The sequence below is a fragment of the Salmo salar genome, chromosome 01 (assembly GCF_965601325.2).
Source record: "Salmo salar chromosome 01, fSalSal1, whole genome shotgun sequence".
NCBI classification, from domain to species: Eukaryota; Metazoa; Chordata; class Actinopteri; order Salmoniformes; family Salmonidae; genus Salmo; species Salmo salar.
In genome coordinates this window covers 77,233,517-77,521,874 of record NC_138291.1, presented here as the reverse complement: position 1 = coordinate 77,521,874, position 288,358 = coordinate 77,233,517, and the positions used below count along the sequence as shown (strand labels likewise).

At 42.9% G+C, this 288,358-nt stretch overlaps 7 protein-coding genes across 8 annotated transcripts in view; 2 read left to right on the top strand and 5 right to left on the bottom strand.

Moving 5' to 3' along the window:
• Positions 1 to 25,916, bottom strand: part of pdzd7a (PDZ domain containing 7a) — a 46,728-nt gene extending 20,812 nt beyond the window's left edge. Inside the window, exons 1-7 of the mRNA XM_082967622.1 lie at positions 25,622 to 25,916; positions 25,262 to 25,399; positions 22,636 to 22,810; positions 19,621 to 19,797; positions 19,142 to 19,289; positions 17,423 to 17,483; positions 11,646 to 12,161 (exon numbers count right to left, since the gene is read on the bottom strand). Of these exons, the coding sequence (XP_082823748.1) occupies positions 11,646 to 12,161; positions 17,423 to 17,483; positions 19,142 to 19,289; positions 19,621 to 19,797; positions 22,636 to 22,810; positions 25,262 to 25,399; positions 25,622 to 25,916 (1,510 nt within the window). The remainder of the gene's footprint in view (positions 1 to 11,645; positions 12,162 to 17,422; positions 17,484 to 19,141; positions 19,290 to 19,620; positions 19,798 to 22,635; positions 22,811 to 25,261; positions 25,400 to 25,621) is intronic.
• Positions 25,917 to 37,702: 11,786 nt separating this feature from the next.
• LOC106611551 (sideroflexin-1) lies at positions 37,703 to 54,801 on the top strand. Of its 2 annotated transcripts, XM_082976851.1 has the most exons (11): positions 37,703 to 37,850; positions 40,892 to 41,062; positions 41,718 to 41,888; positions 44,836 to 44,934; positions 46,143 to 46,218; positions 46,325 to 46,410; positions 47,594 to 47,721; positions 49,385 to 49,434; positions 49,918 to 49,967; positions 50,145 to 50,192; positions 50,342 to 54,801. In XM_082976851.1, exons 2-11 carry the CDS (start codon positions 40,902 to 40,904, stop codon positions 50,436 to 50,438), a joined length of 966 nt encoding a protein of 321 aa, XP_082832977.1. In that variant the 5' UTR covers positions 37,703 to 37,850; positions 40,892 to 40,901; the 3' UTR covers positions 50,439 to 54,801. The 2 variants fall into 2 exon arrangements, with proteins under 2 accessions (XP_082832977.1, XP_082832978.1); XM_082976852.1 differs by lacking the exon at positions 49,918 to 49,967.
• A 1,510-nt stretch (positions 54,802 to 56,311) lies between these two features.
• Positions 56,312 to 69,741, bottom strand: selu (selenoprotein U). The gene is given in 6 exon segments (NM_001193547.1): positions 56,312 to 56,468; positions 56,722 to 56,886; positions 58,388 to 58,528; positions 58,729 to 58,820; positions 62,194 to 62,373; positions 69,665 to 69,741. Coding segments are annotated over 5 exon segments (639 nt in total). The 5' UTR covers positions 62,339 to 62,373; positions 69,665 to 69,741; the 3' UTR covers positions 56,312 to 56,372.
• Positions 69,742 to 70,052: 311 nt separating this feature from the next.
• Positions 70,053 to 76,546, bottom strand: LOC106613558 (peroxiredoxin-like 2A). Its single transcript, XM_014215953.3, has 5 exons — positions 76,381 to 76,546; positions 76,111 to 76,202; positions 75,794 to 75,934; positions 75,367 to 75,534; positions 70,053 to 71,063 (listed from the first exon to the last, which is right to left on the bottom strand). Exons 1-5 carry the CDS (start codon positions 76,523 to 76,525, stop codon positions 70,956 to 70,958), a joined length of 654 nt encoding a protein of 217 aa, XP_014071428.1. The 5' UTR covers positions 76,526 to 76,546; the 3' UTR covers positions 70,053 to 70,955.
• Positions 76,547 to 115,001: 38,455 nt separating this feature from the next.
• On the top strand, positions 115,002 to 141,309 carry LOC106613069 (S-adenosylmethionine synthase). Its single transcript, XM_014214961.3, has 9 exons — positions 115,002 to 115,247; positions 121,309 to 121,386; positions 121,849 to 121,971; positions 124,279 to 124,535; positions 133,044 to 133,169; positions 136,417 to 136,509; positions 136,686 to 136,868; positions 137,080 to 137,213; positions 137,545 to 141,309. The coding sequence occupies exons 1-9, from the start codon at positions 115,178 to 115,180 to the stop codon at positions 137,645 to 137,647; spliced, it is 1,167 nt and encodes a 388-aa protein (XP_014070436.1). The 5' UTR covers positions 115,002 to 115,177; the 3' UTR covers positions 137,648 to 141,309.
• A 159-nt stretch (positions 141,310 to 141,468) lies between these two features.
• Positions 141,469 to 236,783, bottom strand: LOC106613076 (transmembrane protein 150A). Its single transcript, XM_014214973.3, has 8 exons — positions 236,494 to 236,783; positions 235,916 to 236,181; positions 208,920 to 208,967; positions 206,587 to 206,673; positions 194,206 to 194,273; positions 166,558 to 166,685; positions 145,575 to 145,752; positions 141,469 to 144,874 (listed from the first exon to the last, which is right to left on the bottom strand). The coding sequence occupies exons 2-8, from the start codon at positions 236,074 to 236,076 to the stop codon at positions 144,630 to 144,632; spliced, it is 915 nt and encodes a 304-aa protein (XP_014070448.1). The 5' UTR covers positions 236,077 to 236,181; positions 236,494 to 236,783; the 3' UTR covers positions 141,469 to 144,629.
• A 17,044-nt stretch (positions 236,784 to 253,827) lies between these two features.
• Positions 253,828 to 258,984, bottom strand: ftr14l (finTRIM family, member 14-like). The gene is made up of 8 exons (XM_014215000.3): positions 258,451 to 258,984; positions 257,883 to 258,140; positions 257,595 to 257,690; positions 257,134 to 257,367; positions 256,690 to 256,849; positions 256,385 to 256,492; positions 255,618 to 255,754; positions 253,828 to 255,408 (listed from the first exon to the last, which is right to left on the bottom strand). Exons 1-8 carry the CDS (start codon positions 258,613 to 258,615, stop codon positions 255,022 to 255,024), a joined length of 1,545 nt encoding a protein of 514 aa, XP_014070475.1. The 5' UTR covers positions 258,616 to 258,984; the 3' UTR covers positions 253,828 to 255,021.
• Positions 258,985 to 288,358: the final 29,374 nt, after the last annotated feature.

Genomic DNA, 288,358 nt, shown 5'->3' with positions numbered 1-288,358 from the left:
GAAGTTTCTAAAACTGTTTGAATGGTGTCTGTGAGTATAACAGAACTCATATGGCAGGCAAAAACCTGAGAAAAATTCAAGCAGGAAGTGGAAAGTCTGAGAATTGTAGTTCTTCTTTTCATTCTCTATCGAAGCTACAGTGTCTGTGGAGTGGCGTTGCACTTCCTAAGGCTTCCATTGGCTGTCTAAAGCCTTCAGAAAGTGGTTTGAGCATTTTCCTGTCATTGGGCAGAGTATAGGAGATCAGTTACTGAGTGGTCTGCCTGGCAACAAAGGGATTGGATATGCGCAGTCACGCGAGCACGCCGTTCCTTCTTTTTCTTCTTGAATGAATATGCTATTGTCTGGTTGGAATATTATCGCAATTCTACGTAAAAAATACCATAAAGATTGATTTTAAAGAGCGTTTGACATACTTCTAAGTACGTTAATGGAACATTTTGACTTTTCGTCTCTCGTTCCGCGCTCGCGCGTTATGCCTTTGGATAAGTGATCTGTACGCACGAACAAAACGGAGGTATTTGTACATAAATATGGATTATTTCGAAGAAAAACAACATTTCTTGTGGAAGTAGCAGTCCTAGGAGTGCATTCTGACGAAGATCAGCAAAGGTAAGAGAATATTTCTAATACTAATTCTGAGTTTAGGTTGCCCCGAACTTGGCGGGTGTCTGAATAGCTCACCGTGATGGCTGAGCTATGTACTCAGAATATTGAAAAATGTGCTTTCTCCGTAAAGCTATTTTAAAATCTGACACAGCGGTTGCATCCAGGGGTAGTCTATCTATAATTCTTCAAATAATTGTTATATATTTTGTCAACGTTTATGATGAGTATTTTTGTAAATTGATGTGCACATTAGTTTTGGTGGGAATACATTTTCTGAATATCACGTGCCAATGTAAAATGCTGTTTTTGTATATAAATATGAACTTTATCGAACAAAACATGCATGCATTGTGTAACATAATGTCCTAGGAGTGTCGTCTGATGAAGATCGTCAAAGGTTAGTGCTTCATTTAGCTGTGTTTTGGGTTTTATTGACACATGTCCTTGCTTGGAAAATGGCTGTGTGATTATTTTTGTCTATGTACTCTCCTAACATAATCTAATGTTTTGCTTTCGCTGTAAAGGCTTTTTGAAATCGGACAATGTGGTTAGATTAACGAGAAGTTTATCTTTAAAATGGTGTAAAATAGTTGCATGTTTGAGAAAGTTGAATTATGACATTTTGTTGTTTTTGAATTTTCCGCCCTGATATTTCACTGGCTGTATAGCGGCGTTTTGTTGTGCGTTCAAGACACTATCCGAAGGGTAATGAAGGGTGACGTGCCCGGCGCGTTTTGTGACAAAAAAATTCAAAATATTCCATTACCGTACTTCGAAGCATGTCAAACGCTGTTTAAAATCAATTTTTATGCAATTTTTCTCGTAAAAAAACGATAATATTCCGACCGGGAGTCGTTGTTTTCGTTCAAAGACTGAAAATGAAAACATGGAGTCGTCTCGTGCACGTGTGCGCCAGTCTCATTGTTCTCAGATCGACCACTTACCAAATGCGCTACTGTTTTTCAGCCATGGCCTGCAAAGTCATCATTCAACGTTCTGGCGCCTTCTGAGAGCCTATGGGAGCGTTAGAAAATGTCACGTTACAGCAGAGATCCCCTGTTTTGGATAGAGATGATCAAGAAGGCCAAGAAATGGTCAGAGAGGGCGCTTCCTGTTTGGAATCTTCTCAGGTTTTGGCCTGCCAAATGAGTTCTGTTATACTCACAGACACCATTCAAACAGTTTTAGAAACTTTGGAGTGTTTTCTATCCAAAGCTAATAATTATATGCATATTCTAGTTTCTGGGCAGGAGTAATAATCAGATTAAATCGGGTACGTTTTTTATCCGGCCGTGAAAATACTGCCCCCTATCCATAACAAGTTAAGAATATTGGTAGTAGTAATAATTTGTCATACAGTGAAAAATGTGTCATAAAGTAAATCATTTCTCTGGATTTCCTGAATCAGAAATGCCCTAAACTAAACTGTTGTTCTGGTCTGTCCTCTCTCGAGGTTATGGAGAAGGTGACCACAGATGGTATTTAGATGCATGGAAGGGATAAATCGTCCGAGAACAGTGTGAACCTCACCCCCTCTAACCGGCTGAAGTAATGGCGACAATGGCGCTCACTATAGTCCTTCACCACTTCTACCGTGAGACCTGAGTCCGTGCCAGCAGCCAGTACACTGCATCCACTCAAAGCTATCAACTGCCTTTTCTCTCATGCCACATGAGTCCACGTGGAGTGAGCATAGAGAGAGATCCCATCCAAACATCTCTCATGCTACTGGTGTACAAGTAGGAAAATGAACAAGACATAATGGACTGTAAAGGACAGTGGCAGCTCAGGTGAGAAAAAAATCGGGACATTATCAGGGGCCATCCACTTTTAACATGTGCCATTGGGACGAACTGAAACGGCAGAAGAATGAGTGCCGGGAGGGAGGGGGGTGGACAACTGTGCCCTTAATTGATTTTGAGGTATCGGGATGATTGTGGAGGTCTGTACACTGCGAAATCTATAGTACTTTAGACTAGAAATGCATTGAGATACCGATCTGTCATTAACATGACACTCGCGACAAAAGCTCCAGCGGAAATGTCATTGCCAGAATCCATCAATGAAATTGTGTAATGAAGCATATGTGTAACTTTATGAAGCGAATGTCTTAAGCCATGGTTTAACAAGAAGAATTGTGCAACCCAGAATGAAGGGTTTGAAATTATGAAGTGTCTGGTTTTATGTGTTGATTTCCCTTACTTCAATAAAAGTATAGAACCTTATGATAGAAGCTATATCCTAAGGTTTACCTATAAATTGTAATGATAATTATCACAGATTGAGTGATAAGAGGAGGGAAATATGATGGAAAATGTTTTGTTTGTGCTTTTCTAATAACTAATTTCTGTGTTCATGCAAGTGACAAATCCTCACTATCAGTATCTGGAATTTGGCAGTATGCCCAGACCCTTGTTTTGAGAACGAAGCAGTTTCAAGGTCTCAGTTTAAAGAGAAGAATGACCCAGTATTGGTCAGTCACATGAATGAAGCAAATATTGATGAATAGGGCTGTTGCAGTAACCGTACTACCGCCACACTGGTGGTCACGAGTCATGAAGGCAGTCAAATTCCATGTGACCATTTAGTCAAGGTAATTAGGCTTCTCCAAGCTCTGATGCTGCTGCTGGTCACTTCTTAGAGCTAGGGGGCAGTATCCTGAATTTCCGCCTGACTGATGTGCCCAAAGTAAACTGCCTGTTACTCAGGCCCAGAGGCCAGGATATGCATATAATTGGTCCATTGGATAGAAAACACTCTGACTTTTCTAAAACTGTTAAAATAATGTCTGAGACTATAACAGAATTGATAGGCCAGGCAAAAATCAGACTAGAATTATTTTGTTCAGCTCCCAGGCTCTTATTATGGAAACCTATTGGAAACCCTTATGTCCGTCACCCATATTGCAATTCCTATGGCTTCCACTAGATGTAAACAGTAATTATTCAAGGTTACAGGCTTCTTTTTTGAAAAACGAACAAGTATTTGGAGATTATGTTGGGAGAGCACCTGGACCAAATCAGTCTTTCGGTGTGTGAGGGAGAAGGTGCGCGCTTGCGAATTTTCCTTTCCTATTGAACATAGTACTTTCTGTGATAAATATTACATTTTTTACATTTTATACTACCTGGGGATTAAATAGAAACGTTTGACTTGTTTGGACGAAGTTTACCTGTAGCTTTTTGGACTCCTTTGTCTGCATGTTGAACGAGTGGATTATTGAAATCAATGGCGCCAACTAAACTGACTTTCTGGGATATAAAGAAGGATTTTATTGAACAAAACGACCATTCATGTTTTAGCCGGGACCCTTGGGATTGCAAACAGAGGAAGATCTTCAAAGGTAAGTGATTTATTTAATCGCTAATTGTGATTTTGTGAAGCCTGTGCTGGTTGAAAAATATGTTGATGTGGGGCGCTGTCCTCAGATAATCGCATGGTATTCTTTCGCCGTGAAGCCTTTTTGAAATCTGACAATGCAGTTAGATTAACAAGAAGATAATCTTTGAAATGATATAAGACACTTGTATGTTCATTAATGTTTAATATTACAAATATTTATTTGAATTGCACCCTCCAATTTCACCGGACGTTGTCGGCTTCAATCCCGCTAGCGGGACACCTAGCCCCAAGATTAATAGCCTACTAAACTTGCTAACTGCCTGGTCCTCAGCACTCTATTGTCCCTCTAATCACTCTGACGTCAATGCAAATGTAATCGAAAATCGAATCAAACACTTCATGAGAGCCCAAGAGCTCATGTTGCACAACATTGCTATAGGCTATGCATTTGCGCGAGAAAACAGAGTGACGGAATCTACTAAAAAGAGGAGGATCCCATCAGTTTTCTATCGGCTAGGTCTACTATATTTATTTCTCACCTTTCCTAATATTAAGCACATTGCTTATATTTACAACAGGAGTATAGCCTACCGTCCTCCATTCGATATATTCAAGTGCATAGATGACATGTATTTTTTCCCGCTGCCCGTTTCGATGCATGTGCATGATAATGGTCCATTCTGAATCAAAACAAATTTCACACATATTATTTAGTATATGTAAAGACAAGATTAAATCAGGAATAGTCTGATGGGTGACAATATTAGCCTATCACTTGTGAATGATGCCAAACATAAGAAACCATGCTTTTTTAGCGGCTTTTTCAAATCATAGTTGCACACCTCATGTAGCCTAGCTGATGGGCCTATATGGTTTTGACAAGGTTTGTATCACAACTGAAGTGGCTAAATAACTTCTTAAAATAAAGCTCATTAATCCGCTTTAAAAGTGGTGTAGAGCAAACTGGCATACATAAGCAGAGCGTGAGTAAACTTTCCTATACACTTTACACTTTATAATAAAAGCATTACATGCATAATTGCTTTTGTGGTCACTTTTGATAATGGTGTTTTCAACTAATGGAACATTCCACTTATAGCCTACTACCATGTGCGCATTGCTGTGCTTATAATGTGAAGTATTAGCCTAATAGTTTGGAAACATTTCAAGCTAAATGTTCTGATCTGTTATGTCAGCCACATTGCATAAAGTGTTTTTTATGCTAGTGGTTGTATTAATTTGGGATCTATTGCATCCCACAACTGTCCCAGACTATGTTTGAAGACTATGTTAGCCTTCATTCCTCAGAATAGACTGATGAGTTTCAGAAGAAAGGTGTATGTTTCTGGCCATTTTGAGCCTGTAATCGAACCCACAAATGCTGATGCTCCAGATACTCAACTAGTCTAAAGAAGGCCAGTTTTATTGCTTCTTTAATCAGAACAACACGTTTCAGCTGTGTTAACATAATTACAAAATGGTTTTCTAATGGTCAATTAGCCTTTTAAATGATAAACTTGGAGAAGCTAACACAATGTGCCATTGGAACACAGGAGTGATGGTTGCTGATAATGTGCCTCTGTAGCCATTTCCAGCTACAATAGTCATTTACAACATTAACAATGTCTACACTGACTTTCTGATCAATTTGATGTTATTTTAAATGGACAATTTTTTGCTTTTGTTTCAAAAACAAGGACATTTCTAAGTGACCCTAAACTTTGAACGGTAGCATAAGTATATGGACGAGCAATGTCAGATCGGCACAGACTAAGATACAGTAGAACAGAAAACAGTATATACAAGTGAGATGAGTAATGCAAAATATGTAAACATTATTAAAGTAACTAGTGTTCCATTTATTAAAGTGGCCAGTGATTTCAAGTCTATGTATATAGGCAGCAGCCTCTAATGTTTTATTAATGGCTATTTAACAGTCTGATGGCCTTGAGATATAAGCTGTTTTTCAGTCTTTTGGTCCCAGCTTTGATGCACCTGTACTGACCTCGCCTTCTGGATAATAGCGGGGCGAACATGCAGTGGCTTGGGTGGTTGTTGTCCTTGATGATCTTTTGGGCCTTCCTGTGACATTGGGTGCTGTAGGTGTCCTGTAGTGCAGGTAGTTTGCCCCCGGTGATGTGTTGGACAGACCCCACCACCCACTGGAGAGCCCTGCAGTAGTGGGCGGTGCAGTTGTCGTACCAGGTGGTGATACAGCCCAACAGGATGCCCTCAACTGTGCCTCTGTAAACGTTTGTGAGGGTTTTAGGTGACAAGCCTAATTTCGTAAGCCTCCTGAGGTTGAAGAGGCGCTGTTGCGCCTTCTTCACCACACTGTTTGTGTGGGTGGACCATTTCAGTTTGTCAGTGATGTGTATGCCAAGGAACTTGAAGCTTTCTACCTTCTCCACTGCAGTCCCGTCGATGTGGATGGGGGGGGGGGGGTTAAAATGGAGCAAAATGGAGTCGTGACCATATTTGACGAAAGGAGGGCGGGGGAGGGCCTTGTAGGCATCCCGGAAGTTGGAGTAGCAATGGTTGAGTGTTTCCAGTACACTTTTCATAAAGAATAATTCCTTAGACCCTAATCTATGGATTTCACATGACTGGGCAGGGGCGCAGCCATGGGTGGGCGCATAGACCCACCTTCTTTGGTCCCAGGTCCACCCACTGGGGAGCCAGGCCCAGCCAATCAGAGTTCGGTTTTCCCCACAAAATTGATTTTTTACAGACAAAAATACTCCTCCATTTCCGGGTGGTTGGTCTCTAATGATCCCACAGGTAAAGAAGCCGGATGTGGAGGTCCTGGGCTGGAGTAGTTACACTAGTCTGTGGTTCTGAGGCCGGTTGGAAGTACTGCCAAATTCTCTAAAATGACATTGGAGGTGTCTTATGGTAGAGAAATGAACATTCAATTCCCTGGCAACAGTTCTGGTGGACATTCCTGCAGTCAGCATTCAAAATGCACACTCCCTGAAAACCTGAGACATCTGTGGCATTGTGTTGTGTGACAAAACTGCACATTTTAGAGTGGCCTCCTATTGTCCCCAGCACAAGGTGCACCTGTGTAATGATCATGCTATTTAATCAGCTTCTTGATATGCCACACCTGTCAGGTGGATGGATTATCTTGGCAAAGGAGAAATACTCACTAACATGGATGTAAACAAATGTGTGCACAAACTTTGAGAGACATTTTTGTGCGTTTGGAATTTTTGTGCGTTTTTGTGCATTTGGAACATTTCTGGGATCTTTCATTTCAGCTAATGAAACATGGGACAAACACTTTACATGTTGTGTTTATATTTTTGTTCAGTATACTGTAGGATAGATGGGAGTTATCAGGTGACTCCTAACAGTTAGGAAGAGTTATGACATGAAGGCTCTGGTATCAAATGAGTGGTTAAGGAGCAGAACAATTTCACTGTACATTTTTGGGAAACCCAACCAAATTGACATAGAAATGTGAGTTATATCTCTGTCATTCTCGTTGAAAGCCAGTCTAAGAAGAAGTACAGTGCATTCGGAAAGTTAGTCTTACCCTAAAATTGATTTTTTTTTTTTTATCTTCAATCTACACACAATACCCCATAATGACATAGTGAAAACAGGTATTTCTGCTAATTTATTTTAAAAAATGACACAAGTATTCAGACCCTTTGCTATGAGCCTCGAAATTGAACTCAGGTGAATCCTGTTTCCATTGATCATCCTTGAGATGTTTGTACAACTTGATTGAAGTCCACCTGTAGTACATTAAATTGATTGGACATGATTTGGAAAGGCACACACCTGTCTATATAAGGTCCCACATTTTACAGTGCATGTCAGAGAAAAAACCAAGCCATGAGGTCGAAGAGCACCGAGCCAGGATTGTTTCGAGGCACAGATCTGGGGAAGGTTACCAACACATTTCTGCAGCATTGAAGGTCCCCAGGAAAACAATGGACTCCATCATTCTTAAATGAAAGAAGTTTGGAACCACCAAGACTCTTCCTAGAGCTAGCCGACCAGCCAAACTGAGCAATCGGGGGAGAAGGGCCTTGGTCAGGGAAGTGACCAAGAACCCACCCGATGGTCACTCTGACAGAGATCCAGAGTTCCTCTGTGGAGATGGGAGAACCTTCCAGAAGGACAAACATCTCTTCAGGACTCCACCAATCACGCCTTTATGGTAGAGTGGCCAGATGGAAGCCATTCCTCAATAAAAGGCACATGACAGTCCACTTGGAGTTTGCCGGCACCAGCCCCGGCACCATCCCTACAGTGAAGCATGATGGTGGCAGCATCATGCTGTGGGGATATTTTTCAGTGGCAGGGACTGGGAGACTAGTCAGGATCGAGGGAAAGTTGAACGGAGCAAAGTACAGAGAGGTCCTTGATGGAAACCTGCTTCAGAGCGCTCAGGACCTCAGACTGGGGCGAAGGTTCACCTTCCAACAGGACAACGACCCTAAGCACACTGCCAAGACAACGCAGGAGTGGCTTTGGAACAAGTCTCTGAATGTCCTTGAGTGGCCCAGCCAGAGCCCAGAACCCGATCGAACATCTCTGGAGTGACCTGAAAATAGCTGTGCAGCAATGCTCCCCATCCAACCTGACAGAGCTTGAGAGGATCTGCAGAGAAGAATGGGAGAAACTCCCCAAATATAGGTGTGCCAAGCTTGTAGAGTCATACCCAAGAAGACTCTAGGCTGTAATCGCTGCCAAAGGTGCTTCAACAAAGTACTGAGTAAAGGGTCTGAATACTTATGTAAATGTGAAGAAAAAAAACATTTTAATACATTTGCAAAAAATTCTACAAACCTGTTTTTGCTTTGTCACTATGGTTTATTGTGTGTAGATTGATGAGAAAAAAAATACTTTTTATCCATTTTAGAATAAGGCTGTAACGTAACAAAATGTGGATAAAGTCAAGGGGTCTGAATACTTTACGAATGCACTGTAGATCAGTTATATGTGTGCTATTTCTATGCTTCCCGTTCTTAAGTTTAGTTTTTGCATCTTTCAAAATGCTGAAAATACAATATTTTTGGTTATTGACAATATACTTCACAGCGGTTTAGAATGTACATTGATTCTCTACACTATACATTGCTTGTTTAGTCACATAACCTAATTTAAGTTTAACTTTTAGAATTTTAGCAACCCTCCCTTAAAATCTGGTCCCAAGTCACTTTATTGTTAAACAAGCAAGCGGCTGCTCTCCATTAACATTTAATCATCTCTTCCCAACGTCACAGATTGACACAGCATTCCAGTTCTGGCACAGGAGCGGTCTGGTGTTATTTTTGTGACCTATTTGTTGATAACACATTCATCTCATTCGATACTCTGAGGGTTGACCATAATATTCCCAATACCCAACACTTTTTTAGATACCTGCAAACTCACAGCTTTGCCAAAAAACATTTAGATTCATTTCCACTCGAGCCTACTAAGTGTCCAGTCGAGAGGTGCTTAGATCTTAACCCTTATCTGAAGGGCACAATCTAGAGATTATACAACATAATACAGCATTAATCTGCCTTTCTTTGCAAATACAAAATCTGCATGGGAGCAAGACATAGGAGGCGAGCTACCCGATGATATATGGCAACAAAGTATTGAGTGTATCCACAGATCATCATTTTGAATAAGGCATGGGCTTATTCAGTTTAAGGTTTTACACTGTCTCCATTCGTCAAATGACAGATTGGAAAAATATACCCAAATGTTGACCCCAAGTGTTTGAGATGCCACTAGAGTCCAGCGACTGTGGGACACATGTTTTGGTCATGCCAATCTTTGAGTGGCCTCTGGTACCCCATTTTTGAGACATTCTCACATATGTCTAATACAACTGTTAGCTCCAACCCGGTCACTGACATTTTTGGGGAATGCTACCACGCATTAGGCAAATGCGATAGCATTGGCCACTCTGCTAGCTCGCCGCCTTGTCCTCTTTCACTGGAAGTCTGCAAAGCCGCCCTCCTTTATGCAGTGGGTTAAGGAGGTGATGTCATCGCTGCCTCTGGAGAGGTTAGGTACACTGTGCATGGGTCCCGACAAAAGTTAGACTTAATCTGGTCCCCATTAATACATTACATGGAGAGCCTGTCTTTTACTTAGTGTAACTTGCATAGTTTGGTAAGCAGTCTTGTCTGTTCTAGTGGCCATTTGTGCTGATCATTTTTATTAAACTTTTTTTCCCCATTATTTTTGTTTCTATTACTGTTTCTATTACTGTTTTTCTGTTTTTATTTCCTATTTAACTTACTTTTATAGATGCCTTGATGGGTTGGGAGGGAGGGAGGGAGGGAGGGAGGGAGGGAGGGAGGGAGGGAGGGAGGGAGGGAGGGAGGGAGGGAGGGAGGGAGGGAGGGAGGGAGGGAGGGAGGGAGGGAGGGAGGGAGGGAGGGTTGCGGTTGTACTGTTTTTGTTGTTATATCTGAAAATCGATAAATAAAGTAAAACATTTAAAAATATACATTTTAGCAAGCAGGAAGTGGCGGCACGATTTTTGCATATTCACCTTTAAAGTAAATTGACTAAATTAAATCAAATACTACCACGTGAAAAGCCCATTTGTTACAAGTAATCTCTTTGTTACGGGTATTTGTTAAATGCTTTGCTTGTGGATGTACCTTTGCCAGATTGAGGTTCACAGAGAAAAATTACAAAAATAATTGTATGTGTGTGTTATTTCAAAGTATAATTCATTACACTTTGCATGGTTCTATGCTCACACTGGCCAATAAAAGTGGATGATACACTCTTCAGTAAGAGGTTAAAGACTGTTCATCTCTCATCCAGTCACATTCTCTGCCCTCTCCAGTAAATCATTCCTAGTAGACAACAACCCGGTAATATTGATGTATTGTACACAGATGGTTACATTCACTGTTATTTTGAAACCTCTGCCGCAGTCATCTGGATAACATTAACAAAAGTATGACTCAGGGTGCATCTGAATAGTCTGAAGTGACTTTCTTTGTGTCCTTTCCCTCATCTGCATAAAGTAGCCATCGGGTGAAATCAAATACCTGTTACTGTAGGTATCATCACCATTTTGCTTTGACCTTTTCTTTGTTTTCAGATCAGTGCAGTTGAAGGAGAGGAGAGCATTGACTATTGAGATGCACCCTCAGACAGTAACGCCTGATTCACACTATCGAGCCAAGTCGAGCTGTACAATGCTGGCCTGGTTAAGCATACACCATAGTTCTGAAACCATGCTGGAAAGGACAATGTGAAATTAAAATATCCTGGCCAGCACAGTTTGGTTCGGGTTGGCCCTATAGTGTGAAAAAGGCTTCAGTGTTGTTTTCGTTGACTTCCTGGTGAGAGGGAGGAACAGTGGGGTCGTGTGCAGGTCATCAGACTCCAGCTCAGAGGGGATCTCCCTAAAGCTCAGAGGGCGTATCTCGTTACCCAGAGGCACCCACAGCCACAGGCACTGAACTGAACTCTGGATAACTCTAGTGTGGCGAAGGAGATAGTTGCTCTGGGTTAGGATTAGATATACAGGTATGCCTATTCATGTATCAAAAACAGGAGGGAGGGATACACTCCAAAAACTGTTCTTTGAAAACAGTGTATTTCCCATTTCTGATTCTTTGGCCTCTGTTTTCTTAGGCCTTTGGATTTCTTGCGGACCATACGCTGTGGACTGGAAACTATTTACATAAACTGATCATAGTTTTGCTCCTCACCTGTAACTGTGATATGGCTCTGGGATCGTCTGATCGGCTTTCTCGGTCTGCTCAGGGCCATAAGCACCGCCGTTTTCGGGGAGTCCTGCGCCACATCCTGTTCCCCTGGTGACAACATCCCCCCTTTGCCCCTTACCCCATCTCCAGCCCCTCCCCTTTCCACAGGACCTTCTCCTTTCCCACGAATCGGTGTGTCTTTCAAAAACACAGTGGCGCCTAGCGTCCGACTTGTTTCCATGGCAACCAGCCTTCCATGAGGCGAGGGGGGTGCGTTAGAGTCCAAGGGGGGGTGTAGGTCAGTCTGCATGGCAGTCTCTGCGGTGCGTTCGGAGCTGCTGGTGCGGCGAGAGCGGTCCTCAGTGGAGATGCAGACGTCCACCATGTCGGAGCCAAAGGCGGGGGGGAAGAGGACCTGGGAGAGACCACTAAGGGAGCTGAGGGGGGTGGAAGACAGGGAGGAGGCCGAGGAGTAAGAGTCAGAGCCCTGGGAGGAGGACGGAGGCCCTCCATTGGCCACTGCATGGGGAAGAAGAGGAAGTCATTTAGAAACAGTAGCTGGAGATTTGAAAAGTAAATGTATAGTGTTTCAATACCAAAGGACGCAATATAATATTCTCTAATGATGCAAAATGTATGTTAAAGACACCTATTGGTAGTTTGATGAAAGTGACCACCAGCGAACCTCATAAGTGGAGTTGAAATCAGGGTTTATTGTGTAATCAGAATGAAGTCATATTTTCCTCAGTTTTATATTGTGTCCTCAAATCATCCAACTCTAGTTCCCATCCCACAGTACACAAGCTGTATACATAACACACATTTTAACAAGATCATAAAGTCTTTGTAGTTGGTACAGACTGACATCTGGCTGAGCTCACTGTTTGTTTATTTGTTTATTTGGATCCCCATAAGCTTTTGCAGAAGCTACTCTTCCTGGGGTCCACAAAAACACAAAACATGACAAGTAACAAAACACTGATAGACAAGGACAGTAACACACATTTTAGATACAACAAAATACAAACAAAGCAACTAAAAAATAATACAAACAATACAACAAAAAATGTGTGTGTTAGTGTGTTTTTAATCTGTTTTTTTAAAGGTACATTTGCTGTTTGGAATCATGGCTCTGTATAAAACTGTGCATTGCCGGGAATTTGTTTTGGACTTGGGGACTGAGAAGAGACCCCTGGTGGTATGTATTGTGAGGTATGTATGGGTGTCTGAGCTGAATGTTATTTGATAATGCAGACAATCTGGAATGTTCGTCACAGTAATATTTCTCATAAAACTAGAAGAGAAGCAGTTAATCTCTCATCAACCCTCAACCAGAAAAGACTGGCAAGCATGTCATTGATGTTTGTTCTGTATGTGCAGTTAAGGGCTCTGTTTTAAGCAAGCTGCAGCATGGCTAAGTCTTTCTTCGCTGCACTTGACCATATTACTGGACAGTAATCAAGATGGGACAAGACCAGAGCCTAAACAACTAGTACAGTTGATTGTTGTGTCAAAAAGCAGAACATCTTTTTATACCAGACATACCTCTCCCCATCTTCACAAGAAATGTGTCAATATGGCATGATAATTGACCATCCAATATCATACACCAGGAGTTTAGCTTCCTCACCTTGCTCAATGGTCATACCAGTCTTAAATACCATGTATTTAAGACCAATTTATTATTAATCACCCACTCTGATGCTGACTTTAAGTGAGCTCACTGGCTTTGGGTGCTGACATGTGGAATCTGCATACATAGTCATTCTAGCTTCATGTAAGACCAGTGGCAAATCATTTGTAAAAATTGAGAAGAGTAATGGCCCAAGGCAACTGCCCCCCTGGGACACTGCACTGTACATATCTTATGATAGAGAAGCTTCCATTGAAGAACGCTCTCTGGGTTCTGTTGGATAAATAACTCTCCAACCATGTGATGGCAGGTGATATAAAGTTTTTTCAATAAAAATGTATGATCAATAACATCAAAGGCTGCACTGAAATCTAACAATTCATCTCCAACTATAATCGTATTATCCATTTCTTTTAATCAAACATCAGTCATCAGAGTCAGTGCAGTAGAAGTTGAGTGCCCTTCTCTATTTGCATGCTGAAAGTCAGTAGTTAACTTGTTCTCTGAAGAATAACATTGTATTTGGTCAAACACAATCTTATCCATCAGTTTACTAAGCGCAGGCAGCAAACTGATTGGGCAGCTGTTAGAGCCAGCAAATGGTGCTTTACTATTTTTAGGCAGTGGAATTACTTTAGCTTCCTTCCACGACTGTGGCACAAACTCATTTAGGCTTTGGTTAAAGTTATAGCAAATAGTAGTGGCAATACAGTCTGCCTCCATTTTCCATAGTTGCCCATCACGGTTGTCTATACCTGGTGACTTATCATTATTGATGGATAACAATAGTTTTTCCACCTCTCCCACACGAACTTGACCAAATTCCAAACAGCAATCCTTCACTTTCATTTTTAGATATTTTATACAAAAATATGATGGTTCACTGTTCAATGTTGTCATTTCACTTCTGAGTTTCCACTTTACCGGTGAAATAGTCATTGAAATTATTGGCAATATCAAAAGGTTTTGTTATAAATGACCCATCAACTTCAATGAACGATGGAGATTAATCGGGTTTTCTGCCCATGACATCATTTAAGGTACTCCAAAGTATTTTTCCATTGTGTTTTATGTCAGTTATCTTTGCTTGGTAATATAAGTTTAGTCACAATATTTCTCAATTTACATCATGTCAACCAATCAGCTGAGCATCCTGACTTCTTTGTCACCTCTTTGGCATAATTGCTTTGAAGCATATCTTTTTTTAAATTCATCATCAATCCAGGGGGCTCTAATAGTTCTCGCGGATAAGAAACTAACAGGTGCATGCTTGTCAACAATTAGCATTAATACTTGTTTTAATACTTCCAGTGCTGCATCTGGATTCAATTCCTCATACACATCAGACCAACATACATTTTTTACATCTTCAACAAAATAACATTTTCTATGATCTCTTATAAATTACTTTAGGCCCAACCTGTGGCACTTTGGCTTTCCTTATTATTGCCACAATGTTATGGTCACTACAGACAATGCAAACTGATTTTGCTTTGGAGCAAAGCTCTGTAGCATTAGTGACGATCTGATCCAACACTATTGGTATGCACTCTAGTTGGTTGAGTGATAACCTGAGTCATATTACAGGCACTAGTCACAGTTAGAAGCTTCATCTTGAGAGGATAGCTAGTTGCTAAGCAGTCAATGTTCAGGTCACCCAGAAAATAGACCTCTCTATTAAACATCACACACATTATCAAGCATTGCACACATATTATTCAAATACTGACTGTAAGCACTTGATGGCCTATAGCAGCACCCCAAAATAAGAAGTTCTAGATGAGGCAGGTGAACTCGCAACCACAACACTTTAACAACATTTGACATTAGATCCTCTCTAAGCTTTACAGGAATATGGCTCTGAACATATACAGCAACACCTCCACCATGGGCATTCCTGTATTTTCTGTAGATGTTATATCCCTGTATTGCTACTGCTGTATCAAAGGAATTCGTTTCAGAGATGGCCAGTATTTGAATGTTATCTGATGTTAGCAAGTCATTTTTTTTCATGAACCTTATTTCTAAGGCTACATATATTAATATGGCTATTCTTAGCCCTTGCATTGGTAGCTTATTGGAGATAAACATAAAAGGGAGACGAGACAAAATAAATGTGTGTGTGTGTGTGTGTGTGTGTGTGTGTGTGTGTGTGTGTGTGTGTGTGTGTGTGTGTGTGTGTGTGTGTGTGTGTGTGTGTGTGTGTGTGTGTGTGTGTGTGTGTGTGTGTGTGTGAGATGTTGGGCTGAAGCTACTGACCCTGAGGCTTGTCTCTCTCATTCCTCCCAGGCTTTTTGGAGGGAGGATGGACAATGAGCTGGTCGTAGCAGATGTTAGCAATGTTCCCATGCTCTCTGACAGCTTTCATAGTTGGGATAAGTTCTTTCCGCCTCTGGCACACAGCTTCAGAGAGGTCCTCGTTGAGGATGATGTTGGTTCCTCTCAAGTTCTTGGCTCTCTCCAGAACAGCCATCTTGTCCTTAAACCTCCGGAACTTGACCACTATCGGCCTCAGTCTGTCACCTAGGCTGGTTACATGTTTTCCAGACCTGTGGGCGCGTTCCACCTCAATCTTCGTATGATCCATCGGCAGCTTTTCAGTGATCATTCTTTCGTATTTTCTCCTCAGACTCGGTCAAGCTCTCATGTGAAGACTCTGGTATGTCATTCAGAACAATGTTATTCCTCCTGGATTGTCCCTTTAGATAGTCATTTTTTCCAGGCATTGTTAATAATGATTCACAGAGAGAGTGCTGATGTCAGCGAGAGGATTTACAGTTTTTTGTCATCTTGCTGCAAGTTTCTTTCAGGACATCCTCTCCTTGCAAACAATTCTTGAAGGTCCTGGACCTCTCTGGTCAGATTGTCTATTATTTTGTTAGTTGAGTCCATCAGTATTTGGACAAAGCTCTTGAAGCTATTTTCCTATTGTTGTAACAACTGCTTGTAGAACTCTTTTTGTTTGTTTAAAAGATCCTTCACCTGTGATAGAGAAATACTGTCCCCTCCATGACTCCCACCTTTGGCTTTGGATGCCATGGTAGGATTGCATGCCAATTCTGGTACTCCATGCAGTTCCAGAAGACAGGGCAGGTCACAGGGAAGATTTAAACAGCAGCAAACAGCAGGGATTCAGACAGCCACAAGCCTGGGACAATCTGCTGTCCCAGCCACAAGGGCTAACTGCGTGTGTTCAATCTGTCAAGGAAACCTTGCTAGCTTGAGAGCTAGTTAGCAGATAGGCTAGCTGCTATGCCAAGCATCTCTTCAAACTTTTGGTTGGCAGTATCCCTGGACAGATATAGCAGTACCAGCAACTGAGGCTAACCCCGTCACGGGATCCAAAAGTAACCAAACTTTTTCAATGGAACACTTTTTCAGAGACTTTCAAAACTTTAAAACAACAAACCGCTGTGTTAGCTAATCCCATTGGCTTTAACTACAGTAAATCCAGAGAATCAATTCAACTACATGAATCATCAGGAAAAATCATATAAAACCCAGAAACGACTCAGTAGCCTTAGATCCCAGCAACCTAAATACACCGAGAGTATGTATCAAATGGCACCCTATTTCTTATATACAGTAGTGCACTACTTTTGACCAGAGCCCTATAGACACTGGTCAAAAGTGCACTAAATAGGGAATAGGATGCCATTTGGGACACAAACCCATCCTGCCACCCAGCCACCAACCTGTCGTAACACGCCGTGCCCAACCCAGAGTACTGCTCTGTCTCTGAGCACACACAGCACTAATCTGGGGCTATTTTCAGACCCACTCATATTAAGCAAAAAAGCAGAGGATCAGATCTGGGGACTGAGTAGAACACCGCAGAGGGATTTAGTTAAAGTACATGTGATGTAGCCGGTGCTCTACTTTAGATTGACACGTTATGTAATGTCATGTAATGTAGAATCTGGCAGAGTCTTAATTGGAGATTGGGATTCTAGAATTGGTGAAGCTTTCATGAAATGAATGGAATATTCAAATAAAACATTGAGGTCAAGCGTTTAATGTACTTATTTTTTATTTTCTACGTTTGAATCCTTTCATGTTACTTATTAGCTCATTGTACTTCCATTAGTATACTATACATTCAGGATTGTCTGTGTGTGAGTAGCATACTAAGAAGGGAGATACATACTTTTGCTGAGCCAGCTGTATTCAGCCACCATCTCTTTGTATGCAGGGTATCTTCCTGCCTCCTGTTAGGATGAAGATAAACATCAGATCATCATCACAATCATCATCATCATAATCATATTCGTTCTCTATCATCATCATTATCATCATCATCCTCCACCTTATTCTCTCCATCATACTCATCATCATCACACACGACATTTCTATAAATATTTTATCAGAAGTTCAGTTCTCACTCCTTATGTGGATATCTGGATGTGTTTACCCTAGGATAGGTGTTCTGAGGACAGGATATAAGTAGACTAGCCTCTATTTCATGACCTTTACAGAGTCTCACAGAAGTTTCTTCTAGCTCTGGGGCCTATGTGACCTTCCGCTCAGTGAAAGTGTGTGGGTGCTACAAGGACAAGTGACCCTTAGGAACTTGACGGACCTCACTGCAATTCCACATGAGGACACACACACACACACACACACACACACACACACACACACACACACACACACACACACACACACACACACACACACACACACGCGCGCATGCAGATGTGTAAACAAATACACACACACACACACACACACCACACACACACACACACACACACACACACGTCCTGTATTAATACAGAAACACAGCACTAGGGAAAAACTTGAGCCCTGACCCAAGATGGCAGACACTCACTCACCAGATTCACCACCTCTCCAGGGCAGCTTATGCCTTCTCACCATACTGCTACTCAGCACAGGTCCACATGGAGAACAGGGCACCATTTTAGGTCAAACACAAGTCTCACTTGACCACTTCTAAGATCCCTACACTTAAGACCACAAAGGAAAGCCACCATTTCAGGTCAGGCGGAAGTCACAGTGGACCCCCTCTGAGAGCCTCCACAATGGCCTTGGTCTGGGCAGGTGTTGGGGGGCGTTTAGCAAACTAACCCGGCTCCTATGTGTGTAATTTTGAGCCATAATGGGGTTTAGCGCAGGGCAGAGGAGAGACATAAAACAAGGCTTTCTGCTGATTATAACTTGATCTTGCTGCCTTGTAAATAATGAACGTCGTCCCTGGCGTTTTTTCTCGCACGGAACCCGAGATGAGAGGAGTAAAGTGAGCCCACTGGAATGTGAGGGGCTGGGCGTGCACACAAACTCACATACACACACACACACACACACACACAGGTACACACACAAACACAGAGGAATGCATGGGCCAGGTGCCAGCTGTCTGCTTTACTATGCTGTCTCACTCCCCTGCGCAAGAAGAGCCGGTGTTGTTTAACGCACTGAAACATCCATTAATGTGCCAGAGTACTTAGAGCACCACGTGATCAACTGTTAGGTATGAAATGGATCTAACCTATTGAACATCGAGTACATGTTTCATATGAAACGTTAGTGTGTACCACTTTCAACCTTGATGTACATGCATTTAGGAGAACAGTATTGATCAGTGTATATGATGGAGAGGAGACAAGGAGTGGAGGCAACTTTAGACTATTTAGATGCACTTATAATGGCTGTGTTTCACTTCAGAAAGATGTTCCCTTTCATCTGCCCAAGCTAGTTCACTCCACTTCACAGATCTGATAGGACTGGATAGGTGAAAGCACTATAGATAGCTAAAGAAAAGGTTTGCGTCCCAACAGGGGTAGTGCACTATAAAGGGAACAGGGTGCCACTAGGAACGCAGTCAAAGATGAGTCTTCTCTCTCACCCTGATGGTTAGCATGATGTGGGTGTGGCTCTTCAGAACTTCCACGGCATTGCTATGGGTGATGCCATCAAAGCTCACCCCATTGGCCGCTAGGATCTGGTCGCCCATCTTGATGCCGTGCTGCTCCGCCAGACCCCCAGGGTCCAACCTGATCACAATACACAGAGAAGTCAAGGAAGATGTGTCATGGAGTTGGCCGGTTGTTTTGAGTTGTGTTTTGTATTGCTCTGAGCTTCTAACGTTGTTCTAACATTGTTCTCTGATAGTTGCCATCCAGTAGTTAGAGTTCAGATTCAATTAAGGGCTGCTCACGTCTCCCACAAGTCAATTCTGAATATATTTACATGTTACAAACAAAGGTATCTCCACTGTATTTTGTTGTTGTTGAGAGCAACAGTGTTGTATGCTTGAGCAGTTTAATCTAGTGATGGGTGGGAACATAAACCTTCACAACCTGTAACTTCCCCAGGACCACGTACTTAGAGACATAGATGCCCAGTCCGAACTCTTTGCCCCCTCTGATGTTGAATCCCAGGCAGTAGTCGTCTGAGGTTGTGTAGAGGTGAACCATCCTACGAAGAACACTGTCTGAACTGGCATCTGAAGGAGTACGACCACTCTCCTCTACTACCATACGCCTCTGGATCAGATCCACCCTGCAGAAACAAACACATGCTAGATATGTACATAAACATACTGTACATACAAACACACACAGATATGTACATACACTAGACCCACTCCAATTTGCATACCGCACTAACAGATCCACAGATGATGCAATCTCTATTGCACTCCACATTGCCCTTTCCCAACTGGACAAAAGGAACACCTATGTGAGAATGCTATTCATTGACTACAGCTCAGCGTTCAACACTATAGTGCCCTCAAAGCTCATCAATAAGCTAAGGACCCTGGGACTAAACACCTCCCTCTGCAACTGGCTCTTGGACTTCCTGATGGGCCGCCCCCAGGTGGCGAGGATAGGTAACAACACATCCGCCACGCTGATAGTCAACACAGGAGCCCCTCAGGGTTGCGTGCACAGTCCCCTCTTGTACTCCCTGTTCACCCATAACTGCACGGCCAGGCACGACTGCAACACCATCATTAAGTTTGCAGATGACACAACAGTGGTAGGCCTGATCATCGACAACGACGAGACAGCCTATAGGGAGGAGGTCAGAGACCTGGCCGTGTGGTGCCAGGACAACAACCTCTCCCTCAATGTGATCAAGATAAAAGGAGATGATTGTGGACTGCAGGAAAAACAGGACCGAGCATGCCCCCATTCTCGTCGACGGGGCTGAAGTGGAGCAGGTTGAGAGCTTCAAGTTCCTTGGTGTCCACATCACCAACAAACTAACATGGTCCAAGCACACCAATACAGTCGTGAAGAGGGCACGACAAAACCTATTCCCCCTCAGGAGACTGAAAAGATTTGACATGGGTCCTCAGATCCTCAAAAGGTTCTACAGCTGCACCATCGCGAGCATCCTGACTGGTTGTATCACTGCCAGATATGGCAACTGCTCGGCCTCCGACCGCAAGGCATTACAGAGGGTAGTACGTACGGCCCAGTACATCACTGGGTCAAAGCTTCCTGCCATCCAGGACCTCTATACCAGGCAGTGTCAGATGAAGGCCCTAAAAATTGTCAGACACCAGCCACCCTAGTCATAGACTGTTCTCTCTGCTACCGCACGGCAAGCGGTACCTGAGCACCAAGTGTAGGTCCAAGAGGCTTCTGAACAGCTTCTACCCCCAAGCCATAAGACTCCTGAACATCTAATCAAATGGCTACCCAGACTATTTGCATTGCCCCCCCCCCCCCCAAATTAGATTTAATGTGACATACTTCACCTCCCTCCTCACCTACTAACACTCAAACACATGCGCACATACACAGCAGCAGCCCCATTCCCCAGTGAGTTCTGTCCTTCCTATCAATTAGTCAAATAGCCATAGTCATAGAGGAAATCCATCTAGCCGTGCACCATGAAACCAAGATCCCTCAGCAGCAAGATAACCTAGTGGTGACGCATCATACTGATGTGACCAGAGATATAATACTAGCTGTTCTACTATGAAAAACGTAATACTTATAAAGAATTCACAAACCATAAGCCTAATGGGATCAATTTCAAAAGGATCATGATGCATTCAACACACTGTTGATGCATACGATACACTCGGTATCACAAAACCGGATACATATTATATGGAACCATGTGACACTAACTATGTAACAGTGGAGGCTGCCGAGGGGAGGACGACTCATAATAAAGGCTAGAACAGAGCGAATAGAATTGAATCAAACAAATGGAAACTATGTGTTTGATGTATCTGATACAATTTCACTAATTCCGCTCCAGCCATTACAACGAGCCCGTTCTCCCCAATTTAGGTACCTCCAACCTCCTGTGCTCTGTATAGTGTTGTTGTTGTACTGATCATATGCATCAGGTAGTCTCCTGCCTGAAACCTTGACTCAGGGGTAGATGTAACATAGTAAATGAAAGTCTGGGACACTGAAATTAGTATGACATGTAACGTTTGGTATGGTACATGTATGCATTTATTTGTTGATGTATGGATGTCCATCATCCATTTCGTGTGATATGTTACGAATTCCAATTTTGTGGCTAACGTTAGCTTGGTTAGGGGTTAAGGTTAGGGCTAAGTAGGGTTTGGGGAAGGGTTAGCTAACATGCTAAGTAGTTGCAACGTAGCTAAAAGGTAGTAAGTGGTTGCAAAGTTGCTAATTCGCTAAAATGCTAAAGTTGTCCATAATGACATTGAACATTCAACCTTTGGGATGCTAGACATTCGTGTTTGCCCCGACCAACCACCCTCTTTTAGTTTTTTCCTTAAGTAACTTTCTGTCTTATGTGACCATACCAAACGTAACATATCATACTCATTTGGATTTCATTTACAATGTTACGTCTAGTCTATGATACCAGCCTGTCTCATTACCCATACTTCGCTCACTCCACTCCAGTGCTTCAGGTGGCTTGAACTAGTCAGGTTGCACTTGAACTTGAATGCTGATTAACAACTACACTCATTTACACACATGTCCCTGTCTCAACTAACCATTACATTAGGAACTGCCCAACTACATCACATAACAGTACAGAGCAGTACAGACGTGACATAATATAACAGTTTAGTACACTCTTAGAAAAAATGGTTCCAGAAGGGGTCTTCGGCTGTCCCAATAAGACAACCCTTTTTGGTTCCAGGTAGAACCCTTTTTGGTTCCAGGTAGAACTCTTTTTGATTCCATGTAGAACCCTCTGTGGAAAGGGTTCTACCTGGAACCCAAAAGGGTTCTACCTGGAACCAAAGAGGTTCTACCTGGAATCAAAAATGGTTCTTCAAAGGGTTCTGCTATGGGGACAGTTGAAGAACATTTTTAGGTTCTAGATATCATATTTCTTTCTAAGAGTGAACAGTACAGTACACTACACTACACTAGGCCCTCTCACCATGTAGTCTTCTCCTTGGAGTAGCGTATACCAGGGACTTTCCCCACACGTCTCACCACCATCTTCAGCCTGTTGTTCCCTGTCAGGACCTTCACAGCACTGCTCATAGTGATGCTTTCCAGGCTGATACCATTCACCTCCACCAACTTGTCCCCTACACAGAGACCTGCCTGCTCTGGAGGGGAGAGACGAAGGGATTTAAGCACAGACTGACTGACGCATACAGTACATACACATGTATACACACGCACACATACAGTTGAAGTCGGAAGTTTACATACACTTAGGTTGGAGTCATTAAAACTTGTTTTTCAACCTGATAAGGGAATTTATATGCTTAAAGGTAATGACCAAACAATTCCACCATGAAACGTAATTATGACATTAAGTAACATATATAATGAATAATTAATTAGACAAATGTAATCATTCTATTCTGTAACATGTATAATGAATTAAAGTACTAAATGTAAGTCCAATAAGGTTCGGTAGAGACATGTGAGGGAGAGAAATGTGTGTGTGTGTGTGTGGGTGTGTGTGTGTGACTAAGAAGATACCGAGAACAATTAAACTGTGTATGACCTGACCTGGCTAGAACTCTGAGAAATGTACGATACGACAGGGAGTCCTTTCAAGGTTCCTCTAATCTCGGGGGGATGGAACTGCCAGCTTGGTAGTGATAAACCGTGGTGAAAACTATGGAGAAGGATACAGCCTACCTACTGTTCGTGTGTATGTATGTGCGTAGGCTATCTACTGTTTGTGTGGAGGTATGTGCATAAGTAGGGAGTGAGTTATAAAATGGCATGTCTTTGTATTGTGGACTTTAGAACGTTCTCGTGAATAAACTGTACGAACCTTTTGCATAAGCTGAGTCTTTGCCTAATTATTATTACACCTAGGGTCTTACAAACCTTGGGGATTGGTCAAAAGCTTAATTGATTGTTAATTATTATCATTGGGATTGAAAATTCTCGCGACACAACCACTCCACAAATTTTTTGTCAACAAACTATAGCTTTGGCAAGTCGGTTAGGACATCTACTTTGTGCATGACACAAGTAATTTTTACAACAATTGTTTACAGACAGATTATTTCACTTATAATTCACTGTATCACAATTCCAGTGATGTCATGGCTTTAGAAGCTGGCTTTATAAGCGTCTGATAGGCCTATTGACATAATTTAAGTCAATTGGAGGTGTACCTGTGGCCTACCTTCAAGGCCTACCTTCAAACTCAGTGCCTCTTTGCTTGACATCATGGGAAATTCAAAAGAAATCAGCCAAGACCTCAGCAAAAACTGTAGACCTCCACAAGTCTGGTTCATCCTTGGGAGCAATTTCCAAACGCCTGAAAGTACCACATTCATCTGTACAAACAATAGTACACAAGTATAAACACCATGGGACCACGCAGCCATCATACCGCTCAGGAAGGAGCCGTGTTCTGTCTCCTAGAGATGAACGTACTTTGATGTGAAAAGTGCAAATCAATCCCAGAACAACAGCAAAGGACCTTGTGAAGATGCTGGAGGAAACAGGTACAAACGTATCTATATCCACAGTAAAAACGAGTGCTATATCGACATAACCTGAAAGGCCGCTCAGCAAGGAAGAAGCCACTGCTCCAAAACCGCCATAATAAAGCCAGACTACGGTTTGCAACTGCACATGGGGACAAAGATCATACTTTTTGGAGAAATGTCCTCTGGTCTCGTGAAACAAAAATAGAACTGTTTGGCCATGATGACCATCATTATGTTTGGAGGAAAAAGGGGGAGGTTTGCAAGCACGGGGGGGCAGCATCATGTTGTGGGAGTGCTTTGCTGAAGGAGGGACTGGTGCACTTCACAAAATAGATGGCATCATGAGGATGGAAAATTATGTGGATATATTGAAGAAACATCTCAAGACATAATCAGGAAGTTAAAGCTTGGTCGCAAATGGGTCTTCCAAATGGACAATGACCCCAAGCATACTTCCAAAATTGTGGCAAAATGGCTTAACTACAACAATGTCAAGGTATTGGAGTCACAAAGCCATGACCTCAATCCCATAGAAAATTAGTGGGCAGAACAGAAAAAGCATGTGCGAGAAAGGAGGCCTACAAACCTGACTCAGTTGCACCAGATCTGTCAAATTCACCCAACTTATTGTGGGAAGCTTGTGGAAGGCTACCCGAAACGTTTGACCCAACTTAAACAATTTAAAGGCAATGTTACCAAATACTATTTGAGTGTATGTAAACTTCTGACCCACTGGGAATGTGATGAAAGAAATAAAAGCTGAAATAAATCATTCTCTCTACTATTATTCTGACATTTCACATTCCTAAAATAAAGTGGTGATCCTAACTTACCTAAAGCAGGGAATTTTTACTAGGATTAAATGTCAGGAATTGTGAAAAACTGAGTTTAAATGTATTTGGCTAACGTGTATGTAAACTTCCAACTTCAACTGTAGGAACACACACACACACAAACAAATGCACATGCACACACGCAAGCCCACAAACGCATACTCACACAAACACACTCGTAAAGGCCTGCATGCTCTGCAAGACAAACAGGGGTCATTATGGGGTCAACACACACACACCTCCCTCCCTCTGTTATAGGGCCTACCTGCAGCGCTGTCATCCTCTATCTTGCTGACGAAGATGCTGAGTCCGTGTTCTGAACCACCTCGAACACTGAATCCCAGACGGCCGTCTGCACTCTTATCTACTGTCACTGTGTGGAGGTCTTCACAGTCATCCCCACCTGTAAACAAGAGGGAACAGGCACTCTGAGATCCAATGCAGTAGAAACACTGTACTGACAACAAGTTGGCTACAGAAGAAATATGGGAGTTGTAAGTAAATGTATTATTGTCCTGAACTAATGAAGGATCTTCAGCTCAGCAGGCTTTAGTTTTGTGGACTTAAGAGTTCATACAACACTGTGTTACTGTGGGAGGGGGAGTAGACACAGTAAAATTATTACCATCGACAGGAGAGTTGATGAGGATGACTCTGCCCATGGGTGAGGACCTGCCTCCCCTGTGGCGGTGATGCTTCTTCTGCATGTAGCGGTTTGTCGAGTGGGACCCCCCAGCCTGGCCCCCATGGCCCCCATTGTGGGAGTGAGGGTGGCCTCTCCCGTTGTGAGAGTGAAGGTGGTCTCCCCCATTATGATTGTGGGGGTAAGGGTAGCCTTCTCCATTGTGAGGGTGGGGGAGAGGATGTCCTCGCCCATTGGTCATTTCCCTATGGTTGTGGTAGTCAGAGGAGTGAGCCATGGCGAGAGGCCTACTCCCCCTCCCACACTCATCCACACCAGGGACTTGCCTGGAGATGCAGAGGGGATGGGAGGAGAGGTAGAGGGGAGTGAGGGGGTGGTTTGGCTGGATCAATCAATCAAGAGTTAAACAGAGGGAACAAGTAAAAAAATCCATCCATTACTGCTTGTCAATAGTGAAGTCCAATACAAAAATGTCCAAAAGCCACATTAGGCTAGTAGAGACATAAAAAACAAAATTATAAAATTGAGTCCATTAGTTAAAGGAGATAAATAAGTTATGGAAACTAGTCAGGTTGCAATCAATCAATCAAGAGTTAAGTTCCCTCACTCCCAAAGTATTTCATCCAGGCACAGTTATGGGACTGAAAAAGTACAATATTTGTATCCTTAATAAGTGAGTGCATCCTTGGGTTTGTTTGTAGACGTCAAAATGAGCTGTCTGTTAATGAACTTCGGGCACATCCATGGCAGTCACCGTTCAAGACCAGTCACTTTTAATCCAGAAAGATGTCCTTCTTTTGCCATTCCAACTGGGTCGTCCACTTCCTCCGGTCCAGCTGCCGGGGCCAAGATGTCTGCTACAGTGGCCTTTGAGTCCATTCTCCTCGACCATGCTGTCCCAGCGCACCGCTCACCCATCTATGAAGCGAGACGTCGTTGGGCACCGCTCTGTAAAAAAAACCTTCCATGATTTCCCACGGGACGTAGTCGGATATCAACAGCCCCGAAAACATTCATGTTTTATTAAAAAGATAAAGGGGACATAGCGTGGAGTACGGTTTCATAATGCGAGGTATCTCAAACACTGCTCACCTTCTAAAAAGCTTCTCACTTGAGACACACTTTACCTGTCACCAAATATAGATTATTTGATTTATTCAAGTATACACAACTACTTTTGATTGTCATTATGAAGGTAGAATAAGTCCTGCACCTAAGTAGATACAATTTGTGTAGACACAATTTGTGTAGACAATTCCTTTGTAGCATTCGCCCAATGGAGTTCACACGCAGCGCACCACTTCAGCAGCTCCACTTCAGCACCTTGGACAGTGCTCGAGCAACGGGTTACGTAAACAAACAAAGCTAAAAAAATAACAATTAAAGCTTTACTCTTGGCTAAATACCTGCCCCACAAAAGGAGCCCCCTCTCTAATAGTACTGATGACATACCTTATATTGGCTTTGCTATTTCAGAAGTTCGTAGACAATTCAGTCCAATTTAGTCAAAAGTTATTTTAGTATAGGAATAACTTAAAAGGTGACTTCAGCATATAAACCATTAGCGCAATGACGAACGACATGAAGCCCATGAAGGGATTCATATCAAGACCACTTTATAATTAGGCTCACGGATACTTAACATGGACCTAAAGAGGATCCTTAACAGGTCAGAGAGATGCAACAGAGGCACACAAAAGATACCAACAATTTTGGCTCGGTATCAAACTAGTTCTTTGTTAAATAAATAAATAATAATAGTCTACCTAAACAGTTTGCTAAAGTTAAACACACGCACACACACTCCCCATCAACACATGCATGCAAACTATGCAGCTAAGTTTAACAATAACATTACCTGTCACCATGTTGTGCTCTGTGACCTCACCTGTGACTAACACAGATAGACATGCATGAGCCCGCCCCTCTCCCATACCATTGGACACCTGCGGATGGCTTAAGACACATTAGTGCCATCTCATTTGCTCTGGACAGTGACAATTGTCTTGGGTATTAATTAATCCTACACTGTAACACCTAGCCAGGTGTCTATGCCACTGCTTATATTATAAGGCTCGCAAAGTAGCAAATAATTAAAAAAAATATTGAGGTGCTTATAGGCACTAAACACACAAGCTGTTTGACTCACACAGTAACTAACTAACTATCTAGAATAACTTAGTTAGGCTACTAAGAAAAAACTCCCTGTGCTTTTAGATCTTAGAGAGACTTTAACAAACTGAAACTACTAAAGTCACATAATTGCTGTTCACCTGCTTCGTTAAAGGGGCAATCTGCAGTTGCTTCATATGTTTTTGGACTTATGAATGAATTATTCTTGAAGAATATAACTTATAAATGACTCATGAGCTCAGTTAAATTGTCATACCCCATCAGAACCCAAAATATAAGTTATTTCACTCCAATGTTTGGAAACAAAGTTAATGTAAAAAAACACTATATAGCTTCAAAACATGGTTAAAACTAAAATGTTAATATCAAGGGTGGCCAGTCTTTGCATCCATAACTCTGTCTATGAATTTGAGAGTGGTTACATTTCTCCAGCCCGGTGTGGAGTACGCGTTATTATTGTTTTAACTGCTGATTGACACTTTAAGGAGATACTTAATGAGATAACATACTTATTGTAATTGACTAGACTACATGGCTATTGCTCCTGGGTGACAGAGGTAGAATATATTATTATCTTGTATTGGTGCTATACTGCCATCGTCTGTCTGAGTAATTCCATCTCATGACAGTAGTATATGATCCCTGATAATGAAGGAAATGTAGGCTAGTAGTCTACTTAAGCAATAAGTCACGAGGGGGTGCCAATCAGCATTCAGAGCTCGAACCACCCAGTTTATAATTAAGCAATAAGGCAATATACCACGGCTAAGGGATGTTCTTAAGCGCGACGCAACGCGGAGTGCCTGCATACAGCCCTTAGCCGTGGTATATTAGCCATATACCACAAACCCCCAAGGTGCCTTATTGCTATTATAAACTGGTAATTAGAGCAGTAAAAATAAATGTTGTCATACCCGTGGTATACGGTCTGATATACCACAGCTGACAGCTAATCAGCATTCAGGGCTTGAACCACCCAGTTTAAAATGTATTTATAAACTCAGTTGTGACTGAAAGCATCTTCTGTTAACTTGTTAAATAAATTGTCAATCAATCATTGGACCAGGGCACAAATAATAATACAATAATAATAATAATAATCAATAATTTTGCTCTTTATTTAGTCATCTTACATACAGTTGAAGTCGGAAGTTTACATACATATATTTAAACTCAGTTTTTCACAATTCCTGACATTTAATCCTAGTAAAAAAATCCCTGTCTTAGGTAAGTTAGGATCACCACTTTATTTTAAGAATGTGAAATGTCAGAATAATAGTAGATAGAATGATTTATTTCAGCTTTTATTTCTTTCATCACATTCCCAGTGAGTCAGAAGTGTACATACACTCAATTAGTATTTGGTAACATTTCCTTTAAATTGTTTAACTTGGGTCAAACTTTTCGGGTAGCCTTCCACAAGTTTCCACAATAAGTTGAGTGAATTTTGGCCCCTTCCTCCTGACAGAGCTGGTGTAACTGAGTCAGCTTTGTAGGCCTCCTTGCTCACAAACGTTTTTTCAGTTCTGCCCACTCATTTTCTATGGGACTGAGATCAGGGCTTTGTGATTGCCACTCCAATACCTTGACTTTGTTGTCCTTAAGCCATTTTGCCACAACTTTGGAAGTATGCTTGGGGTCATTGTCCATTTGGAAGACCCATTTGCGACTAAGCTTTAACTTCCTGACTGATGCCTTGAGATGTTGCTTCAATATATCCACATAATTTTCCTCCTTATGATGTCATCTATTTTGTGAAGTGCACTAGTCCCTCTGCAGCAAAGCACCCCCACAACATGATGCTGCCACCCCTGTGCTTCACATTTGGGATGGTGTTCTTCGGCTTGCAAGCCTCCACCTTTTTCCTCCAAACATAAAGATGGGCATTATGGCCAAACAGTTCTATTTCTGTTTCATGGCTTCTTCCTTGCTGAGCGGCCTTTCAGGTTATGTCGATATAGGGTTTGTTTTACTGTGGATATAGATACGTTTGTACCTGTTTCCTCCAGCATCTTCACATTGTCCTTTGCTGTTCTGGGATTGATTTGCACTTTTCGCACCAAAGTACGTTCGTCTCTAGGAGACAGAACGCGTCTCCTTCCTGAGCGGTATGACGGATGTGTGGTCCCATGGTGTTTATACTTGTATACTATTGTTTGTACAGATGAACGTGGTACCTTCAGGCGTTTGGAAATAGCTCCCAAGGATGAACCAGACTTGTGGAGGTCAAACATTTTTTTCTGAGGTCTTGGCTGATTTCTTTTGATTTTCCCATGATGTCAAGCAAAGAGGCACTGAGTTTGAAGTTAGGCCTTGAAATACATCCACAGGTACACCTCCAATTGACTCAAATTATGTCAATAGGTCTATCAGAAGCTTCTAATGTCACGTCCTGACCAGTAAAAGGGGTTATTTGTTATAGTAGTTTGGTCAGGGCGTGGCAGGGGGGTGTTTGTTTTGTGTGTTTGGAGTTATGTTCATTCTATGTTCCCTATCTAGTTTTTGTATTTCTGTGTTTTGGCCTGGTACGGCTCTCAGTCAGGGACAGCTGTACTTCGTTGTCGCTGATTGGGAGCCATACTTAGGTAGCCCTTTTTCCACCTGTCTTTTGTGGGAAGTTGATTTTGCATAGCTGTGAGTAGCCTGCAATACTGTTCGTTCGTTGTGTTTTGTTTATTGTTTTGCTGGTTCACGTTAAATACAGTCTGTGCCTGTATTTAGTTGGGCCAAGAATCTACTCTCACATAGGTATGTGGTTGCAAAGGGCATCAGTGTCTTAACAGCGTGATTTGCCAAGGCAGTATACTCTGAGAGCAGCCCAATCCAGAAATCTGGCAGTGGCTTCTGATTAAATTCTGTTTTCACAGAACCGCTTGTTGCAATTTCGATGAGGCTCTCTTGTTCAGATATCGATAAGTGGACTGGAGGCAGGGCATGAAAGGGATAACGAATCCAGTTGTTTGTCATCCGTTTCGGGAAAGTACCTGCGTAATTGCGCACCCAACTCACTCAGGTGCTTCGCTATATCACATTTGACATTGTCCGTAAGCTTGAGTTAATTTGCACACAAAACAATCATACAATGATGGAAAGACCTGTGTGTTGTCCTTGTTAATGCAGACAGAGAAGAGCTCCAACTTCTTAATCATAGCCTCAATTTTGTCCCACACATTGAATATAGTTGCGGAGAGTCCCTGTAATCCTAGATTCAGATCATTCAGGCGAGAAAAAACATCACCCAGATAGGCCAGTCTTGTGAGAAACTCGTCATCATGCAAGCGGTCAGACAAGTGAAAATTATGGTCAGTAAAGGAAACTTTAAGCTCGTCTCTCAATTTATAAAGATGTGTCAATACTTTGTCCCTTAATAACCAGCGCACGTCTGTATTTTATAAAAGCTTTACATGGTCGCTGCCCATACCATTGCATAGTGCAGAAAATACACGAGAGTTCAGGGGCCTTGCTTTAACAAAGTTAACCATTTTCACTGTTGTGTCCAAAACATCTTTCAAGCTGTCAGGCATTCCTTTGGCAGCAAGAGCCTTTCCGTGGATGCTGCAGTGTACCTAAGTGGCGTCGGGATCAACTGCTTGCACGCACGTTACCACTCCACTATGTCTCCCTGTCATGGCTTTTGCACCATCAGTACAGATACCAACACATCTTGACCACCAAAGTCCATTTGATGTCACAAAGCTGTCCAGTACTTAAAAAATATCCTCTGCTGTTGTCCTGGTTTCCAGTGGCTTGCAGAAGAGGATATCTTCTTTAACTGACCCCACATAAATGTAACGGACATATACCAGGAGCTGTGCCAGGCCCGCCACGTCTGTTGACTCATCCAGCTGTAACGCATAGAATTCACTGGCTTGTATGCGAAGCAATAATTGTTTCAAAACATCTCCTGCCATGTCAGTGATGCGTCATGAAACAGTGTTGTTTGATGAAGGCATTGTCTGTATACTTTTTTGGGCCTTTTCCCCCAGCATTGTCAAAATAATCTAATCAAATTGTATTTGTCCCAGCCATATCCGCGGCAGCAGGAAGAATGAAGTCTTCCATAATAGTATGGGGCTTGCCTGTCCTAGCCACTCGGTAGCTCACCATATAAGACGTTTCAAGCCCCTTCTTATTAATGGTATCTGTTGCATTTATACATGTCTTACTACTCGAAAGTCGTCTTAACTCTCGCTCAAAAAACTCCCATGGCTTACTTTTCAAATTGGCATATTTTGTTTCTAAATGTCTGTGCAAGAGTGGAGGTTTCATTGAGTTGTGAGGTAGTACTTTTGCACATATGACACACTGGCTGAGGAAAGGCACTACTCCTAATATAAATAAACCCCAAATCAATGTAGTTGTAGTCATCATATTTGGGTCTCTTCATGGTCCAACGTCCCTGTCTATTGTTCGGTGCTTTCCCGGGTAAGGGGACAGTAGCTCTTCGGCTGCATCAGATTCACAACCCTCAGTGTCCATGCTAGCAGGGCTAACAACAAATATAGAATTACTGATCCTAGCATTGGATGTGCTCGTGGAAGCAGAACAACTTGTGTTGTCGACAGGTGCAGGTGTAGTACTGCTGGTAGTAGCAGTACTACCAGTAGAGCTGGTAAGTGTCTATGGACGCGGGCCTTACTTTTTTTTAACCATTTATCAATTTTCAAGTAAACGGAATGAGCAGCATCTTTGTTTGGCTACATACGGACTGTTAGTGGAATTCCCGCGAGAGAGTAAAGGTTAATGTGATTGGATGTTAATTATTTGTCTAGGCTACCTGTATTTGACATTGTGTTGTTATTCCGCTGAACACTAGATGGTTTAATTTTATTTTTGGCAGTGAAACGAGGCTACTCAGGCAAGAAAAATATATATCACATTTTTATTTGGAGTATCCCCGACGGCATTGCGCGTACCCCTGGGGATAGATCGACTGGGATTGTGTACATCAACTGGTGCGGCACTATCAGAGGTCATCGTGAGGATGGTTCGTAGGTGAGTCAGTTTACAGACAGACGGAGGTTGAGATGGCAGAAGCAGAAGTGTTGTTTGAAGCTGAAAGCGCGTAAAGTACAGTTAGTGAGAAAGATGAGTGGACAACGGTGAAGACCAACAATGGAACAAAATGGGCTAACATTGTGGGATTTTTTTTATGTATATATATATATACATATATATATATATATATATAATTATGCGGGGTAATTATTATCCATTCGCACAGTAGCTGGCGGAATGCACATATAAATTGATGCGAACACCATAATACCAAAGAAGAAGGAGTTTCGTGGGAAGTCGATGTGGTAGAGATGAAAAATATTCCTGGAATGATTGATGCTCCTCGGATGAATCATGTGGTGAATGAAGAAAAAGTGAAGAGTCTTATCTGTTCTTTTTTTATTTGGAGTCTCTCCTTACTAAAGTGCAGATGGGATATATAAACTCAGAGCATTTGTTCCAAGACCAATGCAGTGTGATCATTGTAAAGCTTTTGGACATGTTTCAAGTGTTTGCAGAAGGGAGAAGCCAAGATGTTCAAGTTGTGGAAAAGATCATATCATGTGTTTTAAAAGTTATGAAAATGTGACATGTTGCAATTGTGGTGGGAACCATGAAGCCACATCTTTGGAATGCCCAACAAGGGTGAAAGAGAAAGAGAATGAGGTGGCTAAAGTCATATGCCGTTAAAAGGGTTCGAATGGTGCTCCTGAAGAGTCCATGGGGGGCAGGCCTCACTGGGCTGCGGGGTGCCGCAACAGCGGCCCGTTGAAGGTGGGGACTTTGTGGCCTTTATTGCTATGGTGTTTAATGGCACTGCCAAGGTGGAGAGGAAGTCCAGGAAAATAGATATCATTGTGGATGCGGTGGAACAGCTCCTGGGACTGAAAGACTTCTCAGCAGAGGAGTTGCATGGAGTATTGTCACAAGCCATACCACCCTCTCAGGTCATAGAGCCTGAGAAGGGAGATACTGTATGGAGATTTGAAAGAAGGAAGAAGTGGGAGTTTGGGGGTTTTGGTTTTGTCAATGTGTTTTTTTTATTTTGGGTAGATTAAGTTAGAGAAAACTATCTTGTATGGGTGTTATTTTTACCTTTTTTCAACCCTGTCCATTTGGTGGCGGTAATACACCTTTTTGGGTTGTAGTCTGCCATAAAACCCACAGAAGAAGAAGTAGGAGAAAGAAGCTAAATGCTTAGAGAGGAGTATGGAAGGAAATATGGAAGAAAGTGGAGCATATTAGGAATAAACATGGAGTGGGGGATTACACAGGCCTTCTGGAAGATCTGGTGAAGGAGAAGATGATGGACAAGAAAAAAAGGAGCGATATAGAATATGTTTTGAGTGAATATGGAATGGAGGATCGCCCAGAACTTTTGGAAGAGCTTGAGGAGGAAATGGAACATGACGAGAGTGAGGATTAATTAAATGTGGTAGCAGGTGCAGTTATGACTGCTGAGAAGAAGTTGAGTGTAGAGGGAAATAGTGAGGTGAAGACGGTGGGCATCAAGTGCAAAAACAGGAATACGTGCTCCAGTAGATCAGAGATGGAACTTGTTGAGAGTGAAGTACCTGCGGTGAGGACTGCTGAGTTCAGGCCTCGTCCCAAGGATGATAAGGATGATTTTGGCACAGTGGGAGTGAGATTTGTCGAGAGAATGGATTCGGGCTTATTGGTTGATACATATGTGGTGTAAGGTTGGGTGGAGGAGAGGTTGGGGACTGTTGAGTTGGGTTAGGTAACTCGAGTGGACTCTATTTTTTGTGTTTCCTCAGCCCAGAGGGAGCGGGCACTCCGGATTACGAGATTAGCGCTTTGCTCTCCGGAGCAGGGCGCCGTTGAAAGGAGTATTAACAGGGGTGGCATTAAGTGTTGAGGAGCAGTTGAAAGTGAAGATTCCCAATGTCTGTGACACCGCTGTTTGGTGAGATGTAGATACGGTGGGGAAACAGAGAAGAAATGATATGTCATGCTGAGTTTTGATGCAGAGTCTTTAGCAGATAAGGTCAAGGTAGGAAGTGTCAGGTAACCCGTGAAAGTATATGTTCTGAAAATATTACAGTGTTTTAGGTGTCAAGGTTATGGGCATAGTGCAGCAGTGTGTAAGGTGTGCAGGAGGGCATGTTTTTAATTTAACTAGGCAAGTAAGTCAGTTAAGAACAAATTCTCATTTACAATGACGGCCTACCAGAAGGCAAAAGGCCTCCTGCGGGAATGGGGCCTGGGATTAAAAATACGAAATAAAATAAAGGACAAAACACACATCACGACAAGAGAGACACCACAACGCTACATAAAGAGAGACCTAAGACAACATAGCATGGCAGCAACATGTGAAAACACAGCATGGTAGCAACACAACATGACCACAACATGGCAGCAGCACAACATGTTAGCAGCACAAAACATGGTACAAACATTATTGGGCACAAACAACAGCACAAAGGGCAAGAAGGTAGAAACAACAATACATCACGCGAAGCAGCCACAATGGTCATGAGACGAAGGAATGTGTGGTACACACATTGGTGGAGACAATTGTGTGTTAGTTGTGGGGGTGATCATGGGGCTGGAGATCAGAGATGTCCGGTGAGAGAAAGGCAGATTGAGGTTGCCAGGGTTAGAGTAGTACAGAAAGTGCCGTATGCTGACGCATGGGTACAGGGTGAGGGATCCTGAGAGGATTCCTGTGAGTAGGCAGAGATCAAGAGAGTGATGGGAATAATATGAGCTTCAGTAAAGTGGGATTTTTAGCATTCATAGCCATTGTTGTTAATTGTACTGCAGAAATGGATCGAAAGTCACAGAAAATAAAGGTTGTGGTGGTAGCGGTAGAGAAGTACTTTAGATTGCAAGGATTTACTGCAGAACAGCTGCAGGGGGTGTTTTACCTTATCTAGTCGTTTGGAGTAGGACTAGATAAGGTAAAATACTGGAATGTGTGGTTTTTGTTTTTTTAGAGAGGGCTAATAGGTGGTAGGGCAATTTTCCTTTTCCCCAATTTGTTATTTAAGCAATAAGACTCGAGGAGGTGTGGTATATGGCCAATATACAATGGCTAAGGGCTGTTCTTAAGCACAACAACGCGGAGTGCCTGGATACAGCCCTTAGCCGTGGTATTCTTGGCCATATACCACAAACCTCAGTGCCTTATTGCTATTATAAACTGGTTACCAACGTGATTTGAGCAGTGAAAATAAATGTTTTGTCATACCCGTGGTATACGGTCTGATATACCACAGCTGTCAGTCAATCTTCATTCAGTGCTCGAACCACCCAGTTTATAATATTGTATCAAATAATATAATTAGGTACAGTGAGGGAAAAAAGTATTTGATCCCCTGCTGATTTTGTACGTTTGCCCACTGACAAAGAAATGATCAGTCTATAATTTTAATTGTAGGTTTAACAGTGAGAGACAGAATAACAATGAAAAAATCCAGAAAAACGCATGTCAAAAATGTTATAAAATGATTTGCATTTTAATGAGGGAAATAAGTATTTGACCCCCCTCTCAATCAGAAAGATTTCTGGCTCCCAGGTGTCTTTTATACAGGTAACGAGCTGAGATTAGGAGCACACTCTTAAAGGGAGTGCTCCTAATCTCAGTTTGTTACCTGTATAAAAGACACCTGTCCACATAATCAATCAATCAATCAATCAGATTCCAAACTCTCCACCATGGCCAAGACCAAAGAGCTCTCCAAGGATGTCAGGGACAAGATTGTAGACCTACACAAGGCTGGAATAGGCTACAAGACCATCGCCAAGCAGCTTGGTGAGAAGGTGACAACAGTTGGTGCGATTATTCGCAAATGGAAGAAACACAAAAGAACTGTCAATCTCCCTCGGCCTGGGGCTCCATGCAAGATCTCCCCTCGTGGAGTTGCAATTATCATGAGAACGGTGAGGAATCAGCCCAGAACTACACGGGAGGATCTTGTCAATGATCTCAAGGCAGCTGGGACCATAGTCACCAAGAAAACAATTGGTAACACACTACGTTGTGAAGGACTGAAATCCTGCAGCACCCGCAAGGTCCCCCTGCTCAAGAAAGCACATATACATGCCCGTCTGAAGTTTGCCCATGAACATCTGAATGATTCAGAGGACAACTGGCTGAAAGTGTTGCGGTCAGATGAGACCAAAATGGAGCTCTTTGGCATCAACTCAACTCGCCGTGTTTGGAGGAGGAGGAATGCTGCCTATGACCCCAAGAACACCATCCCCACCGTCAAACATGGAGGTGGAAACATTATGCTTTGGGGGTGTTTTTCTGCTAAGGGGACAGGACAACTTCACCGCATCAAAGGGACGATGGACGGGGCCATGTACCATCAAATCTTGGGTGAGAACCTCCTTCCCTCAGCCAGGGCATTGAAAATGGGTCGTGGATGGGTATTCCAGCATGACAATGACCCAAAACACACGGCCAAGGCAACAAAGGAGTGGCTCAAGAAGAAGCACATTAAGGTCCTGGAGTGGCCTAGCCAGTCTCCAGACCTTAATCCCATAGAAAATCTGTGGAGGGAGCTGAAGGTTCGAGTTGCCAAACGTCAGCCTCGAAACCTTAATGACTTGGAGAAGATCTGCAAAGAGGAGTGGGACAAAATCCCTCCTGAGATGTGTGCAAACCTGGTGGCCAACTACAAGAAACGTCTGACCTCTGTGATTGCCAACAAGGGCTTTGCCGCCAAGTACTAAGTCATGTTTTGCAGAGGGGTCAAATACTTATTTCCCTCATTAAAATGCAAATCATTTTATAACATTTTTGACCTGCGTTTTTCTGGATTTTTTGGTTGTTATTCTGTCTCTCACTGTTCAAATAACCCTACCATTAAAATTATAGACTGTTCGTTTATTTGTCATTGGGCAAACGTACAAAATCAGCAGGGGATCAAATACTTTTTCCCCCTCACTGTTGGCCGTGAATGGCCTCACACACCCGTACAGTAGGTGGCGGTGTATGCACCTAAAAGTTGGATGGGATCCGCCAACGAAATCCCAAAGAATAAGTCATTGTTTTTCAGGTCTCTGCAAGGTGTGTAGAGTGAGCACAGCTTGACATTGAAACTAGGTATGTTTTGGTGATTTTATTGGCAGTATTTTACATGTTGTAAATGTGTAGCTAGCTCGAGCTAACGGAAGATGCTAACGTTCGGTCGTTTTCTCTTTTTTATACGTGCGCTAGCTAGAAGTTAGCCATCTAGTTAGTTAGTGGTTGTGTTTTTTAATTGCACATAGTAAGAAGTCACCATGTTCGTTCACAAAATAGTAATTTATATCAAGACAGTGTATGTCAGCCTCACATGCTACAATATTGGACAAGCAAACTGAAATGGTCAAACGTTAGCTACCTAAACTTAAGCATGCTATCGTTAGCTTCCTATTTTGATAACGTCAACTGCACTCACATCACTGCGAGATGCAGGTTGATTTGTATCCATCTACTATATACTGAAAATTGTAGGTAACGTTACACTTCTAGCTTGGTCTTCCTTTATCCTTTACTTGTCGTGAGTGTCAGGCACCAATCACATGCGTTATTGCATTAAAGCTTGCCTTGGGTTCACTTTGTAATTTTAGGGTACAGTTATTTTTACAGTAGCATATCGATGCGCCACATCGGACGCTATTATAATGTGTTTTATGGAAAAAAACGTAAATAGCGTCCAATAGGGGGCATCGATACGCCCATGTAAAATAATGTCTCCATTTAATTTTGTTTTAATGTAAACGCATATTGATATGCGTTTCCATTAAAACGAAATTAAATGAATTCACATGTCCATGTACTTTACCCAATTTCTTTTGTTAGTCTTAACGAGTGCGTCGTCTCGTAAAAATAAATTATCGGTCACGTTATCAACGCATTGGCGAACCGTCTCTGATTTTACTTCGTCTAATTCTATTGATCAACAATGAACGTATCGACGCCCGCCACTTCATGGGACTCAATTCTCATTTACAGAATGTGGATATTTATTTGTGCACTATTCTCAGGAAGACAAAAGCATAATAACAAGCAAATGTCTTGGTGTTTGTTTCCTACAAGCCTTGATTATATTTAAACCATATTTTATTATTAACTAATTACAATACTATCAACAATCAAAATTATAGTAATTAGGAAAATAATAATTCTAACCTGTCTTGCATTTTTCAGTCAAACAAATATTCTATGTGCATTTTACAGTTTAGCATTTTCACTTGGACAATTTACTTTTTATTCTATTGCAAAATTGAGAGCCATACGAACAAAAAAACGCTGTGGTTAAATAACTTTTATTAGAATAACATAACTAAACCCTCCACATCCCACCCACCCCCAAAATTATTTTAACTGATTTGTTTTTCAAGAGCTACACCTTGTGCATATACAGTGCATTCGGAAAGAATTCAGACCCCTTGACTTTTTCCATTTTGTTACATTACAGCCTTATTCTAACATGGATTAAATAGTCCCCCCCCCCCCCCCCGGAGCATTGAGTCAGCGTTGATGTTATGTTTCTCCTGTCCAGGCGCTGTTCTTGTTTTGTCTACTTATTGTTAAATCTACACCCTGTACTTGCTTCTCGTCTCCCAGCATCTGTCGTTGCAGAACTGTTACACTTTTGAGTCTTTTTGGGTATGATGCTACAAGCTTGGCACACCTGTATTTGTGGAGTTTCTCCCATTCTTCTCTGCAGATCCTCAAGTTCTGTCTTGTTGGATGGGAAGTGTCGCCGCACAGCTATTTTCAGGTCTCTCCAGAGATGTTCGATTGGGTTCAAGACAAGTCCGGGCTCATCAGTCCAGAGTATCTTGTTTCTCATTGTCTTGAGAGTCCTTTAGGTGCCTTTTGGCATACTCCAAGTAGGCTGTCATCTGCCTTTTACTCAGGAGTGGCTTCCATCTGCCCACTCTACCATGAAGGCCTGATTGGTGGAGTGCTGCAGAGATGGTTGTCCTTCTGGAGGGTTCTTCCATCTCCGAAGAGGAACTCTAGAGCTCTGTCAGTCACCATCAGGTTCTTGGTCACCTCCCTGACCAAGGCCCATCTCTCCTGACTGCTCAGTTTGGCCGGGTGGCCAGCTCGAGTGTTGGTGGTTCCAAACTTCTTCCATTTAAGAATGATGGAGGCCACTGTGTTCTTGGGGACCTTCAATGCTGCAAACAGTTTTAGTACCCTTCCCCAGATCTGTGCCTCGACACAATCCTGTCTCGGAGCGTCATGGCTTATGGCTTGGTTTTTGCTCTGACATGCACTGTCAACAGTGGGACTTTATAAAGACAGGTGTGTGCCTTTCCAAATCATGTCCAATCAATTGAATTTACCACAGGTGGACTCCAACTGAGTTGTAGAAACATCTCAAGGATGATCAATGGAAACAGGATGCACATGTCTCATAGCAAAGGTTCTGAATACTTATGTAAATAAGGTATTTCTGTTTAATTGTAATACATTTTTTAAAAAAAAACACTTTATGCTTTGTCATTTTGGGTATTGTGTGTAGATGGGGGGGGGGGGGGGGATAATTTAATCAATTTTAGAATAAGGCTGTAACGTAACAATGTGGATAAAGGGAAGGGGTCTGAATACTTTCCGAATGCACTGTATAGATATGGCCTTGTGGGAACATCAACCCTAACCCAATCAATGTGTGTATCAATTTAACTTTTTTAGTTTTTAAAATCATTTCTCACTGATATGAAAAATAAGGTCCTAATGCTTCCAAAACCATACCGCAAGCCACGTATGTTAATGTCCAGATTGGAGCAAGCTAATTCGTCAGAGAATTTGTATAAGGCCTGACTTTTTGTATTCAACACTCCTGTATTATGATTTTGGTGGAGACTAGGATTGTTTTGGCCACAGAGGAAGTGAGAGCTATAAATGAATCAGAGAGATAGGGAGCTTACCGTGCTATCAAGGCTTAGGCCTAGCTGGGGAGGAGGACTTATCTTTTGAATTATGTTGAATTTCTCCACAAGGTCTATTTTGTCTTTCTTTTTGTCCATTCCCCCCCCCCCCCCCCCCCCCCCCCCTCCAAAATGTCACTGAAGAATGTCTGTCAAATGTGCAGAGAATTAAACTCATGCCTAACTAACATATGTTTCTGTTAATCGGTCCCAAAGTAAAACAAGGATGTCTGGAGATCTGTCCCTGGACATTAACATCAAGGAGCCACGATGGGACCAGAGCACGTTCATGGGCCGCGCCCAGCACTTCTTCGTCACTGACCCCAGGAACATTCTAAAGTCCTCTGAGACCCTGGAGGATGCACGGGTTACTGTGGAGAAATACAGGTACGGTGGGAGGAGAGGGAAGGATGGGTGAGGATAAAGTGGCGGAACGGGTGGGTGGAACTGCTGTCAAGGGAGATGCTGAGAACACATGGGTCACTGTGGAGAATTACAGGTATAGATGGAGGGGTGAGGTCTTGGGAAGGAAAATGATGATACCTTGGAAAGCCACTGCATCACTCCTCTTCTCTCTGTACAATGGGGTGTGTGGTGCCTGGGAAGGAATTCCTTTACATTATTGGAAGCATCAAACCAAAAATCTATTGATTCTGTGGCTCGACATGTACGAGCATGGAAACAATCTATAGCAGTGTCTCTGAACTGAAGAGTTCAAGAAGTTAGCTAGCTGTTGTCATAACCTGATTCCCCCCACGGCATAATAAGAGAAAGAAACAAACAACATTTGACAGACAGACAACTAATTAGGCTTGGCCTGTAGGCTGGAACATCTGGACTACTGGTTTCTCCCTTACACCAGAGATGAACTGAAAACACAAAAATAAATATGTAAGACTAAGCTGTGTCTTTGTTATAAACAAATGCAGAAATGGGCACATTCCTTTAAAACAACGGATGTACTTATATTAGGCTTTATGCTGAATTTGTGTCAATCATTCATTCATTCATTGTTTAAAGAGTTTGATGTACTTGTGTCCAGGTTAGGAGTGGTAAAGCCAGGTCTGACAGAAGATGAGCTGTGGAGAGCCAAGTACATCTATGACTCTGCCTTCCACCCTGACACCGGCGAAAATATGGTGGTGATGGGACGCATGTCTGCCCAGGTCCCCATGAACATGACCATCACCGGCTGCATGCTCACATTCTACAGGTACTACTAGGGTGTATTCCGTTTTCAATTTAATACATGTTAAATACAATTTGTGTGTAACATAAGATACAGAACAGGTAAAAAACAATCCCAAAAAATCAGGGGCAGAACGACAGATTTTTACCTTGTCAGCTCGGGCATTCAATCCTGCAACCTTACGGTTAACTAGTCCAACGCGCAAGTGTCCCACCCCTGGTACACCCTATCAACAGCAGGTGAAATATCAAGGGCGCCAAATTTGAAAACAATTAAATGTCATAATTCAAATTTCTCAAACATACAACTATCTTACACCCTTTGAAAGATAAACATCTCCTTAATCTAACCACGTTGTCCGATTTCAAAAAGGCTTTACGACGAAAGCATAAAGTTAGATTATGTTAGGACAGTACATTGAAAATAGCTATGTGTAATGTTTTGTCAATGCAAAGACAGGCGTCACCAAAAGCAGAAAACCAGCTAGAATTATGCACTAACCTTTGACAATCTTCATCAGATGACACTCCTAGGACATTATGTTAGACAATACATGCATTTTTTGTTCTATCAAATTCATATTTATATACAAAAACAGCGTTTTACTATGGCGTTGATGTTGAGGAAATATTTTCCCTCCAATACCGCCAGTCAATCAGCACAACAAATTAAATAATTACTATTCGAAAACATTGGTAAAATATTATATTGTCATTCAAAGAATTATAGATTAACCTGTTAGGGCTAGGGGGCAGTATTGACACGGCTGGATAAAAAACGTACCCGATTTAATCTGGTTACCACTCCTACCCAGTAACTAGAATATGCATATACTTATTACATATGGATAGAAAACACCCTAAAGTTTCTAAAACTGTTTGAATGGTGTCTGTGAGTATAACAGAACTCAAATGGCAGGTCAAAACCTGAGAGATTCCTTTACAGGAAGTGGCCTGTCTGACCATTTCTGGAACTTCTTTGCCATCTCTATCTTTTACTAAGGATCTCTGCTCTAACGTGACACTTCCTACGTCGTCCATAGGCGCTCAGAGCCTGGGAAAAACCTGAATGTCGTCATCCCAGCCCCAGGCTGAAACACATTATCGCCTTTCTCAAGTGGCCGATCAAGGGACTCTGGGCTTAGGCGCGTGACCTGACCGCCCCAGTCTTTGTGATTTTTTTTCCTCTGGTTGCCGAAAAGGAGATTCCCGGTCGGAATATTATCGCTTTTCTACGAGAAAAATGGCATAAAAATTGATTTTAAACAGCGGTTGACATGCTTCGAAGTACGGTAATGGAATATTTAGAATTTTTTGTCACGAATTGCGCCATGCGCGCGACCCTTCTTTACCATTTCGGATAGTGTCTGGAACGCACAAACAAAACGCCGCTATTCGGATATAACGATGGATTATTTTGGACCAAACCAACATTTGTTATTGAAGTAGCAGTCCTGGGAGTGCATTCTGACGAAGACAACAAAAGGTAATCAAACTTTTATAATAGTAAATATGATTATGGTGAGTGCTAAACTTGCCGGGTGTCTAAATAGCTAGCCCGTGATGCCTGGGCTATGTACTTAGAATATTGCAAAATGTGCTTTCACCAAAAAGCTATTTTAAAATCGGACATATCGAGTGCATAGAGGAGGTCTGTATCTATAATTCTTAAAATAATTGTTATGCTTTTTGTGAACGTTTATCGTGAGTAATTTAGTAAAATGTTAGCGAATTCCCCGGAAGTATGCTAGTTCTGAACGTCACATGCTAATGTAAAAAGCTGTTTTTTTATATAAATGTGAACTTGATTGAACAAAACATGCATGTATTGTATAACATAATGTCCTAGGGTTTGAACCCCTGTTTACGACATGGGGTCGCCTCGTGCACGCGCCTCAGTCTCATTGTCCTCTGATAGACCACTTACCAAAGGCGCTAATGTTTTTCAGCCAGGGGCTGCAAAGACATCATTCAGCTTTTTCCCGCCTTCTGAGAGCCTATGGGAGCCGTAGGAAGTGTCACGTTACAGCAGAGATCCTAAGTTTTCAATAAAGAGAGTGAAGAAGCCCAAGAAATTGTCAGATAGGCCACTTCCTGTAAGGAATCTTCTCAGGTTTTTGCCTGCCATATGAGTTCTGTTATACTCACAGACACCATTCAAACAGTTTTAGAAACTTTAGGGTGTTTTCTATCCAAAGCCAATAATTATATGCATATTCTAGTTTCTGGGCAGTAGTAATAACCAGATTAAATCGGGTACGTTTTTTATCCGGCCGTGTAAATACTGCCCCCTATCCCTAACAGGATATACCAAATTGAACATGTTTCATTATTTATTTGAGGCTAAATTGATTTTATTGATGTATTATATTAAGTTAAAATAAGTTCATTCAGTATTGTTGTAATTGTCATTATTACAAATACATTTTTTTTAAATCGGCCGATTAACCGGTATCGGCTTTTTGGGTCATCCAATAATCGGTATCGGCGCTGAAAAATCATAATCGGTCGACCTCTAATTTGTGTACATGCAGGGCTCCCTTGAAAAAGAGGCCTTGGTCTCAATGGGATTTCCCTGCTAAAATATAGGTTACATTTTTTTTAAGTCACACTGTAACACCATTATGTAAACACTGCACGGACGTGGAAAGTTACATTTTTAGCTGTTTTACAAGTCGTGATTTAGCTTTGTTTTCTCTGAGAAATTCAAACAATCTGCCTGAATGAAATATCAGAAATTATTCATGCTTATTCTCACTTTCCTTGTCCCTCTTCTAATCTCGTCTTTGCCTTTTCCCTACCCTCTCTCCCATGTTTACATAATTTCGCCTTTCCATATCCCCTCCCTTTTATCTCCCCTTTTTGTTATCCCTTTAACATCGCTCACCTTCTCTCCTCCCCTCTCTCACCCCTTTTGACCCTCTTTCCTCCCCTCCACTCTCCTCACCTCTCTTGAACCTCTACTCCTCCAGGACGACTCCAGCTGTTGTATTCTGGCAGTGGGTGAACCAGTCCTTCAACGCTGTGGTCAACTACAGCAACCGCAGTGGAGACGCTGCCCTCACCACCAAGTAGGGACTGGGACCACTTACACCACAACCACATTACTAAACCAGCCCTACAGTACCTGTAACTGGCTAGTACTATGGTGCATCTCATAGCCTTAGCTACTGTATCTTCCTCTCCTCATCTGCTTTCCTTCATCAGTACTGATCTGAATGGACATGGATAGATAGGGAGCAAATCCCATAACATTTCCCTGCTGTTGCTTTCACCTGTCTTCTCTTTTTCCATCGGTGCAGATGAAGGAAAAGAGACAGGGAGAGAAGACCATAGTAGACTATTGAGGTGCACCCCTAGCCTAGCTCTGTATGGAGGCCTACTGTCCTGCAGGGCAAAGCAGAGGCTAGCCAGTGGAACCCCAGTCCACTACACTCCCCTTACAGCGGTATAATAACCCATTCTTTAGTTCAGCATGCTCCTCCATTCCACCTGAAAGGCTGTAGCTGTAACCCTGCTTCACTGTCTGCAGCAGATAGAGGAAGCAAGGCATTAGCATACATGTGTCTGGTCTGGGGCCATATGCATCAAGCGCTTCAGGGTAAGAGTGCTGATCTAGGATCATGTCTCCCCTGTCCATGTAATCTCATGCATTGTGATCTAAAAGGCAGAACTGAAAGCTCTGATATGTTTAATACTGTACATCCAGCCCCTGGTATAGAGTCTACAAATCCGGGCTGCATCTCAATAGTCTAGTGTCTTTCTCTCTTTCATGTGCTCCGATCTGAAAACACATGATCGGTGAAAGCAACATGGGTTTCCACTATCAGAAGATTTCACCTGTCTAGTTATTTCAGATCAGCGCAGATAAAGGGAAGGAGACATGGAAAGGGTGGCACTTTAGACTATTGAGATGCACCTACTTTAACCAGGACACATGCGGAATGAGAATGAGCGATGCTGGTGCTTCTCAGTTTATATGGAAAGAGCATGTAGAGACTGTGGACCATTTTAAGTCATTATTACTGTGGAGAGATTCCTGAATTGTACATTGTCATGTCTGCCTGACTTGTCAAGTTTTGCAATAAATATTGCTTATGATTTGAATGCATGTATTCCGTATGCATTGTGACCATGTGCAATGTGACTTGAGACCTCTATCTGTGTATTAGATAAGACTAGATTCTGGTAAATGCTTGGAACAGGAACATTATTGAGGCTCAGTAAATTGTTTTAGTAAGATGCTAAGATGTAAATGTGTGCCCCTATGTTCTCTCAGTCAGCTGGCTGCGGCGTACATCAGTGCCACCACAGGAGCTGTAGTCACAGCCCTGGGACTCAAGTCTCTAGCCAAGGTACTGGACTGTCTCTGGATCATCTTAGTTCAAGATGATTTACACTTCGCTTTGCATTTTAGCTCCATGAAAAATCAACATTGAAACAAACTCCGTCTCTCCCCAGCGCCTTCCAGCCGTCATGAGCCGGTTCGTCCCTTTCTTTGCTGTAGCGGCTGCCAACTGTATCAACATCCCCTTCATGAGGCAGAGGTGAGCTAGAGTTTAAAGACACCACAACCAGGACTGCCGTGCAGAAGAAATGTGAGCCCACGCAGAGAAGCACGAGATTAGAAAGTTGAGTGAAGTTCAGAATTTTCCCCCTTAGTTAACACTATCAGCATTTCCCTTTACTGTGGGAATTGTGATCGAATTAACACATTATCCACTTTCAATGCAACGTACCTAGGGATGTCCCAATCTTGGTTGACCGAGAGTCATCTGTTTCGAACAATTGATTGGTCAAATTTTAACACTTCCTATGTGTTTTAATCAAATCAGCTATATGCACTGAGCTAGTCTGATGCTTTAAGCTCTCTGTTTGATGAAATAATGAAGACACACATGACTAGAGGGAGTGCGACGGCAATTGATTTGATCGGGCCGGGCTTGTGTTTAAGCCCGGTTAAAAAAATTATAATAATATATATTACATTGAGTGACTGACTAGTTACGTTGTGTCTCTCTCCTCCCTGCTGCGGCGACTACTACAGAACATCAACAGTGTTAATCGCGCTGTCCATGTTGCTGAAACAAAATTACAGCCATTTTTGACAAGTTTTGTTACCGAAATCCCTCTTTTGTGTAGGAAAAACATTCCCTCAACCCTTGCTCTCTTTAGGTGACACATGTCTGCATCGCATGCACGTGACCAATAGGGCCTGATTTATAGCAATCAATAAATTTGATTTAACAAACTCTGAACACTGTAACACGTGACAGCAAAATGGATGCAGAGGATGTGACAAATAAACTCGAAACGGGAATGTTTACTGGTTGCTCAGGAGGTAAAGGGGAAGTCAGACGTGGAATAAATTTGACTAGTTGTGGAAAATACTGGAGATCAAGAAAAAGAAGGTAAGGAGCAAGCGCTGTGTGCTTATTGTGTGTACCAAACAGGTGCTGTTTTTCTGATCGTTTGGAACAATGTAAACTGTGTAAATTACATTAAAACAACACTAAAAAAAGTCATGTGTTCATGAATACATTTGCCGAAATAGAAAGATTTATTGTTTACACAAATTATTCATGGATTGCTTTATTTTATTTTCAAACTAAAATGCTTGATTGCATTTCAAATCATGAATGACTAGTATGCAACAATATCCTGGTTAACTTTGGACATAGCAACATGATTTGGCTGAATTTCATTCTCTCGTTATGTCCCTTTTCTTAGGGAGCTGAAGTACGGCATTCCAGTGACAGATGAAGAAGGGAACCGGTTAGGAGAGTCAGTCACCGCTGCCAAGTCAGGCATCATCCAGGTGGTGGTGTCCAGGATTGGCATGGCTGTGCCAGCTATGGGTAAGCACTGTTTCGGACACAATGTGACTGACCGCCTGGATTTGGATTGGTGTTTTTTTACATTGGATGAAAGTAGAGACTCAGAGCTACAAAGTGTGTATCAAACACTGCACTAGAGGAACAATGGGAAAGTAATTCTGCTTTGAAAGTTGATGAATTTATAACCCTGCTTTTGAGAAAATGGCCCTTCAATGTTTTAGTACACCTACTGGAGAGCTCTTTGTCTACACCTATTTAGCATCGTTCACACCCTCTTTAGCCTTAGCCCCACCCATCTCTTTAAGAATTAATGTGTGAGGTCATGTCCTAAACAGAGTTAGTAAGGTAGTGTAGTAAACTACCAAAGATTTCAAGACTCAAAGTGGTGAAAGCAGTAGCCTACAATAAGGAAAAACTCCAGTTAATAATACACTTATCTAGTCCTTGGCCTATATCCTAATATGACTTTGGTGCAGGTCATGTTCTTGACATTACCGTCTCTGGTAAACACACACTATATCATATCAAATTAAATGTATCTGTCAAATGCACAGGATACAGCAGGTGTAAATGGTACAGTGAAATGGTTACTTGCATAGGAAGTGTCCACATAAAAAATAATGTTAAATATTAGATGATGCTTACCTAAATTGATGGTTCATGTGAAAGAAATGCTATAACCAACCCAAGCCACATCTAGCTAAGTGGATGGGTCATTATTGTCTAGCTAGCTAAACGATTAACCATAATCCCAACCCATATTATTAGCAATACAAACAGATTGTCATAGCTAGCCACTATGCATGAAATGCTGTAGTATGAATCTGCAAGTAGCTAAAGCTAACAAACTAAGTTCATTGTTAGCTAACTAACATTAGGCTATAGCTAGCAATTCAAATGGCTTCCTTAGATACAATAATATTACTACACAGATCATACACGTAGCGTTAGCTAGCGAGCCAGCACGCTAACATTCGCTAGCTAGCCAACAGTATGCTTTAACTTGCAATGAAAATGACTTTCTGACTAAATTAGAAACGTATAATATCTGAAAATGTACTTACCCATATACGTGGATGAACGCTTCATGGCATACTGGAAACCCTTTAGCTAACTAAGACGTCCTGTGTTTCCATTTCGTTTGTACAGCTTGTTTGGTCCGCGTTGTCAAGTCACACAGGTTCACACTGACCGTGTGCAGAAAGTAGTCCATCACAACTTTTTCCCCACTGATCTTTGTAGATAGCGCCGGCTAAATTCATGGCAACAGTGTTGTTGTGGGCAGTAGCAACACTTTTGCAGTTATCCATGGCTAAGGTAATATCTTTCAAAAAAGCTGCGGTAGCAAGGATTATCTACACATACTGAGCAGCTCATGTTTGACTGAAGCGTGTTACATGGCAGACCTATGCGAACTCCTCTCTCTCGCCATGTCCAGCCGATCCATTATCTCAGCCAATCATGACTAGCGGGAAGTTTCCTGTCTTTCTGTGGCTAAACCAACTAGGCTTGCGATTTAACAATTGTATTCGTATTTACAGATGGCAAACAAGTTTAAGGCACATGAAAGTTCACCTGTTCCAGAATGCATTTCAGCCAAAAAAAACGCATTTTATAAAATAACATACGTGTTGCCTCTTGAAAGTCCTCATTGTTTTCTCTCGCTCTCTCGGTTTGTCCACAGCTATCCCACCTGTGATAATGAACGCCCTGGAGAAGAAAGCCTTTATGAAGGTAATGTTACAAGAGACGAATGGATGCCTGTCATGCTCTCAACAGTCAGTGGGTTTACTGGAGCCGGTACTACATACAGTCAGTGTGGAGGATAATCTGTGGCATGTAGCCACTGTTGTACTAAGCCTACCCTCTATTTGGAGTTCAAACCACATCATTAAATAGTGTCATTCTATGTGTGGGGTTCAGCCATGTAAAATATGGTACTTGTTTGTTTGGTGTCATGAGAAGCCAGTGGAAATCCAGGCTTCTGTGTTTTGTCGTGTCTGATATCCTGTGTTGATCCACAATCTCTAGCCTGGTCCCAGATCTGTTTGTGCTGTTTTGTCAATGACCATATGAGTAAGCACAAACAGATCTTGGACCAAGCTTGTTAAGCTCTTCAATACTGTCAGTGTAATGTCTATATACTGTCAGTTGGTTTCATAAAAAATTGCTTCAGCTTGGAGTTGCTTTCACAATTTCTCTCTGTTCTCTCCTCAGCGGTTCCCAGTCCTAAACGCCCCGGTACAGGTGGGACTGGTGGGTCTGTGGTAAGTATCTATAGTTAATGATACTGTAGTCTGCGTTGGTCTAAGGGAGTCATTTTCCTCTGTCAATGACATGCGCTGTAAGCAAACTAACCATAACATGAATACTGCACGTCACGATTGTATTCCGCGTACTGCTTGTATTGCGCTGTTTACAAAACTTCCTTTTCTCTCTTTCAGCCTGGTGTTTGCAACTCCTCTGTGCTGTGCCCTCTTCCCACAGAAGAGGTAAAGTATGGCCATATGTTACATACCTTAGCTATAGACAGTGGATCTGCTTTTCTTTAACATAAAGAGATTGTACGCTCTAATAATCAATGTATTTTTCTCTCTCTGTTTCTGGACCCTTTTCTCTCCCTCCCCCTCTCTCTCTGTAGTTCTATGGCTGTGAGCAGCCTGGAGACAGATCTTCAGGAGAGGATACTACATAGCAGTCCCCACACTACTACTGTCTTCTTCAACAAAGGCCTTTAGGACCACACAATAACACCCACCACAGATAATCCTCATCTGCTGGTTGGACCCCGCTACTACAGCTCAGTGGGAACAACTAAGGTCAAAGAGAATATTATATTTATGCATATTTTTTAATTTACCTGTTTGTTTATGATGTTCTAGGCTTTTTTATTTTTTTATTTGTGAGAGGTGACAGTTAGGGGTGCGTCTCAGTCCTACAAAGTTGCTTCCTTGTCTGAAATGATGGAATAAGTGGTGAAAGCCTACCAGTCAGATTTTTCTGATTGTACACTGAACTAAAATATAAAAGCAACAATTTCAAAAATTTTACTGAGTTAAAGTTCATATAGGGAAATCAGTCAATTGAAATAAATAAATTAGGCCCTAATCTATGGATTTCACATGACTGGGAGCAAGGCCCACCCACTGGAGAGCCAGGCCCAGCCAATTAGAATCAGTTTTTCCCCACAAAAGGGCTTTATTACAGATAGAAATACTCCTCAGATGTCCAGGTGGCTGGTCTCAGAGGATCCCACAGTTGAAGAAGCATGATGTGGAGGTCCTGGGCTGGCGTGGTTACACGTGGTCTGTGGTTGTGAGGCTGGTTGGACGTACTGCCAAATTCGCTATAACTATGTTGGCGGTGTCTTATTGTAGAGAAATGACCTTTTCAATTCTGTCAACAGCTCTGGTGGACATTCCTGCAGATCTTTTATTTCAACTCATGAAACATGGGACCAACATGTTGTGTTTTATATTTTTGTTCAGAATAGATGCAGGAAAGGAGACAAGGGGAGAAAGCCTCTTCGAAGTAATGAAACACAGGCGAGCGTAGTGTGACAGACGGTTATCTTATACTGCTACATTGACAAACAGACTATGGTTTGATTTAAAAAATAATAATTGTGCGTTTATCCTCCCTGGGGTTGTGGGTGTTTAATTATTGAATGTTACTGAATGACAAATTCTTACTGAATGACAAATTCTATCAATTCACCCCAAACTAGATCGCCCCTCGTTTTCAATCCTAGAGAGATTTTTTTCTCCCCAAGGTGTATTTGTTTTTTCCATTGTATTTGAGATCGTACCCTTTAAGCTGTGTGCACTGAAACCATTCATGACTTGGAATTAGAAAATATTGAATCTGCTAGATATCCACTCCCTCAAGTTGGCTCAACTGTAGTCTGTAGTAAAATACAACAGTTGGTTTATGAGCACAATATAGACTGACCTGCTATTAAATTCCTTTTTGGGTCTACCAGGGTTTTGTTTATCATTGCAAAATGTATTGCTTCAGTGTGCCCTAATGAACATTAACCAGTTGACTAGCAAAGCTTCCCTCTCTCACCACTGCCCTTGGAAGTGTACTTACACACACACTGTCCCACCAGATAACCTTGTCCAACCCCTCTCACCCTAGTAACCCTGTCTGTTTTGTACTGTATTGTGTCTAAATGTTAAAGTAATAAGGATATTATTAATGTTTTGTCCCCCGCTCTCAGTTTGTGACTCTCCTGGTCCCTCTTTAGACTGCTCATTCTTCTGTTACAATAGAGAAGGGTAAGAAGAGTTGGCTTGCAGTGCTGCCGTACAGACCTAGACGCATGGTGGTTCCAATGTATGCAATAAGAGGCAAGGGTACATGAATCCCAATCTGTATGATGTCAGGGTTAGATTAGTTGTGATGATGTGTATACCAAATAATATTGTTTAAATGTCATGAAACAAAAGCAAAGTTGTGAGAACCAGGGGTCTGAAACTACTGGCCGGCTGACAAAATGTGCCTCCTAAGCTGATTTAATGTGGCCCGTGGTTGTATTAGGAAATGCAGCCCGAGGTCATAACATTTGAGACACCTGTCTTAAACCCCTGAGCTAAAATGAATCATCAATCAATTATAGGACAGCTGGAAGTAATGCTGGGACCTTTAGTTCCCGTGTGGAAAAACTGGGCTTAGTTGGAGCATCCCTGATCAAACCTATACGGGTACATTTTTGTGGGATATAGAGGATAGATTTAACGAATAAATAGCAGAGATGTATTAGATTTTAAACTTCAGGGTGCGGTGCTACATTTCTTCACTAGGTGGCAGTTAGACCAACTAACTATTACACATTTCCATTGTGTTTTTGTGTGTCTGAGAGTTGACTTTGAATGTATTAGTCAAAACCACCCATCAGGATGGGCCCGGTTGATTTTAGTAAGGCTCGGTCACCAAGCCTGGTACCAGATTTGTTTTGCTGTCTTGTCAGGTTATAGATCACATTTTCCTCTGTCAAAGTCAGTATAGAGCTCCACAGTTGAGGTGTCATAAAACCTAGCGGTCAAACAGGGATATGGTTCCAATTGTTTTTTTCACCATTCATTTTTCTCATAGGGGATTTTAGAAACATTTAATATAAGGGCTGTGTTTTGTGCAGGCTTACCCTAGCGTGACGTTTTAATAACCATGTACATCTCTCAGACAAGGTGACTTTGATCAATCTATTTGTCTCTATTTACTCTGATTCAAAAATGCTAATTAGCGTCAAAGTAGACATGCAAAACGACAAATACCTGCAAGCTCCTTCACATCATCTCTAGCTGACGCTAACATTAGATAGTTAATCCAGAGATTCTTACATTTGCCTCGATTTGGCTGGCTCATCCAGATCATCATGGCATTTGTAGTTCTTTATGATAGCCACATTAGCATTTCAGTTTTCGGGGGTAAATACAGGCGACTATTGTCTGAGAGAGATTTACATAGTTATCAAAACATCATGCCAGTGTAAGCCTACACGGATCACAGCCCTTATTTTAACGATTGGAACCAGTTCCGTTTAACCGCTAGGTTTTATGGGTATTATGACTCATACTGGGGTACTCTATGGCATGCATACCATCCCACTGTGCTTGGTAGTTGTAGATCACGTCTCTCAATTAAATCAGATATTTAATTGAGAGACGTGCAATGAAGACATTTGTGATTCTTAAGGGTCTGTAACAAGACATTTCACTGTAATGGACGTCAGTGGTCATGAATGAATCTCCTCCTCTCACAGACTTTTTATTCTATTGCTCTATTTTTAGGAATGACTCCACATAGCCTGGTCCCGGTTCTGTTTGTGCCGTCTTGTTTAGTGTGACAGTGAACATAGAATTTGGCAAGATAACACAAACAGATCTGGAACCAGGCTAGATTCCTCATACTTTTTAGTGCAAATGTTTATCATTATCCATAGACAATCAGATGCACCGCAGCACAGTGTTATTACGGCCATACAGTAAACATTGCTACATTTATGCCATGGCTTTCAACTGTAAATACCAGGGTTGGAGCCAGTTCCATTTCAATTGATTGAATTGAAATCCTGGTAGATACTGGTTCGTCTGTACTGTACATAAGCACACATGCAGAGTAAATGGATATTCCACAAGTCACATTAATTCAATTTTTATGTCCATAATTGAATATAAAATGTATTTCATGAGCAAGTTGACACCATTGTAAAACTCACTCATTCACTCGCCTATTACTTTATAAGGACACCCCATCGTTATTGTATCTTGGGGCTTTGGGGGGTTCTGTTGTATCTTGGGTAAAATTGGCCTGCAATTGGGTGCTATGTAGTAACCAATGTAAAGGGTGGGGGTGTAGGGTACCACTTTCTTTTAAATGTATTGAAAATATATGTATTGTTTGTATAATGTGCTTGACAATGCCTATGATATAAACAAAGTCACAGCTTACTATTATGAGTTTATAGTAAGTTAGTTATCCAGCAGCTGCTAGCTTTATTTAATCACTGCCATTTAGTTGTTTTCTGGTCCTTTTGGTGGAGAGGGCAAGGAAATGTGATTAGAACAAAAATGAACCTAGAGCTAGATCGTGCTGATAGAAACATGCAAGGCTTGCGATTGATTGTACTATTCATTTAGTCAAGGCAAAGATGTGCTGTGTATCACACACAGCTACAAACCTAACCATGGAAAAGACGGGGTTGATAAAGTTGGAAAAGCAGAGCTTCTTAAGTTTGCTTAAGCTTTATTTGACTAGCATCTACCAGGTTATCCTCATGCAATAACTTTCATGTTAAATATATCTCTAGGTTAGCTTCGGCATGTCATAGAATATGGTCTCAGCCGCATATTGAAGGCACAACACTGAAGACAATCTATGACGTTGCTACACTCCATGAATGTTATGGATGTTTCATGTCAATGTGTGTCCACATACAGTAACTCACTGTTGTTCAATACCAATGTAGTTGTCAGTATTGGAAGTCACTACCTCATTGTTTTTCCCCCCTCTCCATGTTTTATTTTATTGGAAGTGTTATGTCACACCTGAACTATGTATTTACTCAGAGCTATAGAATAAAGTGATTGAAATGAAGAATGATTTATTTTCATCTGAATGTTCCACAACATTGCGCCCTGCTTAATGTGTTAACGGCACTGACGTTAGGGTGAGACGCACTCCCCATTGCTCAATGTTTATAGACCGCAGTCTTCCAACAAAGGAGTGGTCCTACAAGGTCATCTACAGCACCTCCTATAGTACACAAACACTGACCATGGTCTGAGGTAAACTCCCTGTTTCGTAGAATGCATTTGTCCAAAAGCCAGTAAAAACAGGAGGGATTGAAAAAGAAAATGAGAGCTACATAAGTAGATGAACGGTGTGACTGTGTGTTATGGAAACACCTTATGAAAGGGATGTTCTGAATGTATAACTTTCTAAAAATATATTTTTTTCACCCAGTAACCTGTGTGAAAAGACTGGTGGCAGCAACACTGGCATCATTACCCAATACAATAAGCCAAGTCATCCTGTCGGTCCGATGAAAAGAGACAAGAGGATGGTGTGACGAGGTCTAGGGTTTATTGTGCTTTGCATTTTCACACATACAGACCTGTTACAGGCACATTGGCCGCCTGGTGAGTATATTGAGGCAGTGTGTGTTTGGATATCGAACCTGCTCCCCTCGTTGCCGAGTTTACAGTCAGGTCTTCATTAATAACACAGACCACACACAAGTCACGCTTGACTACCTGAACAGGTAACACATTCATTCACAGGTAAACATGAAACGCATAGAATCCAGATGCATAGAGCAGTGCCTCCCAACTCTGGTCCTTGTGTACACATTCTCGTTATAGCCCTGGACAAAGACACCTCCTTCAGCTCATTGAGGGCTTGATGATTAGTTGACAAGTTGAATCAGGTGTGCTTGTCCAGGGTTACAATACAAATTATTACTGTTGGGGGTTCTCGAGGACCAGGGTTGGGAAACACTGGCATAGAGAACCATGAATTCCTCAAGTTGAGTTCGACTCCGACATCAATAAAAAGCATGAAACACATCGTTGTAGATCTACTTCTCTTTCCCAAAGGATGAGTAATGTACAAGTCTTCTCACAGTTTAGTGCATGCTGTAAGGTCCCTGACTGAGAATGTCTTTATTTAACCAGGTAAGACATGAGAACACATTCTCTTTTACAATAATGACCTGACCAAGGCCTTTAGGCTATAGAACACATCTAGTTTGTACAATTTGGGAGTTTTCACATCTAGAGAAAAGAGAAGCCTCACATTCATTTTCCAATGGGCTAATGAGTGCAGGAAGTTAAGGGCGTAGGAGCTAATGAGCAGTGAAGATTATTCACCTGAGCATACTAGAACATTCACATTTTTATTGAGGAAGTGACACCTTTCATATGATGTCCTATGATAGGTGGAGCTAGCAATCTGAGAACTCAAATGTTAGTGCATGAGGATGACAGATACAGAAAATGCCCTTTTCTAGATCAAATGTTTTGTAATCATACAAAACTCAAGAACACTTGTATTGTTGTTTGCATAAGGTTCAGTTTTGAAGGGAATTGAGAAGTCAAATACAAGAAATAAAGTTGTTGTGTCTGAGGCCTCTATCAGTGTTGATCTAATGCTACTAACAAAAACTCAATCTATTGCACTGGCACAATTCTCTTCACAGCCTCTAAAACATCTTCATTCTCCACTTTGTTGCCAAACTCCTTCTCCCTGTGCTCCAAAAGAATACCCTGAGGAAAAAAGACAACATTAATTTAAAAAGGGACATACATAATACCAAACAAGCTCACAACAATGCTGCTTTCTGTCCATTCGTTTTCATTAAATCATGTTTGTATCCATATTGTCCTGATTACTAAGGAGTTGATAACAGATAAAGTGGTTGTGCCCGGTATGTGTTGGCAGTTTGAGTCTAACAGCTCCAATCAATGATTCCCAGCTGTGGCTGAGCCCAGATGCACAGCCCTGTGTGTGGTGTGGTACCTGATTCCCCGCTCCGATGACAAACACGCCTCCCAGGACAAAGCCCTCCCCCAGCATGTTGCCCTGGTAACCGGCCTTCCAGGCCCGCATCAAGTTCTGCCACACCCCCTGACGGATGAAGCCCAGCCCCCCCATCTTCCTCTGTAGTGGGCCGTAGAAGCGATGCTGCAACGGACACGAGCAAATCAATCAATCCTTGGAGAAAATAAAACTCAAAACAAAGTCAGGCACAGACCATGGGCATATTATATCTACACCAGAGCATGTGAGCGAAGTTGAGCGGTTGCAAATTCCGCTCCTTGTCCTTTCCAACTGCCGCTCCGCACTCACAAATATTTATTTTTTTAAAGCCGCTCCAATCATTAAAAATCACAATTTAACCAACACCCATATATTTTTGTGACTACCTGGACCTAATATTTGGTTTTGAAGTATTGAAACCAAACCATATGGATCTGAAAGAAATGTATTTGAATAAACATGAAAAGGTGAATGTATGAAGCGCACATTTCAAATAGGCTACATGTCATATTAAACATCATATAAACACTAAATAGGTGAGGAGCCAGACAGGCAGCCTAAGATGGAACGAAAATAAATTATTTAAGCTTTATTATTTCAAGGCTATAACCTTCTGACACAAAAGTCTGATAGGGACATAAAGCGCTCAGCATATAAACATATACTATTGTATTCAATCATTATAGTCTAAATTGCGCATATAGGCTGTGACTTACTTGGAATTAAATATAAATTTAACATAAAAAATGACTTAGCGCCTTTGAATTCATTTTTAGAAACATGAGTTTGGCCCGTCTGTGGCAGAGGCTCATGCGATGGTGCCTGGAGAGCCGGCCGGCAGCGGAGAATATCCTCTCTACACTTGACGAGCCACTGGGGATGCTAGACACTCTTTTGGCCACCCTTGCCAGGCTGGACAAAGATGCAGACTTGTTTTTCCATTTTTCTATAGGTAGGCCTAAAAAAGGTTTTTAGGCAAAATAACCCATTCAAAACAGAAAGCTCCTTGAATGGGAGAATATTCCAAAAATCAATTATAGCCAATTGTATAGATAATAGAACAAACATTGAATAAAATGTTTGAGATATGATTTTTAGTTTATAAATACTATGCTACAATGACACACTTCGTTATCTACCCAACTCGTTCCTTTCTTTTAGCATGTGCACATAGTAAGTATACCATCATGCTTTCGGGACACGTGTCTTTTCAGATTCCACAATGATTTTTAGGACACTAAATCACTGCACTTGCCCTTGATCCTCATTTTTGTAAATCAGTTTCTTTCTGAAAATATTTAGCAAATGCCATGACAGTAGCTAAACCAAGGGGCTGCACACAAGTAGACTACAAATGCATGCTGGGCAGGGCATGCCCTGAGCTCGTGAAGTGAGTGCTACTGGAACGAAATTGGAGCAGGCAAGAAGGCTTGAAGCTCCAGCCTTTAGGAACCTCGCTTCCTCGCTCCGCTCACATACCCTGATCTACAAATGGTTCAGTACCTCTCCTTCATGGCAGGCCTATGTAGTGATCTATTCAAACATGTTCACAGTTCTTTCAGGCCAGTGCAGATGAAGGAAAGGAGGAGAGGAAGCGTTTGTTAAACTATTGAGATGCACCCATAGAGCGTCAGGTCAGTCTCACCTTCACGTCTACATAGATGTCCCCAGCAAAGTACGGTCGGAAGTCCTGGATCTCTGTGCCGATGTTCTCCTTCACCACGGCAACCAGAGGGACACCAAGCTCCTCAAGCTGGGTTTTCAGAGAGGACAGCTCAGAGGCCTCCTACACACACAATTAGTACAATTCGAAATAAGAGGATGGGGCCTTGTTTACTTGGAATTTAGGCCTGCAGATGTATCCTAATGCATACAGTGGAATCTACATAACATATGGTGTGGAATACAGATTTGAATTAAGACCATCTCCGAAATAATTAAAAAAGCTGACTACACTGTAAAGTATCAGTATCATCACTACTTCACCTCTCTGCACAAAAATCATCCGGGCCGTCGTACAGCCATGACTACTGCTCCTGTCTTCTCCCACAGAGTTTTGGCCTTCATGGTCTTCTCATCTACAGCACACACACAGTACATACATTAGACAGAGCACATACAGTTGAAGTCGGAAGTTTACATACACTTAGGTTGGAGTCATTAAAACTCGTTTTTCAACCACTCCACAAATTTCTTCTTAACAAACTATAGTTTTGCCAAGTCGGTTAGGACATCTACTTTGTGCATGACACAAGTCATTTTTCCAACAATTGTTTACAGACAAATTATTTCACTGTATCACATTCCAGTGGGTCAGAAGTTTACATACACTAAGTTGACTGTGCCTTTAAACAGCTTAGAAAATTCCAGAAAATGATGTCATGGCTTTAGAAGCTTCTGAAAAGCTAAATGACATAATTTGAGTCAATTGGAGATGTACCTGTGGATGTATTTCAAGGCCTACCTTCAAACTCAGTGCCTCTTTGCTTGACATCATGGGAAAATCTAAAGAAATCAGCCAAGACCTCAGAAAAAAATGTTTGACCTCCACAAGTCTGGTTCATCCTTGGGAGCTATTTCCAAACGCCTGAAGGTACCACGTTCATCTGTACAAACAATAGTACGCAAGTATAAACACCATGGGACCACGCAGCCGTCATACCTCTCAGGAAGGAGACGCGTTCTGTCTCCTAGGGATTAACGTACTTTGGTGCGAATAGTGCAAATCAATCCCAGAACAACAGCAAAGGACCTTGTGAAGATGCTGGAGGAAACAGGTACAAAAGTATCTATATCCACAGTAAAACGAGTCCTATATCGTCATAACCTGAAAGGCCGCTCAGCAAGGAAGAAGCCACTGCTCCAAAACCGCCATAAAAAAGCCAGACTACGGTTTGCAACTGCACATGGGGACAAAGATTGTATTTTTTGGAGAAATGTCCTCTGGTCTGATGAAACAAAAATAGAACTGTTTGGCCATAATGACCATCGTTATGTTTGGAGGAAAAAGGGGAAGGCTTGCAAGCTGAAGAACACCATCCCAAATGTGAAGCACGGGGGTGGCAGCATCATGTTGTGGGGGTGCCTTTCTGCAGGAGGGACTGGTGCACTTCACAAAATAGATGGCATCATGAGGAGGGAAATTCTGTGGATATTTTGAAGCCACATCTCAAGACATCAGTCAGGAAGTTAAAGCTTGGTCGCAAATGGGTCTTCCAAATGGACAATGACCCCAAGCATACTTCCAAAGTTGTGGCAAAATGGCTTATTAAGGACAACAAAGTCAAGGTATTGGAGTGGCCATCACAAAGCCCTGACCTCAATCCCAATGAACATTTGTGGGCAGAACTGAAAAAGCATGTGCGAGCAAGAGGCTACAAACCTGACTCAGTTACACTAGCTCTGTCAGGAGGAATGGGCCAAAATTCACCCAACTTATTGTGGGAAGCTTGTGGAAGGCTACCCGAAACGTTTGACCCAAGTTAAACAATTTAAAGGCAATGCTACCAAATACTAATTGAGTGTATGTAAACTTCTGACCCACTGTGAATGTGATGAAAGAAATAAAACCTGAAATAAATAATTCTCTCTACTATTATTCTGACATTTCACATTCTTAAAATAAAGTGGTGATCCTAACTGACCTAAGACAGGGAATTGTTACTAGGATTAAATGTCAGGAATTGTGAAAAACTGAGTTTAAACGTATTGGCTAAAGTGTATGTAAACTTCCGATTTCAACTGTACATTAAATACCTCTGGGCCCTAACGTATGGCCCAGAGTTTTCCCTGACTACATAACCAAGAAGAACTCCAAGCCTGCAGTGTTACATGTACAGTGTCATCAGAAATTATTCACAACCCTCTGACTTTTTCAACATTTGTTGTGTTAAAGTATTGATTAAAATTGATTTGTCATTTTTTGTTAACGATCTACACAAAATATTCTGTAATGTCAAAGTGGAAGAAAAATTATAACATTTAAAAAAAAAACTTTGAAAAATACATCACTAATATCTGGATTAGATAAGAGTTCAACCCCCTGCGTCAATACATGTTAGAGTCACCTTTGGCAGCGATTACAGAGTATTTCTGGGTACATTTTCCACCCCTGAATTGTGCAACATTTGCCCATTATTATTTTCTAAATTCATCAAGTTCTGTCAAGTTGGTTGTTTATCATTGCTAGACAAACATTTTCAGGTCTTGCCATAGATTTTCAACTAGATTTGTCAAAACTGTAACTCAGCCATTCAGGAACATTCACTCTCTTCTTGGTAAGCAACACCAGTGTAGATTTGGCCTTGTGTTTTAGGTTATTGTCCTGCTGAAAAGTGAATTCATCTCCCAGTGTCTAGTGGAAAGCAGACTGAATCAGGTTTTCCTCTAGGATTTTTCCTGTGCTTAGCTCCATTCTGTTAGCTCCATTCTGCTGATTACAAGCATATCCGTAACATGATGCAGCCACCACTATGCTTGAAAATATGGAGAGTGGTACTCAGTAATGTGTTGATTTGGACTTGCCCCAAATATAACACTTTTCATTCAGGACAAAAAGTGTATTGCTTTGCCACATGTTTTGTAGTTTACTTTAGTGCCTTGCTGCAAAACGACACATGTTTTGGACTATTTTAATTCTGTAATTCTGTTAATATTATGGAATAACTACAAAGTTGAATACTTATTGACTCAAGAAATTTCAGCTTTTCATTTTTCAATCATTTGTAAACATTTAAAAAAACATTATTCCACTCATATTATGGGGTATTGTGTGTAGGCCAGTGACAAGGAAATATCTTAAACTCTAGCTGTAACACAACAAAATGTGGAAAAAGTTATGGGGTGTGAATGCTTTCTTAAGGTACTGTATAAAGACTGGGTTAAACTATGGATAAATGTACTTAGTAAGGAGAGCGTAACAGTTTTACATCATGTTCCCTCTTTACATTAAGCCCTTATTACATGCGGAGGGAAAATTGCATAGGATAGGCTAGCTCATAATGGTCTGCATTTAAAGACTGCTTTTCACTGGGGGTTCTCAAAGCGTTTTGCGGGAGTTATATAGCCTACCATGTATGGGCGAGGATTTAGCTTGTGGACAGTACAGCACGTCTTACCCACATTACAATAACCTATATAGGATAATACAAAGATTGAGGCTTTCACTTGGGATGCAAGTTTAAATTGTTTGTGAACATATGGACTGAAATATATATATATTTTTATGAATTCATCAATGTAAATGACTAGCTCTGCCGATGTCGAGGAAGGAAGCTGGTTTTAGCCTTGCACCGTGACGTCACCTTTCCTGAGACAAAGTAACTTTGACTGACCATCAAGGGTTAAGGTTTGGAAAACGGTTTAAATTGTTTGTCATGTCGTTGGTCTAAATTCATGGCCTGTGCAATGCTTCTATGTGGTGGTAGAATAGGAGAACCTGGGCCCTCGTACCGTCTCCAGTGGAGTGGAGGTCTGCGTCCTCCAGGTATTCCAACGAGGCCTGGGTAGCCTTGGTCAGACACAGGTCAGTATTAGCCAGGAAGATCCCTGCGATGGCTGCTCCTAAGGCCCCCAGACCCAGAGACCAAATCCCCATCTCAAACAGTTCCACCTCGAAGACAGAGGACAACACTGCAGACAAAGACAGGAGAAGACATAGACAAACATGATTATCAGAGTCGATTTACAAAATATATTGTTCTTAGGAAAGAAGCAACTGAGAGGAATCAGACCTAGAGAAGTGAGGGGGCCACACTCTGGTTGGCCACACTTACGATTTCTCGTTTAGTCAGTTCATGGGACTTTACCGTTAGTAACTAGGTTTCCATCCAGTAAGCGACAGATTTTCATGCAAATACTCGAAAATCTGCATAAAAACTAAATGTGCATTTTCTCACCAGAAATCTGTTTCCATCAAATTGACTTGTTGCGGATAAAAAGCTGTGTGTGATGACATAGTGCACATAAAAATAACTTTTGCTGTTAAATTCCCATATACTGAATAAAAAATACAAGTAAAAAAAATTGTGTTGTATAGTGAATGTGCCCACTCTGGTCTTTCCACATGCGCTTTAGCCAACAACTAGGCTACTTAAACGATGAAATTATTAGGGACAAAAGAGCGAGATTGCTTGGCTTCCATTTTGACAAACAAAAACATTGATCATCATGTCACCAGAATAAGACTCAATATTTGTTGGAAAGAAGCATCAAGCTAATCACCTTTCACTACCCTGTGAAGATCCTCCTAATTTACAGTACCAGTCAAAACCCTCATTCAAGGATTTTTTGTTCTTTTTAGTATTTTCTACATTGTAGAATAATAGTGACGACATCGAAACTATGAAATAACACATATGGAATCATGTTGTAACCAAAAAAGGTGTTAAAAAAATTAAAATGGCCACCCTTGCCTTCAAGACTGTTCATAGTTTATGTTTTCACTATTATTCTACAATGTAGAAAAAGGGTCACTGATCTAGGCCGTAATAATAACTGGGAGACAAGTCAAGGGATGTTTACATTATGTGTCTCTAGAGAGATATAATGTAATGCTCCTTGCCTGATTTGGGCTTGTTAGTGTCAGGGCTGGATGAGTCTGTGCTGAGGTAAAAGGCAGCAGTGTGGATTCTCAGAGAGAGGAGTCTGGCTGTAGGGGTGGTAGAGGGCTGGCTGTTGTGAGTGATGATGACGACCCCCCCCCCCCCCCCCCAGAGGCAGTGCAGAGTCTGAGATAGCCCTTGGCACTTGGGGCTGTAGCTTAGGGCCTAAACATTTGGCCATTGTGACTATGTAAAAACACAGCCTACCAGAGCTCACACACACTCTCTGACTAATACAACTCACCCTCAGCCATTCTCTGTAAAGACAACTAAAAAACAGAAGCCTTTACCGTGAGCGTCAAATTATTTGCGTTTGAAAGATGGCATGGGGTGCACATACCAATGACTGTTAGGAAGCAGTGACTGAGGTTCCAACAGTAGGCTAAAGACGTCTTTATTCTCTTTTCAGAGACAGTCTGGGGACATGTAGTTTAAATGTGTATTGTTGACAAAAAAAGGAAAAAGTTGTTTCATTGTGTGTGTAAAACTCTCACTCTCGTCAGTGTTGTCTGGGTGAGGCAAGCGATATCAATTACTGTGAAGTTGAAGGTGTGTCCTAACTAGAGGTCGGCTGATTAATTATGGCCGATTTCAAGTTTTCATAACAATCTGTAATCGGCCTTTTTGAACGCCGATTAAATTGCAATACATGTGGAGACTGCGTGACAGGCTGACCGCCTGTTACGTGAGTGCAGCATCAAAAGGACCTTGTGGCTGCAAGGAGCCAAGGTAAGTTGCTAGCTAGCATTAAACTTATATTATAAAAAATATTTAATCTTCACATAATCACTAGTTAACTACACATGGTTGATATTACTAGGTTAACTAGCTTGTCCTGCGTTGCATATAATCAAAGCGGTGCCTGTTAAAATTTGCCATCGAATCACAGTCTTCTTCAACTTCACCAAACAGGTGATGATTTAACAAAAGCGCATTCGAGAAAAAAGCACAATCGTTGCACAAATGTACCTAACCATAAACATCAATGCCTTTCTTAAAATCAATACACAGAAGTGTATTTTTTTTAACCTGCATATTTAGTTAAAATAAATGCATGTTAGCAGGCAATATTAACTAGGGAAATTGTGTCACTTCTCTTGCATTCAGTGCAAGCAGAGTCAGGGTATATGCAGCAGTTTGGGCCGCCTGGCTCGTTGTGAACTGTGTGTTGACCATTTCTTCCTAACAAAGACCATAATTAATTTGCCAGAATTTTACATAATTATGACATAACATTGAAGGTTGTACAATGTAACAGGAATATTTAGACTTAGGGATGCCACCCGTTAGATAAAATACGTAACGGTTCCGTACTTCACTGAAAGAATAAACGTGTTTTCAAAATGATAGTTTCTTGATTTTACCATATTAAAAGACCAAAAGCTTGTATTTCTGTGTGTTTATTATAATTAAGTCTATGATTTGATATTTGATAGAGCAGTCTGACTGAGCGGTGGTAGGCAGCAGGCTCGTAAGCATTCATTCAAACAGCACTTTACAGCGTTTGCCAGCGACTCTTAGCAATGCTTGAGGCACAGTGCTGTTTATGACTTCAAGCCTATCAACTCCTGAGATTAGGCTGGCAATACTAAAGTGCCTATAAAAACATCCAATAGGCAAAGGTATATGAAATACAAATGGTATAGAGAGAAATAGTCGACGCGTCATAATTCCTATAACTACAACCTAAAACTTCTTAACTGGGAATATTGAAGACTCATGTTAAAAGGAACCACCAGCTTTCATATGTTCTCATGTTCTGAGCAAGGAAGTTAAACGTTAGCTTTTTTACATGGCACATATTGCACTTTTACTTTCTTCTCCAACACTGGTGTTTTTGCATTATAAAAACAAAATTGAACATATTTCATTATTTATTTGAGACGAAATTGATTTTATTTATGTATTATATTAAGTTAAAATAAAAAAGTGTTCATTGTTCATTCAGTATTGTTGTAATTGTCATTATTACAAATATATACACTGCTCAAAAAAATAAAGGGAACACTAAAATAACATCCTAGATCTGAATGAAGGAAATAATCTTATTAAATACTTTTTTCTTTACATAGTTGAATGTGCTGACAACAAAATCACACAAAAATAATCAATGGAAATCCAATTTATCAACCCATGGAGGTCTGGATTTGGAGTCACACTCAAAATTAAAGTGGAAAACCACACTACAGGCTGATCCAACTTTGATGCAATGTCCTTAACCTGTTGGGGCTAGGGGGCAGTATTGACACGGCCGGATAAAAAACGTACCCGATTTAATCTGGTTATTACTACTGCCCAGAAACTAGAATATGCATATAATTATTGGCTTTGGATAGAAAACACCCTAAAGTTTCTAAAACTGTTTGAATGGTGTCTGTGAGTATAACAGAACTCATATGGCAGGCAAAAACCTGAGAAGATTCCTTACAGGAAGTGCCCTCTCTGACCATTCCTTGAGCTTCTTCTCTCTGTTTATTGAAGACTGAGGATCTTTGCTGTAACGTGACACTTCCTACGGCTCCCATAGGCTCTCAGAGCCCGGGAAAAAGCTGAATGATATCGAGGCAGCCCCAGGCTGAAACACATTTGCGCTTTTGGCAAGTGGCCGATCAGAGGACAATGAGCTTAGGCGCGTGCACGAGAATATTGCAAAATGTGCTTTCACCGAAAAGCTATTTTAAAATCGGCCATATCGAGTGCATAGAGGAGGTCTGTATCTATAATTCTTAAAATAATTGTTATGCTTTTTGTGAACGTTTATCGTGAGTAATTTAGTAAATTTTTTGTAAATTCACCGGATATGCTAGTTCTGAACGTCACATGCTAATGTAAAAAGCTGGTTTTTGATATAAATATGAACTTGATTGAAGAAAACATGCATGTATTGTATAACATAATGTCCTAGGGTTGTCATCTGATGAAGATCATCAAAGGTTAGTGCTGCATTTAGCTGTCTTCTGGGTTTATGTGACATTATATGCTAGCTTGAAAAATGGGTAGTCTGATTATTTCTGGCTGGGTACTCTGCTGACATAATCTAATGTTTTGCTTTCGTTGTAAAGCCTTTTTGAAATCGGACAGTTTGGTTAGATTAACGAGAGTCTTGTCTTTAAAATGGTGTAAAATAGTCATATGTTTGAGAAATTGAAGTAATAGCATTTCTAAGGTATTTGAATAACGCGCCACAGGATTCCACTGGCTGTTACGTAGGTAGGACGATTTCATCCCGCCGACCCTAGAGAGGTTAAAACAAGTCAAAATTAGGCTCAGTAGTGTGTGTGGCCTCCACGTGCCTGTATGACCTCCCTACAACACCTGGGCATGCTCCTGGACAGTCTGTGGTGCAACGTGGCGTTGGTGGATGGAGTGAGACATGATGTCCCAGATGTGCTCAATTGGATTCAGGTCTGGGGAACGGGCGGGCCAGTCCATAGCATCAATGCCTTCCTCTTGCAGGAACTGCTGACACACTCCAGCCACATGAGGTCTAGCATTGTCTTGCATTAGGAGAAACCCAGGGCCAACCGCACCAGCATATGGTCTCACAAGGGGTCTGAGGATCTCATCTCGGTACCTAATGGCAGTCAGGCTACCTCTGGCGAGCACATGGAGGGCTGTGCGGCCCCCCAAAGAAATGCCACCCCACACCATGACTGACCCACCGCCAAACCGGTCATGCTGGAGGATGTTGCAGGCAGCAGAACGTTCTCCACGGCGTCTCCAGACTCTGTCACATGTGCTCAGTGTGAACCTGCTTTCATCTGTGAAGAGCACAGGGCGCCAGTGGCGAATTTGCCAATCTTGGTGTTCTCTGGCAAATGCCAAACGTCCTGCACGGTGTTGGGCTGTAAGCACAACCCCCACCTGTGGACGTCGGGCCCTCATACCACCTTCATGGAGTCTGTTTCTGACCGTTTGAGTAGACACGCACATTTGTGGCCTGCTGGAGGTCATTTTGCAGGGCTCTGGCAGTGCTCCTCCTTGCACAAAGGCGGAGGTAGCGGTCCTGCTGCTGGGTTGTTGCCCTCCTACGGCCTCCTCCACGTCTCTTGATGTACTGGCCTGTCTCCTGGTAGCGCCTCCATGCTCTGGACATTACGCTGACAGACACAGCAAACCTTCTTGCCACAGCTCGCATTGATGTGCCATCCTGGATGAGCTGCACTACCTGAGCCACTTGTGCGGGTTGTAGACTCCGTCTCATGCTACCACTAGAGTGAAAGCACCGCCAGCAATCAAAACATCAGCCAGGAAGCATAGGAACTGAGAAGTGGTCTGTGGTCACCACCTGCAGAACCACTCCTTTATTGGGGGTGTCTTGCTAATTGCCTATAATTTCCACCTGTTGTCCATTCCATTTGCACAACAGCATGTGAAATGTATTGTCAATCAGTGTTGCTTCCTAAGTGGACAGTTTGATTTCACAGAAGTGTGATTGACTTGGAGTTACATTGTGTTGTTTAAGTGTTCCCTTTATTTTTTTGAGCAGTGTATATATATAAAAAAAAATAATAATAAAAAAAATAAAACAGACATTTTTTTTTTTTAAATAAACAAATATATATATATATATATATATATATATATATATATATATATATATATATATATATATATATATATATATATATATATATATATATATATATATATATATATATATATATATATATATATATATATAATTATTATTATTATTTTTTTTTTTTTTAAATCATCCGATTAATAGGTATCAGCTTTTTTTGGTCCTCCAATAATCGGTATTGGTGTTGAAAAATCATAATCGGTCGACCTCTAGTCCTAACTGAGCATATTTCAGTTGCTCCTAGATGCTGATCTAAGCTCAGTGTTGCAATGATTAATGGAGGGTAAACTGATCCTAGAACTGTGGCTATAGGCCACATCAAACCACAGTGTTATGGCAGCTCAAATTTCATTAGGCGTTGTCAAATGAATGACAGCAAACCTGCTCGTCTACTTTCCATTTCCTCAAAATTAAACTGATACATGACTTATGCAGGATAAGTAAACAAACCATGTGAGCTGCTCAGTTTGTTACTTTTTATCTTAAGTAGACTATCAAACTGTACTGTACTAGTCACAGTATGTGGTTATACAGTTATGCGTGACGCACACACTTCAACACACACACACACACACACACACACACACACACACTAATGCCTCAGACCACAGCTAACATGGCTAATCCCCTTTCCCCTTGTATAAGCAAGATGGGCCATAACATACAATGTTACAAGCAGTAGGCTACACAACAATAAATCATCAGTATAGTCAATTGAGCATAGTTATTAGTATATGAAACCAGACTACACAAAACCTTCAAGTACGGTCATTATTTTTAAACTCATTTCATTTTCAAACATCGATTCATATATCAATCACCCACTTAAGGTTTGCACTCACTCGAGAAATGCCCCTCAACTTCAGCTCATTCAATCCCAGATAGGTACTCTGTTCTGCACTTCATTGCGACTTGACAGTCTTAACTACTGCAATGTGACTTTAACTTCTCAGAGAGGACAAAGGACTAAACCCTAATGATAACAGCAGCCAATAAAGATTACCTGACAGCTGTCATGAACTGGACTTGAGTGGATTCCTTGTATACCATGTAGATAGACAGTGAAAAGGAATGTTTACATTGTATAAATCAGTAGTTAAGCTTACAGTGACTGAGTGGAGAAACGGATTGTTATTGACAATGAAAATGAGGACATAGGGCCTATTGCTAGCATGACAAAGATGAAATGTCAAGTTTGCTAGTTACAGATCTAAATATTGACTGAATTCTGTACCTTCTTGTCTTACAGCTTATTTCAAACGGAGTGGCATTTTTTTATTAGGCTTTTCATGCAAACCCTATCAAGACAATTTTGCAGAGCTCAACTCATACCATGCAATTTGGCATAGTTAGCTAACGTTAGCTAGCCTATTTATAATGATAAAGCAACCTTGAGGATGCACTACAGACAATCATGTTGAGTGGAAAGTAGTATTATAAAGTGAGCTTTACTAGCTAACTAAATTACAGTATGCTATTCTTTGATTTATGCATTAAATAGGCCAAGTAACGTTAGAAGTCAGTAATAGCAATGACACTGTTGTTTGTTGACTTCACATGTGGCCATCTTACTACTAGCTGGCTATCTGAGTTAGCTAAACTAGCAAGCTAGATTTTGGCTGCATGATGACATTTGCAAGTTAGCTTGCTAATTTAAATACTATGGGGCTGAATGCTCGCAACAACATGTTTAACAATATTTTTTATAATGTATGTAAAAAGGTATGATACTCACAAATATTGCGTTGACGGAGAAGAGTGCAGTAGAAACGTCTCAGTTCAAATTATCACAATTTGCGGTAGGCGCATCAGTCGAAACAGATACATGGATTAGTCATTGCAGGGAAAACTAATCGCACAAGATAACATGGACTATTGGTATAAATCAACTAATCAACCTTATTTTTTAACAGTAAAAACAGATTGACCTAGGTAAAACCGAATAAAAAATTAAGATATATAATATATAAAGATATGTGTAGGTCAAAAAATATAAAATAAAGACAACCATTTTATTAGGTGGAACATTTTGTTTATTTGTATGTCTTAAAACCATGACACAACCATTTAGTAAACAACTTGCAGTGCCGGTAGGCATAAAACCCACAAACAACAGTAAAAGGTTTAATAAATATATACTTTATTATTCTCAAATGCTTTGTAACAGTTCATGCATTTTCCTGGTAGCGAGCCTTATCTTTGTCCATTGAGCAGTGTGACTGCGTGTGTAAGCATCAGCCCTGAGCTCTCATCATTCAGAGTTTAGACACAGACCTTCATTAACACCCACACAGTCCCATGACAACAACCGGACAGTAGTGAGACCAGTACACAGGACAACACAGCACTGTTGACAGGACATTTCCAGGGATGAGATCAGGACAGGTTCAGCACAATGAAAACGGGAAAGGTTCTGCTGGTTTTGGGGGTGGGTCTGCTGGGTCAATTTCAATTATGTATAAATCACCTACAGGATTATGGATGCCAGAAAAAAGTACAATTTAAAGTAAAAATTCTATGCACAGAGACTGACAGACATACTGTGAAGTAGCACAAATACATTCACTATAGATTATACATTTTACACAAAAGTGCATACTCATAGACAATGAGAGGCTAACACATGTGAGTGGAAAGTCATTCCTGCATAAAAGAACCAAAACTACCATGTTAAATGGATAAAGAACCATTCATGCATGTGCTTTTAAACCAGGGGGTGAACATGTCACTAAATAGGGGGGGAAATGTGTCACTAAATACAAATTAAGTGGAAAATTGGAATCACTCCACGTTAAAAGTTAGGTAGGCTCTATAGTCCAGACGATCCTATCTGGCAAATTAGGGCAGTGTATGTAAATATATTTAAATTTGTATCGACATGCCCACATGATCAGACTGAGTATTTCAATGGCAAAAGGACAATAAATGAGTTATTTTCATGAAATAAACACACAGTGATGTATTATACATACAGTGATGATTTAAAAATACAATTAAAAAGACTGTATGGGGACTGTTTGTGTAAACTATTTCGCAGTAGCCAAGCAATCTTGAATTTTCCTGGCTGATCTGAGTACAGCCAGCAGGTTGACTTTATCCCCAAACTCCTTCTCACGGTGCTCAAGCAGAATTCCCTGCATGGGGAAGAGAAGGACAACAGACATGGGTCTCAAAACTGGTATCTGTGGAAGTACAGCAAGTGGTCATTGTTTAAGCAGGAATAAGTTATGAAGAGCACACCATGCGTAAATGATAGCAGAATAAAAGCACACCCACTGATACATACTTGCGCTAGACCTGAATCCTAATTTGAGATAAATGAAGGATACAAAGTATATTGAAAGCAGGTGCTTCCACACAGGTGTGATTCCTGAGTTAATTAAGCATTCATCATCCCATCATGCTTAGGGTCATGTATAAAAATGCCCAGTTGCCTGTTATTTTGTCTACCATGGCTAGAAGAAGAATCTCAGTGACTTTGAAAGAGGGAGGAGAGCATAGGAGGTTTAAAGTGTGTGTGTGTGTGTGTGTGTGTGTGTGTGTGTGTGTGTGTGTGTGTGTGTGTGTGTGTGTGTGTGTGTGTGTGTGTGTGTGTGTGTGTGTGTGTGTGTGTGTGTGTGTGTGTGTGTGTGTGTGTGTGTCAGTCACCAGATCTCAACTCAATTAAACACTTATGGGAATTTCTGGAGCGGTGCCTGCGACAGCGTTTTCCACCACCAACAAAACACCAAATTATTGCATTTCTCGTGTGAAGAATGGTGTGAAGAATGGTGCCGCATCCCTCCAATAGAGCTACAGACCACTTGTAGAATCTATGCCAAGGTGCATTGAAGATGTTCTGGCGGCTCATGGTGGCCCAAAGCCCTATTAAGACACTTCAAATCAAATCAAATTTTATCAGTCACATACACGTACTTAGCAGATGTTATTGCGGGTGTAGCGAAATGCTTGTGCTTCTAGTTCCGACTGAAAGGATTGACGCAGGAGATGAGAAGCAGGTACAGGGAGTGAAGGTTTAATAACTGACGGACATTAACAGAACAGGAACAGCGTCTGGACAGGAACACATAACAACAATTAATGAGGACACAGGGAACACCACTGAGGAACAGACAGATATACAGGGGCAATCAACCACATGAAGGAGTCCAGGTGAGTCCAATGAGTGATGGTGCCAGATGCATGTAAAGACGGGTTGCCTGGCACCCTAGAGTGCCAGGGAGGGGGAGCGAGGGCAGGCGTGACACCGACAGTGCAATAATATCTAACGAGTAATATCTTACAAATTACACAACATATACCCAATACACACAAATCTAAGTAGGAATGAATTAAGACTAAATACATATGGACAAACGATGTCAGAGCGGAATGGCTCTAGAGAGCCTTGCAGTTGCGGGCGGTGCAGTTGCCGTACCAGGTGGTGATACAGCCCGAAAGGATGCTTTCAATTGTGCATCTGTAAAAGTTAGTGAGGGTTTTTGGTGACAAGCCAAATTTCTTCTTCCTCCTGAGGCCTTCTTCACCACACTGTCTGTGTGGGTGGTCCATTTCAGTTTGTCAGTTATGTGTACGCCAAGGACCTTGAAGCTTTCCACCTTGTCCACTGCGGTCCCGTCGATGTAGATAGGGGGGTGCGCCCTCTGCTGTTTCCTGAAGTCCACGATCATCTCCTTTGTTTTGTTGACGTTGAGTGAGAGGTTGTTTTCCAGGCACCACAGTGCCAGAGCCCTCACCTCTCTGTAGGCTGTCCCTTCATCGTTGGTAATCAAGCCTACTACTGTTGTGTTGTCTGCAAACTTTTGATTGAGTTGAAAGTGTGCTTGGCCACGCAGTCATGGGTGAAGAGGGAGGACAGGCGGGGGCTGAGCACGCACCCTTGTGGGGCCCAGTGTTGAGGATCAGTGGAGTGGAGGTGATGGTAATCAAGCCCGTCAGAAAGTCCAAGACCCAGTTGCATAAGGCAGGGTTCAGACCCAGGGCCTCGAGCTTAATGATGAGCCTGGAGGGTACTATGTTGTTGAATGCTGAGCTATAGTCAATAAACAGCATTTTTACATAGGTATTCAGTATGCAGAGTGATGGCGATTGCATCGTCTGTGGATCTATTGGGGCGGTAAGAAAATTGAAGTGGATCTAGGGTGGCAGGTAAGCTAGAGGTGATATGATCCTTGATTAGTCTCTCAAAGCACTTCATGATGACAGAGGTGAGTGCTACGGGGTGATTGTCAATTAAGTTCAGTTACCTTTTCCTTCTTGGGTACAGGAACATGTCCCCACATCTTGAAGCATGTGGGGACAGCAGACTGGGACAGGGAGAGATTGAATATGCCCGTAAACACACCAGCCAGCTGGTCTGCGCATGCTCTGAGGACACAGCTATGGATGTTGTCTGGGCCAGCAGCCTTGCGAGGGTTAACACGTTTAAATGTTTTACTCAGGTCGGCCACAGAGAAGGACAGCCTCCATGGTAGCGGGCTGCGTCAGTGGCACTGTGCTATCCTCAAAGTGTGTGAAGAATATGCTTAGCCTGTCCGGAAGCAAGAAGTCGGCCTCGGCGATGTGGCTGGTTTTCCTTTTGTAGTCCGTGATTGTCTGTAGTCCCTGCCACATACCTGGGGTGGCAGGTAGCCTAGTGGTTAGAGCTTTGGGCCAGTAACTGACAGGTTGGTGGATCAAATCCCTGAGCTGACAAGGTAAAATTTGTCATTCTGCCCCTGAACAAGGCAGTTAACCAGCTGTTCCTAGGCTGTCATTGTAAACAAGAATTTGTTCTTAGCTGACTTGCCTAGTTAAAAAAAACATCCATCTTATGTCTGAGCCGTTGAATTGCAACTACACTTTATCTCTATACTGACGTTTAGCTTGTTTGATTGCCTTGCGGAGTGAATAACTAACCTGTTTATATTCTGCCATATTACCAGTCACCTTGCCATGGTTAAATGTGGTGGTTTGTGCTTTCAGTTTCACGCAAATGCTACCATCTATCCACGGTTTCTGGTTAGGCTAGGTTTTAATAGTTACAGTGGGTACTACATCTCCTATACACTTCCTTATGAACTCAGTCACCATATCCGTGTATACATCTAGATTATTTTCACAAGCTACCCGGAACATTTCCCAGTCCACGTGATCAAAACAATCCTGAAGCGTGGATTCCGACTGGTCAGACCAGCGTTGAATAGTTCGAAGAACGGGTCCTTGCTGTTTGAGTTTCTGCCTATAGGACGGGAGGAGCAAGATGGAGTCGTGGTCAGATTTGCCGAAAGTAGGGCGGGGGAGGGCCTTGTAAGCATTGCAGAAGTTTGAATAGCAATGGTCGAGAGTCTTAGCAGCACAAATAGTACAGTCAATATGTTGATAGAACTTTGGCAGCCTAATCCTCAGATTTGCTTTGTTCAAATCCCAGATACAATAAATGCAGCATATGTGGTTTCCAGTTTGCATAAAGTCCAGTGAAGTTCTTTGAGGGCCGTCAAGGTTAATGGCTTTAGGTAGGATGTAAATGGCTGTGGCGATGACGGAGGAGAATTCTCTTGGAAGATAATATGGTCTGCATTTAATTGTGAGGTATTCTAGGTCGGGTGAACAAAAGGACTTAAGTTTGTGTATGTTTCTAGAATTACACCATGAGTCGTTAATCATGAAACACACCCCTCCACCCTTCTGCTTCCCGAGAGATATTTATTCCTGTCTGCGCGATGTATTGAGAATCCTGATGGCTTTTCAGATACCGACAGAGTCTCCCGAGAGAGACATGTTTCCGTGGAACAACGTATGTTACAGGCACCGATGTCTTTCTGGAAAGAAATCCTTGCTCTAAGCTCATCAACTTTGTTATCCAAAGACTGAACATTTGTGAGTAATATACTCGGAAGTGGTGGGTGGTGTGCACGCCTCCAAAGTCGAACCAGCAGGCCGCCTCGAGTGCCTCTCCTACGCCGGCAATGTTTTGGGTCGGCCTCTGGAGTAAGTTTAATTGCTCTGGGGAGAGTGAACAAAGGATCTGCTCCAGGGAAGTATTATTCCTGGTCGTAATGCTGGTAGTTCTGGGGAGTTACCGCCACTCTAATATCCAATAGTTCCAGTATATGTAATGACACAAAACATTTCCTGAGCTAATAATGTAAAAAAAATAGTACATAGAAAAAATGAAATACTGCAAAGTTTCCTAAGAGCTAGTCGCGATGCTGCCATCTCCGTCAGCGCAAAATGTTGACGTTTCCTTTATTTTAGCAGTTACCTGTATATGCTCACGTGACTATACAGACCTGCTGCAAATTATTTTAGTACCGCACTTTTTAACATCCAATGCATATGAAATAGGTCACATATTTGCAGATCGATTCTTGCTATTTCTAATCAGTTCTAACTATATCTCCACTTTTGTTTGTTATAGCTTGGATAGAGTGCCCAGTATAAGCAGTATAGCCCTACCTGATCTTCGGGCCCAATGACGAACACTCCCCCCAGTACAAGACCTTCTCCTTTGATTATATTTCCTGTGCAGCCCTTCCTATAGGCCCTCCACAGGCTTCTCCACACCCCGATACGCAGCAACGCAGACAGGAACATATAACGCTCCACAGGACCGTATAACGCTCTCTGAGGAAAAACAGGTTTGGTTATTAGATGGAGGAATACAGTGACATTGGTAGGATACTGTACTTTGCTGACATCTACAGTTGGATGTATATTTGAAAAGATGTGATGAAATAAATGTTATATCATATATTGCACAAAGGTGTGCAGTGTGACTGAACAAACGCTGGAAACATGTATTTTACAAGGAACTGTGTACTTTATCGTCTCATGTTAATGTTAACTACTTTTAACTTAGTAAATTCATGAGTTATTCACTGACCTTCTGGTCTACATAGACTTCCCCAGTAAAACATGTCTTGAAGGCGTCCAGCTCATGGCCAATGTTCTCTTTGACCACAGCTAAGAGAGGGATCCCCAACTCCTCTAGATGGGGCTTCAGAGAGGACAGCTCAATGGCCTCCTAGAGAGAAAGAGAGAGAGACAAAGAGACAAAGCGACAGAGAGACAGACAGAGAAAGAGAGAGAGAGAGAGAGGCATGGACAAACATCAGCACTCGAGTCTGGCTGCTGTCAGGAGTGTGAAAGTATAAAATAGACAAGCTAGTCTAGAGGAGACACCACAACCACAGCGCTCACCTCTCTGCACAACAAGCATCCAGGGCGTCGTACCACCATGATCACTGCCCCAGTCTTCTCCCACAGAGCTTTGGCCTTATATGTCTCATGAACTGAAAGAGACAGAGAAGGGTTAAATATAGCCTACTTCGCCAAATCTATGACGAGACCCCATACAAGGTCAAACGCTGCCAGGAGATCTGTAATCTAAAACAAACATATCTGGTTTACTAACTATTTTACCTATTAATTTGGATATAAAACATTCAGTGTTCTGGACTCTATTCTTACTTCCTCCGGTGGCCCTTAGGTCAGTGTCCTCCAGAACCTTCAGGCTGGCCCACAAAGGCTTGGTGAGGAACAGGTCTGTGATGGACTTCAGTAGATAAGCTATGAACAGGCCTACTGCCTTCAGAGCCTGGTTAGCAGTCACCATGGCCCACTCAGACACTTCACACCACTCTGGGGGCAAAAATATGGCTCAAGACAGGATGTGAATGGGATAGGAATACGTGGAGTAAAATAGAATAAAGTAGCCTATTCATCCCTGAAATATATTGTCCACTCAAGCACAATAAATACAGTGTGTGTGTGCAGGTTTGCATGCATGCGTGTGTGTATCTGTTACAAACATCCTATGGACCCTGCTTTGTTATGGTGTTTTGTTATGTAATTGCTGGACCCAATCATTAACATTCTTGGCCCTAATTAGTTAGTTGTTTCTGAGCAGTGAGCAATGCCAGCTACAGCCCAGACCTTCAGAGCTGATAATCAAAGCTTACTGCAGTAGCGCTCTGAAAGCAGGGGTATATTATTATATCGCTGACTTTGATCGACATTAATTGTAACGCTAAATCCTGTTACTATGAAGCACAGTCATTCAGTGTGACACTGAAAAGAGATTATCAAAGACGGGAATGGAAAACAACATACAAGAGTGTTATCTTGTTTAATAAAAAACAGAATATGCTACTAAACAAAGAAATTCCTTAAATCACACTTCTTGAGCAATCTACAGATCAGTCATTGTCTTAAGTCAGATCGCATCACTCCTACGCGACGCTCGTCCCTCAACCGATCAGTGCAGGTGGAATTGACGCCCTATCTGACATAAGACAATGCAGGTCAGTAGATGCTGAGAATCAGTCAAGTTCAACAATCAACCTATTGTAAAAACAAAAAAAATCCCCTTTAATTAACCAATATGTATGTGACTTGTAGCCTAGATAAAGGAAATTCAACATCAACTAAAATGTATCCAGCAAAAGCTAGCCTTCCTCCTTCATCAATGAAAACCCAATAAATATTTATATTCCATTGATCAAATATCCATTAAATACATTATCAAATTTAGTTGAAGCTATAGCATAGAGTAAGTTGTGAAAAAACAATACTCACCAATATCTGTCTCCCTGCTACTAACGAGAGGAGGATTCAATCCCCTGGTCTGGTGTGTTTTCAACCCCTAAGCCCTTTAACCAGCCCCAGTCCAATCACATCACTGTACCAGCCCTGTTCAGTATGACCTAACACACACACACACTGTGGTGGAACACAACTCATGGTGAGCCCCTGTTACGGGGTACTACAGGGTCGTATTCATAAGGGCACGCAAAGCAAAACGTTTTAAAATGTTGAGCAACGTAAAACAAAAATGAGTGTTTGACTGTTCCCAGTGTTTCCAGATGGTACCTCCACATTTCAGCACGTTTACATACGCTGCGTGCCTAGTGAATAGGACCCAGAGTCTAAAGTAATGGACATTTACTGGAACATTTCCATAAATGAATGGAGCTTTCTGCTTCACTGCCAACATTAGCCTAAATGCCCATCAGGATGCTATCATTTTGTTCACTCATCCCATTCCTCACTAACCTGGTCCCAAATCTCTTTGTGCTGTTTTGCCAATTCCTATGGTTATTGTCACGCCAAATGACAAGACAGCACAAACAGCTCTAGGACCAGGTTAATTCTTCACTGCTTTTATTTAGGGATCTGAAATTACACTGTTAACTATATTCTATTCTATGGAATTAGGCTATACTCTGTTATGCTTTTGGCATGATAGTGGTGTTGAATTGCTGTATGGCTGGTTGTCAAGAAGGTCAATATTTAAGAAATAGGACTGCCTTTATTCGGAATATTAAATCATCTTCTTCCTGAAAAGGGTGTGACGATATTGAGGCATCAAATGTACTGTATACTGTATGTATCCTACGCACAGCACAGGTGGCCCACTATAACTACTATTGTACTAATATGATATAAGACAATACTACTGTATTGACCCCACTATTACAGTAATATATATTAGATTATACTGCTACTCTACTGTACTGTGGCTGTACTGACCCCCTCTGACCGCTGGAACAGGAGGAGCTTAATAAGGGTCTTAACCTCCGCGACTGGCTCTACAGCACGTCTCAAACTCATTCCACAGAGGGCCGAGTGTCTGCGGGTTTTCGCTCCTCCCTTGTACTTGATTATTAATTAGTGACTTTCATTTATCAAAGAACTCCCCTCACTTGGTTGTCTACGGCTTAATTGAAAGGACAAACCAAAAACCTGCAGGCACTAGGCCCTCCATGGAATGAGTTTAACACCCCTGCTCTACAGGCTTTTTAAAAAGGTCTGAGGTCAGGGGTCAAGTCACAGGAGTTCCCAGAGGTTGCTGGGCATTCCCATAAATATTTGGTTCACCCTTATATGTGCTGTGTGTTGTGTATGACATAGGCACCCCCCTAAAAAACTTTAGGTCATAACTGTAATTTTTATTTTATTTAACTAGGCAAGTCAGTTAAGAACAAATTCTTATTTACAATGACGGCCTACCAAAAGGCCTCCTGCGGGGACAGGGGCTGGGAGAAGAAAAAAAAGATACAGGACAAAACACATCACGACAAGAGAGACACCACAACACTACATAAAGAGAGATCTAAGACAACAACATAGCATGGCAGCTACACATGACAACACAGCATGGTAGCAACCCAACATGGCAGCAGCCCAACATGGTAGCAGCACAAAGCATGGTACAAACACTATTGGGCACAGACAACGGGCAAGAAGGTAGATACAACAATACATCACACGAAGCATCCACAACTGTCAGTAAGAGTGTCCATGATTGAGTCTTTGAATGAAGAGATGGAGATAAAACTGTCCAGTTTGAGTGATTGTTGCAGCTCGTTCCAGTCACTAGCTGCAGCGAACTGAAAAGAGGAGTGACCCAGGGATGTGTGTGCTTTGAGGACCTTTAACAGAATGTGACTGTCAGAACGGGTGTTGTATGTGGAGGATGAGGGCTGCAGTAGGTATCTCAGATCGGGGGGGAAGTGAAGCCGAGGCCGCTGTGGACGACTCGGAGGGCGAGGCGCAGGGCGATATGGTGGCGAAGGAACTCCCGCAGCAGTTCAGGGTCCAACACATCTGCCACCAGAACCCAGCACCACTCCTCCGGACCGTACCCCTCCACGAGGTACTGAAGGCCCCCCGCCTGACGCCTCGAATCCAGGATGGACCGGACGGAGTACGCCGGGGCCCCCTCGATGTCCAGAGGGGGCGGAGGAACCTCCCGCACCTCAGACTCCTGGAGCGGACCAACCACCACCGGCCTGAGGAGAGACACATGGAACGAGGGGTTAATATGGTAATCGGGGGGCAGCTGTAACCTGTAACATACCTCGTTCACTCTCCTCAGGACTTTAAATGGCCCCAAAAACCGCGGACCCAGCTTCCGGCAAGGCAGGTTTCGGGTCGAGAGCCAGACCCAGTTCCCTGGTGCGAACACCGGAGCCTCACTGCGGTGACGGTCCGCGCTGGTCCATTGGCGCAGCGCGGCCTGCTGGAGGTGACCATGGGCGTCTTCCCAAGTCTCCTCCGCGCGCCTGAACCAATCGTCCACCGCAGGAGCCTCGGTCTGACTCTGATGCCACGGTGCCAGAACCGGCTGGTACCCCAATACACACTGAAAAGGGGAGAGGTTAGAGGAGGAATGTCGGAGCGAGTTCTGCGCCATCTCTGCCCAGGGCACAAACGCCGCCCACTCCCCCGGCCCGTCCTGGCAATAGGACTGCAGAAACCTGCCCACATCCTGGTTCACACTTTCGACCTGCCCATTACTCTCGGGGTGAAAACCTGAGGTAAGGCTGATCGAGACCCCCAGACGTTCTATGAATGCCCTCCAGACCCGTGAAGTGAACTGGGGACCCCAATCAGACACTATATCCTCAGGCACCCCGTAGTGCTGGAAGACGTGCGCTAACAAGGCCTCCGCCATCTGTAGAGCCGTAGGGAGACCGGGCAGAGGAAGGAGACGGCAGGACTTAGAGAAACGATCCATAACAACCAGGATCGTAGTGTTTCCCTGTGATGGGGGAAGATCAGTGGCTGTTGTGGAACGGGTAAGACCATGGCCGTTGTGGAATGGGTAAGGGGTGTAGCTTACCTACGGGCAGGTGCCTAGGAGCCTTACACTGGGCGCACACCGAGCAGGAGGAAACAAACCCTCACGTCCTTAGCCAAAGTGGGCCACCAGTACTTCCAAGTCAGACATCGCACCGTCCGACCACTGCCTGGATGACCAGAGGAGGGTGACGTGTGGGCCCAATAGATCAACCGGTCACGGACAGCAGACGGAACATACAGACGCCCAGCGGGACACGAGTGGAGCGGGCTCTGTACGCAACGCCTGCTCAATGTCCGCGTCCAGCTCCCACACTACCGGCGCCACCAGGCAGGAGGCCGGGAGTATGGGGGTGGGATCCATGGGCCGCTCCTCTGTGTCATACAGCCGGGACAGTGCATCTACCTTCACGTTCTGGGAACCTGGTCTGTAAGAAAGGGTGAACACAAAACGGGTGAAAAACATGGCCCACCTTGCCTGGCGAGGGTTCAGTCTCCTCGCCGCCCGGATGTACTCCAGATTGTGGTGGTCAGTCCAGATGAGAAAAGGGTGTTTAGCCCCCTCAAGCCAATGTATCCATGCCTTCAGAGCCATGACGACAGCCAACAGCTCCGGTCCCCGACGTCATAGTTTCGCTCCGCCGGGCCGAGCTTCCTCGAGAAGAAGGCACAGGGGTGGAGCTTCGGTGGCGTACCCGAGCGCTGAGAGAGCACGGCACCTATCCCAGCCTCGGACGCGGCCACCTCCACTATGAATGCCAAAGAGGGATCCGGATGGGCCAGCACGGGAGCCGAGGTAAACAGAGCCCTCAGGTGACCAAAAGCCCTGTCCGCCTCAGCCGACATATCTTTCTATAGCCACCGTCTCCACCTATGACAGGGGATACATGTGACTCCTGAGAAGTGCGGCGTCTACCAGGAGATCTATCGCACAATCCTCCCGTCGATGGGGTGGTAATTGAGTCGCCTTCTTTTTGGAGAAGGCGAGAGCCAAATCGGCATACTCGGGGGGAATGCACACAGTGGAGACTTGGTCTGGACTTTCCACCGTAGTAGCACCTATGGAAACCCCTAAGCACCTCCCCGAGCACTCTCGCGACCACCTCGTGAGAGCCCTCCGTTGCCATGAGTGGGGTTATGACAAGCTAACCAGGGTAGACCTAGCACCACAGGAAACGCAGGAGAGTCAATGAGAAAGAGACTGATTTTCTCCGTGTGACCCCCCTGCGTCACAAGTCCCAGAGGAGCGGTGGCCTCCCTAATCAACCCTGACCCTAATGGTTGACTATCTAAGGCGTGAACTGGGAAGGGCATTGCCACAGGAACGATGGGGATCCCTAAACTATAGGCTAATGATCTGTCTATAAAATTCCCAGCCGCGCCTGAATCGACGAGCGCCTTATGCTGGGAATGCGGGGAAAATTCAGGAAACGTAACGAACAAAAACATTTGTGCAACAAATGGCTCTGGGTGAGAATGGTGCCTTCTCACCTGGGGTGACGCCAGAGTGCCCTGCCTGCTGCCTCGACTCCCAGAGGAACCAACCCGGCACCGACCGGCAGTGTGACCTCTGCGGCCACAGATGGTGCACGAGATGGAACCTCCTCCGGTTTCCCTGAGCGCAGCACCTCCCAGCTCCATGGGCATCGGAGCGGTGGTGCTGGGGGATGGAACCGACAGACCCCGATCTGGACGTCCGCAGGTAGCCAGCAGGTTATCTAGCCGAATGGACAGGTCCACCAGCTGGTCGAAAGTAAGGGTGGTGTCCCTGCAGGCCAACTCTCGACGGACGTCCTCGCGCAAACTGTAGCGATAATGGTCGATCAGGGCTCCGGCGGCCAGGGTCCGAAAGTCCAAAGCGAACTCCTGTGCGCTCCTCGTCCCCTGCCGCAGGTGGAAGAGACATTCACCCGCCACTCTACCCTCGGGCGGATGGTCGAAGACTGCCCGGAAGCGGCGGGTGAACTCCTCGAAGTTATCCAACGCCGTATCTCCTTCTCCCCATACGGCGTTAGCCCACTCCAGAGCTCTCCCCGAGAGGCACGAAACGAGGACGGATACCCTCTCCCTTCCCGAGGGAGCCGGGTAAACGGTGCTCAGGTATAAGTCCAGCTGTAACAGGAAACCCTGGCACCGTGCCGCCGTCCCATCATACTCCCTGGGAAGGTCGAGACGCATCCCACTGGGACCGGATACAGCAGGGACGAGTAGTGGTAACACCGGTTGTGCTGGTGGAGGCGCTGGATGAACTCTGTCTCTCCCAGCGGTCCATGGTCTGAACGACGTGGTCCATCGCGACGCCAAGACGGTGGATCATCGTCGCTTGCTCCTGGACGCGCTCCTCTCTCCCCATACCAGGGGCACCTGCTCCTGCTGACTCCATATGGTTGGTGTGGTATTCTGTAAGCAGTGCGTAACTGGTGGCAGGGAAGTCAGACACAGGAGAGCAGAACTTGGTAATAGCCGGAGCAGTTTAATAGTAAAACCAACGGCATAAGAAATACAAAATATGGGCACAATAACCCGACGCGCACCAGTCAAACAAATGTGCACAAGCACTTACAATAAACAATACCACGGGGCGAACAGAGGGTTAAATACACAACACATGAGGGAAATGAGAACCAGGTGTGTGGGAAAACAAGACAAATGGAAAATGAAAATTGGATCGGCGATGGCTAGAAGACCGGCGACGTCGACCGGCGAACACCGCCCGAACAAGGAGAGGCATCGTGACAACATTGCAGATTGTAAAATAAATGTTTGAAACAGACTTATCAGAAACCAAAAGATTTTTAGAATACAAAACTTTCCTGTATAACCTACCTGAACCTGCATGGCATGAGCAGTCCTTGCTCTCGCCCAGCTTGGATATAAAGTTGTTGTTCTTAAAACCAGTCTGTTAATGCCAAATAATACAGTCAGTCCACCCTCAAAACACTAGTTTACTGTAACGCCCTGGCCATAGAGAGGGGTTTTTGTTCGTTATTTTGGTTAGGCCAGGGTGTTACATTGGGTGGGCGTTCTATGTGCATTTTTCTATGTTGGTTTGTTTAGTTGATTTTGGCCATGTGGCTTCCAATCAGGCACAGCTGTAGAGTGTTGTTGCTGATTGGGAGTCTGTTTTTCCGTTGGGGTTTTGTGGGTAATTGTTTCTGTTTAGTGTTTGCACCTGACAGTACTGTTTGGCTGTCGGTTTTCTTGTTTTGTTTTGTGTAGTGTTCTTTAGTAAATTAAACTTCAATGATGAACACATCCTCCGCTGCGTATTGGTCCACTTTCTCAGACGATGACTTCTCTGTTTCGTCTGACGATGAAGACAGCCGTTACATTTACTATGAATTGTTTCATTATATAGTATAGCCTACTATCGATAGCTATAGGCCTACAGTATTTAGCTTCTATTTAAATCAAATCAAATTTATTTGTCACATACACATGGTTAGCAGGTGTTAATGCAAGTGTAGCGAAATGCTTGTGCATCTAGTTCTGACCATGCAGTAATATCTAACAAGTAATCTACAAATTCCACAACAACTACCTTGTACACACAAGTGTAAAGGAATGAATACAAATATGTACATAAAAATATATAAATGAGTGATGGCCGAACGGTGTAGGCAAGATGTAATAGATGGTATGGAGTACAGTATATACATATGAGATGAGTATTGTAGGGTATGAAAACATATAAAGCGGCATTGTTTAAGGTGGCTAGTGATACATTACATCAGGATGGCATAGAGTACAGTATATATACATATGAGATGAGTAATGTAGGTTATGAAAACATTATATAAAGTGGCATTGTTTAAAGTGGCTAGTGATACATCTAATATGTCAAGATGGCAAGATGCAGTAGATGGTATAGCGTACAGTATATACATATGAGATGAATAATGTAGGTTATGTAAACATTATCTAATATAAATAATATAAAGTGGCAAGTGATAAATTGATTACATCAATTTTCCCATTATTAAAGTGGCTTGAGTTGAGTCAGTATGTTGGCAGCAGCCACTCAATGTTAGTGATGGCTGTTTAACAGTCTGATGGCCTTGAGATAGAAGCTGTTTTTCAGTCTCTCGGTTCCAGCTTTGATGCACCTGTACTGACCTCGCCTTCTGGATGATAGCGGGGTGAACAGGCAGTGGCTCAGGTGGTTGTTGTCCTTGATGATCCTTTTGGCCTTCCTGTGACATCAGGTGGTGTAGGTGTCCTGGAGGGCAGGTAGTTTGCAACCGGGGATGCGTTGTGCAGACCTCAATACCCTCTGGAGAGCCTTCCGGATATGGGCGGAGCAGCTGCCGTACCAGGCGGTGATACAGCCCGACAGGATGCCCTTGATTGTGCATCTGTAAAAGTTTGTGAGTGTTTTTGGTGACAAGCCGAATTTCTTCAGCCTCCTGAGGTTGAAGAGGCCACGCTGTCTGTGTGGGTGGACCATTTCAGTTTGTCCGTGATGTGTACGCCGAGGAACTTTAAAAAAAAACTCTCCACCCTCTCCACTACTGACCTGTCAATGTAGATGGGGGGCTGCTCCCTCTGCTGTTTCCTGAAGTCCACGATCATCTCTTTGTTTTGTTGATATTGAGTGCGAGGTTATTTTCCAGACACCACACTCCGAGGGCCCTCACCTCCTCCCTGTAGGCCGTCTCGTTGTTGTTGGTAATCAAGCCTACCACTGTAGTGTTGTCTGCAAACTTGATGATTGAGTTGGATGCGTGCATGGCCACGCAGTCGTGGGTGAACAGGGAGTACAGGAGAGGGTCTCGAGCTTAATGACGAGTTTGGAGTGTACTATGGTGTTAAATGCTGGGCTGTAATCAATGAACAACATTCTTACATAGGTATTCCTCTTGTCCAGATGGGTTAGGGCAGTGTGCAGTGGGATGGCGATTGCGGCGTCTGTGGACCTATTGGGTCAGTAAGCAAATTGGAGTGGGTCTAGGGTGTCAGGTAGGGTGGAGGTGATATGGTCCTTGACTAGTCTCTCGAAGCACTTCATGATGACGGAAGTGAGTGCTACAGGGCGGTAGTCATTTAGCTCAGTTACCTTAGCTTTCTTGGGAACAGGAACAATGGTGGCCCTCTTGAAGCATGTAGGGACAGCAGACTGGGATAAGGGTTGATTGAATATGTCTGTAAACACACCAGCCAGCTGGTCTGCGCATGCTCTGAGGATGTTGCCGGGGATGCCGTCTGGGCCTGCAGCCTTGCGAGGGTTAACACGTTTAAATGTTTTACGTTGGCTGATTTATCTGCTATTTATAAAAAATGTATAAATAAATACACATCAAATAGCCTAAGCAGTTCAATTAGTTCAATTATTTATTTTTGTGAGGCCTGAGGCACTTTGATTAGTCACATTCTTGAAGCCCAATAAAGAAACATTTAGCTTCCTAGTACATATGGAAATTAAAAAAGGTTTATGAATGATTTTTTAGAAGATTACTGTCGAAGTTATTTATGTATACAAAAAAATAAATGTTGATGATGGGCGCATGGGGCTGTGGGGGTGTCCGGTATGCCAGTGGACAGGAGTAATTATATAATTTTGTCAAAACATCAATTTACTTTAGGGGAAGCCAGCATCTGAACAGTGCACTGTTCACCTGCCAACTTTCCTTTCCAATTTGCGAATGGCTGTAACAAGAGATCTGTATATAATGACAAGATGATCATGTCTCTGCCCCAACAATGGGAGTCGTTGTTCCAAAGGCAGGAAGGCAGGCAGGGGCATCATGCACCCCCAAAATCAGAGGGGTCACAAATTACTTGAGGATGGCTGGGGGGGTGGTCCAAAGGGTGGTGGGGGGGTTAGGTCCACCGTCCATAAATTAGAGAATTTTGCAATAAAAAAAATTAAACAGCTTATTCCTGCAATCTAGAGCCATAATCATGAAGTTTTATGTTAAAAAGAAAAGTGTATTTTCTGCCTATCTAAGCATACCTCTTGAGCTGACTGTCATTTTTTTTAAAGAAACTAAATATGCTTCTCTGCATCTCTGCTAAAATCTGGGTAAAAGATAGAAAGGAATGTGAGTCTTATACAGTACATTTAGTTATCGCTTGCTTTTCTAAAGTCTACCAACCTTGCCAGCAGGTAAGCCAGCTAAAATAGTTAGACAAACTAGCTACTGTAACTTGATATAAATGGCTTCTTGGTAGCTAGTTATTAGGTTGGAAGATTGGAAACCGATCTGGGCTTCATAAAATTGCTAGGTGGCGTTTTCTTCTTTATTTTTACTATTTTCTACATTGTAGAATAATAGTGAAGACATAAAACTATGAAAAAACACATGGAATCATCTAGTAACCAAAAAAGTGTTAAACAAATCAAAATGTATTTTATATTTGAGATTCTTCAAATAGCCACCCTTTGCATTGATGACAGCTTTGCACATTCTTGGCAATCTACATAATTCCATATGTGTTATTTCATAGTTTTGATGTCTTCACTATTATTCAAAATTGTAGAAAATTGTTTTAAAAAATTTAAAATATAAAAAAAACCTTGAATGAGTAGGTGTTGTAAAACTTTTGACCAGTAGTGTATATTTACAGGGAATTCAGAAAATATTCATAACCCTTAACTTTTTCCACATTTTGGTACGTTACAGCCTTATTCTAAAATTGATTAAATTGTTTTATTCTCTCATCAATCTGCACACAATACCTCATAATCGCAAAGCAAAAAGAGGTTTTTAGAAATGTTTGCGAATAAAAAATAAAATAAATAAATATCGCATTTACATAAATACTCAGACCCTTTACTCTGTACTTTGTTGAAGCACATTCAGAGATTACAGCCTTGAGTCTCCTTAGGTATAACGCTACAGGCTTGACGCACCTGTATTTGTGGAGTTTCTCCCATTCTTCTCTGCAGATCCTCTCAATCTCTGTCAGGTTGGACGGGGAGCGCCGCTGCACAGCTATTTTCAGGTCTCTCCAGAGCTGTTAGATCGGGTTCAAGTCCGGGCTCTGACTGGGCCACTCAAAGACATTCAGAGACTTGTCCCAAAGCTACTCCTGCATTGTCTTGGCTGTGTGCTTAGGGTTATTGTCCTGTTGGAAGGGGAACCTTCGCCCCAGTCTGAGGTCCTGTGCGCTTTGGAGCAGGTTTTCGTCAAGGATCTCTCTGTACTTTGCTCCGTTCATCTAGTCTCCCAGTCCCTGCCGCTGAAAAACATCCCCACAGCATGATGCTGCCACCACCATGCTTCACTGTAAGGATGGTGCCAGGTTTTCTCCAGACGTGACACTTGGCATTCAGGCCTAAGAGTTCAATCTTGGTTTCATCAGACAAGAGAATCGGGCTGTCATGTGCCTTTTACTGAGGAGTGGCTTCCGTCTGGCCACTCTACCATAAAGGCCTGATTGTTGGAGTGCTGCAGAGATGGTTGTCCTTCTCCCATCTCCACAGAGGAACTCTGGAGCTCTGTCAGAGTGACCATCTTGTTCTTGGTCACCTCCCTGACCAAGGCCCTTCTCCCCCGATTGCTGAGTTTGGCCGGGCGGCCAGCTCTAGGAAGAGTCGTGGTGGTTCCAAGCTTCTTCCATTTGAGAATGATGGAGGCCACTGTGTTCTTGGGGACCTTCAATGCTACAAACAACTCAGCCCTTATATAGACAGTTGTGTGCCTTTCCAAATCATGTCAAATCAATTTAATTTACCACAGGTGGACTCCAATCAAGTTGTAGAAACATCTCAAGGATGATCAATGGAAACAGGATGCATCTAAGCTCAATTTTGAGTCTCATATCAAAGGGTCTGAATACTTACAGTATGTAAATAAGGTATTTTTTATTTTTAATAAATTTGCACACAAAGAAAACTTTTTTTGCTTTGTCATTATGGGGGTATTGAATGTGTGTAGATGAATGAGAAAAACAATTCATTTAATCAATTTTAGAATAAGGCTGTAACGGAACAACATTTTGAAAAATGGAAGGTCTGAATACTTCCCGAATACATTGTATATTTATTTATTTATTTTGAACAGGATAAACGAAGGCAAGTGACAAGGGCTGAATCCCAAATCACCCCCTTCCCCTTGCCCCTCCATTTGCGTGTTCACCTGCACCCCCGCCATTTGCACAGTTACCAAGGGTGTATTCAACTCTTACCCTATTAGGTCCGGAGCCTGCTGGTTTTCTGTTCCACCTGATACTTGATTGCACCCACCTGGTGTCCCAGGTCTAAATCAGTCCCTGATTAGAGGGGAACATATAAAAAAATGCAGTGGGACTGGCTTCAAGGTCCAGAGTTGAGCTTGAGGGTTGTAGGGGATAATTAGACCCTCAGACAGACACTTCGACTGAGCCAGCAAGTGCTATCCCCACATGCACTGTGATATGTTTGGAGTTTGTGCAATTTCATACACATGAATGGTGTAATCATATTGCCATGTGCATTTGTTTATGTCTGATTTCAAGACTTGTAACAGATTAAATACCTCCCAAATGAAATGTTTAACTGTTACTGAGGTTTATATCTTGTAAAACGACAGGAGGGATTTGTTCATCTGAATGCTTGTTTTACTATTTAAAAGTTGAACATTAATTGCATCATTCAAGTCAGGAGTGTGTCCCGAAGTTGATGGGTTTCTAGATGGGTTCGCTTGAATGTCGCAATTGTGGTGGGAAGCATGCACATGAGCTTCTTGAATTTCTTGTAAAGGAGGCAGAGATTGCTAGGATATGAGCTGTTTAGTGTGTCTGCTGTGCAGAGGCAGCGAGAAAAGTGAAATAATGTTCTAGTGGCTTGGTTACCATGGAGGCACTGCAGTCCAGCGCTGTGGGTGCCATTCACAAGGGGCAGAATCCAGATACCCTTGTCATGAAGAAAGTAGATTTTTTGGCAGGTATGGGGACAAATTGCTGGATAATTCTCACTGTATAACCATCACCATGAAAAATCTGAATCCTTGCCTACCACAGTTACGGTTATTTGTGTCTTAACGTGAACAATGGGTCTGGTCACGTCTCCTGACAAGGGCATCAACGTCTGGTGTCATCTTTGATGGGTCTATAATATATTAGACACTACGTGTCTGTTAAGAAGGCGCCAAAGTGGATGGCTGACGTTTTACATGCCGTAACCAATTGTGCTATTTTGTTCGTTTTTTTTCAACTTATTTTTTTACTTATTTTGTACATAATGTTGCTGCTACCATCTCTTATGACCAAAAATAACTTCTGGACATCAGAACTGGGATTACCGACCACGAACTGGAAGAAGCTTTTTCCTTTACCGCCCCGTAGCTCTCATGTTGGTAGCCATGCAGTGTTTGAAAGGCTGGTCATGGCTCACATCAACAGCATCCGACCAGATACCCTGGACCCACTCCAATTCACATACCGCCCCAACAGATCCACAGTTGATGCAATCTCAATCGCACTCCACACTGCCCTTTCCCACCTGGACAAAAGGAACACCTATGTGAGAATGCTGTTCATTGACTACAGCTCAGCGTTCAACACCATAGTGCCCACGAAGCTCATCACTAAGCTAAGGACCCTGGGACTAAACACCTCCCTCTGCAACTGGATACTGAACTTCCTGATGGGCCGCACCCAGGTGGTAAGGGTAGGCAACAACACGTCTGCCACGCTGATCTTCAACACTGGGGCCCTTCAGGGGTGTGTACTTATTCCCCTCCTGTATTCCCTATTCACCCACGACTGCGTGGCCAAACACGACTCCAACATCATTAAGTTTACTGAGGACACAAGTGGTAGGCCTGATCACCGACAACAATGAGACAGCCGATAGGGAGGAGGTCAGAGAACTGGCAGTGTGGTGCCAGGACAACAACCTCTCCCTCAATGTGAGCAAGACAAAGGAGCTGATCGTGGACTACAGGAAAATATAGGAAAATGCGGGCCGAACAGGCCCCTATTAACATCGATGGGGCTATAGTGGAGCGGGTCAAGAGTTTCAAGTTCCATGGTGTCCACATCACCAACAATCTATCATGGTCCAAACACACCAAAACAGTCGTGAAGAGGGCACGACAAAACTTTTTCCCCCTCAGAAGACTGAAAAGATTTGGCAGCTGCACCACCGAGAGCATCCTGTCCGGTTGCATCACCGGTATGGCAACTGCTCGGCATCTGACCATAAGGCACTACAGAGGGTAGTGTATATGGCCCAGTACATCACTGGGGCCAAGCTTCCTGCAATCCAGGACCTATATAATATGCGGTGTCAGAGACTCCAGTTCTCTCTGCTACCACACGGCAAGCGGTACCGGAGCGCCAAGTCTAGGACCAAAAGGCTCCTTATCAGCTTCTACCCCAAGCCATAAGACTGCTGAACAATTAATCAAATGGCCACTGGACTATTACTTTCACTATAGCCTCGTTATTGTTATGTTATTGTGTTTCTTTTTATAATTTTTTACTTTAGTTTATTTGGTAAATATTTTCTTAACTCTTCTTGTCTTCTTGAACTTAAGGGCTTGTAAGTAAGCATTTCACAGAAAGGTCTACACTTGTTGTATTCGGCGCATGTGACAAATAAAGTTTGATTTTGATATAGAGATTCTCAGAACAGCTGACAAGTGGTCATTTGTTAAATTTGACCTGTGATGGGATTTGTTGTAATTCATGACTGAGAACGTTTGTTCACACACATATGTGGACCCGAATAAAACAAGCATACTTTTGGCGTGCTTTTTAATGTTTGGAAACGGTTTCATTCAGGAAGCCATAGAACTGGTCTATTGTTGCTGTTTTGTACATCTCCTTCAAAGCACTGTCACATTGGATGTCGATGAGTTCCAATTGTGTCTGTTGGTGCTTTCTCAGTGTCGAAAGACAGGGGGCATGATACAAGCTCCAGTTCAGTGTCAATCTTGGTGAAATCTGTGAAGCCGCGGGAAAACTCCAGCATGCAGGTCAATCATAGTGCTACTGTATGTCTTAGTGCGGCACTGCGATGTGGGCGTGTTCAGTGTTCAGACAATGTCGGAAAATGAGCGAGAGACCGGCTGCTCATTTGTCTGGAGAACATCATAAGTTTGGCCTTGAATGCTTCAACGTTGGAATACAGTTAATGTTTAACGTTTAGAGCGTTCAGATGCCCCAATATGTCCACACCGAAGCAAAGTCACCCAGCCAGTCTGTCTTTCAATTCGGAGAAGTCGTCAGCTTTACCAACCGTATCAAGGAACATACCCATCTCCCCTCTCAGTTCCCACACACAGCGAAATACCTTTCCCGGCTTAGCCAGCACACGTTTGAATTGTACAACAAGTCCTGGTGCTCTGCCTCTGTCATTGAGAAGCTGAAGGAACTGACAATGGTTAAGCACCCTTGCCCATATAAAGCTGACAAGTTTTACAACCACTTTGACAACTTTTTCCAAATTTAACACACACAGGGCTTCCTGATAAATAATACAGTGAAGAAATATCAATTCCTCCGAGTTATGACTTTCTTCTTTTACTTTGTCTTGTAATCTTTTTAACGCCCTGGCCATAGAGAGGGGTTTTTGTTCTTTATTTTGGTTAGGCCAGGGTGTTACATTGGGTGGGCGTTCTATGTTCTTTTTTCTAGGTTGGTTTGTTTCGTTAATTTTGGCCATGTGGCTTCCAATCAGGCACAGCTGTAGTTTGTTGTTGCTGATTGGGAGTCACACATAAGTAGCCTGTTTTTCCTTTGGGTTTTCTAGTGTTTCTGTGTAGAGTTCATCCTGACAGGACTGTTTTGCTGTCGTCTTTTGTTTATTTTTGTAGTGTTCTCTTTTTCAATTAAATTTCTAATGATGAACACATCCTCCGCTGCACCTTGGTCTAATTCTGACGACGGCCGTTACAAATCTTTATAGCAGGCCAATGTTTTTACCGGTTAGATTTGGTGATCCATCTGTTGTGACGTTTGTCAGTTTGCTCCACGATAGATACATTTTTTCCAAGCAGGCAGACACTGTCATAAAATCAGAGCCCCTGGTTGTTCCCATCATTGATTCCATCGCAAGAAGTTCCTCTGTTATTTCAAAGTTCTCCTTTATTTCTCTGACAAAAATTAAAAGTTGAGCAGTGTCTCTGATGTCAGAGTTTTGAGGCCTCCTGGCCTTTTCCTGAGAGGACAGATAGCTAGCGTAGTTAGCATGCTTGCTTAAAAAAAATGACGATTTAGATTATATTCCTTAAAAATGGCAACACTTTCTTGGCATATCAGACATACCGCTTTATGTCCAATATTAGTAAAGTATTTTGCTGTCCATTCTTCTTTAAACACACGACATTGAGTCCACTTCTCATTTTTCACATCAAAAGTTGTCAAGCAATGAAGTGGCTATGAAGACTGAGCGCAAATCAAATAATAATATTTAATACATTTAAAAAAATGTCTCGCTGGCCAGATATTTTACCCCCCCTTGATCTAAGCCAACCCTGTCTGTTTTGCCCCATAGTCGTGCACAAGTCGGTTTTGTCGCCACTCTTTGGAAGTCACCCTCTGAGTTTCATCAGCAACATGTGACAACTGTTGGTAGGGGGTGGTTTGGGATTCACCAATGCTTAGGTCTGCATATTAAGCCCGTAGAAACACATTCGGTTTATTCTGGACAGATGTTGTCGAGAGTGAGCACTCACGCTTCTCACTCGGAGAAAGCATCCGAGCGAACAAAACAACGCCCCTCTGAAATACTATATGTAGCCCATATATCTGATGCTGTCTGGACAGAAATAGTATTACAGGCCATGCTCTTTTTGACCAGACAGCATCAGATACATGGTCTACTACACATACTGAGACAGAGGGGTGCTGTTACGCTCGCTCTGATTCTTTATCTGAGATCGATGCGTCTTTGTCAATAAATATTTTTATATTTTATTTGTTAGGACGATGAGGTACTTTAGGGCGGGCTGTGCTATACTTTACATTACCTAAGCAACAACCACTATCAGCCAGCTGGAACAGTAATAGTGGTCTGACTAGCCAATGTTTAAAAAATGTAATTAATTAATAATTCAAGATCTGTCAAATTGGTTGTTGATCATTGCTAGACAACCATTTTCAGGTCTTGCCATAGATGTTCAAGTAGATTTAAGTCAAAACTGTAACTCGGACATTCAGGAACATTCAGTATGTTCTTGGTAAGCAACACCAGCGTAGATTTGGCTTTGTGTTTTAGATTATTGAGGTAACCAAGAACCCGATGGTCACTCTGACAGAGCTCCAGAGTTCCTCTGTGGAGATGGGAGAACCTTCCAGAAGGGCAACCATCTCTGCAGCACTCCACCAATCAGGTCTTTATGGTAGATTGGCCGTACAGAAGCCACTCCTCAGTAAAAGGCACATGACAGCCCACTTGGAGTTTGCTAAAAGGCACCTAAAGGGCTGTCAGACCATGAGAAACAAGATTCTCTGGTCTGATGAAACCAAGATTGAACTCTTTGTCCTGAATGCCAAGCGTCACATCTGGACAAAATATGGCACCATCCCTACTGTGAAGCATGGTGGTGGCAGCATCATGCTTTGGGGATGTTTTTCAGCAACAGTGACTGGGAGACTAGTCAGAATTGAGGAAAGATAAATGGAACCAAGTATAGAGAGATAATTTATGAAAACCTGCTCCAGAGTACTCAGGACCTCAGACTGGTGCGAAGGTTCACCTTCCAACAGGACAACGACCCTAAGCACACAGCCACAACGCAGGAGTGGCTTCGGGACAAGTCTCTGAATGTCCTTGAGTGGCCCAGTCAGAGCCAGGATATCGAACATCTTTGGAGAGACCTGAAAATAGCTGTGCATCGACGCTCCCCATCCAACCTGACAGAGTTTGAGAGGATCTGCAGAGAAGAATGGGAGAAACTCCCTAAATACAGGTGTGCCAAGCATGTAGCGTCATACCCAAGGAGACTCAAGGATGTAGTCAATGCCAAAGGTGCTTCAACAAAGTACTGAGTAAATGGTCTGAATACTTATGTAAATGTGATTTTTCAGTAGTTTTTTTGCTAAAATGTCTAAACAGTTTTTGCTTTGTCAATATGGGGTATTGTGTGTAGTTGATGAGGATTTAAAAAAAAATCTATTTTAGAATAAGGCTGTAACCTAACAAAATGTAGAAAAAGTAAAGGGGTCTGAATACTTTCCGAATGCACTGTATGTACATATACTGTAGGTAAGGATAAAGTGACTAGGCAACAGGATAGATAATAAACAGTAACAGCAGTGAGTGCGATTCTAACTTGTATTGACTATAAAAAAAAGTTAAATTAGATACTTCTGTTTTCCAATTTTCAATACATTTGCAGAAATTTAGAAAAACATGTTTTCACTGTCCATATGGGGTATTGTGTGTAGATGAGTGGGGTACAGGCATAGTAGTCGTTCAAAAATTGTTAAACATTATTATTGCACACAGAGTGCGTCCATGCAACTTACTTTGTTGCTTGTTAAGCACAGATTTACTCCTAAACTTATTTAGGCTTGCCATAACAAAGAAGTTGAATAATTATTGTCTGAAGACGTGCTTCCTGTCCCAGACCTGCTGTCCCAGACCTGCTGGAACCCTGACCTGTTCACCGGACGTGCTACCTGTCCCAGACCTGCTGTTTTCAACTCTCTAGAGACAGCAGGAGCGGTAGAAATACTCTCAAAGATCGGCTATGAAAAAGCCAACTGACACTTACTCTTGTGTTACTGACTTGTTGCACCCTCGACAACTACTATGATTATTATTATTTGACCATGCTGGTCATTTATGAACATTTGAACATCTTGGCCATGTGCTGTTATAATCTCCACCCGGCACAGCCAGAAGAGGACTGGCCACCCCTCATAGCCTGGTTCCTCTCGAGGTTTCTTCCTAGGTTTTGGCCTTTCTAGGGAGTTTTTCCTAGCCACTGTGCTTCTACACCTGCATTGCTTGCTGTTTGGGGTTTTAGGCTGGGTTTCTGTACAGCACTTTGAGATATCAGCTGATGTAAGAAGGGCTATATAAATACATTTGATTTGATTTGATTTGAAATTCACTGCTCGAATGAGGGACCTTAAAGATAATTGTATGTGTGCGGTATAGACATGAGGTAGTCATTCAAATATCATTATTAAAAATATATATTATTGCACACAGAGTCCATGCAACTTATTATGTGACTTGTTACTCTGGACGGTTCTGACTTAGAATATGTGGACAACTACAAATACCTAGGTGTCTGGTTAGACTGTAAACTCTCCTTCCAGACTCACATCAAACATCTCCAATCCAAAGTTAAATCAAGAATTGGCTTTCCTATTTCGCAACAAAGCATCCTTCACTCATGCTGCCAAACATACCCTCGTAAAACTGACCATCCTACCGATCCTCGACTTTGGCGATGTCATTTACAAAATAGCCTCCAATACCCTACTCAACAAACTGGATGCAGTCTATCACAGTGCCATCCGTTTTGTCACCAAAGCCCCATATACTACCCACCACTGCGACCTGTACGCTCTTGTTGGCTGGCCTTCGCTTCATAATCGTCGCCAAACCCACTGGCTCCAGGTCATCTACAAGACCCTGCTAGGTAAAGTCCCCCCTTATCTCTGCTCACTGGTCACCATAGCAGCACCCACCTGTAGCACGCGCTCCAGCAGGTATATCTCTCTGGTCACCCCCAAAGCCAATTCCTCCTTTGGCCGTCTCTCTTTCCAGTTCTCTGCTGCCAATGACTGGAACGAACTACAAAAATCTCTGAAACTGGAAACACTTATCTCCCTCACTAGCTTTAAGCACCAGCTGTCAGAGCAGCTCACAGATCACTGCACCTGTACATAGCCCATCTATAATTTAGCCCAAACAACTACCCCTTCCCCTACTGTATTTATTTATTTTATTTATTTTATTTTGCTCCTTTGCACCCCATTATCTCGATTTCTACTTTGCACTTTCTTCTACTACAAATCTACCATTCCAGTGTTTTACTTGCTATATTGTATTTACTTTGCCACCATGGACTTTTTTTGCCTTTACCTCCCTTATCTCACCTCATTTGCTCACATTGTACATAGACTTATTTTTCTACTGTATTATTGACTGTATATTTGTTTTACTCCATGTGTAACTCTGTGTTGTTGTATGTTGTCGAACTGCTTTGCTTTATCTTGGCCACGTCGCAATTGTAAATGAGAACTTGTTCTCAAGTTGCCTACCTGGTTAAATAAAGGTTAAATAAAAAAATAAAATAAATTTTTTTTAGGCTTGCCATAACAAAGGGGTTGAATAATTATTGACTCAAGACCTTTAAGCTTTTAATTTGTAATTCATTTGTAAAAATGTCTAAAAACATAATTCCACTTTGACATTATGGGGTGTTGTAGGCCAGTGACACAAAATCTCAATTTAATCAATTTTAAATTCAGGCTGTAACATTGTTCTTCCTCTGTCAACCATGCTTACCTGCAAAGAAACACGTGTCGTCATCATTGCTTTGCACAAAAAGGGCTTCACAGGCAAGGATATTGCTGCCAGTAAGATTGCACCTAAATCAACCATTTATCGGATCATCAAGAACTTCAAGGAGAGAGGTTCAATTGTTGTGAAGAAGGCTTCAGAAAGTCCAGCAAGCGCCAGGACCATCTCCTAAAGTTGATTCAGGGGCACCACCAGTACAGAGCTTGCTCAGGAATGGCAGCAGGCAGGTGTGAGTACATCTGCACGCACAGTGAGGCGAAGACTTTTGGAGGATGGCCTGGTGTCAAGAAGGGCAGCAAAGAAGCCACTTCTCTACAGGAAAAACATCAGGGACAGACTGATATTCTGCAAAAGGTACAGGGATTGGACTGCTGAGGACTGGGTTAAAGTCATTTTCTCTGATGAATCCCCTTTCAGATCGTTTGGGGCATCCAGAAAAAAGCAATTTTGCCTAAGAACACAGCCACGAATAAGGGATGGTACCAATACATCCTCTGAGAGCAACTTCTCCCAACCATCCAGGAACAATTTGGTGAGGAACATTGCCTTTTCCAGCATGATGGAGCACCTTGCCATAAGGCAAAACACCAAACGCTTCTTCCAGACCACTTCAATGAAAGGATTTCTGTGTTTGTTGGGGAACAAAACATCGATATTTTGGGTCCATGGCCAGGAAACTCCCCAGACCTTAATCCCATTAAGAACTTGTGGTCAATCCTCAAGAGGCGGATGGACAAACAAAAACCCACAAATTCTGACAAACTCTAGGCATTGATTATGCAAGAATGGGCTGCCATCAGTCAGGATATGGCCCAGAAGTTAATTGACAGCATGCCAGGGCGGATTGCAGAGGTCTTGAAAAAGAAGGGTCAACACTGCAAATATTGACTCTTTGCATCAACTTCATGTAATTGTCAATAAAAGCCTTTGACACTTATGAAATGCTTGTAATTATACTTCAGTATTCCATAGTAACATCTGTCAAAAATATCTAAAGACGCTGAAGCAGCAAACTTTGTGAAAATTAATATTTGTCATTCTCCAAACTTTTGGCCATGACTGTATTTGCACCTCAGAGAATATCTGCACCTTAGATATTATTTGTTTAGAAATTCTTTGCACTGACTACCCACACATCCAACCCTTACACACAAACTTACATATGAAACACAGGAGGCTACTGAGGGGAGGATGGCTTATACTAATGGCTGGAAATGAGCAAATGGGATGGCATCAAACACATGGAAATGTGTTTGATGCCATTCCATTTATTATGTTCCAGCCATTAGAACACACACTCAGAACTCACATACAGACACAAACACATACAGTCTATTATATACTATGCATTCCACTGCGTGACCAAGTCACAAAACACTGTATATTTGTTAATACAGTGTAATATTGTTACTATGCATACTACCCCTGTTATTACTTGTTATTTTTGACTTTACTCTTTTTATTGTTGTTATTGCTATTGACTGATGTACTGCATTATTGAGGGAGCTAGTGCATTAGCATTTCACTGCACCTTTTGTACCTGCTGTAAACTGTGTATGTGACGAATAAAATTTGATTTGATGGTATCTAACACATGGAAACCAGGTGTTTTATGTGTTTGAGACCATTCCGTTTATTCCGTTCCAGCCATTACTATGAGCCCGTCCTCTACTGTATTATTGACTGTATATTTGTTTTACTCCATGTGTAACTCTGTGTTGTTGTATGTTGTCGAACTGCTTTGCTTTATCTTGGCCAGGTCGCAATTGTAAATGAGAACTTGTTCTCAACTTGCCTACCTGGTTAAATAAAGGTTAAATTAAAAAAATAAAAAAATAAAATTTAGGCTTGCCATAACAAAGGGGTTGAATAATTATTGCAGGCAGAGGAGGGTCGTTAGTGATTGGAGCTGGCGTGATTGGAGCCACCTGGGCTCAGGGTATTTAAACCTGCTGCTTCACTAACCTCTGTCTCTCTCTCCCTGCTCCTCCAGGTATGATCCTGTTTTGTTTGTTCCTTTTGTAGGTTTATTTAGTTTCCACTCAGTCATGTTCCCACACACAGATTCATGCATCCATGCACCTTACATACACCCTACATTATGACATTTCCACACCTCATTCCTTTTTCTTTGTTTAAAGTTAATAGTTTTTGTTTACAATAAAGAACATTTTGATTGGCCTATACCTGTTGTTCATGTTGCCTCTTTTTTTGCCACAGGCTATGAGCCGGCCTGTGACACTACTCCATATGTTATGTGTCTTATTCACCAGAAGATAAATTCTGCTTTGGCAACTGTTCGGATTATAATTGATCTATTTTCAGTTGCAGTGTCATGACCTTCTTTAACATGTTATATGACACGTGGTCACCCCAGTGATCGATAGACGTTATCTTTCTACACAACCAGAAAGATATTGTCGGTGGTGAAAAACTTCCCCTGCTGTGTCAGTCAGTCATTAACCTTGATTTTGTGGAGACGGGTTGCTGCTAAACCACATCACTCAACTAACCACTGTCTGTCTTTAATGGTTTGTCCGTGAGGGCACACACTTACACACGCTCTGGCACACAGCACACAACGCATATGGTATGCAGACACACACACACACCCACACACACACACACACACACACACACACACACACACACACCACACACACACACACGAAAACCGCAACTCTCCCTGATTTCTGTGGGACAGAGTGCACAATGTACTATACTGTAAATCATTTCATAGGAAAGAAAACACAGACATGTATGTGTGGCCAAACCAAACTGTGGTGTCCTCCCCCAGAGGTCAGTTGAGGTGTTGGGCAGGCACTGTGTGTCACTGTGTGACATTGAACTGGACCGGTTCTGGTTCTGAAGCTATTTGGTTTGGGCCGAGGATGTGTGTGTGTGTGTGTGTTCAAGAGTAGCTAGTTGCCTAGAACCCTGATCCGGGGTAAGAAATATTTAATGGTTACATTTAGGACTGTGGGTGGAATAATCTGGTCCTAGATCTGTAGGGTTCTCACTTCAATCACGTGTCAGCCGTTGATCCCTTCCAAATATTGTGCTTGCAACATTTATCCTTTACTATCAAATGAAAGTAAATGTGTTTATTTGCTGCTATGACATGCTATAAACGGTGCCATAGTCGATCCAGAGACAGGTTGGACACAACAGGTTCGCAGCTACAGTCGAACACCTGTGGTGAAGTATTAACAGTATGATAAGAGGAGGAGGTGTTAGATAATCACAGCACTCATTACCCCCACAGCCTCTACTACACATTTAACCATTATCTCAATGTGAGTTTCAGATACTCTACCACTATGACTGTCTGTCAGTGACAAAGGGAATATGTGAATATTGCTTTTAAACAATCTGCTTCTGGTATCCTGACAGGAAAGAGACTATTAAGCTGTTTGCTGCTGAAGTCTTGTTAAAATTCTCCTCTCATTTCTTGGAGCTGAGTCAACATTAACTGTAACCACATCCAGATGTGTGTGTGACTGTGTGTATGCCTCTGCACCATACAGTTGTATTATATATGATTTGTATAATTGTATATATTCTTGTCTTGCAGTTGAAGCAGCTACTCTTCCTAGAGTCCACATAAAATTTACAAATACATGACAAAGTACAGAACAGTTATAGACAAGAACAATATAAGATATGACATTCAATTCAAAATTAAAATAAGAGTTATATATTGGAAAGACACCAAGCGACAACAAAATACTATTTACACACTTCATATATACGTATTCATATTCTTATATACAGTACAGTTAAATTTGATCTTTAGAAAGAGGAGAGGCGCTGTGATAAAATATATTTTTTGTCTGTTTTTTAATGCTAAACTTGCTTTTTGCCTGAGTAACCTCTGGTGACAGAGCATTCCAAGATGATATGGCTCTATACATAACTGAGTGATGCATATATATCAATGATGTCGCTCTTGCTGCGGGTGATTCTCTTATCCACCTCTACGCAGACGACAGCATTCGGTATACATCTGGCCCTTCTTTGGACACTGTGTTAACTAACCTCCAAACGAGCTTCGATGCCAGACAACACTCCTTCCGTAGCCTCCAACTGCTCTTAAATGCTAGTAAAACCAAATGCATGCTTTTCAACCGTTCACTGCCCGCACCTGCCCGCCCGACTAGCATCACTACTCTGGACGGTTCTGACCTAGAATATGTGGACAACTACAAATACCTAGGTGTCTGGCTAGACTGTAAACTCTCCTTCCAGACTCATATTAAACATCTCCAATCCAAAATCAAATCTAGAATCCGCTTTCTATTTCGCAACAAAGCCTCCTTCACTCACACTGCCAAACTTACGCTAGTAAAACTGACTATCCTACCGATCCTCGACTTCGGCGATGTCATCAACAAAATAGCTTCCAATACTCTATTCAGCAAACTGGATGCAGTCTATCAAAGTGCCATCCGTTTTGTTACCAAAGCTCCTTATACCACCCACCACTGAGACCTGTATGCTCTAGTCGGCTGGCCCTCGCTACATATTCGTCGCCAGACCCACTGGCTCCAGGTCATCTGTAAGTCTATGCTAGGTAAAGCTCTGCCTTATCTCAGCTCACTGGTCACAGTAACAACACCCACCCATAGCACACGCTCCAGCAGGTATATCTCACTGGTCATCCCCAAAGCCAACACCTCCTTTGGCCGCCTTTCCTTCCAGTTCTCTGTTGCCAGTGACTGGAACAAATTGCATAAAATGTTTCTCTGGAGAGACCTGAAAATAGCTGTGCGGCAGCGCTCCCCATCCAACCTGACAGACCTTGAGAGGATCTGCAGAGAAGAATGGGAGAAACTCCCCAAATACAGGTGTGCCAAGCTTGAAGCATCATACCCAACATTCAAGGCTGTAATTGCTGGCAATGGCAGAGAAAAGGGTCTGAATACTTACGTAAATGTGATATTTCATTTTTTTATACATCTGCAAACATTTCGAAAATCCTGTGTTTGCTTTGTCAGTATGGGGTATTGTGTGTAGATTGATGAGGGGAAAAATAGCAATTTAATCAATTTTAGAACAAGTCTGTAACCTAACAAATGTGTAAAAAGTCAAGGGGTCTGAACACTTTCCAAAGGAACTATGTTCTCCAGATACTGACGGTTTGCACTTGGTGGCCTATAGCAGAACCCTAAAAGAAGAGGCTTCAGATGAGGCAGGTGAACCTGCAAACACAGCACTTCTACTTCATTTGTCATGAGATCCTCTCTGAGGTTTACAGGAATTTGGCTCTGAATATACAGCAACACATCCCCCGTAGACATTCCTGTCTTTCTATAGATGTTATATCCTTGTATTCCTACTGCTGTATCAAAGGTGCTGTCTAACTGAGTTTCAGAAATGGCTAATACATTAAGATTATCTAAGATTAGCAAATTACTAATCTCATTTTCTGAGGCTACATACAGTTGAAGTCGGAAGTTTACATACACCTTAGCCAAATACATTTAAACTCAGTTTTTCACAATTCCTGACATTTAATCCTAGTAAAAATTCCCTGTCTTAAGTCAGTTAGGATCACCACTTTATTTTAAGTATGTGAAATGTCAAAATAATAGTAGAGAGAATGATTTATTTCAACTTTTATTTATTTTATCACATTCCCAGTGGGTCAGAAGTTCACATACACTCAATTAGTATTTGGTAGAATTGCCTTTAAATTGTTTAACTTGGGTCAAACGTTTCGGGTAGCCTCCCACAAGCTTCCCACAATAAGTTGGGCGAATTATGGCCCATTCCTCCTGACAGAGCTGGTGTAACTGAGTCAGGTTTGTAGGCCTCCTTCCTCACAAACGCTTTTTCAGTTCTGCTCCCTAATTTTCTATAGGATTGAGGTCAGGGCTTTGTGATGGCCACTCCAATACCTTGACTTTGTTGTCCTTAAGCCATTTTGCCACAACTTTGGAAGTATGCTTGGGGTCATTTTCCATTTGGAAGACCCATTTGCGACCAAGCTTTAACTTCCTGACTGATGTCTTGAGATGTTGCTTCGATATATATATTTTCCTCCCTCATGATGCCATCTATTTTGTGAAGTGCACCAGTCCCTCCTGCAGCAAAGCACCCCCACAACATGATGCTGCCACCCCTGTGCTTTACGGTTGGGATGGTATTCTTCGGCTTGCAAGCCTCCCCCTTTTCCCTTCAAACATAATGATGGTCATTATGGCCAGTTCTATTTATGTTTCATCAGACCAGAGGACATTTCTCCAAAAAGTATGATCTTTGTCCCCATGTGCAGTTGCAAAGCATAGTCTGGCTTTTTTATGGCGGTTTTGGAGCAGTGCCTTCTTCCTTGCTGAGCGGCCTTTCAGGTTATGTCGATATAGGACTCGTTTTACTGTGGATATAGATACTTCTGTACATGTTTCCTCCAGCATCTTCACAAGGTCCTTTGCTGTTGTTGTGGGATTGATTTGCACTTTTCGCACCAAAGTACATTCATCTCTAGGAGACAGAACGCGTCTCCTTCCTGAGTGGTATGACGGCTGCGTGGTCCCATGGTGTTTATACTTGCGTACTATTGTTTGTACAGATGAACATGGTACCTTCAGGCGTTTGGAAATTGCTCCCAAGGATGAACAAGACTTGTGGTGGTCTACAATTTTGTTTCTGAGGTCTTGGCTGATTTCTTTTGATTTTCCCATGATGTCCAGCAAAGAGGCAATGAGTTTGAAGGTAGGCCTTGAAATACATCCACAGGTACACCTCCAATTGACTCAAATGATGTCAATTAAACTATCAGAAGCTTCTAAAACCATGACATCATTTTCTGGAATTTTCCAAGCTGTTTACAGGCACAGTCAACTTAGTGTATGTAAACTTCTGACCCACTGGAATTGTGATACAGTGAATTATAAGTGAAATAATCTGTTTGTAAACAATTGTTTGAAAAATTACTTGTGTCATGCACAAAGTAGATGTCCTAACCGACTGACCAAAACTATAGTTTGTTAACAAGAAATTTGTGGAGTGGTTGAAACTAATTTTAATGACTCCAACCTAAGTGTATGTAAACTTCCTACTTCAACTGTATATTTATATGAGTAATAATGACAAATAAGGAGTGAATGGATTTTGGAGCAGATTATGTTTAGCAGATGCTAGTAGACTACAGTAGACAAGCTTTATTAATCCCAACGAGCAATTTCGCTTTGCAGCTGTCAAAATACAAGAGAGCAACAATTAGATATAAAGTACATTGAATACAAGACTAAAATTACTTGAAAAATACAAAGAATGTATGATACTGCTTTTACCATAATCTAAAATTATATTACATTACCAACACTGATTGCATCATCTGAAACACAGCATAAGTATGACTTACACCGAAGTGTGTGTGTACAGAATCAGCTGTACTTTCATATTCAATCACTGTCAGATCAGTGGGTCAGTGAGTGAATGTACTCATCATGCCACTTTGTTTCCTCCCACATCCCACCCCCTGCAATGGATGCCATGTATACATTGTATTTACAGCTTTTTTCAATCACTTTGGTGTCATTTTCACAACTCTCAGATCATCAAAAAGGCAGTTGTTTCAAAACTTTAAGGACATTTTCAATTGACTAAGTACAACACACACAATCATACAGTTACAGAAATGTTCAAATCGCCCTTAGAAATGCTGAAAGTAATATGCTAAAGTACTGTATATTATACCGTTTTCACATTGGGCAATACACTCCAATGTGTAATCAAAGGTGTGATCAATGAAGACATCCTCTACAATCCTTCATGCAATCCTTTCAGATATACAGTAATTGTAACATAGGTGTACTGTCTGTAATCAAATGTAAGAAATTAAATGAAAAAAATTAAATTCATGAAAATTAAACAATGTTTAGCAGGCATTCATTTGCATCAAGTGTGGCTTTTGCCATAAATTCTCATTCACATCACAGTGAATGTCCTCATTGTTCATGCAACGCGGGAAAAACCTATTGGCATGGCAAATCCAAACTTGACATGGGTCTGCAATTATGTTGTCGCATGCCTCATTCATGGGCAGGAGTGTGGCAAGCTCATGGGGATGGTGATTGTACACCTTCCACCATGCTGAAAAACATTCCTCAATAGGGTTGAGGAAAGGAGTGTATGGGGGCAGGTATAGTGTCACAGCAGCCCAAGCACCATCACCCTCCAAAAATATATTTTGGTTCGTTATGTTTACCGTATTGCTCCTATATGATATTGTGAAGTTGCATGTGCATCAAATAGTAACAGTAATACTGTAAGGGCTGACGCTGGAGTAGAGAAGCAAATCCGGGGAGTCAACATTTAATAAGGAACAGATATGGAACAAGACAGGAACAGCGTTAGCACACGGGTAACACAACGGCATACGACAATTAATCCTGAAGCTGGGAACAGAGCTTGGGAACAGACAGATATAGGGGAGGTAATGACACAGGTGATTAAGTCCAGGTGAGTCCAATAATTGCTGATGCACGTGACGGGGGAAGACAGGTGTGCGTAATGATGGTGGCAGGATTGCATAATGCTGGGGCGCCTGGCTCCCGGGAGCGGGAGCAGGCATGACAGTACCCCCCCCCCCAACCCCCTAGGGTGCGCCACCCAGCGTCCCACCTGGGCGAGCCTGACGGGCCGGCCGAGGCATGACCGCTGGACCAGCCGGTTGGGGCGTAAAAGCCAGATGAACCGACAGAGGTGTGGAAGCCTCGCGAACCGGCTGAGGAGTGGGAGCCTGATGACCCAGTTGAGGCGTGACAGCCTGATGATCCCGATGGAACATGGGAGCCTGATGAGCCAGCTGAAGCGTAGACGCCTGGCGAGCCGGCTGAGACGTAAAACCCTGGCGATCCGGCTGAGGCCTGACATGGGGTGGCTGCCTGCCAATCCAACCGGGACAAGAAAACCTCTCGAGCCAGCATGGGGGTGGAAGCCCAACGAGCTGGCTTAGGCACCCCCGGTTCCATCGGCGGTGGCCCTCGGACCCGACGTCACCACCAACCGGAAAGCCAGCACTCCCTGATGCTTTGTTTGATGGCTTCAGGATTCTGTAAGGACCGACGCTGGAGTAGAGAAGCAGGTCCGGGGAGTCAACATTTAATAAGGAACAGACATGGAACAAGACAGGAACAGCGTCAGCACACGGGCAAAACAACAACATACGACAATTAATCATGAAGCCAGGAACAGAGCTTGGGAATAAACAAATATAGTGGGGAAGTAATGACACAGGTGATTGAGTCCAGGTGAGTCCAATAATTGCTGATGCGCGTGACGGGGGAAGGCAGGTGTGCGTAATGATGGTGGCAGGAGTGCGTAATGCTGGGGCGCCTGGCGCGATGCTGGGAGCTGGCGTGACAAATACAGTATAATAGTAATGTACCTAAAAATACTTGACCCGCAATTGTTTGACCCGGTCATTGTTTCTCTCAAAAGGCACCAGGTAAATATGTTTCATAGATACCTGGTGTCTCTTCAAAAGGCGGGGCGATTATTGGTAGGCTGATGGATGGCACATTGGCAAAGGTGTCATCGTTCTCCTCAATGGCCTGCTTTATTTCGGACAGCCATATGTCATTCCTGGCCTTCACCATTTCCACCACTACCCTCTCCTCAGGCAGGTCAGCACATGGCAACTACCACCACCATGTGATCTTCTGTCAATTCTGAGGGTAGGACAGTATACTGTCAAAAGATCATGCTGTAAGAATTTACATGCATTACAATATGTAATTTACTGTAAATGTAATGATAAAGCATACTGTATATCCTGCAGACTTACTGGTTTTCTTGGCGAAATGTTCGCATGATCTAAATGACTATTCGTTTTTTCAGATTGGGGTGAACTAATCTGTTAGCCTCTGCCATGGTAAGGCCTCTGTTTACCACATGCTCAACGATGATGTCCCGGACTTCATTAGACACAACAGTTCTCTGCAGTCTGCCTACCTCTCTCTGATGTTCACCTCTTTGATGTGGCCCATGCCCACCTCTTTGACCTCTTTGATGGGGCCGATGCCCACCTCTTTGACAGCTTTGATAGGGCCAATGCCCACCTCCCTGACAGGCCCCTTGTCCACGAGCTCATTGATTTCTTCCTCACCCTTGCTGTCTATCCAACTCCATGTTGAAAGAAATTACAAGTGTTCACACAAACCCTTTTATATGGTGACCAATTGTGGTTACTGCTATGTGAAGTAAATTAGCAATAACGAGTAGTCATAATGTGTGGTTAACATGTATCATACATGTCATTTAGATGTTGATACTTTACAAACACACAGTTCTCAAAATCCATATACAGTAGACAAACCGTTTAAAATCTATAGGTTTACCAAACAGTTAAGTGATTAACCATTAAGCGCAGTTGGATTAAGTGATGATCAAATGTATTCAAACAAATTAGAAGATAATCATATGAAGAGTACTGTGAGCATTGCATTGTGAAAGGCAATTACTTTATATGAAAGGTATTTCTTGATCAGGTATTCCCAAACTGGGGTACGCAATGTAGTCGAGGTACGCCAAATAAAAATGTGTTTCACATTTAAAAAAACATTTAAAAAAACATATATATATATATATATATATATATATATATATATATATATATTATTATTTTTTATTTTTTTTCCTTTTCAAACTGTCCATTTACATTTTCCAACAGGGCTATATAAACTGCTCAAAAAAATAAAGGGAACACTAAAATAACACATCCTAGATCTGAATGAATGAAATCATCTTATTAAATACTTTTTTCTTTATAGTTGAATGTGCTGACAACAAAATCACACAAAAATAATCAATGGAAATCCAATTTATCAACCCATGGAGGTCTGGATTTGGAGTCACACTCCAAATTAAAGTGGAAAACCACACTACAGGCTGATCCAACTTTGATGTAATGTCCTTAAAACAAGTCAAAATTAGGCTCAGTAGTGGGTGTGGCCTCGACGTGCCTGTATGACCTCCCTACAACGCCTGGGCATGCTCCTGATGAGGTGGCGGATGGTTTCCTGAGGGATCTCCTCCCAGACCTGTACTAAAGCATCCGCCAACTCCTGGACAGTCTGTGGTGCAACGTGGAGTTGGTGGATGGAGCGAGACATGATGTCCCAGATGTGCTCAATTGGATTCAGGTCTGGGGAACGGGCGGGCCAGTCCATAGCATCAATGCCTTCCTCTTGCAGGAACTGCTGACACACTCCAGCCACATGAGGTATAGCATTGTCTTGCATTAGGAGGAACCCAGGGCCAACCGCACCAGCATATGGTCTCACAAGGGGTCTGAGGATCTCATCTCGGTACCTAATGGCAGTCAGGCTACCTCTGGCGAGCACATGGAGGGCTGTGCGGCCCGCAAAGAAATGCCACCCCACACCGTGACTGACCCACCGCCAAACCGGTCATGCTGGAGGATGTTGCAGGCAGCAGAACATTCTCCACGGCGTCTCCAGACTCTGTCACGTCTGTCACATGTGCTCAGTGTGAACCTGCTTTCATCTGTGAAGAGCACAGGGCGCCAGTGGCGAATTTGCCAATCTTGGTGTTCTCTGGCAAATGCCAAACGTCCTGCACGGTGTTGGGCTGTAAGCACAACCCCCACCTGTGGACGTATGGCCCTCATACCACCCTCATGGAGTCTGTTTCTGACTGTTTGAGCAGACACATGCACATTTGTGGCCTGCTGGAGGTCATTTTGCAGGGCTCTGGCAGTGCTCCTCCTGCTCCTTCTTGCACAAAGGCGGAGGTAGCGGTCCTGCTGCTGGGTTGTTGCCCTCCTACGGCCTCTTCCATGTCTCCGGATGTACTGGCCTGTCTCCTGGTAGCGTCTCCATGCTCTGGACACTACACTGACAGACACAGCAAACCTTCTTGCCACAGCTCGCATTGATGTGCCATCCTGGATGAGCTCCACTACCTGAGCCACTTGTGTGGGTTGTAGACTCCGTCTCATGCTACCACTAGAGTGAAAGCACCGCCAGCATTCGAAAGTGACCAAAAACATCAGCCAGGAAGCATAGGAACTGAGAAGTGGTCTGTGGTCACCACCTGCAGAACCACTCCTTTATTGGGGGTGTCTTGCTAGTTGCCTATAATTTCCACCTGTTGTCTATTCCATTTGCACAACAGCATGTGAAATGTATTGTCAATCAGTGTTGCTTCCTAAGTGGACAGTTTGATTTCACAGAAATGTGATTGACTTGGAGTTACATTGTGTTGTTTAAGTGTTCCCTTTATTTTTTTGAGCAGTATATTTGGATGAGGTTTTTTTCTCACCTGAGTAGCCTCGTTTCATTGCCAAAAATAAAATTAAACCACCTAGTGTTCAGCGAAATACATTGTCAAATACAGGTAGCCTAGTCAAATAATTAACATCCAATCATATTAACTGTTACTCTCTCACGGGAACAGTCCGTATGTAGCCAAACGTAGCTGCTGCTCATTCCATTTACTCGAAAATGGATAAATAAAGTAAGGCCCGCGTGTAGAGACAGTATGTGTAGAGACTGTGACAGTATGTGTAGAGACACATACTGTCACAGGCGTCGTATTGAAGAGACCAAGGCGCAGCGTGTTGAGTGCTCATCTTTTACTTTTAATGAAAGCACATCACAAAGATAAAACAAACGACAGCCAAACAGTTCTATCAGGTATACTAACACACTAAACAGAAAGCAACCACCCACAAAACCCAAAGGAAAACAGGCTGCCTAAGTATGGCTTCCAATCAGAGACAACGAAAGACACCTGCCTCTGATTGGAAACCATACTCACTCAAACATGGAAAACGAAACATAGAAATAGAAAACTAGAACAAATTCCCCTAGAACCAAAAAACCCCAAAACACACAAAACAACCCCCCTGCCACGCCCTGACCATTCTACTATGGCAAATGACCCTTTTCACTGGTCAGGACATGACACATACCAGCTCTACTGGTAGCACTGCTACTACCAGCAGTACTACACCTGCACCTGTTGACGACGCAAGTTGTTCTGCTTCCACAAGCACATCCAATGCTAGCATCAGTAATTCTACATTTGTTGTTAGGCCGGCTAGCATGGACACTGACAGTTGTGAATCTGATACAGCCGAAGAGCTACTGCCCCCTTACCCGGGAAAGTACCGAACAACAGACAGGGACGTTGGACTATCGAAGAGGTGCAAATATGATTTGGGGTTCACTTATATTGGAGTAGTGCCTTTCCTCAGCCACAGTGTGTTATATGTGCAACTCGATGAAACCTTCACTCTTGCGCAGACATTCAGAAACAAAACATACCAATTTGGAAAGTAAGCCATGGGAGTTTTTTGAGCGAGAATTAAGACAACTTTCGAGTAGTAAGACATGTATAAAAGCAACAGATACCATTAATAAGAAGGTGCTAGAAGTGTCTTATATGGTGAGCTACCGAGTGTCTAGGACAGGCAAGCCCCATACTATTGTGGAGGACTTAATTCTTCCTGCTGCCGCGAATATGGCTGGGACAATGCTGGGGGAAAGGCCAAAAAACTATACAGACAATGCCTTAATCAAACAACACTGTTTCATGATGCATCAGTGACATAGCAGGAGATGTTTTGAAACAATTACTGCTTCGCATACAAGCCAGTGAATTCTATGTGTTACTGCTGGATGAGTCAACAGACGTGGCAGGCCTGGCACAGCTCCTGGTATATGTCCGTTACATTTATGGGGAGTCAATTAAGGAAGATATCCTCTTCTGCAATCCACTTGAAACCAGGACAACAGGAGAGGATATTTCTAAAGTACTGGACAGCTTTGTGACATCAAATGGACTTTGGTGGTCAAGATGTGTTGGTATCTGTACTGATGGTGCAAAAGCCATGACAGGGAGACATAGTGGAGTGGTAACGTGCGCGCAAGCAGTTGCTCCCGACGCCACTTAGGTACACTGCAACATCTACTGAGAGGCTCTTGCTGCCAAGAGAATGCCTGACAGCTTGAAAGACGTTTTGGACCCTACAGTGAAAATAATTAACTTTGTTAAAGCAAGGCCCCTGAACTCTCGTGTATTTTCTACACTATGCAATGATATGGGCATCGACCATGTAATGCTTTTATAACATACAGATGTGCGCTGGTTATCAAGGGGCAAAGTATTGACACGTTTTTTTATTGAGAGACGAGCTTAAAGTTTCACTTGTCTGACCGTTTGCATGATGACGAGTTTCTCACACGACTGGCCTATCTGCGTGATGTTGTTTCTCGCCTGAATGATCTGAATCTAGGATTACAGGGACTCTCCGCAACGATATTCAATGTGTGGGACAAAATTGAGGCTATGATTAAGAAGTTGGAGCTCTTCTCTGTCTGCATTAACAAGAACAACACACAGGTCTTTCCATCATTGCATGATTTTTTGTGTGCAAATGAACTCAAGCTTTACGGACAATGTCAAATGTGATATAGCGAAGCACCTGAGTAAATTGGGTGCGCAATTACGCAGGTACTTTCCACAAACAACTGGATTTGTTATCCCTTTCATGCCCTGCCTCCAGTCCACTTATCGATATCTGAACAAGAGAGCCTCATCGAAATTGCAACAAGAGGTTCTGTGAAATTTGATTTTAATCAGAAGCCACTGCCAGATTTCTGGATTGGGCTGCACTCAGAGTATCCTGCCTTGGAAAGTCGCGCTGTTAAGATACTGATGCCCTTTGCAACCACGTACCTATGTGAGAGTGAATTCTCGGCCCTCACTAGCATGAAAACTAAATACAGGCACAGACTATGTGTGGGAAATTAAGACTGAAACTCTCTCCGAGACAACCCAACATTGCAGAGTTATGTGCATCCTTTCAAGCACACCCTTCTCATTAACCTGTGGTGAGTTATTCACAATTTTCGATGAACAAATAAGGTTTTATATGTAAGATGGCTAAATAAAGAGCAAAATTCTTGATTATTATTATTATATTATTATTTGTGCCCTGGGTCCTATAAGAACTCTTTGTCACTTCCCACGAGCCGGGACGTGACAAAAACTCACACTCATTCTTATGTTTAATATATTTATCGTATAGTGTGTGAGTGGCAGGCTTACAATGATGGTAAAAAAACTACATTTGAAAGTGCGTTGACTATAAAAAGTTTGGGAACCAAGATGAAACACTGATTAGGTTTGGTGAAAAAGTTACTGTGTGATTTTGTGTGTTGTACTTAGTTAATTGAAAATACACTTAAAGTTTTTTTTAAAACAGCCTTTTTGATTATCTGCTTTGAGTTTTGTACTAAGAGTTGTGAAATTTTACCATATACTTATGAAAATATTACCAACGCAATTAAAAAAACTGTAACGGGATGTTCAAATAACTAAATTGAGAAGATATCATTATGTTGTGTTTTGGTGATCAAATCAATGTTCTTATGATATTTCACATTAAACGTATATTTTGGATCAATGGTTGTGTGGTGAAAGATGTCTTCAAACTAATTAAATGCGCAACCAAAATGTTTTGAATATGACGATTCCTAGTCATAACTGTAACCAGTTTGGAGTTTTCTACTAAGTTTTTTGAAAATTCACCACATACTTGTGAAAATGGCACCAAAGCGATTGAAATAAACCTGTATGTGGTTGGTTGACCTGTGTGTGTGTATGTGTATGTGCGTGTGCGTGTGTGTGTGTTTGTACCTAGCCACTACTAGGAAATGCTTTGAAACAGTTCACATGTATTGCACAATGTAGCCCAAACACTTGAAGCCTTGCATGAATGGCGAGAACCCGTTACCGAAATTTACCGGGATTTACCTCCCAAAAGCATTCCCTTTTCCCGGGATAAATAACTGCGAGAAACCGGTCAATTATAAGGAATTATTTATATGAACAGCATCGCCATGAAATGGAACCGTTAAGTTATATGTGATGTCTAAATCTGGTTCCTCTACTACCTCTGCATGACGAATCAACACTCAGTGTAGGGACAGACAGCCCATCTCAGTATGGACCGCAATTCACAATGCATGTAGACCTATCATCTCATCATGGTAACTTTTTTCTTGTGACAGGTAGACCTATATTTGTTGCAGCATAGCCTATGCTACAGTAATATAAAGACCGAATGCTCCTCTAATTGACACATCTCCATCTGGCTTTTGGGGGTCACCTTGTTGTTAATTGTAAAGATTGTATTTTTTTAAATAGTTTTAAAACAGCCTATCACTTGAATATCATTGCTTTAAACCAGTGCACGTGTGAGCGCTCTCTCGCAGTCTTTCTCTCTCTCTCCATCAACTCCATTCAAATTGCATCCAAAATAGATTATACTGTTCTAGATTGATATATAGCCCTATATATAGATGTCCTAGCTTACCACTTACAGTACATTCAATACAGTATTAGCCTTATATTTAGCTAATTAATGATGGGTTATGCATAAAAAGCTTCTAACTTAAGGCCTCTGTCTCTTGCGCAATACGCAAGCACCTGTGCTCTGTTGGCCTCTCATTAAAAAAAAACACTCCTTAGCTCTTGGAGTCCCATGCAGGAAAAGCTAGACTAGAATAGCTTACTGGACATTATTATTTTTGGGGCATTTCTTATACTAATAGACTATTCAAACAGGGACGCAAGCTCTTTTTTGCTGGATGTTAAATACAGCAGCCATGGGTAGGTTAAAGAAGAGTGAACGTGTGATGGAAGTAGGCTATAGCAGTTATTTATTCAGACCCTTTACCATTCAATCTTCATGAAGAGAAGTGAAAGTCTTCTGCATCTAATTCTAGTCTTGTATTATTCAAGGACGTCATTAGAATGATGAACACAAGGACAACAAAATGTATTTCATGTAACTGTTAAAAGTGAGGAAGGAATGAAGCAACAATAGAGAGAAAAAGAAGAGGTAGGCTAATAACATTAGGGGAAATATTATGAATGCATCAGCCTATACTAATTATACAAATAGGCACTATTATATTTCAAAATTAAAATCAAATTCTGTAGCCTATACTGCACCAGAATTGTATGTTCTCTTTTGCTTTATCATGGTTAGAACGAGAGTATGCAAAGCTGTCATCAAGGCAAATGGTGGCTACTTTGAATAATCTAAAATGTAATATATATTTAGATTTGTTTAACACTTTTTTAGTTACTACATGATTCCTTATGTGTTATTTCATAGCTGTGATGTTGTCCCTATTATTCTACAATGTAGAAAATAGTCAAAATAAAGAAAAACCCTTGAATGCGAAGGTGTGTCCATGCTTTTGACTCGTACTGTACATTGGATAACAGCACAATCATTTGGGCTTGGGCTCATTAAATGTCATTAATGTAGGGCTCATAAAATGTAGGCTAGTTAATATATTGCTCAGGTAGTATCAGGTTTGCATTTTCATGCTAATCAAAGCGCTAATAAAATCCAGACATATTTATATGCTTTATAATGCTTTTCGATGACACATCCGGCATTGGTGGGAAATACCGGGTCAGAAGGGATTTATTCCCAGGATGGAACATTTGTAAAATACCGGGAAAATATTCAACCCTAACATCAACTATAGAAATGTTTATATTGTTCAATTCTCTCCATCTATTTTCCTATTAATATAATTTGTTTTTGTACACCCAGTTATATTGCCAAACCAAAGAAGTTGAGGAAAGGTAGTTAGCAAGGTACATTGCATCATATATAAAAGCCTCTCTCTCTCTCTTCATACCTTTACACAGCCCCAGCTCAATCCTAAGGGAGAGCTAACCAACCCGGAGAATAGAGGGGAGTGATACTTTGCTTTCTACAGCCCAACAAAGGTATCTGGACTGCAGCAGCACCCCGTGGACGACAGAAGTGGTAGATTCCTTCCACCATTCAGGATTGTGGAAAGAACAAGGGTTTAATTGGGACTTCCCAAAAGTTTAAATCCCCTCCATCAACAACTCCCCACTGGAATGGTCTGTCCCATTCACCACATGATGTGTGTGTGTGTGTGTGTGTGTGTGTGTGTGTGTGTGTGTGTGTGTGTGTGTGTGTGTGTGTGTGTGTGTGTGTGTGTGTGTGTGTGTGTGTGTGTGTGTGTGTGTTTTCTCTTAGCCATATATAGGACCAAGTGTAGATAGTCCAGGAGTTCTGTTGGATAGACAGTCAATTGGCTGCAGGGCTGCAACCCTCACTCTCTCTACCTTCTCGAGCAGGAATATAAAGCTCTCACCAGATCTATTTGGCTGCTGTTGAAGGAAACAGAGGAACTTCTCTGTGTTTTTGAGTGGTTCTGAGCACCTGCCTGTGTCAAAATGAGTGACACTCTGCTGGATGATGAGTCCTTCATGTTCACTTCGGAGTCCGTCGGAGAGGGACATCCAGGTGAGTCTTCTCCTGGCTCCATTTTACTTGCTCTTTACCAGTACTCAGAATTTTTTCTAGCCGTGCCCCCACAGCTATAGCAACATGCTCAATGAGAACCTACATCTGTGCCTGTCAGATGAAGTGTGAATAGTTACTCAATGTTGATAATGCACATTATATATCTGTTGCATGGCTACAGTTTGGCACAATCATAGTTCAAGTGTATATAGCCCTCAAATTCAAATCTGGATATCAAAGCCAGTTCCAGTACTTTTTTCATACTTCCCCTTTAATCAGGGACTGATTTAGGCGGGTGCAATTAAATATCAGGAAGGACAGAAAAACCAGCAGTAGTTTGGACCTCGTGTCAAACTCATTCCACGGAGGGCCGAGTGTCTGAGGGTTTTCGCTCCACCCTTGTACTTGATTAATGAATTAAAGTCACTAATTAGTAAGGGACTCCCTTCACCTGGTTGTCTAGGTCTTAATTTAAAGGAAAAAAATAAAACCTAAGACACTTGGCCCTCTGTGAAATGAGTTTGACACCCCTGTCGTAGCGTAGATCTGAATACCCATGGTATATATTATGAGATATTAAAGATGGAAAATAAAATAAAATTAGACAGAATTGAACTAAATGTCTATATTTGCTCAAAAACGGATTACCGTACTGATGTAGAAACACAGCATAATGGTGCTCTATGACACAAACATAGTACCTAGTCAGCCACTATAATACCCTGGAGGTAGTTAATCTGTCTGTGCTCCTAGCAGACACATTTACACATTTACTATGAGAGCATATGGATGGTATTCCATTGATAGACTACCCCCATGGCCCTGTCTTTTTCTCACTCTGTCTCTCTCTTTCCCTCTCTCTCTGATGGGGGATATTCAGTAGAGAGGTCTGGTGTAGAGTTGCATTGCTGAGAGAAAGGGAGAGAGAGAGTGACGTATGCTCCCACAGTGCAATATTGCCAGCACGCAAACACATTCACACAAACAGTCTGATGTTGCATCACCCACCAATACAAGCACAGCGGTGGGTCGATAGTGACACAAAGTACATTGCACACACTGTTCCACAGAAATCAGTGAGTCAATTAAGTTTGATAAGTTGTGGTGTGTGTGTTTTGGGGGGGGGGACAATGTTGCAGTTTGATTTGGCTCTTATTTTAACATGTTCATTCTGCTAAAGCAACCTGATGTCCCGTACACTCCGCCCCCTCCAACCATGTTAACTCCAACCACGTCCAATCAAAAATGCTAAAACCTACTCTGCCCTCTTTGGGCTAGATTAACCAAACAATGCTGACCCTGTGTGTGAGAATATCTACAGAAACATAAACAGTCATACAAAGATGCTGATTGTGAAAGGTATGAAAAGTTATCGTACTATTGCAATAAGCTAACTACGCAAGACTATTAGGGCCAAGTGAAGTGAAAAAAAAATGGGATGTGATACTTTTTTATGCATGATAGTACTTTAAAAAAGTGTCAATATTTTGAGAATAATGTGGCAATAATTCAAGAATAAACAATGAAGCAGGGGTTTTACGCAAAGGTGTTTGTGGGAGGGTTAATATAGGTAACCACACAGACTTCGATGAAATACCTCATCTGAGTCTGTGTGGTTCCTCCTTCTGAAAATAATCTGTGGCACAACTTCTTCCAGGTCCTAAGAGGCCTACTTATAATAATATGGTTATTATGTGCTAAAAGAGATAGGATTTCCTTGTTACTAAAGCCAATTCTAAAGTATAGTTTCACCAAGTATCACCACCAATCGCTGTTTTTTTCACTTGGCCCTAATACTCTTCTGTAGTTAACAGTATGTAACAGTACAGTGTATTGGTATTTCTATAAATAATGGTTCCAATGTGTGAAATTGTGATACACATTTCTAAATGATTTGAAACAAAACAAAAACGACTTTTGTGCAGTTCCACATGTGTACTTATAGGAATAATGCCAATTTGGCCCATAAGTCCACCTAACAACAACATAGGCCTAGGATTGCAGTTGAAGTCGGAAGTTTACAGACACCTTAGCCAAATACATTTAAACTCAATTTTTCACAAGTCAGAAGTTTACATACACTCAATTAGTATTTGGTGCATTGCCTTTAAATTGTTTAACTTGGGTCAAACGTTTCGGGTAGCCTCCCACAAGCTTCCCACAATAAGTTGGGTGAATTTTGGCCCATTCCTCCTGACAGAGCTTGTGTAAGTGAATCAGGTTTGTAGGCCTCCTTGCTCGCACACGCTTTTCAGTTCTGCCCACAAATGTTCTATGGGATTGAGGTCAGGGCTTTGTGATGGCCACTCCAATACCTTGACTTTGTTGTCCTAAGACATTTTGCCACAACGTTGGAAGTATGCTTGGGGTCATTGTCCATTTGGAAGACCCATTTGCAACCAAGCTTTAACTACCTGACTGATGTCTTGAGATGTTGCTTCAATATATCCACATCATTTTCCCTCCTCATGATGCCATCTATTTGTAAAGTGCACCAGTCCCTCCTGCAGCAAAGCACCCCCACAACATGATGCTGCCACCCCCGTGCTTCACAGTTGGGATGGTATTCTTCGGCTTACAAGCCTCCCCCTTTTTCCTCGAAACATAACGATGGTCATTATAGCCAAAAAGTTATATTTTTGTTTTATCAGACCAGAGGACATTTCTCCAAAATGTATGATCTTTGTCCCCATGTGCAGTTGCAAACCGTAGTCTGTCTTTTTTATGGCGGTTTTGGAGCAGTGGCTTCTTCCTTTCTGAGCGGCCTTTCAGGTTATGTCGATATAGGACTCGTTTTACTGTGGATAAAAATACTTTTGTACCTGTTTCCTCCAGCATCTTCACAAGGTCCTTTGCTGTTGTTCTGGGATTGATTTGCACTTTTTGCACCAAAGTACGTTAATCTCTAGGTGACAGAACGCGTCTCCTTCCTGAGCGTTTGGAAATTGCTCCCAAGGATGAACCAGACTTGTGGAGGTCTACAATTGTTTTTCTGAGGTCTTGGATGATTTCTTTTGATTTTCTCATGACGTCAAGCAAAGAGGCACTGAGTTTGAAGGTAGGCCTTGAAATACATCCACAGGTACACCTCCAATTGACTCAAATGATGTCAATTAGCCTATCAGAAGCTTCTAAAGCCATGACATCATTTTCTGGAATTTTCCAAGCTGTTTAAAGGCACACTCAACTTAGTGTATGTAAACTTCTGACCCACTGGAATTGGGATACAGTGAATTATAAGTGAAATAATCTGTCTGTAAACAATTGTTGGAAAAATTACCTGTGTCATGCACAAAATAGATGTCCAAACCAATTTGCCAAAACTATAGTTTTTAAAGAAGAAATTTGTGGAGTGGTTTAAAAACAAGTTTTAATTACTCCAACCTACGTAAGTGTATGTAAACTTCAGACTTCAACTGTAAGTATATCTTAAACCACATACTTTTATACTTTTACTGAAGTAGTATTTTACTGGGTGACTTTCAGTTTTACTTGATGCGTTTTCTATTAAGGTATCTTTACTTTTACTCAAGTATGACAATTGAGTACTTTTCCCACCACTGCTCTTTTGTTGCTGAAAAAAATGCAAACCTGTAGTGTAAAAAAATGTAATAATAATTGTGAGTTTAAAAAGGCTTCTAAAGTTCTAATCCACATAATAATTCACATTTCCTGTTGCTGCAGGATTATTTTGCTGCTGTAGCAAACTGGCTCAAATTAAGATCCTTCATCTGTATGTAACCTTTACACCAGGGTTTGATATACAGTGGTAAACTTCAGCTCCAGATTAAGATTATTAATGTGAGATAATGATGACTTTGGGCATTTGCATCTGTATTGCATAGTTTTGCATGCCAGGCCTAGGATACAGTGCCTTCAGAAAGTATTCCTACCCCTTGACTTATTCCACATTTTGTTGTTTTGCAGCCTGAACTTAAAACAAAATCTCACCCATCTACACACAATACCCCATAATGACAAAGTGACAAAGTTTTTAGAAATGTTTGCAAATGTATTGAAAATGGAATACAGAAATATCTCGTTTACATAAGTAATCACACCCCTGAGTCAAAACATGTTAGAATCACCTTTGGCAGCGGTTACTGCTGTGAGTCTTTCTGGGTGTCTCTAAGAGCTTTGCACACCTGGATTGTGCAATATTTGTCAATTATTATTTTCAAAATGTTTCAAACTCTGTCAAATTGGTTGTTGATAAATGCTAGACAACCATTTTCAAGTCTTGCCATAGATTTTCAAACAGATTTAAGTAAAAAATATAGCTCAGCCACTCAGGAGCATTCACTGTCTTCTTGGTAAGCAACTCCAGTGTAGATTTGGACTTGTGTTTTAGGTTATTGTCTTGCTGAAAGGTGAATTAATCTCCCAGTGTCTGGTGGAAAGCAGAGCTCAATTGTGCATAGCTCAATTCCATGTATTTTTTACCCTGAAAACCCCCCAGTCTTTAATGATTACAAGCCTACCCATAACATGATGCAGCCGCCAGTATGCTTGAAAATATGGAGAGTGGTACTAAGTAATGTGTTGCATTGGATTTGCCCAAAACATAACACTTTGTATTCAGGACAAAAGGTTAATTGCTTTGCCACATTTTTTATAGTAAAGCTTTAGTGCCTTGTTGCAAACCGGATGAATGTTTTAGATTTTTTTTTTCTTTACAGGCTTCCCTCTTTTCCCTCTGTCAATTAGATTAGTATTGTGGAGTAACTACAATTTTGTTGATCCATCCTCCATTTTCTCCTATCACAGCCATTAAATTCTGTAACTGTTTTAAAGTCACCATCCGGCAACTGAGTTAGGAAGGACGACTCTATCTTTGTAGTGACTGGGTGTATTGATACACCACCCAAATAAACCAATAAGAAAGAGAGTTCCAAACCTTTCTGCCAATAACAGCTAGTTCCCTCTCCCAGAAAGTCATTTTTACATTTTAGTCATCAAGCAGACACTCCGATCCAGAGCGACTTACAGGTGCAATTAGAGTTAAGTGCCTTGCTCAAGGGCATATTAAGCTATTTTTGTTTTTTCACCTTGTCACCTCTGGAATTCAAACCAGCGACCTTGCGGCTATTGGCCCAACGCTATAACCGCTAGGCTACCTGCCACCCTTAGTTCTAGAAAAATTCTTGCTTGAGAAATTGCTCTTTGCTAAGAAGCTATTTCTTTTTGACCGTTTTAATTGAAAACAATCACAGTAAGGCACTTCATTGTTACCCAGAAATGATTTGATATTGATTTCAATGCTGTATTCAACCCTTTAACATTATTCCACTTTTCATGAAACCTAATTTTGACCAGTTATTAACCTAACCACAGATCAAGCAAACTTAATCTAATAATTGTATCAAATGTTATTTGTCACATGGTTCGTAAACAGCAGGTGTTGACTAACAGTGAAATGCTTACTTACGGGCCCTTCCCAACAATGCAGAGGGAAAAATAATAGAAAAATAATAACACAAGGAATAAATACACAATGAGTAACTATAACTTGTACCAGTACCGAGTCAATGTGTAGGATTACGAATTAATTGAGGTAGATATAGGTAGGGGTAAAGTGACTTGGCAACAGAATAGACAATAGGCAGTAGCAGCAGCGTATGTGATGAGTCAAAAGTGCAAAAGGAGACTAAAAGTTATAAACTTAACGTTCAAATCCTGTTGCTGCAGCATTATTTTTTCTGTGACAATACAGGTCAAATTAAGATCCTACATTTGTACATTCCTACAGGTCTATTTGACTGTGTGGGGTGTGGTGTGGAAAACAGTTGTGAAAAATACTGCTCTTTTGTACTTTGGGATTATCCCCCAAAAAAGGAATGTGACACTTTTTAAAGATTTCACGAGTTCAATGGGTACAATCCTGTTCATGAGGATATTATTAATTCGCATCACGCTCAAATACACTTTGTTTCGGTGTTTCTTGATTCAAGCCATGTGCTGGGTGGCAGGCATCACTCCAACGACCCATGAATTTATTTGTGTCTGCTTTATATCCTTTGTTCTTTTCATTTATTATTGTCCTCTTTCTGTCCTTTTCCAGACAAGATATGTGACCAGATCAGTGATGCTGTCCTGGATGCTCACCTGAAACAGGACCCAGATGCCAAGGTTGCCTGTGGTGAGTTAGAGGGGGACACATTTAAAGGAAATACACAGAATAACAGGGTCATGGTGAGTGAAGGGACACATTTAAGTGAAACACACAGAACAACAAAGGCAAATGTCCCAAAAGCATTTGACCATGTATTCCTTCTGTTCTGTCTAAAGCTAGCACTTCTTTCTGTTTTGTTTGAACTCAAACCCTTTGATTTTGTCTTACATAACTTCTTAATTTCCAAGAAAAAAACTCAAGGAAATAAGCTTATTAGAATAATTGGGACACACAAAACATAAGAAACCCACTGACCCCATATTGGGATATTGACCTAATGTACATTCTACACTTATCTATGTCCACTATGAACTCAAAACTATTTGTTGTTGTTGTTGATTTTATCCCAAGATAGAGGTCTAAAGATAAGTGTCATTGGTTGTTATTACACAGTTCTAAAGTGTTAATGGTTGTCTTCACCCTGTGTAGAGACGGTGTGTAAGACTGGCATGGTGCTGCTGTGTGGAGAGATCACGTCCCGGGCCAATGTAGACTACCAGAAGGTGGTCAGAGACGCTATCAAACACATCGGCTACGACAACTCAGACAAAGGTGAGAAACAGGCTTCTGTTGTACTCAAACCAGTATGTTTCTACTGAACAAAAATATAAATGCAGCATGTAAAGTGGTGGTCCCATGTATCATGAACTGAAATAAAAGATCACCGAAATGTTCCATACACATAAAAAGCTTATTTCTCTCAAATGTTGTACACACATTTCTTTACATCCCTGTTAGTGAGCACTTCTTCTTTGCCAAAATAATCCATCCACCTGACAGGTGTGGCATATCAAGAAGCTCATTAAACAGCATGATCATTACTGTTCATTTCTCTACTCTTCTCCTGAAACGGGACCCAGATGCCAAGGTTGCCTGTGGTGAGTTAGAGGGGGACACATTTAAAGGAAACACACAGGGTCATGGTGAGTGAGGGGACACATTTAAGTGAAACACACAGACCAACAAAGGCAAATGTCCCAAAAGCATTTCACCATGTATTCCTTCTGTTCTGTCTAAAGCTAGCACTTCTTTCTATTTTGTTTGAACTCAAACCCTTTGATTTTGTCTTAAGTAACTTCTTAAAACTCAAGGAAATAAGCTTATTAGAACAGTTGGGACACACAACACATAAGAAACCCACTGACCCCATATTGGGATATTGACCTAATGACGCAAGTGTTCTCTTCTCTACCAACGTTGTTTTAGACAATTTGGCAGTACGTCCAATCGGCCTCACAACCACAGACCATGTGTAACCATGCCAGCCCAGGACCTCCACATCCCGCTTCTTCACCTGCAGGATCGTCTGAGACAAGCCACCCGGATATCTGATGAAACTGTGGGTTTGCATACACGAAGAATTCGGTTATGCAGAAACAGTCTCAGGGAAGCTCATGTGCGTGCTCATCGTCCTCACCAGTTTCTTGACCTGACTGCAGTTCAGCGTCGTAACCGACTTAAGTGGGCAAATGCTCACCTTCGATGACCACTGGCACACTGGAGAAGTGTGCTCTACGTGGATTTCAACTGTACCGGGCAGATGGCAGACGGCGTGTATGGCGTTGTGTGGACGAGCGGTTTGCTGATGTCAACGTTGTGAACAGAGTGCCCCATGGTGGCGATGGTGTTATGGTATGGGCAGGCATAAGCTATAGACAATTAACACAATTGCATTTTATCGATGGCAATTTGAATGCACAGACATACCGCGGCGAGATACTGAGGCCCATTATCGTGCCATTCATCTGCCGCCATCACCTCATGTTTCAGCATGACAATGCAAAGCCCCATGTCGCAATGATCTGTGCACAATTCCTGGAAGCCGAAAATGTCCTAGTTCTTCCATGGCCTGCATACTCACCAGACATGTCACCTATTGAGCATGTTTGGGATGCTCTGGATCAATGTGTACGACAGCGTGTTCCTGTTCCCACCATTATCCAGCAACTTCGCACAGCCATTGAAGAGGAGTGGGACAACATTCCACAGGCCACAATCAACAGCCTGATCAACTCTATGCGAAGGAGATGTCGCGCTACATGAGGCAAATGGTGGTCACACCAGATACTGACAGGTTTTCTAATCCACAACCTTACCTTTTTTAAGGTATCTGTGACCAACAGATGCATATCTGTCACAACATCCACAGAAGGGGGCGCCTCTCCTCGGTCGAGCGGCGCTCGGCGGTCGTCGTCGCCGGCCTACTAGCTGCCACCGATCTGTGTTTCAGTGTCTATTAGTTATGTCTGGTTTTTGTTTGCACCTGTTTTGTGTTTTTTCATTAGTGGGGGGGTTATTTAGTCTGTCTGTGTTTAGCTAGGATTTTGTGCGGGATTGTTCGTTGTTACGTGTGGTGTTACTTATATTATCTAGGCATTAGGGTTGCCGGGCTGCGCCCCGTCTGCCTTTTGAACGGAGCTTCTTTTTGTCAATTTTTTCTGACTGTTATGCTCCCAGCCGTATGTGAAACTTACCCGTGGATTTATTAAATTAAGATTGTTCCAACGGACCTCAGTCTCCTGCGTTTGACTCACTCCTTAAACGGTTCATTCCGCTCGTGACAATATCTGTATTCCCAGTCATATGAAATCCATAGATTAGGGCCTAATGAATTTCTTTCAATTTACTTATTTCCTTATATGAATATTAACTCAGTAAAATCTTTGAAACTGTTGCATGTTGCGTTTATATTTTTTGGTGAGTGTACATACTATAGTGTAGATTGCATAATGTAGAAAATCAAAAACATACTAGAGGATTAATCATGACCCTCTGTCTCTCTTTTCCTCCCTCTTTCTCTTCCTCTCCCCGTCTCTCTCTTTCTGTCCCTACCTTTCTCCCTCCTCTCTCTCTCCCCAGGTTTTGACTATAAGACATGCAATGTGTTGGTGGCTCTGGAGCAGCAGAGTCCAGACATCGCTCAGGGTGTCCACGTCGACAGGAAAGAGGAGGATATGGGAGCTGGAGACCAGGGTCTGATGTTTGGCTATGCTACAGACGAGACAGAGGAGTGCATGCCTCTCACCATCGTCCTAGCTCACAAACTGAATTCCAAGATGGCCGAACTCAGACGCAACGGAACCGTTCCCTGGCTCCGCCCCGACTCTAAAACACAGGTGAGACTGAGAGAATTACCAATGAACTCTCTCTCTCTCCCTCATTCTCTCTCTGGAGGGATATACAGTTGAAGTCGGAAGTTTACATACACCTTAGCCAAATACATTTAAACTCAGTTTTCACAATTCCTGGCATTTAATCCTAGTAAAAATTCCCTGCTGTACTCAGTTAGGATCACCACTTTATTTTAAGAATGTGAAATGTCAGAATAATAGTAGAGGGAATAATTTATTTCAGCTTTTATTTCTTTCATCACATTCCCAGTGGGTCAGAAGTTTACATACACTCAATTAGTATTTGGTGCATTGCCTTTAAATTGTTTAACTTGGGTCAAACGTTTTTGGTAGCCTTCCACAAGCTTCCCACAATAAGTTGGGTGAATTTTGGCCCGTTCCTCCTGACAGAGCTGGTGTAACTGAGTCTGGTTTGTAGGCCTCCTTGCTCGCACACGCTTTTTCTGTTCTGCCCACATATTTTGAGGTCAGGGCTTTAGGGTTGAAGTCAGGGCTTTGTGATGGCCACTCCAATACCTTGAATGTGTTGTTCCTAAGACATTTTGCCACAACTTTGGAAGTATGCTTGGGGTCATTGTCCATTTGGAAGACCCATTTGCGACCAAGCTTTAACTTCCTGACTGATGTCTTGAGATGTTGCTTCGATATATATATTTTCCTCCTTCATGATGCCATCTATTTTGTGAAGTGCACCAGTCCCTCCTGCAGCAAACCGTAGTCTGGCTTTTTTATGGCGGTTTTGGAGCAATGGCTTCTTCCTTGCTGAGCGGCCTTTCAGGTTATGTCGATATAGGACTCGTTTTACTGTGGATATAGATACTTTGTACCCGTTTCCTCCAGCATCTTCACAAGGTCCTTTGCTGTTGTTCTGTGATTGATTTGCACTTTTCGCACCAAAGTACATTCATCTCTAGGAGACAGAACGCGTCTCCTTCCTGAGTGGTATGACGGCTACGTAGTCCCATGGTGTTTATACTTGCATACTATTGTTTGTACAGATGAACATGGTACCTTCAGGCATTTGGAAATTGCTCCCAAGGATGAACCAGACTTGTGGAGGACTACAATTTCTTTCTGAGGTCTAGGCTGATTTCTTTTGATTTTCCCATGATGTCAAGCAAAGAGGCATTGAGTTTGATGGTAGGCCTTGAAATACATCCACAGGTACTCCTCCAATTGACTCCAATGATGTCATTTAGCCTATCAGAAGCTTCTAAAGCCATGACATAATTTTCTGGAATTTTCCAAGCTGTTTAAAGGCACAGTCAACTTAGTGTATGTAAACTTCTGACCCACTGGAATTGGGATACAGTGAATTATAAGTGAAATAATCTGTCTGTAAACAATTGTTGGAAAAATTACTTGTGTCATGCACAAAGTAGATGTCCTAACCGACTTACCAAAACTATAGTTTGTTAACAAGAAATTTGTGGAGTGGTTGAAAAACGAATTTGAATGACTCCAACCTAAGTGTATATAAACGTCCGACTTCAACTGTATTAGAAGAGAGGTGGTGTAGGGTTGCATATAGAGAGAAAGAGAAAGGGAGATAAATTAATGAAGAGAGAGAAAGGGAGAGAAAGTAAGGAAAAGAGAGGGAGAACATTGAGAGAGAGAATTGACTTGAAATATAATTGAGAGAGAGAGAGAAGCATGTGGTCCCCACTTGAAACCATGACTCCCCACTGAGAGTTTACCACTAGGAAGGTGTTGCCATGAGACCATGTGACTAGTCTGTTTTTACCCCTGAGTGGGAATGAGTTGACCCCTAACCCTGACCCCATGTAGTAACACGTCTGGAGCAAAGGAGACCGGCTGTGGTCTTGTCAATCATAGCAAACGGTCTGGTTCCATTTCAACCTCTAAACCCTTCTCTTAGCTCCTACCTCTTCTCCTAGCACCTACTCTCTTCAATGTTCACAGATCTAAAAGGATTGGAGAGGTGTCAGGAATGTGGTGGAAGCTCCACTGAGGTTGCCCTAAACTACACGTCTAGCATCCAAGTTGGGAGAAGGAGCAAGGAGCTGAAATGGAACAGACCAAAATCCAATAGATTCTTTCCTCAGGCAGCTGTAACCTTATGGGTAATTCTCAAGCAATTCTCAAATTCCTGAGTTATGAGCGGGAAGTGAAGAGGGAAGGGTCTTCAGTTTTAGGGGTATTTTTGAAGGGGGCTGGAAAAGGAATGGCCCAAAATAGGATCTTGTGAGAGGGATTACATTCAGACATAAGGGGGGAGGAGCTCAGACATTCACATCTCTGAAGGGAAGTTCAGTTAGTTAACCAAGGCCCTCAGAAAATGTTATTGATATCTGATAACATTGACAGGCACGTGTCTTGGCTTCAGGACTGAACATAATAAAGACAAACATGTAGCAGAACATGTGATGATATTAATTAACAGTGCAAATTGTCCAAACAGATTCTCAAGGTAGATGGATAATTTTAAATATGTTATTGGACCATAAACAGATATAGCTCATTAACCTATACGGTCCGAATAATAATGATCCACGCTCCTTATAAAATATATATAATCATGTATCAACCCTACAAGCAACACTAGACTCTATTATTATGGTGGGAGATTTTAATACGGTCTTAAATACCTCTATGGACCGGAAAGGAAATCACACTGCAAACTATCACCCTCAGGCACTTATGGAAATCATGAATGTCATGGATATATTGGAATTAGTGGATATATGGAGACTTAAATACCCTGACCTAGTGAGACATACATGGCGGAGGCTTAATCAAGCTAGTCGTCTTGATTACTTTCTTATGTCATTCTCTCTGGCACCAAAAGTTTAAAAAGTGTTGATAGGGGACAGAACTTATTCAAGATAGATCCAGTGTAATATATTATAAAAATAAAGCGAACTGGATGGAATATGGGGAAAAATGCACCAAATTATTTTTAAATCTTCAACATAGAAATGCTACCAAAAAAAAATCTTGAAACTTGTTACAAATGATGGAGTCGCTCATGATTCACCGAACAATATTTTGAAAGAGGAAGTAAAGTACTTTAAGAATATGTTTTTGTTTCAGTCTCCTCTATCTCCACTAACTGAAACTAATTGTATGGATTTTTTTCCTATTAATAATGTAAAATTAACATCTGTACAGAAAGACTCATGTGAAGACCAAATTACAGAGGAGGAACTTCTTGATGCAATTAAAGCCTTTAAGTCTGGGAAAACTCCAGGGCTGGATGGCATACCAGTGCCATATATATACTAAGAGGACCAACATTAGCATGTTTTAGCCACTCCTATATAAACGGTAGATTATCGGACACGCAACAAGAAGGTCTGATTTCATTATTACTGAAACAGGATCCAAGTGATATATATAAAGATCCAGTCCATTTAAAAATTGGAGGCCTCTTACACTGTGATGGAAAAATTCTAGCAGAATGCATAGCGCATTGAATTAAAAAGGTATTGTCGGATATTATTCATCCTAATCAGACAGGTTTTTACATGGACGATACATTGGAGATAATATATGACAAGTACTGGAAACAATAGAACACTATGAAAAATCTGGGAAACCAGGCCTGGTACTCATAGCTGACTTTGAAAAGGCTTTGATAAAGTACGACTGGAGTTTATATGTAAATGCCTGGAATATTTCAATTTTGGAGAATCTCTTATAAAATGGGTTAAAGTTATGTATAGTAACCCTAGGTGCAAAATAGTAAATAATGGCTACTTCTCAGAAAGTTTTAAACTGTCCAGAGGAGTAAAACGAGGTTGTCCACTATTGGTATATCTATTTATTATTGCCATCGAAATTTTAGCTGTTAAAATCAGATCCAACAATAATATCAAAGGGTTAGAAATTCAGCGCTTAAAAACAAAGGCGTCATTGTACGCTGATGATTCATGTTTTCTTTTAAATCCACAATTTGGATCCCTTCACCGCCTCATAAAGAATCTCGATACTTATTTAACCTCTCTGGATTACAACCAAATTATGATTACGTATTGGATCACAAAAAAATTGTCACGTCCTGACCAGTATAGAGGATATTTTGTTATTGTAGTTTGGCCAGGACGTGGCAGAGGGTAGTTGATTTATGTATTACGGGGTTTGTTGGTCACTGGTTTATGTTTGTATTTCTATGGGTATGTTCTAGGTTAGTTTTTCTATGTGTCGGTTGGGTGCTGGACTCTCAATTGGAGGCAGGTGTTTCTAGTTGCCTCTGATTGGGAGTCCTATAAGTAGGTGTGTGTTTTGTTTGTCACTTGTGGGTAGTTATTTGTTAGCACTGCTTTTGTTGAGCCTGCTAATCTGTTCCTGTCGTTAGTTTGTTTATTGTTTTTTCGTGATGTTCTCATTTTTATAATAAAGATGTTGAGCACGCAACCCGCTGCGCCTTGGTCCCATTCTATCTTCCACGACAGCTGTGACAAAAATACAACTTCTACATTACCGTGTAGTTTACCAATAAAATGTTCTGATGGTGATGTGGATATACTCGGTATACTTATCCCGAAATAAAGAAATGATCTCACTCCAATAAATGTTAATAGAAAGTTAGCAAAAATAGATAAGATCTTGCTACCATGGAAAGGAAAATAGCTGTCTATTTGTGGAAAAATCACCATGATTAACTCTTTAGTCATATCCCAGTTTACCTATTTGCATATGGTCTTGCCTACACCTAGCAACCAGTTTTTTTATTATATGAGCAAAAAATATTTCATTTTATTTGGAATGGAAGGCCAGCAAAAATTTAAAAGGGCCTATTTATATGATGAATATGAATTCGGAGTGCAAAAATTATTAAATATTAAAGCATTAGACCTCTCATTAAATGCGTCAGTTATACAAAAGTTATACTTAAATCCGAAATGGTTCTCTAGCAAATTAGTAAGAATGTCTCACCCCTTGTTGAAGAACTTTTTCCTTTATTCAGATTACAACCTCTCACTTTTGGTTATTTGAAAATCTCCAAAATATCTCTATTTTTAAAACAAGCCATAGAAAGCTGCTTGCAATTTGAGTTTTATCCACCAGAAAAGACAGAAAAAATAATACAACAAATATTGTGGTTAAATTAAATATACTAATTGATAAAAATAAAAAAATGTCATGCATGAAATGTATGCATTCACTACTGTAAGTTGCTCTGGATAAGAGCGTCTGCTAAATTACTAGAATGTAAATGTGAATTTCAATAAATAAATAAAATAAAAAAGGTATAATCTTTGTAAATTATATCATAAACAGGACGGGTAGAGTTATGTCACACATGCAGCTAACAAAAATATATGGAAATGTCAGCTCTACCCAAAATTAGAATCAACTAATTTCACCATTACTGTAAAAATGGAAGAGACAAGTGGAAGGGGGTAAAAGTAAGGAATTTGTCTGTCAGCCCTGCATTAAAGACCAAAATTGGTTAAAGAAAAATGTGATAAATAAAAAACGTATACCAGTTTAATTTAAGGACCAAAAGAAGACAGCTGTGCCACATAGATTGCAAACGTGTTGGGAAGAGATTTTCGATGTACCGATTCCATGGCACATGGTTAATGAACTGATACGCAAAACGGTCCCGGGTTCAAAACTTATAATTTTTTAATTTAAATTATTATACAAATGTATTGTACTAATAGAATGATGTATACTGTATGTGGGGGATTCAACCTTCCCAGCTCTGCAGATTTTGCTGCGAAGAAATACAGTGTAGACATTGTTAATGTCGTAAATGACTACTGTAGATGGAAAAGGCAGATTTTTTTATGGAATATCTACATAGGCTTAGAGGCTGAGTTCCAATGGCACGTTGTGTTAGCTAATCCAAGTTGATCATTTTTAAAGGCTAATTGATCATTAGAAAAACCTTTTGCAATTATGTTAGCACGGCTGAAAACTGTTGTGCTGATTTAAAGAAGCAATAAAACTGACCTTCTTTAGACTAGATGATTATCAGGAGCATCAGCATTTGTGGGTTTGATTACAGGCTCAAAATGGCCAGAAACAAAGCACTTTCTTCTGAAACTCGTCAGTCTATTCTTGTTCTGAGAAATGAAGGCTATTCCATGCGAGAAATTGCCAAGAAACTGAAGATCTCGTACCATGCTGTGTACAACTCCCTTCACAGAACAGCGCAAACTGTCTCTAACCAGAATAGAAAGAGGAGTGGGAGGCCCCAGTGCACAACTGAGCAAGAGGACAAGTACTGTACATTAGAGTGTCTAGTTTGAGAAACAGAGGCATCACAAGTCCTCAACTGGCAGCTTCATTAAATGGTACCCGCAGAACACCAGTCTCAACATCAACAGTGAAGAGGCGACTCAGGGATGCTGGCCTTCGGTCTAACTTATCCCAAACCATCTCAATTGGGTTGAGGTCGGGTGATTGTGGAGGCCAGGTCATCTGATGCAGCCCTCCATCACTCTCCTTCTTGGTCAAATAGCACTTACACTGCCTGGCAGTGTGTTGGGTCATTGTCCTGTTGAAAAACAATTGATAGTCCCACTAAGCGCAAACCAGATGGGATGGCGTATTGCTGCAGAACGCTGTGGTAGCCATGCTGGTTAAGTGTGCCTTGAATTCTAAATAAATCACAGATAGTGTCACCAGCAAAGCACCCCCACACCATCACACCACACATGTGGAGATCATCCGTTCACCTACTCTGCGTCTCACAAAGACACGGAGGTTGGAACCAAAAATCTCAAATTTGGACTCATCAGACCAAAGGACAGATTTCTACCGGACAGATTTCCACCGGTCTAATGTCCATTGCTCATGTTTCTTGGCCCAAGCAAGTCTCTTCTTCTTGTTGGTATCCTTTAGTAGTGGTTTCTCTGCAGCAATTCGACCATGAAGGCCTGATTCACGCAGTCTCCTCTGAACAGTTGATGTTGAGATGTGCTTGTTACTTGAACTCTGTGAAGCATTTATTTGGGCTGCAATTTCTGAGTCTGTAACTCTAATGAACTTTTAACCTCCCTGGGCAAGGTGGGACACTTGTCAACAGCCAGTGGAATCGCGTGGCGCGAAATACAAATACGTCATAAATGCTATAACTTCAATTTCTCAAACATATGACTATTTTACACCATTTTAAAGACAAGACTCTCGTTAATCTAACCACATTGTCCGATTTCAAAAAGGCTTTATAGCGAAAGCAAAACATTAGATTATGTCAGGAGAGTACCCTGCCAAAAATGATCGCACAGCCATTTTCAAAGCAAGCATAAATGTCACAAAAACCAAAACCACAGCTAAATGCTGTGGTTTTGGATTACCTTTGCTGGATTACCTTTGCTGGATTACCTTTGCTGTTCTTCGTCAGAATGCACTCCCAGGACTTCTACTTCAACAACAAATGTTGTTTTGGTTCCAAATAATCCATAGTTATATTCAAATACCTCCGTTTTGTTCGTGCGTTCAGGTCAGTATCCGAAGGGTGATGCGCATTTCGTGACAAAAAATTAAAATAGCGACAATATTCCAACCGGGTGACGTTGTATTCATTCAAAAACTGAAAGAAAAACATGGAGTCGTCTCGTGGACGCGCATCTCCAGTGTCATTGTTCCTTGCCTGACCACTCACAAAAACTCCTGCTGTTTTTCGCCCAGAGACTGCAGAGACGTCATTCCACTTTCTGGCGCCTTCTGGGAGCCAATGGAAGCCTTAGAAAATGTCACGTTACAGCAGAGATGCTGTATTTTTGATAGAGATGCCACAGAAGGAGAACAAATTGTCAGACAAGGCACTTCCTGTATGGAATCTTCTCAGGTTTTGGCCTGCCATATGTGTTCTGTTATACTCACAGACACCATTCAAACAGTTTTAGAACCTTTAGAGTGTTTTCTATCCAAATCTACTAATTATATGCATATTCTCGTTTCTGGGCAAGAGTAGTAACCAGTTTAAATCGGGTACGTTTTTTATCCGGCCATGCAAATACTGCCCCCTAGCCCCAACAGGTTTTAACAAGGCACACCTGTTAATTAAAATGCATTCCAGGTGACTACCTCATGAAGCTGGTTGAGAGAATGCCAAGAGTGTGCAAAGCTGTCATCAAGGCAAAGGGTTGCTACTTTGATGAATCTCAAAAATAAAATATATTTTAATTTGTTTAACACTTTTTTGGTTACTACATGACTCCATATGTGTTATTTCATAGTTGTGATGTCTTCAATATTTTTCTACAATGTAGAAAATATTAAAAATAAAGGAAACCCTGGAATGAGTAGGTGTGTCCAAATTTTTGACTGGTACTGTATATGTATGTGTATTTATATGTATGTATAGGTATATGTATACTATATACATTGGAAAAGATGCAGACAATGGCATTGATGGAGGCTACAGTCTCTCTGCAATATTAAAGCTGATCTACCCCATAAAAAAAAATATAAAAAACATGTAGCAGAACAAATATGATAACATATCTCATCTCCTCCCCTCTTCTCCCCCTCCATCCCTCCCTCTCATCGCTATCTCCTCTTCTTCATCAGGTGACGGTACACTATGAGCAGGAGAACGGGGCAGTGATCCCTATAAGGGTACACACCGTGGTCATCTCTGTTCAACATGATGACTTCATCGGCCTGGAGGAACAGAAGAAGGTGCTCAAGGAGACGGTACGTACTCAGGGCCTGCCCTCCCATTAGGCAAGATTAGGCGGTCGCCTATGGCGGCACTTGAATTTGGGGCGGCATTTTGGAAATTGGCTACCGCCCTCCGGCACCCCTGATCGGCTACTACACAGCCGTCGGTGCCCCAGCCACAAGCTCATAGTCATTGCTGCATCTCATAGCCACCCACCCCATTCCTCTCCCCCTATCCTTGGTAGCTATGGTTATATGTGTGTGTTTTTAGGGGATTATCCAATTGTGAAACATTAATAAAAATGAATCTGCCAATTAAACTATTGTATTGTTTTTTATGTTTGTGTGTGATGAAGATGATTGGTGATTAAGGCAGTAGCCTAACCTAGCCTGTTAATGTTAGCTAGCTACTAGTGGAAATCATTTCAGCTAAAGTAAGCTTTAGAGATTTGCAACCAAATTTGCTACCATGTCTAAGAGACAAAAACCATCAGGAAGTGAATATATATTTTTAAAAACTGATAAGAAAAGAGGCAAAATCTCTAAACCTAAGAGATTTGCTGCTGAAATTGATCAGCATGCAGCAATGTACATCAGCCGGTGTGGAGAACGATAAGCCGCCAAGGACAGGCCGTTAATGAGCAGAGACGGACGAGCCCCCGTTCACTGGTTCTAGCAGCCAAGAGGACGAACCACTTCCACGGATGATGACAGCTCTCTGGGTAGGCAAGAACAGGTGGTCGCACCAGGCCTTGCCACATCTCCAAACAATGTCGGCAGAGACCTTACTATCTGGGACCCGGACTCAGATTAGTCGCTCCACGTCCCGGATGACAGTGCTGCTGCTGCTGCTAAATCGGACTCCCAGAAAAAAAAAGTAAAGATCCCGGTGAGTGGCCCAAATATATGAATGTATCTTTACGGGATATGTTAGTGCAGGCTGGGCCACAACAGAATAAGGAGGGGAATTTCCCAAGAGATGTTTGGTGGCCCAATACAATAGGAGCATGGCAAACTGGGAGAGAGTGGAGAGACCATGGCTTATTTATTCCAAGCAAAACGATGAAGGCTTCTGTTTTTGCTGCAAACTTCTCGAGTGCAAATCTGCGCTGGTCAGGAATGGAACCAGGGACTGGAAGAATCTGTGCCACCTCCTCAGCTCACAGGAGAAGTCACATGACCGCCTAGATAGTTTCCAGAGGTGTAAGGAGCTGGAGATCAGGCTGGTGTCCAAGCAAACTATCGATGCCCAAGCCCAACGGGCTATTGACGGAGAGACTCTCCATTGGCAGCAGGTGTAGCAGAGACTCATAGCCCTGATACGCGTAATGGCCACCCAGAACATTGCGCTTGGTGGGACCACTGACAGGCTGAACGAGCCAAATAATGGGAACTTTCAGAAATTTGTGGAAATGCTGGGTATCTTAAACACAATTCGTTAAGGCTGGGTCATTGATAGAAGCTTGTTTTACACTGCTCCAGTGAAACGAGGCCCACCATGCATTTATGAAAGCACTTGTTTCCAAAGCTCAAACGATCTCACCCTTTTTACAGTTCTACAGGAATATTAAATGATAGGTTAAATATGTTAAATAAAAGTGTTATTTTATTGTAACAATTGTGGGGTCCTACCATGTGTGATAACAGGTGTCATATTATTAGTCAGAAACTCTGTTTGATTACAACATTGTAACTCTCTGATGCAGGGGTTAAAGTTAAATTCCTTTCTGCCCGGTAATGGACCTCCTATTTGTGCACGTGCGCACCAACTATTTTTATGGGCCTAATTATAGAATTACATATAGAATTGGAGCCTATTTTGTCCTATTCAAAAACGTGGTAGGCTTACCTGTTTGACAAACACAATTATGCTATCCATAGAAGTCGGTATAGCCAAATCCTCCAATACTGTCGCATGCACTCCTAAAATACCTCCGTGTCTGGTAAGGGCTTGGTGTGTTTGGGTGTTAGGGTTCAAATTGAGTGAGGGTATCCCATACCCTTTGTTAAAGAAAAGGGGAAAAGGATACCTACTGTAGGTATAAATACATAAGAAGAATCCAGATTATATAAAGGATTCTATAACAATGCTTAACTCCATGATTCCTTATGGTAGAAACAAGCTTTAAAATGCCCCAAAAAGACGTGACTCCAATGCATATGGGCATATATTGATTCCTCTCTGCGACATTCTAAAGTTAAGCTGCAGCCTATAATATTCAAGGAGACAAACAAATTGACTTTGCTATTCTGTCCCTATTAATTGAGCTTTTCACTCTCTGAAAAGAGAATATGTTTGTTTAAACCCAGGCAGCTTTTAGGGAAGCACTTCTGTTTTTTGGTTATTTTTTAACCTTTATTTAACTAGACAAGTCAGTTAAGAACAAATTCTTATTTTCAATGACAGCCCCTGAACAGTGGGTTAACTGCCTTGTTCAGGGGTAGAATGACAGATTTTTACCTTGTCAGCTCGGGGATTCAATCTTGCAACCTTTCAGTTACTAGTCCAAAACTCTAACCACTAGGCTGCCTGCCACTAGCTACCTACCTGCTGCAATGGAGGAGTAGAGGCTAAGTTGAACCTTACATTTTTCTGCGTTAGAGCGTCTGTCTGGGTGGAAAGGTAACTTTTGAAAGATTAAAATATTTGCAAACAGCGTTGCATACAAGACACTCTGGTTTGACATTAGAGAAATATGGTGAGAATGCCTATTTCTCTCTCCGTTATTACCTGAAACTTCTATTTTCATTATCCTGCTTTCTTTTGAGACTTTTTCAACCCAACATTTTATTTTGATTGCAAGATGTTTTTCCCCAATCAACACACACAGAAATATACAAAATGAATGTAATAGACATTGGTGATTTTATCAATGTAATGACATTGAACTGATTATATAGCCTAATTGTTGTTTAATTTGTAGTGTAGGACTATGAATTGGGCTGTTAATATGTTCCTCCAACATTTAGCTGAGAAAAATTGCCAACCCCTGCTGTACATGGTCTAGTGGGGGATGGGAGGTCGGTGGCAGGTTGTTGTCTCGCCTAGGGCGGCAGAATGTTCAGGGCCAGCCCTGTGCATACTAGATGATACGGCTAGGAAGTTAATTGAAACTCCAATTCAAGTATTTTTTCTAAACTTGGCCAAAGTATATGTATGTGTGGCTCTGGTGGTGGATGCAACACACACAATATCAACTCCTGCTATCTTCTTCCTCTGCCACTTTGACGCGTATTGAAAGGCTCCATAAAAATGTGCTATATTATTCTCTCCTATCAGGTGATCAAGGCAGTGGTTCCAGCTAAGTATCTGGATGATAAGACCATCTACCATCTGCAGCCCAGTGGACGTTTCGTCATCGGAGGACCCCAGGTGAATGTCACAACCTAAATGTGTGCAATCACGCATGTAAATAGACACAAGTTCACTCACTTCACCTACACACACACAAACACACAGCTCATTCGTTAAAGACCAAAGGATATTATGCAAGATCAAACCTCAAAACAAACACAATATCAACTCCTGCTATCTTCTTCCTCTGCCAGGGTGATGCTGGAGTGACGGGTAGGAAGATCATCGTTGATACGTACGGAGGCTGGGGGGCCCACGGTGGTGGAGCTTTCTCTGGTAAAGACTTCTCCAAGGTGGACCGCTCGGCTGCCTATGCTGCCCGCTGGGTGGCCAAGTCCCTGGTCATGGCCAAACTGTGCAGGAGGGTGCTGGTTCAGGTGAGGTCTTATCATGGTTCTCCTGGTTTTCGTAGTTCTCCTCCACAATAAAATAGCAACCAAATACATCAGTTCTCCTGACAGAGCTGACATCAGCTAATGACTTTTGACTTTATATTGTCATGATTGTCACTACCGCTGTAGGTTTTATCAGTGGTTGTCTCAAAATGTTGACATGAGCATTGAGGGCATTATGTCTGTGTGACTGTAGGTATCCTACGCCATCGGAGTGGCCCACCCTCTGTCCATCTCCGTGTTCACCTACGGCTCGTCACAGAAGTCTGAGAGAGAGCTGCTGCATATCGTCAACAAGAACTTTGACCTACGACCTGGTGTCATCGTCAGGTAAACACCTCACCTCTAAAGTCACACCATCTTGTCGTCATCAAAGGAAAACTGTTGTTGGTAACACATAATCTCACACAACAATAAATTAACCATAGAGGCCTATATCAGGCTTAAGGTACATTTTTGTGCATATTATTAGCTCAATTAAAGAACCCATCTCGAGAGCTGCAAACCCCTCTAAAGTTGTACGTCATACTTATCATGTCATTGAGAGATTTGTGTGGACATTTACGTTACACAAGCAGTGGTAGTGTACATTTGTGTATCAAATGCTGTTACAGGTGTGTCTTTCCCACCTCTGATGTGAGTTTTATCGCTCGCTCCACAGGGAGCTGAACCTGAAGAGGCCAATCTACCAGAACACTGCGTGCTACGGCCACTTTGGCCGGAGTGAATTCACCTGGGAAGTCCCTAAAGAGCTCACCTACTAAACATCCCCTCCTGGTGGTCAAATATATAACGAGCTGATGTGGAGATAGAAAACAGGCCCCCTCTACAGGCTACAACCACAAATGGTTCTGCTTTTTCATTGGCTAGTGTTGAGGTTAAAGGGATACTTTGGGATTTTGGCAACGAGGCCCTTTATCTACTTCCGCAGAGTCAGATGAACTTGATTATGTTAGCAGATCCCCATAGACTTCCAGTCATTGCGCTAACACTAGTTAGCATTCGCTTGTGAAACTACCTCTAACTTCCTTCATACTGGACACAGTTATGTAAAAATGGTAGAGGTAGTTTCACGAGCGAATGCTAACTAGCGTTAGCGCAATGACTGAAGGTCTATGGGGATCTGCTAGCATAATCAAGTTCATCTGACTCTGGGGAAGTAGGTGGATGGCCTCATTGACAAAATCCCGAAGTATTCTTTTACGGTTTGGAGTTATGATTAGGGTAAAAGGTAAGGTTTGGGCTAGTGCTGATCAATCATTAATGTTGTTGCAGCCCATAGAGTGGGATTTGTTTGTTTGTTCTTCTTGTCATATCTCTTCTCACTCCCTCCCTCTCTCTCTCAAACAAACAAAACCAACCATATAATAATCAATAAAGTTAAATATAGAAAAACATCTAAACTGTGAATATACTGTATAGCAATATATCCCCTCCACTCTGTCCATATCACTTTAAGATGGTGCTACAAATCCTGTATTTGTATTCATCCATAATCTAAGGGGAATATGTATCTGCAGGTTCAATCAACAACTTTCAATCAACCAAAGCATATTTATCTTTTATCAGTAGGGTCTTTCAATCCCATCTAATATTGGGAGGGAGATCACCCTCTAACTTGGGTTTCGGCCAAGGTTACAACTATTATCTTTGCACTGTATCAAACTGGTTTATATTATATGTAGCTCTGTAAAGATCAAATCCACATGAAAGTCTTCATTTTGTAATTCTCATCGATGCTGCGAGACATTTTTTTTTTACATTGCATCACTACTACTACAACGACACAACAGCAGCAACAATGACAGGTGAATAGTCAGATTACACAGGTTTCATATACCAGGGATGTGTCGGGCGGTATACTGTACCTCTTACCAGTGTATCACAGTTGACCAGATGTGGCAGTAGAAATAGACTTGCAAAATAAGGCTTCATAACCATTTATAAGGCATCATAATGATGCTTTATAACTGTTTATAAGGCCTTATAATGCTTTATGATGCATCTATTAACCCCTGCTCAGTCCTGTTTGATTATGCTATTTGTATCTTCATCTGTAAAGCTGCTGCTGGGATCTATCTCACTGTAAACAATATTAGCCGCCTTGAATGAATGAACTGTTCTCATCTCAACTCTGATGACCGATAGTAGATAAGGTTTGATGTATTTAGTTTTTTGACTTGATTGTGAGTTAATTGTTGTGATTATTTGTCAATGAATAGATTCTGAATAGATTGCAAAACTGCATGTTGCCAACAGTAGGAATATTATTTTGTGGACCAATGTTTCTACATTTGTACAATTTTACATGCCTGAGATGATGCTGTCTGAAAATAATAACGTTGAGTTTACCAGACAAACATGACAGAAGTATTTTAAGTTGATGACAGAATGTACCTCTTTCCTCAGAGTTTCAAACCACTTGTGCATTTTTTCTTTCATCCATTTTCCCAATTCTTTCAAACCATCTCTGGGACATTCACTTATTTGAAATCAGTGATAAGCTGTCTGTCTCTAAGTATAAATGTATTTTGCATAGACTCTTGTCTGTTTACATGATATGTTTTACTCTGAGTTGCTGGGCCCTGTATATTCTTTAAGGACATAGGGGAATAGTGTATAAAACAAAGTCTTCCAAAACGTTTCTGGATGCTGGTTTTGTCAAACAATAATTAAAGAACCTGAGAAATACCTCCACATAGTTAAAAACCATCCTGAGGTGTTTCATTTTTAGAAACATAAATTAAATGAAACACTTTGGGGGTTCTAGTAGCAGTGTGTGGGTGTTTCTGTTTCTCTTCACCTGCTGAGTCATTGATCCTGATGACCTAGGGCTTTAGCCTTGTGATGTGTTCAGCAAACACTGTACTGATTTAGGTATTATCTCTTCCTAACTGTGTCCCAAACCTTGTTGTCCTAAGGAGGTTTGTTTCCCCACCCTCTGTACCTAGTAGATACTTGCTGTTCTACCCTCTGTACCTAGTAGATACTTGCTGTTCTACCCTCTGTACCTAGTAGATACTTGCTGTTCTACCCTCTGTACCTAGTAGATACTTGCTGTTCTACCCTCTGTACCTAGTAGATACTTGCTGTTCTACCCTCTGTACATAGTAGATACTTGCTGTTCTACCCTCTGTACCTAGTAGATACTTGCTGTTCTACCCTCTGTACCTAGTAGATACTTGCTGTTCTACCCTCTGTACCTAGTAGATACTTGCTGTTCTACCCTCTGTACCTAGTAGATACTTGCTGTTCTACCCTCTGTACCTAGTAGATACTTGCTGTTCTACCCTCTGTACCTAGTAGATACTTGCTGTTCTACCCTCTGTACCTAGTAGATACTTGCTGTTCTACCCTCTGTACCTAGTAGATACTTGCTGTTCTACCCTCTGTACCTAGTAGATACTTGCTGTTCTACCCTCTGTACATAGTAGCTGGATAATTCCACGAAATGAGTGCCTTTTGCGTTTAAGTAGGAATTGTGCACAAATATATAATTTTAAAAGCCTGTTATATATACCACATGGAAAATTCAATAAATCCGATTTTTTTATATGGATAAAAACTTGCTAAAGAGCCAGAATTCAGCATTGTGACATGTCCCGCTGTGCGTCCTCTGTGAGGAAGATTTGAACCAACTTAATGTCTCCAAGTCTTCACCATAATTGGCGAAAGGGTTTTCACCTAGTTATTTGGTTGCTATGATAAAATGTTTTCTGAAGATTATTATTATTATTTTATGTGAATAGTGATTAATGTTAAGGTAACCAAAAAAAGTTACGTGAACTGAACGTTTTAATATGGTGAAACTATTCCTTTTTAAATAATAATTTCAAAAGAAACATTGAATATAATAGTCAAATCATAGTGTAAAAGCTAGTTCTACTCTTTTTGGCCATTTTCTGGTGTTTTGTGGTGGAAAACTGAGCGGGTCGAGCAAAACACATCAACCATGTTACTCTACCCATAGCATAGCTAGACAGGCAAGACATTTTATCACAATTTACATTTTTTTTTGTGAAGCTTGCATTTAATTGCCCCTCCCTGTTGCACACAATAAGCTTCCATTCCCCATGTCACAACGGGATTTATGGCTGATTTAAGATGAAATCGTCAGCCCTGTTACTTTATTTGGCACTTGATTGGCACCTACTATAGTATCTTTTTTATTTAACCTCTTGAGATGGTAAAACATGTTATGTTAAGTTGAACAAGTGCTCTTCATGGAATAATGTTTCTCACCAAATTACACTACTCAAAATGCACCTAATTGGTGGAATGCTGTTCTACCCTCTATACCTAGTCGATACTGTATGCTGTTCTTTCTTCCCCCTGCACCCAACTCTACGCAAAGTCATAACAGTTGGCAAAGAAACCTGAAAATGTAAATAATTGTTGACAATAAAAATATTTAAAACATAGAAAACTGTGTATAGAGCATTTGTTTGGGTTGTTATGCATGGTGTTTTATCATATCCACAGAGTCCTCAGGGACTTGGTATGCAAAGTATATATGTACAGTATCGCTATTAAAGTGAATATATTCATGTTGAACATTGATTCCCAAGAAGGACATTTGTAAGAGTTGGGGGACAAGAACACTTTTACAGATTTATTGTAGAACAATTTAAAGCAAATATACAAACAAACAATCTTCCTTCTCTCATTATGACAGACACTTTCCACCTTAAAACATATCTTTCTTTGGTTTCATCAAAATAAAGGCACATCCAGGTAATCTTTTTGCGTTTCAGTAGAGTATGGCACTCATTTAGTTATCTGTCTGTAGCTAGGTAAGACCACAATTAAATACAAATGAGGACAACAGCTAGATAGAGGAATGTTCTCTACTGTGTGTATGTGTGTACACCTTTGGGTGTACAAATAAAGGTAACCAAACTGTATCGATAATGTCTGGATGAAGCACTTACAATACTGCAACTATTTATATGGTATAATGTTGACCTAGGAAAAAGCATATGTAAAGATATGGTTCTGCATAGAACATAGAACCAATGGAACCATGGCAAGTGACCAATCAGGTCAAATATAGACAGAGCGAATGGCACTTTAACATTGAAATGTAAAATCAACCCACTGGTCAAAACAAGTTCTAAAACACAATTGAATATATAAAAACATCCCAACATAAACACAATTTATTTTAAAATGTGAAGAAAAGACAACAGTTTCGTTAAGTGACTGATTGTGGACAGCTGGTGATGCAACAGATTCCTGAGAGGTAAATGTTTGAAGGTAGATCAGTCAATAGAGACAGAACATTGACAAGGGTCATATTCATTAAGGCATGCAACGGGAAACATTTCATGTTTCGTAGTTGAAAACAATTCAACATAGCCTAGATGTAAGTTATTACTTCTAAACAAAATTACTTTTGGGGTTTTTCATATGCTTGAGTCTAGCTTGAACAGTCGCTAAGATTATATTTGGTTGTGATCTTCGCAAAATAACTATTTTGGATGCAGCAGTTGTTAGCTAGAATGCTAACGCTCATTGACATAGGCGGTAGCAAAAGCAAGCCAACGAGCCATTTTACTGGTTGATGTTGAAGTGTTTTTTTAAGTATAATCCAGTTGATTTGCGATAATGACACAAACATTATATTAAGCAGGACATTCATACAAGCCTTAAATCCAATTATAATCCAAAAGTAGTGTGAAATGCACTCAAAAGCAATATGTCAATAGCGGCTTTTTTTTACTGCCGTTCTATAACAACTCCCCTGTGTTCTGCCACCAACTTGTGTGCATCTCCTTCGTGAGGTAATGTTTGCAAACACAGAAAGGGGTCTATGGAACAGCATAGAGCTCTGTGCAGTAATCTGTGTCTCCACTAGGAGGGGCTAATGGACCACTTTTTCCCTCTACAAACACCATTGTCTACTACTGGGTTTCTATTAGATTAACTTCATTGGTCAGTGACTCCATTCAGTCCAATTTGCTCAAATTTGCTCAGATTCACTTTTTGAGATGACTGAGGTGAATGTGAAACACTTGTGAATGGAACTATATGCTCTACATGTCTTTCTGCAATCCACAGACACTGAAGCTAATAAGGCAGCATTGAAACAGTGGAGACGTATAATTGCATTTTAAGATCTCTTAGCACAGATCTGAAAGGCAGCTGGATGGTTTGACAGAGTGCAGTTAGTCGGGAGAATGGATACAGATGGTTTATGTCTACATTCTTTGGAAGAAGACCAGCAGCAAACAGCAGTTCCATCCTGTTCCCTTTAGGCCCCTATGCCATGATAGGCTAAAGGGACAGGGGGCAAAAAACCAAGAAGATAACCCGGGAAGCGTACTGTTATGTAACCTAGTTTCAGCATTCAACACTACATTGTCGCCTTGCAAAACAAAAACTGTTGTTGACTGAAACAGAAACCGATTGAACCCCGGCCTGACAAAAAGAAAAGTAGTGAAATAAGGAGCAGAGAAGTTGTTTCTGTGATTATAAATAGATTCTCGATTCTGGTCCTCTGTTTTTCAGACGGAAACTTTTGTGATTCCTGTGATTTATGTTGTTCAGCCCAGACAGCTCTGTCTGGTATTAGCTGGTTTACAGTTGGGTTCTTCCAGTCCTCTTCTCCACTCCCAACATCCATACGTTCTGGCTGAACCGTACAGTCAACATGTAGAAAATAAAAGTGTTTGGGATATTATGTATAAAACACTATTGGAGGTTTGGCTTTTCATATACTCAATTGTCTCGAATAATCATAAGGAAAATATATATTTTTACAGTCTGCAAAAGTCTGCATTCCAATGTACAGCTTTATAAGGCACAATGTTTAAGTAGCATCAGTAGAAAAATAAGGTAAGACTGGTATCCAGATATTCCCTGGTTTAAAACCACGGTTCTTTGACCAGTATACTGTTCATCAGTGAAGCATCCATGTCATCAACACATTCATGGTAGTGAGTCCTCAGTCTTTCGCTAGATGTGAAGGGGGTCATTTTAACCATTTGAATATTCCAAATATTCCATGTGACGTATTGGGAGCTGTGTGATGAGGCCCGGCTCTCACGGTATTGCTGTGTTTTAAAGGACGAATGATGGCAGGCTCATTGTCTCGTTTGGACTCTAGCACAGAGGGAAACATCAAAGTCTGCTCACTAACAGTCTCTGAAAATAAATGTGTATTTGGCCAATTCAAGAGCTTTTGTTTATTGGATTAGGCTCTACATTGCACAGGCCTAGCTCTCCCAAGCAGCTCTCTCTTCTCTAATGCGGTCCTCTATTTTTCTCTCAGCCTCACTCCCATGACGTCTCACTCCATCTCTCTTTCTTTCACTCTCGATATAGCCATCTGGTGGCCTGCCCTCCTCTCTTAATCTGAGTCGAGATGACAGCGGCCCCAGGATCACTTCCAGTAATGAGTGATGAGGCTCCTTTGGCCGGAAAACAGTGAATGAAGGAAAATAAGATTATGGTTCATTAGTGATGTGCAAACACAAGCAGGGTCTTTGGAGGCTGTGACAGGGCTGGGGACATGGGAACAGTACGAACCCACATCTCTCCCTCATGGTGTCCACACCGCCGGGCCTGGTGGAAATGGTAGAATCCATTCCACCAACGCTGAGCTTATATGTGGCATTGGCATAGTCCACTTCACACCCTGGAATGGGGGAGTTTTGGTGTATTAGCGATGGATACTCAAAAGTCCCTCCACCTACCCCAGATTGATAATGGCACAGGCCAGCTTTCTGGCCTCTCTCCCAGGGACTACAGCATTGACATGCTCTCAGGGGGATGCGGAATGGGACCTCCTAGGGACTCTACTTTGTGGTCTCTCCCATTCGGCCCCAGGGCTCCCCCTCTGGCGAGCACCATCACAGTATCTCCTGTGACACCGGCAAACTCGAAGGCAAAGGTTCCGTAGAAGAGCATGATGGTGACGCAGAACACCCACTCAAAGATGGCCGACGCGTGCTGCAGGACGAAGCTCTCCTGGACAAAGAACACGCCACCTAAAGGCAGGAAGGTCAAGGAGCACAACTACAGACTGACCAACTAACAGACTGACTGATTGACATAAAGACTGACTGCCATGAGAAGAGGATGGCCAAGTCCCAAATCAACCCCTAGCCCCTATGCACTACTGGAGATATCCTCCCCATTTCCCTGCTCTCCATTCCCTCCGTTCCTTCCCTTCTCTCCCCCATTCCCCCTCGATTTCAACAACACCTCTCTTTCTCCATCTTCCCTTACTCCTCCCTCTCTCCTCTCTGATTGTGAAGATAGGTACAGATGTAGGATCTTAATTTGAGCCAGTCGCAACAGGAAATGTGAATTATTATGTAATTAATGGACATTTTTGTAGGGGTCGATACATTTTTCATAAGTGAAAATTCTGTCTGAATCAAGTGGAAATGACAAACTTCAGAATAATTTTTAAGCCTCAAATACACTAAAAGTTTGACATTTTCTGCATTGCAGGAAAGGTCTCCTGCAACAGGGTGATCAAATTAATATCCTACATCTGTAGTAGCCTTTGCTTGTGCGAGCCGGAGCGGCTCATAAGAGTGGGAGTGTCTCCTGTTCCTGTAGTGTGAGACAGCTTGACGTACAAGTACACCCCCTGGATAGGATGCTAGTCTATGCAGGGCCTTGGTTGTGAAGATAACACAGATCTTACTGAGTACGGTTCAATATCTTTTTGCAGGATACTAAGCACCAACGTGATGAAGGCCAGTAGTGTCATGCCCAGTCGTAGGTGAGCCAGGCTGTATTCTCCCTGAGTCTTGGCCAGCCTATAGGTTAGAGCTGACTGCAGACACACAAACAGCATACTGGTGGGGAACGCTACCCCTGCCCCCACATAGTGGAGGATCTTAGCATTGTCCACCTGGGGAGGTAAAGAAAGAAAGAAAAATGCATTTATTAGTATAGTAGGAATTTTCATTGTCTCAATGAGCATTGAACAAGTCACATACTGAAAACACTGAACTAGTCACATAGAAACATAATCACGTATGATTCTAGACATCAGTTGAAAAGCCCTCTCTCTGTTCTGGCCTCTAGTTTTGCTGTGTCTCAGTTTGGCCAGAAGGGGGCAGCAGTAGCCAGTCATTGAAATAGTACTGAGTCAGGTAACTCATTGCCGCCCTGCGTTGTCAATGGATCCTCCTTTTCCTTCGATCCTTTCTTTAAAGTGAAAGAGATACTGTAGAGAAAGGCTGAGAGAAATGCATTCTTTAAAGTGAAAGAGATACTGTAGAGAAAGGCTGAGAGAAAGAATGAAGGAAAGCAAGAGGAGAACCAGAGAGAGAGAGAGAGAAAAAAACCAGGGAAACCAGTGGAGCACAAACAACATTGTAAATACAACAAATATAATTTCTGTTTACTTATCTTCCCCTACTATTCATACTACAACTATCTGCACCTTGTTAAAAACACTATACATATCTGAAATGTCTTTATCCTTTTGAAACCTTCATGAATGCAATGTTTACTGTTCATGTTTTATTGTTTATGTTGTTTTTTGTTTCTTCTGACTTGTGGCTATTGTTTATTTTGCTTGCAAACATAATGTTTCACATGCCAATAAAGCTCCTTTGAATTGAATTGAGAGCGAGAGTAGAGAGAGTAGAGAGAGACAGAGGTGAGAAAGCGATAGAGATGTGAAGAAAGAGGCCAGCGGTACAGTATAACACCTTCTCCCTCCTGAACACATGCGGCCAGCCGCAAACACACAATACACAAAGTAGCATGTGAGCATGTGACCACACACACATACTCACTCACAGGTCTGAGTGGCACCAGACGGTCTCATGGGACCTGATTACAGAAATGCACATTCTCTCAAAGCAGTAATGCAGGGTACTGACCAGACCAAGGGGACCAAAACTCAATGAATGAATGAATGACATGTATTTATGTATCTCCCAGAACTACTACATTCCATTTGGGCTCCTGAGTGGCGCAGCGGTCTAATGCACTGCATCTCAGTACAAGAGGTGTCACTACAGTCCCTGGTTCAAATCCAGGCTGTATCACATCCATCTGTGATTGGGAGTCCCATAGGGCGGCGCACAATGGCCCAGTGTCACCGGGGTAGGCCGTCATTGTAAATAAGAAATTGTTCTATGCTGACTTGCCAAGTTATATGAAAATTACTATAATATCTATTTCTAAGTTAGCCTAGCAATTATGAACCAACACAGGGGACCAACCAGTTGATCAGACCAAGGGATTGAGCTACAACACCTTTTCTTCACCCTCACTAACTTAGTATGAAATGACTGTAGGTTTTCTAGGCTCTCCCTCAGAGATTTCATTCATCTCTAAGGCTCTTCCTATAACCAGGGTTCATACACATTTTCACAGATGGAATTTCATGACGTTTCACCAAATTTCCATGAACAACAATTGGCGGCGTCTCTATGTGCGTGTATAAAAAAGTAAGCGTAGTGTTGTATCGACACTGGGAGGCTGCTCTCTGATCCCATGTACCATCTCCTGTCGTTCTGCAAGGCACCTAACCCCCACAATGAACAAAGATGTCAGACATCTGTATAAAACACGTATGGTCAACCCTCAGCCAGGAGAGCTACAGTTCAGGGGTATGCCGGATTTTGATCAAGCCCTGATGAAACACATCAGAGCCAGTTTATCAAGGTCCGATTGAGCAGCTCATTTCTAAAATGTGGTTAGTTAGAGGGGGACTGGAACAAAAGCCTGCACACCCATTAGCTCTCCTTGAAGATGGTTGACCCATTGATGTAAAACATTGCAACCTAATACATTTTATGCCTTTTGAAATAATTTCAAAGATCAAATGGCTATGGTAGTCTACAAATATTTTTTATTCTGCTGAAGCAAGTCCACAAATATTAATCAGGAAATGTACCCTTTATAGTTAAGTCATTTTTAAAATCTTAACTACCTTAGATGTCACGACTTCCGCCGAAGTCGGCCCCTCTCCTTGTTCGGGCGACGTTCGGCGGGCGACGTCACCGGCTTACTAGTCACCACCGATCTATGTTTCCCTGTTCGTTTGGTTTTGTCTTAATTGTACACACCTGTTTATGATTCCCTGATTATGTTCATTATTTAACCCTCTGGCTTCCCTGTTTGTCTTGTCTGTGATTGTTTCCTGTTTTGTGGTTGTTGGTGTTTCTCCCAACCATGTATTATTGCTGTAGGAGACGTTTTATTGTGGTTTTGAGTAAACACGTTTTTGTTTGCACTCATCCCTGTGTCCTGCGCCTGACTCCGATACTTCTAACGATATCATTACATTAGAAGTGTATACGTTGCAGGCTGACTAGTATCTATTGAGTTGCAATGTCCATTACATTGGATGCCCAACTCAACTGAAAGTATCTACAAAACAAGTTTTGAAGCCACATAATGCAAAAGAAAGGCTACATCTAATCTTTTTTCCTAAAATGTGTGTTTGCGATACACAAATTATTTTGATTCATATGAGTCGATTAATCACGATTGAAACGAATCCCAACTAATTCAATAGTGAAGTGAATCGTTCGTTTCGTCAAAAATAATCGTTTATATAAATCATATGAATCGTTGAAAAAAAGTAAATCAACTTTGTATGTCCTTATTTGTGAGTTTCGGGAGAAAGTTTTTGGGGACATGATGAAAACAATAGCTAAACCGTTAAGAGGGTACAAGATATGTTTTGAATTGGCTACCTAGTTATTAGTCTGTTCTCAATCATATTTTATAGGCTATGCCTACCTGCTGCTGTAATGTCGACTGTATCTCATCTATCCTTGAGCAATTGTCCACTCGTCACACACTTGCAGGTGATGTGCACCGACGCGCTAAAGGGTCATTCCGATCATGTCTGATATGTTGATTTTTATTTGACTCATTAAATATTTTTAATCTTTGCCGAAATAAATTACATTAACTGAAATGATTAAATACATTTCCATGACTTTTCCAAAACTTTGTTTTTTTTTTATAATTTTCAAAAACTTTTCCAGGCCTGGAAAACCCAATTTTAAAAGTCTGATCATATGAACCCTGTATAACTCAAAGACAAATGGCCAGAGATGACAGCTAAATAATTAGTGTGTTACTTTAACACATAGATATCAGTGTTACAGATAAAGACAGCATGCAGTGCACTCTCCTCTCCCCCAACAGCAGTGTCCATTAGTTAAATCCTATTGCTTCTGGTCCGACACCTTCCCATTTAGCTTTCACACTCCACTAGAGCTGAAGAAAGGAAAGTACATGAGAACACACACACTCCAGTAGAGCTGAAGAAAGGAAAGTACATGAGAACACACACACTCCACTAGAGCTGAAGAAAGGAAAGTACATGAGAACACACACACTCCACTAGAGCTGAAGAAAGGAAAGTACATGAGAGCACACACACACCAGTAGAGCTGAGGAAAGGAAAGTACATGAGAACACACACACACCAGTAGAGCTGAGGAAAGGAAAGTACATGAGAGCACACACACACCAGTAGAGCTGAAGAAAGGAAAGTACATGAGAGCACACACACACCAGTAGAGCTGAGGAAAGTACAGCCTTTCTGCCAGTCTTTCTAATGTAAACACCATTAGCTAGCCATATGTTCTAATGCTGCCCCCCGTACTCACTGTTCTCTCATGTCTCCCTCTCGTTCCCTGCCTGGGAACTATAATTAGTGAAATGTGTGTACGTATGTTTATCAGTGACAGTTGTGACATTTAAGATGAGGGAGGGCAATAATTGTTTTTATGAGCATGGCCTTATTTCTATTACAGCATATTGGATGACTGTCATTCATATTCCATTCACTCAGCTCAATGTAACTGTGATAGGTTTAGGCTACTACATGATACTCACATTTTCCCTGTACCCATCATGAGGTTGCTACACCCTAACCTGGCCTATGAATGAACGTTTACAACGTAGGTGCGCAGGTCGAGAGACATTTGAGTAATCAAGGTGAAAGACAGTGACACATTCAATACCACCTTGCACACTCTTGCCTGCATCTAGCTGATCTACGGTGTAATCATTAGTCCAAACAGTTGCAAACGTGTTTCTATTGGACAAATTCAGGTATGTTTATCACCATTTCGTTACGTTTCCTTCACTTTCATAGCAGCCACATACAAACAGCATGATCCCTTTGTTGTATAATTACTTCTCGCATCTACGCGCTCTCCACCTCTCACCTTTTCCCTTCGTTTGTGGACTTCAGTGCACAACACATCAGCTGTCTGTGACGAGGCGAAAAAAACTTTACAAACCAAACCTTTATATCAAAACCGCTAACTGCTACACACAGCCTACCTCGCTGTCACCATATTAGCTAACGTTATAGTCAACATAGCTACTAGAACTAACACGTTAGTAAACCCGCTACTATCATGTAGTATAGTGTACAGTCAGCAGCAAGCAGTTTAGCAGTTACACCAGCGGGCCCGGTGGCAATAAATTATTAAAATCAAAAGCTTACCTTGACTTTGAAGAATTCCAGTGTTGGATAGCCATAGTCAGCTAGCTAACATAGCATCCCTCTCTGTTTGAGTAGGCTAAACTAGCTAGCTGTATTCGCTAGCTAAGTGAAAGTGAAAAAATGTATACAACTAAATAGAGCTCTCTCTCTCTTTCTCCTTCTCTTGCTACTCCTTAATTAAAAAAAAAATGAATTTGTTCAAAACTGTTAAACTACTGCCTTTCTCTCTCTTTGAGTCAACTACTCACCACATTTTATGTACTGCAGTGCTAGCTAGCTGTAGCTTATGCTTTCAGTACTAGATTAATTCTCTGATCGTTTGATTGGGTGGACAACATGTCAGTTCATGCTGCAAGAGCTCTGATAGGTTGGAGTATGTGTTCTGGAAGTTGTCATAATTACTGTCTAAGTCTATGGAAGGGGGTGAGAACCATGAGCCTCCTAGGTTTTGTATTGAAGTCAATGTACCCAGAGGAGGACGGAAGTTAGCTGTCCTCAGGCTACACCAGAGTGCTGTTGAGGCTACTGTAGATCTTCATTGCAAAACAGTGTCTTAATAAATTATTTGGTGACACGTGAATATATTTAGTACAGTTTTATCTAAAAAGGATCACTTTTAATGTTATTCACTGAGGAGGATGGTCCTTCCCTTCCTCCTCTGAGGAGCATCCTATGTATGCGTGTATGTGTGTGTGTGTGTGTGTGTGTGTGTGTGTGTGTGTGTGTGTGTGTGTGTGTGTGTGTGTGTGTGTGTGTGTGTGTGTGTGTGTGTGTGTGTGTGTGTGTGTGTGTGTGTGTGTGTAACAGAGCAAGGAAGTTTGTTGATATACTGTAGAGACGCTCTAAATCAACAAAGAAGAGAAGGCACATCTACTCTCAGCAATGAGTCGCTGAGTGTTCCCTCAGAAAGTTAAGAGATGGGGGGAAAAGACGAGGAGGGGGGGATGTGAAGGAGAAGGCTAAGGGAGTAAGGAGAGAGTAAGGGAGAGAAGCGGGTGTTGACAGAGGGATGGAAGAGGAATGGAGAGAATAGATGGAGACGGGAGGACAGGGGTCTAGTATATGCAGAGGGATAGGTATGGAGAAAACTGAGGAAGAAAGGAGTAGGGGAAGAAGGGAGAAGAGGGGTCTGGAGTGTTTACGGAGAAGATAAAGTTGTCTGCATGCTTCCCAGCCGAAACAGTTCGGAAGAGTTTGTGCATATATTATGATGACATTTTGAGACGTTTTTGTTTCGGGCACACCCCAAAAAAGCCGAAGTTGATAGCCGAAATCTACGCCACTTCGTCGGTGATTGGTCAACAGTAGGGCTTCTTCAATAAAGTCTTTGTCATTCAACGAGAGACAAGTCGTTTTCGTGCACATTTTTTCATTGAGGAATACTGCACACAAAATCTTAGTTAGATGTAAAATTGCGCGGCTAAGATCTCCTTGGCAAAAATGTAAACATTTATGACAGATTTCTTGAATTATCTTAGATTAATTATGACTAATTTGAGGAAGTGTATACTGGCTAAGGCGTCTCATAATAAACAAACAGTACTATTTTTCTATTTTTCAAAAGAAGGTCTTTTAAGGGAGTACGCTAGCACACTTGTTCGCCTAGGCGACGCCTTAAGGAGTAGGATCCACCTATCTAGGACCCGCCCCAGAGAGAGAGAGCAAGTCTGGGGGGACAGGAGACAAAGGCCCCTCTCTCCTCTCATTCCCCTCTCGTCCCCACATCTCCTCTCGTCCCTCTCTCGACCCCACTCCTCCCCCTCTCGGCCCCTCTCCTCTCATCCCCCTCTCGCCCCACACTCCTCCCTCTCCTCTCGCCCCCACTCCTCCCCCATCTCCTCTCGTCCCTCTCTCGCCCCCCACTCCTCCCCCTCGCCCCCCACTCCTCCCCCTCGCCTCCATCTCCTCTCGTCCCCCTCTCGCCCCCCACTCCTCCCCCTCTCGCCCCCATCTCCTCTCGTCCCCCTCTCGCCCCCATCTCCTCTCGTCCCCCTCTTGCCCCCACTCCTCCCCCTCTCGCCCCCCATCTCCTCTCGTCCCCCTCTCGCCCCCCACTCCTCCCCCTCTCGCCCCATCTCCTCTCGTCCCCCTCTCGCCCCCCCTCACATCCCCCCTCTCCTCTCCTCCCTCTTCTCCTTTCCTCTCACCCCCTCTCCTATCCCCTTGCCCCCCTCCTCTTCTCCCCCCTTCTCCTTTCCTCTCGCCTCCCTCTCCTCTCCTCCCCCTCTCCTCCCCACTCGCCCCCTCTCCTCTCCTCCCCCTCCTCCCCGCTCGCCTCTCTTCCCCTCCCCTCTCTTCCCCTCCCTTCCCTCTCCTCCCCTCTTACCCCCCTTTTCCTCCCCTCTCCTATCCCCTTGCCCCCCTCTCCCAATCATCTCCCTCCCTCATTCCCTTCTCTCCTCTCTTGCTCTCTCCCACTAGAGGACTCTGGAGTTGACCTTGGCAGGCAGCTAAAGCCAGGATGTCATCAATCTACCTGTCGGAGGCAGGGTGAAGAGTCTGTTTAGCACACTGATACACACAAACATACACAAGCATAACAACAACTCTTGGAAGTGTTTACTTGTGATATCCTGTATTTATTATGTTGCTAATGTGGCCTTACAGAATGAAACAGCTGCAGACTGTAGATAGATGGAGGAGAGATTGGGTGAGAGGGACAGGCAGCTCAGAGGGAATGGCAATATAGAAGACGGAACAGTGGTCAAAGTGGAGGATGCAGAGCGTAGAGAAAAGAGAGGGTTAATTGTGAAAGAGTGAATAATAAGTTACGAAAGAGGTAGGAAAGTCATTCAGAATTGGGAGAATTGTAATGGTAGAATACGTGTAAAGAGAGGGAGGTGTAGAGGAACTAGGGATGGGGTTAGAAAACGGGAGGCCTATACTAGAGTCCTGTGTGTCTATGTGGCTGTGTGTGAGCGACGAGTGTGTGTGTCTGGTGTGGCTGTGTGTGAGCGACGAGTGTGTGTGTCTGGTGTGGCTGTGTGTGAGTGACGAGTGTGTGTGTCTGGTGTGGCTGTGTGTGAGCGACGAGTGTGTGTGTCTGGTGTGGCTGTGTGTGAGCGACGAGTGTGTGTGTCTGGTGTGGCTGTGTGGGAGCGACGAGTGTGCTCTTCCCTGTGGCTCAGTTGGTAGGGCATGGTGTTTGCAACGCCAGCATGGTGTTTGCAATGCCAGGGTTGTGGGTTTGATTCCCATGGGGGGCCAGTACGAAAAAATATATATATAATGTATGAAATGTATGCATTCACTACTGTAAGTTGCTCTGGATAAGAGCGTCTGCTAAATGACTGACTGAAATGTGTCTGGTGTGGCTGTGTGTGAGCGACGAGTGTGTGTGTCTGGTGTGGCTGTGTGTGAGCGACGAGTGTGTGTGTCTGGTGTGGCTGTGTGGGAGCGACGAATGTGTGTGTCTGGTGTGGTTTTGTGGGAACGTGTGTAGACAGGTCCAGAGAACCTTCAGTTGTCTCTAGGGGAGAGCAGGAGAGAGACAATCAAATTGACTACCAGTCATGCCTTTCACACCTCTGCCTGCCTGTCTGTGCACATCCCCTCATCTTCCTCTCTTTCCCTTTCCTTTCCTCTGCTCTCAGAGAAGAAATGTGTAGGTCTCTTCTCTCTTTCCCTCTCCTGCTTTCCTGTGGCCAGAGTCCACAGAGGGAACACTCACAGTTGTGTACTATTCACATCCTCCCCTTGTGTGTGTGTGTTTTGGTTTTACTATCCTTGTGGGGAACAAAATTCGGATCAAGTGGGTACATTTCACCAGTTCCCACAAGGAAAAAGGCTATTTTAGGCTTAGGTATGGGGTCAGAATGAGGGTTAGGGGTTCGTTTTAGGGTTAGGAGTTAGGGTTGGTTTATGGTTAGGGGTTTGGAGTTAAGGTTAGGTTGAGGGTTAGGGGTTAAAGGAAATTAGGATTATGAATGGGAATGCATTGTTTGGTCCCCACAAGGATAGTAAAACAAACATTGTGTGTGTGTGTGTGTGTGTGTGTGTGTGTGTGTGTGTGTGTGTGTGTGTGTGTGTGTGTGTGTGTGTGTGTGTGTGTGTGTGTGTGTGTGTGTGTGTGTCTGAGGCCATCTATTCAGGTCCTCTCCTGTCGGTCTAAAAAAGGTCTGAGTGATAGACCCCGACCCTACCCTGTCTTACATAACACAACATCATATCCTAATGGTGTCATTATAGCCTAGTACTGATAGTTAATGTGTTGTTTTCGTGGTAATTGTGTTATTTCTGATGCTATCTCTCTCTGTGAGCAGTGGTGTAAAGTACTTAAGTAAAAATACTTTAAAGTACTAGTTAAGTTGCTTTATGGGGTCTCTGTACTTTAGTTAACTATGTATATTTTTGACAACATTTATTCCACTACATTCCTAAAGAAAATAATGTACTTTTTACTCCATACATTTTTCCTGACACCCAAAAGTACTTGTTACATTTTGAATGCTTAGCAGGACAGAAAAATTGTCAAATTCACACACTTAACAAGAGAACATCCCTAGTCATCCCTACTGCCTCTGATCTGGCGGACTCACTAAACACAAATGCTTCGTTGTCACGTCCTGACCATAGTAAGATGTGATTTTCTATGGTAGAGTAGGTCAGGGCATGACAGGGGGTGTTTTGTGTTTTTCTATGTTTTGTATTTCTATGTTTAAGTTCTATGTTTCTATTTCTATGTTGTTGTTTTTTGGGGTGATCTCCAATTGGAGCCAGCTGGTCCTCGTTGTCTCTAATTGGAGATCATACTTAAGTAGGGTTTTTCACACCTGTGTTTGTGAGAAGAAAAAAAACACCAGTTATTTTCTGTTTAGTCTCTGTACCTGACAGAACTGTGCGCTGTTGTTTTTTTCCTCTTTGTTATTTTGCTTCAGTATTTTGAGTTATAATAAAATTATCATCATGAGCACTCAACACGCTGCGCTTTGTTCCCCTCTCTACAATAGCTGTTACAGAACTGCCCACCACAACTGGATCAAGCAGCGTGCTCGGGAGGAGATGGATACCTGGTCTATGGAGGAGAGGCTAGAGAGGGTAAACTGGACTTGGGGCCAAGTACTGGACAGATATAGAAGCCTGCCGGGGAGGCATGAGAGGCTACAGAAACCCAAAGACATTTTTTGGGGGGGGCACACGGAGCAGTTGGCGGAGCCGAGGAGCAAACCAGAGCCAATCTGGGAGAAGAGGGAGAATTTGGAGAAGGGAGAAATGGGAGAGTTATTGAGTTGGTGGAGGACGCACGAGTTTTTCCCAAAGGAACGTGTCGTCAGTTTGGTGCCACCTGAGTCAGCTCCCCGTATTCGTCCTGAGAAGTGTGTGGAAGTTCCGGAACAAGTGATACCTGCTATACACACCAGGTCTCCAGTACGTCTCAACAGCCCGGTACATCCTGTGCCTGCTCCTCGCATTCGCCCTGAAATGCGTGTCACCAGTCTGGTGCCACCTGTCCCGGCTCCACGCACTAGGCCTTCAGTGCGCCTGCCCAGTCCGGAGCCTCCAGCGACGCTCCCCAGCCCGGAGCCTCCAGCGACGCTCCCCAGCCCGGAGCCTCCAGCGACGCTCCTCAGTATTGAACCTCCTGAGACAGCCTGCAGCCCAGAACCTCCAGCGATGATCCACGGTCCGGTAGTACTAAAGCATAGGGATCAGCGGGTGGAGCGGGGGTTACGCCCCAAACCGGAGCCGCCTCCTCTGCTGGCGGATGAGGTTATGTGGACTGCACTAGGGCCGCCATAGATAGGAGTTACCCACCCAACCCTCCCTTTTGTTTGTGTTTGTTTTAGTGGCATTCGGAGTTAGCACCTTTGGGGGGGGTACTGTCACGTCCTGACCATAGTAAGATGTGATTTTCTATGGTAGAGTAGGTCAGGGCATGACAGGGGATGTTTTGTGTTTTTCTATGTTTTGTATTTCTATGTTTAAGTTCTACGTTTCTATTTCTGTTGTTTTTTGGGATGATCTCCAATTGGAGCCAGCTGGTCCTCGTTGTCTCTAATTTGAGATCATACTTAAGTAGGGTTTTTTTCACCTGTTTGTGGGCAGTTGTTTTCTGTTTAGTCTCTGTACCTGACAGAACTGTGCGCTGTCGTTTTTTTCTCTGTTATTTTGCTTCTGTATTTTGAGTTATAATAAAATTATCATCATGTGCACTCAACACGCTGCGCTTTGGTCCCCTCTCTACGATAGCCGTTACATTCGTTTGTAAAATTGTGCCATCTGGTTTGCTTAAATTAATTTGAAATTATTTATACTGTTACTTTTGATACTTAAGTATATTTTAGCAATTACATGTACTTTTAAAATGTAACTATATTTAAAATGGAATAGATTTAGACTTTTAATCTATTAGTATTTTCCTGGGTGAGTCATTTTCTATTAAGTATCTTAACTTTTTGTTGTTGTTGACAATTGGGTACTTTTTCAACCACTGCCTGTGAGGCTTTCATCTTAGTACTGTTTGCGCTACTGTGCCATCTGACAGAACTGCCCATTATATTTTCACTGCTTCAAAATTGTCTACTAGTGTGTAGCCTATATGAATGTTAAATATTGTATGTCTATATGTATGCAATGCATCTAAATTTGTATTTATGTCCAGCACATTTGATGGATGAAGAAAGTTTTATAGAATTGAACTGAGTACAGAAAGTTAGACGGGCTCTGATTGGGTACAGACGGGGTCTGTGACACATGTGCACACAGTCTGCTCCTGGCTGTTAGACACACACACACATACAGGGTATGAGCCGTGATGACTCACTTCCCCTCGCTTCCCGCAAAAAATTCCCCCCTCGGTTTTCCACCGAATGGGCAGAGAGGCCCCAGAGGGAAGGAGAAATGGAAAGAGAGGGAGAAAGAAGGGAGTCACAAATGCTACTCCCTGTTCTTACTTTTGTTTTGACACACACACACACACACACACACACACACACACCACACACACCACAAAGAGGCTAACAAGAATCAGGGGAGCTTTGCTCCTCTCTTCTCCACACCAGTTTTTTTATAAAAGAGTCCCTGTCTGGCATTCAGGGTAGAAACATCCTGTACACACACACACACACACACCACTTCCTTCTACAAACACACCAGAACACCAGGAGCCCAGAACACCAGGAGCTCAGAACACCAGGAGCCCAGAACACCAGGAGCCCAGAACACCAGGCGCTCAGAACACCAGGAGCTCAGAACACCAGGAGCCCAGAACACCAGGGGCTCAGAACACCAGGGGCTCAGAACACCAGGAGCTCAGAACCCCAGGAGCCCAGAACACCAGGGGCTCAGAACACCAGGGGCTCAGAACACCAGGGGCTCAGAACACCAGGGGCTCAGAACACCAGGAGCTAGAGAACGACCAATATGTATCATTTAAGGCTGATGCCAATACTGATTTTTAGGGGTCAAAGAGACCGATGGACAATATTTTTGCAGATATTCAATATCATTAAATGAGAACAGTTTTATGACTACATTTCCCAGAAACAGCCATGTATGCATTATAATACATACATTAGAAAATCAAACAATAAATATAACTGTTTTTAACAATGTAACTACATAATAACATAATGGTAATAATTTTATTTTAATGGTAAATGTCTTGGTAAATTACTGGGTAAATTAAGATGGCATAGGCCTACTCACAATACAGGTGAATGCATAATCAATAGGGGTGTGTGCACGCATTGATTATTGAGCTTGTTTTGGCTGATCAGTAGAGTCTATGGTGCTACAGATGACAGATGCCTTCCATTTGGTGCGGCAGGTAGCCTAGTGGTTAGAGCGTTGGACTAGTAACCAAAATCCCCGAGCCGACAAGGTAAAAATCTGTTGTTCTGCCTGAACAAGGCAGTTAACCCACTGTTCGTTCCTAGGCCATCATTGAAAATAAGAATTTGTTCTTAACTGACTTGCCAAGTTAAATAAGGTAAAATAAATTAGCCCACTGATCAACAAATATAGTAAGTATCACTCAATCTACTCAATGCAAATGGGAGCAATGTAATGTCATGATTTGTGATCATGGATGATTACGAAAGTAGTATTATTAGTCATTTCCTGTGATCAGGAAAACAATTGTTTTATTTATTTTTTATTGATGAAATTTTGATTTTGTGTCACCGGCCTACACACAATACCCCATAATGTCAAAGTGGAATTGAGTTTTTAGAAATGTTTACAAATGAATAAAAAATGTAAAGCTGAAATAAGTAAGTATAAGTATTCAACCCATTTGTTATGGCAAGCCTAATTAAGTTCAAGAGTAAAAATGTGCTGAACAAGTCACATAATAAGTTGCATGGACTCACTCTGTGTGCCATAATAGTGTTTAACATAATTTGTTTATGACTACTCATCTCTGTACCACACAAAGACCAGGGAGGTTTTCCAATGCCTCACAAAGAAGGGCACCTATTGTAGATGGGTAAAAATATATATATAATAATACAAAATTGCAGACATTAAATATCCCTTTGAGCATGGTGAAATTATTAATTACACTTCGGATGCACCCAGTAACGACAAAGATACAGGTGTCCTTCCTAACTCAGTTGCAGGAGAGGAAGAAAACTGAACAGGGATTTCACCATGAGGCCAATGGTGACTTTAAAACAGTTACACAGTTTATTGGGCCTTAACCTATCGATTTCACATGACTGGGAATACAGATAGAGTATCAGGCCGATATTGGCCTTTGCCGATAATCCCTCAACATAGCAAAACTGTTGCTATGACAGCCGCCAAGGCCTAATGTACTGAACAACAATGTTTTTAAGACCCCCACCCTAATCTCTATGGCAACACTCCTATAGTACCAAAAATGGATGCCCCAGTACCATGCATTGTAAATAAGAATTTGTTCTTTACTGACTTGCCTAGTTAAATAAAGGTTAAATGAAATTAAAAAAATACACAGAGATATGCACGCACACACACACACAGATTAAAGTCCAGGCACTGAGCCAAGGTTCTAAATATTTAAACTTGCAGAAACTCAGTCCTGAACAACCAAATACCACAGTGTGTGTGTGTGTGTGTGTGTGTGTGTGTGTGTGTGTGTGTGTGTGTGTGTGTGTGTGTGTGTGTGTGTGTGTGTGTGTGTGTGTGTGTGTGTGTGTGTGTGTGTGTTCCGGTATGTGAGAGGTCCATAACTACAACATGAAGCAGATCTGGAATGTACCAGTCAGAGGGAGGTGAGGTAGAGAAGGGGAGGACAGGAGAGGAGAGTGAAAGATTGGGAGCAGCGGACGGATGGACGGGGGGGGGGGCACTGAACTACTGAAAATACAAGATGGTGCCAAGCAATGCTCCCTCTAATTTTTGGGGGCACTGAGCAAATTTTAGGTCTTCGAGTGGAAACTTGAACGTTGTGAGAATTTTGTGCAACTTCCGGCGCACGTTTACAGTAAACAATGAGGCTGTGCCATTATAGTTTTAGACAGTAGCCAATAGGCTATTGTGGCTATTTCAGCATAATGTAGCCCTACCAACAAAACCAATAGAGCAAAACCCATACAGTTTTCACGTGGAAATAGCTTTTGATTTCTATGATATAGCCTACAGTAGCCTATATGTGGTGTTCAATGCAGGCCTACATTGCATGAAAATGTTTTACTTGGTCTGTAACACTATGGGTGAAATATGTGACTGTAAAGTACATTGTATTGTGTTGTATGATGCAAGAAACAACTTTACAAAGTAAAATGGAAAATCGTCTGTCCTCGGTTGCAACACTCACTACGAGTTCCAAACTGCCTCGGGAAGAAACATCAGCACAATAACTGTTTGTCGGGAGCTTCATGAAATGGGTTTCCATGGCTGAGCAGCCGCATACAAGCCTAATATCAACATGCGCAATGCCAAGTGTTGGCTGGAGTAGTGTAAAGCTCGCCACAATTAGACTCTGGAGCAGTGGAAACATGTTCTCTGGAGTGATGAATCACGCTTCACCATCTGGCAGTCCAACGGACGAATCTGGGTTTCGTGGATGCCAGGACAACGTTTCCTGCCCCAATGCATAGTGCCAACTGTAAAGTTGGTTGGAGGAGGAATAATGGTCTGGGGCTGTTTTTCATGGTTCGGGCTAGGCCCCTTAGTTCCAGTGAAAGGAAATCTTAACTCTACAGCATACAATGACATTCTAGATGATTCTGTGCTTCCAACTTTGTGACAACAGTTTGGGGAAGGCCCCTTTCCTGATTCAGCATGACAAGGCCCCCATGCACAAAGCGAGGTACATACAGAAATGGTTTATTGAGATTGGTGTGGAAGAACTTGACAGGCTTGCACAGAGCCCTGACCTCAACTCCATCAAACACCTTTGTAATGAATTGAAAAGCCGACTGAGCCAGGCATCAGGCCTAATCGCCCAACCTCACTAATGCTCGTGGCTGAATGGAACCAAATCTCCGCAGCAATGTTCCAACATCTAGTAGAAAGCCTTCCCAGAAGAGAGGAGCCTGTTATAGCAGCAAAGGGGGGACTAACTCCATATTAATGCCCATGATTTTGGAATGAGATGGTCGACGAGCAGATATCTACATACTTTTACATACTTATGTAGTGTATATAGTGCAAAGAAATGGGGCGAACTCAGTGAAGTTCAATCTCTTGCGTCTCTGCGCGGCCTGGCATCAGCGAGGCAGTCCTGGAGGAGGTGTGTGGATGCGCAAGTGCGCAGCTTAGAGGGAACATTGGTGCCAAGCCAGGTTGTTTCCACCACAGATTTCTCCTGATGCATATTGAGACCTACACAACAGATGTGAAAAACTGGACAAACTCAACTTGAGACCACCTTTGGAGGCGTGAATCGACTGTCAAACTATTTATATTATGGATGACCAAGCCTAGATCCTCTCATGATGTGGTGCAATGCAACCATTGTGTTATGTGAAACCGTTGTAAAACGTTTGTGAAATACAGTACATTCGGAAAGTATTCAAACCCCTTGACTTTTCCACATTGTGTTACTGTGTTACGTTACAGCCTCATTTTAAAATGGATTAAGTAAAAAAAATCCTCATCAATCTACACACAATACCTCATAATGATAAAGTGAAAACAGGTTTTTAGAAATGTTTGCAAAAAACAAAAACAAAACAGAAATACGTGACTTATTAGACCCTTTGCTATGAGACTCAAAATGGAGCTCAGGCGCATCCTGTTTCCATTGATCGTCCTTGAGATGTTTCTACAACTTGATTGGAGTCTACCTGTGGTAAATTCAATTGATTGGACACGATTTGGAAAGGCAAACACCTGTCTATATAACGTCGCACAGTTGACAGTACATGTCAAAGAAAAAACCAAGGCATGAGGTCAAAGGAATTGTCCGTAGAGCTCCGAGACATGATTGTGTCAAGTTACAGATACGGTGAAGGGTACCATTGAAGGTCCCCAAGAACACAGTGGCCTCCATCATTCTTAAATGGAAGAAGTTTGGAACCACCAAGACTCTTCCTAGAGCTGGCCGCCTGGCCAAACTGAGCAATCGGGGGAGAAGGGCCTTAGTCAGGGAGGTGATCAAGAACCTGATGGTCACTCTGACAGAGTTCCAGAGTTCCTCTGTGGAGATGGGAGAAGTTTCCAGAAGGACAACCTTCTCTGCAGCACTCCTCCAGTCAGGCCTTTATGGTAGAGTGGCCAGACGGAAGCCACTCCCCACTTGGAGTTTGCCAAAAGGCACCTAAAGACTCTCAGACCATGAGGAACAACATTCTCTGGTCAGATGAAACTAAGATTGAACTCTTTGGCCTGAATGCCAAGCGTCACGTCTGGAGGAAACCTGGCATCATCCCTACTGTGATGGCAACATAATGCTGTCGAGATGTTTTTCAGTGGCAGGGACTGGGAGACTAGTCAGGTTCGAGGGAAAGATGAACGGAGCATAGTACAGAGAGATCCTTGATAAAAACCTGCTCCAGAGCGCTCAGGACCTCAGATTGCAGCGAAGGTTCACCTTCCAACAGGACAACGATCACAAGCACACAGCCAAGACAATGCAGGAGTGGCTTCGGGACAAGTCTCTGAATGTCCTTGAGTGGCCCAGCCAGAGCCCGGACTTGAACCCGATCTAACGTCTCTGGAGAGACCTGAAAATAGCTGTGCAGCGACGCTCCCCCTCCATCCTGACAGAGCTTGTGAGGATCTACAGAGAAGAATGGGAGAAACCCCCCAAATACAGGTGTGCCAAGCTTGTAGTGTCATACCCAAGAAGACTCGAGGCTGTAATCACTGCCAAAGCTGCTTCAAAAAAGTACTGAGTAAATGGTCTGAATACTTAAGTAAATCTGATATATAAAAAAAAGTTTTTGCTTTGTCATTATGGGGTATTGTGTGTAGATTGACGAGGGGTAAAAACAACTTAATACATTTTAGAATAAGGCTGTAACATAACAAAACGTGTAAAAGGTAAAGGGGTCTGTAGTTGTGTAGTAGTTGTGGAACAGTGTTGCATTGCTGAACTACCTTGTGCTATGTCAAACAACCATGTACAGTTTGAACGTATGTACCTGGTGCTATGTAAAACTGTTGGAAAACGTGTGTGAATCACGGTTGTGGAACCGTGTTCTGTTGCCTTCAGAAAGTATTCATACCCCTTAACTTACTCTACATTTTGTTGTGTTACAGCCTGAATTCAAAATGGAATAAATTAATTTTTCTTTATCATCTACACACAATACCCCATAATGACAAAGTGAAAACATGTCTTTAGACATTTTTGCACATTTATTGTAAATGAGATACAGAAATAACTGATTTACATAAGTATTCACACCCCTGAGTCAATAAGTTAGAATCACTTTTGGCAGTGATTACAGCTGTGAGTCTTTCTGGGTATGTCTCTAAGAGCTTTGCACACCTGGATTCTTCAAGCTCTTTCAAATCTTGCCATACATTTTCAATCTGATGTAAGTCAAAGCTGTAACTAGGCCACTCAGGAACATTCCATGTCATCTTGGTAAGCAACTCAAGTGTATATTTGGCCTTGTGTTTTAGGTTATTGTCCTGCTGAAAGGTGGATTCATCTCCCAGTGTCTGTTGGAAAGCAGACTGAACCAGGTTTTCCTCTAGGATTTTGCCTGTGCTTAGCTCTATTCCGTTTCTTTTTATATAAAAAAAAAAACTCCCTAGTCCTTGCCAATGACAAGCATACTGATAACATGATGTATCCAGGACATAAAGGTAATTTCTTTGCCACATTTTTTGCAGTTTTACTTTAGAGCATTATTGGAAACAGGATGCATGTTTTTGAATATTTGTATTCTGTACAAGGCTTCCTTCTAGTTAGGTTAGTATTGTGAACTAAATACAATGTTGCCGATCCATCCTCAGTTTTCTTGTCACGCCCTGACCTGAGAGAGACGTTTTATTTCTCTATTTTGTTAGGTCAGGGTGTGGGATGGGCATTCTATGTGTTGTATTTCTTTGTTTTGACTGAGTATGGTTTCCAATCAGAGGCAGCTGTCTATTGTTGTCTCTGATTGGGAATCATACTTAGGCAGCCCTTCTTCCCTCCTTCAGTGTGGGATCTTGTTTTTGTACAGCTCAGTATAGCCTGCAGAACGTGACGTTCGTTTTCCGTTGTTTGTTATTGTGATTTAGTGTTCTGAGTTATAATAAATACTGAACATGAGCACTTACCACGCTGCACCTTGGTCTCCTTCACCTTACGAAAACCGTCACAGAAGATCCCACCACAAAAAGACAAAGCAGCGTGGTCCGGAGCAATGGACCTAGGAAGACATCCTGGACGGAAAGGGATCCTGGACGTGGGAGGAGATCCAGGTTGGATGGCATCGCCTCCCATGGGAACAGGTGGAGGCAGCGAGAGCAGAGCGGTGACGAGACGAGGAACTAGCATGGCAACGACGGAAGCACGAGAGGAAGCCCCAAAAACATTTTAGGGGGGGGCACACGGGGAGATTGGCAAGGTCAGGGTGGAGACCTGAGCCAACTCCCCGTGCTTACCGTGGGGAGCGAGTGACTGAGCAAGCACCGTGTTATGCGGTGATGCGCACGGTGTCGCCAGTGCGCATTCACAGCTCGGTGCGCTCTGTGTCAGCGCCCCGCATTTGCAGGGCTAGAGTTAGCATTCAGCCAGGAAGGGTGGTGCCAGCTCAGCGCTCCTGGTCTCCAGTTCGCCTCCTCGGTCCAGGATATCCTGCGCCGGCTCCACGCACTGTGTCGCCAGTGCGCATTCACAGCCCAGTGCTTCCTGTGCCAGCGCCCCGCATTTGCCGGGCGAAAGTAAGCATCCAGCCAGGACGGGTTGTGCCAGCTCTACGCTCGAGACCTCCAGTGTGCCTCCACGGCCCAGTATATCCTGTGCCTGCTCCACGCACCGGGCCTCCACTGAGTCTCGCCAGTCTGGTACGCCCTGTACCTGCTCCTCGCACTCGCCATGAGGTGCGTGTTACCAGTCTGGCGCCACCTGTGCCAGCCCCACGCATCAGGCCTCCAGTGTGCCTTCCCAGTCCAGAGCTTCCGGCGACAGTTCCCAGTCCAGAGCTTCCGGCGACAGTTCCCAGTCCAGAGCTTCCGGCGACGTCCCCCAGTCCGGAGCCTCCAGCGAAGTTCCCCAGTCCGGTGAGACCTGTTCCGGCTCCACGTAAGAAGCCTCCAGTGATGATCCATGGCCCGGAGCCTCCAGTGATGATCCATGGCCCGGAGCCTGTAGTGATGATCCATGGCACGAAGCCTCCAGTGATAATCAATGGCCCGGAGCCTCCAGTGATAATCCATGGCAAGAAGCCTGTAGGGATGATCCTTGCCCCGGAGCCTGTAGGGATGATCCATGGCACGAAGCCTCCAGTGATAATCCATGGCGCGGAGCCTGCAGTGATGATCCATGGCATGGAGCCCGCAGCGACGGCCTACAGTCCGGAACCTCCCGAGACGACCTACAGTCCGGAACCTCCAGCGACGGTCCCCAGTCCGGAACCTTCAGCGACGGTCTGCAGCGGCGGCCTGCAGCCCAGGGCCTCCAGCGGCGGCCTGCAGCCCAGGGCCTCCAGCGGCGGCCTGCAGCACAGGGCCTCCAGCGGCGGCCTGCAGCACAGAGCCTCCAGCGGCGGCCTGCAGCACAGAGCCTCCGGTGATGATCTACGGTCTGGTTTCTCCGACAACGATCCACGGTCCGGTGGCACAAAAGAGGGACCGGAGCCGCCACCATGGGTAGATGCCCACCCGGACCCTCCCATATAGGCTCAGGTTTGCGGCCGGGAGTCCGCACCTTTTGGGGGGGGGGGGGGGGGTACTGTCACGCCCTGACCTGAGAGAGACGTTTTATTTCTCTATTTTGTTAGGTCAGGGTGTGGGGTGGGCATTCTATGTGTTGTATTTCTTTGTTTTGGCTGAGTATGGTTTCCAATCAGAGGCAGCTGTCTATCGTTGTCTCTGATTGGGAATCATACTTAGGCAGCCCTTTTTCCCTCCTTCAGTGTGGGATCTTGTTTTTGTACAGCTCAGTATAGCCTGCAGAACGTGACATTCTTTTTCCGTTGTTTGTTATTTTTGATTTAGTGTTCTGTGTTATAATAAATACTGAACATGATCACTTACCACGCTGCACCTTGGTCTCCTTCACCTTACGAAAACCGTCACATTTCTCCTATCACATCCATTAAACTCTGTAACTGTTTTTAAGTCACCATTGGCCTCATGTTGAAATCCCTGAGCAGTTTCCTTCCTCTCCGGCAACTGCGTTAGGAAGGATGCCTGTATTGACTGGGTGTATTGATACACCATCCAAAGTGTAATTAATAACTTCGTCATGCTGAAAGGATATTCAATGTCTGCTTTTTTTTTTTTTTTTACCTACTTATAGCTGCCCTTCTTTGTGAGGCATTGGAAAACCTCCCTGGTCTTTGTGGTTGAATCTGTGTTTGAAATTCACTGCTCAACTGAGGGACCTTACAGGTAATTGCATGTGTGGGGTACAGGGATGAGATAGTCATTCATGTTAAACACTATTATTGCACACAGAGTGAGTCAACGCAACTTATTATGGGACTTGTTAAGCACATTTTCACTCCTGAACTTATTTAGGCTTGCCATAGCATAGGGGTTGACTACTTATTGACTCAAGACATTTCAGCTTTTCATTTAAATTGTATTTATTTTTTTAATCGAAAAATATAATTCCACTTTGACATTATGTGGTAAATGTGGAAAAAGGCAAGGGGTGTGAATACTTTCTGAAGGAACTGTACGTACCTGGAAGTTGCCGACCATGATGAGTCCTGCAGCACAGATCCAGCCAGTGGAAAGGCCCGCTGTGTTCAACACACAGTTCTGATGCTTCTCTATCACATGGGCATAACGCAGGAGGACTATCACCATCACTATGGAGAGAGAGAGACAGAGAGAGAAATATAATTGTATTAATTGTGCAGACAATAAAATAAACACACACTATGGGACAGAAGGAGGGGGAGAAAAAGTTCAACTCTGACAGTAAACATGAGCCTAGGGGCAGTGACGTTGTGAATGAACAGCAAAAGCAACAACAAAAGCAGCTAGCTAGAGTTCCCCTGCAGCGGGGCATTAAGCTGAAGAGACACAGACAGTGGTGAGAAGAAAATAAATGGTTTCATTGTGTGTGTGTGTGTGTGTGTGTGTGTGTGTGTGTGTGTGTGTGTGTGTGTGTGTGTGTGTGTGTGTGTGTGTGTGTGTGTATGCGTGTGTGTGTGTGTGTGTATGCGTGTGTGTGTTTAGCGTACCCAAGCATGGAAAACTCACTCCCTTGTCTCCAGGGCTAGTAGGAATAGGAAATGATCCCTCTGTCTTGGTGTTCTGGTTTTGCTTTAACATAGTGAATCACTTTGAGAGAAGGAGGAAGAGAGCTAATTGGCGTTTACTGCATTGGATTATAGTGTCTGTCTTTATGTTGCATGTCAGAATGGCTGGCTGTCTAGCCAACTGTCCTGGTCAATAGGGTTCGGCTGATTCTGAATAAGAACAGTTTCAGTATTGAAGCCTTCAATAATAACAATATATTTAATGTGTATAGCGCTTTTCATTACAACAAGAATCTCAAAGACGCTCTTAAAACAACGAAACATTTCAGTTAGCCTATTGACAACTCTGGGTGAAAGATCTTGTACGGTCATCCACAGAGGCAGGTGGAAGTCTAACAGGTGTTAGGGTTGAACTGGCTATTTGTTTGCATAACTTATATAATATACTGGGGAAGCTATGCTACAATATTAAGTATATAAACTACGGATAAATCAACTGCTGAAGACAGGAAGAGCGACACCCGGCGACAGGAAGTGCGTCACTAGGCTGGGACCTGCCTGCACGCCGACGTTAGGAGGAGCAAGTTTAAACCACGCTCCTCCTCCCTCTGACAGGCCAGCATTGAGCGGGAACTATCTCTGTCAGAGTATAAAAGAGAGAACAATAGAATGTGACGCCCTCTTCTCTGTTTGCCCTGCGAGGTATAACAGAGAGACCGTATACGAACGACATATTTACCATACACGTGTTTGCATTAATTAAAGTACAGCTAAATCAGAAGTTACTATGTGCTGACTATTTTGTTCTGATACCAGAAACGAACAGGAAGCAACTTTAACACAGGTCACATTCTGTGTCCGATCCCGTGTCCGATCCACTCTCATGCGCACCTTCCTATGGCTGTTGCGGTGACCGTATTACCGCCATGACCGCAGTAAAATTCCATGTAACCGCTGAGTCACGGTAATCTCCTTTTATGCACTCTGGACATGCTTTGGTAGTTGCCAAATTGCTAACGACCATAAGGTCCTAATGGCCTGGTACTCAGGGCTCTACTGTCCCTTTAATCACTCTGACATCATGCAAATGCCTCAAAAATCACACCAAACACTTATCATCAAAACAGTATGTGCTTTTAAAACGCACGTCACTGTGATGATCAATTTGAAGAAAGTTCAACAGCCGGTTGAAACTAAGTGTAAAACATGGTCGTTGTGGATGTTGTTTCAAAGATTAACACAACGAATGGACAGCTTTCTAAGGTGATGATTAACTCAAAACACCCATATATACATATTATAGATTATGCAATAAACGTAATTGAAATTATGATTGTGCCGTTATACAATACGATTCTTTGGTCTGATGAAACCAAGATTGAACTCTTTGGCCTTAATGCCAAGCGTATTGTCTGGAGGAAACCTGGCACCATCCCTACGGGGAAGCATGGTGGTGGTAGCATCATGCTGTGGGGGTGTTTTTCAGCGGGAGGGACTGGGAGACAAGTCAGGATCGAGGGAAAGATGAACAGAGCAACTTGAACCTGATCGAAAATCTCTGGAGAGACCTGAAAATAGCTGTGCAGTGACGCTCCCCATCCATCCTGACAGAGCTTAAGGGTCTGCAGGGAAGAAACTTCACAAATACAGGTGTGCCAAGCTTGTAGCATCATACCCAAGAAGACTCATGGCTGTAATCGCAGCCAAAGGTGCTTCAACAAAGTACTAAGTAAAGGGTCTGAATACTTATGTAAACGTAATATTACATTGTTTTATTTTTTTTACAAAAATATTCTAAAACCCTGTTTTTGCTTTGCCATTATGGGTTATTGTGTGTAGACCGGTGAGGAAAATCCATTAATCCATTTTAGAATAAGGCCGTAACGTAACAAAATGTGGAAAAAGTCAAGGGGTCTGAATACTTTCCGAATGCACTGTACAGTAGGCCAACTCCTATTCTGTTCTTCTGAAATAGATTTTCTTCATATCATGTTTCTTTAGACCCGACTAAAATAAATCATGGATTTATTGTGATGGTGTATTGATTTATTATACTTTTTTTTAAATGTAGCGGCTTGTATGCAGCTTGTATGAGTAGAGGCCTGGAGATACTAAACGTGTTTATGTTAATTAACGGTCAATTACCGTGAGGCCAGCAGTCTTTTCTATGACAATAGCCACAAAGCTTAGGCCACATGAAGCTGCAATGAACAGGGATAGTCCACCTTGAAATAAACCATTGGGGAAAGAATTTACTGAGCATCTGCCATCTTCTACAGTCTGCAAGCCACTACCATCTCTTGTTGTTTCAAATAAAAACAGTTAGCTAGCTAGCTAAAATGTTAGTGCTTGACCCTACTGTAGGCTTTTAACGATGAAACATATTGATGTTTGATAACAAAATACATTTCCCTCTAAAATGGCTGAACCTCTCTGATAGTACATTTAGTGTTGTTTTCCAATAGCAACAATATCCTTCTGAGCATACCTGTCATCCCATAATAGATTACAATGCTGATTCAGGATGTGTACTAAAGCAATTGATGAGTAAGCACCTGCAGTGACCTCCATGTTACCATGGAAGGACATAGAATCTCTGAACAAGGTTCACTAGCTGGAAGAAAAATTAGGCTGAAACGGGAAGGGTGTTATATTTGCAATGGTGTGTCCTAATGAACACGACACTGGCCTTGCAATGGGACATGGCTGTGGACATTTCCAACCGCTAATGCCAAATTAAAGTAAATGTGCCCCCACCACAGAACAGCATGTGACTGTTCCTCACACTGGTTCTCTCTGAACTCAGGAAAGGAAGGGGGAAACTGAGCCATGGCTCAAAGCCAGACCCAGATATTTTGGCTCTGACAAAGCCTTATTTTCCACCGTAAGTCACACCACACCTCACACTTCAAATAAACACATATAGATTTGACACATAAACACACACTCACCAGGGCTGCACAATTAATCAAATCCCGATCTAAATTGCAATATTGACATGTGCAATACCCATATCGCAAGAGAATGTGATTTTCTCCTTTCTTTGGCGGTAGAGGCTATACAAACAATGTCACACCTTGATCTGTTGCACCTGTCCTTGTCTCCACCCCCTCCAGGTGTCACTTATTATCCCCAGTGTGTTTCCTGTCTCTCAATGCCAGTTCGTCTTGTTTGCCAAGTCAACCAGCATTTTTGCTTCTATTTTTTCCCAGTCTCTTTTGGTTCTAGTCCTCCTGGATTCGACCCTTGCCTGTCCTGACTCCGAACCCGCCTCCTGACCACTCTGCCTGTTCTGTCTTCAAGCCTGCCTATTGACTTGTACTGTTTGGAAACGTATCTGGTTACTGAAGCCCTGCCTGCCCTGACCTCGATACTGCCCTTCGTCTGGTACTGTTTATGAACTCTCGCCTGTCCCCAACCTACCTTTTGCCTACCCCTTGGATTAATAAATATCGGAACTCAACCATCTGCTTCCTGTGTCTGCATTTGGATCTCGCCTTGTGTCCTTACAAACAAGCCTGGTTCCCAAATTGATGAAGTATGTCGCGCAGCTGCGAGTTGAGTGGAGACGAACGGATTCAGTTCAGGCTAGCTAGTTTATGCTTGTGACTGGAAACTTTAGCGAGAATTTGAATCTTGTCTGCCGAAGTTGGGACTTGGGAGATGGTTCAAAATCACTCTTTTTGTCGGAGTAATTTTTTATTTTTTTTACAAAAATGTAGACGTTAATGCTGTAGGCCTAGTTGTACATTTTCAGTGAAAATCACTAGTTACAATAAATTTGCTTTAGTGGTCACCCTTGCCTGATATTGACTACACTAGCTTTGCCTGGCTACCCACGGTTGCAATGGTCAGTCATTGTCATAACGTTAGCTATTTGGCATGTCACGGTTACTTCCAGATGATGGCCAATACTACAAGTAATTTCTCCCTCGGCCATTGAAATAAACATTACTTTATCCTGTTAGGGCTAGGGGGCAGTATTGACACGGCTGGATAAAAAACGTACCCGATTTAATCTGGTTACTACTCCTGCCCAGTAACTAGAATATGCATATAATTATTGGCTTTGGATAGAAAACACTCCAAAGTTTCTAAAACTGTTTGAATGGTGTCTGTGAGTATAACAGAACTCAAATGGCAGGTCAAAACCTGAGAAGATTCTGTACAGGAAGTACCCTGTCTGACCATTTCTTGGCCTTCTTTGCCATCTCTATCCAAAACAAAGGATCTCTGCTGTTACGTGACACTTCCTACGGCTCACATGGTCTCTCAGAAGGCGGCAAAAAGCTGAATCGTGGCTTTGCAGGCTCTGGCTGAAAAAAAGTAGCGCGTTTGGGTAGTGGCTGGTTACAGTACTGTGAGACTCAGGCGCGTGCCCGCGTCGACCGAATGCTTTGTTTTCTTTCCTCTGTTTACCTAAACGGAGATTCCCGGTCGGAATATTATCGCTTTTTTACAAGAAAAATTGCATAAAAATGGATTTTAAACAGCGGTTGACATGCTTCGAAGTACGGTAATGGAATATTTAGAATTTTTTTGTCACGAATTGCGCCATGCTCGTGACCCTGATTTACCATTTCGGATAGTGTCTGGAACGCACGAACAAAACGCCGCTATTTGGATATAACAATGGATTATTTTGGACCAAACCAACATTTGTTATTGAAGTAGCAGTCCTGGGAGTGCATTCTGACGAAGACAACAAAGGTAATCAAACTTTTGTAATAGTAAATCTGACTTTGGTCAGGGCTAAACTTGGTGGGTGTCTAAATGGCTAGCCGATCTACTGAGATTATTGCAAAATGTGCTTTCACCGAAAAGCTATTTTAAAATCGGACACCTCAATTGCACAAAGGAGTTCTGTATCTATAATTCTTAAAATAATTGTTATGTTTTTTGTGAACGTTTATCGTGAGTAATTTAGTAAATTGTTAGTAAATTCCCCGGAAGTTTGCGGGGGGTATGCTAGTTCTGAACGTCACATGCTAATGTAAAACGCTGGTTTTTGATATAAATATGAACTTGATTGAACAAAACATGCATGCATTGTATAACATAATGTCCTAGGTATGTCATCTGATGAAGATCATCAAAGGTTAGTGCTGCATTTAGCTGTCTTCTGGGTTTTTGTGACATTATATGCTAGCTTGAAAAATGGGTGTCTGATTATTTCTGGCTGGGTACTCTGCTGACATAATCTAATGTTTTGCTTTCGTTGTAAAGCCTTTTTGAAATCGGACAGTGTGGTTAGATTAACGAGAGTCTTGTCTTTAAAATGCTGTAAAATAGTCATATGTTTGAGAAATTGAAGTAATAGCATTTCTAAGGTATTTGAAAATCGCGCCACGGGATTCAACTGGCTGTTGCGTAGGTGGGACGAATTCGTCCCGCCTAGCCCAGAGAGGTTAAATTACAAGTTTTAACTAGTGCCATGCTGCTGTTGTCAGCATAAACTAGTTAGCTGGGAAGGGCTCATCAGGACAACTGACTAAACTCACTGAACCGAATCCATTCATAATCAATTTGGGCACCAGGCATGTACATGTAGCCTCTCCCTTCTTTGACACTCCGTTAATACAACACAAACTAGACCACGTTACCTCCTCCAATGAAATGCGCTAGACTCCGTTCATTCACTCGCTACATGCACAGAGGATGCCGACCAATCACAAGCAGGCTCACTCACTCTCTCCACGCATTGCACATGCTGACCAATCACAAGCGTCCCCGCTTAAAGCGCACAGTTAGATGCTGGTGAGGAAAGAAAGGGCTTCACCTCACAGTAGTACATTTCATGTCCAAAAGTATGTGGACAACCCTTCAAATTTGTGGATTTGGCCATTTCAGCCAAACCCATTGCTGACAGGTGTATACAATCGAGCACACAGCAATTGCAATCTCCATAGAGAAACATTGGCAGTAGAATGGCCCGTACTGAAGAGCTTTCCAACAAGTTAGTTAGTCAAATTTCTGCCCTAGGAGCAACAACGGCTCAGCCGTGAAGTGGTAGGCCACACAAGCTCTGTCCTCGTAAAAATCATCTGTCCTCGGTTGCAAAACTCACTACGAGTTCCAAGCTGCCTCTGTAAGCAACATCAGCACAATAACTGTTCGTCGGGTGCTTAATGAAATGGGTTTCCATGGCCAAGCAGCCGCACACAAGCATAAGATCAACATGCGCAATATCAAGCGTCGGCTGGAGTGGTGTAAAGCTCGCCGTCATTGGACTCTGGAGCAGTGGAAACGCATTCTCTGGAGTGATGAATTACGCTTCTCCATCTGGCAGTCCGACGGACGAATCTGGGTTTGGCGGATGCCAGGAGAACACTACTTGCCCTAATGCATAGTGCCAACTGTAAAGTTTGGTGGAGGAGGAATAATGGTCTGGGGCGGTTTTTCATGGTTTGGGCTAGGCCCCTTAGTTCCAGGGAAGGGACATTTTTAACTCTACAACATACAATGACATTCTAAACGATTCTGTGCTTCCAACTGTGTGGCAACAGTTTAGGGGCCACAAAAGTTCTGAACTCATCACGAGTGGCCACAGTGACATTTTGCCATAGGGTGGAGAGAAATGTTTGCAGTTTTTAATATGATATCTGAGTGAGAGTGATTAACTAAATCAATGCAAGAAGTTGGTGGGAGCCTTCTCTTACAGCTGGGGGGAAAAAAGAGGACACTGGATGAAGCACAGGAGCTCAACCTGCCAGAGCATCTACTCATCACAGAAAGCCAATCAAGATGGGGATCCAGACAGATGATGATGGAGAGGGTGATGGAGCAGAACTTGGGCTTGGCTCAGGGCTCTGGAGACAAAAAGTAAAGGCACCTGATCCCATAATGCCAAGACATTGGGGCTCTGGAATCAGTCAGAAAGTACTTAAGCCCACTTCTGGAGTTCCCTGACACTCTGTCAGGTGAAGAGTATGTCAGTGTGTCTTACCTGAAGCCAGTTCTCCAATTGTTCAACACAACCCTGCTGGCACCAGAGGAAGACGAAGAGGAAAAATAACTCAAAGTCCATAAAGACTAAGATCTTGGACTACTTGAACAACAAGTATGAAGACCCTGGCACACAAGAGCTTATGGACAGGGAATCTTTCCTCGATCCACGGTTTATAATGGAATATGGTAGTGTGGTCAACGTCCCAAGCATAAAGGAAACAGTGACTTCAGAGATGTAGAAAACAGCACGCAAGGTGAATATGATGACCAGAGCGGGTGGGATATAAGATATTTCACACACTGTACTATGTTAAATTATTTATTTTTATGACCTAGATTAAATAGGTAAAGTGTTAAAATGTTCATGCAATTATATATGAATGATCACTGTGATTTTAGAATGATGTATTGTGGAGCCAATTGCCTTGAGACATTTACAGATCTAGGATTCTAATTTGATCACCCTGTTGCATGAGAACTTTCCTGCAATGCTGGACATGTTTAACTTGTAGTGTATTTGAGGTTTAGAAAGGCTTCTGAAGTTAGTAATTTCTACTTTGACACCCCTACAAAAATGTCCATTAATTATCCTCCACATAATAATTCACATTTCCTGTCATTGCAGAATTATTTTCCTGCTGTAGCAAACTGGCTCAAATGAAGGTCCCACATGTGTTTTATAATCTGTACTCTATTTTATGAAATAAGGCCTTCTGTGACTGTGAGGACAGAGCCAGCAGATGAAGGTCCAAGCGAGGGAGCAGATACAGGTTCACCCCCAGCAAAGGCAAAGAAGTCATTGGGCAGCTTCTTCCAAGACCAAGGACAACACCACACCCTCTAACTAACCCATCTCTACACCTACAGCAAGCCAAAGTGAAAAGCTACATGCTGGCCCCATCCACTGAAAGCGAGGAATATCCACTGGCTTGGTGGAAAGTTCACTCTCAAAGCTGGCACGAGAGTACTGTATCTATGCATTCCTGCTACCAGCTCACTGTTAGAGAGGGTATTCAGCACACAGGGCAACGTAGCCAGCTATGGTCGACATGCAGATTTACCCCGCAAAAAAACTGAAAATGCTTTCAGATAAAGCTTGAATATAACTTGGATGTTATTTATTTTAAGTCCTTTGCTTTTCTTTTTTACAGCTGTATGGTTGAAATGCTGGATTTCCTGCAAAGAACCTATAATTGCTTTAAAGTAAAGCTTTAACCATCTAAATGTAATCGAACATATCTTCTACATAATCCCTAAAAGTAATTTCTTATCATGACAGGGCCATAAACCATAACTAAACTCAGCAATAAAATAAATGTCCTCTCACTGTCAACTGCGTTAATTTTCAGCAAACTTGACATGTGTAAATATTTGTATGAACATAACAAGATTCAACAACTGAGACATAAACTGAACAAGTTTCAGACATGTGACTAACAGAAATGGAATAATGTGTCCCTGAACAAAGGGGTTGTCAAAATCAAAAGTAACAGTCAGTATCTGGTGTGGCCACCAGCTGCATTAAGTACTGCAGTGCATCTCCTCCTCATGGACTGCACCAGATTTGCCAGTTCTTGCTGTGAGTTGTTACCACACTCTTCCACCAAGGCACCTGCAAGTTCCCGGACATTTCTGGGGGGAATGGCCCTGGCCCTAGCCCTCTGATCGAACAGGTCCCAGATGTGCTCAATGGGATTGAGATCCGGGCTCTTCGCTGGCCATGGCAGAACACTGACGTTCCTGTCTTGCAGGAAATCACGCACAGAACTAGCAATATGGATGGTGGCATTGTCGTGCTGCAGGGTCATGTCAGGATGAGCCTGTAGGAAGAGTACCACATGAGGGAGGAGGATGTCTTCCCTGTAATGCACAGCGTTGAGATTGCCTGCAATGAAAACAAGCTCAGTCCGATGATGCTGTGACACACCACCCCAGACCATGACGCACCCTCCACCTCCAAATCGATCCCGCTCCAGAGTACAGGACTCGGTGTAACGCTCCTTCCTTCAACGATAAACGCGAATCCGACCATCACCCCCGGTGAGACAAAACCGCAACTCGTCAGTGAAGAGCACTTTTTGCCAGTCCTGTCTGGTCCAGCGACGGTGGGTTTGTGCCCATAGTCGACGTTGTTGCCGGTGATGTCTGGTGAGGACCTGCCTTACAACAGGCCTACAAGCCCTCAGTCTAGCCTCTCTCCGCCTATTGCGGACAGTCTGAGCACTGATGGAGGGATTGTGCGTTCCTGGTGTAACTCGGACAGTTGATGTTGCCATCCTGTACCTGTCCCGCAGGTGTGATGTTCAGATGTACCGATCCTGTGCAGGTGTTGTTACACGTGGTCTGCCACTGTGAGGACAATCAGCTGTCCGTTCTGTCTCCCTGTAGCGTTGTCTTAGGTGTCTCACAGTACGGACATTGCAATTTATTGCCCTGGCCACATCTGCAGTCCTCATGCCTCCTTGCAGCATGCTTAAGTTCACGCAGATGAGCAGGGACCCTGGACATCTTTCTTTTGGTGTTTTTCAGAGTCAGAAGAAAGGCCTCTTTAGTGTCATAAGTTTTCATAACTGTGACCTTAATTGCCTACCGTCTGTAAGCTGTTAGTGTCTTAACGACCGTTCCACAGGTGCATGTTCATCAATTGTTTATGGTTCATTGAACAAAAATGGGAAACAGTGTTTAAACCTTTAACAATGAAAATCTGCTAAGTTATTTGGATTTTTATGAATTATCTTTGAAAGACAGGGTCCTGAAAAAGGCACGTTTCTTTTTTTGCTGAGTTTAGTAATGCTGCATACTCAAAGAAAAGGTTAAAATCTCACCTTTCTGGTAAATTGCAAAGGTATAGTCACTTTCGAAGTACACAGTACAAATATGATACAAATATTAAAAAAATGTATATGCTGTATTACCTATTCAACAAAACTATATGAATAAGGCTTGAAATGACTTATATACTTTCTAAATATAGCATAATCAACTTATAAAACAACTAACTGTAAGATTTCACCCTCCTTATAACTGTAAAATACATATTTGTATGTTTAGTGTTAGAGAAAATGTGCACAGGGCTTCCTGAACTCGTTGGGAACTTGCCTTTCATCTCATATTAATTTAGTCCGTCTTTGACAAACAAAGTATTTTGTTTAAAATCTATGAATTATATTAGATTAATGGCTCGAAATCGATCTTTGAACGTGCTCCCGTGATGAAACCCCTCTCTTCCGCGGCACTACGATGTCAGCGGCTGTGATTTATCATTTTAATGTTATTTTTTTTACAGAATTTGCACAACTTTTCACAACTTTGTTACAGCTGTATTTTCCAGCTCCAGTTTAAACACATCAAAGCAAACTTTATTTGTCACATGCATTGAATACAACAAGTGTAGACTTTACCGTGAAATGCTTACTTACAAGCCCTTAACCAACAGTGCAGTTCAAGAAGAGTTAACCCTAAATGAAGCAAATGTAAGTTTGGTTATTACTTAGTGACATCATTTCAGTTATATTATTTGACACAATGTCTTTAGGGGCAATCAATAAAAAAATAAAACATGGTTGAATAGCCAGAAGCTGGTAGACTGTCACGGCTGTTGTCGGTAGAAATGGACCAATATGCAGCAGGTACGTGAATGCTCATCTTGCTTTTTAATTATCTTTCAAAACGAACACACAAAATAACAAAAACACGAACGATCAACAAAAACAGTCTGGTAAGGCACAAGGCGAAACACAGAACAATCACCCACAAATCACACATACAAACACACCCTAATATATGGAACTCTCAATCAAAGGCAGATAGACAACACCTGCCTTCAACTGAGAGTCCCAACCCCAATCAACCAAACATAGAAACACACAACCTAGACTAACCATAGAATTACTAAACATAAACCAAAACCCGGAATTACTAAATTAAACACCCTTTACACAAACACACCACCCCGAACCACAGAAAACAAATACCCCCTGCCACGCCCTGACCAAACTACAAAACAATTAACCTTATATACTGGCCAGGACGTGACAGTACCCCCCCCTTAAAGGTGCTACCCCAGAAGCACCTTAACAAAAAATAACCCCAAGCAACACCAACAAAAAGTCCCCTTTTCTAAAGGGAGGGAAGGGAGGGTGGCTGCCGTCAACGACGGCACTGTGCTACACCCCCCCTCCCCAACCCACCTATTTCTGGAGGTGGCTCTGGCTCCGGCCGTTCCAGGCTGTCGGGCCACTCTGGCTTCGCCGGGGGGCAGTCGGGGCAGTCTGGCAATTCGGGAGAGTCTGGGCAGTCTGGCAATTCGGGACAGTCTGGGCAGTCTGGCAATTCGGGACAGTCTGGGCAGTCTGGCAATTCGGGACAGTCTGGGCAGTCTGGCAATTCGGGACAGTCTGGGCAGTCTGGCCACTCCGGCAGTTCAGGGCAGTCTGGCCACTCCGGCAGTTCAGGGCAGTCTGGCCACTCCGGCAGTTCAGGGCAGTCTGGCCACTCCGGCAGTTCAGGGCAGTCTGGCCACTCCGGCAGTTCAGGGCAGTCTGGCCACTCCGGCAGTTCAGGGCAGTCTGGCCACTCCGGCAGTTCAGGGCAGTCTGGCCACTCCGGCAGTTCAGGGCAGTCTGGCCACTCCGGCAGTTCAGGGCAGTCTGGCCACTCCGGCAGTTCAGGGCAGTCTGGCCACTCCGGCAGTTCAGGGCAGTCTGGCCACTCCGGCAGTTCAGCGCAGTCTGGCCACTCCGGCAGTTCAGCGCAGTCTGGCCACTCCGGCAGTTCAGCGCAGTCTGGCCACTCCGGCAGTTCAGCGCAGTCTGGCCACTCCGGCAGTTCAGCGCAGTCTGGCCACTCCGGCAGTTCAGCGCAGTCTGGCCACTCCGGCAGTTCAGCGCAGTCTGGCCACTCCGGCAGTTCAGCGCAGTCTGGCCACTCCGGCAGTTCAGCGCAGTCTGACCACTCCGGCAGTTCAGCGCAGTCTGACCTCTCTGGCGACTGTTGACTGGCGGGCAGCTCTGACGACTGTTGACTGGCGGGCAGCTCTGACGATGACTGTTGACTGGCGGGCAGCTCTGACGATGACTGTTGACTGGCGGGCAGCTCTGACGATGACTGTTGACTGGCGGGCAGCTCTGACGATGACTGTTGACTGGCGGGCAGCTCTGACGATGACTGTTGACTGGCGGGCAGCTCTGACGATGACTGTTGACTGGCGGGCAGCTCTGACGATGACTGTTGACTGGCGGGCAGCTCTGACGATGACTGTTGACTGGCGGGCAGCTCTGACGATGACTGTTGACTGGCGGGCAGCTCTGACGATGACTGTTGACTGGCGGGCAGCTCTGATGATGACTGTTGACTGGCGGGCAGCTCTGATGAAGACTGTTGACTGGCGAGGCTGGGTTGACGCACTTGTAGCCTGGTGCGTGGTGCTGGTACTGGGATTACCAGATTATGTACACGCACCTCCAGGCTAGTGCGGGGAGCGGGAACAGGACGAGTCGGACTGGGTTGACGCACTTCCGGGTCCGCACGAGAGACAGGAGCTGGAAACCCAGGGCTATGGAGGCGCACAGCCGGTCTAGATCTTACCTCCTGCACAACCCGCCTTGGCTGGATGGAACTAGTAGCCCTGTACGAGCGGGGTGCTCGTACAGGGCAGACTGGGCTGTGCAGGGGCCTGATGGTAGCCGTGCGTAGAGCGGGAGTTGGGTAGCCTGGTCCTCGGAGGCGTACCGGCGACCAGATGCGCTGCGCAGGCATCCTCCTACCAGGCTGGATGCCCGCTCTAGCACGGCACCTGCGAGGGGCTGGAATAACGCGCACCGGACTGTGCGTGCGTATGGGTGAGATAGTGCGCTCCTCAGCGAAACATAGCGCTCTCCACCCCATACGCTCCTCCATATAACCACGAGTAGCTGGCTTCCGGCTCTTCTTACGCCTAGCCAAACTACCCGTGTGCCCCCCCCCAAAATTTTCTTGGGGGTGCCTCTCGTGCTTCTCCTTCAGCGCGTACTTGGCCTCGTACCACCGCCTCTCTGCCTTGGCTGCCTCAATTTCCTCCTGCGGGCGTCGATAATCCCCAGCCTGATGCCAGGGTCCGGCCCCGTCCAGAACTTCCTCCCAAGTCCACTTCTCCCGCCAGTCCAACTCGAACTCCGTCTGCTCCTTCCTCTGCTGCTTGGTCCTTTGGTGGTGGGTGATTCTGTCACGGCTGTTGTCGGTAGAAATGGACCAATATGCAGCAGGTACGTGAATGCTCATCTTGCTTTTTAATTATCTTTCAAAACGAACATACAAAATAACAAAAACACGAACGATCAACAAAAACAGTCTGGTAAGGCACAAGGCGAAACACAGAACAATCACCCACAAATCACACATACAAACACACCCTAATATATGGAACTCTCAATCAAAGGCAGATAGACAACACCTGCCTTCAACTGAGAGTCCCAACCCCAATCAACCAAACATAGAAACACACAACCTAGACTAACCATAGAATTACTAAACATAAACCAAAACCCGGAATTACTAAATTAAACACCCTTTACACAAACACACCACCCCGAACCACAGAAAACAAATACCCCCTGCCACGCCCTGACCAAACTACAAAACAATTAACCTTATATACTGGCCAGGACGTGACATAGACATTATTTTTATGTTAAAAAGTTCAATAAAACAATGTTGGAAATATTTGTTTCATTTGGTTTTGTATTCAGTTAGCACAGTATGAATTAATTCCTATGATCTCATTGTAGAATTGACAAAATAAATGCTATTAGATATTTTCTATTAATCGTGCAGCCCTAACACACACACACACACACACACACACACACACACACACACACACACACACACACACACACACACACACACACACACACACACACACACACACACACCACACAAATAAATCTAAATCAGTCACAACACACCTAAGTTAAATAGGTCAGGAAATTCTCTGGGTTGTCAAATGCACATACAAACACGTGTTATTTGGCTTGACCGCATGCTGTGTATTTATGAGTAGTAATTGGCAAGAAACAATGCATTTACACCCAAACACAGCCAGTGTGTTTACTGCCCTGTTAAAACTGGTGAAATTACTGGAGTGTAGTAGCCTGCAGACAGGCGGTTGACATTTTGGGATAGGGTAGAGAATGTCATACCAGGGGTATCTAAGTAGTTGTAGCTCAATAGTATTAAGAAGGCAAGAAGAAACCTGCCCTGCAGTACCATATCCTAACTTGAGACTGACTTCAAGATGGAATCAGCGCCACTGTCTGCCCCAGCACCTTTGTTTTGTGGTCAAAACTGAGCTGAGGTGCATTGAGCAGTGTGGTAAAAAAATCAAAACAGCTCATATCCTGCTGTTCTATCGCATGTACAATGATTTCAAAGAGGGAAAGAACCCGTGTTTGTTGTTTGCAGTAGGGTCATTCCACCAATTCGGTGCCCTTCGAGAGGTGTAACTTGGCCCCAAAAAAACGTTCATGTCACGTCTACTCCTGCTCCCCGCTCCAGCGGTCTACTAACCACCGGTCCTGGCAACCCATCATTATGCACACCTGCACAACCATCATTATGCACACCTGCGTCTCATCATCAGTCACACCTGGACTTCATTACTCCCTTGATTACGTACCCTTTATATAGAACTCTTTTGTTATCAGTCATCAGGTAGTATTGTTTATGTTTCCATGTCAGACATTTCTCTTGGTTTGTACCGGTCCATGTTCATTATTATAAACTCACTAACTGCACCTGCTTCCTGACTCCCTGCGTCTACGTTACAGTTTCATTTCATAACATTTGAACATTCTGTCATAAAGAGCACATTTTCAACTTCATAAAAAACAAGTTCTCATCATAAAAAAAGACTAGCCTATATTACTGCCAAATAAGGTAACAGGGTTGACGACTTCATCTTAAAACCGCCATACATGAAAGCTTGTTGTTTGCAACAGTGAATGGCAGTTGAAAGCAAGCGGCACAAAAAAATTGTCATTGTTAAAACATTTCTAGCCTGTCTATCTATGGGTAACAGTGTTGACGTGTTAACCTCGACCCACTCAGTTTTCCACCACAAAACACCAGAAAATGGCCAAAAGAGTAGAACCAGCTCACATGCTTTTACACTGTTTTGACTATTAGATGTTCAATGTTTTTTGTTTTTTTTTATATTTAAAAAGGAATAGTTTCACCACATTAAAACAAGAGTTCAGTTCACGTAACAGGCTTGACTTTAACATGAGGGACAGACGTAAGTGAACTGCTAATCTCATGAAATAAATAATAATCTTCAGAAATGACTGTCAAAGCAACAACATAACTAGGACTTTACAATGATGGTGAAACTAGGAGAAATGTTAGGGTTAAGTAGGTTAAAATCTTCATAGATGCCACAGAGGTTGCGGAGAGGGACATGTCAAAATGCAGAATTTTGGCACAATAGCAAGTCTTTATTCATATTAAAAAATCAGATTTATTGGATTCTCCATGTGGTCTATATTAAAGGGCACTGCATTTAATATAACAGGCTTTTGAAATGCAATATTGGTGAACAATTTCAACTTAAAATATCAAAGGGACACAAAAGACACTCTTTTCTTTGTTGTTTGTAATTAGAGGTTGACCAATTAATCGGAATGGCCGATTAATTAGGGCCGATTTCAAGTTTTCATAACAATCGGTAATCGGTATTTTTGGACACCGATTTGACGATTTATTATTATTATTATTATTTTTTTATATATACACTTTTATTAAACTAGGAAAGTCAGTTAAGAACACGTTCTTATTTTCAATGACGGCCTAGGAACGGTGGGTTAACTGCCTTGTTCAGGGGCAGAACGACAGATTTTTACCTTGTCAGCTCGGGGATTCGTTTTTGCAACCTTCCGGTTACAAGTCCAACGCTCTAACTACCTGCCTTACATTGCACTCCACGAGGAGCCTGCATGGCAGGCTGACTACCTGTTACGTGAGGGCAGTAAGAGGCCAATGTAAGTTGCTAGCTAGCATTAAACTTATCTTATAAAAAACAATCAATGTTAACATAATCACTTGTTAACTACACATGGGTGATGATATTACTAGTTTATCTAGCGTGTCCTGCGTTGCATATAATCGATGCGGTGCCTGTTAATTTCTCATTGAATCACAGCCTACTTCGATAAACGGGTGATGATTTAACAAGTGCATTTACGAAAAAAGCACTGTCGTTGCACCAATGTACCTAACCATAAACATCAATGCCTTTCTTTTAAATCAATACACAAGTATATATTTTTAAACCTGCATATTTAGTTAATATGCCTGCTAACATGAATTTCTTTTAACTAGGGAAATTGTGTCACTCTCTTGCGTTCCATGCAAGCAGTCAGGCAATATGCAGCATTTTGGGCCGCCTGGCTCATTGCGAACTGTGTGAAGTCCATTTATTCCTAACAAAGGCCGTAATTAATTATGACATAACCTTGAAGGTTGTACAATGTAACAGCAATATTTAGACTTAGGGATGCCATCCGTTAGATAAAATACGGAACGGTTCCGTATTTCACTGAAAGAATAAACGTTTTGTTTTCGAAATGATAGTTTCCGGATTCGACCATTTCAATGACCAAAGGCTTGTATTTCTGTGTGTTATTATGTTATAATTAAGTCTATGATTTGATAAAGCAGTCTGACTGAGTGATGGTAGGCACCAGCAGGCTCGTAAGCATTCATTCAAACAGCACTTTCGTGCGTTTGCCAGCAGCTCTTCGCAAGGCTTCAAGCATTGTGCTGTTTATGACTTCAAGCCTATCAACTCTCGAGATTAGGCTGGTGTAACCGATGTGAAATGGCTAGCTAGTTAGCGGGGTGCGCGCTAATAGCATTTCAAACGTCACTCGCTCTGAGACTTGGAGTAGTTGTTCCCCTTGCTCTGCATGGGTAACGCTGCTTCGAGGGTGGCTGTTGTCGATGTGTTCCTGGTCCGAGCCCAGGTAGGAGCGAGGAGAGGGACGGAAGCTATACTGTTACACTGGCAATACTAAAGTGCCTATAAGAACATCCAATAGTCAAAGGTATATGAAATACAAATCATATAGAGAGAAATAGTCCTATAATTCCTATAATAACTACAACCTAAAACTTCTTAGCTGGGAATATTGAAGACTCATGTTAACCTCTATGGGCTAGGTGGGACATCACCGTCCCACTCTATTCAATAGCCAGTGGAACAGCGTGGCGCGAAATACAAAAACCTCAAAAATGCAATAATTTAAATTTTTCAAACATACGACTATTTTACACCATTTTAAAGATAAGACTCTCGTTAATCTAACCACATTGTCCGATTTCAAAAAGGCTTTACAGCAAAAGCAAAACATTAGATTATGTTAGGAGAGTACATAGCCCAAAATAATCACACAGCCATTTTCCAAGCAAGCATATATGTCACAGAAACCCAAAACACAGCTAAATGAAGCACTAACCTTTGATGATCTTCATCAGAGGACACTCCTAGGACATTATGTTATACAATACATGCATGTTTTGTTCAATCAAGTTCATATTTATATCAAAAAACTGCTTTTTACATTGGCGTGTGATGTTCAGAAAATGTATCCCCACCGAAAAACTTCCGGTGAATTTACTAAATTACTCATCATAAACGTTGACAAAATACATAAATCATTTTAAGAATTATAGATACAGAACTCCTTTATGCAATCGCGGTGTCAGATTTTAAAATAGCTTTTCGGCAAAAGCACATTTTGCAATATTCTGAGTATATAGCTCAGCCATCACGGCTAGCTATTTTGACACCCGCCAACTTCGGGGCACACTAAACTCAGATCTTCATCAGAATGCACTCCCAGGACTGCTACTTCCACAACAAATTTTGTTTTTGTTCCAAATAATCCATAGTTATGTCCAAATACCTCCGTTTTGTTCGTGCGTTCAGGTCACTATCCAAAGGGTAACGCGCGAGCGCATTTCGAGACAAAAAAAAATCAAAATGTTCCATTACCATACTTAGAAGCATGTCAAACGCTGTTTAAAATACATTTTTATGGTACTTTTCTCGTAAAATAGCGATAATATTCCAACCGGACAATAGTGTATTAATTCAAAGAGGAAAAGAAAAAACAGCAAGGTCTCGTGAACTCGCATATCCAATCTCTTAGTCACCAGGCAGACCACTGAGAAACTGAGCTACCATACTCTGCCCAGAGACAGGAGATGCCTCAATCCGCTTTCTGAAGGCTTTAGAGAGCCAATGGAAGCCTTAGAAAGTGCTCCGTAACCCCAGAGATACTGTAGTTTCGAAAGGGACTAGAAAGAAGAACTACAAATTCTCAGACAGGCCACTTCCTGCTTGGAATTTTCTCAGGTTTTTGCCTGCCATATGAGTTCTGTTATACTCACAGACACCATTCAAACAGTTTTAGAAACTTCAGAGTGTTTTCTATCCAAATCTACTACTATATTATGCATATTCTCGTTTCTGGGCAAGAGTAGTAACCAGTTTAAATCGGGTACGTTTTTTATCCGGCCGTGAAAATACTGCCCCCTAGCCCAGACAGGTTAAAAGGAACCACCAGCTTTCATATGTTCTCATGTTCTGAGCAAGGAACTTAAATGTTAGCTATTTTACATGGCACATATTGCACTTTTACTTTCTTCTCCAACACTTTGTTTTTGCATTATTTAAACCAAATTGAACATGTTTCATTATTTATTTGAGGCTAAATTGATTTTATTGATGTATTATATTAAGTTAAAATAAGTGTTCATTCAGTATTGTTGTAATTGTCATTATTACAAATACATTTGTTGTTTTAAATGGTTGATTAATCGGTAGCGGCTTTTCTGGGCCTCCAATAATCGGTATCGGCGTTGAAAAATCATAATCGGCCGACCTCTAGTTGTAATATCCCAAATGGATTACTATTTGTCTAGTCTGTGTTTTATAAATGTGCAAAGAGTATAAAACTTGGCATTTATATCAGGAATGTGCAACTTACTCTCATTCTGAGAAATATGTATGTTCTTAACCAGGTAGGCAACTTGATTTCAATTTCTTAAAGTGAACAGGCTATGTTGTTCAAACAGTTGGAGCCGGACATGAGGGTGTATTCCTAAATGTTCAACTTTTCTGCCTTGATCACAAGCAAATAGATCCAAGTTGGCTAGACTTTAAATATAATGATTAGCTGGCTACTCACTAGCACATGGGCTTGTGCTTGAGAGATTGTTTATGAGACTAGTGTTAATTTTCTACAACGCCTGCTTTAAGAAGTTGTAAATTATTAGTGAATGTGCATTGTGCATGGTTCTGGTACAATTTGTAACAAAAATAGAATTTACATAGGCAAACTTGAAAGCCAGATCAGTGATTTTTGCTAAATAGCAGGTTAAACTATTTTGACAAAATAATTCAAATATTAGTGGGTCTTATGGTTGTGAAAGGCTTATATTTAGCCTAGGTATAATTTCACATGCAGTGGATTGACCTTAAATTGTGCAACAAAGCTTATTTAGAGAAATCTAGATATATATCGTGAATAGCCCAAAAATTTGAAAAACATTGAGATATGATTTTTAGGCCATATCGACCAGACCTAGTTTTAGTTAGTTTGGGCAAAACACTAATTTGGCCCTCTATGGAAAGGTGAGTCTCCCACGAACATGTAAATGTCGATTGTTTTTCTCTAGGATGCCCACTAGCCTCACAAGACTCGTTTGAAGGTAGCCCGGTATCAGTAAAAAATGATTAAATTATTTTTGTCCCTCAACCTATTCACAAATCAAATCGTATTTGTCACATGCGCCGAATACAACAGTAAAATGCTTACTTACAAGCCTTTAACCAACAATGCAGTTTTAATAAAATACTTTTTTTTAAAGTAGGAGATAAACAAATTTAAAAAATAAAGAGCAGCAGTAAATAACAAGAGCGGTGCAATGTACAAGGGTACCGGTTCAGAGTCAATGTGTCAATGAGCAGGGGCACCGGTGTCGAGGTAGTTGAGGTAATTATGTACATGCAGGTAGGGTTATTATAGTGGCTATGCATAGATGATAAGAGAGTAGCAGCAGCGTTAAGAGGGGGGGGGGGTGCAAATAGTCTGGATAGCCATTTGATTAGATGTTCAGGTGTCTTATGGCTTAGGGGTAGAAGCTGTTTAGAAGCCTTTTGGACCTAGACTTGGCGCTCCAGTACCGCTTGCCGTGCGGTAGCAGATAGAACCGTCTATGACAAGGGTGGCTGGAGTCTTTGACAATTTTTGGGGCCTTCCTCTGACACCGCCTGGTATAGAGGTCCTGGATGGCAGGAAGCTTGGCCCCGGTGATGTACTGGGCCGTACGCACTACCCTCTGTCGTGCCTTGCGGTCGGAGGCCGAGCAGTTGCCATACCAGGCAGTGATGCAACCATCAGGATGCTCTCGATGGTGCAGCTGTAAAACCTTTTGAGGATTTGAGGACCCATGCCAAATCTTTTCAGTCTCTTGAGTGGGAATAGGTTTTGTTGTGCCCTCTTCACAACTGTCTTGGTGTGCTTGGACCATGTTAGTTTGTTGGTGATGTGGACGCCAAGGAACTCGAAGCTCTCAACCTGCTCCACTACAGCCCCGTCGATGAGAATGGGGGACGTGCTCGGTCCTCCTTTTCCTGTAGTCCACAATCATCTCCTTTGTCTTGATCACGTTGAGGGGTTGTTGTCCTTGTACCACACGGTCAGGTATCTGACCTCCTCCATATAGGCTGTGTCATCGTCGGTGATCAGGTCTATCACTGTTGTGTCATCAGCAAACTTAATGATGGTGTTGGAGTTGTGCCGGGCCGGGCCGTGCAGTCATTAGTGAACAGGGAGTACAGAATGGGACTGAGCACCCACCCCTGAGGGGCCCACGTGTTGAGGATCAGCTTGGCGGATGTGTTGTTACTTACCCTTACCACCTGGGGATGGCCTGTCAGGAAGTCTAGGATCCAGTTGCAGAGGGAGTCTCAACGTCAACAGTGAAGAGGCGACTCCAGGATGCTGGCCTTCTAGGTAGAGTTGCAAAGAAAAAGCCATATCTCAGACTGGCCAATCAAAATAAAAGATTAAGATGGGCAAAATAACAGACACTGGACAGAGGAGGCCAGCATCCTAGAGTCGCCTCTTCACTGTTGACGTTGAGACTGATGTTTTGCGGGTACTATTAAATGAAGCTACCAGTTGAGGACTTGTGAGGTGTCTGTTTCTCAAACTAGACACTCTAATGTACTTGTCCTCTTGCTCAGTTGTGCACCGAGGCATCCCGCTCCTCTTTCTATTCTTGTTAGAGACAGTTTGCATTGTTCTGTGAAGGGAGTAGTTCACAGCGTTGAACGAGATTTTCAGTTTCTTGGAAATTTCTCGCATGGAATAGCCTTCATTTCTCAGAACAAGAATAAAGTTTCAGAAGAAAGTTCTACGTTTCTGGCCATTTTGAGCCTGTAATCTAACCCACAAATGCTGATGCTTCAGATACTCAACTAGTCTAAAGAAGACCAGTTGTATTAATTCTTTAATCAGGACAACAGTTTTCAGCTGTGCTAACATAATTGCAAAATGGTTTTCTAACGATCAATTAGCCTTTTAAAATGATAAACTTGGATTAGCTAAACCAACGTGCCATTGGAACACAGGAGTGATGGTTGCTGATAATGGGCCTCTGTACGCCTATGTAGATATTCCATTAAAAATATCAGCCGTTTCCAGCTACAATAGTCATTTACAACATTAACAATGTCTACACTGTATTTCGGATCAATTTGATGTTATTTAAATAGACAAAAAAATTGCTTTTCTTTCAAAAACAAGGACATTTCTAAGTGACCCCAAACTTTTGAACGTTAGTGTATATTAATCCTGATCTTTCTTATATATATATCTCTCAGATATAGGACAGACACACTTTAAAACAAACTTCCTTTTGAAATTTTTTTGACTATCTGTTATTCAATGCGTTTCTATGGGCAAATAGCCAAATTCAATGTTTCATCAAATAATTGTTTTATATAAACACTTTTTTATACCTAAAGGGGTCCTAAAATTCTAACTCATATAGCTAAATGATCCTTGGTATGACCCCCACCCCCCTGGCTTAGATGCTTATGCATTAAAGATTAATGGTGCAGTATGCAGGAATCACTCCGCCAATTCCTGGTTATTAAAATTCGAATAGTTCGCCTAATTTCAGGTTGTGACAAAACAAGCACTCAGAGTGCACCATCTAAACCACTGTGAAATGTGACACGTTTCAAGAAACTAGGTGTATGTCGCACATCACTACTTCACAGGAGTGGCATTTGAATGTTTTTTCCTTTTTTATCAACATGTGACTAGTTTCAGGAAACTAGGTGTACTGTACGCCGCGGGTCACTACTTCGCAGGAGAGCCATGAACTGAACCTTTAAAAAAAAAAAAATTTAACGTTTTTTGGCAGAAATGCCTTCTGGAACATGTGAACTTTCATGTGCCTTAATAACAAACTTGTATGCCATCTGTTAATATGAATAACATTGTTAAATTACGAGTCTAGATGGTTTAGCCACAGAAAAAGACACTAGCCATTCCCGCTAGCCATAATTGGCTGAGATAATGAGTGGGCTGGACATGCCGAGAGATTCATTCGGATTGGTATGCCATAGCACGCTTCTGTCTATTTGAGCTGGTCATTAATCCTGTCTAACGAGGCTTTTAAAAAATATATATCGCGTTGTTGATCTGCATAAGTGTTGCTCTCCACTTTCTGGAGGACCGAGTTTTGAAATCAGTGGAATTTAAGTATGATAGCCAAGGAGATGGAGAAAACACCTATCTCTGGATTACATCTTCAAACTAAAGATAACCATGGCATCCAAGACAGAGGGAGAAGCATTCATCCATGTATACAGGTAAGCGTAGCAAAATGTTCAGATATTATACATTTCAAATGTTGTCTGAAAATCATTTTCATTGCAAGTTAAAGCATACTGTTAGCTGGCTGACTCGCTAGATAATGTTATGTGTATGATCTGTGCAGTAATATTATTCATATCTAAAAAACCATTTGCATTGGTAATTATAGCCTAATGTTAGCTAGCTAGCTAACATTGAACCTAGTTGGTTAGCTTTAGCTACCTGCAGATTCTAGCATAGTGCATGATATCATACATTGGGATTAAGATTCATTGTTTAGCTAGCTTACTAGCTAAACAATGAAGCTAAGCATATCTAAACAAAAGATTCCACTATGCAAGTAACCATTTCACTGTACCGTTTACACCTTTTGCATGTTGTGCATGTGACAAATAAACTTAGATTCAATTTGATATGATGTATGTTTACCAAAGACGGTAATGTGAAGAACAACATGACCTGCACCAAAGTCAGATTAAGGATATAGGCCAAGGACTAGACACAGTGTATTTTTACTACTACATTTTGCTATTACTTTCCCCACTTTAAGTCTTGAAATCGTTGGTTGTTTATAACATTAATGTATTCACTCTGTTTAGCACATACCCTCACATGTGAATCCTTAAAGAGATGAGTGGGGCTAACATGCTAACCAGACCGGACACGTTAGAAATCCATGTTATTTAATTATTGCACCCACACTGCTCGCGCGTGCCAACAAGCGTCTGCGTTGCCAAGGGCTAAAATAGAAGGCATTCCTATTTCTGACGCAGATCGCGCTGCAAGTCCTGCCTCTCCCATCTCCTCATTGGTTTAAAGAAGCAGGTGCTCACATGCCATCTCCTCATTGGTTATATCCACGTGGGTGATTGAAAGACAAACTGTTTTGCCGGTTGTCGTGGAAATACTATGAAAGTGTAGATGCCAATCACCATATAAGTTCAAAGGTGAAAAGGCCTGGAAGGAGGAGAGATGACTAGAAACGATTCGATGGACCGATTTATGTGTGGATTAATTGTCTGAGTAGAGGACCTTCTGCATTTCAGGTAAAATAACAACTCAACGTTTATATCCCAGGACAAATTAGCTAGCAACAGCAAGCTAGCTAAATGGGACAAATTAGCAAGCTAACTAGCAAAATTGCCATACATGTTTAATGCTTTTCGACCTGTCCCCAAATGAATGTCATTGGTTCAGTTTTGATATTTTAACCTGCGTGTCGTGATCGCTTTGGTGTAGGGGGACAAAATACATTTATGCACAATAGCGCACGATGGCGCACGCGCACATCCGGTTTGGACCAGAGTATGGTATGACTCTGATAGTGACTGCTGCAGAGTCAGTTTACTGACTGAACCAGAGGGTGTGATCCATCCCTGAGCCCTTGTTCTATGCACAGTCCTACACGTCTTCAGCTCACCACTAGCCAACTATAATAACATCCTATTGTTTCAGCCAGACCTCAGGGACCCAGTGGAGTGTATTTGTGTGTGTGTGTGTGTGTGTGTGTGTGTGTGTGTGTGTGTGTGTAGGACCGTTTGACGGCTGGATTATGTAACTGATGACTTTAAGAATGTTAAGAAGAATATGTTAACTGTTACCTGTTAAAAGGCTTAAAAGTCTACGCTAAGCTAAGTCATCTATACTTAAGTCATCTATACTCAACGTTGTTTCAAAATGTCCAGGCAAATGCCCATGTACACATGTGTACACAGACACACACAGAGACAGTGTAGAGCTCAGACAGAGCATGACCCTAGCTCAGGGGACATGGTTGAGTAAGAGCTCCAGACCAACACAGAGACTTTCACTGCTGGGTGTCAGGTGGTTCACACTGGACTGCTACTGACAGAGAGCTGGCAGCTGTCCCCCCCCCAACCCCCCCACCCCACCCCCGCCACCACATATACACACACACCCACACAGTCTGTCTGCAAATGTGTGTCTCCCTAGCAGAACTCAAGGCCATACAGAGACTCAGAGTGGTCATAACCACAACTTGACCGTAACATGATGACCATTACAGTGCTGGTCAGATTGTATTAACCCTGAAGATGACATGCCAAAAGTGTTTCTCAAATTTCACCAGGACCATAAACTAATGAGCTAAGGCATCTGCTTCTATATACTCTAAAGAAGAATTTCCCAGATGCTTTAATCTGAACAAAAGCAATGTTTCAATTTATACCGACCATCTAAAGCTCCCTCTCCCTGTTTTCTATCCAATATGGCGTGATTGGCTATCTGTGTTCTCTGTGAGGTCAAGTCAGAGCGAAGTTAAGTCAAGGAGAGCTCTTATCGAGACTGCGGGAATGAGAAATGTCCTGGGCTACATCCCAAATGGCTATTCCCTATATAGTATTAGTGTACTACTTTTGACCAGAGCCCTATGGGCCCTGGTCAAATGTAGTGCACTATGTAGGGAATAGGTTGTCATTTGGGTCATAGACCTATACGAAAAGATGTAATGTTAAAGCTGCTACAGGCAGCCAGCAGACCTTAAATAGCAGTGCTCATCAGTTCTCCTCTCCCGTGATAGTAGGGACACGGAAACACACACACACACACACACACACACACACACACACACACACACACACACACACACACACACACACACACACACACACACACACACACACACACACACACACACACACACACACACACACACACACACACACACACACACACACAATTAAATTATAATGCCCATGAAGCCGGTGTTTGGAGGAGATTGGCACAGGTGTTGTTAGGCCCGAGACGAAGTCGATGCCCACCAAACCGTGCCAATATATCCTCCAAACACCGGCTTCGAAGACATTATCACTTTTATACAACGGGTTACCAACATATTTAAATAATGGTTGACCGATTTTCGTATATGAATTATATGAATTTATTCATACTATTTCATCCTTCCACAAGATATAGTCCCGAAACAAATCCAGGGTTGCTACCCAAGCCATCTGGTCGTTCATTCTATCGGTTCGGTTGCCAGAGACGCAACCCAGTCATTCAGTCTATTTGTTCTGTATCTATGGACGCAACCCAGTTGTTCGTTCTAAATGTTCCATTGCCATACTGGCTGTCAGTGTTCTTATCCCTTGCTTGCCAGCTAGCCAACTACGGCTAACTTACAGTCACGTCAAACAGTGCAGACAGAATAACAACAGTAGCTGTATTTGTTTAAGTTGTTTTGTAGTGACATTCATTTGGATACTTAATAACAATGAGCTAATGAAGCACAATTTCGCCTGGCAAAGAAAATGTGCTCTCTCATTAGGACACTGTTGTTCAGAGGAGCTAGCCAACAACACAGCTAACACAATCACTTCAAACTGAAGCTGGAAACTAGCTGCACTTCGTTTCGTTTGACTTTTTTTCCAATTTACATTTCTTTGTATATACCAATAAAATGATGCCAGCTGATTCATGATTTCGACCAACACGTTCATTAATATGGAATAGTTGGAGATCGAATTTGAATATTGAAACAATGTTGCAAATGTCAGAGAGACAGACAGCGAGGTTTATACAAATCTCCGCTGTTGAAAACAAAATGTTAGTCTAAAAGAAATATGAGATAATGTCTAAATGCTTTTTATAGTGGAGATCAAGTTCATAACTTCCCTGCCTGGGCTGATGAGACAGTGGATTACGCAGTCAGATGGAACAGAGCAAATAGGCATTTTAATATCATAGATTTAGCCGGTGGTAACTTGTGGAAAAGACACTGGCTGGAATGCGCTTTTAACCAATCAGCATTCAGGATTAGACCCACCCGTTGTATAACTATGAACACACACACACAAACACACACAGCCATAGACATTCGCAGGCACACACACACACACAAACACACACACACACACACACACACACACACACACACACACACACACACACACACACACACACACACACACACACACACACACACACACACACACACACACACACACACACACACACACACACACACACACACACACCCCATGCAGAGCTGGGATGGCTCTCTTATGCTTGGCATGTGTCCTGCTGCCCGCCCGGCCCACCCAGACACAGTGGATAACATACACACCCGCACACACACAGGCATGCCCAGCGCTGTGTATCTATGGGGTGGGCTCAGCCACAGCTGGGAATCATTGACTGGAGCTGTTACTCAAACTCCAACACACACAGGGCACGACACGTGCATATGATGTATGAGTGTATGTGAGTGAAGAGTATAGACTCACCCATGAAGGATCCAGTGCTGCAGATGAGGCTGAAGAAGCAGCTTTCTGGAGGAAGAGTCCCACATTTACTGTAGAAGACAGTAGAACAACCAAAAGACAAATCAGATCACGGCCAACCATCAACAGACAAAGAGTGTCTCTCTCTCTGTGTGTGTGTCTAAGCTGCCCTTTCTCAGTTGGATAAAAGTCTGTCCTCTCCTCGACTCCTCCGATCTCCTTTCCTCCGATAAGTGGTCGCCACATGTAGAAGGGTGTAAATTTGTTAATAGGTGAACGAAGGAGTTTGCTCCTCTCCTTGATTGCCTCCTCGGGATTCTAAGGTGTATCCTACCACAGAAGAGTTTTGAAATCCTTTGAAACAACTGTGGTTTCCTTGGAGGAGAAAAGCATGCACAGACATTGAAAAACTATACGATACTTATCAATTTGTCTATAAAATGTCTAGCATAACTTGTTACATTTCTTTTGACCACTTTACACAAGATGGCGTAGCAGTCAGACGTCTTTGTCTAGTCTCGTCCCATGTATATAACTTTTATATATTTTTCTTCGCATTCTTTTAATATTTTTCCTAAACCTCAACTTCAAAATACTCTCCTGCAACCCGCCTCACCCAATGTGGTGTGGATCTGTTTTTTTTCTAAAGTATTTCTACTTACCTCCGAACTGGAATACCTCAACTGAAGCTAGCTAGCTAACTAGCTACCAGCTATCAGTCAGCTAACCACTGCTAGCGGTCATCAGCTAACCTTTAGCTTGGAAAGCTCTTGCAAGTTCGTACAACGCGTTTCAAGCCAGAGCATACCAGACCTATTTTTCTCTCCATATCCCCGGATTCCTAACGCAAACTCTGAACCTTTTCATCTGGATCATCACAGCTTGCTAACCGCAACCCGGGTTGACTACTCCTGGCTAACATTTCCTTCCTGGAGCTAGCACCAACTAGCCTGGAGCTAGCCCATGCTAGACCCATCCTGGGCCACTGGAATACCTTCACGAATGGAATACCAACGTAATCTGCCCGAGGATCCCAACAGGCCCCTCAGGCGCGACGTCCCCTGAAGGCCCATTCTGCTAACCGCGGCCTGCTAGCTATCTAGAGCATATTGGACTGTTAGCTGACCCATCGGCCAGTTTCTTGGACCACTATACCCATTTTGCCAATTGGACTTGGACCCCTCTGCTACTTGGAACCCTACTAATTCCACAACTGGTCTATCGACGTCACCGCACGAGAAGGCAAAAACAGACTTTTCTAAGGCCCTTATGCTAGCTTGCTAGCCCCGGCCTGCTAACTGCTAGCTTGCTAGCCCCGGCCTGCTAACTGTCTGAATCGCCGTGTCGCCAGTCCAACCCCTCACTGGACCCATACGATCACTTGGCTACGCATGCCTCTCCCTAATATCAATATGCCTTGTACATTACTGTCCTGGTTAGTGATTACTGTCTTATTTCACTGTAGAGCCTCTAGCCCTGCTCAATATGCCTTAACCAACCATGTTGTTCCACCTCCCACATATGCGATGACATCACCTGGTTTAAACGTCTCTAGAGACTATATCTCTCTCATCATTACTCAATGCCTAGGTTTACCTCCAATGTAATCTCTTCCTACCATACCTTTGTCTGTACATTATGCCTTGAATCTATGCTATCGTGCCCAGAAACCTGCTCCTTTTACTCTCTGTTCTGAACGTGCTAGACGGACAGTTCTTATAGCCTTTAGCCGTACCCTTATCCTACTTCGCCTAGCTCCACTCCTACTCCCCAGGTGCCCTCATTTGTTGACTTCTTTAACCGTAAAAGCCTTGGTTTCATGCATGTTAACATTAGAAGCCTACTCCCTAGGTTTGCTTTATTCACTGCTTTAGCACATTCTGCCAGCCCAAATGTCTTAGCCGTGTCTGAATCCTGGCTTAGGAAAACCACCAAAAACCCTGAAATTTCCATCCCTAACTATAACATTTTCAGACAAGATAGAACTGCCAAAGGGGGTGGTGTTGCAAGCTACTGCAGAGTTCTATCTCACTATCCAGGTCTGTACCAAAACAATTCGAGCTTCTACTTCTAAAAAATTCACCTTTCCAGAAACAAGTCTCTCACCGTTGCCGCTTGCTATAGACCACCCTCTGCCCCCAGCTGTGCCCTGGACACCATATGTGAATTGATTGCCCCCCATCTATCTTCTGAGCGCGTGCTGCTAGGTGACCTAAACTAGGACATGCTTAACACCCCGGCCATCCTACAATCTAAGCTTGATGCCCTCAATCTCACACAAATTATCTATGAACCTACCAGGTACAACCCCAAATCCGTAAACACGGGCACCCTCATAGATATCATGCTAACTAACTCACCCTCCAAATAGACCTCTGCTGTTTTCAACCAAGATCTCAGCGATCACTGCCTCATTGCCTGCATCCACTATGGGTCTGCGGTCAAACGACCACCCCTCATCACTGTCAAACGCTCCCTAAAACACTTCAGCAAACAGGCCTTTCTAATCAACCTTTTATTTTATTTATTTATTTATTCATTCATTTAACCTTTATTTAACCAGGTAGGCAAGTTGAGAACATGTTCTCATTTACAATAGCGACCTGGCCAAGACAAAGCAAAGCAGTTTGACACATACAACAACACAGAGTTACACATGGAGTAAAACAAACATACAGTCAATAATACAGTAGAAAAATAAGTCTATATACAATGTGAGCAAATGAGGTGAGATAAGGGAGGTAAAGGCAAAAAAGGCCATGGTGGCAAAGTAAATACAATATAGCAAGTAAAACACTGGAATGGTAGATTTGTAGTGGAAGAAAGTGCAAAGTAGAAATAATGGGGTGCATAGAGCAAAATAAATGAATACAGTAGGGGAAGCGGTAGTTGTTTGGGCTAAATTATAGATGGGCTATGTACAGGTGAGGTGATCTGTGAGCTGCTCTGACAGCTGGTACTTAAAGCTAGTGAGGGAGATAAGTGTTTCCAGTTTCAGAGATTTTTGTAGTTCGTTCCAGTCATTGGCAGCAGAGAACTGGAAGGAGAGACGGCCAAAGGAAGAATTGGCTTTGGGGGTGACCAGACAGATATACCTACTGGAGCGCGTGCTACAGGTGGGTGCTGCTATGGTGACCAGTGACCTGAGATATGGGGGGACTTTACCTAGCAATGTCTTGTAGATGACCTGGAGCCAGTGGGTTTGGCGACGAGTATGAAGCGAGGGCCAGCCAACGAGAGCGTACAGGTCGCAGTGGTGGGTAGTATATGGGGCTTTGGTGACAAAACGGATGGCACATCTCCAATCCAAAATTAAATCTAGAATCGGCTTCCTATTTCGCAACAAAGTATCCTTCACTCATGCTGCCAAACATACCCTCGTAAAACTGACCATCCTACCGATCCTCGACTTCGGCGATGTCATTTACAAAATAGCCTCCAACACTCTACTCAACAAATTGGATGCAGTCTATCACAGTGCCATCCGTTTTGTCACCAAAGCCCCAAATACTACCCACCACTGTGACCTGTATGCTCTCGTTGGTTGGCCCTCGCTTCATACTCGTCGCCAAACCCACTGGCTCCAGGTCATCTACAAGTCTCTACAAGGTAAAGCCCCGCCTTATCTCAGCTCACTGGTCACCATAGCAGCACCCACCTGTAGCACGTGCTCCAGCAGGTATATCTCACTGGTCACCCCAAAGCCAATTCCTTTGGCTCCCTCTCCTTCCAGTTCTCTGCTGCCAATGACTGGAACGAACTGCAAAAATCACTGAAGCTGGAGACTCTTACCTCCCTGTCAGAGCAGCTCACAGATCACTGCACCTGTACATAGCCCATCTGTAAATAGCCCATCCAATCTACCTCATCCCCATACTGTATTTATTTATTTATCTTGCTCCTTTGCACCCCAGTATCTCAACTTGCACATTCATCCTCTGCACATCCTACCATTCCAGTGTTTAATTGCTATATTGTAATTACTTTGCCACCATGGCCTATTTATTGCCTTACCTCTCTTATCCTGCCTCATTTGCACATGCTGTATATAGATTTTCCTACTGTATTTTTGATTGTATGTTTGTTTATTCCATGTGTAACTCTGTGTTGTTGTATGTCGAACTGCTTTGCTTTATCTTGGCCAGGTTGCAGTTGCAAATGAGAACTTGTGCTCAACTAGCCTACCAGGATAAATAAAGACAAAACAAATAAATAAAAAAAATAAACATGTATTTTGGAATTCCATCTATTAAAACATAATTTGCCTGATGACACGCTAGTAGAGAAGGAGATTATTTTATACAGGTGCATTTGTTTCCACATTTCCTCTCCTCCTCTCCTTGATTACGTTTAAACTTTTTCAAAAGGAGGTGAGGACACAAGTATCGAGGAAATCCAATTGAGAAAAGGCCTGAGTGATCTCCTCTGCTATGCAATAGCATTTGACCTTTCACCTACTCTTCTAGCCTGTGTTCTAGGAAAATTAAGTGAAGGAACCATCCATTATAGGGGGGAGGCAATCAGTCATAATACCGCCCTCCTGCCTGCCTGCTTTCGAGTGTTTTTGTGTGTGTGTGCGCGTGTGTGTGTGTTCCTGTGTACGTTCCTGTGTACGTGCGTGAGTGTGGCCTGTCTGCCTGGTCCTGTCTCCTGTTAACACCAATCCCTCTCAGCTGACTAGACCTCGCCACTCTGTCACACACACACACACACACACACAAAAAAGCACGCACACAAACACTCGAAGACAGACACTAAAAAGCACACACACACAAACAAACACATACACAGACAGACACTAAAAAGCAAGCACACACTCAACACTTTCTCTCATTCATAGCCAGATTGGAGAAACATTCAAGAGTAATTGCAACTTCTAGAGGCAGGATATCCTGTAAGCTTTTTCAATACCATAAATTTACATTCCCCAAGTCTTTCATAGAAACCATATATTTACATTCCCTAATGGTCCTTTGATGTTCAAAGCTCTGGGAATGGGAGAGGCTAAAGAAAGCACAAGTCTCTTTATTCTCTCACTCCCCCCATCTGAAAACAAACTCCTCTTTTCTGGGGATTTGACTGTGTGTGTTTCAAGTTTTAATGCCACGTGCACAAATACAGTGCCAAACATACCCAAACATACCCAAACCTTTCTTGCATGCTCCAAACCCAACAATGCAGTAATCAATGTAGCACAAAAACAATAAACATACGTTACAACAAAAACACACAATAAATAAAAATAAGAAAAACAACGTAGTAAGACGCTATATACAGTGTCAGTTCCAATACCATATTTAAAATATGCAGGGATACTGGAGTGATAGAGGTAGATTTGTATATGGGTAAGCTGACTAGGCATCAGGATGTATGATAAACAGAGTAGCAGCAACATATATGATGATTGTATGTAAGTGTGTGTACGTGTGTGTAGAGTCAGTATAAATGTGTGTGTGTGTGTGTGTGTGTGTGTGTGTGTGTGTGTGTGTGTGTGTGTGTGTGTGTGTGTGTGTGTGTGTGTGTGTGTGTGTGTGTGTGTGTGTGTGTGTGTGTGTGTGTGTGTGTGCGCATATCAGGCATGTGCAGACCCGTTCCTTTCCACCCTTTCCTGCTTCATGGAGGAAGGCAGGAAATCTCAGCCATCAGTTATTTTCAGAAACAGGAATCACACACAGATAGGCACATACACACACATATGCAGTAGGGCTAGGAATTGCCAGGGACATCACAATACGATATTATCCCAAGACTTTGGTGTCGATACGATATGTATTGCGATTCTCACGATTCTATATGTGTTGCCATTCGATACTGTGATTTTATTGCGATTCGATGTTCCAAACATATTGCTCACCATATGTCTGCTGCAGAGGGACAAGAGAGAGACATGAGAAATCAAGTTCTGATCAGTCATGGAAATAAAACTGTTGCAAAAGAATTGGCTCCCTATTTAAAAAGAAGATGGAGAACAAGCTATGAAGGGAAAATACTGGAGTTTTGGTGCAGGTACAGCCAACTAGAGCAAAAATAATATTGTCATAACAATACGATATATCTTCAAAAATAAAATCCCAATATGTAACTGTATACATTTTTCCCCATCACTAGTATACAGACATGTGCACGCGTGTACTTTAGACACGTAATTGTGCACACGCAAACAGTTGTGTGTGACCACACACACACACACACACAAGCACGCACACACAATCACAAGTGTGCACAGTCCCTTTGAGCTTCAGTCAGTGAGTGCCAACTGGCTGGCGACTCAGGTCATGAGAAACAGCACCTTGTTCCTATTAGAGAGAGAGAGAGAGAGAAAAGGAGGAAACAAAGGGAGAAAGAATGAGAAAGAAGGAAAGAGAAAGGGGTGGTGAAGGGCAAGCGAGAGAGAGGGAGAAAAAATAAAAACAGAGAAAGGCAACGGCTACTCTTCCTGGGGCCCAAACAGGAAACAAAACAAAACAAATATAATACATAATACAATACATAATACAATGCAAAATACAATGCAAAATACATAAAAATGTCTCTTAACAGTGCACATCGTGCCGTAAGGTATTCTTTTATCCGTTTTTTTTATCTGGTTTCTATTGCTAGCTTGAGTTACCTGGGATGGCAGAGTTCCATGTAGTCATGGCTCTATTTAATACTGTGCATTTCCCAGCCTCTGTTCTGGACCTGGGGACTATGAAGAGACCTCTGGCTGCATGTCTTGTGTGGTACTGATGAGTGTCCGAACTGTGTGCCAACTACTTGAACAGACAGTTTGGTACCTTTACCCGAACAACATCAGGGCTGCCAACTTCTGAAGAAAGCTCATTGCCCCCTGACATCACCCCTAGATGGAAAATTGTACTGTTTTAAAGTGAATTTCCTGCAATTGTAAATATTTTGAGATGGCTTATCCATGGAAAATAAAAAAATAAAAACCAGAGGTCAGGTCTGTTCAGGATGCTTTGAACCTTAAATTAACAGAAAAAAAGGTGACGACTTTGTTAATCTGTGATTTTTGGGGGATGAAATTCAAAGTAAAAAATGTATATTAATGGTTGATGGCAGTGGGTAACCAAATGAGAGATTGCAGTCTCCTTGTCCATAGACAACTTTGAAGTTAAGGACACAAACATTTTGTAATTTGGGTGAACTCTCTCTTCAAAATAAGGAAAGAAGAAAATCCTGCTTGCTCTCCAGGAGGGTTGGCCTTCCTGAAATTCTGGGTGTTTGAAAATGTTCTTGTTAAAACAATTTCTCAAAATCACTCAAACTTCATGAAAAATCTAATGAATATGAATATTCAGGTGGCTTGTCCCTACTAGTTGAAGATCCTTGCCATCACCTTACTCTACATAGACAAAATATGATGCGTTTATGAGTTGTGAGTACTCCTACCATCTCTGCCTAGCATGTGCACAATACTAAAATGTAAAAAATTACATTTGATTCATGGAGCATTTAATATCCAATGCTTATTTGTATGACTTATTCAAAACTGTCAATAAATGGCTGCAAAAATACATAGCCTCATATAACTCCTTTTCAAAGACACAGGTAGCCATATCAGATTTTAAATATGTGATTACAGTGGCAAAATTGGGAAGAAGTGTAATAATAAAATAAGTATGGGGAATAATCAGTAATGAGCCTATATTTTAGGCCATTGTTAAGAAGGAGAATTGTTCCACTGATCCGACTAAATTAAGTAAATAAATAAAAGATTACATAAATGTGCCCCGAAACACTAACCAAATAATTGTTATATTTATTGTCGCCACTCTAGAATAAAACGTATATTTTTGGGATCACAATCTGTTTGAAAAAATTATTTTCAGTTAGAAATCAGGTCACCCTACCAAATACTGTAAGTCTGTCTGCTGCCTTTTCATTGTCACAGCCTAAACGCTAAGTGTCGATTAAATTGACTTTAGCACATGCTGTCAAAAGGCTGCATTCTGCAATAAGGACTGAAGTAACAGCAACCTAATTTTGTTGACAACATTGTACATAAAACAGCACTACCATGCTACTCTTTTCAGTGTTGTATAAACTCAGCAGAGAACGTTCTCTCTCTCCATTCAGCTCCACTCTAATCTTGAGGGGCGTTTCTTTAAAACATTGATCCAATCCCCTTGATCCCTTACATAACTAGACCAATCACATGCTTCAATGTGCAGCTGTTCACAGTGCTGTGGCAAGACAGGACAATGATCGAGGTTCAGCTCCTGATGTTAAATTGCAGGCGCAGATGAACCAATTTCAAAACGATTTGGTGTTGAAAAGTTAATACGCTGACTATGCAATGGACTAATTAAAAATAAAAGTAGTACTTTTCAATGAGTGAGATATAAGAGGTGTGCCGTGAGAAGAGGGTCAAATGCCTGTGTCTCAAGGCCAATGCGTGAGAGTTGGCAACTCTGCAACACCTCGCACAAAGACCAATAGTGATGCAGTCAATCTCTTCTCAACTTTGGGCCAGGAGAGATTGACATGCATACTGACATTCGCCCTCTGTGTACATCTAAGTGCAATACGTGCTGCTCAGAGAGACATCAGAGATCGTAACATTCTTTGTTTCACGGAAACGTGGCTCACGAGACACGCTATCGGAGTCGGTACAGCCACCTGGTTTCTTCACGCATCGCGCCAACAGAAACAAACATATCTCTGGTAAGAAGAAGGGCGAGGGTGTATGCCTTATGATTAACGAGACGTGGTGTGATCATAACACCATACAGGAACTCAAGTCCTTTTGCTCACCTGACCTAGAATTCCTTACAATCAAATGTCGACCGCATTATCTACCAAGAGAATTCTCTTCGATTATAATCACAGCTGTATATATCCCCCCCAAGCAGACACATCGATGGCCCGGAATGAACTTCATTGGACTCTATGTAAACTGGAAACCACATATCCTGAGGCTGCATTCATTGTAGCTGGGGATTTTAACAAGGCTAATCTGAAAACAAGACTCCATAAATTTTATCAGCATATCGAATGCGCTACCCGGGCGGAAAAAATCCTGGACCATTGTTACTCTAACTTCCGCGACGCATACAAAGCCCTGCCCCGCCCTCCTTTCGGAAAATCAGACCACGACTCCATTTTGTTGCTCCCAGCCTATAGACAGAAACTAAAAATGCTCAGGTCTGTTCAACGCTGGTCCGACCAATCTGATTCCACGCTTCAAGATTTCTTCGATCACGTGGACTGGGATATGCTCCGCATAGCGTCGGACAACAACATTGATGAATACGCTGATTCGGTGAGCGAGTTTAATAGCAAGTGCATCGGTGATGTTGTACCCACAGCAAGTATTAAAACCTTCCCCAACCAGAAACCGTGGATTGATGGCAGCATTCGTGCAAAACTGAAAGCGCGAACCACTGCTTTTAAATCAGGGCAAGGCGACCGGTAACATGACCGAATACAAACAGTGTAGCTATTCCCTCCGCAAGGCAATCAAACAAGCTAAGCGTCAGTATAGAGAAAAAGTAGAGTCGCAATTCAACGGCTCAGACACGAGAGGTATGTGGCAGGGTCTACAGTCAATCGCGGACTACAAAAAGAAAACCAGCCCCGTCAAGGACCACGATGTCCTGCTCCCAGACAAACTAAACAACTTATTTGCTCGCTTTGAGGTCAATACAGTGCCAACGACACGGCCCGCTACCAAAACCTGCAGTCTCTCCTTCACCGCAGCCAACGTGAGTAAAGCATTTAAACGTGTTAACCCTCACAAGGCTGCCGGCCCAGACGGCATCCCTAGCAGCGTCCTCAGAGCATGCACAGACCAGCTGGCCTGTGTGTTTACGGACATATTCAATCAATCCTTATCCCAGTCTGCTGTTCCCACATGCTTCAAGAGGGCCACCATTGTTCCAGTTCCCAAGAAAGCTATTTTATGTATTTATTTTTATTTCACCTTTATTTAACCAGGTAGGCTAGTTGAGAACAAGTTCTCATTTGCAACTGCGACCTGGCCAAGATAAAGCATAGCAATTCGACACATACAACAACACAGAGTTACACATGGAATAAACAAAACATACAGTCAATAATACAGTAGAACAAAAGAAAATAAAAAGTCTATATACAGTGAGTGCAAATGAGGTAAGTTAAGGCAATAAATAGGCCATGGTGGCGAAGTAATTACAATATAGCAATTAAACACTGGAATGGTAGATGTGCTGAAGATGAATGTGCAAGTAGAGATACTGGGGTGCAAAGGAGCAAGATAAATAAATAAATAAATACAGTATGGGGATGAGGTAGGTAGATAGATGGGCTATGTACAGGTGCAGTGATCTGTGAGCTGCTCTGACAGCTGGTGCTTAAAGCTAGTGAGGGAGATATGAGTCTCCAGCTTCAGAGATTTTTGCAGTTCGTTCCAGTCAATGGCAGCAGAGAACTGGAAGGAAAGATGACCAAAGGAGGAATTGGCTTTGGGGGTGACCAGTGAGATATACTTGCTGGAGCGCGTGCTACGGGTGGGTGCTGCTATGGTGACCAGTGAGCTGAGATAAAGCGGGGCTTTACCTAGCAGAGACTTGTAGATAACCTGTAGCCAGTGGGTTTGGCAACGAGTATGAAGCGAGGGCCAACCAACGAGAGCGTACAGGTCGCAATGGTGGGTAGTGTATGGGTGTGATAGACTGTGTGATAGACTGTATCCAGTTTGTTGAGTAGAGTGTTGGAGGCTATTTTATTGATGACATCACCGAAGTCGAGGATCGGTAGGATGGTCAGTTTTACAAGGGTATGTTTGGCAGCATGAGTGAAGGATGCTTTGTTGCGATATAGGAAGCCGATTCTAGATTTAATTTTGGATTGGAGACGCTTAATGTGAGTCTGGAAGGAGAGTTTACAGTCTAACCAGACACCCAGGTATTTGTTGTTGTCTACGTATTCTAAGTCAGAGCCGTCCAGAGTAGTGATGCTGGTAACTGAGCTGAGCTAAATGACTATCACCCCGTAGCACTCACCTCCGTCATCATGAAGTGCTTTGAGAGACTAGTCAAGGATCATATCACCTCCACCCTACCTGACACCCTAGACCCACTCCAATTTGCTTACCGCCCCAATAGGTCCACAGACGACGCAATCGCAATTACACTGCACACTGCCATAACCCACCTGGACAAGAGGAATACCTATGTAAGAATGCTGTTCATCGACTACAGCTCAGCATTTAACACCCTCCAAACTCGTCATTAAGCTCGAGACCCTGGGTCTCGACGCTGCCCTGTGCAACTGGGTCCTGGATCTCCTGACGGGCCGCCACCAGGTGGTGAGGGTAGGAAACAACATCTCCACTTCGCTGATCCTCAACACTGGGTCCCCACAAGAGTGCGTTCTCAGTCCTCTCCTGTACTCCCTGTTCACCCATGACTGCGTGGCCATGCACTCCTCCAACTCAATCATCAAGTTTGCAGACGACACTACAGTGGTAGGCTTGAATACCAACAACAACGACACGGCCTACAGGGAGGAAGTGAGGGCCCTCAGAGTGTGATGTCAGGAAAATAACCTCACACTCAACGTCAACAAAACAAAGGAGATGATCGTGGACTTCAGGAAACAGCAGAGGGAGCAGCCCCCTATCCACATCGACGGGACAGTAGTGGAGAAGGTAGAAAGTTTTAAGTTCCTCGGCGTACACATCACGGACAAACTGAAATGGTCCACCCACACAGACAGTGTGGTGAAGAAGGCGCAACAGCAAGGTGGTGCATTATTTGGGGGCCCCCGAGTGGCGCAGCGGTCTAAGGCAATGCATCTCAGTTCTAGAGGCGTCACTACAGACCCTGGTTCGATCAGGGGCTGTTTCACAACCGGCCGTGATTGGGAGTCCCATAGGGCGGCGCACAATTGTCCGGGTTAGAGGAGGGACTTATATATATATATATATATATATATTTATTTATATTTAATCTTTATTTAACTAGGCAAGTCCCTCCTCTATATATATATATATATATATATCTAGCAAATACGGTGCCATTTGGTATGAGCACTTGTTTTATTTTTTCTAAATTCACTGAGCGATTTATCTTGTTTTGTTTTTTTTACCTTTATTTAACTAGGCAAGTCAGTTAAGAACAAATTCTTATTTACAATGACGGCCTACCAAAAGGCAAAAGGCCTCCTGCAGGGACGGAGGCAGGGATAAAAAATAAAAAATTAAATTAAAATATAGGACAAAACCCACATCATGACAAGAGAGACACCACAACACTACATAAAGAGAGACCAAGACAACAACATAGCATGGCAGCAACACAACATGACAACACGACAACACCTGCCCGTGTCAACACAACATGGCAGCAGCACAACATGGTAGCAGCACAACATGGTGAGTGAGTGAGTGATTAGACTAACCTGATGAGAGGAACATTGTCCAGAGTACAGCACAAAGTTGGTCCACTCTGTAGATAAAGCTCCTCCTCACATGACTGGTTATACAGCCTAGACAAATAAAATGCACACACACACACACACACACACACGCACACACACACACACACACACACACACACACACACACACACACACACACACACCCCCCCCCCCCCCCCCCCCCCGACACATGAGGGGGAGTGTTTTGATGAGTACATGGTTTTAAAAATCATGTCAGGCCTTGTAATTTGAAACAACATTGTGGAACAGTCTAGTGCGTAATAGCAGACTATGTTTCTCTATTGCAATAGTCCTGTTATGGAAATACTAGTCTGGAAGTGACGTTACATGGAAGATTGTTTTGACAGCCCCACACACAGCCAGTATGGTGTAAGACTTTAGGAGTGAGTCAAAGACAGTTAAACATCATCACTAAGGACAGTATGTCGTAGTGCACACACATTGTCACACACAAATCACACGTTACACACGTGTGGTTTTTACGTCACCCAGAAATACTCTGGTGAACCACTGCTACTCCCACACCATATAAACACACACACACAGGAATGCACCTCCTTCTGTGTGGTAGAGCTTGAATTCTCACAAGACCAGCAACATTATACTGGTGTGTTTGACCTGAGGTAAATATTAGCATCAATGTTGTATATTATTGGTTCTCCCACCATAGAGTACAATGGTACTTTGAGTGTTATTCCACCTGCTCTCAATAAAGTTGTCATTCATGTTTTTCTAGCATTCCCTTTAGACATACTGTATGCTGTAGGTCAGTGTCTGCACCTACTAGCCCCAGAAACAGGTGTGGTGTCACATTATAGGGACATTATAGGGCCGTGAGTGCTATAGAGTTTCTATTTGAAGCCTAAACATTAACTAGCCTAAACAGGGTTTGCCCTGGATCAAAAAGGGGCTTAGGTGGTGGCGTGGCAGGGGGCGTATTATAAAAAACATATACTGTAGCTCCATTATCTTTTCTGCATACTTTATATCTGGTTTTAATCGTTTAAGTTTACACTGAAAGTGTTTTTACATCCCGAAAATGTGTTTCTAAAATTACATAAAAAGATCTATATCTGTTTTTCACAGTGTTTGGACTTAGGCAGCCCGAAAACAAAACGCTTAGGCGGCCCATTCAAGGATTTCAATTATAACCAGTTAAAGTTATAACCAGTTATTAAACTGGAACTGACAGCGCCGGAGACGTGGATGCCGATTAAGACAGCCCTCCGCACCTCTCTGATTCAGAGGGGTTGGGTTAAATGCAGAACACACATTTCAGTTGAATGCATTCAGTTGTACAACTGACTAGGTTTCCCCCTTAACATAGCCAATCAGAGTTACAGTAGGCCTTTATGCAAACAAGCCATTTGCCACAAGGGCCTGCCATCAGTCACTTTGAACTTGACTGTGTGTTTACAGGCAGTTGCAACAGCGCAAACTTAGATCAATAGAAATTGATTTCTGCAAATATGTAAATACCACGGGAGTCCACTTACATTTGGGAACTTTTACTATTACTTTTTTTGCCTACGTTTACTGACACCGGTCATATTCAGCGGGTGTTAAGCGTTCGTAAATTCACCAGTTATTCTGAGCTCTGGCGCACTCAGATGATAGCCAGAGTGAATTTGCAAAAGCAAGACATAACTGGATAACAGTCGTTCAAGTTCAGCATTACTAGCTAGTTAGCTAGCAAAGCAATTCACATTTCTTGCTAGCTAACCAAATGACACGTGCATCTTTAGCTGTGCAGCCCCCGTAAAATGATGAGGGAAAAAGTCAGTCACTCACCCACTCCTCCGATGACATGACATCCTCCTAGCTAGCTATATAGCTAACGTTAGGCTCTGTGTTTTTAGCTTGCTACATAAATAGATACGCTAGCCTATTAGCCACGTTATGACTGACTTGTGATCATTGCCCCTGGTAGTTTGATTATATTGACATTCCCAGCCTTAGTTACATTCGTCAGTTTTTGTCCAAAATATTGAGTCATTGAAACTGATTTACAACCTGATAAGCAATCTTTTTTGGACTACCAAGAAATGTATTGGTGAATTATATTAATCATGCATTGAACTGCATCCATCAATTCTGCCAACAATGCCTTACTGTATGTCATGGAATGTTGAGTCAAATATAACCCATTTTTAAAACCTCTTATAAAGTTGGTTTTATAACATAATTATATTTTTGACTGATATTATGATTGTCTGTTTGTTTCATATCTGCAAAGTAGTTCAAAGGCTGTCAGTTACACTTTAACATGAATGAGGTATGATTTAGCTACGTACCAGTTATCCACAGGGCAGACATGCTGGTTGTACAAGGCCATAGCGTACCTGTGACGAAGAAAAGAGTTAGCCTATACATCAGATAGACAACAAGCATCAGGTAAAGGGCAATGATTAGGGTTAAACACATCAGGCAGGATGCAACACACCTGACTCAACTCATCAACTAACCATGGTCTTAAATCTGGACCACACAACTGTAACTTGAACATTTGATTACTTGAAGCACTACGCTTATTAATACCCAGTCATTCATATTCAAATATGCAATGTAATTTTGTAGGGGTGTAACCCTACATGTAGGTATGGGTACCTCAGTTCGGTGAACCTGAATGAACCTGAATGAATACATAAAAAATACAAAATAAAAACACTAGGCCTTTAGGCTATGCCTATGCTGCCTTGTAGGCCTATACCTCTTGACTAAATCTGAGCTGAAAACAACTTTTCAGGCTATTCCGTTAAAACAACTAGAGCCAATGTGGAAGTTGCAATCAAAATTAAAATCTTAATTGGCGCATTTCAAACTGTCCATTTGTGAGGCGCAGCCGGGAACTAGTTCTGCGAGTGGTGGGGTCGATCAACCAGAATTGGAGGATATTCCATCATTGTTTAAATCTCCAGTTTGGGAATGTTTTGGCTTCCCAGTAGATTACAACGGCGACGGACAGAGAGTAGTGGATAAAACGTTAACAGTATGTCGCCACGCTCAACGAGAAAAGACTATGCAATTGCCAACACCTCAAATATGTTGACACATTTATGCGGACATCACCTCAGTATACCGGAGCAAGAACGAAACGCAAAGAAACAACATCATCGCCCTTCTGCATTCAATCAGCTTGGCAGCTGATTCTGACCGGGCCAAAGAAATTACAAGAGCGATAGGTAGGCTGTGTTCATATTTTTTTAGCAGTCTTTGGAAGAGGTCGACCGATTAATCGGAATGGCCGATTAATTAGGGCCGATTTCAAGTTTTCATAACAATCGGAAATCGGTATTTTTGGACGCCGATGTGGCCGATTAATTTTTTTATTTTGTACATTTTTTTAGACCTTTATTTAACTAGGCAAGTCAGTTAAGAACACATTCTTATTTTCAATGACACCTAGGAACGGTGGGTTAACTGCCTTGTTCAGGGGCAGAACGACAGATTTTTACCTTGTCAGCTCAGGGTTTCAATCTTGCAACCTTACGGTTAACTAGTCCAATGCTCTAACCACCTGCTTTACATTGCACTCCACGAGGAGCCTGCCTGTTACACGAATGCAGTAAGAAGCCAAGGTAAGTTGCTAGCTAGCATTAAACTTATCTTATAAAAAACAATCAATCATAATCACTAGTTAACTACACATGGTTGATGATATTACTAGTTTATCTAGCCTGTCCTGCGTTGCATATAATCGCTTAGGTACACGTTGCTCCAACCATAAACATCAATGCCTTTCTTAAAATCAATACACAAGTATATATTTTTAAACCTGCATATTTAGTTAATATTGCCTGCTAACATGAATTTCTTTTAACTAGGGAAAATTTGTCACTTCTCTTGCAAACAGAGTCAGGGTATATGCAGCAGTTTGGGCCGCCTGGCTCGTTGCGAACTGTGAAGACTATTTCTTCCTAACAAAGACAGCCGACTTCGCCAAACGGGGGATGATTTAACAAAAGCACAATCGTTGCACGACTGTACCTAACCATAAACATTAATGCCTTTCTTAAAATCAATACACAGAAGTATATATTTTTAAACCTGCATATCTAGCTAAAAGAAATCCAGGTTAGCAGGCAACATTAACCAGGTGAAATTGTGTCATTTTGCGTTCATTGCATGCAGTCAGGGTATATGCAACAGCTTGGGCCGCCTGGCTCGTTGCGAACTAATTTGCCAGAATTTTACGTAATTATGACATAACATTGAAGGTTGTGCAATGTAACAGGAATAACGTTTTGTTTTCGAGATGATAGTTTCCGGATTCGACCATATTAATGACCTAAGGCTCGTATTTCTGCGTGTTATTATATTATAATTAAGTCTATAATTTGATAGAGCAGTCTGACTGAGCGATGGTAGGCAGCAGCAGGCTCGTAAGCATTCATTCAAAATGCATTGCGCTGTTTATGACTTCAAGCCTATCAACTCCCAAGATTAGGCTGGTGTAACCGATGTGAAATGGCTAGCTAGTTAGCCGGGTGCGCGCTAATAGCGTTTCAAATGTCACTCGCTCTGAGACTTGGAGTAGTTGTTTCCCCTTCCTCTACATGGGTAACGCTGCTTCGAGGGTGGCTTTTGTCGATGTGTTCCTGGTTCAAGCCCAGGTAGGAGCGAGGAGAGGGACGGAAGCTATACTGTTACACTGGCAATACTAAAGTGCCTATAAGAACATCCAATAGTCAAAGGTATACGAAATACAAATCGTATACAGAGAAATAGTCCTATAATTCCTATAATAACTACAACCTAAAACTTCTTACCTGGGAATACTGAAGACTCATGTTAAAAGGAACCACCAGCTTTCATATGTTCTCATGTTCTGAGCAAGGAACTTAAATGTTAGCTTTTTTACATGGCACATATTGCACTTTTACTTTCTTCTCCAACACTTTGTTTTTGCATTATTTAAACCAAATTGAACATGTTTCATTATTTATTTGAGGCTAAATTGATTTTATTGATGTATTTTATTAAGTTAAAAGAAATGTCCATTCAGTATTGTTGTAATTGTCATTATTACAAATAAATAAAAATGTTTTTTTTATTTTTTTATTATTATAGTACTTTTTTTAACTTATTCTTTTTATTCTTTTAAAATCGGCCGATTAAATCGGTATCGGCTTTTTTGACCCTCTAATAATCGGTATCGGCGTTGAAAAATCATAATCGGTCGACCTCTAGTCTTTGGTTTATAGACGGATATGCTCCCATTCTCAGTGGTTGAGAATAGGGTGTTTCAGCACCATTAGGAACTTCCCTCTTGCACCCATTCAGCAAACAGGTAGCACCCATTACACTTCAATCATTCCCAAGGTGAATGGCTATGCCCGCTATGCTATGAAACAACACACTATTGCAGAGACTTACTGGCCTCTTTTGATATGGTGAAAACTATGTGTGGGGAGGCAGAGGTACAGAAACTCACATCAATACCTTTGTCAGATAACATTGTTAAACAAATAATTCATACTATTGATAGCAATCAAAAGGAAATTGACTAAACAACAAAATAATTCCCCAAATTATGCTCGCTAAATTGATGTTAGCTGTGAGGGCCGAGATGCCCATGCATTGACTTTTGTTCGCTATATATGTCGGAGGATGCTATTCACGATGACGTATTGTTCTGTCTCACGATTCCCAAGCATGAAATGGCACAGGGGATGTTCAGTGTGCTGTGTGGCTATATTGACGAAAAACAGATTCCATCTATAGCAGGACGGCAGGCAGGCCTCTGCACTCTAGTTATGAATGTGTCTCCCTCTGCCATACAGATGCATTGTATCATACAATGAAAGCAACGAGCAACAAAAGAGCTGAGCGCAGAACTCTGACATATACTGCAGCAGGTAACTTCCATTGTAACACTTTGAACACACTGACAGTGTCATCACGCAAAATAGTATGCAACAAAAGTTCCACATTCACCATTTCTGTCAAGCCGTCTACGCATAGTTTGATGCATCCGTTCGATAAATCCAACGTATGCACCACACCGAACGCACTGCAACTGCCTCTGAAATGCAATGCTGCAAGGCAAACACAGTGTTTCATTGGAAATTAATGTAATTCTGGTATACCAAAATGCAATGACGCTGTAGGTGTGTTCGAAGCGTAAACTACATCGAAACACATCCACTGCGCGCAAGCCTGCTCGCAAAACTATGTGGAGATATGGGATCAGCGCAAGACAATGTTCTATTTCATACCGAGGCTTGGTGGTTTCGAGGTGGGAGTGTTGGAAAGATTTTTTGCATTGAAAGAGGAACTGTTGTCATTTACAACGGATGTAAAAAATTTAAAAAAAGACTTGCATTTTCTTTTCATTACAAAAAAGTCAACCGTCTCCTTGCCTATATAACAGACATATTTGGGAAACTGAAAAAACTGAACGCAAGCATGCAAGGGAAATACAAAAACATTCTACAGATGAGTGACCAAAACAGTGGATTCAGAGGAAGTCATTCTTATTGGAGAGTCTTTCAAAAGCAAACCATGCCCCCTTCGCTCGGGTTGTGAATGTTACAAACAGAAAACAGCATCAGTAAGAGTCCCACACGAGTGATGACTACTTACCTCAAAACACTTGGAAGAGCACTTTGGGACCTACTTCCCAATCCATTTGACTGTGATCCTGGATCAGTTGACATGCCGGTAAGTGAAATTGAACAGCTGTTCGAGCTGTCATATGACCGAATGTATTCACAGTTCACTATGGTGGAGTTTTGATTCCTGCTTCAAAGGGAATATCCTGCTGTCTCCCTCTGAGCATTAATGCCGCGTTCAAAACAACTACAAACGCAGAACTGGGAAATCTCCGACTTCTGGCTTAGTGCGTTCAAGACAACTGGCCCCTGACATGCATTAATCACACCCATCTCATTAGTGGTGGTGACATAAGAAACATTATGTCAGACTCATTTGTAATTGACTGTCATAGCCCCTCAATAAAAGTATGTGATGGTGAATTGAGAGGACACTCAGAAAGAATGTTTTTGCTCCATTCATCTTTTCCTCGATCCTGACTAGTCTCCCAGTCCCTTCCACTGAAAAACATCCCTACAGCATGATGCTGCCACCACCATGCTTCACAGTAGGGATGGTGCCAGATTTCCTCCAGACGTGACGCTTGGCATTCAGGCCAAAGATTTCAATCTTGGTTTCATCAGACCAGAGAATCTTGTTTCTCATGATCTGAGAGTTCTTTAGGTGCCTTTTGGCAAACTCCAAGCGGGCTGTCATGTGCCATTAACTGAAGAGTGGCTTCCGTCTGGCCACTCTACCATAAAGGCCTGATCGGTGGAGAGCTGCAGAGATGGTTGTCCTTCTGGAAGGTTCTCCCATCTCCACAGAGGAACTCGGGAGCTCTGTCAAAGTGACCATCGGGTTCTTGGTCACCTCCTCGACCAAGGCCCTTCTATCACGATTGCTCAGTTTGGCCGGGCGGCCAGTACTAGGAAGAGTCTTGGTGGTGATGGAGGCCACTGTGTTCTTGGGGACATTCAATGCTGCAGACATTTTTTTGGTACCCTTCCCCAGATCTGTGCCTCGACACAATCCTGTCTTGGAGCTCTACGGACAATTCCTATGACCTCATGGCTTGGTTTTTGCTCTGACATGCACTGTCAACTGTGGGAAAGGTGTGTGCCTTTCCAAATCATGTCCAATCTATTGAATCTACCACAGTGGGACTCCAACCAAGTTGTAGAAACATCTCAGGGTTGATCAATGGAAACAGGATGCACCTGAGCTCAATTGTAAGTCTCATAGCAAAGGGTCTGAATACTTTTGTAAATAAGGTATTTGTCCATTATTTTTTTTTTATAAATTTGCAAACATTAAAAAAAACTGTTTTTCTTTGTTATTACGGGGTATTGTGTAGATTGAGGAGGACACATTTTTTAATCAATTTTAGAATATGGCTGTAACGTAACAAAATGTAGAAAAAGGGGTCTGAATACTTTCCGAATGCACTGTATATGACACTGTTATAGGTCTATCTCCCCTTACTGCCATTTTCAGAGTGCTGCCCATAAGCAACACCCTGTCAAGAATTCAATCAGACATTGTTGCTTATACAACTCTTTTAGCTAGACGGCTAATATTCCAGAACTGGAAGATGGCAGTTCCCCCATATTATAAATATTGGGTGGGAGATGTATTGTGGTCTCTGAAATGAGAAAAACATTTATTCTATACACGTGGGAACCCCAAACTGTTTTATGAGGCTTGGGCTCCATTCTGGTCTTACTTTGAACAGGCCATCCTCTGATGGCATTGCTATTAAAACAACATTCATCTGTATTTGACACCGCTATGATTTACTGGTTGGAGGAGCATCTATCTGTAGTGTTTATTACGGAGGTCATTGAGATTGGTGATGTGCCCATCATTTGTAAACACTGTAATTGATGCGGTGGATGATCAGTCTGCGGCCATGACTGTCTGTGAATGTGTGAGTGGTTGCATTTCTCCACTCCTAACCCTCGGCTGTTAACAGGAACAATGGTGAGGTGACTGCACTGTTCCTGTATTGACTACAGATTGCCCTTTAACCTCAGTACCCTTCTGCCCAGTGTGTTTAACTTGTCTAAAGTACGGTATCTTTATAGTTACTCTTTATATATTTGTTTATAGTTGAGCATATCATATTTATATTGTTTATATTGTGTTGTCTTATTATGTGTGTAAAACTGAATAAACCGAGTTTAAGGATCCACATACCGGTGTGGATTTTTACAAAAGCATTTTTTTTTTTTACAAAAGATAGTTTTACAAAAGATAGTTTTACAAAAGATAGTTTCACTAGCTTGAAACTAAATACAGGCACAGACTGTGTGTGGAAAAAGACTGAGACTCTCTGCAATACAACCCAACATTGCAGAGTTATGTGCATCCTTTCAAGCACACTCTTCTCATTAACCTGTGGTGAGTTATTCACCATTTCTGATTAACAAATAAGGTTTTATATGTAAGATGGCTAAATAAAGAGCAAAATTATTGATTATTATTATTTGTGCCCTGGTCCTATTTGAGCTCTTTGTCACTTCCCACGAGCCGGGTTGTGACAAAAACTCACACTCATTCTTATGTTTAATAAATGTATCGTATAGTGTGCATAATTCGCAGAGTACGACCCTGCCTCACACAGGAAACGGCGCAGGTCCTAATCCAGGCACTTGTCATCTCCCGTCTGGATTACTGCAACTCGCTGTTGGCTGGGCTCCCTGCCTGTGCCATTAAACCCCTACAACTCATCCAGAACGCCGCAGCCCATCTGGTGTTCAACCTTCCCAAGTTCTCTCACGTCACCCCGCTCCTCCGCTCTCTCCACTGGCTTCCAGTTGAAGCTCGCATCCGCTACAAGACCATGGTGATTGCCTACGGAGCTGTGAAGGGAACGGCACCTCCATACCTTCAGGCTCTGATCAGGCCCTACACCCAAACAAGGGCACTGCGTTCATCCACCACTGGCCTGCTGGCCCCCCTACCTCTGAGGAAGCACAGTTCCCGCTCAGCCCAGTCAAAACTGTTCGCTGCTCTGGCACCCCAATGGTGGAACAAGCTCCCTCACGACGCCAGGACAGCGGAGTCAATCACCACCTTCCGGAGACACCTGAAGCCCCACCTCTTTAAGGAATACCTAGGATAGGATAAAGTAATCCTTCTAACCCCCCCCCCCCGTTAAAAGATTTAGATGCACTATTGTAAAGTGGTTGTTCCACTGGATATCATAAGGTGAATGCACCATTTTGTAAGTCGCTCTGGATAAGAGCGTCTGCTAAATGACTTAAATGTAATGTAATGTAAATGTGTGCGTGTGTGTGACAGGCTTACAATGATGGCAAAAAAACAACATTTGAGAGTGTGCTGACCCTGGTGCTAGAGGGGGTACGCAGTTGGAGGTTGAATGTTTGAAGGCGTACGGGACTATAAAACGTTTGGGAACTACTGATCTAGTGGAAAGCCTTCCGAAAAGAGTGGAGGCTGTTATAGCAGCAAAGGGGGGACCAACTTAAAATTAATGCCCATGATTTTGGAATGAGATGTTCGACGAGCAGGTGTCCATATACTTTTGGTCATGTAGTTTAAAAGGGGCATATAAGCAGAAAATGAAAGCTCTTACAATATTCGATAATGAGGGGGATGAGGGACCAAATTCTTAGAGTGAGGCCCATGGGCTACTAACAGCTTACTACACAACACACGGTACACTTAGTAATACTTTCTTAGCTACAGTATACATATCCTACAACATATCCAAAAAACAAGGTCGAATCATGACATCATTGACCTTCAGGTCGGAATGTCATAGCTCTAGAAATTGGCCCGAGTTCCCGACTTGGAATTCCGAGTTGGATGACCGTTCAAAACATATTTTCACAGTCCGAGCTTGTTTTTTTTCCGAGTTCACAGTTGTCTTGAATGCAGAAGAAGTCATGCTGGATTGACAGCATGGCCAATGTATTCAACCTCTTCTGTCCCTTGGTGTTGCGTGTGAATGTTCATCGTTTAAGTTTGGAAAAGATACCCTCTCAGACAGATGTTTTTAATTCTTAAACCCAGACTTGGACCACACACCCCCTCCACCGAATAGCAGGCAGGGGAAGCAAAATAATGATTGCTTTGCAATGCTTGTAGTTAGCCACTCATTCCTTCCAAACCCCTCATTTTTGAATTTGCGATTTCTATGTAATGTTTATGTCCAATGGCCGATGAGCACCGATACGTTTTATCTATAATTTCTCTTCATAAATCAAATCACATTTTATTGATCACATACACATGGTTAGCGGATGTTATTGCGAGTGTAGCGAAATGCTTGTGCTTCTAGTTCTGACAGTGCAGTAATATCTAACTGTAATCAAAAAATTCCACAACACCTACCTGTCACAGATCCCTCCGGAACTTTCATTACGCACACCTGTCCCCTATTCCCACTGATTAGTACTTGTATAAGTGTGCCCTTTGGTTTTCATTGGGTTGTCGACTAATGTCCGTTGGTGCATGTGAGTTCCTGTGCTGTGTGTTTTGGGCTTTCATGCACTTGTGAATTGCGCAGTGGATTACGGGTCTCGTCCCGTGTGACAATCATTGTGCGCTAGTGTTATTTATTCGAGGTACTCCTCGCTCTTGTCTGGGTTTCAACCCTGTGTTTTTGTTACGTGTCTGTTTGGTATTCGTCCCCGTGCCTTTACGCGGCACGCCGTAATTTGGGGCTTAATAAAAAATAAAAAATGCATTCCTGCACCTGTCTCCCGAATCTCTTCATACCAACGTGACGCTACCTAATACACACAAATCTAAGTAAAGGGATGGAATAAGAATATATACATATAAATATATGGATGAGCGATGACCGAGCGGCATAAGCATAGTGGCAATAGATGGTATAAAATACAGTATATACACTACCGTTCAAAAGTTTGGGGTCACTTAGAAATGTCCTTGTTTTTGAAAGAAAAGCAAATTTTTTGTCAATTAAAATAACATCAAATTGATCAGAAATACAGTGTAGACATTGTTAATGATCTAAATGACTACAGTAGCTGGAAACGGCAGATTTTTTATGGAATATCTACATAGGTGTACAGAGGCCCATTATCAGCAACAATCACTCCTGTGTTCCAATGGCACGTTGTGTTAGCTAATCCAAGTTTATAATTTTAAAAGGCTAATTGATCATTAGAAAACCCTTTTGCAATTTTGTTAGCATAGGTGAAAACTGTTGTGCTAATTAAAGAAGCAATAAAACTGACCTTTAGACTAGCTGAGTATCTGGAGTATCAGCACTTGTAGGTTCGATTACAGGCTCAAAATGGCCAGAACAAAGTACTGTCTTCTGAAACTCATCAGTCTATTCTTGTTCTGAGAAATAAAGGCTATTGTATGCGAGAAATTGCCAAGAAACTGAAGATCTGGTACACTGCTGTGTACTACTCCCTTCACAGAACAGCGGAAACTGGCTATAGCCAGAATAGAAAGAGGAGTAGGAGGCCCCGGTGCACAACTGAGCAAAAAGACAAGTACATTAGTGTCTAGTTTGAGAAACAGATGCCTCACAAGTCCTCAACTGGCAGCTTCATTAAATAGCGCCCGCAAAACACCAGTCTCAACGTCAACAGTGAAGAGGCGACTGGCCTTCTATGATCTGTTGCGCTTTTCTGCATATAATTTTTTTAAATAAAGATCCTATTTCGACACACAAAACCATTCAAACTAAGTCTGTTGGGTTTTCTCCCACTTTTCCAAAGACATCCGCATAACATCACAAACCCTGCTGCTGCGGTCATTCGATGGCAGTGGCATTGGGGCTCTCGAGTGGCGCAGCAGTCTGAGGCACTGCATCTCAGTGCTAGAGGTATCACTACAGACCCTGGTTCAATTCCAGGCTGTATCACAACTGGCTGTGATTGGGAGTCCCATAGGGCGGCGAAAACAATTGAGCCACATAACATGTTCATAGCCTATTTATCAGTGATGCCGATTAGCGAGGGGGAGTATTGGAAATATTTTTTTAATATTGTGCGGAACTATTAACATTTGAATGGATGTAACATTTTTTTTTTTAAACGGACTTTGTTGACTTTCTGTGTGAGGTAAAGAAAACATTACTGAGAAGCCCAGCTTATTAGTGGTGGTGAGTTAAGACAATCAGAAATCAGACATCCCCAAATGGGCACTTTCCTACATTTCACATTTGCGAGAAGCAGGCCAGAGCGGTCCGTCAACATTAACAAAACTGAGATAACCAGACACATAATCACTGCTCACATGGAGTGCGTAAATGATGGTATGAACTAAACCAAAACTTGTTTCTCACAAGTGTATCAGGTTGTGAGCTCTGCAAACAACACAGAATGAGAACCGTAAATTACTAATTAATACATGCATTAGCAGAAATTAATGTAACCAAATGACAGGGATTAACGGTAAATTGCCTGTTTTACAAACGGTAGGCTACCACATGGGCATTCATAAAAGTGCATTGCGGGCCTTGTGCATTGTGCAAAGTGCATTGCAGGCCCAAGAAAGCGAAGGTAAATTGCCTAAATGATATTCGCCCCATAGCACTCACGTTGGTAGCCATGAAGTGCTTTGAAAGGCTGGTCATGGCTCACATCAACACCATCATGCCGAAAACCCTAGGCCCACTCCAATTCGCATACCGCCCCAACAGATCCACAGATGACGCAATCTCAATCGCACTCCACACTACCCTTTCCCACCTGGACAAAAGGAACAGCTATGTGAGTATGCTGTTCATTGACTAGAGCTCAGCATTCAACACCATAGTAACCACAAAGCTCATCACTAAGCTAAGGACCCTGGGACTAAACACCTCCCTCTGCAACTGGATCCTGGATTTCCTGACGGTCTGCCCCCAGGTGGTAAGGGTAGGCAATAACACATCTGCAACGCTAATCCTCAACACGTGGGCCCCTCAGGGGTGCGTCCTTAGTCCCCTCCTGTACTCCCTGTTCACCTACGACTGCGTGGCCAAGCATGACTCCAACATGATAATTAAGTTTGCTGACGACACAACAGTGGTAGGCCTGATCACTGACAACGATGAGACAGCCTATAGGGAGGAAGTCAGTGTGGTGCCAGGACAACAACCTCTCAGTCAATGTGAGCAAGACAAAGGAGATGATTGTGGACTACAGGAAAAGGAGGGCCGAACAGGCCCCCATTAACATCGATGGGGCTGTAGTGGAACGGGCCGAGAGTTTCATGTTCCTTGGTGTCCACATCACCAACAAACTATCATGGTCCAAACACACCAAGACAGTCGTGAAGAGGGCACGACAACACCTTTTCCCCCTCGGGAAACTGAAAAGATTTGGCATGGGTCCCCAGATCCTCAAAAAGTTCTACAGCTGCACCATCAAGAGCATCCTGACTGGTTGCATCACCGCCTGGTATGGCAACTGCACGGCATCTGACCGTTAGGCACTACAGAGGGTAGTGCGTACGGCCCAGTACATCACTGGGGCCAAGCTTCCTGACATCCAGGACCTAAATGCTACGTGGTGTCAGAGGAAGGCCCCAAAAATTGTCAAAAACTTCAGTTACCCAAGTCATAGACTGTTCTCTCTGCTACCGCACGGCAAGCGGTACTGGAGCGCCAAGTCTAGGACCAAAAGACTCCTTAACAGCTTCTACCCCCAAGCCATAAGACTGCTGAACAATTAATCAAATGGCCACCCGGTCTATTCACATTACACTGCAACTACTCGCTGTTTATTATCTATGCATAGTCACTTTACAAATTACTTTGACTAATCTGTACCCCCGTACATTGACCCGGTACCAGTACCCCCTGTATATATACTCATTATTGTTTTATTGTGTTCCTTTTTTTCTTTACTTTAGATTATTTAGGAAATATTTTTTAAACTATATTTCTTGAACTGCATCGTTGGTTAAGGGCTTGTAAGTAAGCAATTCAAGGTAAGGTCTACTACACCTGTTGTATTCTGCACATGTGACAAATAAAATTTGAAAAGATTTGACAGTTGGAAAGAGGAGGAGATGTACAAAGATTAATAGACAGACTAAGTTAGCAAAACAATTGCTTATAATCATTAGTAAACACTCCTGCTATTAGGTAAAGTTTATCTACATGAAAAGGAAGTTAATACAAAACACATTTTAATCCTAAAATGAATGTAGGCCTATTTAAAATGGTTTTAATGGTTATTATATTTTCATGAAGGTCTTTTTCATCCATAAACAGTTACACAGTTACAGTGGCTCACAAAAGTATTCATCCCCCTTGGCGTTTTTCCTATTTTGTTGCGTTACAACCTGTAATTGAATTGGATTTTCATTTAGATTTCATGTAATGGACATACACAAAATAGTCCAAATTGGTGATGTGAAATAAAAAAAATAAAAATAAAATAAAAGTGGTGCGTGCTTATTTATTCACCCCCTTTGATATGAAGCCCCTAAATAAGATCTGGTGCAACCAATTACCTTTATTATATATATATATATATATATATATATATATATATATATATATATATATATATATATATATATATATATATATATATATATATCACACACACACACACACCTGTTCTGAAAGGCCCCAGAGTCTGCAGCACCACTAAGCAAGGGGCACCACCAAGCAAGCGGCACCATGAAGACCAAGGAGCTCTCTAAACAGGTCAGGGACAAAGTTGTGGAGAAGTACAGATCAGGGTTGGGTTATAAAAAAATATCAGATACTTTGAACATCCCACAGAGCACCATTAAATCCATTATCAAAAAATGGAAAGAATATGGCACCACAACAAACCTGCCAAGAGAGGGCCGCCCACCAAAACTCATGGACCAGGCAAGGAGGGCATTAATCAGAGAGGCAACAAAGAGAACAAAGATAACCCTGAAGGAGCTGCTAAGCTCCACAGCGGAGATTGGAGTATCTGTCCATAGGACCACTTTAAGCTGTACACTCCACAGAGCTGGGCTTTACGGAAAAGTGGCCAGAAAAAAGCCATTGCTTAAAAAAAAAAATAAGCAAATTCGTTTGGTGTTTGCCAGAAGGCATGTGGGAGACTCCCCAAATATATGGAAGAAGGTACTCTGGTCAGATGAAACTAAAATTGAACTTTTTGGACATCAAGGAAAATGCTATGTCTGGCGCAAACACAACACCTCTCATCACCCTGAGAACACCATCCCACAGTGAAGCATGGTGGTGGCAGCATCATGCTGTGGGGATGTTTTTCATCGGCAGGGACTGGGAAACTGGTCAGAATTGAAGGAATGATGGATGGCGCTAAATACAGGGAAATTTCAGGGAAGTTTCAGTCTTCCAGAGATTTGAGACTGGGACGGAGGTTCACCTTCCAGCAGGGCAATAACTCTAAGCATACTGCTAAAGCAACACTCGAGTGGTTTAAGGGGAAACATTTAAATGTCTTGGAATGGCCTAGTCAAAGCCCAGACCTCAATCCAATTGGGAATCTGTGGTATGACTTAAAGATTGCTCTACACCAGCGGAACCCATCCAACTTGAAGGAACTGGAGCAGTTTTGCCTTGAAGAAAGGCAAAAATCCCAGTAGCTAGAGACTTGCAGCTGTAATTTCTGCAAAAGGTTGCTCTACAAAGTATTGACTTTGCGGGGGTTAATAGTTATGCACGCTAAAGTTTTCAGTTTTTTCTCTTATTTTTTGTTTGTTTCACAAAAAAAATATATTTTGCATCTTCAAAGTGGTAGGCATGTGTAAATAACATTACACAAACCCCCCCAAAAAATCTATTTTAATTCCTGGTTGTAAGGCAACAAAACAGGAAAAATGCCAAGGGGGTGAATTATTTCGCAAGCCACTATATTCAATTACCATCACAGCCCTAACCATAACCGCTACAAAGCCAACATTGTCACCATATTAACATTATAGTCAACAAACTAGAACTACAAACACATTAGTAAACCCACAATCCAATGTGTCGAATCATACCGTTCAGCAAGCAGTTTAACAGTTACACCAGCGGGCCCTGGTGGGGAAAAAAAGCTTACATTTAGATTACATTTACGTCATTTAGCAGACGCTCTTATCCAGAGCGACTTACAAATTGGTGCATTCACCTTATGATATCGAGTGGTACCTTGACTTAGCGATCCAACACTGCTGTTGAGGCTACTGTGCACCATCATTGCAAAACTGTGTGCTTTAATCAGTTATTTGGTGACATGTGAATATATTTAGTAGAGTTTTCTAAAAAGGATAACTTTAATGTTTCACTGTCATTTTTTTAAATGAAATTCACTGAGTATGGTAGTCCTCCCCTTCCTCCTCTGAGTCTCCACTGAATTGTAGTAATCATGGTCGAATTACCGACCGGGGGGTAAGCTTGGGCAGAAATAGGCACAGGATGATTTTTCGATACCGTTAATACTGTTTAAACTATTTATTTGAATTTTTTTATACATTTTAATATTTGTAGTTACTTTTTCAGTAAATACCTGCAGTCAACTTGTGCAATACATTAAGAGATAAAGCAGATCGCTTTCTTCATTTCACTTGTCCCCAGTACAGATGAGCCAGTCACATGTTTGTTTGTAAATAGCACAACGGGATAAAACGGGAGCAGGTGAGTCCAGCTGTGTATTGACAGGGGTTGCGTTTTATATTGAAAGTCAAAAGTGTTTTTTTGCTTAAATAAAGTGATCAGGGAAGTGCAACTATAGTTTCCCTTCACAGAAAATACATTGGTGCAACATATACAGCAGAAAACAGAATTTCAATGTTATTTGGCTGGCAGCCACACAAGTAAATGAGCTTACAATGAAAAAGCAAGATATTTTTTGCTAAAACGATGCATGGCCATCATATTTCTAATGTTAATCATAGAAAAAATGTAGCCAGCTACATTTCCTAATGTTTTGCTTAAAGTTCATCTGGCATTTCACAAGAGAAAAGTAGCTACATATTAGTCAGAGCGCTGTCTGCTGATAGAATGCCCATTTCTGAATTGTCATCCGAGTGGAGAAGTGCAACTGAAGCACAAAATGAGTCTGATGCCGAGCAGAAACTACAATAAGAAGCATTTTACATCCGAGTTCACAAAACACAGCAAGATATTTCTTATGCGTTCATATTTTTTTCATGCGTGAAAAACGCAGCATTCTGCATTAAAGAGACCCCTAATTTTGACTTGCTAGTTATCTAAGTAAGTGGCTGAATTAATAAGGTGACGTGTTAGCTTATTGTGTTAGCCTTCTGGTAATAGACGCCCAATGGGCTTTTTTGCGTTTTTTTGGGCGCCGCCTTGTGTACTAAGCCGGTAATACCGTATATCCCAGTATGAGAGAAGGACGGTATGAAAATCTGGATACTGCCCAACCCTACCGGGGTCCCCCATTGATTTGGCAAAATGTGTAGAATTGCAGGAAATTTGCTGTAGAACGTTTTTCTCTCCGCCACTGTGGCCCCTCATGATTTCAGATTTTTGGTGTTGCCCATCCCTGATGCAGAATGTGCAGCTCGCACCGATGTGACCAATTCAAAATGTAACTGCACAGCCAAGTCAAAGGGTCGCAAAATGTGACGAAATGGTCGCAGTCTGGAGCCCTATTCACCCTCAGCTTTTGTCCTACTGTAGTTTGGTTTAGTATCAAACAAATCAGAATAGAGAAAGCCCATTAACAACACATCATTCATTTGTTGCCATCCATGCACTATTCAGAAAACATATTAAGAACTTTATTTGTATCCAAGATGGCGTAGCAGTGCAGAAGTGGTTTGTTGTCCTCTCGTTTACTTTTTGTATTTTTCGTCTTTTTTGTATATATATTCCAATTTATTTTACAATCTCTTTTTCCATTTTTAAATTAAATATACCATCCGGTAACCCGCCTCACTCAATGTGACACGGATCCGCAATTTTTTTAGACCCTATAGCCAAAACTTTCATCAGAAGTTAACCAGCTAATTAGCTAAGTTACTAGCTATTTAGTCAGTCATTGTTAGCCACTGCTAGCGGCCTATACCCTCTGCTCAGGCACCAGCCGTTTTTTTTAGCCTGGATAATATCTGCCAGCCTTGGACTGTTTTTCTCCACTACAACGCCAGATTCCTGTCATAAACCCTGGACCATTGATCATCACAGCTAGCTAGCTGCCACTGAGTGACCCAGCCCCAAAGCTAGTCCTGAGCCAGGCGCATCTCCTGGCTAGCAAACTAAATTACCATGACTACAATACCTCCTTCGCCATCTGGCCCGGTCCCTTCGTCGACACAGCGCCCCGCCGTACCACCATGACTGGTCCGCAGACGTAATTCCATCAGTTGTGCCTTCAACTGGCATTTGCCGGACGACGGAGCAGATGTTTCTCCTTACCCCGGACTGCTAACTTTAAACGCTGTGTCTCCCGCGTGCTAGCGTAGCAATGACTACCCCGCGGCTTTCCTGTTCCATCTATTGCTGTACACTGAAACCTATGATCACTTGGCTACATAGCTGATGCCTGCTGGACTATTCATTTATCACGGTACTCCACTTTGTTTACCTTTGTTTATCTGTCGGCCCTAGTTCCGAACTCAGGCCCTGTGTGTAGTTAACCGACCCTCTCTGCCCATTCATCGCCATTTTACCTGTTGTTGTTGTCTTACCCGTTGTTGACTTAGCTAGCTCTCCCAATCAACACCTGTGATTGCTTTATGCCTCGCTTTATGTCTCACTCAAATGTCAATATGCCTTATATACTGTTGTTTAGGATAATTATCATTGTTTTAGTTTACTACGGAGCCCCTAGTCCCACTGTACATGCCTTAGATACCTCCTTTGTCCCACCTCCCACACATACGGTGACCTCACCCAGTATAACCAGCATGTCCAGAGATGCAACCTCTCTTATCATCACTCGGTGCCTGGGTTTACCTCCACTGTACCCGCACCCCACCATACCCCTGTCAGCACATTATGCCCTGAATCTATTCTACCACGCCCAGAAATCTGCTCCTTTTATTCTCTGTCCCCAACGCACTAGATGACCAGTTTTGCTAGCCTTTAGCCGTACCCTCATCCTACTCCTCCTCTGTTCCTCGGGTGATGTGGAGACTAACCCAGGCCCTGCGTGTCCCCAGGCACTCTCATTTGTTGACTTCTGTAATCGAAAAAGCCTTGGTTTCATGCATGTTAACATCAGAAGCCTCTTCCCTAAGTTTGTTTTACTCACTATTTTAGCTCACTCCACCAACCCTGATGTCCTTGCCGTGTCTGAATCCTGGCTTAGGAAGGCCACCAAACATTCTGAGATTTTCCGTCAAGATAGAACTGCCAAAGGGGGAAGAGTTGCAATCTACTGCAGAGATAGCTTGCAAAGTTCTGTCATACTTTCCAGGTCTATGCCCAAACAGTTCGAGCTTCTAATTAAAAAAATTACTCTCCAGAAATAAGTCTCTCGCTGTTGCCGCCTGTTATAGACCCCCTCAGCTCCCAGCTGTGCCCTGGACACCATATGTGAATTGATTGCCCCCCATCTATCTTCAGAGCTTGTTCTGTTAGGTGTCCTAAACTGGGATATGCTTAACACCCCAGCAGTCCTACAATCTAAGCTAGATGCCCTCAATCTCACACAAATTATCAAGGAAACCACCAGGTACAACCCTAAATGCGTAAACATGGGCACCCTCATAGATATTATCCTGACCAACTTGCCCTCCAAATACACCTCTGCTGTTTTCAATCAGGATCTCGGCGATCACTGCCTCATTGCCTGCATCCACTATGGGTCCGCGGTCAAACAACCACCCCTCATCACTGTCAAACGCTAGCTAGCTTTTAGCTTTTTCAAACAGAAATTTGCATCCTGTAGCTCTAACTCCAAAAAGTTTTGGGACACTGTAAAGTCCATGGAGAACAAGAGCACCTCCTCCCAGCTGCTCACTGCACTTAGGCTAGGTAACACTGTCACCACCGATAAATCCATGATAATCGAAAATTTCAATAAGCATTTCTCTACGGCTGGCCATGCTTTCCTCCTGGCTACCCCAACCCCGGCCAACAGCTCCGCACCCCTCGCAGCTACTTGCCCGAGCCTCCCCAGCTTCTCTTTCACCCAAATCCAGATCGTAGATATTCTGAAAGAGCTGCAAAACCTGGACCCGTACAAATAAACTGGGCTAGACAACCTGGACCCTCTCTTTCTAAAATGATCCGCCACCATTGTTACAACACCTATTACCAGTCTGTTCAACCTCTCTTCCGTTTCGTCTGAGATCCCTAAAGATTGGAAAGCTGCTGCGGTCCTCCCCCTCTTCAAAGGGGGTGACACTCTAGACCCAAAACTGTTACAGACCTATATCCACCCTGCCCTGCCTTTCTAAAGTCTTTGAAAGCGAAGTTAATAAACAGTTCACTGACCATTTCGAATCCCACCGTACCTTCTCCGCTGTGCAATCCGGTTTCTGAGCTGATCACGGGTGCACCTCAACCACGCTCAAGGTACTAAACAATATCATAACCACCATCGATAAAAGACAGTACTGTGCAGCCGTCTTCATCGACCTGGCCAAGGCTTTCGACTCTGTCAATCACCGTATTCTTATCGGCAGACTCAATAGCCTTGTTTTCTCAAATGACTGCCTCACCTGGTTCACCAACCATTTCGCAGACAGAGTTCAGTGTGTAAAATCAGAGGGCCTGTTGTCCGTGTTTCTGGCAGTCTCTATGGGGGTACCACAGGGTTCAATTCTTGGACCGACTCTTTTCTCTGTATATATCAACGATGTTGCTCTTGCTGCGGGTGATTCCCTGATCCACCTCTATGCAGATGACACCATTCTGTATACATCTGGCCCTTCTTTGGACACTGTGTTAACTAACCTCCAAACAAGCTTCGATGCCAGACAACACTCCTTCCGTGGCCTCCAACTGCTCTTAAACGCTAGCAAAACCAAATGCATGCTTTTCAACCGTTCACTGCCCGCACCCGCCTGCCCGACTAGCATCACTACTCTGGACGGTTCTGACCTAGAATACGTGGACAACTACAAATACCAAGGTGTCTGGCTAGACTGTAAACTCTCCTTCCAAACTCATATCAAACATCTCCAATCCAAAATGAAATCTAGAATCGGCTTCCTACTTCGCAACAAAGCCTCCTTCACTCATGCTGCCAAACATACCCTCGTAAAACTGACTATCCTACTGATCCTTGACTTCGGCGATGTCATTTACAAAATAACCCCCAACACTCTACTCAGCAAACTGGATGTAGTCTATCACAGTGCCATCCATTTTATCACCAAAGCGCCTTATACCACCCACCACTGCGACCTGTATGCTCTAGTCGGCTGGCCGTCGCTACATATTCGTCGCCAGACCCACTGGCTCCAGGTCATCTATAAGTCTATGCTAGGTAAAGCTCTGCCTTATCTCAGCTCACTGGTCACGATAACAACACCCACCCGTAGCACGCGCTCCAGCAGGTATATCTCACTGGTCATCCCCAAAGCCAACACCTCCTTTGGCCGCCTTTCCTTCCAGTTCTCTGCTGCCAGTGACTAGAACGAATTGCAAAAATCACTGAAGCTGGAGACTTACATTTTCCTCACTAACTTTAAACAGGGGGATAAAAGTGAAAGAGAGGGGGATAAAAAGAGAGGGAGAGAGAAAAAGAGATAAACACTAGCTAGTCTACGAGCCTCAAAACACCAAGTAACTGCTCCCAAAATACAAATCAGCTTGTGTACGCTACCACACACACACACACACACACACACACACACACACACACACACACACACACACACACACACACACACACACACACACACACAAAGTGAAAATAGGACAGGTAGGTGTGAATGACAGACACAGGTAGTAATAGATTACTGAAAGTGTCCTCACCCTGCATGGGCCTCTCAGGGTTTCTAAAACTTTGAGAGGACAGAGTTCGAAAAAAAAGAGTTCTCCTGCAGGAACACAATCACCACATTCACTCAACCTGAACAGTCACGCCTCGCTGGGCTGGCTAACTGTTTTTAACCAGTTTTTCCCTTTTCCTCAAACCCATATTTGTGAACTCATGGAGTTCTTGAAGTTAAAATAACACCAAGTGTGGTTTGGTTAAAGACAATCTCTAAATAAAGTGCTCTTTCTTTGCCTTGATACTAGCTATATGGGCTGTATATGGTGGCACGATAATAATAGACATGCTTACATCCGTGGACTGAGTTGTGGTTGTGTGTGTGTGTGGTTTGGCTATAATTGCATGACTGGGAGGCAGCAGAAGGGAAAGCCATGTTTTCCTATGGAAACTTCTAGAATCTGTACATTCTGGAACACTACAAAAGAACACAATGTCAGCCGAGACTGCAGCTTAGGTTTTGGGCACATGCATAAGCTAGTACTGTAGTCCAAGTCACGTGTGGATTTTGGTAACAGTTTTTGGACAATAATATCCAAGTATGGACAACTATAAACTGAACAGAAATGTAGAGAGACTGTTGAATCTAAAAAGGTCTTACTGCAGAAATGTCTCATGATAAATTAAATGGAGGTGAAATGTCAGAGAGAGTGCTGCTATCATTTGTTGTTCTGTAATCAAATCAACATCTAAGATTTAATTCACTGAAACAAAACAGAGAAGAGTTGAATGTCTGACTATCAGTACACATTAACTTACCTCAGGCTACCTCTAAGCTACATCTAAAATGGTCAATATAATATTAGCATTTTCGGACACTTGTTTTCGGCATTTTGAAGAGCATGGGAAAAAAGGCCACTGTACTGAATTGAAACACAGCTCTTCAATAAAACATCATTTTTATTTAAACATTAGTGAACTGAAAGGTCAATGGAAGAATCAGCGTAAGAAGCTGGCTAGCTATGGGTGGACCATAAAGTCAAGTCATCGTCTAGCTCTGAGTAGCTCTTTCATGGTGCAGGGCTGAGAAGGGCTTACCGTGTGGGTGTGGGTGTGTGTGTGTGTGTGTGTGTGTGTTGCGTGTTCCCGTGTGAAAGCCCTGAATAAGAACTCTGACTACCCCGACAGCCCAGTATTTACCCTACTTCCACCCAGCCATGGCAGTGGGAGGAGGGCTTTTACGTAACAAAGCGTGCCTTTTCAATTCCGCTGCCCAGGGAAAGGGACCATTGACTGCTCTGGAAGACAGGGCAGCCTTGTGAGGCCCACTGGACAAGAAGGGAATAGGTAGGGTTGGGCAGTATCCAGATGTTCATATGGTCCTTCTCTCATCCCGGGATTTACGGTATTACCGTAAATTCCGGACTATTAAGCGCACCTGAATATAAGCCGCACCCACTGAATTTGAAAAAAAGTATTATTTTGAACATAAATAAGCCGCACATGTCTATAAGCCGCAGGTGCCTACCGGTAAATTGAAACAAATGAACTTTACACAGGTTTTAACGAAACACGGCTTGTAACAAAAATAAATAGGCTTTAACGAAACACGGCTTGTAACAAAAAATTAGCAGTAAGCTTTAGTTGTCTTTTTGCACTGAGTCAATTCCTCACGCTGCTGTTTCCAACGTCTTATCATCGACTCATTAAGACCAAGCTCCCGTGCAGCAGCTCTATTTCCTTTTCCAACAGCCAGATCAATTGCCTTCAACTTGAAAGCTGCATCATATGCATTTCTCCGTGTCTTTGCCATGATGAGGGTGATAAAATGACTACCGCGCTCGATTTAATCTAAACAGTAAACAAAAAAGTTGTTTGACATTAACCCGTTCGGCAATTTCATTGGTCTAATGAAAGCTTCATGGCGCCAAAAAACTGAGCACGTCACAGAATGTGTTTTTTTTTTTTTTTTAAATTGAAAGCGGGAAAAATCCATATATTAGCCGCGTCATTGTTTAAGCCGCGGGGTTCAAAGCGTGGGAAAAAAGTTGCGGCTTATAGTCCGGAATTTACGGTACCAGCTTAGTATACAAGGGGGCGCCATGCACTGTCAACTGTGGGACCTTATACTGTACAGACAGGTGTGTGCCTTTCCAAATCTTGTTCAATCAATTGAATTTACCACAGGTGGACTCCAATCAAGTTGTAGAAACATCTCAAGGATGATCAATGGAAACAGGATGCATTTGAGCTCAATTTCGAGTCAAGGTATTTCTGTTTTTTTCTTTTTAATAAATTTGCTAACATTTCTAAAAACCCGTTTTTGCTTTGTCATTATGGGGTATTGTGTGTAGATAGATGAGGGGGAAAAATAATTTAATAAAGTATTTATTTTGTTAAATCTTTACACATTTGCAATAAAAGAAATAAACAAAGTTTTTGTTTTGTTATTATGTGGTGTTGTGTGTAGATTGATGAAGGAAAAAAAGAACTTAATCCATTTTAGAATAAGCCTGTAACGTAACAAAATGTGGAAAAAGTCAAGGGGTCTGAATACTTCCCGAAGGCACTGTTGGTAGGAACTACCGAATGTCATTTCTGGTGAGTTTGGACATTTACAAGCAAATGTGAAGGAGAGCCATTGTGCAAATGAACAAAGTTTTGGATGCATGTTTGTCTACAGGAACAACAGTACTGGCTCTGGAGCAGCATGTGTACACGCTGTAGCTGTGTGGAGTCGCTAGGGCAACAGGCCAGCTCGGAGAAGAGGGGGAAGGAGAAAATGAACCGAGAACAGAGGAAAATAAAGAAATGCAAGGAAATCAAGATAGCAGTGGCAGCTGTACATATAACTAATCCAAAGGGCTTGCCTTCTCAAACATGGCAGAAAGCTAACACAATATGATGCCCGTCAACGTATTAATTCAGCCACTTACTTAAATAACTAGCAAGTTAAATTTACAGGTCGTGTTCATGCAGAATTCTGCGTTTTTCACACATGAAAAAAGATAAAACAGAAAGAAATATCTTGCTGCGTTTCGTAAACGCAGATCTAAAATGCTTCTTATTGTATTTCTGCTCAGCATCAAGACTAATTTTGTGGTTCAGTTGGACTTCTCCACTATGATGAGAATTCACAAACTGGCATTCTATTAGCAGACAGCGCTCTGACTGATGTGAAGATACTTTTCTCCGGTACTTTTCTTTTCTCTTTGTAGCCAGCCTACTTTTCTTGCTAAAATGCAAGATTAACTTTAAGCAAAACATTAGGAAATGTAGCTGGCTATATTTTTTCTATGATAAACATTATAAATATGATGGTCGTGCAAAAAATACCTTGCTTCTTCATTGTAAACTCATTTACTCTGCCAGCCAAATAGCGTTGCACTTCTGTTGTCATCTGATGAAAATTAACTTATTTTCTGCCAAATGTGTTGCACCTATTTATTTTCTGTGAAGGAAAACTATAGTTGCACGTCCCTGATCACTCTACTGAAATAAAAAAAACACTTGACTTTCAATATAAAACATGACCCCTCTCAATACACAGCTGGACTCACCTGCTCCCCCTTTCTCCCGTTGTGCTATTTACAAACAAATAGGTGACTGGCTCAATTGTTCTGGTGAACTATGGTAACATGCTGACCAGACTGCAGGCTCGCGTGCGTCCGCGTTCGCGTTCGCGCAAGTTGATTTTGTCCCCCCACACCAGACGCGATCAGGACACAGGTTGAAATATCAAAACAAACTCTGAACCAATTATATTAATTTGGGGACATGTCAAAAAGCATTAAACATTTATGGCAATTTATCTCGCTAACTTGCTGTTGCTAGCTAATTTGTCCTGGGATATAAACATTGGGTTATTATTTTACCTGAAATGCACAAGGTCCTCTACTCCGACAATTAATCCACAGATTAAACGGTCAACCGAGTTCATTTCTAGGAATCTCTCCTCCTTCAGGCTTCTTCTTCTTTGGACTTTATATGGCGGTTGGCAACCAACTTTAAGGTGCATTACCACAACTGACTGGTCTGGAGTGTGGACCTAGTGTAACCGATGTGAAATGACTAGCTAGTTAGCGGTGGTGCGCGCTAATAGCGTTTCAATCGGTGACGTCACTTGCTCTGAGACCTTGAAGTAGTTGTTCCCCTTGCTCTGCAAGAGCCGCGGCTTTTGTGGAGTGATAGGTAACGATGCTTCGTGGGTGTCAGTTGTTGATGTGTGCAGAGGGTCCCTGGTTCGAGCCCAGGTAGGGGCGAGGAGAGGGATGGAAGCTATACTGTTACATTGATCCTGTTGACCCGGATCACTGGTTGCTGCGGAAAAGGAGGAGGTCAAAAGGGGGGTGAGTGTAACCGATGTGAAATGGCTAGCTAGTTAGCGGTGGTGCACGCTAATAGCGTTTCAGTCGGTGACGTCACTCACTCTGAGACCTTGAAGTAGTTGTTCCCCTTGCTCTGCAAGAGCCGCGGCTTTTGTGGAGCGATGGGTAACGATGCATTGTGGGTGTCAGTTGTTGATGTGTGCCTGGTTCGAGCCCAGGTTGGGGCGAGGAGAGGGATGGCAGCTATACTGTTACACTCAGTTCATCTTTCAATCACCCACGTGGGTATATGCTCCTAAAAACCAATGAGGAGATGGGAGAGGCAGGACTTGCAGGGCGTCGAGCGTCACAAATAGAACCAAGTTCTAGCCTAGCTACGCAGACGCTCGTGAGCAGTGTGGGTGAAATGATTGAATAACATGTATGTTAAAATGTATTTTGCAACACTCGCTCAGGAGACACGAGCGGTGTGGTCAGCATGTAAGCTTCATAATGTTAAATTAACTTCTTATGGACCCCTTCGTGCGCCAATCCCGTTGACAACACCCAGTGAAATTGCAGCCCGCCAAATTCAAAAACAGAAATACTCATAATAATAATTCATAAATCATAGAAGTGTTATACATCGGTTTAAAGATTAACTTCTTGTTAATCCAGCCGCAGTGTCAGATTTCAAAAAGGCTTTACGGCGAAAGCAAACCATGTGATTATCTGAGGACAGTGCCCAGCATACCAACACATGAAAATCAGATTTCAACCAGGCAGGTGCTACACAAAAGTCAGAAATAACGATATAATTCATACCTTACCTTAAAAGATCTTCTTCTGTTGGCACTCCAATATGTCCATTAAACATCACAAATGGTCCTTTTGTTCGATAAATTCTGTTGTTATATCCCCAAAATGTCCATTTATTTGGCGCGTTTGATTCAGAAAATACACCGGTTCCAACTCGCCCAACATGACTACAAAGTATCTAATAAGTTACCTGTAAACCTGATCCAAACACCAAACAACTTTCCTAATCCAACTTTAGGTATTTTAAAACGTAAATAATCGATCAAATTTAAGACGGAATAAACTGTGTTCAATAGCGGATAAAATGAAAGTGGAGCGAGCTCCAGGTCACGCGCCCCAAACAAAACAGTATACTTGGCTCTACACTCAGAAAGGAAAGGGCTACTTCTTCATTTCTCAAAGGAAAAACATCAACCAATTTCTAAAGACTGTTGACATCTAGTGGAAGCCCTAGGAACTGCAACCAGGTCCCTCATAAATCTAGTTCCCCATAGAAATCAAAGAGAGTGACCTCAACAACAAAAAAATTCCTGGATGGTTTGTCCTCGGGGTTTCGCCTGACAAATAAGTTCTGTTATACTCACAGACATAATTCTAACAGTTTTAGAAACTTTAGAGTGTTTTCTATCCAAATCTACCAACTATATGCATATCCTAGCTTCCGGGCCTGAGTAGCAGGCAGTTTACTTTGGGCACACTTTTCATCCGGACGTGAAAATAGTGCCCCCTAGCCCAAAGAGGATATGTGACAGGTGAAATGAAGAACATGCTTTATTTTTATTTTATTTCACCTTTATTTAACCAGGTAGGCAAGTTGGGAACAAGTTCTCATTTACAACTGCGACCTATGGTATTATTATATTATATTATATGGTATGGTATGACCTATGGTATTGCACAAGTTGACTGCAGTTATTTACTTAAAAAGTAGCTACAAATACTAAAATGAATTGAAAAACATTTGTTTCAAAAATAGTTTCAACGGTATTGACAGTATTGAAAAACCATCCAGTGGCTATGTCCAAATATCCCAGCATACGGTATACCGCCCAAGCCTAGAAATAGGTGAGAGGAAACTGGCAGCAACACAGCAGCCAACACCCCTTCCTCCCTGTCCATCTTTCCTTCTCTCAGTCTCTCCTTATTTGGGGAGGACAGGCTCACAGTAATAGCTGGAACAGAATAAATGGAATGTTAATCTAACTCATCAAACACATGTGTTTCATGTGTTTGATACCATTCCATTGACTACATTCATCCATTATTATGAGCCATCGTCCTCTCAGCAGCCTCCTGTGATACACTCGTATCCCGTGGACCGGTTCGTACATAAAACATTCTTCATTCAGATTTTCTGGAAAAAAGGGAAAAGATTTGAAAATATGCGTACTTTCTTTATGAAACACCATTTTACACCACCATGCTAGGGTGGCTAATGCTAATTCCTGACATTGTGTACAGCGTTCAGACCAAGGGTAAACAACAGACTGCTGCAACCTGATTGTCTGAACGCAATACGCAACATCCAGGACTAGCATTTAGCCACTCTTAAATGGTGATGGAAAATGGTGTTTCATAAAGAAAGTATGCATATTTTTTTTTATCCACCATCTCGACATTAAATCAAGGTAAGGAGGAAATAGACACCTTTGCAGCCTAAAACGAGAATGTTTTATGTAGTACCTGTCCACGGGGGATAGGAGTGTATAGCTGGCTGCATACGTTCCCTTTGGGCAGTACAATGAAACTGCTCAATATCACCACCTGCCTGCCTTTGGGTTCAAGCCCAGATTAAAACAAAAACAAAGAGACACTCACACAACCCAAATTCCAGTGATGGTCAAGGCAGGCAGACTGACAGGTAGTATCGCCCAAAAAGACATGTCCACTCCCCGTCCTGTCCCTCCGCTTCGGGAATCCGTCTTCTTCTTTCTCCTCGTCCTTGGCCAAACTTGCACTCTCCTCTCATGAACTACCATTTAACTCAAGGTGACTGGCAGCTGCATCTCAGCCGATTTGTTCGTGACTTGGGCCCCAAGTTGGGTGCGAGGAAAGGGAGAGAGTAAAGCGGCGACGTGTCCAATCTAGAAAGAGGAAACATTTATAAATACTCAACATCATCGTGTTGTCACTATTGGCTATCATCAGGTCAGATCAGTTAGCTATTTTAGCCGCCTGGTTTATAGTGTAAACACACCAGATGATTAGCTTTTTGACAATTTCGCAGCAAAATGGCAGAATTTTATGTCCAACATTTGCATAACTTCAGTTAGAGGTTTGATGCTGAATTCCCTAGATATCAACTCTAGCAAATTGTTATAGGAACTAAAGATAAGACACATTGTCAGTATATCACTTTTTCCCTTTTGGATTAGAATCAAGTTTTCCGCTCTCACCTTTGTTTCTTCTTGCTCGTCTGCGCGCCTTCAGCTAGCTGCAACACCTCTGTCAAAAGACAATCCAATGATGGTCACCTTTTAACGAGGCAAATCTCCGGTGTTTCTCACGAAAAACTAATATCAGTTAATTCAACGATGCAGTTGCAATAGTCCATCAAATCTTTGGGTAGTTTTAAGTCCTCCTTGTCCGTTTTTCTTCTTTGAATGGGACAATTTGTGTTTTTTTCTAAGGGCACAGACAGTGTATCGCGGTGTCAAAAAGCATCAAAGCGAGCCAGCCAGCTGTTGATCTGGACTCCTCCCACAGACGCGAGAATGAGTGGATTCAATTTCACTCACCAATGTGCGCCGGTTGGAGTAGATGTGCAGAAATGACTGGCAATCCAACGGCCATAAAGGACGAACTCCGGTCGCGTGAACTAAATCAAGTGCAACTATGTTTTTCTCGCGCCTCCAATGCGTTGATGTTCCAGCCTGCATTTTATCTATTGGGGAAAGTAATTAGGCCTATTTGCTTTGTTTGTTTGTTGTTCCTAATTTTTTATTTGTTTGTTGTTCCTAATATTTTACTCAATCATATTATTCTCATTACTCTTGGAATTACATTGTTGTTACTCAGTGTATTAACTAGGCCTAAATCCCAATTACCCAGTTGGGTATGCATGCCTTGGGATAAATATTCTTGATACCATGGTGTGTCTCAATAGTCTGACATCCTGTCATCATCTCCTTTCAGTCCAATATTTTGAAGGAAAGAAGACCTTCAGGTCAAACCAAATAGGTAGCAGGAAATAAGCATAGCATACTAGAAGTTGCACAACTGTATCATGTACATTACATCTAAATCCGTAGGGAATCCATTTTAGCACATTCATCCATCATCAATATGACTAGGTTGAAAACTAGCTCTCAGGAATCCAAGGGGCCATACCCATTCGAACCATTGACCACAGCACGGCCAATGTTTGCTTGGGGACCATATGGGTGAAGATTTTCTGGAACCCAACTCGCTGTTGCTAAACATATGGAGATTTCTGTGCATGTGAGATCCACTAGCCTACCTCCTTTCAGCTAGCCTACTTGTACACAAAACAATTTGAACAAACATAGTTATTTGTCTGTTGAAAAAGTAGGCTATTGCAAACATAAGCATGACACAAACAGGTTGTCTAGCAATTTCATGTTATTTTTTCAGGAGGGGAGTTACATGCAGTTATTTAGGCAAGCTACTGTATATCAAACAAGCAAGACACATAGAAAAAAACGCTCATTGTTTTTGCTGCAATGCAATTTGTAGACTGCGTCTTGCTTGTGCTAAGGCAATATCAATTACAACAGACTTAGAAGGTTGTAGCCTTCATAAACACTGAGTGTACAAAACATTATGAACACCTGCTCTTTCCATGACATAGACTGACCAGGTGAATCCAGGTGAAAGCTATGATCCCTTATTGATTTCACTTGTTAAATACACTTCAATCAGTGTCAATGAAGGAGAGGAGACATGATAAAGAAGGATTTTTAAGCCTTGAGACAATTGAGACATGGATTGTGTATGTGTGCTATTCAGAGGGTCAATGGGCAAGACAAAATATTTAAGTGCCTGGGTTTTTCATGCTCAACGCTGCTGGGTTTTTCATGCTCAACAGTTTCCTATCTGTATTAAGAATGGTCCACCACCACCCAAAGGATATCCAGCCAACTTGACACAGCTTTGGGAAGCATTGGAGTCAACACTGGCCAGCATCCCTGTGGAATGCTTTCGACACCTTGTAGAGTCAAATGAATTGAGGTTGTTCTGGGGGGTATACTTAGATTTGAGAAATAAGTTTCCAGAGGGGCGGGACGGGGCGGAGGGGAAAATTCTGTATTCATAACTGGTTGTCTGCATGGATGGTCCTATTAGAGCTCGCCAGCTTGTAGTCCAAAAACCCGGAAATGAGTTATCTCTGGTTCGTTCAGCCATTCCTATTGGGAAAATGAATAGGGAAAGAATAGGTTAACACAGGCTTACGAGATCTTATATGTTTTGTTCTGAGATAATATCAATCGGTTAACATGACCTTTATGAATTATGAAGCCTTTACTGTATGTGCTATATGTGCTTTTTTTGTTACATAAATGCTTCAGAATTAACAAAAAGTAACATTAGCTGATGAAGATTATATCATAGAACGAAACACATAAGATCTCCTAAACCTGTGTTTACCATAGACCTTATTTTCGGCGTTCATCCAAAAACCCTAGTTTGTTAGTGCCTACAAAAAGAGCGGAGTTAGTGCCTACTATTGCTCTCCATGTAAGCAGGAATTTGAGACAATATATCCACAGGAAACATAGCTGCGGGAAGTAGGGGTGCTGAGGGTGCTGCAGCACCCCCTGAAAGATTTGAATAAAAAAATATACTATACACATTTTTAACACATTTTTGCTTCATGTGATAGTTGGTTTAATTAATAATACTTTCCTGTGGATATATTGTCTCAAATTCCTGTCCATATAAGGACCAACCACGCAGACAACCGGTAAAGTTCAAATGTCATTTTATTCAACATTCTGACTTGTAGAGGACCTGAGAGGACCATTTCAAGAATCAAATTTAGGAATTCACCTGTCTGATCCCCACTCCCCAAGCAAGGCCAATGTGTACAACAGTCCTGACCAATGTTTATTCTACTCTGCACACGTGCGCCACGCACCTCATCCAGGTCTGCTGCGCAGAATAAATGCATGGTATACAGAAACACAAGTGATTGAATGTCACTGAGTTCGCCCCATTAGTTTGCACTATATAATCAACTTTTTCCGTGATCGAATCAACATTATATCAGTCCCTTTTCAATGCAACAAAACAAAACAAATCTAGCTTTGCAAGATTGCATCTATGATTTTGTTATACAGTGTGGGGAAAAAAGTATTTGATCCCCTGCTGATTTTGTATGTTTGCCCACTGACAAAGAAATGATCGGTCTATAATTTTAATGGTAGGTTTATTTGAACAGTGAGAGACAGAATAACAACAACAAAAATCCAGAAAAACGCATGTCAAAAATGTTATAAAATGATTTGCATTTTAATGAGGGAAATAAGCATTTGACCCCTCTGCAAAAGATGACTTAGTACTTGGTGGCAAAACCCTTGTTGGCAATCACAGAGGTCAGACGTTTCTTGTAGTTGGCCACCAGGTTTGCACACATCTCAGGAGGGATTTTGTCCCACTCCTCTTTGCAGATCATCTCCAAGTCATTAAGGTTTCGAGGCTGATGTTTGACAACTCGAACCTTCAGCTCCCTCCACAGATTTTCTATGGGATTAAGGTCTGGAGACTGACTAGGCCACTCCAGGAACTTAATGTGCTTCTTCTTGAGCCACTCCTTTGTTGCCTTGGCCGTGTGTTTTGGGTCATTGTCATGCTGGAATACCCATCCACGACCCATTTTCAATGCCCTGGCTGAGGGAAGGAGGTTCTCACCCAAGATTTGACGGTACATGGCCCCGTCCATCGTCCCTTTGATGCGGTGAAGTTGTCCTGTCCCCTTAGCAGAAAAACACCCCCAAAGCATAATGTTTCCACCTCCATGTTTGATGGTGGGGATGGTGTTCTTGGGGTCATAGGCAGCATTCCTCCTCCTCCAAACACGGCAAGTTGAGTTGATGCCAAAGAGCTCCATTTTGGTCTCATCTGACCACAACACTTTCACCCATTTGTCCTCTGAATCATTCAGATGTTCATTGGCAAACTTCAGACGGGCATGTATATGTGCTTTCTTGAGCAGGGGGACCTTGCGGGCGCTGCAGGATTTTAGTCCTTCACGGCGTAGTGTGTTACCAATTGTTTTCTTGGTGACTATGGTCCCAGCTGCCTTGAGATCATTGACAAGATCCTCCCGTGTAGTTCTGGGCTGATTCCTCACCGTTCTCATGATCATTGCAACTCCACGAGGTGAGATCTTGCATGGAGCCCCAGGCCGAGGGATATTGACAGTTCTTTTGTGTTTCTTCCATTTGCGAATAATTGCACCAACTGTTGTCACCTTCTCACCAAGCTGCTTGGCGATGGTCTTGTAGCCCATTCCAGCCTTGTGTAGGTCTACAATCTTGTCCCTGACATCATTGGAGAGCTCTTTGGTCTTGGCCATGGTGGAGAGTTTGGAATCTGATTGATTGATTGCTTCTGTGGACAGGTGTCTTTTATACAGGTAACAAATTGAGATTAGGAGCACTCCCTTTAAGAGTGTGCTCCTAATCTCAGCTCGTTACCTGTATAAAAGACACCTGGGAGCCAGAAATCTTTCTGATTGAGAGGGGGTCAAATTCTTATTTCCCTCATTAAAATGCAAATCAATTTATAACATTTTTGACATGCATTTTTTGGATTTCTTTGTTGTTATTCTGTCTCTCACTGTTCAAATAAACCTGCCATTAAATTTATAGACTGATAATTTCTTTGTCAGTGGGCAAACGTACAAAATCAGCAGGGGATCAAATACTTTTTTCCCTCTCTGTAGGCAAAGCCAGAGCACAATGGAGTAGAATTCTATTGGCGGGGGTAGCCCACCAGCGGTCTTTCAATCATCTGTGAGTGAATGAGCTTTTCAGATCAGAGCACAGAAGTGTGCACATTTGTTGATATTCTTTGTTAGTTAGCCAGTTATTAGCCCCCTTACAGATAAGTATAGGCCAGTAATGGGGAGTTACTTCTTCCTACAAGAGCACAAAACATGCAGGCTCCATTTCAAGCTGTCTTTGAAAAGCCAGTCAGGTAAAACGCTTGTCTTAATTAAAGGCAGTGTTGTATTTTAGACAGGCTTGAATATGCAAATATGCCAATAGGCAGAGTACGGTATGGTACGGTAATAATAATTAATTGTATTTTGTAGTGTTTTCTTGCATCATACAATACAATACAATGCAATTTACAGTCACCTATTTGGCCCATGGTGTTGCAGACCAATTAAAATTGTATGTCAAACCCTTCATAATGTAAAAATGTTGTTTTTTTTAAGTCTCATGCAATGTAGGCCTGCATTGAGCAACACATATGGGCTACTGAAACCTATATCATAGAAATCAAAAGCTATTTCCATGTGAAAATGTTTGGGATTTTCTCCATTGGTTTTGTTGGTCTACACTACTTACTGCTCAAATAGCCACCAATGTCAGTGCTTAATTTGAGCCAACAGGATCCGGCACCTCTCAGATTTGACTTAATTTGTTCCGCACCTATTTGCCCGCATCCGGTACCTCTCACGGCAAGATTTATTCATTATTACCCTGTTCTAACTGTAGACACTCTTCTTTGTACATAAAGGTTATGGGGAGGGCCAGTGGGGTAAGTAACTGATCTTTACACAGGTCTTTGTAGTCGTGGTCAGCTAGTGAAGAGGTCCCTACGTAATCATGTTACGTAGCCTAGGCTAGTCGTCGCCCTACTGAATTTGAATTGTGGAAAAGCCAAATAAAAAATGGATAAGAAAAGGCAATCAAGTTGGATTACATTTTCAAGTCCAAAAATCCAGAGAGAGATGGTGAATCAAACCTAGAATGAGTCAGATAACTATCTGTGCCGGAGGAGAGGAGTGAGGGGAAAACTGTTCCTGATGGTGATGCCTTACCTAGCAGCACTGCTAGAAACGACTGGAGGGATTAAACTAGCAAAAGAGTGGGTATAGTTAATTAACATCCTATGTCTCAGACGTAAAAAAAAAACTAATATAAAGAGCCCTCAGAAAAATTGTTTTTGAACATGCCCGGCCAAACCAAGGCGCATTTGGTGGGAGCAAGTCTAATAGACAAGGTTAAAGAGGACACCCATGTTATAGTTAACACTCAAAATGAAAAAAAATAGACACCACAGTCAGTCTTCAGAACAGCCTTAGGAGGCTAAACGTCACAGCCACAGGCCTGCTCATGGCTTTGCGCAACAAATTGACTCTCAGGAGTTAAATGGACTTGACATGGTGAGAGTCATTGCGGGAAGTTTTGAAAACTAAGGTAGGACATTTTTTTTCTTTGACAAACTTGTTCGGTACTGTGAAGATAATCTGAATATGTGCTTTATATTATCACATAGGTAGGAGGCCTATATATTCTCATATGTGTGTTCTGCTGTAGCCTACATTGATTTATTTTATTTGAAGTTATATTCTGATATTGTGATATTTGTTCTACTGCTACATTGATGTCTTGAAAATGATATGAAATTCAGGTCTTGTAAGCCCCACAGCTGAGTATGTGTGCATTAGTGGAGGCTCCTCAGAGGAGGAAGGGGAGGACCATCCTCAGTGAATTTCATAAAAAAATGAAATTGTATAACATTTTAAAAGTTATCCTTTTTAGATAAAACTATACTAAATATAATCACATCACCAAATAACTGATTAAAACACACAATTTTGCAAAGGTCTACAGTAGCCTAAACAGCACCAGGGTAGCGCCATGGTGTAGCACCATGGTGAAGACACCTAACTTCCGTCCTCCTTTGGGTACATTGACTTCAATACAAAACCTAGGAGGCTCATGGTTGTCACCCCCTTCCATAGACACAGTAATTATGACAACTTCCGGAGGACGTCCTCCAGCCTATCGTACTGAAAGCATAAGCTACAGCTAGCTAGCACTGCATTGTATAAAATGTGGTGAGTAGTTGACTCAAAGAGAGAGAAAGGCAATAGTTGAACAGTTTTTAACAAATTAATTTATACCAAAATGAAGGAGAAGCAGAGATCTCTTTTTTTCACTTACTTAGCTAGAAAATGCAGCTAGCCAGTTTAGTCTACTGAAACACCCTGCTCAAACAGAGGGATGCTTTGTTAGGTAGCTGGCTGCGACTTTCCAACACAACACTGGAACTCTTCCAAGTCAAGGTAAGCTTTTGGTATGACTAATTTATTGCCACCTGGGCCCGCCGGTGTAACTGCTTACTGACTGCACTGTATGATTGTAGCAGGTTTACTAATGTAGCAGGTTTACTTCTATTAGCTATGCTGAATATGACGTTACTTTAGCTAATATGGTGACAACGATGTAGGCTGTTTGTAGAGGTTTGGCTTGGAAATGTTTTTTCGCCTGGTCATATACAGCTGATTTGTTGTGCATTGAAGTCCGAAGGGAAGAGAAGGAATACAACGTGGCTGTCATAAGAGTGAACTCTGTTAACACGTGATCAGGGGTGTATTCATTTCGCCGATATTGTTGAATAACGTTTCTTAAACGGAAGCAAACGGAACAAAACGGGGAAAAACATACTTGAATTTGTCCAATAGAAACTCTTGTTTGCAACTGTTGGACTAATGATTACACCCTTTGTCAGGTAGATGCAGGCAAGAGTGTGCAAGGCGGTATTGTCTGTTGTAGCAACCTCATGATGGGTACAGGGAAAATGTGAGTATCATGTAGTAGCCTAAACCTATGCTGTTACATTGAACTGGGCGAATTATGAATGACAGTCATCCAATATGCTGTAATAGAAATAAGGCCATGCTCATGAAGAAAAAAACATATTCCCTCATCTTTAACGACACTGACCGCCACTGGTATGCATATGGCGGGTGTTCTGCAGTGTCATCAAAACATGTTGCTCTACATTGATGTCTAGAAAATTAGGCTATAAGAAATTCGGACTTGTGTAAGCAGCTATAATCAAGTATGTCGGCATACTTGCTCAGTGCTCCAAACAATTCGAGGGAACATTATTAACTATTAATAAACCTTGCGTGTTAAACGGGTTTGGAAACCTAAGAAACTCCACTTTAGTATCACCCTGAAATAATTGTACAATTACAAAAGATACACTTACTGTACACAATTCGAACACAGATTCCTAAAGAGGAACAGTATTTTGCATTGCAAGTTTACCTGAACTAGCACTTTTTGAGGTAATAGAAACTCAGGAGTGAACATAAAAAAACGTTGACCCGAAGCTGTGTTACACCAAAAAAAAGGAAATCAGTGGTAAAACAACTAACAGTAAAGCCGTCTGCATACATAGGTTTGACTGACACATAGCAGAACTGGGCCAGGCCAATCGAACGAGTGTGCTTGCATACTCCCTTAAAAGAAAAACGAGAAGAAAACGGCAATATTACTGTACCTATTGAGAGGGTATAGCAATAAGTACACTTCCCCAAAATACGCCTTAAGTGTGTATTTTGTATTAGTAAAAGTTTCCAAAACCGTATCACAATCAAGGAAAAAAAAACATGTTATATACAAGTTTGGATTAATACCCCTCAGCTAATCAAAATAATCAAAATCAAGAGACAATGATTCCAAATGCAATGTCATAATGCATTTGGGAGTCAAAGGAAAAGGTTGAAAACGTCTTCACACTGCCACCTAGTGCTTTGAAACCTCATTGTTTCCCAAATTATGAAGGAAAAACTGGTGTTTGGCTTGATACTAAACCTTATAGCAAGTGTCATGTGTGTAACATATCATACTATAATGACCTGGCTAGATCATAAAGGAACAATTGTCCAGACAGAAGAACGAGTTTACGAATTTACGGTTTATTAACCCAACTTCACACAGGCTACTGTTTGGCCGTAGCACACCCCAAATAAATGAAGGATACCGAATAAAACAACCGTGACCTTCTCTTGTGAAGGCCAGACGTAAGAGAGAGAACAATGGCTAAACCTGGTCTTAACTTCCAAAGCTCCATCCCCCTGGTCCATCCCACCAAGTCAGAACCGTAGGATAAATACAGGGGTCATATAAGCAGACAACGAAAGCTCTTACAATATTCGATGATGACATTTCTCTAAAACAGCCTATAGACTACAAATGCACCACCACGTATGAACAGTAGGCTAAATTATGAGGTGAAAAGGGAGCAAATTATTAGGGTGAGACACATGGGCTACTAACAGTTTACTACACAACATACACTTAGTATTACTTTCTTAGCTACAGTATACACAGTATCTTGAACATGCATGCTCCATATTAGTACACAATTAGACATATATATATATATATATATATATATATATATATATATAGTCACAGTAACCTCAGAACATTTAAAAGAGATGTATAATTGTATTTTTTGGTTGAGTTGGAGACATGCAGTATCATTTGTTAACTTGTGGACAAGTTAATAGGCTATTTATTGTGTTTCAAAAGTGAAATTGAATTGTGTTATCAACACAACCAAATATTAACATTTGAATTAGATGCATCTTCAACTTGGATATTTCCATCTGTCCCACTAACTAGTCTGGAGCACAGAGGCCGCTTGAGGAGCACAGAGGCCGCTTGAGGAGCACAGAGGCCGCTTGAGGGAGGATGCTAGAATGATGGCGGCTAAAGCAGGCATGAGTGCTTCGTCGACTGTGCTTCGTGCGGATTCTGGTGGGCGGGACGAGGAATCTGGGGCTCAGGATGTAAACAAACAAGACCCCGAAGTATTCCGGTAAGGCGGATTGGGAAGCTTTTCATGCTCAGTTTGAACTGTTAGCTCATTTTGGGGGGTGGTCGAATGAAGATAGGGCACTGCAGTTGGCTTTGTGCCTCACGGATGATGCTCTGGCCTGTTTGATATTGATTAGCCCCGAGGACAGATTATGGGGCTTTAGTGGGAGCACCGAGGAGGCGCTTTGGACAGTGTGTACAGCCCAGGCTGCTGCGCTCCGAACTGAGTAATAGACGCAGGCATCCAGGAGAGCCACTACGGTTGCTAGCTAATGATATTGAGAGCCTCTCTCGGCGGGCATATGCTCACATATCCCCCTTCATGCACAGCGAGCTAGCACAGGACCAGTTCATACAGGCGCTCTCTCCTACAGAGCTGCGCATACAGGCCCAGCTGGCTCATCCTGAGTCATTGCAGATAGCCTTGGAGATGGCTTTGGAGAGGGAGCTGGTGTGGGCTGGGGCTTTGGTGGGGGTGCAGGGAGACAGACCCACTGTGCGGGCTGGGGGGCAGAGCAGCCCAGAGCTGGAAAAGCCTGCATGGGTGGCTGAAATGACTGAACTCATTTGTGCTGTGTCGCTACAGGCGGCATGAAACACACGCCATGGTCCCAGGGTCTGCTGGGGGTGTGGCCAGCCAGGCCATCTGCGCCGGGATTGGACCCCTGGCTTTCTTTCCCAACCACCATCCTCTTCAGGAGGAGCCCACCGGCACAGACTGGGAAGCAAGGCTCCACTTCCTCCAGAAGCAGACGAGGGCAAGCTGATGGAGCCTGTTGTTATGGTGGGTCGGACCTGTGTTGGGGACTTTTGTCATGTCCCTGTCACTGTGGAGGGGGTGCCCTGCTCTGCCCTGGTGGACACTGGGTCCACAGTAACCCTGGTAAGGCCGGATATTGTGCCAGGTTGGACTCCACAACTGTGCAGCTCCGCACAGTCACAGGTGAGCTGGCACCCATGAAAGGGAAGGGAATAATGACTCTGACAGTAGGGGGCAGGACTGTACGTCATCCTGTGTGGGTGCAGGACCCTTGTATCCTGGGGTTGGACTTTCTTAGGAGCACAGGCTGCCAGTTAGACCTAAATAGGGGCACACTGAGCTTCCAGGGAGGGCCGGCAGTCACCATGGCCACCCCTAATGTCGAATTCACTCAACCCAATAAACCCTTTACTCCAACAGTTAAAGCAGCAGAGACTCATGGCTGCCCCCCCTCCCCCACATCTGTGTGTGACTTTTCCCCAGCTCCTCTGTCACCTACGGCTGTGTGTTACATTCCCCCAGCTACCCCCACGACATATCCTTCCGTGAGCCCGGGCCGCACCCCCCCCAGCCCAGCTGCCCCAGATGGGAGAGGAGAGGACACTGTCTGCAGTGAGGGAGATATGGGGGAGGAACTGTGTTGGTCTTGACCCCGAGCAGCAGGAACGGTTGTGGCAGTTGCTGTTTGAATTCAGAGACAGCCTTGCGCTGAGTGAGGAAGAGGTGGGTCAGACTCATCTGGTGCAGCATGAGATCGACACAGGTGATGCTCGACCCATCAAGATGCGTCCCCGCTGTATCCCGCTGGCACGCCAGGAGGTGGCAGACAAGGCTGTGTTGGAGATGCAGAGGGCAGACTTCATCGAGCCCTCAGACACCCCCTGGGAGGCGCCAGTCGTCATGGTTCCTAAGAAGGGGGACAAGCTGAGGTTCTGTGCGGACTACAGGCGGCTGAATGAGGTAACCAGGAAGGACTCGTACCACATATCGATGAGTCGCTGGACCTGGTTAGGGGGTCCTCCTGGTTCTCCTCACTAGACCTCCGCAGTGGTTCTCTACTAACAGAGGACACTGGCAGTTCAAGGTCCTGTGCTTCGGCCTGTGCAACGCTCCAGCTACTTTTGAGCATTTGATGTACAGGGGGCTGGATGGCATCCCCTCACAGGAGTGTCTGGTATACCTCGATGACATACCGGCCCATGGCAGCTCCTTCCAGTCAGCCCTGGTGGCGCTATGGCGTGTGCTGGAGCGGATGGCTGCCGCAGGTCTGAAGCTCCACCCCGAGAAGTACCACTTTGTGAGGAGAGAGGTGTCCTTCTTGGGCCCCCGAAGTGGGGAAGGAGGGTATCAGCACCATGGAGGACAAGGTGGGGGCTGTCCGAGACTGGCCCACACCCACCGACCGGCATCAGCTGAAGAGCTTCCTGGGCCTGGCCTCGTACTACAGGAGGTTTGTATGGGGCTTCTCAAGCGTCGCTGCTCCCCTGAACCGCCTGCTGCCGAAGGACAAGGCCTTCACTTGGACAGGGGAGTGTGAGGAGGCCTTCAACACCCTCAAACGTGCACTGATCGGGGCCCCCGTGCTCGCCCCCGCTGACCTCACCTTGCCCTTTATCCTGGACACAGACTTGAGTAATGTGGGCATGGGTGGGGTGCTGGCCCAGGTGGGGCCAGAGGGGGAGAGAGTGATGGCGTACTTCAGCAAAACATTTGACAAACATGAGCGCCGCTACTGTGTCACCTGTTGGGAGCTCCTGGCTGTTGTGGCTTCCATCCAACACTTCAAGTACTACCTGGGTGGCGGAGCACAGAGGCTGCTTGAGGGAGGACGCTAGAATCTCCTTCAAATATCAACATTTGAAGGAGATGTATCTTCTGCTTGGATAGTTCCATCCGTGCCAGTAATTAGTCTGGCTTTAATTCCAGTTGGTCTACAAACAAATAATTGATATGTTGAATTCACATCTCCATCTCAACCAAAATAAAAGTTAAAGAATATGACTAAATAAAATAAAACTTTAAATGCACTTTAAATAAAGTTTGATTCGATTTATTCCTATTCTTTAACTTAGATTTTTGGTTGAGATGGAGACATGAATCACAAATCAATAACTAATTGGTAGGCAAACTGGAATTAAAGCCAGACTAATTAGTGGCACGGATGGAACTATCCAAGCAGGAGATACATCTCCTTCAAATGTTGATATTTGATTAAATTGACAACCATACACAATTCAATATCACTAAGTATCAATACATTTGAAATCAGCCAGAGCTTGAAACCCTATTTTTAGTTGAATGCTGATGACTTTGCAAATGCTATAGGCCAAAATAGCATAATTGATGATATACAGTGCATTTGGAAATAATTCAGACCCCTTAACTTTTCCTACATTTTGTTATGTTACAGCCTTATTCTAAAATGGATTTAAAAAAAACAACTCATAAATCTATACACAATACCACATAATGACGAAGCAAAAACAGGTTTTTAAAAATGTATTAGAAATAAAAAACTGAAATACCTTAATTACATAAGTATTCAGACCCTTTGCTATGAGACTTGAAATTGAGTTCAGGTGCATCCTGTTTCTGTTGATCATCCTTGAGATGTTTCTACAACTTGATTGGAGTCCACCTGTGGTAAATTCAATTGATTGGACATCATTTGGAAAGGCACACACCAGTCTATATAAGGTCCCACAGTTGACAGTGCATGTCAGAGCAAAAACCAAGCCATGAGGTCAAAGGAATTGTCCATAGAGCTCCGAGACAGGATGGTGTCGAGGCACAGATCTGGGGAAGGGTACCAAAAAATGTCTGCAGCATTGAAGGTCCCCAATAACACAGTGGCCTCCATCATTCTTAAATGAAAGAAGTTTAGAACCACCAAGACTCTTCCTAGAGCTGGCTGCTCGGCCAAACTGAGCAATCAGGGGAGAAGGGCCTAGGTCAGGGAGGTGACCAAGAACCCGATGGTCACTCTGACAGAGTTCCTCTGTGGAGATGGGAGAACCTTTCAGAAGGACAAACATCTCTGCAGGACCACCAATCAGGCCTTTATGGTAGTGACCAGACGGAAGCTACATCTCAGCAAAAGGCACATGACAGCTCGCTTGGAGTTTGCCAAAAGGCACCTAAAGGACTCATAGACCATGACAAACAAGATTCTCTGGTCTAATAAAACCAAGATTGAGCTCTTTGGCCTGAATGCCAAGCGTCACGTCTTGAGGAAACCTGACACCATCCCAATGGTGAAGCGTGGTGGTGGCAGCATCATGCTGTGGGGATGTTTTTCAGTGGCAGGAACTGGGAGACTAGTCAGGATCGAGGGAAAGATGAACGGAGCAAAGTACAGAGAGATCCTTGATGATAGCCTGCTCCAGAGCGCTCAGGACCTCAGACTGGGGTGAATGTTCACCTTCCAACAGGACAACGACCCTAAGCACACAGCCAAGACAACGCAGGAGTGGCTTCAGGACAATGTCCTTGAGTGGCCCAGCCAGGGCCCAGACTTGAACCCGATCTAACATCTTTGGAGAGACCTGAAAATAGCAGTGCAGGGACGCTCCCCATCCAACCTGACAGAGCTTGAGAGGATCTGCAGAGAAGAATGGGAGAAACTCCCCAAATACAGGTGTGCCAAGCTTGTAGCGTCATACCCAAGAAGACTCAAGGCTGTAATCGCTGCCAAAGGTGCTTCAATAAAGTACTGAGTAAAGGGTCTGAATACTTATGTAAATGTGATGTTTCAGTTTTTATTGTTAATAGATTTGCAAACATTTCTACAAACCTGTTTTTGCTTTGTCATTATAGAGTATTGTGTGTAGATTGATGAGGTAAAAAAACAATTCAAGCAATTTTAGAATAAGGCTGTAACGAAACAAAATGTGGAAAAAGTCAAGGGGGTCTGAATACATTCCGAATGGACTGTATGGTGTATATTTAATATTTTTCTTTTTCAAAAATGTCTAAAAACCTGTTTTTGCTTTGTCATTATGGGGTATTGTGTATAGATTGATTAGGGGGAAAAACGATGTAATACATTTTAGAATAAGGCTGTAAGTAACAAAATGTGGAACAAGTCAAGGGATCTGAATACTTTCCAAATGCATTGTATGATTGATAAAGTATGGTCACATTTCATTTGCCCTGTTAAACCTACTCTTTGGAATGACAGATAGAAACAGTGAATCTGTTCAGTTTTTAAGTGGAGATCTCTTTATAATCATTCTCACGATAGCACATTGGTAATAGTAAGTGACAAATACTGTATCATAGCTAAGCAGGGCTTGGTTAAAACCTTGGATGGGAGCAGTGGCGACTTTAGCATGTAAATCTTGGTGGGGCAAAAAGAATCTGCGGAGCCTCGTCTGGCAACGAAACAGTTAATTCAGCCTAATTTACTGCCTTAAAAAAACATGGCTGACTTGCTTAAACAATGGTGGTTTCTACTGGCAATTGAGATGTACAAACTATGGCATAAGGGGACGACAAACAGATATGAGGCAATCCGTAAATTTGATTAAGACAATGAGTGAGCTAGGACGGACGTAGTCAATATAACTATTTGTTCACCACTTTTGAAATGGACAGCGACAGAATTCAGAACATGGGCCGTTCTTACAGTGTACTCCCTGTACATCAAGTCAGAACCGTAGTGGGCATATAAGCAGACAATGAAAGCTCTTACAATGTTTGATGATTACATTTCTCAAAAACAGTTTATAGGCTACATGTGCACCACCAAGTCAGAACAGTAGGCGAAATGAAGAGGTGAAAATAGACCAAATTATTAGGGTGAGGCACATGGGCTACTAACAGCTTACTACACAACATACTCTTAGAATTACTTTCTTAGCTACAGTAAACATATCTCCCAGGAAAATTACATGATTTATGCAGCAGCATACAAGACAATTTTGGACTCACCTTGTTGTGCTGTGCTCACTTGAACAGGAAGGTGGCGTGGGGGTCCTTTGTGGGCAAATTTTGACATAAAACTTTGTCATCAAAGTCTGACATTCTCTGGATTTATGGTGCTTTCAAGACAACCGGGAGCTCGAGGGGAAAAAAAAGGTTGAATCATGATGACATCATTGATCTTCAGGTCATAGCTCTAGAAAGAGGCCTGAGTTCCCGATTTACAATTCCGAGTTGGATGAAAGTTCAAAACCTATTTTCCCAGTCATAGCTCGCTTTTCCCGAGTTCCCAGTTGTCTTGAACTCACTAAAGTCAGATTTTGCAGTTCCAAGTTAACAGTTGTTTTGAGCGCAGCACAAATCATGCTTCATTGACAGCATGGCCAATGTTGAATGTTTATCATTTTAAACTAGGAAAAGAGACCCTTAATCTTAGACTTGTGACCACATAGCCATTCCACTGAATAGCAGACTAATGATTGCTCTGCAATGCTTGCAGTTAGCTATTGATTCCTTCCAAACCATTGTTGCAATTTGCAATTTCCAACTTGTTGTGTCCAATGGCCGATGAGCACCGATACATTTTGTCTATAATTTCTCTTCATTATTTATCTTCATATGACAAGGATTAAAAAGTATTTGCCAGTAGATTGTCGACTTGATTCATGATGATGACTGCTAGCTAAGATTTTGAAAGTATGATGTTGTCATGATCAGTCCAATCACAGCTACAGTAGATATAATGTGATTTGACATATTTTTGTCTGTGGCCAATGACCTTGAGCCTTCTTGGATGGGCACTTCTAATGTAACTCTATGGCAGCATCCAAGGGGCTTTAATGTTTTAGCTCTACCCTTAGACACTAGTGACATAGTGTCCCCATGAGTGACAGAACACTGAGCCAATCATGGCACAACGCTCCACCACCACAGAAAGCACTGAGCTAGGCTGAAACACCTGCATTTTGGAGCTGCCTTACTCAAGAAAACAAAAAAGAGACCATGTTTGTATGTGGCTTTATTAACTCAATTATATATATTTTTTTTTACATTGTTTGCCAACTGATACGTGACACGTATTAATGCCAAAATAGCATGCTAAACAGGTGGGGCGTTTGCAAAAAATGTGGGGCTCAAAACAGGTGGGTCTCTGCCCTGAATGACGGGTCGCCAGTGGATGGGAGACCAAAGGGTAGCTTTAGATAGATACATTCTCTAGTCAGAGGTGCTGCCCAGCCTATAGTTTTTTTTCTGATAGTGGCTGTAAAGTTGAAAATCTAACTTGTATTAAAGGTACAAATTCAACATATTTGTCTATGTTGACATTTAGTTGCCATGATGACATAATCCGGTGGTTGAAATTTCACTCTCAAAGACAACAGTTTATGATGCTGAATTTTTTTCTAATCCAATGTAAAATGCTGGGACCATGGATATTTACAAGATGTTAACAAACACTGACATATTGATTAAGAATTCCAAAATAACAAACAAATAAACCAAATGGCCCATATGCAGACACTAAGACTGGCTTCTAAGGTAGAGCACCTTAGACAGAGTGCCTATAACTTTGTCAAAGCATCAATAATTCCTCACACAGCTGAGTTAAAGAGAGCACTGTGACTTCTCAATTCCCCTGAAATTACAAACCTGAACGGGTTAAAAACCCAACCCCTAACACTGGGCCAATCCAATATGCACCTAAACAGGTAGGCTATTTCATAAATTCCTTCACAATCAATAGCCTACTTCTCATAGTTATCATATCAATGGCGAATATATAATACATTTCAACATATCACAGCATAGTAATACATAAACATTCAACAAATAAATATTAGGCATACACACCTCAAGTAGAACATTCTAATTACTCAGCCCTCATCTGCTGGATAACTAGGTGGACGTGACCAGCCGCAATCTCTGATCAGAGCCCCATCTGTTTTGAGCCCCACATTTTTAGCAACAGAAAAAACACACAGGCTTGCCTGTTTTGCATGTTATTTTGGCATTAATATGTGTCACATATGTTTGCAAACAATGTAAATATATATATATATATATATATATATATATATAACTGAGTTAATAAAGCCGCATACAAACATGGTCTCTTTTTTTGTAATTCAACAATATTGAAATCAATGTCATTTCCTATTTTTCTAATTGTGGGCTGCCTACAGTCTGTCATTTCTGACTGAATATAGTTAATGATGTTTAACAACATGTGCTTAATGATATGCCAAGTCTTGATTTATATTGACATTTTAGTCATTACAGGGTAGGCTAAGCATTAGAATAAGCCGCCACAATATTTGCAACCGTAGGTGATAATATCTTTCAAGGAGCTGAGCCGTTGTCAGTGTTGTGGAATAATTATAAGGTTAAGGTAAAATTTGACTTTCTTTCCATACTATCAGTATCGACTGTAGGCCTATGCCTCAATGATGTACTTAAAGTCAGGGAACGTTCTCTCTGCATGGTCTTTTGGGAAATGTTACAGCTTCGGCCTTTTTTGCAACAAAGCATCATTGAAACGTTCGTAAACCTAAATTCCATTGCTATCAGGAAACCGAGCCCAGGTCATTTGGTTCTTATATTAGATGAAGAACATTGATAACACATTAATCTGTTGTACAAATAAAGAAAATATCTGACATTATATTCCCATTTGAACTTTGCTGTGCTTTTAAACGGTTGAAAGCTCAGTGATAGACATTTGGGTGACAAACTAAACCAAAAATCTAATTGTTTTTCTATTGGAATTTGGTTGTGCTTTTAGATGGTTGAAAGCATAGTGATAACACATCGGAAATTAAATTAACTTTTGACTGTCTTTTTGAGTGATTATAGGTTGTTAATTAATTTATCAACATCACAGTCAAATATTACCCAGTTCACCATGTTGAAAGTGCATTGTGTGCATTGTGTGTCCAGTGGGAATACCATAGGGTAGGGTCCAATTTTCTTTCATTCATTATGATTATACAATATTTGATTATTATAAAAGGGAATGAAAGGGACATGGTAAGTAATACAGGAAAGAAAGGTCCAATAACATCCAACAGTAATGGTCTCACCGAACTGTCAGAGCAGATTCCATCCCATCACTCATCTTAAAGCTTTCTAAACATTTGCTTATTCTTTTCCAATAATTTCTTGTCATAAAATATAAAACATTTTATCTCTCTGTAATTACATTCGTATTAAAATGTAATTAATCTATTGTAGTGACAGAATTATACACACTTTATAATGAGCATCAATCTATTTACAGGTACAATTCATACAGTATAGCCTCCCTGTATGTAAGCATACAACAACTTCAAGAGGTCTGGACCTTTATGGCACAGATTTAGTGATATGTCTCTGTAACCATAGGGTCGCTGGTTCAAGACCCCCGTTTAGTGTTTCCCACTCAATCATTACACTAGTTTCACACTAGAACCAAAGCCCCACACACTGAAGGCAGGGTAGAGAGGCTCTATGAAGGTGGTCTGTACTCTGTGAAGGAGGTTCATGCTATCAGACACACTGTAAAACGCCAGAGTCCCCTTTATCTGGTCCACATACACTCCTACCCTTGAGGACCTGGGCTTGGCTATATCTGTGCTCTGGTTCTTGTGCACAAAGGAATATTTGTCCTCAGAGCAGTACAGGCTCCAGGACTTGTCATTCCACCCCAGGCTGCATTCATTGCTGTTGCCCTTGCGTTTGATGCTCTGAAAGGTGACAGCGATGTCTATCTCCGTTCCTCTCCAGTCCACCTCCCAGTAGCAGCGACTCCCTGACAGACCCTCCTTACACAGCAGCTGGGATGGAAGAGAGTTGAATTGAATTGAATTGAATTGAATTGAATGAGATTAGTTAATTGGATATGAATCTGACCATCCGCCCACCCACCATACAATGTAAAGCACTATGAGTGCTTTGAAAAATATTATATGAAACTATGAGAAAGCCATATCCTTTCCTAGTCTAAGTCATGTGATGTCACACCTGAGCAAAAAAAGTTTCTTACCTGCTGCCAGTGGTCGAACCTGTCTGGATGGTCTGGGTAGTTCTTGGGTTCGCTCATCATCTTGGCTACAGTGTTGCCCTCAGATAGGTACAGGTTGGGGTGGGCACTGTTGACATCCAGGGTCGGCTGGACCAGGTCTGGATAGAGGGATAAAAGCTTTAGAATAGAAAGATAGACCAAACCAATAAATACTGTGGCGATTTCAGGGGGGTGTCCCCAACCAGGACTTGAACGCAGGACCCTGAAACTGTCAAACTTAACATTTAAAGCAGGGGGTTTGAACAAGATAGACCAAACAATGACCAAACAAGGCCTACATCAGAGGAACTACCAGTGTGATATGCTGTTTAATTATGCTGTTGTTTCCTTATAGTTGCCGAGGAGTAACAACTTATAAAGTTGAAGCTCCAGTTGCAGTTCTCTCTTATTAAAAGAGAAGAAACTCTGTCCTGTGACACATGATTAGGTGTCAATATTGCCTAACTGTTTGTTTAATCATAAAAGTTCCATGTTTTTCCACCGCTGGGAGCGACACAGTTATGGATGGTTTTCACCTAACCTGTTCTGCAGGTAGACAGACTTTCTCTGTCACTGTGGCACACTGGTTTCAATGCCAGTTTCATCCATCGTGATAATGTGACCACAGGAAAGTCGTGTTACATTTACATCCTTCCTTCAAATGTACATGAGTGTCTGTTACAGGAGACAGGGCACAAATTGAAATAGACACACTGTTATTTAATAAAAAACGTATTAAAATGACTCACATTTCTTGAAATCCTCTCTTGTCTTAGGTTCTGAATATTCTCTTGTCTTGGTTTCAAGTTCTTCTCGTGCCATAGGTTCTAGTGGTTGGATAATGTGGACCTCTTTGACTGTGGAGACAGAGACCGACCGCAGTAATAAATATTTGATACAAACAAAAACAATTAAATAGCGAATAAATACGCTACTGTGAAAACGGAATGAATAAAAACACAAATTTTCAAAAATAGCATGACATACATTGTAAAGAATAACCAGAGCAAAGTCACCCAAAAATAAGAAATCACTGTGTGTTGGGATAACTAACCTGCTGAGGCGATTTTGCTGATTTCCGTCTTGTTGATTTCCTCCACTTGCACCTTCAACGCAGCGATGGCTCTCTTGGCTCCATCGAAGGAGTAGTATGGTGCGACAGTGACATTGTTTAGATCCTCATATCCAGAGGGACCAGACAGAGACTGCCAGCTCTAGAGGAACGATGGAGAAAAGAGGAGCATGATGATGACTGAGCAATTCAGTTAAATAGCCACATTGATGATGCAACATAATTACGCTGATTAATTAAGCTGAAATTGAGTTTGACAGGTGAAACAATGTGGTTTCAATCCACTTTTGCCCAGTATACATTTAGTGCCTGGAGGGAAGTCTGATACTCCAGCTTCATCACGTTCCTGTGCCAGTTCCAGTAGCCAAGTGAATACAAGACTATGAAGTCTGGCAGTGTGAGACTGTAACTGTACATTATACCAACCTGTAGGAAGTGTATGTGGTCGTCAGTGTGGGAGAGTTTCTCCAGGTCAGTGTGTTTCTTCTTCAGCAGAGTTATCTCTTCTTCCAGGCGGTCCAACAGTCCCTCAGCCTGGATCACTGTGGTCTTCTCCTGGGCTCGCACCAGTTCCCTCACCTCTATGTACCTTCTCTCTATGGAGCGCAGCAGCTCTGTGAAGATACGTTCGTTCTCATCCAACACCGCCTGTGCAGAGTGCTGTATGGGGGAAATAGAGGGAGAGATAATAGAGCGGGAGTAAATGAAAGAGGGGACATGTAAGCAAGAAAGAGGGAGGGAAAAAGGGGAGGTTAAAGAGAGAGTGACATCCCCAGTTTGTTAGGAAGATTCTCTTACGAGTTTTGGGGGGTTTATTGGTGTGATTTAAAATAATAAGCTCTCCCACCCACTGCTTGCATGCAAAGGTTCATAATGTTTTAACCCACCTTGACTGATTCCACAGCCTGGCGAAGGTCTGTCCACTTCTTCACTCTCTGATCAATCCTCTGCTGAGACTTCATTAGAGTGGACCCCAGCTGTTTCTGTAGGGGACAACGTTTACACAATGTTATAGGAGCATCAACATATGAACCAGGCCTATGATGGATGTCATAATGTCTTATGTAGTATCTGTTATAAAGGCTTTATGAATGCATAGGGTGTGTAAAAAAAGGCCAGCTGTCTGAGGCTTTTTTAAAGGGAACTAGAGTATAGCATTACTAAAACTAACGTACTTGTTTCTCAATCCTCTCGGTGCCAGCCGGCACAGTGTCGTGGCGCTTGTGTTCATCCATCATGCAGAGGACACAGACTGAGGTCTGGTCGGTGCGGCAGAACACCTCCAGCAGCTTGTCGTGCTGGGCACAGATCTTCTCCCTCATCTGGCCCGTGGCCTTCACCAGCTTGTGTTTCATCAAGGCTGGGTACTCATAGTGGGACTGGAGGTGGGTCTCACAGTAGGAGGCCAGGCACAGTAGGCAGGACTTCACAGCCTTAAGAAGAAGACGACACAACACAGGTTTTATGACACTTTTACAGGACCTAAAGACACTTTACAATATAGAACAAAAAAAATAAACAAAACAATGTCAAACAATGTTTTGGGGGTAGCAGGTTGTCTACAGTATAGCGTTTAAGAGTGTTGGGCCAGTAACCAAAAGGTCACTGGTTTGAATGCCCTTGAGCAAGGCACTTAACCCTAATTGCTCCTGTAAGTCGCTCTGTGTAAGAGCATCTGCTAAATTACTAAAATGTAAAAAGATTTTATATACGTTCTTTCACCAAAATAAAATAAAACCAAACCTTCTGTTTCCGAGTGATGCAGAAGTCACAAAGGACATCGTCTGGTTTGGAGGTTTTGGGCTGAGACTGGGAACTCAGGGTAGTGGAGCGCCGTTGGGCCTGCCCTCCCAAAGTGCTGTACTTGCTGGTAATGTCCAGGTCCAAGGTACTGGCACGACGAGACATCTCTCCTGGGACAAGTAGTAGTCAGATCCTCAGGTAGAAGTGAGATCCCTAAAGGTGAGGTCCTCAGGTGAGATCCACAGGTAAATGAGCAGTACAGATTTAAAAGGGGGTGTCAGAAGGTTAAAGTGAGGTCTAAAGATTAAATCCACAGGTAAAAGTGTGACCCACAAGTAAAAAGTTAAAGTTGAGTTTCCACATTAAATTAGGTAAGATCTACTGGTAAATTAGGTGAGATCAGCAGGTGAAAAATGTTCACATGTGTAGGAGATGGGATCCGTAGGTAAAAGTGAAATCCACAGAGATAGATGTTGACAAGGGGTTGGTTTCAGTGAAACTGTGACTGGAATGTATGTGCTTGAGAGAGAGAGATTGTCAGTAATGAAGCCTGGTCACTGGGCTAAACCAGTCCTCCTGGTTGGATATTTAAAGGCTGGAGAGGTGTGGCTCTTCACTGCACACAGGTGCTGCATTTCACAAAAAGACAGGTGAGCACAAAGGAATTTAAAGCAGAGGGGAGTTACAACAACAAGGAAGACACTAAAAACAAGGTGTTATTTCACAAAGAATGATCAGTAAGTTGGCTAGCTAACTTTTATAAACACCTATAAATAACTTCCTTTTATGGTTTGTAAAGGAAGAAGCCAAAGTTCAATATACTGAGAGAATCTGTCAATTATACCATGACCAACTAAAATGTATAAATTACAGGAAACTGATCCAGTTTCGTGTTAAACTTCTATTCAGATGAATGCTTCATTCATGCAACCACACTGTAACGAGTGTGTTGAGAGTCAGGAAGAAAGTTCAGGGAGTGAGTGATTTATTACATAAATGCAACTAAATACAAAACGAGAACCACAAACAACGCACAGACATGACACTGGAACAGAAACAATGATGCCTGGGGAAGGAACCAAAGGGAGTGACATATATAGGGCAGGTAATCAAGGAGGTGATGGAGTCCAGGTGAGTCTGAAGATGTGCGTAACGATGGTGACAGGTGTGCGCCATAGCAATCAGTCTGGTGAACTAGAGGCCGGAGAGGGAGCACACGTGACACACACTTTGAGATCAAAACATCCTTTCATTCTGAAAGTGTTCATCTATAGGAAAAGGAGGACCAAACTCACATTCACATCGACAGGGCTGTAGTGGAGCGGGTCGAGAGTTTCAAGTTCCTTGGTGTCCACATCACCAACAAACTATCATGGTCCAAACACACCAAGACAGTTGTGAAGAGGGCAAGACAAAACCTATTCCCCCTCAGGAGACTGAAAAGATTTGGCATGGGTCCCCAGATGATACACTGTTACGCTGCTGCTACTCGCTGTTTATCTATGCATAGTCACTTTACCCCTACCTACATGTACAAATTACCTTAACTAACCTGTACCCTGCACATTGACTTGGTACCGGTACTCCCTGTATTGTTATTTCATTTTTTACTTTAGTTTATGTAGTAAATATTTTCTTACATCTATTTCTTGAAATGCATTGTTGATTATGGGCTTGTAAGTAAGCATTTCACTGTAAGGTCTACACCTGTTGTATTCGGCACGTGACAAATAACATTTGATTTGATTTGTCCACTGCTGTCTCCAATTATGATATTTTGCCACTAATTTGTCTTTTGACCAATCACATCAGATCTTTTGACAGATCTTTTTCAGAGCCGATCTAAATTGGTCAAAACACCAATTAGTGAACAAAAAGAAAATAATTGGGCTGCCTGTCTAAACACAGCTCTAGTGTTTATAGCTGTATGTCTGTATTGCATAATTACACATGACTGTGTAACGAGGTAAACCAAATACACTTATACAAGAACATTCTCTTTGGGTAAACCCCACAGTCAATCTGGAAAATGTCAAGAACTTCGAACGTTTCTTCAAATGCAGTCGCATAAACCATCAAGAGCTATGATGAAACTGGCTCTCATGAGGACCACCACAGGAATTCATGAGAGTTACCAGCCTCAGAAATTGCAGGCCAAATAAATGCTTCACAGAGTTCAAGTAACAGACACATCTCAACATCAACTGTTGAGAAGAGATTGTGAACCAGGCCTTCATGGTCAAATTGCAGCAAAGAAACCACTACTAAAGGACACCAATAATAAGCAGAGACTTGCTTGGGCCAAGAAAATCGAGCAATGGACATTAGACCGGTGGAAATCTGTCTTTTGGTCTGATGAGTCCAAATTTGAGATTTTTGGTTCCAACCGCTATGTCTTTGTGAGTAGGTGAACGGATGATCTCCGCATGTGTGGTTCCCACCGTGAAGCATAGAGGAAGAGGTGTGATGGTGCATTGCTGGTGACACTGTTGGTGATTTATTTAGAATTCAAGGCACACTTAACCATCATGGCTACCACTGCATTCTACAGTGATACGCCATCCCATCTGGTTTGCGCTTAGTGGGACTATCATTTGTTTTTCAACAGCACAATGACCCAACACACCTCCATGCTGTGTAAGGGCTATTTGACCAAAAAGGAGAGTGATGGAGTGCTGCATCAGATGACCTGGCCTCCACAATCACCCGACCTCAACCTCAAAAATTTACTTCAAGAATGTAGATGGTTTGGGATGAGTTGGACTGCAGAGTGAAGGAAAAACAGCCAACAAGTGCTCAGCATATGTGGGAACTCCTTCAAGACTGTTGGAAAAGCATTCCAGGTGAAGCTGGTTGAGAGACTGCCAAGAATGTGCAAAGCTGTCATCAAGGAAACGAGTAGCTATCCCGGAGGAATACCGGGACCTACCGGTGGCTTTTTCGAAGACTCGTGCCACGTTCCTGCCCCATCGCCCATGGGACTGCACTATTGACCTACTGCCTGGTTCTACCCTCCCGCGGGGGCACATCTACTCTCTCTTGCATGCAGAGACCGAAGCCATGGAGGTCTACGTCCAGGAGGCACTGGCCCATGGATTCCTCCATCGGTCCACCTCTCCGGCCTCCTCCAGCTTCTTTTTCGTGAAGAAGGACAGAGGTCTCCGCCCCTGTATTGATTACCAGACACTGAATAAGGCAACGGATAAATTCAGTTATCCCCTGCCTCTCATACCCACTGATCGAACAGATGCACGGTGCTCAGTACTTTACCAAATTGGATTTAAGCAGTGCCTACAACCTGATGCGCATCAGAGAGGGGGCTGAATGGAAGACCGCCTTCAGCACCAGCACCAGGCATTACGAATACAGGGTAATGCCCTACGACCTGACAAGTGCACCCTCAGTGTTTCAATCCTTCATTAACAAGGTGTTTAGAGACATGTTGGGTCGCTGTGTAGTGGTGTACATAGAAGACATCATGGTGTACTCCACTACACACAAGCAACATGTCTCTCATGTAAGGTCTGTTTTGGAGAGGCTGATAGGGCATCACCTGTATGCCAAGGCGGAGAAGTGCCTTTTCTTCCAGCAGGCGGTCTCCTTCCTGGGCTATCAGATATCCACCGCGGGAGTGGAGATGGAAGAGCAGAGGATCAGTGCAGTACGGTTGTGGCCTGTTCCATCCAACATAAAGGCGGTGCAGCGCTTCCTAGGTTTTGCCAATATTAGGGGTTTCAGCACAGTGGTGGCCCCTCTCACCTCCCTCCTGAAGGGAGGTCTTCGACAGCTGCGCTGGACTGAGGCCAACTGAGGCCAAACGCTCAAGGAACATTTTACGAACGCACCTGTTCTGGCTCATCCTGACCCATCTCTGCCCTTCATCGTGGAGGTGGATGCCTCCAAGGTTGGAGTAGGGGCTGTTCTCTCCCAACGCACTAGATCGCCGCCTAAACTCCATCCATGCACCTTCTACTCACGGAAGCTGTCTACCGCGGAGCAGAATTACGACGTGGGGGGTTGTGAGTTTCTGGCCATCAAGAAGGAGCTGAAAACATGGCGGCACTGACTGGAGGGTGCTCAACACCCCTTCCTGGTTTGGACGGACCACCGAAACCTAGAGTATATTCAAGCAGCGAAGAGGCTGAACCCGCGTCAGGCCAGGTGGGCCATATTCTTCGCCAGGTTTGACTTTACCCTCTCCAACCAGCCGGGATCTAAGAATGTAAAGGCCGATGCGTTGTCCCGGGTGCATGACACAGAGGATCGGAGGGAGAAAGTGACACCCATTATTCCCCTTTACCGCATTGTGGCTCCTGTCGTTTGGATTATGGACACGGACATCCATCGAGCCCTGCGACAGGAGCCCTCACCTGCCCACTGTCCCGAGGGGCATACCTACATGCCCTCTGCTGTGTGGGACCGTCTCCTCGCCTGGGCACACACAGCACCTGTGCCGGGGCACCCAGGTATAGCCCGTACTATCGGCTGTCTCTCTGGCAAGTACTGGTGGCCCACCTTGGCACAGGACGTCCGGGTTTACGCCTCTTCCTGCTCCACCTGTGCACAGAGCAAGACACCGAGACACCTCCCCTATGGCAAACTCCACCCGCTGCCGGTTCCACAACAACCCTGGTCCCATCTCTCTGTGGACTTTGTCACAGACCTTCCCCCCTCGGAGGAGCATGCCACCATCCTGGTCGTTGTGAACCGGTTTTCCAAAGCCTGTCGTTTGATTCCTCTGCCTGGTCTCCCTACGGCCATGCAGACCGTAGAGGCTCTCTTCTCTCACGTCTTCCGGCACTACAAGATCACAGAGGACATCGTGTCTGACCGTGGTCCTCAGTTCATCTACCGTGTCTGGAAGGCCTTCATGGAACGACTGGGGGTCATGGTCAGTCTCACCTCCAGGTACCGTCCCCAATCAAATGGGCAGGTGGAAAGGGTAAATCAGGAACTGGGTAGGTACCTTCGTAGTTACTGTCAGGACTGGCCGGGGGAGTGGACTGCGTTTCTGCTTTGGACAGAATACGCACAAAACTCCCTCCGTCCTTCCTCCACTAACCTCACACCCGTTCAGTGTGTTCTAGGCTATCAGCCGGCCCTGACACCCTGGCACCGGAGTCAGATCGAGGCTCCTGCGGTGAGCGATTGGTTCCGGCGCGCCGAGGAGGTATGGAACACAGCGTACACCCGTCTCCAGCGCGTCGTCCTCCGGCAGAAGGCGCAGGCCAATTGTCACCATAGTTTGGCCTTGGTCTTTCAAAGTCCTGAGGAGAGTCAATGAGGTGATGTACAGATTACAGCTCCCCGTCAATTACCGTATCTCACCCTCATTTCATGTATCTCTCCTCAGGCCGGGGCCAGCTGGTCCCTTGGCTAGTGCTGGACCCCACAACGCATGTCCCCACCCCCCCTTGGACGTCGAGGGGGCCCCGGCCTCCTCCTTCCGCAGCCTGTTGGACTCATGGCGTCGTGGGGGGTCTCTCCAGTACCTGGTCGACTGGGAGGGGTACGGTCCCGAAGAGCAGTGCTGGGTTCCGGCACGGGACGTCCTGGACTGTTCTCTCATTCGGGACTTCCACAGGTGTCATCCTGACTGGGGAGGGTACTCTCACACCAGCCTTCGCTTTGGCTTCCCCTCCTGTCCAGCTCAGGTGTTCGGCATCGCCGGCCTTCTAGCTGCTGCCGAACGCCCTTCACTCATCAACCCCGGACTTGTTTCGTCATCATTACACACACCTAGTTCTAATCCCCACTCTATCACTGTATATATACTCCCTCTATCATTTGTCTTTGTCAGTCATTGTAAATGTTGCTTGTTTTCCTGAGAGGAATCTTTCCTACTATTTCCTGAGTACTTTATTATTTTGAACTTTGAACTTTCGTCCCGGTGCTTTAATAAATTCAGTAGTTCTAAACCTGCGACTTCCTCCTGCCTACTCCTCTCTACACTTGTGACAGAATTATGAGTACTTGCTACTGTGATTCCTGAAATGCAGAGCCTGTTGGAGTATTTTAATTCTGAAATTATACTTTTGTTACATTGTTTTCTAGCTCAGCTGGTTAGCCATCTCTCAGTCTCATTGACCACCAAACGTTGCTAACGCTAGCTAGCCACTTAATATAACTTGTTTTCTCATAATGTATGTTAGCTAGCTAAGTTAGCAATGTTATGAATACAACTCCCATCTGCTGTCCACATCAGGATACGATTTGAGAAGGCCAGTTAGCTCAAAGTGGTTATAGCTTTTACTGCATGCTGACCGTGAGTTCAGAGCCATTCAGTGGCTAGCTACACTGCAAACATAATTTGAGCAGGTTCCTGTGAAACCATTGTAATGGCAGTCCACTACAACATACCCAATAGTTTCCTGATTAGCAAGGGGTAGTCTGTGTTTAATTACATTGTTTATTATAAACACAGTTTGAGATCACTGGATTTCGCCAGTAATTGGAAGGAGATTTGGGCTTCCTGGGAAAATATTGTCAGAGGTTGCAACAGTAACCAAGGGCGCGGGGCTTAGCAAAGGGTCAACTGGGTGACCAATTTCAATTTGGCCACAAATTATGTTTTTTACAGAACAAGTTAGTGGTTGATTTATATTGTCACTTGCTTGACAAAAATCTTATCAGTTCTACCAGTTGAATACAATGTTGAATAATACTATCTAATTGTGTAAGTAGTTGTATTCATGTGAATAAATAATGTATCACGAGCTTCGAGGTAATTCAAAACATGCACTACTCATGAACAGGAAGAAACCTCAGCTATATACAGTTGAAGTCGGAAGTTAACATTCACTTAGGTTGGAGTCATTAAAACTCGTTTTTCAAACACTCCACAAATTTCTTGTTAACAAACTACAGTTTTGGCAAGTCGGTTAGGACATCTACTTTGTGCATGACACAAGTCATTTTTCCAACAATTGTTTACAGACAGATTATTTCACTTATAAATTCACTGTATCACAATTCCAGTGGGTCAGAAGTTTACATACACTAAGTTGACTGTGCCTTTAAACAGCTTGGACAATTCCAGAAAATGATGTCATGGCTTTAGAAGCTTCTGATAGGCTAATTGACATAAATTCAGTCAATTGGAGGTGTACCTGTGGATGTTTTTCAAGGCCTACCTTCAAACTCAGTGCCTCTTTGCTTGACATCATGGGAAAATCTAAAGAAATCAGCCAAGACCTCAGGAAAAAAAATGGTAGACCTCCACAAGTCTGGTTCATCCTTGGGAGCAATTTCCAAATGCCTGAAGGTACCACATTCATCTGTACAAACAATAGTACGCACGTATAAACACCATGGCACCATGCAGCCGTCATACCTCTCAAGAAGGAGACGCGTTCTGTCTCCTAGAGATGAACGTACTTTGGTGCAAAAAGTGCAAATCAATCCCAGAACAACAGCAAAGGACCTTGTGAAGATGCTGGAGGAAACAGATACAAAAGTATCTGTATCCACAGTAAAACGAACCCTATATCGACATAACCTGAAAGGCCGCTCAGCAAGGAAGAAGCCACTGCTCCAAAACCGCCATAAAAAAGCCAGACTACGGTTTGCAACTGCACATGCGGACAAAGATCGTACTTTTTGGAGAAATGTCCTCTGGTCTGATGAAACAAAAATATAACTGTTTGGCCATAATGACCATCATTATGTTTAGAGGAAAAAGAGGGATGCTTGCAAGCCGAAGACACCATCCCAACCGTGAAGCACGTGGGTGGCAGCATCATGTTGTGGGGTGCTTTGCTGCAGGAGGGTCTGGTGCACTTCACAAAATAGATGGCATTATGAGGTAGGAAAATTATGTGGATATATTGAAGCAACATCTCAAGACATCAGTCAGGAAGTTAAAGCTTGGTCGCAAATGGGTCTTCCAAATGGACAATGACCCCAAGCATACTTCCAAAGTTGTGGCAAAATGGCTTAAGGACAACAAAGTCAAGGTATTGGAGGGGCCATCACAAAGCCCTGACCTCAATCCTATAGAAAATTTGTGGGCAGAACTTAAAAAGTGTGTGCGAGCAAGGCGGCCTACAAACCTGACTCAGTTACACCAGCTTTGTCAGGAGGAATGGGCCAAAATTCACCCAATTTATTGTGGGAAGCTTGTGGAAGGCTACCCAAAACATTTGACCCAAGTTAAACAATTTAAAGGCAATGCTACCAAATGCAAATTGAGTGTATGTGAACTTCTGACCCACTGGAATGTGATGAAAGAAATAAAAGCTGAAATAAATCATTCTCTCTACTATTATTCTGACATTTCACATTCTTAAAATAAAGTGGTGATCCTAACTGACCTAAGACAGGGAATTCTTACTCTGATTAAATGTCAGGAATTGTGAAAAACTGACTTTAAATGTATTTGGCTAAGGTGTATGTAAACTTCCGACTTCAGCTGTACCAGCTGTCTCTCCATACACAGAACGTCTGGATTTCAACTACTTAAACAACTTGAACCTGACAATATTCCCTATGCTACGTCATTTAAAGGTCCTGGATCTCACCTTTAATCAAATTACCTTGTATTTTATGTCAGTATTTGCTACTTGTAGTGGATGTTGTACATATTATTTTGTCATACGCCTTGGTTCAACAGATGTCATATTACAGTTATTGCTGACAAGGATGTAACAACGTTGACTCTTACTGGGAAGCCCATTGAACATATTGGAAATAATGTCTTAAAGGTGCCAATGCAGCCGTTTTCATCAGTATCAAATCATTTTTGGGTAACAATTCAAATGGTCAAGAAGAAAACAAGAAATAGCTTCTTAGCAAAGAGCAATTATCAAATCAAGATTATCAATGTGGGGAGGAGGAAACTGAAAATGTATTCTCAAATTTGAGCTGGGTTGAGGCAAACCTGTGCTAGCACAGCCCAGTTTCACAACTTGTGCCAGCTCGATTAGAATTTGGGCTGGTGATGCTGTTACTAGATAACCACCAGCTGATCACTGCTGGATGCTGACACCACGTTTAGCTAGATCGTCTGGGCTTGTTGCTCTTAGCTAGCACATTGACAAGCAGTACTGCAGTAGTCAGACATGACACGAATTACCACAATAGCTGGATCCTTCATGAATTTTTTGCACTACAAAATAAACTTTTATGAGAACAGTCAGCCCTTGAATGCTAGCGACCTAATTTTCAGAGTTGAAACAAGCTAAAATCATAGTTGAAACAAGCTAGCATGCTAGCTAGCTAAAGTGAGCTAGCAGGAATTTTAGCTGGCCAGGTCATATTGAAAGCTCCATCATATCAAACCTGTCATCTGGTTTCCTTTGTTAGCAAACTAGCTAATAGCCAATGCCATGGCAAGCAAGGTAGGAATTAAGCTTGCTAACTAGCCTGAGTCTGGCTGACACTGGCAGGAGTATGGGATACGTTAGTTACAGCATGGTGAGTGTGAATACAATTCTTCAACATCTTGCTAGCTTGCTAGCAACATTAGTGAAGCCAGCTGCACAGTCACATGTTGGCTACCTAGCAACATAGCATAATTTCTAATTCATGGAGGTAGTGGAAACACAATTCAAGCTAGCCCACCAAGGCCAGCCTAACCCAGGTTGACTTCAAAGTGCCAATGGAAACAAGCTTTATTGGTCTATTAACTAATGGGAGGAAGATTATGCCTTCCAACAGGCTGAAATTTCAGGTGGTCTTTTTAAACTCTTACATGAAATGGGCATCATTTTTACAATTTCAAAGTATTATTCCAACCTCATAATGTGGAAATATTTGCCTTGATGCAAAGCTGTCATCAAGGCAAAGGGTGGCTACTTTGAAGAATATCAAATATATTATGATTTGTTTAACACTTTTTTGGTTACTACATGATTCCATATGTGTTATTTCATCGTATTGATTTCTTCACTATTATTCTACAATGTAGAAAATAGTAAAAATAAGGAAAAACCCTGGAATGAGTAGGTGTGTCCAAACTTTTGACTGGTACTGTATATAAAACACAGGGAAATCCGTTTTTTTGACTGCACTGGACCTTAAAAACTCACTGCATCTCCTACAAAACGTGTCCTTGCTGATACTGGTCTTCTCTTAATTTGTTTTTACTTTTACCCCTTTTTCTCCCCAATTGGTAGTTATGGTCTTGTCCCATCGCTGCAAATCCCCTACGGACTCGGTCACGGCCGGCTGTAGTGAAGCAGGTTGAGAGCTTCAAGTTCCTTAATGTCCACATCAACAACAAACTAGAATGGTCCAAACACACCAAGACAGTTGTGAAGAGGGCACGACAAAGCCTATTCCCCCTCAGGAAACTAAAAAGATTTGGCATGGGTACTGAGATCCTCAAAAGGTTCTACAGCTGCAAAATCGAGGGCATCCTGACTGGTTGCATCACTGCCTGGTACGGCAATTGCTCGGCCTCTGACCGCATGGTACTACAGAGGGTAGTGCGTACGGACCAGTACATCACTGGGGCTAAGCTGCCTGCCATTTAGGACCTCTACACCAGATGGTGTCAGAGGAAGGCCCTAAAAATTGTCAAAGACCCCAGCCACCCCAGTCATAGACTGTTCTCTCTACTACCGCATGGCAAGCGGTACCGGAGTGCCAAGTCTTGGACAAAAAGGCTTCTCAACAGTTTTTACCCCCAAGCCATAAGACTGCTGAACAGGTAATCAAATGGCTACCCGGACTATTTGCATTGTGTGCCCCCCCCACCCCTCTTTTTTACGCTGCTGCTACTTTCTGTTTATCATATGCATAGTTACTTTAACTATACATTCATGTACATACTACCTCAATTGGACCGACCAACCAGTGCTCCCGCACATTGGCTAACCGGGCTATCTGCATTGTGTCCCGCCACCCACCACCCGCCAACCCCTCTTATGCTACTGCTACTCTCTGTTCATCATATATGCATAGTCACTTTAACCATATCTACATGTACATACTACCTCAATCAACCTGACTAACCGGTGTCTGTATGTAGCCTCGCTACTTCTATAGCCTCGCTACTGTATATAGCCTGTCTTTTTACTGTTGTTTTATTTCTTTACTTACCTATTGTTCACCTAATACCTTTTTTGCACTATTGGTTAGAGCCTGTAAGTAAGCACTTCACTGTAAGGTCTACACCGGTTGTTTTCGGCGTACGTGACAAATAAACTTTGATTTGACACAGCCTGGGATCGAACCCAGGTCTGTAGTGACACCTCAAGCACTGCGATGCAGTGCCTTAGATCACTGCACCACTCGGGAGGCCGATACTGGTCTTCTCTACATTGAGAATCTGCATATAAACCATTTAACCAACCTGCAGGAGTTAAATGTCAGGATAAACAATTTCCTCTCAATGCACCTCCCATCTTATGCCATCAACTTCACAGACTTCAGGATGATGGATCTGCATGCTAATAACATACAGTGCCTTCAGAAAGTATTCATATCCCTTGACTTATTCCACATTTTGTTGTGTTACAGCCTGAATTCAAAATTGATTAAAAAAAATAATACATCTCAACCATCTACATGCAATACCCCATAATGAAAAAGTGAAAATGTTTTTAGACATTTTTGCAAATTTATTGAGAATGAAATACAGAAATATATCATTTACATAAGTATTCACACCCCTGAGTCAATACATGTTAGAATCATCTTTGGCAGCAATTACAGCTATGAGTCTTTCTGTGTAACCATTTTGAAGTCTTGCCATAGATTTTCAAGCAGATTTAAGTCAACTGTAACTCGGCCACTCAGGAACATTCACTGACTTCTTGGTAAGCAACTCCAGTGTAAATTTTGTCTTGTGTTTCAGGTTATTGTCCTGCTGAAAGGTGAATTCGTCTTCCGGTGTCTGGTGGAAAGCAGACATAACTAGGTTTTCCTCTATGATTTTGCCAGTGCTTAGCACCATTCAGTTTCTTTTTGATCCTGAAAAACTTCCCAGTTCTTAACAATTACAAGCATACCTATAATATGATGCTGCCACGACTATGCTTGAAAATATAGAGTGTGGTATTCAGTAATATGTTGTATTGGCTTTGCCCCTAACATAACACTTTGTAGTCAGGACAAAAAGTTAATTGCTTTGACACATTTTTTGCAGTATTACTTTAGTGCCTTGTTGCAAACAGGATGTATGTTTTGGAATATTTTTATTCTATACAGGCTTTCTTCTTTTCACTCTGTCAATTAGGTTAGTATTGTGGAGTAATTACAATGTTGTTGATCCATTCTCTGTTTTCTCCTATCACAGCCATTTAACTGTGTAACTGTTTTAAAGTCACCATTGGCCTCATGGTGAAATCCCTGAATGGTTTCCTTCCTCTCCGGCAATTGAGTTAGTTACACCATCCAAGTGTAATTAATAACTTCACCATGCAAAAAATTGATATTTAATGTCGGCTTTTTTTATTTTTACCCATTTACCAATAGATGCTCTTCTGTGCGAAACATTGGAAAACCTCAATGGTCTTTGTGGTTGAATCTGTTTTTGAAATTCACTGCTCGACTAAAGGAACCTTACAGATAATTGTATGTGTGGGATACAGAGATGAAGTAGTCATTCAAAAAATTATGTTAAACACTATTATTGCACACAGAGTGAGTCCATGCAACTTATTATGTGACTTCTTAAGCACATTTCTACTCCTGAACTTATTTAGGCTTGCCATAACAAAGGGGTTGAATTCTTATTGACTCAAGACATTTCAGCTTTTCATTTTAAATTAATTTGTAAACATAAAAAAATAAAAATACATATTTCCACTTTGACATTACGGGGTATTGTGTGTAGGCCAGTGACAAAAAAACTCACTGTTATCCATTTGAAATTCAGGCTGTAACAACAAAATGTGGAAAAAGTCAAGGGGTGTGAATACTTTCTGAAGGCACGTTATCAGTTGTAAGAGTGGATCACAAAGCTGTCTTAAGGCAAATTATGAACAACATCATAATTACACTCAACAGAAATCCATTTCAGAACTTTTACCTATGGGAACTCAACCTCTGATACGTTTGTATCAACTGATGTTACTAAAGACTGTTTTAACTTTTTGGATGGACTGTGCCACATCAACTTTCAGGAAATATGTTTACATGTACAACAAACAACCCCACCCCATAAACCAAAGCATTTGTTTCGTTGTTTGAAAAATGCTGCAACAATTTATCTTGAAAATAGTAAATCGGAAGACATGGAATGGGTTCGATTCAGACAAATCAAAGAGTTTAAGACAGAGTAGACTAGCCAGCATTCCAAGTCAGCAACTTTCACTTTAGCACGCAATAGAGAAACTAACCATCACAGATAATGTACATTCTGTTGCATTTTTCGATGCCATCGTGGACATGCCTAAGGATGGGTTGCCAGGACCAGTGGTTAGTAGACTGGCGAGCGTCACCGGTCTACTAACCATTGGTCCTGGCAACCCATCCTTACACACACCTGGCAACCTTCATTACACACACCTGCACCTAATTCGGCACACCTGGACTTCATCGCCATCCTGATTACTTCCCCTTCATATAGCGCTCCGTTGTTGTCATAATGGTGGGTGTAGCTGGTGTATGCAGTCAGGCGCAGGAGAGCAGAGAATTGGGAGCAACGTAACTTTACTCAGAATAATGAATGGTGCAAGGTAAAACACTACACTTGCCCAAACACAAACATCAACTTTTACGCACGGGCAAAAAACAGCACCCGTCAAAATAACCAGACACCAACATTTCCGAACATGACATAACTGTCACGTCCTGACCAGTAGAGGGTGTAGTTGGGTCAGGACGTGGCAGAAGGGAGTAAGTGTTTTATTGTTTCATTTAATTTTGGCCGTGTGACTTCCAATCAAGCACAGCTGTAGAGGGTTGTGGTTGATTGGGAGTCACACATAAGTTGCCTACGTTTCCGTTGTGTGGTGTGGGTAATTGTGCTTGTCACTGTTGTTGCACCTGACAGGACTGTGTTGGCTGTCAGTTTTGTTGTTTTTGTTAATTGCATAGTGTTCGTAACATTAAAAATGACGAACCCTAACTCCGCCGCATTTTGGTCCACTGCTTCCATAGACAACCATTACAGAATTACCCACCAAACCAGGACCAAGCGGCGGAAGAGGAAGGAGCAGCAGGACTACTGCGTTATGGACAAATGGACATGGGAACAGATCCTGGACGGAGAGGGACCATGGACTCAGGCTGGGGATTATCGCCTCCCGCAGTGGGAGATTGAAGCGGCGAGAGCGGAGAGGCGATACTACGAGGAGAGAGAGCGCAACGAGCGCGAGAGGCACCCCCAATATTTTTTTTGGGGGGGGCACACGGGACAGTCGGTGGAGCTGAGGTCGGAACCAGAGCCAGTCGGGATGACATTGGAGGTGAGCGAGGGCTATGAGACAGAGACTGTGACGGGGTTAATGGGAAAATTAGGAGAGAGAGAGATGAGAGAGCTGCTAGTGTGGTGCATAAAGTACGGCATTCGCCCTAATGAGCGTGTCGTGGGTATGATGTCACCTGAGGCAGCTCTCCATACTCGTCCTGAGGTGCGTGCTGGTTGTCTGGTAAAGACTGTGCCTGCGCCCAGAAACAGGCCTCCTCCATGTCTTCCCAGCCCTGCACATCCTGTACCTACGCCCAGAACCAAGCCTCCTGCATGTCTTCCTATCCTGGTCAAGCCCGTGCCTCCTCCACGGACCAGTACTCCAGTGGGTCTCTCTATCCTGGTCAAGCCCGTGTCTCCTCCACGGACCAGTCCTCCAGTGGGTCTCCCTATCCTGGTCAAACCCGTGTCTCCTCCACAGACCAGTCCTCCAGTGGATCTCCCTATCCTGGTCAAGCCCGTGTCTCCTCCACGGACCGGTCCTCCAGTGGGTCTCTCCACCCTGGTCTCTCCTGTGCCACCTCCTCAAGCCAGGCCTCCGTTATGTCTCCCCAGCCTGGTGAATCCTGAGTCGGAGCTGCCCGCCAGTCAACAGTCGTCAGAGCTGCCCGCCAGTCAACAGTCGTCAGAGCTGCCCGCCAGTCAACAGTCGTCAGAGCTGCCCGCTAGTCAACAGTCGTCAGAGCTGCCCGCCAGTCAACAGTCGTCAGAGCTGCCCGCCAGTCAACAGTGGCCAGACTGCCCTGAACTGCCGGAGTGGCCAGACTGCCCTGAACTGCCGGAGTGGCCAGACTGCCCTGAACTGCCAGAGTGGCCGGACTGCCCTGAACTGCCGGAGTGGCCGGACTGCCCTGAACTGCCAGAGTGGCCGGACTGCCCTGAACTGCCAGAGTGGCCGGACTGCCCTGAACTGCCGGAGTGGCCGGACTGCCCTGTTCTGCCGGAGTGGCCGGACTGCCCTGTTCTGCCAGAGTGGCCGGACTGCCCTGTTCTGCCAGAGTGGCCGGACTGCCCTGTTCTGCCGGAGTGGCCGGACTGCCCTGTTCTGCCAGAGTGGCCGGACTGCCCTGTTCTGCCGGAGTGGCCGGACTGCCCTGTTCTGCCAGAGTGGCCGGACTGCCCTGTTCTGCCGGAGTGGCCGGACTGCCCTGTTCTGCCAGAGTGGCCGGACTGCCCGGTTCTGCCAGAGGTGCCCGCCTGCCCTGATCTGCCAGGGTGCCCGGCCTGTCAGGATCAGCCCGAGTGGTCCTCCTGCCCTCCGGTCCAGCCCGAGTGGTCCTCATGCCCTCCGGTCCAGCCCGAGTGGTCCTCCTGCCCTCCGGCCCAGCCCGAGTGGCCCGCATGCCTTCCGGCCCAGCCCGAGTGGCCCGCATGCCTTCCGGCCCAGCCCGAGTGGCCCGCATGCCTTCCGGCCCAGCCCGAGTGGCCCGCATGCCTTCCGGCCCAGCCCGAGTGGCCCGCATGCCTTCCGGCCCAGCCCGAGTGGCCCGCATGCCTTCCGGCCCAGCCCGAGTGGCCCGCATGCCTTCCGGCCCAGCCCGAGTGGCCCGCATGCCTTCCGACCCAGCCCGAGTGGTCCGTCTGCCAGGGTCAGCCCGAGTGGCCCGTCTGCCCGGCGCAGCGATCGGCGCCAACAGAGTGGGCTACGCCGAAGGTGGAGCGAGGTGCACGTCCTGCACCTGAGCCACCTCCAGGATAGGTGGGTTGGGGAGGGAGGGTGTAGCACAGTGCCGTCGGTGACGGCAGCCACCCTCCCTTCCCTCCCTTATTAGTTAGGTGTTCCTTTTTGTTGGGGATTTTTTTTTGTGTGTTTTCCTTTTTTTAGGTGCATCCCGGGGTCTGCACCTTGAGGGGGGGGTACTGTCACGTCCTGACCAGTAGAGGGTGTAGTTGGGTCAGGACGTGGCAGAAGGGAGTAAGTGTTTTATTGTTTCATTTAATTTTGGCCGTGTGACTTCCAATCAAGCACAGCTGTAGAGGGTTGTGGTTGATTGGGAGTCACACATAAGTTGCCTACGTTTCCGTTGTGTGGTGTGGGTAATTGTGCTTGTCACTGTTGTTGCACCTGACAGGACTGTGTTGGCTGTCAGTTTTGTTGTTTTTGTTAATTGCATAGTGTTCGTAACATTAAAAATGACGAACCCTAACTCCGCCGCATTTTGGTCCACTGCTTCCATAGACAACCATTACAATAACACAATCCCGCACAACACAACATGGGGGAAACAGAGGGTTAAATACATGAACAATAATTAGGGGAATGAAAAACAGGTGTGTAGAAACAAAGACAAAACAAATGGAAAATGAAAAGTGGATCGGCGATGGCTAGTAGACCGGCAACGCCGACCGCCGAGCGCCGCCTGAACAAGGAGAGGAACCGACTTCGGCTGAAGTTGTGACAGTTGTTATCACCCACCAAGGCAATATTGTTTATGTTTCCATGTTTAGACGCGGTTCTTGGTTTGTAGCGGTCAATATGCGGCAGCATTAAACTCACTAACTGCACTTGCTTCCTGACTCTATGTTACAGACTTTCACAAATTAGTCTCTCTTCCACGGACTTGAGAATCTGAGAGTGCTCAAGATGTCAGGCATTCGTTACCAAGGCGATTTCATTGCTCCTATGTTTTTTAACCTTACTCTTCTGGTAACATTGGACATTTAATCTTCTGTTGTTGAGAAACTGCCTTGCAATTCTTTAGCTAATCTGGAAAGGTTAAGACATTTCACTCTCAATGGAAATAAATTGACAGCTGTGGATTTCTTGGAAAATTCTAGCATTGATGCACTTACATGGATGGACATAGGAATTGTAGCAATGCGATTTTGGCCTATCAACAATGAATATAATCTACCGTAACTGTGTTCATTTTAGCACTCTTTTTAGATTTAGTCTTTGTCATTTTGATTAAAGTATCAAATCTTAGTCACAATTTTGTTGTTTGAATCATGATTTAGTCTATAGTCGTGGCCAAAAGTTTTGAGAATGACACAAATATAAATTTTTACAAAGTCTGCTGCCTCAGTTTGTATGATGGCAATTTGCATATACTCCAGAATGTTATGAAGAGTGATCAGATTAATTGCAAAGTCCCTCTTTGCCATGCAAATTAACTGAATCCCCAAAAAACTTTTCCACTGCATTTCAGCCCTGCCACAAAAGGACCAGCTGACATCATGTCAGTGATTCTCTCGTTAACACAGGTGTGAGGCTGGAGATCACTCTGTCATGCTGATTGAGTTCAAATAACAGACTGGAAGCTTCAAAAGGAGGGTGGTGCTTGGAATCATTGTTCTTCCTCTGTCAAATATGGTTACCTGCAAGGAAACACGTGCCGTCACCATTGCTTTGCACAAAAAGGGCTTCACAGGCAAGGATATTGCTGCCAGTAAGATTGCACCTAAATCAACCATTTATCGGATCATCAAGAACTTCAAGGAGAGAGGTTCAATTGTTGTGAAGAAGGCTTCAGAAAGTCCAGCAAGCGCCAGGACCGTCTCCTAAACTTGATTCAGCTGCGGGATCGGGCCACCACCAGTACAGAGCTTGCTCAGGAATGGCAGCAGGCAGGTGTGAGTGCATCTGCACGCACAGTGAGGTGAAGACTTTTGGAGGATGGCTTGGTGTCAAGAAGAGCAGCAAAGAAGCCACTTCTCTCCAGGAAAAACATCAGGGACAGACTGATATTCTGCAAAAGGTACAGGGATTGGACTGCTGGGGTAAAGGGGTAAAGTCATTTTCTCTGATGAATCCCCTTTCCGATTGTTTGGGGCATCCGGAAAAAAGCTTGTCCGGAGAAGATAAGGTGAGCGCTACCATCAGTCCTGTGTCATGCCAACAGTAAAGCATTCTGAGACCATTCATGTGTGGGGTTGCTTCTCAGCCAAGGGAGTGGGCTCACTCACAATTTTGCCTAAGAACACAGCCATGAATAAAGAATGGTACCAACACATCCTCTGACAGCAACTTCTCCCAACCATCCAGGAACAGTTTGGTGAGGAACAATGCCTTTTCCAGCATGATGGAGCACCTTGCCAGAAGGCAAAAGTGATAACTATGTGGCTCGGGGAACAAAACATTGATATTTTGGGTCCATGGCCAGGAAACTCCCCAGACCTTAATCCCATTGAGAATTTGTGGTCAGTCCTCAAGAGGCGGGTGGACAAACAAAAACCCACAAATTCTGACAAACTCCAAGCATTGATTATGCAAGAATGGGCTGCCATCAGTCAGGATGTGGCCTAGAAGTTAATTGAAAGCATGCCAGGGCGGATTGCAGAGGTCTTGAAAAAGAAGTGTCAACACTGCAAATATTGACTCTTCGCATCAACTTCATGTAATTGTCAATAAAAGCCTTTGACACTTATGAAATGCTTGTAATTATACTTCAGTATTCCATAGTAACATCTGACAAAAATATCTAAAGACACTGAAGCAGCAAACTTTGTGGAAATTAATAGTGTCATTCTTGTCACGATCGTCGAAAGGAGCGGACCAAGGCGCAGCGTGAGTTGAGTTCCACATACTTTATTTCACAGTGAAACTACAAAAAAACAATAAACATAACCCGAACGTGAAAGCCGTAGTGCAACAAAACACTAACACAAACAATATCCCACAAACGTAGGTGGGAAAAAGGGCTACCTAAATATGATCCCCAATTAGAGGTAATGATTACCATACAAACACTAGAAACCCCCCTAGTCATGCTCTGACCTATACACCATAGAGAACCCAGAGGGTTCCAACTTCCTTGGCGATTCCCTCCAAGGAAGGGGCTCGCATCCTCCTAGGATTTCCTCCCATGTCCAAAACTCCTTTACCTCCATACCATGCTGCTTGGTCCTGCATTGGTGGGATATTCTGTCACGATCGTCGAAAGTAGCGGACCAAGGCGCAGTGTGAGTTGAGTTCCACGTACTTTATTTCACAGTGAAACTACAAAAAAACAATAAACATAACCCGAACGTAAAAGCTGTAGTGCAACAAAACACTAACACAAACAATATCCCACAAACGCAGGTGGGAAAAAGAGCTAGCTAAATATGATCCGCAATTAGAGGTAACGATTACCAGCTGCCTCTAATTAGGAACCATACAAACCACCAAAATAGAAATACAAACGCTAGAAACCCCCCTAGTCACGCTCTGACCTATACACCATAGAGAACCCAGAGGGCTCTCTATGGTTAGGGCGTGACAATTCTCAAAACTTTTGGCCACAACTGTACAGTAGCTATTGCCAAAATAATAAAAACAGTGGGCCATTTTAGTCAACTAAAAGCCCTTTCATTTTAGTCACATCACATTTGCATTGCCTCATTAACCTATAGTAAACATAAATCACTGACTTCCATGTGCACAAACAAACATAGCCTTGTCCTACCAACATATTTGTCTGCATAACATCCTATTCTCTTTCCAACCACAGAAATATGACAAACATACACTGCCCCAAAAAATTAAGGGAACACTAAAATAACACATCCTAGATCTGAATGAATGAACATAGTTTCTTTACATAGTTGAATGTGCTGACAACAAAATCACACAAAAATAATCAATGGAAATCCAATTTATCAACCCATGGAGGTCTGGATTTGGAGTCACACTCAAAATTAAAGTGGAAAACCACACTACAGGCTGATCCAACTTTGATGTAATGTCCTTAAAACAAGTCAAAATGAGGCTCAGTAGTGTGTGTGGCCTCCACGTGCCTGTATGACCCCCCTACAACGCCTGGGCATGCTCCTGATGAGGTGGCGGATGGTCTCCTGAGGGATCTCCTCCCAGACCTGGACTAAAGCATCCACCAACTCCTGGACAGTCTGTGGTGCAACGTGGCGTTGGTGGATGGAGCGAGACATGATGTCCCAGATGTGCTCAATTGGATTCAGGTCTGGGGAACGGGCGGGCCAGTCCATAGCATCAATGCCTTCCTCTTGCAGGAACTGCTGACACACTCCAGCCACATGAGGTCTAGCATTGTCTTGCATTAGGAGGAACCCAGGGCCAACCGCACCAGCATATGGTCTCACAAGGGGTCTGAGGATCTCATCTCGGTACCTAATGGCAGTCAGGCTACCTCTGGCGAGCACATGGAGTGCTGTGCGGCCCCCCCAAAGAAATGCCACCCCACACCATGACTGACCCACCGCCAAACTGGTCATGCTGGAGGATGTTGCAGGCAGCAGAACGTTCTCCACGGCGTCTCCAGACTCTGTCACGTCTGTCACGTGCTCAGTGTGAACCTGCTTTCATCTGTGAAGAGCACAGGGCGCCAGTTGGGAATTTGCCAATCTTGGTGTTCTCTGGCAAATGCCAAACGTCCTGCACGGTGTTGGACTGTAAGCACAACCCCCACCTGTGGACGTCGGGCCCTCATACCACCCTCATGGAGTCTGTTTCTGACCGTTTGAGCAGACACATGCACATTTGTGGCCTGCTGGAGGTCATTTTGCAGGGCTCTAGCAGTGCTCCTCCTGCTCCTCCTTGCACAAAGGCGGAGGTAGCGGTCCTGCTGCTGGGTTGTTGCCCTCCTACGGCCTCCTCCACGTCTCCTGATGTACTGGCCTGTCTCCTGGTAGCGCCTCCATGCTCTGGACACTACGCTGACAGACACAGCAAACCTTCTTGCCACAGCTCGCATTGATGTGCCATCCTGGATGAGCTGCACTACCTGAGCCACTTGTGTGGGTTGTAGACTCCGTCTCATGCTACCACTAGAGTGAAAGCACTGCCAGCATTCAAAAGTGACCAAAACATCAGCCAGGAAGCATAGGAACTGAGAAGTGGTCTGTGGTCACCACCTGCAGAACCACTCCTTTATTGGGGGTGTCTTGCTAATTGCCTATAATTTCCACCTGTTGTCTATTCCATTTGCACAACAGCATGTGAAATGTATTGTCAATCAGTGTTGCTTCCTAAGTGGACAGTTTGATTTCACAGAAGTGTGATTGACTTGGAGTTACATCGTGTTGTTTAAGTGTTCCCTTTATTTTTTGAGCAGTGTATATAAGAAACAATTATCTGACCATGTAAATCCCTGCTCATCTGCGTAAATGTGCCTTAGGAGGACTGCAGATGAAATTGCAATGTCCGTACTGTGAGAGGCCTAAGACAGCACTACAGGGAGACAGGACGGACAGGTGATTGTCCTTGCAGTGGCAGACCACGTGTAACAACACCTGCATAGGATCGGTACATCCCAACATCACACCTGCGGGACAGGTACAGGATGGCAACAACAACTGCCCGAGTTACACCAGGAACGCACAATCCCTCCATCAGTGCTCAGACTGTCCGCAATAGGCTGAGAGAGGCTAGACTGAGGGCTTGTAGGCCTGTTGTAAGGCAGGTCCTCACCAGACATCACCGGCAACAACGTCGCCTATGGGCAAAAACCCACCGTCGCTGGACCAGACAGGACTGGCAAAAAGTGCTCCTCACTGACGAGTCGCGGTTTTGTCTCACCAGGGGTGATGGTCGGATTCGCGTTTATCGTCGAAGGAATAAGCGTTACACCGAGGCCGGTACTCCGGAGCGGGATCGATTGAAGTGGAGGGTCCGTCATGGTCTGGGGTGGTGTGTCACAGCATCATCGGACTGAGCTTGTTATCATTGCAGGCAATCTCAACGCTGTGTGTTACAGGGAAGACATCCTCCTCCCTCATGTGTTACCCTTCCTGCAGGCTCATCCTGACATAACCCTCCAGCATGACAATGCCACCATCCATCCTGCTTGTTCTGTGCGTGATTTCCTGCAAGACAGGAATGTCAGTGTTCTGCCATGGCCAGCGAAGAGCCCGGATCTCAATCCCATTGAGCATGTCTGGGACCTGTTGGATCGGAGGGTGAGGGCTAGGGCCATTCCCCCCAGAAATGTCCAGGAACTTGCAGGTGCCTTGGTGGAAGAGTGGGGTAACAACTCACAGCAAGAACTGGCAAATCTGGTGCAGTCCATGAGGAGGAGATGCACTGCAGTACTTAATGCAGCTGGTGGCCACACCAGATACTGACTGTTACTTTTGATCCCTCTTTGTTCAGGGACACATTATTCCATTTATGTTAGTCACATGTCTGTGGAACTTGTTTAGTTTTTGTCTCAGTTGTTGAATCTTATGTTCATACAAATATTTACACATGTTAAGTTTGCTGAAAATAAACGCATTGGACAGTGAGAGGACGTTTCTTTTTTTGCTGAGTTTAGTATGGGTTGCACCTCTGTCACGTCATTGTCATTATTATTGTTATCAGAATTACACAGCCACATTGATGTCCAAAAGTAGAACGGGAGCTAATGACTGTTTCGCCCAGGGATGTAGTATAGTCATTTAACCTTGAGTCCGAATCGATTCCTAAGTCCCCTGTGTTTGAGTCCGAGTCACCAATGGTCGAGTCACAAGTCGAGTAAATGGTTTGCTATCCATTTTCCTTTCTTTCTATGCCACCAAATGTTTAAATATAGGCTACTGGTAATGTTACCAGGTCCACGTTCAGTTGCAAAACATTGTTGAACATTGCAGATAGAAATTACACGAATAGAGCCAACGTTACTCCTTATCCATAATAAGAGATGCATGTTTGTTCTACACAGCATATTTCTATCTGAACATTCCAAAAAGTTGGGTCCTGTTGAATGCACCCCAGGTTGTTTGCTATAAATAGCTAATGAGGTAACATGACTGAACAAGGTGAAGCCTAAGCAAGTAGTTAACTGTCCGGTCCGCAAATAGCTTAGTTTTAGAATGGCCTACAATAACCTTTATGAATGTAAAAGGCGGCCCGTCAATGCATGATAGAAAAAAATGTAGCACCAGTATTATGGGTCATATCTCTTAAACGGCAATGGCTAGAATCAAGCCATTTTCTCTGAGGAAAAGAGGCTCATAGGTTTATGTTGGCTACAGAACCTGGCTATGAAATGCAGTGGGAAAGTGGGAGGGTTGAGCGAGACTACAAATCCAAAAACGTTCTGTACTCAAGGGATAGTAAAACATAGCTAGACTGCTGTTTAACCATTAAACTTAATGCTGCTATTGTTTTTCATTTCTTAAAGCAGCTTGTGTTTCTTAACCAGGCAAAGGGTAGCTAACTACAAGGCTGGTGGTACCCATCATTGTGGTTTTTATTCTGGCATTGTCAGCATTGGCCTACAAATTCCAGTTCTACCAGCATTGCTTCTGTGTTTTGTTGAGAGGCTACAAGGTCTCACGCCAGCAGGAATGCCCTTACGATGCTTTTGTGATCTACTCCAGCAAGGATGAGGCCTGTGTGATGGAGTAACTGGTGAAGAACCTTGAGAAAGGAGTCCCTCCTATTCAGTGGTGTAGTGGAAGTTATTTCAGTGGGCATCGCATATAACTTCTTAATCCCCAGAATGCATATCAAAGCAGTGTAGTTGAGGTATACGAGGTATCAATTAATAAGGCGATGTAACAGAGCAGAATGTTTTGCTTAAAATGTTAATAAACTATTATTTCTTCACATTTTCAGTGCAGCAATGTGCACACGGTGGTAGGCCTAGAACAGTGTTAATGTTCCAAAATGCAATTTTGATGAAAATCCTGTTCCAAAATGTGCACCCCACATGCAAGCAGTTTCATGGACAGAGATGGAAATACACATAAGACATTTAGAGAGGGGAGATCTAAAGATGCAACAACTATCATGGGTTGCTAATATGACTAGGATAATGCCTTTGGCTGCTAGTGTCATGAGTGTCGTAGGGTTTAGACCAATACGCAGCGGAAAAATGTATACTCATCTTTTATTAAAGGACAAAGAAGGAAAAAACTAAATAAACATGTATACAAAAAACACGACGACAAAGAACAGGCCGGTAAAGCACAAAGCAACAATCTCCCACAAAATCCTATGACAAAAACACTCCTAAATATAGGGCCTTCAATCAGAGGCAACGATAGACAGCTGCCTCCAATTGAAGGCCCCAATCCCCATTACCAAAACATAGAAATACAAATGACTAGACTGAACATAGAACTAAACTAACATAGAACAATAACCAAAACCCTGGACTAATAAATCAAATACCCCTCTACATAAACAACCACCCCAAACCATATAAACCAAATACCCCCTCTACATGAACACATACACAAACACACCCTGAACCACAAAACAAATACCCCCTGCCATGTCCTGACCAAACTATAAGAACAAGTAACCCCTTTACTGGTCAGGACGTGACAGTAACCCCCAAGGTGCATACAAACGACTAGACTGAACATGGAACTAAACTAACATAGAACAATAACCAAAACCCTGGACTAATAAATCAAATACCCCTCTACATAAACAACCACTTTACACAAATAACCAAAATAACCCCCCAAAACAAAATAAATCCCAAAACATGGGAGGGAAGGGAGGGTGGCCACCGTCACCGACGGTGCTCCTGCAACACCCCCCCTTTCCCCAAATACTCCCCCCTCAGGAGGTGGCTCAGGAGCTGGACGCAGACCCCGCTCCACCCCTGCCTCACTCCGCTCACATAACGTCTCTACAGCGATGTCCCTCTTCGTCGACCCCGGACCGTGGGCCGACTCTGGGAGCCCCGGACCGTGGGCCGACTCTGGGAGCCCCGGACCGTGGGCCGACTCTGGGAGCCCCGGACCGTGGGCCGACTCTGGGAGCCCCGGTTGCCGGATGCTCTGGACGAGGCACTGTTGCCGGATGCTCTGGACGAGGCACTGTTGCCGGATGCTCTGGACGAGGCACTGTTGCCGGATGCTCTGGACGAGGCACTGTTGCCGGATGCTCTGGACGAGGCACTGTTGCCGGATGCTCTGGACGAGGCACTGTCGTCGGAAGCTCGGGACTGGGCTGACGCACTGAAAGCCTGATGCGTGGGGCTGGTAGTGGAGGTACCATACTGGGGACACGCACCTCAGGGCTAGTGCGGGGAGCAGGGACAGGACGAGTTGGACTGGGCTGACGCACTGGAAGCCTGGTGTGTGGTGCTGGTTTAGGAGACGCCAGACTACGCACCTCAGGGTCAGCACGAGAAGCAGGAACTGGATACACCGGGACATGGGTAAGCACTGGAGGTCTGGAGCGCACCTCTTGCACAACCCGTCCTGGCCGGATGGAAATAGCAGCCCTGCACAAGAGGAGTGCTGGTACAGGGTGAATTGGGCTGTGCAGAGGCCTGATGGTTGCCGTGCGTAGAGCAGGCGTAGGGTAGCCTGGGCCTAGGAGGCGCACTGGTGGCCAGTTGCATTGTGCAGGCATCCTCCTTACAGGCTGGATGTCCACTCTAGCACGGCACTTGCGAAGGGCTGGGATCGCTCGCACCGGACTGTGCGTGCGCATAGGCGAGATCATGCGCACTACCGCATACTCCGGCGCTCTCCACTCCAAATGCTTCCCATAATAAGCACGGGGAGCTGGCTTAGGGCTCACCCTTGGCCCAGCCAAACTACCCGTGTGCCCCCCCAAAAAAATTATTGGGGGTGCCTCTCGTGCTTCCCCAACGGCACGTACAAAGCTTCATACCAGCGCCTCTCCGCCTTGGCTGCCTCTATCTCCTCTGGTGGGCGCCGATATTCCCCAGCCTGGTGCCAAGGTCCAGCCCCGTCCAGAATTTCCTGCCATGTCCATGATTCTACTGGGCTCTGTTGCTGCTCCCTTCTCCGCTGCTTGGTCCGTGTTTGGTGGGAGATTCTGTCACGAGTGTCGTAGGGTTTAGACCAAGACGCAGCGGAAAAATGTATACTCATCTTCTTTTATTAAAGGACAAAGAAGGAAAAAACTAAATAAACATGTATACAAAAACACGACGACAAAGAACAGGCCGGTAAAGCACAAAGCTATACACAGCAACAATCTCCCACAAAATCCCATGACAAAAACACTCCTAAATATAGGGCCTTCAATCAGAGGCAACGATAGACAGCTGCCTCCAATTGAAGGCCCCAATCCCCATTACCAAAACATAGAAATACAAATTACTAGACTGAACATAGAACTAAACTAACATAGAACAATAACCAAAACCCTGGACTAATAAATCAAATACCCCTCTACATAAACAACCACCCCAAACCATATAAACCAAATACCCCCTCTACATGAACACATACACAAACACACCCTGAACCACATAAAACAAATACCCCCTGCCACGTCCTGACCAAACTGAAAGAACAAATAACCCCTTTACTGGTCAGGACGTGACAGCTAGACAATGAAAGAAAGTTGAAAGAAAACCAATAGAACAGGAGAATGCATATAAGAAAGTCTTTATAAGTAATTGACTCCACGTTTCTATGGTGGGACTTTGGCTAAAGGCTACTTCAAAGCCAGGAAAGAAATGCCTCATATATGAAGTAAAACGTCCAAGTTTCAAACAATTTAAGGAACATAAAAAATATAGTGATGCTAATGATAGGCCTAACCATCTTCTGGTAGATGGAAAGCTTTTCCCAAAAACCTTCTCAATTTAAAAAATAAATCTTAATTATTATTATTGGATTTTTCCCAGATCTCAAAAGTGGTCTCCTGATGTGGTTTAAGCATTGTTGTGGACTTACAACATCCAATGTTGTTGTTTCTCTATTCAAAAATCTTATCTTTGAGAATGAAAACCTGAAATGTAAAAAAACAACAGTCAGCTTCAATTATCTGTTTCAACAGTAGGCCTACTATTAGCTCAGGTTGACCTGACTGTAAAATACCAATATGGGATTCATCATTAGGTCATTCAGAGTGTGTCACTGTTTCTCATATCATTTTTCACACAGGGCGCCTTTCCTTCCTTTGGGATTTTTTTGGTACAATTTGAGTATACCCACTTCTCCAGGCACCACTACATCATTGCTCCCATTCAACTGTGCCTCCACGAGCGGGACTTTGAAGTGGGCAAGTCCACCACCTCCAACATCATAGACGAGGGCATTATGGGTAGCCGCAAGGTCATCATGGAAGTGTCACACCACTTCATCAACAGCGCATGGTGTTGCTTTGAGTTTAAGGTGGCTCAGTCCTGGCTGGTGCTGAAGGGCAATCCTATCATCATCATCATCATCATCATCATCATACTGGAGGATGTGGAGAAGAGGACCAAGAAAATGTTTGGGCTCCACAAATACTTGAAGAAGAACACTTACCTGAAATGGAGGGACAACCCCATCAGCAGCATGAGATTCTGGATTCACCACAGGAAGGCTGCCATCTCAAAGACACGATAAACTGGTTCTGCATGTCATCATTTTGTGTGACACATGCTCAGATATTGAGAAGTGAGTCTTTTAAGTTCCTAACCCTTTACTTAGGTTATACATTTAACATCAATTAATTTTATAATTACTTTTTTGATACAAGAGATTATTCAGTGATACAGTGCTTTATATCAGACTGCACTCACTGCAGTACTGCACATGTGTACCTCAATTTTGTAATTTGTTGACTTAAGACAGTGATTGTAAAAAGGCATGACTGCAGCTTTTATTCTTCTCTACATATATTCACGTGGTCCATCTGCATTATTTCGAATAAACTCATGGGAATTTACAAACACTCTCCCTTTTGCACAGTTAACTACAGAATGCTGTTTTAATTCTCAGAGAACAGTTTGACTACCAGAGAAATATGAAGTCCATAATATAGGCCAAGCAGGAGGATGAGAATTGTGGAAATCATGCATCTTCCAGTTCTGTGAATGGCCTCATTGTCCTGGCACTGTAATACAAATGCTTCCATTTATAAGACGACGCCTGCAGTGAATGCATGCAAACACAGGGACGTCCGGAGTCATTGACACCAAGCCTATAGCTATCGGATTTCATCTATCAGATTGGTTGTTGTTTACAGGCAAGAATGTTGATGGTCTGAATAGTAAAGACTTCCATTGGAAAAAAAGTTCATGAAAAAGGCATCAAATTACATATCAGGCATACACAAAATCTGATTTTTTGTTTGACATGACTCGCCTACAGACAGCGGGCTCTAGCTGCTGATTTACCATAGACACACACATCAAGTGCCAAAAAATGTGTGTGCGAGAGAGATGATGTGTGACAGAGAACAACCCATTAGAGAGCTGGCCACCCCTGCAGAGAAGCCACCTTAAATCCTGACCAAAGTCTCAACACCACAGCAGAACAGCGCACCTCAGACCCTGACCATAGCCTCAACATCACAGCAGGACAGATAAATTAAGCCCAGGGGATCCCACCCCCTGTCAGCCCCCTGTAAGGCCTCCTGACAACCCCCCCACACCCACTGAGGACATACACAAGCCACAGATTGTACTCCTTATGGACTCAAACAGGAAATATATACAAAAAAAGAACCCTTTTTCTCAAACACACTCACTAAACTCTGGTGTCCAAACACCCAGCGCGCCCTAGGCCTTCTGTCTGAGGACCAACTAGGGTCACCCAGCCACATAATAATACACACAGGCACAAACGACCTGAAAGCACGGCAGAAAAGGATGGCCACAGCACTGAAGGAAGTGATTGAAAAAGCTTCTTCTACTTTCCCTAGCGGACAAGTGGTTATCTCCACCCTGCTACCACAAAAAGACTTTCACCCTGCTACCATACAGCGGGTAAGCGCAAGTATTTCCCATGACTGTGCCTCAAAATCAAATGTTTACATGGCCCACCATTCCACCCTGGCCCGTACGACCAGGTCCACCTCTACAAGGCAGCAATCCCAACTTTTGCAAGGACCCTGAAGGAAGTCACCCTCAACTGCATCCCCAGCAACTCACACAGGAGCAAGAAATGGACACCCCTCCCAGACCAGCGAAACCCCCTCCCGAAGGACCTGCACCGAGAGAACCCACGCCAAGAGGACCTACACCCAAACCACAGCTTCACCAGCCACACACCCAACCAGCTAAGACCACCCCAAACAAACTCTGAACACACCCTATATAGGCCCCCCCAGATAAGACCTATGCCCCTTCTGCCCCCCAATGCCCCCTGCCCCTGCAGCAAGGACCTCAATATGACAGCCGCACATATGCCCAAGCCGTGAGCAGAGAAACAGGCCAACCCCCACTAATGCACCCCAACCAAGCCCCATCCTGCGAACTAAGGGTTATGTAATGGTCCGGGCTTAAACCACACGAAAACAACACTAGACATAATGAACACAAAACCTTTAGTACCTCTTTCTGGAATATACAAGGTCTAAGGTCATCTGCCTTTGGCCTAAAGAGCAGGAACCCAGACTTCATCAAAGAAATTGGAAATACTGACATTGTCATCCTACAAGAAACATGGTATAGAGGAGACGGACCCACTCATTGCCCTCTAGGTTACAGAGAGCTGGTAGTCCCATCTACCAATCTACAAGGTGTGAAACAGGGAAGAGACTCAAGGGGTATGCTAATTTTGTATTGAGCAGACCTAACCCCACTCTATTAAATTAGTCAAAACAGGAACAATTTACATCTGGCTAGAAATTAATAAGGAAATTATCTCACCAGAGAAAATGTCCTCATGTGTGCTACCAATATCCCCCCAGTAGCATTCCCATACTTTAATGAAGACAGCTTCTCCATCCTAGAGAGG

Coding starts and splice junctions, on each gene's coding strand:
- LOC106613069 (XM_014214961.3), top strand. CDS start 115,178: ATGAGTGACACTCTGCTGGATGATGAGTCCTTCATGTTCACTTCGGAG. Junction 115,248..121,308: donor CGTCGGAGAGGGACATCCAG/GTGAGTCTTCTC, acceptor GTCCTTTTCCAG/ACAAGATATGTGACCAGATC. Junction 137,214..137,544: donor CGACCTGGTGTCATCGTCAG/GTAAACACCTCA, acceptor CTCGCTCCACAG/GGAGCTGAACCTGAAGAGGC.
- LOC106613076 (XM_014214973.3), bottom strand. CDS start 236,076: ATGGTAGTTCATGAGAGGAGAGTGCAAGTTTGGCCAAGGACGAGGAGA. Junction 166,686..194,205: donor CAGCACTGGATCCTTCATGG/GTGAGTCTATAC, acceptor CTCTCTCCATAG/TGATGGTGATAGTCCTCCTG. Junction 145,753..166,557: donor TCATGGTCGGCAACTTCCAG/GTACGTACAGTT, acceptor TTACCTCCCCAG/GTGGACAATGCTAAGATCCT.
- LOC106611551 (XM_082976851.1), top strand. CDS start 40,902: ATGTCTGGAGATCTGTCCCTGGACATTAACATCAAGGAGCCACGATGG. Junction 46,411..47,593: donor ATCCCCTTCATGAGGCAGAG/GTGAGCTAGAGT, acceptor CCCTTTTCTTAG/GGAGCTGAAGTACGGCATTC. Junction 47,722..49,384: donor CATGGCTGTGCCAGCTATGG/GTAAGCACTGTT, acceptor GTTTGTCCACAG/CTATCCCACCTGTGATAATG.
- ftr14l (XM_014215000.3), bottom strand. CDS start 258,615: ATGTCTCGTCGTGCCAGTACCTTGGACCTGGACATTACCAGCAAGTAC. Junction 257,368..257,594: donor AGGCTGTGGAATCAGTCAAG/GTGGGTTAAAAC, acceptor TCCCCCATACAG/CACTCTGCACAGGCGGTGTT. Junction 256,493..256,689: donor CAGCAAAATCGCCTCAGCAG/GTTAGTTATCCC, acceptor CTGTCTCCACAG/TCAAAGAGGTCCACATTATC.
- LOC106613558 (XM_014215953.3), bottom strand. CDS start 76,525: ATGGTGACTGCTAACCAGGCTCTGAAGGCAGTAGGCCTGTTCATAGCT. Junction 75,935..76,110: donor GATGCTTGTTGTGCAGAGAG/GTGAGCGCTGTG, acceptor CTTTCTCTCTAG/GAGGCCATTGAGCTGTCCTC. Junction 71,064..75,366: donor TCATTGGGCCCGAAGATCAG/GTAGGGCTATAC, acceptor TTCCCCATGCAG/GGAATTCTGCTTGAGCACCG.